Here is a 241,026-nt window from a genome sequence, read left to right as displayed (position 1 = left end):
CTTTACCGTTTACCCTGGAATGTTCTGGAATGCAGCCCATAGAAATTACAAGTGGCTTAGATAAACGCAAGCATTCCACTGTTCTTTGTTTTTATTGAGTGGCCCTTGGTGATAAAGTCTAGATATGGGTCCCATCCCTCACTGTGCCACAGGATGCTAGTTATCGCTAAAGGATCAGATCTAACGAGCTGGCAAAATTTTTGGGGTTACTTGCATTCCTGTGTAAACGGGTAGTGCTCTAGCACAAATGGACTGATTTGTGTGGGTGTGGCCTCGACGGATTTGTACTGGATTGATCCCAACCTGTAGAAGAACAATAAGCAAAGGAAAATGATGAATTTGACTGGGTCCCAGCATAATGTATGACAACCAAGGTTTATTCATGCATGTCACCCATCAACTTGCACGAGTGTAGAGGCGTTTGATGCCAAGATAAAAGAGATTTTGAACGAGATACTTAATTTTAGGCTTGAAGACAAATCTTTGGAGTACAGATAGTACAAAGGCTCAAAACCTGTGAGTTTGAAGCCCAAGTGTCTCTTTCAAAAGACAAGACCACCTCCCAAGTGCTGTGCCCATTTGTCTTAACTATTTGAGGCAGTTCGCGTTTAATCCTTCATCCAGTCCAATATGTGTACTTTTCCCCCATATATTGGAGATTCCAACAGTACCCAGGGGTTCCTGATACAAACAGAGAAAATGTCTAAAATGCAACAAAGAAAACGGTACAACGGACAGCTATGTATTTTTGAAATAGACAAAAAAATTAATTTGAATTCAGGAATAGAGGTTATCCATACCTTTCACATTATGGCATTACCCACATTAGCACTTGGAACTAGAATGCTGGGAAGCTGGTCAGCCAATCAGAAAGTCCCCTTTGCTGGCTGTGGCTGCCAGGTGCCAACATTCACTTTGGTGGGAAATTGGAAGTACTGCAGGAGAATGACCGGCCTCTCGCTGGAATGGAGGGGTGACAATTTTTTTCCCCATCCTCCTATGGCACTGCCTCCGCCACTTTGTATCAAGCTGCCTGTACACAAATGGTCTCTGGACTCCTCCCCTTGCTTTTGGTGAAGACAAGCCCAATCAGCTGTTGAAACGTGTAAACAAACTTTGTCCGATTAGGTTTTCTTTCACCAAAAGTAAGAGACTGAGTCATCTGTTTACTGGCACCTCAATTAGAAGAGGCAGCAGGGAGGTAGGATGGAGCTCAGGCAGCTGGTCATACTCCTGCAGCGCTCCCTACGTTGAGCGCATATGTGGGGTGGGGAGGGGTGCTAATAACCTTACTTCCCTCACTTACACGTAGGGTTGCCACTCAAAGGCAAGGGAAGATTAGGGGACAGAAGTGGGTGCAAGATAGTACCACCCCAAGGGTCCGCAGCACAGAATTGGAGCAGCACTAGTAGAGCAGCAGTGAGTATCACTTGCCCACCTTTACGAACACCTGTCCACAAAACACTCCTGCAGCCCATCCCAGTTATTATTTCAAGGGGCAAGGGTTGTATTACTTCTGTGCTTTGTTTAATTGCCTTAAATATCCTTTAATCACCACAAATCTTTATAACATCCTGCAATCCCTTTATAAAGGCCCACCTCTCAACTTCCTTATTACAGCCGACTAGTGACATCTCTAGTCAACTGTGAACTGCTCAACGTAAATACATTTTTACAGTAGATGTCTGAAATTACAATGCCTGCTGCGAATTACAGCAGCCAACATGAAAGTCTGAGCACAGGGTATAATAACACCAGTTGAAGTAAGGAAAATCAGGAGTTAACTATAACTTTTTCTGGTATATTTCTTGAGAAAGAAAAAGTGATCTGCAGAAAGCAAATATTTAGCGCAACATTTTAATTTTTTCCCCATGATACTTTAGAACAAGGTTGTGTTGCATCTTTAGCTAGATTACATTTTTTTAAACGAAAAATAGTTATAAAAAATTCCATATGCAGACCCCAGTGCTGAAGAGTATTGTTGTTTCTGACCTAACCAATCAAAGTTTTATATTTAAAAAATTTTTTTTAAAAAATTGCTACGTCTAGGATTTTAAAACCTCAGCTTCATTCAAATTATTTCAGGGAGAAAAATGGAAGTACTCCCGAGCCGGGCTTACGTGAAAAAATTTAAATAATGGGGAACCGCGGCCAAGTGCCAATATGCCAAGGGAGCAGTGGATCAAAAAAGTTTGGGAACAACTGATTTCAGGCATCAAGCTTCATTAGATCAGAAACCATATGAATAAACAGGCATGGGTTTGCAGAGCTCAGCATGTGTATGTCAGGACTTTTGAATAATGTGACAATGCAGGGTTGCTGATCAGTCATAGCATGGAATTTCTCTCATGTGAGCTGACTTTACAAAGTCAGAAAGTTGAGAATCAAGAATTCTTGACTGAGAAGACACCACCACCACCGTCATGTATGACAAAATCTGTACAAATTAAAGTTGAGACAACTGAAAAGGTCACGTTGGCTCACATAAATCAGTGACTATAATTACTTCGGACACTAGACACCTTTGACCGTTGCTCAGTTGAGTTAAAAACTGAGACTTCAGCTTGCAAGACGCGTCAATCACACAAGGTTATCTGCATATGCTATTCAATTGTGGCATTAAACATGGGGTTGGCCACAAATTCTTAAGACAAATCATTCAACAAAACAGGTTGATCCAGGTTTGCCTGTCAAGCACGATGAACAGTATGATCATAGCAGACTAGAACCATGGCCAACAAATCACCTGTGCATGCTGGAAAATCTGAGTTTATTATACACCGACTAGTGCATGCCTGTAGTGGGAGGGTAAAATAAACATTTAAATTTTATAAACACGGCAATTTGAAATATTCCAGAAGTATAAATACAAGGTGAATATCTGTTAGCTATTTGATTTGAGTTGCAAAATCGACCTTGCGATGTAACATTTCTTGCTACTTTCTGATGCAATAATTCATATCATGACCAATTTGGAAGAGATTATAGTTGACTAGGCCAATTTCCCAAGGTCACCCTACTCACAGCTAGTTTTTAAAATTACCTATTTAATCTTCAAGACATTATCTCAATTAGTGCTTAGCTTACAGTGTGTATTACAATTTTTTGTAAAACGTTAATTTTCCTAATTTGCCTATATGATTGTTTTTTTTTGTTTTGTTGCAGTGGACCTATTTAGGTTCTTATCATGTAAATTATATTTAAATTTCTCCATTTTTGCACCCTTATTAACTGCTTTACATATTATACATTATAGATAACTTTGCATATCTTCTATTGTCTTTTCAATATTAATTTTGCATCAAATTGCTTTTATGGATATTTTCCTAGTCCAAGGATATTTATAAGTACAGTGTTTGATACACTTCGCTATTCTTACTAATTGTAATGTTATCACGAATTGTAAAAATCCAATATACTCAAAAGGTATGAAGGTTGAATGGAATACCATCATTACCAAAGACAAGAGAATGATCAATTATCACAATGCCTTCTGGAAAGTATTAAGGAATAATTATCAATATCCAGAAGCTTATTTAAAACTAACATGTTTTAAAGCTGAAAAACGTGCAAAAGGTGTGGAATAATTAAGTCTGTGTTCAAACCATTTTCACACATTTCACTGACATGGATGTCTTATTCATTTTACTTGCTTATTTTTTTCTGTAAACTCGTCAATCTTTTCTTCAACAACAGTATCTGTATTAGGTAAATATCTTTAAACTGAAATAAACAAGTCCACATATATCACTCCCATTTTTTTTTTATTATGGTCAAATCTTTTAAACCCACATATAAGGCAGGACACACCACAGTTCGAACCAACAACCCTCCCAATCTCCTTCTCAGAAATGAAAAACTTAAATAAATAAAACACACAAATGCATAAAGTACTTAATATAGTGTTTGTTTTGCAATATATAAATTTCACATGATTTTTAAAAAGGTAAAAATGATTTATAATACACAGAAATAGTAATGTCATCGTGCCCGCATAGAAAACTGACATGCGATCCATGCCTACACAACATTATATAAATATGAAACTAAAATACAAAGAACACTACAAATATTTTTTCTTTTTGTCTTTTAAAAAAAAAACAACAAAAGGTACAAGTAATAAATCCTTATCGCTCTTTCACATCAATGTCACAGTGACAGGAGCTCAGTGGCTAAACTGAAAATGCTCATTCTTGCATCTCATTTTACATGTATAGTAGATCATTCATAGGATAAGTATGTTTTCTTGAGGGTAAATTGGGGATACTAAGCATGAATCATGCCAGTAGTCCTAGGTCAACTGTATCAATATAGTTTCTACAGAAATATAATTTGTTTAAAAAAACAATTTACTTAAGACATCTTTTATTTATTTAGTGGCATTTAAAATCCAGGTTCCTCTAGCACTTAGCAATATTAAGCAGCCTAATCCGGGAATCATTTCACTACTGGGGATATTGTACAAGCACGTTTTTCAATTTATTTCAAGGCAAGAACTACATCTTACACAAATGGTGCAAATTTATTTTGACAGACAAAAGCAAGGCCACCTCTCACATAGTAAAAGGTTTTTTCAATACAGAAAGTGTTTTTGTACAACCAAGTACTGTTAGCAATTTATAACATGCATAACTGGTAGTAAAGCAAATCATTCAATGCTACCACCAGTCTCCTTGCATGCTGCATGTCATGCACAGCTTAAGGTCACACCTGTGGCAAACCTTTTCAGTGGAAATGCAGTAATTCTTATTTATGTACAATGTAAATAATTTTTCTTCATCCCACATATACAATGCTGCACATACTAAAGCCTTAATTTCTTGATTTAAACACAGTACTGAACACAGGTGCATTACAGTACTTTATTCTCCAATTATTTTGCTAAGTATCAAATGAAACAGTCATTTTTCTGGTTAACACTTATGATTAAGTTCTTTTTTATGGTCAGGCAAAAATGTGACATCAACCTTTTCAGTTGGGAACACTGAAAAGAAGGCAAATCTTAAACTCCAATAATAAATTAAACACTAACATGGTAAAGACAAAAGGATACGGTCATTGTCTACTTTATTTGATTTTAATTTTAGGAATAACTTGCCTCTATATTTGTTTATAATTTACTTGATGTCATTTTATGGAGGTCTTGTAGCAGAAACAAAAAAGTGTGCTATGGGCTACACATATTGTTGGAAAATTTTAAATGACACCAAATTGTGTGCTGGAGGGTAGTCTATTTCTTTGACATAGTATATACATTAACAAATCACTAAAACGCATTTGTGTGTGAAAATATTCAAACTACATTTAATTCAAAAATGATATTTACATATGACTGAAAACATACATTGCATGTAACTAAAGTATCAAAACAATTTCTCTGGGCTTGATATTTGAAACAGAATGTCAGATATGTACCTATTTCACTACTGAATCTTAAATGATAAAAACAAATAGTAAGGCAAGCAAGAGATGGGAGCAGTACAATATCTGCATTTTTACACTGGCACCAACAACAAAAATCACAAAACAATGTGCTTCACAATTAAACTGCATTTTTTAGCAGCCATTACTTCAACATTATTTTAAATTATGGCCAAGTCTTTCACAAAGAAAACTCTGAATGTACATACAAGTTTAAACATTTAACTGATACAGCAAAGTAAAGCTATAACTGCACACAGATTTTTGTAGCAATAACAGTGTACTTTTGACTCATGTAATTAAATGACTTATCTAAAATAAAATAAAAATCCTCTGTTTTAGGAACCAGTCAAAACGCCGGACATGTGTTCAGCACTTAAAGCAATGTTATGTTTAGCAGATCCTTAAACCACTTAAATATTTAACAAAAAGTGCAAACCAGAGTGGGACAAAAACAAAGAAAAAAACTTGGGGGCAGAGTATGGAACTTATCAGCTTGCACCACAGGAGTTAGTTACCAAGCAACCGCATGATTCATGTTGACAATATAAAGCTCTCTGCAGTGTCACTTGTAGGTTTTGTCCATTTCACAAGAAAAAAATATTATAGATGCAATGAAACGGGGAATTTTTCTATCTTGCAAAAGCAAATGACATTAATGTTTAACACAACACATTACTTTATTCCATATATGCGTGCTTAAAACATTTTATAGCCAGTAACATTTTTTGTTCAAAATGCATTATTATAATTCCCTCCAGTGACCAGAGTACGCACATTTTTCATAAAGGCATTCACATAACTAAAATAATTAAACCTATAGGGTCAGATACTAGCAACACCTAAAAAAGGAATTGTTTACTATGTAATACTGTGCAAGACTTGCACCCAGGTCTCTCAAGAAAGTGTTTTATACCAGGTAATCAACAGTTTAGAACAATGATTTGCTTGAAAACACTGTCTCAATTGTTAATCACATTTTTCTGTGGTTCAGTTACGTTCTTCTAGATTAACCATTTTATAACCAGCACTTGTGTAAGACGGCTTGCTCTTCACATTACAAAAACAAAGCCCCTAGTTAGACAATTTCATATAAAACTCCATATACCATATTTTAAACACTGTTGACATAGACTGTTTCAAACACATTTACTCCTCTGTCTTGTGTTTATGCAGCTATTGAGTCATCTGTGATAGCCATGTGCTGTGAAAAATTAATGGAACTACCATTATAGGCAATTTTGGACACACAGAAATGTTCTTCATAAAAACACCATCATTATACCCCATTAAATTGCATTTGAAGACCATGGAGTGGGATATAAATAGGCAATGCCAATTGTAGTTCAGAGATCATTCCTATCCCATACCTATTCATTATCTCTTAAAAAGTACTTGTCATGATAGTATTCTAGGTGCATTGCTAGATGCTCGAATATGTATGTATTTATTATTTACCAGATGGAAACACTGTACTTTATTCCAGCACCCAAATCCAGTTTTTATTATAGTTCAATGAATTCAGTTGTTGGTCCACATTTGTTTTCTAAGTCAGAACCGCTAACTTTGGATGTAATCTGAATGAAGTTTATGATTCCTCATAAATGACCATTGGGGTCCTTTTTAGCCTCATTAGCTTGCAATACTTCAGAGAGACTATGACAATTCCCTTTTACAATCTTTCTGCTTTGCAATGCCAATAAGTATGATTTACATTGGTTATCGTGCCCCAAAATATCATGATATACTGTACACTTAGAAATGAAGGCTAACAAAGTATCTTATTTCCACATTAAAATCCTTGGGTCAAAAGACAGAGGTGGCAGCTATACGTGCTTATACACAAGTTAACATGTTTATTCTTCAAGGCAAATGGGCAGGTGTTGGGGTGAACAACCGGTTATAAGGACAATAATATTTCCTTATGCATTACTAATTCAAATACTCAATAGGTTTATTAAAAGGAGTTAATAAAATATTGGTAAAACAGAAAAGAAATTGGGAAGCCTTTTCCTCGTTGTAGTGTTAAATGCATAATTTGTACAAAGTATTCTGAAAGAATTAGGAGGACCTCTACACCAGTTGGCAAATATAAAAAATCAGTATGTATAAAACACCTTTTCTCTTCGTACTTTATTTCAAAACCCAGCACATGGCTATCATTATTTTGCGGTGTTAAAATAACAGCACAATCAAGTGTCCTCAATTAGGTTTCTGAAATGAATAAGACTAAAGTGATGCGAGAAAGAACATGCCAAAGGAACAACTATGTAGCTTGATTCAAAACAGTCTAGTATTCCCTCTTGGAATGCAATAAATATAGATTGTAATATTGGGATAATAAATAGGTTGCACTGTGTTAAAAGATGTGAAATAAAAGGATGTAATTTCTTTTTTTTACATACTTATGAAACTTTCCAAATGTAACTAAACATAGTAAAATACGTATGCTCCAGAAATACACTGATCTCAAAGTAACAAATGTTTGCACTTTTGCAAACCAATGAAATGGCAAAGAACAAGGGAGGAAAAAGCACAAATGTGCTAAAATAATAACATACTCATGCTAAAATAATAGTCTATATCTTGACTCAATACTGATTATTTGCATTTGCAGAGTCTGTTACAGAAAGTAGCATACAAAATCTAGCTATACGGAACACTAGTAAACTTCTCCTCATAGTGCAGATAAAATACCGATTTAGGCACAAAGGAACATGGAATTGCGTACAAAACAAAGCTCATTGCAAGTAGCGCTACTGGTTAGAAACAATCATTTATGATCAATGAAACCACTGCAGCCCACTTAAAACCATAAAAAAGCTTACTTGTCGTGACTAAACGACATTTTTTGCTGCATTCTGCACTGTTGCATAGCACTTAGTGTAGGAAAGCATTATTTCTAACTTATAGTTCAGTAGTTTAAGCGCAGAGGGAAGGATCAACTTAATTAAGATCACAGTGTTTTTTAAAGGAAACTGGTCCTTTGCTTGTCTGCTTAATTCAAAAGCAATAACCAGTAAAAGGCCTACCTCGTAGGGGCGAGCAAGTTATACTTTTATACCTGCAAGACAATTCATAATAATGGCACAGTTCCAACTTAATGCATTAGAAATTGATTTTTAGATGTGGTTTATGTTCCAGGCAATGCTTTTGTAGTGTGAAAGAATATCCTATTTATCCTTGCTTATTATTATTTATGTGGTTATCGGACTGCCATTATAAGTATGCAGTCTATGAATAAATAAAACATACTTGTTTGGAAAAATATAAACATGCAGTTGATTTCAGAAAAAGAACTTGAATCTTGATCAGTAACAAAAGCAGGCTATACATAGTAAACCTCTTTAGGTCGAGCCAGGGCAGTGCATGGGCTGTTCTGCGAGGCATGCTGTATTCAAGTATGGACTTGAAGCCTCGCCCACTCCCCACCCATATTTGTCATTGGCTTGTGTCATTGTCCTGCGTAAATGCTGGCTTCCGATTTGTTAATAGGCTTGTTAGTCCCTCCTTAGTATTTGCTTTGTCTTCATGCGTAACCTCCCATGAGGACTGGCCCTTTTACTTCGGTTGTTACATGGTATGTCTTATTTAGTCTGTAAGCACTATTTTCTTCAATGAGTTTCTCTTACCGCAGGTATGACATGCTTTCCTGCAACATTCAGTGTGCCATGCACGCTTTCAATTTTCCAAGCAGCCTGGGACAATGGAGGCCGCTTCTTTGAAATGCAATAGGTCTCGCATTTACAAGAATTTGAGCTATTGGCATTGTAAATGACAATGCCTTTTATTTAGGAGTTAATTATCAAAACAGATAAACAAAAAGCATTTTCATTTACAATGCCAATAGCTTAAACTCTCACAAACACGAGACCTATTGCATTGCAAATGCTTTTTGGTACTAAGGTATAATTGAACAGGACCACCTCTGGATTAGGATTTGTACCTAATCAGTATTTCAACCATGATAGTGTTTTCATAAATATTCTTAGAAAAGTGACAGGTTGTCAAGTCACAATGAGATTAGCTAATAGAACAAAAATGTTGGGGCAATACTTTTCAGGAGAGTGGAAACAAAGGCAATATAAAGAAAAATAACAGGACATAGGCACACCGTAAAATAAAGTAACAGATCATCACAAAGACAAAGAAGGCTTCTACTTTTCTGACAAATCTATAATATGAATTAGACAAAGAGCAAAGAATGATTCTAATAAATAAAATCATAACAGCCTAGACACTCTTCTTTTCTGCATACATGTAAACAACATCGTTAACATTGAACATTACGCAAAGAAATTGGATAGGTAACCTGCCAAAATAATGTATTTCCAGCACATTATGAACCACAGAAGACAAAGATATTTGACGCCGTCTACCAGCAAACATCTTGCTGCAACTATTCATGGTGAATGTAAATAAATAGGAAAAGCTACTTCAAACATATAAATAGGTTTTAAAAATGGGGCAGTTTAAAATGACCGCCGTACAAACTATGGTTGTCAACTTAAAAGGAACTTTGAGTATTTAAAATAAATGTATATTTGTTGTTCATTAACTCTACAAGTTACATCACAAAAGATTTTGGTATTCGGTATCAAAAAAGTCACCAAACAGGAAACTGGAATTACGAGAGAAGAAAAAAACCCAGAGGCTTTGCAAATGGGTCTGTTTTATCAAAGAGAGCAGCATGAACTCTGCACAGCACTGTATTGTCGACGTCGGCACAAGCATAAAATAAATTACATTTATTTCAGTAGGTCAGAAAGTGAATTTCTGAAAGCTGTGAATGCCCCTGAATGGCGATCTAAAGGAATAGGATCTGCATGTTCCCACTATCAAAATAATCTAGATTAAAATACAATCCAGGTAACCACCTGAATGTCAGCAACGTTAATTTATTTTTTAATTTGTAAGGTGCTACAAATTGCAAATCTAGGAGGGTTTATGATACAGGAATTGAGATGGTTTATTTAAAGTATGCAAAGGACTTTGAAACAAAGATATCATACAGAAGCTTCAATGCAAAATTAAGCTGAACCAAATAAGAGCACAAATGGAAAGGGGCAGTAGTTTATCAGAAGAAGGCAGTCAAGAAGAAAGGTTCTCACATGCTGCTTAGAGAAAAATAAGAATTGTGGTAGAAAAATATATTGAGGTTTTGAGACGTATTGGATGAAACGGGACACAAAGGGTTAAAGAGAGAAACAATTGGTCCATTCATGGAGGAAAACCACAACACAAATATTCTGTGCATTATGTTGACCTTAACAGGAGCACATAGCAAACCAGCAGGGTTTTTGATGTGAGCACAGTTTTCAAAGAGGGACCGTAATAGCAATAAACTAGGGTGACCACCTCCCATCAACTCATTACAGGGTGTTGTAATCCTATTTTGCTTACATTAAATAAATTAGACTAACGCGTAATCATTAATATGTAGGTGAAACGTTGAGAACTTGAGTGTTTATAATGCCTTGCGATGGGGTGTCTCCTTACTATCAAAACACACAAGATTTAATACATTGAGGATCTGTAAAGTAAATAACCATAGTGAAAGAATGTATAACTTGGCAACTCATGAATGACATGTTATAAGAGTTCCATTATCTAAAAGGGAATACAGATAAACAATATGCGCTAAAATTGATCACAAAACGTCAACTTCAAATTGTGAAACCAAATTATCACAATTCTTTGATAGATGGATCCCTGGTGGCCGACAAGTGGAACAGGGTGGAGGCCAAGATCACACTCTCATAGTAGCATGGCAGAACTGCAGACAATCCAAATGTGAAACTGTTTGAAATTGTACATATAACAGGAGGTGCTAAATGGAAAGGATGGAGTTTTAAAAAGACAAGATAGACTTTGAGAAAGCGGCAGCTAACCTCCAGCTTGTACAAGCGTTTTAGGTCTAATTCATAAAGCCAAGTAAAGATACTGCTAGAAAGATATATTGAAAAATGATAAAGAACACTAACATATTAGCAACTACACGGGCAACACCACTTAAAGCATCTACTGAACACAGGTTGCAGAACCCTTCATTAATAGTAAATATGTGTATGATGAATCAATGGAAAGTATGCTATTCATGTAAAATGCAGTAACATTCAAGCTCAGCAATGTAATTAAGCAATAGGCATTTTAAGTGAAAGATTCTTGGACAAGCACAAAAAAAAATTTCCAGAGGCGCTAATATGTAATATTTAGATCTGAAGGATTCCCGAAGTCTGCCCACCTAGATTTGAGACACTTAAAATCATGTGCCTAATCACTCCGGCTCGAATTTAGATCACTCTCTGGTTCTCAGTCACACCTTGCTTAAGTATGCTTCTGTTTAAAAACTGTAGTTTCAAGACGAGTCCTAACAGTTATTAATGTTAAAACTGCTGCTTTCTACATACAATACATTTTATGCTAATCAAAACATTACACAATGGACAAGACCAAAACATTTTACATTTAGTAGGCTAAGCAATTGAGTGTGCTGAAAACGGTTTACAAATGGCAAACATAATTACTTAAGTTCTACTGAAGCAAAAAAAGGTTTCTTAAAGTGACATACTGTAAATAACCCAAACTTATGTTTGCCTGTTGACATAGTCATGCTCAATCAATCTATATTTATTTAACACAGGGGGCATCCCAAAATAGGTAATAGCGACATGGCAATCAAATATACCTCCTTGAAAATAAACACGGCCCACATTAAAACATGCTGTTGGAGAACATGCAGTGGTAAAATAACACTGTGATTTGGTACTACAACCCTAAGGAAACAAAAAGTGTGTTCGTCATAAAGTCACTGTTTCACATGATGAGACTATGCAACAACATTATACCCTGTATCTGCTTACCTAATGATCCTGAAAGAACTTTTGGCATAAACCATACATGCAGATGAGCAGAGATTAATGTGCAACTTATTATCATTGTACAAAGAAAGGGGGGCCTCACGTCCAACTTGAGACTCTGCCTCTTGCAAGTCATGCCAATTGCACACGCAACAGTAGTAATAAACAGCGTATGCTACTAAGGACATCCGTTTGTAGGTTACAAAAAATTATGCAGAAAGTCATCCAAACACAAAAAAGGTAACAAGGTTAAAAACAGCAATTGATTCCATACTGGGATGAGGTGGTCTAAGGGCTTAGCTAGCTTAATGTTCTCAATAAGGAAAACGGATCAATTTATGTACAACAGGCTCTTGGAACGTCGCAATAAACTAAGAAGTGGTTAAGAATATGTGTTTTCTAGTGAAAAATAACATGGCGAGTATTACTTTGAGTCAGATAAAAGGTCAGACAAAGAACCATTCCATTTCAAACTTTGATTTTAAAACATAGGAATCCTTAACTGCACTAAACTGCATCCTCAACCCACGGAGATTGGTTTCTTCACTCGCTCAGAGACCATGCCTACATGACCACCCTGTCAAGAGATGGTAGTCCTTTGACGTCACTTTTCACTCGTGAATTGATGGGGCTTTGGACTAGAGGGACAATCCAAGGTAAATTTTCTGAACCACAACACAATTTCCCAGGAGCCCAGATAACAGTATATCATGGGGTTCAATGGATCAAACATCTATAGTATTTTGGCAGCAAATGTTAGTCAGGTGTTCTTGCAAACATCATGCAGGAAACTTCCAAATTCCAACCAGAAGTTACTAGACTGACAAGTGGGATATAGCTCTTAGATACAAAAGCAGATAATCGAGAATCCTTTACCCAACACATTAGCACAATGTAAAGGCAACAAGATACAGGGGGTGATATTGCCAGTATTAAACCAACCTAGGAAAGGAAAAAATGTCTTTGTGAGCACAACATAATGAAATTATCTTTGACCAATGTGAAGAACACCACATTTCCAAATGAATACTCTACTCTCTGATCATTCTGCGTTTATAACAACTGATCCCACCAATTTATCCCATCCGCAAAAACCAAAGCTGGTCAAAGTTGTTCAACTACTTCTTAATTATCTTGCTAATGTGTTTGAGGAATGGCATGGGTATTCCAAATATATTGTTCTGCAGCACATTTTAGTCTTTAGATAATGGTAAAGGGGAAAAAGAGTTAAAAAAAAATATATATATATATATAAAGTATGTCTGCAAACTATTCACTGCAGTGCATGAGATATATTCCAAAATCTCCTGTGGTTCACATTAAAGAATTAATTCCAATCTAATTGCAAGGTCCCCCTCATGCTAGTTAATATTTAAATCAAGTACCCAAAACAACAAGGACAAAAAGTACGTTGAGTGTCTGTAAAGATCAGACTTTCTGTAATACAATATTATGCAGATTGGACACTACCCTAATGGGTCTTGAATTTAGTCTGGATGTAAACGAGGGTGTGAACATCAAGGCCCATTTAAACTGTGATTTACTTGACAATTTACCAGGAAGCTTTTTCACAGCAGCGCTGCAGATAATTTCCAAACTTCTGATAGACATCCTCGCAGTACACTAAAACAGAGCGTACAATAGGTACAAAGGAAATAAACTGATCTCAACCTCAGTGTTTCCACCTCAAGCAAAATAAAACTGAGTAATGTTTTAGGGGTTTTTAATATATATTAAAAGCCAATCAAATGAAGTGCTCTAAAACAAAATCACCTTTGTCTCTATTGTTTGAAGTCATTTTTCAGCATAAAACACTTTAAAACTACTGTATTATTTTGCTAAGAGGAAACAACTACTATGTGCAATTGCAGTAATAGGTATGGCAATTGTTATAATGAAATTTCAAATTCTATTTAGGCTATGTGATTAATGCGTCAGATTTTACTATAGATTATACTTCTTTATCACTTGTGTATAGGCCTTCTCTATTGTAGCACTATGTTTCAAAATGCTAAGTTCACCATAGTATTTGTAAGACACAAGTGTTTTGCTTTTCTGACCTACCATTCAATTGTCTTCTAGTAACTGCCAATTCACAGTCTTTTCTAGATCTAAGCCATAATCTTTACTGGTGCTAATACATTTTTGGAAGAATATGTATGAAAAACAGTGCAGTAAAAAGGGATAGAGACTGTCACAGTTTCAAACATATGGAAGACTTGGAGGAAACACATTGTGTAACTGATGCATTACTTGCTAAATACTCTTAATTTCCAGATTTTCTAAGGACAGTTATTAGTTAGGAAACTTGATTTGGTTGACAATGTTTGTAATCCAGTAAAGAAAAAGCCAGAGGCAGGGAAGGCTGACACAAATATCAAAACCACATCTTCAAAAATAGGATGCTCAAGCTCACTTTGCAGACTACTGTGCACAGTCATCTTAAAAAGGGTAGCACTATCCCTTGTAAATCACATCATCATGGTTTGCCTAAGCCCTAGCAGATGGAGTTGAATAATTGTGTTTGGAAGCTTGGCAACTATCATAGTTTGCTTACACATGGATTTACTGCAACTCAACTCCAGAGGGCGCCATTGAACTCCAATAACGACAATAGATTCTTTAACTCGGAACATCTAAGTAAACTTTCGGTAATGATTAATTATATACATTAAAAAACGTTTCAGATATAGTCATTAGTTTCAGAGAAGAGCACTTGATGTTAACAGAGTGCTCTGGTATTCAACAAAACTGACATACAAAGTAGTACTTTCATTCTGAATGCATTCTTTTGGCGAGATCACTTGGACACAGGTGTCTTGCTGGACTTCCAAGTAAATTGTAAAAAGCATTCTTGAGGCGTATCATCTTCATAAGGTAAGATCCTTAGATGTCTAATTTGTTTGGAATTCAGTCAACAACAAACCACATCACTTAAACACTGACAGAAAAGAACAACATGGTAGGACTAACACCCAATTAATCTAAAATAAAACACCATAAGTCCCTTTGTTTCTGTATTCCACATTGCTGGCATCTTTTGTACATCAATGGATGCAAACTCTGACAGATTAACAATTTAAATGCAATGTTAACAAGACATACATTTGGCAAAACTTTAAAGATTGAAAAAAACATATTTATACTTTTGAATCCAGACACAATGAAAATGGATCAAACAATTGATGAAAGATAATAGTTTCACACTGACAATTTTGGTTTCCTTCCTTTTAGCTACATATTAAAACACAATTAAAATAGTTATTCAGAGAATGTGGATGAAGGCAAACTAAAATACTGATTACAACACATATTTCCAAGTTTAAGAATCAATCATATATTTGGGATCCAGTGAAGAAATTATAACTTCCATTGCATAGTGTTTTTCATGGTCCATAAGGAGCTAGATCTGCAGCTGAAAGTGCATTTGTTTAAATATAATTAGCACATCTCCATATTGCCAGGGATTTCTAATATCAATTTAACTATATATTTGTACTGTGTATTCTAAGGAAAACCAATGTTGGCCTTTTCAAGAGCTACATTTTATCAGTCAATCTAATTCTGATATGTTCATCCACGCACATGAAGGCAATCAAATTATTTCTTTAGCTTAAGTGGAAATGTTGACATCTCCAAGTTCAGCACATATTAGTTGCAAGAAAGGAGCCACATTATAAGTAGTATTCCGTTTGATTACTCTGACTACTTATATTATGCTACTGCTAGGGGTCTCCTACTGCAATTTAAATGGGTTTGGTAACTTGAACTTGACAATCAATATTCATGGTCAGACTGAGAAAAATGTGTTGTTCTGGTACATCATAAAAAATGATGGGTACAATGCTAACTGCCAAAAGAGAAAATGCAGGTCTTGTATGGTTTGTCCATTTAAACTACTTCTGTGTACTTCAAAATGAAAGATGAGGTGAGATATTTTAGGCCATAAAGAATCTAGGTTACTTTTACATCTTGAATGGCTACAATAACATGAATAAATACTACCAAACTTATTTAGAATCTGAAGGCCCACATCTCCCCAACAACAAATAGTGAAACAAAAAGCAGAGTATGTTACAGCGTGGCTTTATAAGAGCACATGATCAGTAAAAAAATACTTCTTTTTTTCAAGCTGAATGAGAACGTTTTCTGTATCTTTCTTGAAAAGCTTTTGTATAGGTTTCCAGTTATTACATAGGGGAAAAAGATATCAAATAAGAGCATCTCTATTGGTTTCGTGTTGGATACATCACAAATAGTGAAATATTTAAATTAACAAAACTTAAATAAGAGTACATGAGAATATGAGAACTATTTAGAGTCCATCAGAAATGATACAAATGGGCATAAAATTGTCCAAGTTATGCCGGGTCAGGTATGCTCCTAATTAGGTGGCCTCTTCTCTATGATAGATGGCGTACACATTCTTGTTCTTGTCCACAAATGAAATGCAGATGGTTAAATTTCTCAATTTTCCACTGGCTCCTTCATTTTCACCATGTAATAATTTACAGAAGTGTTTCTTTGCTCAGAAATATAAAATTTGCTCTTAGAATATTATTCATTTTGCCTTTGAAAACTAGAGCACCAGAAATCGCACCAAATGCTGCGGTTAATGCATGCCAGATGGTTTTATGAATTTCAAGCACATAATTAGTGGAAACAGCCAACGTAAGACAACAACCTGGAATATCATTCTGAAAACAAATCTGGGTCACCAGCATGTTGAACACAAAGCAAATGCTACATGATAAATTGGCTTTTCAACTAAATTCTTTTTTGCACTTTGATTGAGGGACCTCGGTAACTGTCTGTACCTTCTGAGATGTAGTCCAAAATGTTTGTTGGTACAGTCGACAAATATTCATAGCTTTGTAGCATTTCAACTGTTTACATTCAACTGCCATTGGATGGCCTTTCTCAAGAGAGTTGACAGAACTTCCCGCAGCTTTTAATCATTGCTGTCTTGATAACGCTTAAGTGCCCTGTTGCTGAACAAACTGGTAATTGTAAGTTGGGCTCTGAGGGGCAAGGGAAGTTTGATGATGAACCATTTCTTGTTAAACGGCCATGACACATGAGCTAAAGTATGAAGCAAACGGGGATTTGCAGCGTTGCAAGCTTCGAACAAACAGCTGTTACTCATTGTACTTGACAGAGCGTTTACTTGCAGCAGGTGTCTGGATCTGCCATGACTGACCAACTTGGAGAATCAGTTCAACTGGGCAAAGGTTTGAATTTCATTTGTAGGCTCATGGTGTTACATTTAGAGTCGGTCCATTCGGAAAGTATCTTCTGTAGCAGGGTCTGTCAGGACCATGTCTGGGTCATTAAGCATGTGCAGTCCATCCAAGGTTAAAGGGTCAATTTTAAGTTCATCCAGAGGAAACTGAGAATCCGAATCAAAACTGACGTCGCCAACTCCTGCCAAACTATTTGTCAGTTCCTTTGATAAGCTTGGGGGAGACTCTCCAGTCACTATGTATCACGAAAAAAGAGGAAAATGTAAGAATTTGTTTCATTAAAAGTAAATCCTCAAAGCAAAATCTTCACTTTGCATATTCCATTTATTCTGCCACACATTTATAACACTAAACTATTTAAAAGGACCAGCAATTAAATGCTATGATTTGAAAGCATATACATGATAATGCCACACTCGGAAAAATTATCTTAAAGACCCCTATGGAGTTAGCAGAGTATGTAAACAAGTACTGCATCAGGACTATAAAATATGCAGTTCATTCTCTATAACAGCAGGACACATTCTAGTTGCCAGAGTGATTTGGGGAGGCCAGTGCATAATGAACAAGCCTAACATGGACACACATAGGGTTATAGCTAATTCCATCCAATGGTGGCCTTGGTTTAATGGAAGAATTTTGTAGTTAAAAATGTGTAGTTATTCCTAAAGGTAACCAAAATAAAGACAAACTTTGACGATCTCATGAGACTACAAAGGATTATGAGTGTTCTGGAAGCTTAAGCATGTTTTTAAACCAGCCTGTATCCTAAATGGACAGCTCCACAAGACTGACACACGAGGACAATCAATTGCCCAAATGTAACACATGCACCTTTAATACCTTGCTCTGAATAGAAACCATAAAAAGTTTTCAATCTATGTTAGAAATTGTGTGGTGAATTTGTACACCGCAACATTCCTGTTCAAGTTAATCACTCATGAAAACTGAACAGGTATTTAAACACTTTGTTGTATTACACACCATGTAATGGTGACAGATCTGCTGGCTGTATAGCAAGATGATCATGTTGCAATGCTATTAGGAATAACAACTTATTTGATTGTTCAAACATTGTTCATGGTCACTTTGTATGCATACAAAAAAGTAATGCTCTCAAACTAACGCATGCTGTTTATACACAATCCATGATACCTTATATCAAACATTTATAATATGTTTTAAGAAAAAGATTTCAAAGTTACATTAAAGAAAGAACAAAACCATCATGATTTAGAAGAAAACAACAATAAAATTAAGAGCAAGAGTGAAAGTAGGACATCACAAAAATAGTAGGAAAGAAACTTTACAATCCTAAAATTCCACATATTCTTGATATGAGAATCATAATATAGAATCTATCATAATTACAGATTTCTGTGAAACTAAGTTCAAATTAAATCACAAAAATGTACCAGAATCAGAATCTTAAGTAACTTTGTGTGCAGAAAATTAACATTCATAATACAAAAATATAGCTGATCCAATGTAGTGCAGAAAGCACGATTACAATTTACGACTACTGACACAGTTCGGTCATGCTGAAAAAGTATGTTCTTGATTAATATGGTAACACATATTTTGTTGCCTCTTAAAGACATGGTAGAATACCAGTAGATACCGAGGACTATTGTTGCATAGCACTCACCATATCGCTCCGATATCATTAACAGGGGCGTAGGAAGGTAGGATCCCTTCTAGCATGGTTACCCCCACTTTTTACCTGGTGTCAGTGTGGTTTTTGACTAGTCTGTCTGGGATCCTGCTAATTAGAACCCCAGCCACAGTGTTAACCCTAAATTTGACATGGTAAGTACTTCGGTACCTCCACAATTGGCTACTGGTGTACCCTTGTAAGTCCCTAGTATATGGTACTAAGGTACCCAGGGCATTGATACACCAGGGGTCTTCCATGGGCTGCAGCATGGATTATGCCACCCATGAGAGACCATTCAAACTGTGACTGCAGGCCTGCCATTGCAGCCTGTGTAAGTTGGTGCTAGCACCACTTACGACAGTTTTAAGTTTCCTTATATCGGAGGTCACTACACTTAAAACCTGTAAGTCACCCCCAAGGTTGGCCTTTCAGTCCTGAAGGCAGGGTGCAGGGTTTAAAGTGTGAGGGTGCGCATGCATGAGCAGGACATCCAGGCTTTGTAAGCGAGGTCAGCCATTGTGATACATATAGTGGCCATGCATCATTATGTGATGGCTAACTATATAGTGGCTGTGCGGAACCTAGGCATGTTTGGTATCAAACATGTTGGAATCATACCCCAATATCGTTACCGGTGTTAAAGGTATGATTCGATGCGCTGGGGGGCTCCTCCGGGAAGCCCCCAGTACTCCCGGTAACAGCCTTTAAGGGTCTACTAGCAAGCTAGTGCTGCTGCCACCCACAGACACCATTCTGCCTTCCTGCTACTGAGCTGAGCTCGAGCAGGGGAAGGTAGAACAATAGGCTTCTTTTCACAGGTAGGTGTGACCACCTCCCAGACAAGACTTAGTGTATTGGGGTGGGGGCACTTGCCAGTGCCACTAGACTGCTTTGAAGGGCACGTTTGGTGCCCTCCTTGCATACTTCAGTTAGAACCAGTTCTGGGAGCCCTTGGCTCCCTCTCTGGCGCGAAACTGGATAAAGGACGAGAGTATCCTCCCCTCTGTCCAGCCTCTCCTCTAGGAGGGACCCTAAAGTCGTCCTAACTCCTTTCTTAGGGATAAAAGGGCTTACCTGTGGGTGGGTCCTTAAATTCATTGTGGGACTAGAATAAAGCCTGAAACCACGTCACTCTTTGACGAGCTAGACACTTGGACTTCGCCTGGAACCGAGACTGCATCATGGAAGACTCCTGCTGCTTCTGGCATCGCTGTTCTGCAAGTCTTCTTCGTCATCTGTGACTGTGCTTCATCCAGGATCTCCAAGAGACCTGTGGGCATCAAGAGCACCTGAAGTAATCTCCCTTGGAGTGGAGTCCTTACCTGCATCTGCAGGCACCGCAACAAAGTTGACCGGTCTGCTGCTCCCAACGTCCCACAGACTTTGAAAGGCTCAGCAATGCAGGTTGTGGTTCTTCAACTCCCTCGAGGCCCGACCTGTCCTCTCGGCAATTTTGAGGCCAGTATCCCTCGTTTGAATAGCTGGGACCGAACCCTTGTGCACTGCGTCGGCTTGCCATTGCCAAGGCTTGTTGGCTCTGCACTCCAGAGACCTTTGGGCTACAAGAAGCTCCAGCCTCTAGGAACTCTTTCTGACAAGAACTTCATCCTCACCACAGCCTCTGCAGAGTGTGTCTTTTGCTCGAGGTTCTCTGGTGACTCCTGTGCCTGTGGGTCTTCTCAAGGGTCTTCTTTGACTCCAGTGGGCTCACCTGCTTGCTTGGGCCTGCTGACTTTCCTAAACTTGGTGAGTCCCTTGGACCTTGAGGTCCCAACGTTGCCCATTCATCGTTTTCCACGTCTGTTGCTGCTGCCAAGGTTTGCTGATGCTCCCGCCGGACATCGACCTCCTGGTTCTCGACTTTTGACATTGAGCCAGCTCGTGAATGGCTCTTGGTCTTCCTCAACGTCGCCAGATCCTCACAGCTGCAGCAACAAGGTTACCGTCATCCCTCCTGCATCGGTGGTCATTGCGCATCTGTGCCTCCAGGTCATCTTTGAGTGGCATAGACTCTGTCCCCTCTGCTTGCAGGTTCTTCTCTTCAAGAATTCACTCTTGGATTCCACCGGGCTGTTGCACAGTCTTCGCCAGTGGCATCTTTACTGAAGTCCTTCATTGTGGTCTACAGTGGTTTCTGACGTCACTTCGCACCTATGCACCCGGCTTCCCTGGTGTAGGTATCCTGGTTCCTGGCATATACACGGGTGGGGTGACTCGCCAACATTCTGTCTTCCACGGGGTTTCTTCAGGGTCCACTAGGAACGGTCCTTCTTCTTCAGAACCTCAATCGCGACTTTACAGTTGAATTCTATTGAGTACGCGCCTGTGTTTCCAATCTGCACACAGCCTCGTGGGGCTCATGGGTACTTACTTTGGGTAAATCCTTGTGTCCCCAGCTCTTCTGAGTCTCCTGGTCCAAGTCCCGACTGCAGTTGCAGTTCGCAAACCACTTTCTTAGTATATGGTTTAGTCTCCCACTGGAGACTACTGTGTATTGTGCTTACTTTCCTGTTTGCAATTTAAGTATTGTGTGTATTTGTGTTGATATCTCCGGTTAGGGGACATACCAATGTGTTGTGTAATAAACAGACATTTTTATAACTACACTGTGTGGTTCTTTTTCGTTTAATGTTCACTACATGATTAGATCGGGTAAAACAAGCTGCTTCACACTCCTTCTGGACTAAGCTTGAAGGCTGCTCTCAACAGCACTTAGAGAGCTTTCTATGGTTGTCAAAGACCACTAAAATCACCATAAGGGTTGTCTGGATTAGTGCAAGGTGCTTCACTTAAGTAAGTGTGCTCCATATACTAAGCCAGCCTCCTACAAGGGGAATATTATATTTTGCTGATACATTTTTATAACAATATTTTTCATCAAGAGGTGTGTAAAGCAATTGAGGACCTGGTCGAGTTTCTGGACAGTTTTCATCCACATTTAAGCAAGGAAGTTGTTTTGTTGGGGGTTGGGGATTTTAACATCACCCAATGTCCTTTGGGAGACTATCATTTGTGCACTTCCCCTAGAAGATCGTCCCAATAGGGCACATTTTAAACACTCTGGATGCTGTAAACACACTTGTATTAAAGTAAGATTTAACATTCACAAGTGAGGTTATAACAAACAATTGAGAAACCATCCCAACGTTTACGGGTAGTATCTCTGGGTGTATTATAGACTTTATATCAGTATCTACAGTTGTCTCGCCACTTGTGTTGGATTTTAAAATCATTCCCAGCTGCCTTAGTGATCATAATCTAGGGAGCATTGTCTTAACATTTCAAGACAGGATGAGCACCAGGGAAAATGGCTGTAAACCAGTATTTACAAAGAATAAAGGTTTGAGAATTAAATGGGGTAATATTGAATCTGTGAGGTTTAGCCAAAAACAACTAAAGAAAACATGGAGTCTATTCTGAGTATGAGCATTTATCTGAGTCAATAGTGGAGGGTTCAACTTCTCGCAGGCCAATTCAGGAGACCACCCCCCACCCCAAACTGTTGATTTAATGCTGCCTGTTCCTTGGCCCATAAATGACTAAAGTCTACTCTCAAATCCTCCCCTATGGTGTGGCGGATATTAAAAATGCTAGGCGCAATTATAAGAATATACTGGAAGAAAGGGAAATAAAAAGCAAAGCCTGGGAGAATGTATTACCTGCCGCCACACTAAGGGATAGTACTAAATTCTGGAAGTTAATCAACCACCTGTTCTTCATCGACCATGATACTCTTAAGGTGGAATCACTAATACTGGAAACTGCGTAGGTGACCCACTTTTCCAGAGTACTTCAGGTGTCTGATAGAAATTTGCAAACAAACAAAGTTCCATTCAGCCACGTTTCTTTAGACTCAGGGCCAGTTAACCTTAGCATGCCTATCGAGTTAAATGAGGTGGTCACGGCTATCAACCGGTCCGCACCTGGGAAAGCCCCAGGCCCTGTTGATCTTTTTAAGTTAACTATAGATTTATGGGGCCCAGTGTTAACAAATGTGCTAAAGAGTGCATTGGAGAGAATCATACCAGAGTCTTGGAGATCGGACATCTTGGTTCCTATATTTAAAAAGGGTGATATATTATTGGCAGCATGATATAGACTAATGCCCCTTCCATTTTGCGTTCATGGATATTTTGTATGCTTTTGACTTAGTAAACTGGACAAACCGTGTGCCATAATACAAAAGCTGGTGGTTGAACCAGAACTACTTACTTTATTAAAATGTTCGCACTACGAACGGAAATTTTCAGTACGATATGGTCCACAGAGGGAACTAACATCACAAATTAAGTCCCTAAGAGGAGTTAGACAAAGATTTATATCAGCACCGTTTCTCATCTCGATTTAATTAAATGATATAATTCAATACCTATTACTCTCAGGAAGGGACTTGCCAAAGATGGGAGAGCGATAAGTGCCCATACTTTATATGCAGATGGCGCTGTACTGATCGCCCGCACAGCAAATGGCCTCCAGGGTTTGTTGGAGCATTTTACGGCTTTCATGGAGGGATTGAACTTGAAGGTGAATCAGTCAAAACCCTACACAATGACCTGTGGGCCATTAAGTACTAAGACTAAGCACTTCATAATGGTGGGGGGAACATCTATTAAAAAGTTGAATCATTTCACTTATCTTGGGGTACTTTTTTGTTCCTCCCAACTGTGGAACTCACGTATTTTAATGAAATCACAAAAAAACAGAAAGTAACTTGGAAGCAATTTTCTGCTTTGCACGGATTCTGAAACACACCTTTAGTGTAGATGATAGCATTTTACAAGACAAAGTGCACCTCGGCAGTGGTGTGGGGTTATCAAAAAGCAGAGGCACTCCAATGCATAGAAAATGGTTTTGCACAAAGGCTGCTCACCGTTCTTAAAAATACTGCCAACTTTGTCTGTCATAAGGAGCTGGGCTTACCGTTTAGTGGGGACCAGCAACAAGTAGACCCTCTCCTCCTATGGATATGGCAGAATGAAGAGGCAGGTTTGGTGAGAGAGTGTATATCAGATTGCTTATCATTAGAAAATGCACAATATCAGATTGCTTGTCATTAGAAAATGCACATAGAATACCCTGGCTGACTTATTTAAAATCATACTTTCAAAAACTGGGTTTAAACGAAATGCTCTCTCGCCCACAAAGTGTAGGCACAGACGCCAAGGAGATTGTGAAGCGTCGATTTAAGGAGGCATGCCTGGAAATGAGACTACAGAGTGCACTGAAAATTAAGTCTGTAGAGTTTTATATACAAATATCAACGTCCATATATGTTGAATCACATTTGCTGTGGATAGAGAACCTCACTTAACGTTATTATTTAACATACTTCAGAATGAACCAGATTCCCTTGAAAGTTGCCTTCCCATCTCAATGTGCCTGACACCATACATTAACCCCATGCCGCTGCAGTAATATCAGAAGACAGAGCGCTCATCACTTTACCCAATTCTGTTCTTTATAAAATGGTCTAAGAATCTCTTTCCTGGCTCTGTTACTTCACCTGGCAGGGATTAGGCAACACATAACTGTAATGGAGATTTTACAAAAACGATCTTCGATAGAGATTTGTAATGCAGTTTTACATTTTATTAGAAGTGTGCTACAAATTAGAAAACGCTACTAGCTGGTAACCCTTTAATGCATTGTTTCTATAACAGTAAGCTATAGCTGCATGTTGGTAAAAATGTGTTAATTATGTCAAAAATATCTTATAAAACGATTCCAATGATGTGGTTTATGGTTGAGGCTGAACTAAATTATTATTTTAAACTATTTATGTTTTTTAACACGGCATATGTATTCGTATAAAAACTGTTAGCATTCTTTGTATTTTTTGCTCATGTACGTTTTATATGCTTTTATGGCAAAGCGCTGAATAAAGATGAATTGGCTGACTGAGTAATATATGCAAATATATTAAACTGTGCTATTTTATATTGAACCTAACCCAAATCCTTGGTGGATGACTATATGATTCATCATATTAACAATTATGGTAAATAAGTAAAATAATTAAATATATAGGCATTGAGTGCCTCCTGAAAATTGAAAGCTCAAATCAATATTGCAGAATACAACTTCCAGGAAGCCCTGATAAAAATATTTAGAGTTGAGCATACATACACAATGAGTGCCTCCAAAAATCAATATTCCATAATTTGATGCACCCCTTACCTGTGAGAATAATATTAGGTATGTTTCCATGACTGGAGTAATTAAGCTGGTGAGAGTCATGTAAACTGCCATGACTGCCAGTAAGTCCCATCATGGCTGCTTGGGAATAGTTCAGTGTTGAACATTGACTGTACAGGCTGTTGGAGCTGATGGCATTTTCGATCATATTAAACTGTTCAAGCTGCAGATCAACAGAGAATACATCTGTTAGCAAAGGTCCAAACTACCTGTAAAACCAAAGTTGCGTAACAAAACATTTATGTTTAAGGGCTTCACTTCGGATTTGTGAATTGCCTCTCATACAAAGCGTAATACTTCTTAATGTTTTTTCCCCCAGAAAACACATAATATCGTCAGAGAAAATATTTTGCTTTAAAATAGGATTTCCTCCAGCAACAAAAGCAATCACAGGATGTATATATATATGGTGCCCTCGCCATGATATATATCTCTCCCACTGGCAGTTGGGGGGATAAAATGTAAATAGGATAGAAGAGGTCAGGATAGCGGTATCCTGACCCAATGGGACTGATGGAGGGGTTTTGGATTCACCCGTGTGAATCCAAGGCAGATCCGCGGATCAAAATCGCAATGAAAAAAAACAACCATTCACAGACCCACACACACACACTACCACTTACACACCCACACAACCACTCACAGACCCACACAGGCACTCACACAGCCACTCAGAAACCCACTCACACACCCAGTCACACATGCACTCACACACCCACAGTCACTCTCATACCCACCAAGAGACCCAGAAAACGACTCACATACCCAGTTACACACACTTACAGCCACTCACACACCCACTCAGAGACCCAGAGAACCACTCACACACCTACAGAGGCCCTCTCGCACCCAACACAGCTACTCGAACAGCCACTCTCAGACTGGCACAGCCACTCAGAGACCTACACAGCCATTCACATACGCACTGACACACACACACACACTTACACCCACATAACCACTGACACACCTACTCACACACCCAGGTTACAGGGACGTTGTAGTTAGGAAATAACATCAAAAAGCCGCAGATATTCACTGAAAAAAACAAAGGTTACAGGGTCATTATAGTTCGGTTCAGATGTTACGCAACAAAACCAAAGAAATTCAGCAGTTATAGTTATCTCAAGTAACTATAACTCGTGCCCTCGCCATGCACTGCTAATTACCCCACATATTACATTATGCATGACATCTTCTATGACCTCACTGATAATATCACTGCAACATTTGCAGTGAAATTATTGATAACTATAACTGCTCGATTTCTGTGGTTTTGAGTGTGTAAAATCTGAACCTACCTATAACATCCCTGTAACCTTTGTATTTTTAGTGAACACACACATTTATTTATGAGGAAAATGATATTTAATTCCACATTTCATCCTTGCTTAACATACTAATTATATTGGTCAAATGACGAAAGATGGGAAGAAATTGAACTACCATTTAGCTCCTTAGATCTAAACCATACCAGTTTCCTTGTCTTCTCAACTGGAGAAGTCCAATCAAGTGTCAAATGGATTCACACCATTTACCAAGCCCTCTTCTGCCAAAGCAAACATTGTTAGAGCAACACAACTATCCATTCAAACTTCTCAGGGTTATTTACAGAACCCCAAAGCCTCATAACTGAATGGGTAGGCATAATGTTCAAGGGCAGTTCATAAAATATATGTACATTTTAACCTAAGAGCCCTGCTCCTGCAGAGGCAGTTTCTCACTGTCTGAAAGAGCCAATAGGTGACTTGGGTAAATGTTGTTGCTTCCTACAATGCTGTATTTACTACAACTAACAAAAAAAGGCAATTTGCTTTCAAGTACTTAAAACACTTTTAACGGGATTTTCTACTAATTATATTAATAAAAAGAAATGTGAATAGTAGAGAAACCAAAACCTGCAAAAAGGATGCATTTTCACATCACTCTGCCTCCTAACTGAATTAGCAACTTCTTTGTACTACATTTGAAAAATGTAGGGAGGGCCTGCATGGAAGGAATAAAGTAAATAAGTGATCAAAGTTCCTTTAACACCGGTCTGAATTAACATACACAGTGTTTCACAATCCACTAGATGTAAATCATCACCTACAGAGGACTTCTTTGTTTTTAGAAAATTAGAATTGTAAACTATACCTTACAGGATGCTTTAAAAAAATAAAAATTGGTTTTAAAGTAATTTTAGATGTGGCAAACCAATTTTAGTACAGACAATGCAATGGTAAAATGCCTTTGCAAAAACTATGATTTCAAATGTTGCTACAAAAATGGCAAAAAGCTTGATTCATCACTTTTTTCACCATGGTGAACACTGTGCTAATCCAATGCTTAAAAATACACATTTTGCTAGTAAAAAAACCCTAACTTTTGTGGTGTAGTGAAAGCACTGGATGAGCAGAAGCACTAAAATTGTGCAATAGCAACCACAATAACAACTGTGAACTAATGTTTGCATTATCAAATACTGTTCCACAGACCTAGAGAATACTAAAGGAAGTTTAGTTAAAAACGTTTAAACAGTCATTCCGGATATCTCTGTAGATCTGCTTTCCAATCTCTAAAGTTCTATATCAGTGGCTTTACCATCACACAGATTAACTGGAAGCCATTAGGGCTGACATTAAGCAATACATTGCAGAATGCCACAACATTCTGGTAGATTCTCAATCTTTGAGCATATGGCAGTTTTAAGTAAGCAAAAGAGGGTGCATTTCTACATTGGATAACAGATTAGAGTGCCTAGGTGATAGTGGGTGAGATAGAAGACATACCGAAAAGGAATAGCAATAAGCCTAAGGGAGAGGTTTCAAGGAGTCTTTATTTTTTAATGAACTGTCATTCATCAACACATTTGATACTGGCGGTCAATCCACCAAACGGAATAAAAGGCATACTTGAAATGTGCCCCAAGCGTGGTAACCACAAATTGAGAAAAGTTCAAGCATGAATGGATTGTGAACTTTGATAGATACAATAAAGTGTCATTGGGAATAATGTATTGAAGATGGTCTCCTTAAAAAGAAAAGGAACTTTACCCATGTTTAATCATTGCTACCCGGGAACTCCTAATCCAATAATAAATGATAAAAGCAATATGGTAACTGCCACAATACCAGACAAATAGTCAGCTTGTGTCAAAATTCAATACAGCGCACAATCAATCTTCAAATTTGTTTGTCACCGCTTTAACAGCATTCATTTTACCAAAGCAAAATGTTACCCAAACTTTAAAATACAGTTCACTTAAAGTCTCCCTCAAGGAAGTTCTACTACAAATCTGTGAAACATCGTTTCAACAACAAAGAAGCACGACCTGTAAGAGAATGATCAACAGGATTAAAACATTAAAGACTGCATGGATGACGTTAAGACTGACTGAAATACAGTGAGCTTAAAAGTTTTTTCATTTCAAAAGTACTTCACTATGTGACTCTGAAAATGAAGTTCAGATACAAAAGGTTTCAGGAGTTACAAGCGTAGAAAAAGCTGACAACCGCTGCATCAGTCATGGAATAAATAATAGCATCTTCCCATTTCTAGATATAGCAATGTTCACTGACATATTTCCAGCTTCAGTACCATCACACACCTTGTGATGAATTGTTCTTGTAAAACCATCAGCACATGCCGGTAGAAGAGAAAGGATTTAAACTCTGCTAATTATTTTAAATGTATTTGTATTAGATGAGTAGATGAGTCACGAACTATCAAGTCATTTGAAATTGGCGACAGCTGGGTACCTAAAATGCAGCAATTGCTGCTCCGCAAAGCCATTTTCCAGGCAAAGTAGGAGGGGGATTCATGAATATACCGTTTTCTTTATGTGATTTGATTACAAGGCATGAAGCATATATTTATTATTAAGCACTGTAATATGCCATTCACTGGTACGTGAGAGGAAAAGAGTCCAACCTACTCAGCTTTTCATGCATCACTTCAGTTGTTTCACTTAAAAAACATTAGAATCGCTGGATGCAACTTTCTGAAATACCTGACTGGCGTCTGACCAATTAAGTTGAGAAAACAAAATTCCATTTTAAACTTACTATCATTCGCTTTTCTCTACCTGCTACATGAGGTGTATGCAACTAAAACTTCAATAGTTTCCCTGGGTAATATACATTTTTTTTTTGCATAAAAATGAAAAACAGGACACCCCTCCCCCTGAAAAGTATCTGAAAATGTTCCTAAGGACGTTTCACTACTTTTCACTAAAATAAGCGTGGAAAAGACAATTTCCTAGAAATCCTCTTACAGATACATACAACAGAACTTTGGAAATTTTATACATAACATGAGATTTGTAAAGATTGGTCATAATTTCTAACTGTAGGAAAACCAAGTGATTCCTTCAAATCCCAATTCTGAAACGGAGTGGAGAGTTGAGGGGACAAATGGAACACACCACCCCAAGCAAAAATAATTATATAAAGCAGCTCCAACAGGTCTATGGAAGTACAACATTGTTGGTTAAAATTAGCAGGGTCTCTTTTTGCCACAATACAAATCCAGCTAGCTCGTCAAAACCATGTCTTCTTTCTACGGGCTACGGCACCAATAATTTTCCTTACAAGGCACTCAATTGCCTTAATAATGAAATATCTGCATTGTAATCAGCAAATTGGATAGTGGCAGGGTCCTACTGGTTCTTGACCATGCACATTCCTATGGATCTCTGGTGCAAACTCTACTTCAATAACCACAACGGTCTCCTTGAAAAAAGGAGACTGTCTGTCGGGGCTAGGAATTCCTAAGAAAACCTTATGTGGCCAATGTTGACAGTATTTTACTTCTCAGAAGTCTTACTCCCACTTAACAATTAGACAAATGCAAAATATGACACTTGCAGCTGTTGATTAATGGAGTTCAGCAACCCATTGTTGATCTGAGGACACAGACGCTGTGACAAACCCAGGGATGAAAGAAGGCTGACACTTGTCTGTAGGGGACTCATGACAGAACATGGCAAGCCCGCCTTCATCAGCCAGTTTATGAAGTACTGGAATACATGTGTCAGCGACATGGGAAGATGGGCATCAGCCACTGCCATCACGCCCATAAACACTTAAGGTGAGGCCAGTAACCAGGAAGTGTTCTGAACCGACCACAAACCGAAGGAAGTGCCTGTGGGGCTAGAGGTTGGGCACATTAAAGTATACATTTCTGCAAGTCCAACGGCACCATCCAGAACCATGGATCCAGGGCAAAAAAACCTGCAATGAAGTCATTATCTTCAGCTTGTCATTCTGAAGAAAGGTGTTCAGAAATCGAAGAGTGCTCTGTCTTTGTTAGGCATCAAAGACTATCAGCCTTAATACACTGCCCTCCCCCACCACCATAGACCCTTCCAATGGGCTCTTAGGCCAGCAGAGAGGGAACTTACTGGGCAAGTATGGAGGCATGAACTGCCGCAGCTGCACAAACACTTGTGGGATATGAAGAGGTACTGCTGTAAAAGGGAGGGTGTAACCATGCTGAATAACCTTCAAAACCTACTGAACGGAAATTAATGTATACCAGCCGGTCTTCTAGAAACTAATTCTGACCCCTACTAGCTGTCCATGACCATGAGAGCAGGAATCAAAGCACTGTGGTGAAAGGGTTGTACTGGCTGCTGTACGGGTAGTAATGGCTGTCTCTAGTGACAGACCAGACCCACAAGCGTATCCTAAAATATTTGTTATTGGTGATTTGATAGGTCGGTGATGCCAAACCCAAAAAAACAGCCCTAGATGGCTGTCTTTGAAGCACTTCAATGCAAAGCCCACCTTTTGACCAAAGAGAGTGGAGTGGTCAAACGGTAGATTCATAAGGGATGCTTGCACGTCACTGGAAAGTCCTGTGGTGCTTATCCAGGCATTGAGCCACATCACTACACTGATGCCATGGCTTGACCCATACAGTCAGTGGTGTCAACATCAGCCCCCAAAACATACTAAGCTCTGTCCTGTCTGTCTTGCATTGTCTAGACAAAGGCATTGATGAATTAGTTAAGGGTGGCTGGCATGGTCTTGCTAGCCATATTACACAGGTAATGTGCCACTCAGGGGCCTCCGAGGCAAAATGGCGGTGTACACCTCACACTCAGTCATGTCTTTCGAATGCACCAGAAAGCATTTGCCACATGACTTTCTTGTACTCTAGAAAGCATTGGCGGGCACTGTGTGAATCCTTGCCAGACATCAGTTCCTTGCAGTTGTGGCACGTTTAAAGGCTGTGATCGTTGGGGAAGACATTTTCCCTAGCACACGGTCATAGAAAAAGTTTTGTTGCAGGTAAAACACCAAGTTGAGAGTGGAGCTTCGATTTGCGTCAAAGGGCGCAGAAAGAAAGGACTGATATCTGCGCGCTGGAGGGGAGTCATTATATTGCTCCATGTCATCACTTCTAAAGTGGATGTACAGTAACCATGGAGCGCAATGTTGATGCATAAAGTACTATAAAAGGTCCCGGATCCAGTCTGCCACCAGTGGTGGTATCTTCGGTTTGGATATTGAGATGGTTAGAATCAACAACATGTGCAACAATTTCTTTTTATGGTGCAGTATATAAGACTAATTATTTTCAAGGTAATCTGTTGCTTTTTACCACTGCATGTTTAAAACTAATCTCTGGAGAAAAACCACTTCCAGTGAAAGCACCAGCGTTACACTGTTCTAATTACTGGAATACACTCAACCAAAGAAATAGAGGAAATGTCAAGTTATATTCGACCCACTGAATACAGACACAATAGGATGCTGCCTGCTGAGAGAAGGTCTCTACCATTCTAACAACAAGTTAGAGCAGGGAAGTTTGGAGAGATAACGTGCTGTGCCTAAAACTGGACCACAGACTTCCAGTCAGGCGTGCTAATGGAGAAATGGGCCTTCTTGGAAAGGGTTACTTATACCCAAGACCCAAAATGCCCCGGCAAATTAATAAAAGGAGACTCTGCCATGCGATACAACCTTTTTAACACTTCACCTCTTTTCCTCAAAATGTAGCCTCATGGGTAAAAAGTAAGACAAATCTTCAACTGTAATGTACATTTTTAGGTTTGAAGATGGTACAATATCCAGCAAATGTAACCTATGTTGCTTAGTATGCATCAATTAAGACTAAATGCCAATATAATACAACGCAAAAAGAGCATATGGTAACTTAAATAACTTGGACATAAAATTCCAAACGTTTTAATTTCTCCCAACAGTATGACTATCCCTCAGAAGACAGTGGTAGATGGGCCCTACTTACTGAAATCAAACAGAATCCCCTTTAAACCTGGCAAAGAAATATGACTGTTGTATTGTTTTGTTAGTACAATAAATAGTAACTACAGATAAAATATTTATGATTCGAAATTCCCTCCTTCCATAAAAATATTAAACCATTGAAATAGCTTATAAAACTCAGAGTACCCTCTCCTAGCTTTTTCTCACAGCTCACCCATCCTCTCTTTCTCATGTCATTGCCTTCAATATTCTACATGTTCTTGTATCCAGTTGTCAAAGGTCTTCCTAAATACATCTGTGAACAGGTTTCCTACAGCAGGCAAAACCTTCCAGATATTTCAATCAACTATGGACACCAACAAGCTTAGTTTTATCACAGCTAATCCCATACCAAGTAGCACATTACCCTGAAACAAAAAACAGACTAATCAACTTCCTCAAAAAAGGATGGACATCATCATCCCATTAAGCTACTGAAAGGTATTATGGAGGTAATGACCAAAGATGCCATAAAACATTCGCTCACCTGAATTTACAAAATGAACACCAGTACCACTTCACAAGTCAAATTTATTTTGAAATAAGCTGCTGAAATTATGATTAACTTAACTTAGTTAGCCTTAAAGCTAATGGGCTATTTCTGTGACAAGAATGAAGTGGAATTTATAACCTTTAACAGTATAGGAACCTGTTCGAAAAGGATAGTAATGCCCAAAGGTAACAGTATATTGTGCAACCCTACTATAAAACAGGACGCAGTTAATTTAGTAGAACATTACACAAAAGCAGCCTGCAAAGCAGTAGAGGGTGCCAGGATGGGAACTGTATGATATACAACATATCCCAAAACTGCTAAAGGAACTGAATGTGGAAGCTGTGTTTGCTACATTTCCCCGCCTCAGTCTAATCTGCAAAAGATGTGAACATCCTGCCTACACAGTTATTTTGGACCTCCAACATTTGATTTTCAGTACATATGTTTTGTGGGTGCAACATCGCAGGCAGGTAGATTTGTAAGAGAGAAAGGGGTCATTCATTTTTCCTCTGGAAGACGTAGTTTTCTTGTTAAACACTTGGCCACATTATCTGAATCCCTGGATTATAAAGAGAAATGAGCAAAAAGAGTGACTTAACACGAAAGAAACCACAAACCTGTTCCCCCTTCTATGGTAAACCAGACTACATGCCACATTATAGTTACCACAGAGCCTGTAGGGCTCCATGAAGTCTCCACTACTCACCTGATGGGAGAGAGCATTCGTCTGCCTGGCTGACATCTGCTGATCATAGAAGGAATCCCCAAAAACACTCCCAAGAATCGAAGAATGCTAAAAAAATAGAATAAAATACTTTGCTGAGTTTACGCATGAACAAAGATCTGTTTCAGGATTGAGGGTCTGCTGCTAAGCCAACATTAACCATACAGTAAAAGGGGTGCTCTAATTCGATGAGAAAATGGAAGAAATCCAAAATGGACATATATTTAATATGTAACGATATGTCTAAACTTGGGGAGAATGCAAACACATTGACACTGTTTTTGTGGATTTAATAAGTCGGTAAATAGAGAATAGCCTTCAACAGTGCAGTTTTCTTTAATCTACAGGGAATCAAGTAATTTAGTATTGCAAGTAAAATGTGAGTGTCCTATGCAGGGTGCTTCTGCCAAGGTTATGATTTGCTTGGCTGCCACCTGTCACCTTCTACCTTGGCGTCCCGAATGAGCAACCATCGCAAGCTCAAGATTTAGGTTTGCAACCTCAATGCACTAAAGTTCATTAGCTGCTGCAGTGCATCTTTCAGTGTTAAAGTCAAGAGCATCAGCAGCAAAGCTCACATTGTGCAATCCCCAGAAACATTTTTGTTAAACATATTAGTCTGATTCAATGTAACACTTTGACAACATTTTTAATGAGACAAGGACGTTGGAAATGTTGGACATGAAGAAATCTGTAGTACACTGTGACAGTACAAGTGAAGCACTAACAAGGACATGAAACCAAAGAGATAAACTCAGCCAGCATCGACTGTTGCTCTAATTTAAGGCTGTAATTCTGCTCCATGTCACTTCCTCTGATCCGGCGACAAAAAACGAGGGCGCAACATGGTTAACTCATCTCACATATTTAAGTCACAATAGCAATGAATATTCATCTTGGTTAAATTTTAAGAAGTGCACGTTTCTTTACATTCATTTGATATCACAAAATAACTAATTAATTACTTGGGGGGGCATGGCCTGCACATGGCGGAAATAGATGTATTGTACATGCCTTTCACTCCACTCCGCCATGGGAGTCAGACGTTCTCGATCCTGAGCTGCAGCACGCACATCAGACTAAGGATTATCAAACAGGATGGCTTCTTCACCGTGCCCCCCCCGAAGACCGGGTGAAAGGAGGTGGGATGAGTGAAAAAAGTGGGTTGGGCTGTTGAGAGGAGGGGAGGGTGGAAATGTGCAGTTGAGTTATATATTCTGCAATGAGTTATTCCAAGTGTGGGAGCGGGCATTGTTATAGATGTGCAAGTGACACCAAGAGTCAATGTGGTCATTGGGTGTTCTGTAGTTTACTCGCGTGTCAGGACATCACAGGGGATGCGAGGGTTTACCAGATGTCAGGAGAGCACTGACCCTCTTTTTTTCTTTCCCATCCTCTTCAAGTGTTTTCTCTCTGGGCACAACCTTGACCAAGTTACTTTCATGGTTGCTTTAATATTTATGAATCTATTTCTTCAATTTGCCCACAACTCATTTCAAAGATCACCACTTCTATTTTAAAAATTCTACCCCTGCAAGCAAACTACACCTAATTTCGAAATAGCTCATCTAATCCCTCCAGCCAGCATCTGCACTACTCTCCCAATGAGAACACCAAACTCCCATTAATTTAATCTTCCACAGAGAAACTGTAGTGAATGCATGGAATGGTTTACTTGAGCACACAAGACTAATTCCAGAAACCAACAGTAACAATTTAACACTTTACTAACCATCGTATCTGGAGAAGCATGCAGCCCAGCGTAAAAAACTTAAATGAATCATCAGGGTTAGTAAGTGATATATAAATGCAATTACAACCTCTCTCCATATGGAGCTTTCTTCCCTCTAGGAGCAGACTTCTGACCTAGTAAACATAGGGAATGTAATATGGGAAAAGAGTCGCACCCAAGTTATCGCTCTTTATCTTTCTAGAAAATGCAGATTCCTCCGATGGCTGCCTCTGCTTCAATAAACATAGAAAAAGTGAGCTATAGCCATGCAGCATGTTATTCGAAGGGGAAGATACAGGGTTTTACTGCAGTGATGCCTTTTGGTCTCCATTGTTCTCATCTGAGCAAAGTAAGGGTTGGGTGAGAATGTTTGATGGGAGGGCCTTGGTTAATACGGTATGGCCATGTCTGCATTTGCATTTCACTAATATCTCCCTCTCCTATTACTGATATCTCTCTCTCTTCCATGTATCACCAATTGCAGATCTATTTACCATATCCAAAAAAGAGAATCAGTAAAGGGTTGCACGCATACAATGGCTAAGTACTGCCAAACATAAACGATGATGAGAGCGATCAAAGACATTTCTCAGTTCAAACGTAAGAGAAGAAAGTGAAATACTGACTTAACCACATGGCTAGCATAGAAACCCCATCCCTTAAAACCAAAGGCATCTATGACCCAGTAAGACATTAAAAAATCCAGCTAGACTCTTGGCAAAGGATGAAGGAAGACCTGATAATCCCACAAGAGATGAAGACAGTAGGTAGGAGAGGCAATTCCAATGAGAACTAGCCGAGTAGATGACTTTACATGCTCACTAGCTATCAAAGAAAAAAGGTCTGGTTAAACGGTATTTCAAAAAATCATGATTAATTGCCCTAGCACTAGACAACAACTGCAGAGGGCGATAACTTCCTCTTAGACTACAGAGGACGGAAAAAGATAGGTGCTTTCAAAATATACACACCTGATGCTGACATTGTAGACTTCTGTATAGAAGTAAATAGGGAACCCTCCCACATACCACAAGAGGAGGGAATCACTAAGTGTGGAATTTTATATTTACGTGCAAACAAAACCCTAGACACAGCATCAACATGCAAATTCAGATCGAACAGATTGAGCGCACACAGATAATTGCTCTTTTAGTTTGGAAAAAACGTAACAATACAGAAGAGCATTTCTACATTTTAACAGTAAATCATAAGTGATGGTATTTCAAAAGGAAACTGCTGAGGAATACAATGGTGAATCAACTAATGTATTAAATTATTAATGCCCATTTCCCTGTACATTGTTCCAAAGCAAGATGTTCTGGAAAAAAGGACAACACTTCTGATCGCCTACATCCACTGATCTGCAGTTGGGGAGTTAGAATCCAGCCAACCTCCAACCCTGATACAGGCATACAACTAATTGGGAATTAAAAAAGTTTATTGAATCCCTATGTCAGGTACGGAATAAACAAGCTGATCTAAGGATTAAGACGTGTAAATTCTATACATTTCTGTTAAAATTACCACTAAACTGGATATGATCTCTGTGTTTAATAAATGGTAATGCAGTTTTAATACGCCACTTGAGTTTTAATGCGGTAAATAAAGATGAAGAACGATCCAATAATGAAAAATATTTAGCTTTCAGAGCATTCAATATTTGAGCTACATATTTAACAAGAGTTTTAATGAAGATACAACTCAACATGGTCAAAAGGATTATTTGATGAACTGGCTAATAGAAATGCTCAGCATTCTTTAGTAACTTAAATAATACCTTTGAAGTGCTGGGAAAGAAAGCATCTGCAGGCGATTAAAACGTCTGGAAGACTATAAGGTAATAATGAAGGAAGAGGGCTTCAAATTTAACAAGTTGATTAAAATCCAATAGAAGTCCAGATTGGCCATCAGTCTAGCCGAGAATGAAGGCTTAGGTGCCGATTACGATCCGGTAAAAACCGGGTACGAACCGTCGGTCAGAGAGTTTTCTCCGTCCGACTCGTACCCGGTCGGAAAACTTCACAAACATGGAATTACGATTCGCACGGAAACACCATTTCCGTACGAATCGTAAAAAACACCGGCCGACGAAAATATACGTACGAATGTGATCCGGGAATGCTGCGACGTGACGTCGGGACGCTGTCAGGCAGCGTTTCACGACCCAGGAAGTACGATTCGGACCGACAGCAGTCCGGACGGCGATATTTTCACGGCACCCAAAAAGTGCCGGAAAAGCGAAGTACGGCGCGAAACGACCAGAGTAGGTGGCCCGGTACGCGCCGTACCCCCCCCGCCCCCGTACGTACGCGCCGACCCCCCCCCCCGCCCCCGTAAGTACGCGCCGACCCCCCCAGCCCCCGTACGTTCGAGTCGTACCCCCACCCATGTATGTACGGTGCGTACCCCCGTGTATGTACACCCGTGTACGTGTCATACCCCCACCAGTGTATGTACACCCGTGTACGTGTCGTACCCCCCCGTGTATGTACACCCGTGTACGTGTCGCACCCCCCGTGTATGTACACCCGTACGTACGTGTCGTACCCCCGTGTATGTACACCCGTGTACGTTCGAGTCGTGCCCCCACCCGTGTATGTACACCCGTGTACGTGTCGTACCCCCCGTGTATGTACACCTGTACATACGTGTCGTACCCCCCGTGTATATACACCCGTGTACGTTCGAGTCGTACCCCCACCCGTGTATGTACGGTGCGTACCCCCAGCGCGTAGGGGGTACGACTCGAACGTACACGGGTGTACATACACGGGGGGGTACGACACGTACGTACGGGTGTACATACACGGGGGGTACGACACGTACGTACGGGTGTACATACACGGGTGGGTACGACACGTACGTACGGGTGTACATACACGGGTGGGGGTACGACTCGAACGTACACGGGTGTACATACACGGGGGGTACGACACGTACGTACGGGTGTACATACACGGGGGTACGACACGTACACGGATGTACATACACGGGGGTACGACACGTACGTACGGGTGTACATACACGGGGGGTACGACACGTATGTACGGGTGTACATACACGGGGGGTACAACACGTACACGGATGTACATACACGGGGGGTACAACACGTACACTGGTGTACATACACGGGGGTACGACACGTACACGGGTGTACATACACGGGTGGGGGTACGCACCGTACATACACGGGTGGGGGTACGACTCGAACGTACGGGGGCTGGGGGGGGGTCGGCGCGTACGTACGGGGGCTGGGGGGGGTCGGCGCGTACATACGGGGGCTGGGGGGGGGGGGGGGGGGGTCGGCGCTTATGCGGGCACATGTCTCCATGGTTGCTATGGGACTTCGGTGCGGACGGTGTTTTTTCCATACGGTTGTAACATCGGACACACGGGATGGATCGTAATTCCGCGGTCGGACTTCACTTTTCACATTTGTACGGTAAATCGTCCGAGGACGTGTCGGACACATTTTCCGACCCGAGGACGTGTGGGGAATGATTCCCAATGCGATTTGTATGGACTTTTTCCCATGCGAATCGTACTTGGCAGTTTGTACGGCACTTGTACGATTCGTACGGTAAAAAGACCGGATACGAGTCGTACGGGGAATTTTTTTACCGGATCGTAATCGGCACCTTAATGTATAAGATGGGGGTAAAAGTTCTCCTCTCAGGAAACCCAGATGTGTAATACTGACTGATAGGTTTTCATTTTTCTAAACTGGAAATCTTTGTAACCCGAAAAAAAACTTCTCACTTTCAATAAAATGTTACACTTAAATAATACATAAAAAGCATTTGATTAAATAAGTTCCGTATAGAAAGAGGAGGAAATGGATAAAGTGGAAGGCCATTAAGCATTCTAACTGCAAGAAAGAATTTGGGGACATTTGCAGAAATTCGAGACTACAATATAATAATAAAGAATTTGTTTCAAATTAAAGCACCAAATTTAAACCAAATGTGGACAATACCATTAATAGTGGTAAGTGCATCTGTACCTAACAGAAATAGAATATCATAATTACATGTACAGAATGCATTTTATAATGCAGTACATTTCATTGATTTCTTGCACCTTTGATCAAAGATGCAACACCAAAGGCCACAAATAACTACAGATCTAGGGACTACAAATCAAGGTTTAGTAAAAACAATATTATTTTATTACTAACTGAACCAGGGCATCGAATTACAAAACACTACAAAATAAGAATTGGATAACACAAATTTAGTAATTCTGAATATTTGGGAGCGATGTCTACTGTTGATGTGATTTAGTAGCAAAACAGCCATTGCTAGTGCGTAATTGAAGAGGTATAACACAAACGTGGTCTAAAGAAAATATACTTTATAATGTTAATAAAATAATATTTAGAAAACCATGATCTATTTTATTACCACAGTTGTTACTGAGACTGATGTTTTTAGGGTTCCTGGTTGCACGATTATATCCCATTAAGTAATTGTGGCTCCTACTGTCGGAAAATTAAGAACAAAAACGAATAATAATTGTGGACCAAGGATTATTCATATATGGGAGGCCATAGATTAAAACATTTGAGGATCTGGAGTCCATTCTATGGGACATTTGAGGAATCAAGGACATAGGTGGTAACCAGTATGTGCTTTAGCATCTTTCTGCACAGATGCACAATGAAATAAATAATTTTACAGCTTTATCTTTTCCATTAAGGAATATTGATGATGTACACACTGACTGTATCAAGGCAAGGCAGCTAAAGGTCCAACATCAGGCACTTTTCAATCATCTTCAATATTCACTTCAACGGGATTTAGATGTGGTGTCTAGGGCTCGTGGGTTTATCACTACTTTCTTTAAATTGTGATTAAAAGGGAGAAACCTGTTTTAAGGTTACGAAGAAAAAGAACATGACATACCTGTTGACAAATATAAATAGGCCATTCCCAGGGCATGCACATACAAAAATAAAAAATGTTCAAGTCTTGTTTGAGGGGCAGAAAAGGGGAGGTCAGGGTAGCGACAAAGGACGACCATGCAAAATGCTTGAAACACCCAAAGGCATTAGTCAACATTTTACTTGCTAACTAAAACCAGGAAATCAAAATCAAGCTTGCAACACAAATCAATCTTATTATAAAGCATCATTTACAGAGATAAAATAGGTATGAAGACCCCATAATTCACAGAGGGGAAGATGGAGGGGTTTCACTAACTGGAAATATTTTCAAGGTTGAAGAAAGAAGAGGAAATAAAAACATCGACTAATGTCCGTCTGCTGAGCACATTTACTTATGCAGATTGAACGACTAGTGGAAAATAACGAAAACCAAATATGAAGTATAATGCATGAAATTCTATGCTGTGATGATTTTCAGATTTGCAGTGGCAGATTGCTGCAAATCTCCTGAAAGACAGAAATCTCCATAATTGCAGGTAAAAAGATTGGTGGAATGACATATACAAATGTCCCTGGCAATTCTATTGACAGACATTCCCTTGGAATAGGTGACGCAAGACTTGGATGTGAATCAGTCAATTTCCATGTGCATGTGTTGCGAACAGATCTATTTGTGTATTACCAAAGGTGCGAAAGATTGTGTCTACCGCCCTTTGATTCAGCTCCCAGCACATTACAAAAACCACCCACATCGCTGGGCACCTATTGGACCAGTTTTCAACCAGCAATATCACAGTCAACAAGCCAGCAACTAAGACCGGGACAGACCACGCCCTCATCAGTTTCAGTATACCTATCCTGCACCACCACAGACCTACCACCACCGGCCCTGCCTGCCACAGCTGGAAAAGTATCAAAGAAGAAGAGTGGGCTTCAGGCCTCTCTGGGCATTGGCCTGAGCACACTAGCAACTTACCGAAAGCCATCAACAACCTCAACAGCTGGATCACCACAAGCACTGACACCCTGCCTTCCCTCAAACGCAGCCCAATGGCAAGCACGACCACAGGCCAGCTAATACACAGTGGAACTGGAACTTCATATGTAAATGTGCTTATTTCAAAATCCTCCCACACAGATACAAGGCACTACACAACTTTAAGCCCCACCTACCTGAACACTCACACCCCCTTTCCACCAATCACCCAGAAAACTCCATTCCGCATAACTTGTACTCGCACACATCCCACGTGTACACAAAACCACATTAAGAAGACCGTTCTCTTACATCCCTCCGAAGGTGTGGAAAAGCCACACACTCCACATCAGACCCTCCTCCCCTCATCTCTAATTCCACAAGAAGCTGAAGACCTAGCCTCTCAATTAGCTATCCTACTATAGGTAGGGCCAGGCTCTGGGCACACACATTAGCTCAGTGCCAGGATACCCTTGCGGGGATAGTGTCCCGAATAAATACACAAAGCGTAACATACTTAAGATGGAATTAGCCTGTGTATGGCTGCTGATGTACATATCATTGCTAGAGTGCTTTTATTTCTTTTCATCCTTAGTGTGAGTGGATTAGATGATGCTGTTTGTTTGGAATCCTCGTTCCACTGGTCTGAGACATCAGGGAGCATGGATAAGAACTGGCTGTTCTTCTGCTACAGCAGAAGGGTTTCTAGCAGAAAACATGCCTATGTTTGCTCTTACTCCCGCTGCCACCATACAAGTTTGCATTCCTTTTGATCACTGCGCAGTGTTGAGTTATCTGGGGTAAGAGTCAAGTCCCTTACTGAGGAGGCAGAGTCAAGGTCTTGCCATATATTTAACTCTCCCTGGGCAGCCTCTTTCATGGGTTGATCCTACTGCTCATCCTCCCCATGAAGATCTTCCTGCTCATCCTCCCGCCGTTCTGGAGCTGCTGGCCACTCTCACTCTTTGTGGCTTCCCTCAGCTTCTCTGCTCTCTAAAGCCTTTGTGAGGATCCTAAAGGCCATCCCTGATCAACACAATGTTCCTTTTCCCCAAGTAAAGCAGCCATTTCAGCCTTCAGCTGAAGTTTTTTCTTTTCTCTTGCTTGACATCAACCGGCTTTCTTTTTCAAAGATAAAGACGCATTTTTCAGATATTTTTCCTTCCTGCAAGCTCAACCCAATTTGGGAACCAATTCCGAGGGTTAGGCTTGTCCCCTCTGCTTTCTACTGACTTGGACCCCTCAGGCTGGTATGTTTGGGTGCTCCTCGACTTCTGAGCGCTTCATGTCTTTGTAACCGTTTCAGGGGCTTCAAGTTCAAATGGTTTGGCTCAAACCGACTGAACGCCAGTAGCACAGTGGGTGCATGCTTTTTGACATCAATGTTCTTTCTTTTAATGTCTCTCTTAGGTTTTTTGCTTTAACGTCTGCACTGGTAATAGATAATCACAGCCCTTTTTTTTAACTCCCATTTCAGTGGGGGCTATCACTCCTTCAGCAATCGGTGATTCAGCGCTGTGGACCATGCTTCCAAACCCAATGGCAGCAAAAAGAATCCAAAGATAGGCGACAACACACACTTGGGCATTGTGGGCTTAGGTTGAACGTCATATGGGCCTATCATTTCTGTGACAAAAGCTCCATTTGGTAGATTTTCGCTTTTCTGTAAAAGGGATAGCAGCATTTTACAAGAGACTTGGAACTTATTCAACGACTTCAGCAAAAACAAACTGACTGGTCTAAACATTACAAAAGCAGGACATGGGGTTCACCTAAATTACTTCATCAACGAATGTCGTTAAGCAACGTAGCTGGAAGCGCCTGTTAGGCTTGAATGGCTTCTCATATTTTGAATGCGTTAAGGATTGACCTTGTTGTGGCATACACAACTTTAATCCTTTCAAGTTCAAGCACAATCAGCGCCTGGGTACTCTCTCGAGTAACAAGCAGCGCTCTAAAAACCCACCTTTTATTACATTACTTCTTTATCTCCTTGAGAAAAATAATGAATGAAACCATGAACACAGATAAGAGAGTAAACTTGCTTTATTAAAATCACTTGCATCAAATGACCTAGAAAGCTTGGCAGCTGATTTACCACTGAATTCAATTTCAAAGATTGCAATGCATACAAAATATAGAATAGACAAACCTTAAAGATCAATTAAACAAAACGAAAATAGAAACATGTAGAAAACATTTAGAAATACTCCTCCAAGAGTGTATCACAGAGGAAAAATCTTTCTTGTTCTCATCCCATAGAACCATCTGATGACAGGAAAGAGCTTTATCCAAGCAGCCACCTGCGCGTATCACTATCAAGGCTTGCAGTATTGGCTACAAAACAGTGAAAACAAGTAACCAGGCATCTTTATGCTAGGTGCCGAGAATATGGAATTCCATCAGAATAGAACAAAGCACATTTCCTCCTCCATTTCAGGATCAACTGAAAACCGTACTCTTCAAACACCTTATGTGCAGGTAACAATGAAGCTGACGAGGCATAAAATGATTCTCTGAAGAGGCATAAAGTGTCCTTTTGACTTCCACTCTTGGGTCTCACCCTCTGCCACATTTCCTCGCTCTCTATCATCTATCTATATATCATCATCTAGGCAGATAAATCTCCAAGTAAAGCTCATAAGACTGGAAACTAATCAGCCCAATGGAAAGCAATATACTTGGTTCTGCTAACAACCTAAATACCAAGGAGGGAATTAGAACAAATATCACCATTTGAATCATGCAAGCCTAACAGAGTTCTGAAAATCTCTTGACAAAATAACTTTTTGGACCTGGTTCAATAATTTGTTATACACATTCTCTTGGCATTATTGACATTATTAAATTAATATTATTTAATTGAATCTTATTATTTGATACCCTCAGTCAAAACTCTGACAATTACAGGGATATATAAAGTGAAATAATCGCTGCACCTAAGCGATCACACCTGTTGCAATGTTTTCATCAAAGAAACCAAACAAAAACCAACCTACCTAAAATGCGCAGTAGGGCATTTGGAATCAGTACCCATAAAATAATTGTATTTATTATAGTGCTAACTATCCCTGAAGAGACGTCAAGCATTTTTCAGCGAGTGCATATAAAAGACTACATATAAAGGAATAACAGCAATGGATACCAGTCATGAAGTAAAACCTGCCCCAGGGGAAATTATGGTTGGTAGCAATTCAGAAAAAGGAGTTTTGCCGGAAATTAACCATCGGGAAGCCACTGTTACGGACAAAAATATTAAGGGAATAAAGGAGTGTAAAAAAGAAAACAATATCAAACTTCACCTTGGGAATATTGGAGGCATAGCTCTCTTTGGGATATGTGTTTAGAGATTTGCAGATGGACAGTAAAAACAAGTTTGTTTTTCTTTAAGCATCAGGAATGATAAAGCTGACCTCTGAGTGGATTTAATGTCAAATGTTTAATGATACACTTGTCTACTAAAATAACTTTCTTGCACCCTCATAAGCTTTTACACCAGGGCAATAGTAAAAATGAAGGTGGGATAAAGAAAGGAAGAAGTCTAATCAGAAATAAGGACAATTTGCATCTTCGCTGGCTAGTTATGAATTTCAGAACATAATTATCTGGCCATCTAGGTTCATTTGAGTCACCCAGAGCCTGCTCCAAGGTTTAATGAGGAGAGATTTCAAGACTGGGCAAATGTCAAAACTTCTCTGCAAGTTTGAAATAGAAATGGCTTTCAGCAAATCATTTAATTTTATAAGATAAGCTGTTTCTCTGCTAACTTTTTAAGTAGAATTCAAATATATTATTATGTAGGGATTTACAAAGCTAGGTGTTAGTACATAATCATGTTTCACATCCAGGAAGTCTCTTTATACTTTGAAAATAGGGATGAATGGTGTAGATCTTGCCATAAGGATGAATTAGAAGGTGGTCACAAAAATACATACATCAAGAATATATATATATATATATATATATATATATATATATATATATATAAATAAAATTTTGTATTGAAAATGTGGAGATTGTATCACACTTCTTACAAATGAAAATAAAATCGAAAATGCTTTTTTCGATTTTATTTTCATTTGTAAGAAGTGCGATACAATCTCCAGATTTTCAATACAAAATTTTAAGCATATATATATTCTTGATGTATGTACAGCATCATACGTAAACACCTTTGATTCAGTAGGCTCTCAAATTGCTTGTACTTGATGTAAGCAGCTGAGTTTTATTAGTGAAATTAAAACGCAACATCTTGGCAAAATAAATGCAAATAATAAAAACCAAACGCCACACAAAGTCAGTGGAGGGTGATTTATTTAGCTTGAGATCCTGGAGAAGAAAAATAAATGTTTTATGACTTGGTGAAATAGGAATCCCCAGAAGAAATATCTGTTGAGCAGAGGCAGCATCACCCCTAAAAGACATCACCATGTAGAAAGTGCACCTGTCTCCACATCATCCATTGAATTATGCATATTGGATTGACATGGGAGCAGGTGGGGTTGAGCCCTTCTCCTTTGCATTCCATTATCAACATGATAGCCCGTGGCATGATATCCACGTTTACACAAGGGCTAGGGTCTTGCTTGGCTGTAGGGTATGCAGTCATCTGATGGACAGATGCTCAGTGTTTTCAAAGGCTTCTTTCCCCATCTCAGACATTAGGCAATATAGGAAAAATTATGAATGGAGACTGGGTGGTTTACTGAACGAGGATTTAAAACGCTTTTCATAAACTACACGTGCATTAGCCGCTAATGACTATTATAAAAACTATTACTGATAAGGACTCAAAGAACAGACAGGAAGTATTTGATCTTTTTGAACTAAGATACTATTCGACCTCCTTGTGAACTGTTGTAGACTGATATTTGGTAGAAGAATGCGGACTGTATGGATCTTTGCTGATGAAAGCTTGCAAACTGGGCGATCGTCCATGCAGATCAGATCACTACCAAAAATGGCCGGAATCAATCACTTACAGCTGTATGAAACCACAAACAAGATGAGACGTTTAGTGATTCATGATGCACATACAGATACAGTGGGAAACCATAAGTCGGCAATGGAAAGACTCCGCTACATGAGTGAAAACAAAAGCAAGGCCTGTGGAATCACAGAGACCCTTACTTGAGGGGAGCTGCCAGGAGAGAAGCCTTGATTGGAGACAGGAGAAGTGGGAGACTGGTTGGCTGGGGATCCAGCATTACTGCGGTACTGCTGGAGTGAAGCCTACAGAATAACACAGAATTAAACATGGTGGGATCGCAGGACACCTTACCAACTAAGCACTCAATGGTCTATAGCTCAGTAAAATCTTTCAGAGCCCTAGAATGCCAAAGTAATGCATATGTCAAGCCCAAACATCAGTAAGTTTAAATTCTAGAATGTAATCTAGGAATGAATGGTAGTGCACTGCCACTAAGATTTTAATGAAAATAACTCGGTTTTGAAATTTTAATTCAAGGAGCAAATTATTTTATTGTCTTAGAACACTATGCCTTATAAGCCAAGACAAAACATACTTAAACAAATGTACCTAACTAATGGATTTTTATCATAGTCTGCTTGTATCGTTTCCCAAAGTAATATTGTTCCCCTGATACAAGAAGCTTTCTAAATTGTTATTTTATTTCTTGGTTACTCCATTTATGCAAAGGTTTCAAACAATTTGGAGTAACAGGAGTCAATAAATAAATCAGTATAAATGTGTATTATTCTTTCAAATATTTTCCATGTAAAAGTCTTTGTACGCTGAAAAAAAGTCTTCTAAAAAGCAACAGCCTCACACTTTGGGTTTACAAAGATTAATTCATAGATCCATACTTATATATATTTTTCTTTTATACTATACTGAAAACGGTTGAGTTTGCAACTTACATTACATTGTTTTGGCAATTGCAGAAATATTGCACAACTTGAAAAAACCATGCAATAAATATGCAATCAACCAAATGCCCTCAAACGATTACAAGTTAACCTATGTAGGATGACCAAATTCAGAAAATCACTGGTCGGAAGCAGTAAATGCAAGCAATGCAGCCAAACTTAATCTTGCTGTGATCCTTCTCAAAACATACCATAATGCACTGCGTCTCCAGACACTTCACATTCACTAAGTGTCATGGATTCCCTTCTCCCCAACACTGTGTGCTCACTTAGGCACTTTACAAAAGAAAGTGAACTGTTCCCAATACGAGCAGTCAAATGTATTAATACACATTTTTTATTCTACTGTCAGACTGAACATGTTGCAACAGAGCAGAAAAAGGTAAATCTATCTCCATTTTGTTTGTAAGGCTGGTGAAAGGTTCATAAATTTCAAACAAATTGTAAAGCCAAGAGGTCATCCTCTTGCATGTTTTTTTCTCTCAACAAATCGGAAATATGGTGTTGACAACTAGTTCAAATGCTCGCAGCTTTGATTTTATTTTTTTACTGCTTTAGGCAAAAATGTTAGACCTTTAAAAGACCAACATAACATTTTAGCCACTTTTCGAAAATATCCATTAACCAACATAGGCTATTCTTGCTAAATAACTACTTTAAAATATATGTATATATAAATATACACACACAATAGAGCACCAATTACAAAATCATGAAAATTTAATGCGGATGACACGCTTCTCTCTATTTCCTGTGTACAGATTTTTTTTTTGTATTGTGCGCTAGCTGCTTAACACATACAATACATATTGGTGTGAGATTACTACATTTGACTTAAAAGGAGACAGATTTGTGTCATGTGAAATTAATATTTCTTCGGAGTACAGATTCTCTCACTCACTCTATTGCTTAAGATTAAAAGATTGCTATGACCTTACAGGATAACAGTCTAAAACTAACAATGTTCATATATGTACTAAAAGTGCACTACCAATGTCCATATGCAAAGGCAATACATTTTCCAAAATCCCAGACCTTTATCTTCAAAGGGTTTAACTAGAAAATAACCATGAATGAGAGATCAGTGTATGTTTCAAAGTAAAATGTTTCAATAAATAACTTTCAACGGTTTATGAATATGAATTAAAGAGTTTAAAAAAAATATAATGACAAAAGGTTTATATTCACATACTGATGCCAAAATAACCTACTACGTTTATTTGGTTGTCATAACCCATGTGAGAACAATGAGCTAAAATATCTTTACAAATATATTGTTTTCCTGAAACAACAGAAGTTAAACACAGAAATAAAAATGACCTTCTAGATTTGTAGCTCAATGATTTTGAATTATCTTACGTTACCATACATACTCCCAACTTTAATTTTGATAAAGTAGGAAACGTTATGGAAGTCTTTCACACTGCAGGCTCTAAAAGGTCAGACATCTACAAAACTAATAGTTTAGGAGTTAAGTCTCATACAGGTGACAAGTGGTTAGAGAGAATTAAAGTATGCAAAGTGCGAGATCTGATTATAGGTTTTGAAGGCTCTGGAATGATTAAAAGGTGTCACAAAAAACGACTGCCACAACAACAGAAAAGAAAAGCTTGGGCCTCTGACTCTTAAATTAATTTGTGCTAAAACTGGTGACATTCTTTCTTCATCACTCACTACACTACTGCAACTTAACTTTAGGCTATCTAAAGCCAAATGGATAAAATTAACTGCATGCTAATTGCATGGCAAAATAGTTAATCATCTAAACGGATTTCTGCATTAAAAGTTACAATGTGAACATAAAAATATGTTAGGATTTAAATGCGTCACATTGCCTTCTGCGTTTTTAATGTCAACAGCTTGTATGTAAAAATGAAATAGAATGGCACAATTAATGAAATGAAATTGGTTTTAACATAGCTCAACTACCTGGTCTTCAAAGCCCTTGGAACGGAAGCATTAGGATGGAATGAGAAATAGGATAAGGGGCTTAGTCGAGCTTACTACGACGTACATCAAAGCACTGTCACAAATAAAGTTAAACATAAGAATTCTTCTATAGACAGAGTGAGAGAAGATTAAGTGCAAATTACTTACCCGTAGTACCAATATAGTATGAAGACCACACAATCCATTTTATGACCAGGTGGTGGAATCTATTGCTGCGTGCTGGTGCAACCGAAAAAACCCTAAGAACAAATTCCTTACCTTCTGTTAACACTCTTTCTGGTGGGTGCTCTCATCTACCCATAGATGCCTCAGATTTAGAATATCCCTAGGTGCCAGACTGGATCAGGGGAATTCTTCAGCAATGCTCCTGCACGCGGATACATGATGCTGAGTGTCACTGTAATGAACAATAACACCCAGAAAGGATGGAGGGTAGCAGCATAGAAGTGGAACCCATTAACACTTACATCATATTTTTGTCTTTCACCTTTTGTAACCTCGGATACAGAGCATGGAACAAATTGCTAAAGACCGCGTGCTTGTCTTCTAACTCGGGCCTTTTTATATAGTAAAGAGGTCACTCCATAGATGGGGAGGTGGGACGGGTGTTAGGAAACTTGAGTTGGTTAGAGATTCCAACAGAAAGAGAGATTCCAACAGTAGGTAACTTGTCCTTATGATGGGTAACTAGCAGCAGATCCCTCTGCTTTATAATAGATACTCTTGCCGAACCTCCTGAAGGTGGATTGCATGGGGAGTGGACTCAAACCAGACAGTCTTATAGGACGAAGCAAGAGAAGAGACCTTCTAGCTCGACCAGACTGGCAACTGAAGCATACAAAAAAACTGATAGGTAAGATGCTTGAATTAGTCACAGATAACTTCTCAGGGATAACATTCTCTCAGCCAGACTCTCAATTGCACACGTACCATGCATACGCAAAAGCAGAAAAGGGTGCCTAGCTTTCTTATACATCACTCCTAAAGCATGGAACAACCCCCCTACATTAGACCCTCCTCATCACTTCTTAAATACCTCAAGAAGCTGAAGACTTGGCTCTTGGAGTAAGGCCCCTTGAGGCCAGCACTGCACACCTACTAGGCACCAGGCTACCCTTGCGGGTGATTAAGCACTGTAAAATTCTTCATAGCATCGCAGTCTATCATTATTTTGCATACTATGCCATCTCAGTTTGAATTATGCCATGTGCAAATCAGTCTTGGCCCTGCCCTAATAGGAGCAGTCCAGCCCCTCCACAGACCGAACCACAAGCAAACCAAGACTGGTTTCACCCTGATGGAGGACTTTTCAGTCAGGTTTAGCTTGGTTTGAGTGGCACAGGGACCACAGGACCAACATCTGGGCATGCCTGTCGTATTTATGGCCTCGCAGTGAAGTAAACAAAAACAGTGATGGGTTGGATGCTTGAACTATTCTCGGTCACGGACAATTACTTTGGGCTACATCCCAATCTATTGGCTGTCAACACAGTAGTGCTTTGTGAATGTATGCACCGCCGCACATGTCACAGCCTGGCAGATATCTAGAACCTCCCTCGCCCGTGCCGCTGTAGCAGTTTTGGTCCTGGTGGGGTGAGCCCACAGACCTTCATAAGGCTGCTTCTTGGCCAGTGCAATAAAATAATTTATGCAGAGGACTATTCTATTCTGCACTGCCTTCCCTTTCTTTGCACCAGGGAATCCCATAGAGCTGACCATCCATGCAATGGCCCGTTTGGCAATCAATGTAAAAGCTTAGTGCTCTCTGGGGATCAAGACGATGGAGCTGGTAGTGCGAACGACTGGACAACGTTGAAAAGATTCACAACCTTGGGCAAGAATATTGTAAGAGTTTTTAGCACCAATTTGTCCAGGAAAAAAGGTGGTTTAAGCAGGTTGCATTGAAGCACCTGCAGTTCAATTGCATCACATGCGGACATACCTGCAATGAGGAAGACAGTTTTCTGAGATAAGATCCTTAGACATCAGATGTGCATAGACACGAAGGGCAAGTTAATAAGAAATGTCATGATAAAATTAAGGTCCCATTAAAGCATAACAAATTGTTTTAAAGGAAATGTGAGGCAAACTTTGTGCACACCACATTACAACTGGTGACTTACACAAATACGGCCAAACGAGTCCCCTAAACAGTGCTTCAGAGGAAACTCTAGCAGACAGAATTGCTGGCACTGTGTGTTTGACAGAAGTGAACATATCTAGCCTGGGTGGACTAGATTGTTCAAAGATGCCCTGTCCCACCTTGGGATGAAGACACCACTCTAAGTCAGCTAGGCGATGCCTGCTTAATCATCAGCTCAGGCAACCACAGACCCCATCAAGTGGATCAGTCAGGTCACCTCCAAAGGCATAGTCACTCCTGACAAGATGCAGGAGTCCACTTCACCCTGCTTGCTGCAGTACAACATGGCGGTAGTGGTGTTTGGGCAGACCTGCATCAGCCTCCTTTTAATGAATGCCAGGGAAGCTTTAGGGCAGGCGGATTGCTCACAGCTACAGAAAACGGATGGTGCTGGCTTCACTGCTGGACACCTGGGGTCAATCTTCACTTCTTCCAGATGCTGCCACCCCAAATCTACCTATCCAGCAGTAATGTGCCTGTCACCACTGTGAGCTCCTGGTAGTGGAGTAAGAGTAGCCTGCTGCTGGTCAGGTTGGAGTCTGCCAGTCACCACTGAAGACTTCCTCAACATCTTGATGGAGTTGAAGAGGGATCCTTGATGCTGGGGCCACAGAGTATGAAGCTCTATTGTAGGGGCCACATGTGCCACCTGGCATTCGGGATGAGAAGAGTGCACGAGGCCAAGAGACCAGGAAGCTTCAGAGCTATCTTCACTGAAACCTATGATTGATCCTGAAACCTAAGGGTCCTATTTGAAATGTCCTGTATCCTCAGTGAGAGGAGAAAAGCCTTTGGACACTGCGTCCCAAAATGCCCCAATGAATGTAGGCTCCTGCAAGGGGTTTAGGTGGGGCTTTGGTTCGCTGATTGTAAAACCTAATGATGTCTGGAGTTTGGCCATCATTCGTAGATGGTCTAGGACTGAGGCAAGCTGACCATTACCAGCCACTTGTTGAGGTATGGGAATTCCTACACTCCCGACCTCCAAAGATAGGCAGCGACCACTGATATCACCTTCGTGAACACCCAAGGGAACAAGGTATGGCCAAAGGGGAGCACAGTATATTGAAAGTGTTTCTGGCCCAACTGGTGGATGGAAGCACTGCTGGAGAATTCGGAGGATGGCGTCTAGTGCCTGTGGATATTCTAAAAGGGACAAATCTGAAGTTAAATGAGTCTTATAAATGTAATCATCCTTTGATCGATCACACAAAGGGCACAGCTCCCATTTCATGCTTCTGCACCGGTTACTTAAAAATACTGAAGTTGAAGGGCATTTAACTAGGTAAGAGACTGAGAATTGGTATGCTTAACATTTGAAAGCCACATGTAGATCCCATACTCATTCCCACTATGTCAAAATACACTATAAGGGGAATGGGTAGATACAATCTAGCATGCCACTATAACACTCCATAGGTATTAATACACCAAATTCCTTCCCTAATCTTCCTGGGAGTCAGACTTGGGTTCAATATCAGACAAAGATTGAATAAGTGCTCTTATGCTCCGGGCATGAGGCTGTAACTGCAGCTCAACGCAGACTGACCTTGCACTGAGTGTATCTAACCCAAAAAAAGATAAATGGTACGTTTGGCAAGATGCCTCCAAAATGTACTTAAGAGGTGGAGACTTCTTACATACTGTGTGGCAAGGCCACAACGTTGGTTGTTTTGGAAAGGAGTCACTTAAGCCTGTTAGATGCACTGGGCTGGTCAGTTGAATTCACCCCCTAGGAGGGTGCTGCGTACCATTCTCACATACAGATGCCAACAGAGACACACAAGCTCTCCTTCACATTGGTATCATTGTAGCCAAAAGTGCCATTCCTCCGAGGTGACGTGACATGAACTCCCTGAGCTTTACCGCTAGTTCTAGGGGAGATGAATAGATAATTGTGTCACCATTTAGGTACCAGTATATTGAATCGGTGTATTCGCACAAACACTGCAAGATACTGGATGGTTGGAGGTTATAGGTAGAACTGAAAGTTTAAGTCATAGATTAACCACTGTGCCATTTGAGTGTCCCACCTGAAATTTATTGGTAGTTTTATGGTCACATATATGGCTTTGAATGCACTTAATTATTGCAGACATGTTACACTTCAGACTAAACTTGTGGTTGTTGTGCCTTGTCAGCATCATGTACATTGTTTACTATTATTCTAAACAGCAAGGCACCAACTTCAAATAGGCACTGAGAGAAGATATTGCAAAGATCTGTTGGCACACAGTGAGTATTTTGGTGTGAGATAGCACAGAATAGAGAAACTAGCGATACACTCCAAGGAAAACTGGGTTAGTTTTAGAAACCTACAACTGCTGAAACTGTGCATGTGTACCAGTCACTGACTAAAGATAAGATTCATGGAAAATCTCAAACAACATTTTAGGTTATGCTGCAACCCTAAAGCATGAAGCCTAGAAAACACAAGTAGATATCAGCTGGTTAGCTGATAAACTCAAAAGGTTTTTCGAATATGAAAGGCAGGGGGCAGACGCCACTAGTGTGGTAACAGCCGCGACTAAGTGAAAAACTAAAGTTCAATGGAAGCAACATATGCTTTCACTCGATCTAAGAAGCGCATTTGAGATGTTTCCTACAGTTCTGAATAACTGCAAAATAGCTCTTATTCCATGACAACTTTATTCCACCAATAGTAGCTGTACATCAAAAACATCAACACTTACCCATACATATCTAAACTGCGATTGTTATTTTCAGTAAGCTAGAGAAGTCTCTGTTTGACTAGCTGACGGGAGATGTACAGAGTTACTCCACATGCATAGATTAGGGTATCAAAATAATGGAGAAGCGCAGGCTGAGAGCACTTTTAAATGCCCGTTTTATGAATGGTAATAGAGGGAGTGGTTGGAGGTAATGACTCATTCAGTCAAGGAAGGAAACATCGACTAGGCCATCCAAGATGCATTCAGATGCTCAACAGAACAGGCATATTGGTGGCATAGTCTTCAAAGTCCAATGGTCTAGCGCTCAAAGTCACCTTGAAGATAGAATGTTCAGTTCACCAATTGGAGGAGTATGATGGAGGAGGGAAAAATATAAATACCAATCCTCAAATGGAAGGCAATGGGATCCTCAAAATGGCGTCTCAAGGAAGCTTTTGAAAGAGAAAATGCTATTTAGGAATATTCAAGTAAGCTGCAGTACTTGAACAATAGTTATTTTGGGAATATATCAAGGTACCTACAACTACTTAAAGGGAAAGGAGGGACAAAACTTAATTAAAAGAACATTTGAGGATTTGTATTTTTGTCTAGAACACCTATATCAAACTATGTAAGCATGTAGGCTTACAGCTTTCCTTTTGGTGACACAGCTCAGGGACTGGTAGTCTTAAAAACATATTTTTCATTGCAACCCAACTGGAAGGAAAGCATGTCGCCGAAATGACTGTTCTTCAGCACTCCGTGGGGCATAAATGACAGTTGTTGCCAGTTTGTCTTCCTCAGGCCTGAGGTTATAGCTTGTATCTATGACTAAATATTAGTTAGCTTGGCCAAGAGAGACCCGGTACTTATCACTGTCGACACTGGCCCCAGTCTGTCTCCTAGGAGGCAGAAAGAAAATGTAGTCTTTCCCGGTATAAAAAAACTGGGAAGCATCCAGGCTATGGCTGTGCATGGATACACTTTAGCACAATGACTTACCACACCACAACTGATGCTGCACTGGTGTTGGGGCACTAGAAATTCGTGGCAAATATATTTAGTGCAATACAATGAATTTTACATCCTTAGGTTATGCACAGCCTTCTGATTATCTTCCTGTAAAAGTACCTTTCACGCACACCAGCTACTGTACAATAATGCAAAAGGTGCCAAGGAATTTACATGCACAGCAGACGACTATATGACATTCTTCTTGGGCCTCTTGACAGCCAGTACCATCCCATTGCAACTAAGGTATCTTCCCAGCATGCCAAGACTAAGTACAGAGATAACTGGGGCACTTTATGTGGAGACCTCTCACAACCAATGGTGTAAACTTCTGAGGGAGGAGTTCACAGTTTATAAGCACGCAGAACCAGGACCAGTATAAGTTAACTGTAGCTAGCTTTCTCACACACCTTCTCGGCCCTGAAGCAAAACTACATAGTACTGAACTGCTTATGAGGTCCTTGGGAAAGATAATAGCATATTGAGGAACAAAGCAAACTAAAAAGGTGACAGCAGAGACATGGCAATAATAAACCAAACAAACCAAACAAAATTTAAGTCTCAAGGCCAAAGCTTAACTGGTCCGCTGATACGAAGAAACACATGTGCCATGCAAGGGACCACGAAGGGACTCATTCAGAAATCAAAGTAATCACGGTTGAAGTAAGAGTAGGGAGCTGGTAAAGGATCTGATAAATTGGCTTTAAGGTACCGAATTTTTCAGTGGTTCCATCATCCACAGGGAGCACAGTTAAGATAGGAATCAAGTACCACACCTCAACATTTTACTTTCATAAAAGCCAAGTCAAAGTCACCTTCTGGAAAACACTGAAAGGCCTGAGCTGTAAACAGTGGCTGCTGGGAAAGAAGGCCAAAGCACAGAAACGTCAAACTATGTAATGAGCCTACTCTCATTGTGTGAGGAATGACAGTTATATAAACTTGTAACAAAGAACATGGCAAGCATCATGTGTAGTGACCATCTGGTCACCGCACAACACAAATGCTCCAATAATGTTAAGAAGGTGTTGCAAGCTTCAAAATTTCACTAGAATAGTTTTAGAAGTTTTCACACCAACTTATCACAACACTCCAGAATCCAATGTTGGAGATGTGTCCTCTGGTTGTTCAGATACTTTAGTGTTCATTTAACCGGGGAACGTAGTTTAAGAAAGCTAAAAACACTTTAGTGGAAAGTGGTTCCAGCATATCTTTAAATAACAGATTTTGAAATGCTCTGAAAGCAGTAAATATTGCAAAACCTTTGCATCCTCTGCCAACTACATTTCTGAAAGAAAAATATGTAGAAGAAAATTCAGAAAATCAATGCATTTTTATACCACAGCACAAAAACAGCTTAAAACAGTACGCATTTTACCATGGCTGCAAACACATCTGTGGACTGAGACTGTACCCAACTTTCAGATTTAACAGTCTTTGTCCAAAGGCCATTCAAAGGGAGCGTACAGGGCAACAGTGAGCAGTGGCCATGATTTCTTACATTAGACCCTGGTTTTATCGATACACCATACAGACCGTCTCATTAGAGTGCTGACGGATAAAGAGCAGAATGGAGTTTCTTAAATCAACAGCTTTTATATTAACAACAGTTTAAATCTTCTTCAGTCTTCTTTGAACAGGTGAGAGAACAGAATACTTTTTCGAAAAAGGTACTTACAGGCCAATAAGCATTTTGCTTCATCTGACTGAGTGGACACAACGGCAATCACTCAAAACCAGAAAGGACATGCTCTGAACACTACACTCAATTTGATCAAGCAACATTTTCACATCAAGTATTTGCTCAAGTTTTGTGCAACATTCCTCAAAGTTTGCACACTGAAATCACAACTTGCAGGCTTCAGTAATTCAAAAGGGTAATTCTGTCACTTTTCCGACTGAACTAAATTATTGCACCTTGCACCATGAATACACACCCACTTCAAAATGTAGCATAATATACACTAATAAGTGTTTTAAATACAAAGTCATTGAACAGGTTGCAAAATCCAGTAACTCCCAAAAACTAGCAGCTGTCCCGACTAGTCAGAATAACATCTGGAAACCCAAATAAGGCAGGAAAATTTAATTTTCTACATCTATTTAGGAAACTGGCAAAACTTAAAACTGTGTCTTTCTTCAACAAGTCTTGGTCCAGACTTACCGAGTTCATGTCTATCACCATAGACGGCTGTGACTGACTTCCAGGAGGGGACTGCGGAATTGAGGACGATATTGTGACAGAGAGTGGAGGAAGTTGCGTCCCACGCTGCAAACCAGAATTCTGCATTAATGAGGCATTCTGAGATAGTCCACTTGACGTCTGAGTCGGTGATGTCGTCTGAGTAAAAAAAGTGTATGGAGGAAGCTGTTGCTCCAGTGACAGTGCATCCATAGCCACAGCCTTGGAAGAAAGAAAAAAAAATATCATGACAACATCCGCACAAAGGAAATTAAGGATGTCAATTAATTCAGAGCACAGATTGTCCTGTCTATGCAACCCCAGGCACATCTGCCTAGTTGAGCCTTCTTGGAAAGATGCAGATAGAGAAAGATAGTCCCTAAAGCACAGCAAGTTTGGCTTCTCTGTCTGGGCTTACTCGTCCCACTTAGGGGAGAAGCCTCAGGCAGCAAAAAGTTGCCAGTGGTGCAGCAATGGCTGCACATATCAACTACACTTAGATATTGACTAAATCATACGATACCAGACAATTTTAAGCAAGGCTTAGCTTCACGGCACACAAACATTCTCAGGAACTTCCTACCTGGGTGATTGGTGACAAAGGAGACATCTGCTGAGATTGCGGTCTTCTCGAGTCTGAATTCAGAGACAGTGGACTGACTGACGTTTGCCGGTGCTGTGATGATCCTGTAATTGTGCCTTGTGTCGTCGTCATTCCTACAAGAAAGCGAGGCATAACTAACAATAACGTTGATATTTGAATATAGGATGAAAGACAATCAATAAATAAAAAGGACAGCACAGTTTTCAAAAATGACAACTATATAACCTTGATGATCAGCCGTTCAGATGCTTTACACCAAGTCAGATAGCATGTGATGTTAAAGTCAAAGACCCGGTTGAATTTTTACACTGATTAAATAGCCTGAGAGGTTGTAAAAACATGTAGCACTGAGGGAGGGCTGGTGTAACAGAGACTGAAATACAACTGTTTAAATTACACTTTTGAGCAGTCCCATCCTGTTTGAAGAGTTTCCCCTCTGTATGCACTGGCCAAAGGGAATGGAATAGGACTCAGATACACTGAACCTTTAAGAACTGCTTACCTTTTGGAGCACATCTGGAACTATGCCTGATGTGCCCAGAAGTGAAGTATGTGACAATCACGCGGTAAGTATTATGTGCTATAGAATGGTCTAAAGCTCCAGGCTAGGGTTTGCAGGAAGTGGTTGTACTCTCTTTGGGGAGTTTTATGCAGGTTCGTCGAATGGCACCAAAGTTATTAAAAATACAAAAAATGCCTTTTCATTGGAAAGTCTGACGTAACCATTACTACATTTGCCTAATCATTGACCTTATGTCTGTGTATGTATGTAACAAAAAAACACACACACACACACACACACACACACACACACACACACACACATATATATATATACACACACACACACACACACACGTGTGAACATATGCGGAAGATTATGCATTATGTACATAAATGTATTCTAATTTGCTTTTGCATTTGCTTAGACATGGATTTTTGCCTTAATATTGCCTGAGCTACACAAGTAGTACAGGAATTATTTTTGAAAATAAATGTGTGTTATTAATATTACAACATTAGAAGAATTTACGTCCTATAAGTATTTTGGGTTGTACTTTAATACCAAGTGGAATTGGAATGAACATCTGCAGGATATTAGATCAAGCACCTTATTCCAGGTGGGCTCGCTGCTAAAGTTTAATGAAATGTGTTAGAAATGGAGGTCTCTAGTTGGCAGTGACTTGCATCCTGTAGGGACCCTTATTCTAGTCAGGGTAAGGGAGTTACACACCCAGGATAACCCCTGCTCACCCCCTTGGTAGCTTGGCATGAGCAGTCAGGCTTATCTCAGAGGCTATGCGTAAAGCGTCTGTACATAAACACACAGTAACACAGTAAAAACACTCTAAAAGGACACCACACAAGTTTAGAAAAATAACCAATATTTATCTAAATAAACAAGACCAAAACAAAAATCCAACATACACAAGTAATGATATCACTTTCAAAACGTTCAAAATAGTTCAGTCCATAGGAATCTATGGACGCATCACTTATAACAAAGTACCTGGGATGCGTCAGAATCAAAGACTAAAACGGGCACGGAGGAGGCGAGGTGCAGGAGCAGCATAGCTATGCGTAGGTTCCTTACTCTCAAGGGAGGTGATGGGTTTGGTCTTTACTACAGCGCAGAGGTGGTGATGCATCGGTTCCCTACTGTGAGGGGAGGTGATGCCTCGGTTCCCTACTGTGAGGGGAGGAGATCCCTCGGGCACGGTTCGTTAATGCTGGGCAAACCCACGCTGAGTCTATGCGCTGAAGGTAAAACGTGCGCTGCATTGATTTTCCAGCCGCGAGCAGGTGATGCGTCAATTCTTTTCACCCGCACAGAGCAGGGCCTGCATCTGAGGCTGAGGGGGCGCCACAGCACCGATGACAGTGCTTGGGACTCTGGTTGCTGCAATCTTTCTGCCACACGGTATGCGATGCTTCAATTCTTCAGCCACACCACGGTGATGCATTAGTTTTTCAGCAGCACGGCGGTGCTGCGTCAGGAAAAACAGGCCTTCAAGTTCAATGCAGGAATTTTTTACTGTGCAGCAAAACCACCTCCAAGGGCCCAGAACTGGAATTGGCATCACTTGGCAGGTCAGAACTCCTAGCAGAGGAGCTAAGGGGCTGCAGATGAAGTCTTTGATGGCCCTGAGACTGGAGGCAAGCACATACAAGCTCTTGGAGAACCTTGGCAAGCAAAATACATAAAGCAAAGTGCAGTCCTTTTACTGGCCAGGACCAAAGCAGCAAGCAGTAGTCTAGCACAACACAGCGACAAGCAGAGTGGCAGTTTCCCTTCTACAGCTTCTTCAGCTCTTCTTCTTGGCAGAATCTCCTCTAAGTCCAGAAGTGTTGTAAAAATGTGGGGTCATAGCTCCAGCACTTATACCAGTTTCTGACTCTGAAGAAGGCAAACTTTGAAGGAAAGTCTTTGTAGTGCACATGACCCAGCCTCTCCCTAACCTGGCTCCAGACACACAACATGGGGTGGAGACCGCTTTGTGTGAGGACAGGCACAGCCCTATTCAGGTGTCAGTGACAACTCCTCCCAGCACTCTAGCATCCAGCACCCTAGCGCCGGAAGGAGGTGATGGGCCATCAGGATATGTAGGGCACAACTCAGCTCCCTTTGTGCGACTGTCTACAGTGAATGCACAAACGGCCCAACTGTCACCCACCCTCAGATGTGAATTTCACAGGCAGGCAGAGGCACAGAATGATAAATTAAGACAATACCCACTTTCTAAAAGTGGCATTTTCAGACACGCAATTAAAAAACTAACTTCACTAAAAGATGCATTTTGAAATTCTGAGTCCAAATCTTTAACTCTTACCAATTGGAAATTACACTTGTAAGAGGTTACAAAGTAGCTGCATTGATAACCTATGGGAGAGATAGTCCTTGCAATAGGGAAAACAAAATTAGCCGTATTTCACTATTAGGATATGTAAAACACATTAGTACATGTCCTAACCTTTAAATACATTGCAACCTGCCCATGAGGCTACCTTTGGCCTATCTTAGGTGTGCCTTACATGTAGCAAAAGGGACGGTTTGGGCTGTCAAGTGGGTGCCCTTGCCGGCTTGACATGGGAGTTTAAAACTGCACACACAGACACTGCAATGGCAGGTCAGAGACATGGTTGCAGGGCTACTTGTGTGGGTGGTACAATCCGTGCTGCAAGCCCACTAGTAGCATTTATTTTACAGGCCCTGGGCACACACAGTGCACTTTACTGGGAAATTACCAGTAAATCCAATATGCCAATCATCGAAAACCAATCATTATCACAATTTAGACAAAGAGCATATGCACTTTAGCACAGATCAGCAGTGGTAGAGTGCCCAGAGTCCTAAAGTAAACAAAAACAGGTCAGAAAATATAGGAGGAAGAAGTCAAAGGTTTAGGGATAACCCTTGCAAAAAGGGCCAAGTCCAACACAATGTATGGGTGACAGTCACTCCCACTCTTTACTCCCACAGTCACTCCCACCACTTTCAAAGGTCTTTTTGCACAAAATCCCTTCTCTAGGACTTTACGGGGCTGAAATATTAGGCCAGAAGTATGAGAATTTCCTTTTGCCATTCGCAATAGGCAAATTTTAGCGAGTAGCAAAAGGAAATGTACTAATGTGTCTCAGGGACATTTTGCGATTCCCAATGGGGTCACAAATGACCTGCTTCATCAATGTTCATGAGGCAGGTTGCAATTTGTGACCCATTGGGAATGGGCAATAACCCAGGGATGGTGGCCTGCTGGGGATAGCTGAGCCCCATGTCGGTGTTTGCTTTTTAATTAAAGCAACACTTGTTTTTTTATTTTTTAAATGCACCCCTTTTTTCTAAAAGGAAAACGGGATACATTTTCAAAAATAAAAATGAAATGTATTAAAAAACATTTTCGCTGATAAATCACAAAGGGGAAGGAGTCCCCTGGGGGCCCCTTCCCCTTTGTGACTGGCTTACCACCAATTGAATTTGGAGGTAAATGCGATTATTTTGCGACCGCATTTGCTGTCGAAAACAATCTCACATCCTCCTGCGACTCGATAGTAGGAAAGGACGTCCTTGGCATGCCCCTTCCTAATAGTGACTCGCAAAATAGGTTTGGTACACACTACAACGCCTTCCAGCTGTCGCAAACAGGTTGATTTCATATGTGCAACCGCTATAAACGTTCGTACATCCGGCCCTCAATGTATAAATAAAGGCGATATCTTGGGCCCACTAGAAAATCTGTGCATTGAAGGAGTCTTAAACCTTCCAAAATGATCTATGATACAGAGTATTAGTTGTGAAGTAAAGTTGATCTCTTGGGCATATATGACAAGAATAAAAAAAAAAAAAAAAAAAAATCTTTAGGGAGCCCTGGAAGGATGGCACAGGAATGTTGGATTAAGCTCAATGGAGTGAGCTAAAATGGGCTCAGGCTCTCAGGAGAAATGTCAAAAACTGATATTTTAAACGCTGAGGTTATTGATAGTTGGGCGCACTTCCAACAAAAGAAGTTACGCCGGGAAGCAGTCTGGATTTTGTCCTATCAGAAAGATAAAAAGTACTTATCTCAAAACAAATTACGGTGACTTCATTGGGCAGCTCTGATATGTGCCCAAATCTTTATTAACTGCTGGATCCTTTACTTTGTTTCGAAATTTTTAAAATTAGAATAGGTCTGAAAGGCTCTTCCAAATGTAGTTGGAAAAAGAAATGAAGGAAAAAATGATATTGGCTGTGCACTTTACAAAGAAAATGCACTAGACTGCCCATTTCTTTTAACTAAGCGCAGGAAATTATTAAGAACATTATTGTAAAAATTTGGTGCCTTGTCTTGCTTTCTTGCAATTGATCTTTCAGTGAGTGTTCACTTTTTAAATGTAAATGTGGGTTTTGGGCACTTCTTCCAATCTTTGAGAAAAATGGATTATCATGATTTAATAATTTAAATGGATTTTGTTATGCTCTAATTTGAACTACCGTTTATTTTCCCAAAGAAATTGTGTTTTTAGCATGCTTTCTATGCTCTACAAGAAATATGGACAGTTCTGAAATAAATCCTACAAGAAGGTGTTGATTTGTATCGGCTTTAAAGACCTACGTCCAAATAAACTTTAATTGAAACCATATGTATTGTGTATGTCCGAGTGAAGATGTTGCTTGCGTTTGTGCTAATTTCGTGTCCCAAGTGTTCGCAATACATACATATTCTCACAGGAGTACAATGTTTTAAATGTGTTTTTTGACGTATTTGTATACATGCAAGAAGTTTAATACATTTAATGTTCCATATGCACTCCTAGTGCAACCTGCATTTATGTATGCAAATATTTCATATTTTCTTCTTTTAGCATCAGTCAGAGTGAACTAGATGATAAGCATAAAGTATAGAATAGTATGGGGAGATGTGAGGGGTGGTAGGTAGATCAAGAGCTGACCTGGAAGTGAAATATCAATTTTGAGCAAGTGAGAATAATCTGATATCACTTTAGTATTCCCACAGTGTCCTGTGCTGTATGACTCTCTAAGTGTTTGTGCCGCAACAGTTAAGGTGTGAACTGTCACTTCCTCACGCTGAAATTCTGGAGTTGTTTTCCTGGTTGTATTTAAAAATATTGGCCCATTCTATATTTCACAAAGCCACTAAAAGTTTTTTTTTTAAATAACTTTGGTTAACTTTGGCCAATTTCCATGAAATTTTCCCAAAATAAAGTACATTCACTTTGGGTTATTCATGGCAAGTTGTGTAGATTCATCATTTGAGCATCTAACAAATAGATGTTTGGGGTGGTTAGGGAGTCCCAAGCGTTCCATTTCCCAGCTTAACTCCCACATAATGAATGTTCTCCAATTCAGAAAAAACTAACAGATCTACACAAAACTTGGCATGAAAACTGAACCTTATTCATGGAAGTGCCTTTAGCTGGCGTGGTACCAATCTGGTGTTTTTGAGAAATCAGCATTTAAAAAGTGTTTCGTTGTAGGAATTAAGAGGTTGAATTTTATAGCTATCTGGACTGTTAATTCATATATTCTCCACAGATTCCCAAGTTCAATCAGAAATATAAAGGCACCTCATGGGGCTAGGGGAGCTTCTTCTCCTATTGTCTATTGAGGAGTTGCTAAACCTGCTGCAGATTCGCCAACTGCAGTAATATGATAGACTAGTCCTCACAGAAACCTTTGTTGCCATTGCTGTTACCCAACATGGTGCTCTGAGCATAATGCTAGGCGGTATTAAAAATAAAGTGGGGGAAGGTGAATTTATGCTGTCTGCATTTGGGGATCCTTAAGGGAGCATCTATGGCAGCAAAATAATTATTTCAAAAAATAAAAAAAGATTTTATTGCAAGATTTGTGAATCCTACACTGGATCGGTGAATCCTGGTACCTCCCTGGCCCACAAGATTCACGATGCCAGCATAGGAATTCGGAATCCTGTTTTAAAAAAAAAAAAAGTTATCAGCACATTACCACCCAAGGTAGGATGGGAGTAGAGTCTGACTGCAGTCCAGGCTCTTAGGCCAACCTCTGCCGCACACAACTGAAGGTTGCACGCAGAGATGGTTGTCTGCAGGGCCTGGAACGGGTGAGGCTCTGCAGCCAATCCCCACTTATCATGGGTGAAATTTCCAAACTCAACTTAACGCACGCCCTCATCATGCACTGCTTAGGACTTTACAAATTACATTTTTAATTATACCAGTGATGGCACCTGACATCACTGATGCCGTCATCCTGAAGTACAAATACTCAGCATTTGTCCGGGCATAGTAGGAGTTAGGTACAGGCCCAAGCCCCTGTGCCCCTCTATATGAGGTGAAAAACAAACCCATACTGTGCACAACCCGTTTCACGCCCAGCTATGCAAGTGTATTCTTCATCTGGGGGAAGGAGGAGGTGTTCTGGTCAGAGACATTTCTAAACTATATGCCATAGATTTTACTTTGACTATGATAAATAATTTACTTGTGGCACGTCCAGGGAGAGAAAGATAAGTGACTGAGTTTGCGGACGATATCAGTAAGAATTACTTTAATGCTAAACACAGCCAAAATTAGCCGTAAGGCTGTAGAGTGTCCTGTTCTCAGATTAGAGGTAAATAAGGGAGCTCTATAACAAATCTTCACAGAACACACAGCAGGTTATAGTTTACTACATGGGAAAAGTCAACACTTGCCAGTATTAAATAGATTAAATAAATAAATTCTACAAGGGGAGTTGTTCCGTGAGAAAATAAACTTCAGTACAGGAAGAATATGAACATGAGAAATTAGCCAAGAAGAATTATTATTATTTTTTTTAAAAAAGGAAGTACATCGAAAACGCAGTAGACAAGAGAAATAAAAGAAACAGATGGGAAGACCTGAAATGATCTGATTTTGGGGGGAAAACAACAAATCTAATGATGAGACATCCAGATGTAGCACATGTAATAGTAACGTGATCAACATAATTGTGGGAACTAGCTGGAAAACACTACATTCCGAGACACGTTTCAGGGCAACAATAGCTGTGAAACCTCAGGTGACACACGGAGGAGAGAGTTCACTATGAGACAGCCTGACAAGCGACTTCCTGACAGAAACGAAATATGTATGGTTAGGTGCTGATGCAGGCTTTTTTCATGGTGTAAAATGTAAACTATATTTGTTTTTAAGAAGAAAGTATTGGAGTATCTATCAATAGTAACGAAAAAGGAGACTGAACTAGTCATAACCACAGAAGACTAAACATGCTAAATATATAGCAAATTTCATATGCGTTCAGTAAATGATGCCACAGTTATTAGCAAATATACATTTTCTGACCACCCATTTTAAGTATGCCCACCCCGCAATGATGAATCTGCTACAATATAAAACATAAATCTGCAGAAGACTTGGCATTCTGACCCAAACCTGGATAACCTTTTTTGGGGGAAGTTAATTGTAGATTTGTCAAAAGCTAGCAAAGTTATTAGCAAAAAAAAAAAAAAAAAAAAAAAAATTTGAAACGCGTTGGGTTGGTTTTTTGTTGCCGGTATGTGAAATAAAAACATACGCTTTGCCGCAATCTGAGAGGCAGCACTGTGCATTTATTCAACTGGGATTTGCAACAGAGTTTGTTGGATATTTAGAGGTTCGCTACCTCGCTATCTCCTCCTCATTTCAAGTGGCAGGAGCTTTTGCGAACTTTTGGTTGGAGATTTTGGTTTGGTTGACTCCCTGGTCAAAACTCGAGAGCAGCTGCCCACACAAAGTACTGTTCCAAGTCCCAAAAATACGATTATTAATCAAGTAGCTAAGCTACTGACACACTGTTTCGCTACTATTTTTTAAACATCAACATTCAACAATGGTATTAAATACTATGTACACTCTGTAAAACTGCATATACACTATTGATATGTATGACACAGAGCATAGAAATAAACAATACAAAAAATATATATTACATAGAGAACTCAAAAAATACAATGGGCACAAGTATCTTAATAGGTTAATGATTTCACTCTCCAACAGTTCACACAAACATCACAAACAAATCACAAACCGAAATGACTAAGGAGCTTCACTATATTGATCTTCATGCACAGTCAGCCAAACATACTTCATTTTCTACCACTCTCGCCATCAATCCATTATTTTGGGCAATAGGCTGTATACTACAGTTACGATATCCAAAAAAAGAATTCTCAGGCGCTTACTCCCCAAATCTACCTTCCGGTATATATGTGCTCGAATGCCTCATTTATATGTATTTAACTAGATCTCCAATCTAATCCTAAAGTTTTTTAGCACTCATTTGCATTCATCATTTATTCTCACAATACAATGTTTTCTTGATCAGACATTACGTGCTCATTTAAGACACTGCCATTGGAAGTTGAATTAATTCAATAAAAATATTTAACAAAAAAAGCACATTGATTTGTCTGTATTAAAAAGTATTTGTGATCACCTTGACTGGCAGTGCTGATTCCCATGTGGGTCATGGTCGTCGAAAGATTGCCTGTGCTGCTTGAGCTACTCAGAGACGGGAACGTAGTTTCCTCCGGATCCAATGGGATTGGTAGAGGAGAAGGGAAATGCATGTTTGTCAGGTCAGGCAAGGAGCCACCGGTGTTGTGGGCAGCAGGAACCAAGGAAGAGTTGTTTTCCTGTTCAGATGATGGATAGATGCTTAATTTAAAAGAAGAAAGTGAACTTGTTACTAATTGAATGATCTGAAATAAGGTCTTCATGATTAATGCATCAACAAGAATTTCTTTAATAAGATATGAAAGACTAGCTTATTATCTGAAATAGGTCCGTCATGATTAATGCATCATTAATATTTTCTTTCCTAGGAAACACAGGGCTTATGTCAATGAAAATATGTAATTTGATACGGTTTGATAAAATACTGGAGACAATTTATTTGAATTGATGTAAATAAATGTTCACAGGAAATGAACACCATCTCGGAATGAAGCATCATCAGTGAATGGTGAGTGCCTCACACCAATAAAGCAGCATTGTGTACCGAGTTAGGCATTTTATGAAGCACGGATTGTCTCCCTTAGATCACTGCAGATGCTGGCATTGATGATTTGCAATGATTGTATGAGCGCAGGGATGGGGCAGTTTAGAATCCAGCTGCGTGCAGGTAAGACCCCCAACATTATTATTTAGTTGTGACCTTGGATGTAGAAAGATATAGCAAGTAGGAGCAGCACATTTTTTAGGGATATACCTAAATGCAAGGACTCACTGTACTCAACAGTTTGGGTCACAGTAATTCCAGGGGGTTCCCCTTGTGTTTCGGCTTCTTGAAAGTGAAAAGGCTGAACAGATGTGCTCTAAATGAACACATGATTCTGGAAGGGGCATTGTGCGCTGCCAATTTCTGCAGGTATCCTTGGCGCCATCTCCCTAGTGAGGTTCATTAACAGTAGATGAGATTGTCTTCTTTATTCCTGCATCCACTAAATGCTAGTTTGGTGCGTTTACTGCAGATTACATATAAACCATTGAATAGCGAACCACATTCAGACTGCCTGGCCCTGTAAACCTTGCAGAATGTAAGTGCAACTCTTCAGGAGCCTACTCAACATGTCATTACTATAGTCCAGGAATGCCAACTCCAAGATCTGTATGGATATGGTATTTTTAGTACTCTATAGGGGTGAAAGACCAGTATAAAGTCAATCAGTGATAGATGTGGTAGCTGGCTGTTCGAATGTTTGCTCTATGTTACATTATGCAGATTTGCAAAGCGCACTATCATTCAGGAGGGTATCCTGGCGCTCAGCAAGTGTGAGGCCAGGCACACCTAGGGCCTACTAGGACTACTTGAAAAGCTAGGTCTTCAGCTTGTAGAATTCAAGATGTGAGGGGGAGGCTCTTATGTGTAGCAGCAGGGAATTACATACTTTAGGAGCGATGTAGCATAAGGATTGACCGCTGGGTATGATTTCCGACTATTGAGATATGAGGGACCAGCATTAACTAGTGCCTTGAGTGTGTGGGTGAGGAGTGTGAATTGTCCTCGTTTGTGAACGAGCGTTTGTGAACGAGGAGCCAGTGGAGCTTGGAGCTCCTTCAGGGGTGGTGTGATGAGAGTGCAGTGTAGGACGTCGAGAGTGATTCTAGCTGTTCTGAATGGTCTGCAGCCTCCTGATGAGTTTTTGGTTGATCCCGGCATAGAGAGTGTAATCTTTAATGCACTGTGATGTAGAGTTCTTCAAAGAGTTAGGACAGTACTAGTGGATAAGGGAATACTGTTTCAGATCCTGGATGCACACACAGAAACGGCCAGCTCCTGTGTTTTTACACTTCTTAGTCTGCAGTCTGATGGTGTCCAGGCTGAGGGTGTGCTGACCACTACCAGACATGGTGCGGTTATCTGCCAGATAATAGGGGGATTTGGTTGTGATAGCTTTGTACATGGTGCAGCTGGTTTTGAAAATTGGGCAGTCCAGCAAGGGAAGCCAATGGAGTACCATTGGGGTGATGTGATCATATTTCTTCAGGCCCTGCATGAGAAGCGCTGTGGCATGTAGGATGTCCTTAAAGGGTGCCACTGTGGAGTCTGGGAGGCCATGAAGCACCATCCAGATGTGAGCATATGAGGGCAGACCTTAAGTCACTTTCTGGAAGAAATGGTTTCTCTTTCTTTAGAAGAGGGCGCAGAATCCGGCCGTCTCTATTTTCTTGGCAATGTGTTAATTGAGCCTAAGGTCCAAGGTGAATCCAAGAGGCTTAGCTTTCAGCGAAAGTTAGGGTTCAAAGCTCATATGATAGATCCATGTTTGTACCATTTCTTGTTGCTGTCCTTGGTAAAAAAAAAAAAAAACATGCATTCTGCCTTGGTTCGGTTGAGCTCATAATAGACACAAGACCTCTGGGTCTGGATGATGTGCAAGAAGTATTTGACATCAACCAAGGGTCTTGCCATTTCTACTTGCTGGTCGCCTGGAGCGGTGGTTTTCCAGTGTAAGAAGCGAAGCAGATTAAAACCTCTGATGACTACTGACCAGTGAAATACTTAGGTTAGGCTCACTGGAAGCGGTGCATTGAAAAGCACTGCAGGTTCCTTTCTTTCTACAAAATAGATTCAGGTGTTTCTAGATTTACTAGCCAATTAAATAGCAATGGTTTGTGCTCACCTCCTCCAGAGCCAAGGTCCTATTCATGGCTCCATTGATGCATAGACACCTCTATTTTGACCCAATGAATGTGGTCAGGGGGATAAAAGTGATGATAGTCTTGTTTCTTAGTTTATTTTCCAGCTGGAAGTGGACTTGGGTGTCGTCCACATACATCTGAAAATGGCACTGCTCTAAAACCAGCCAGGACCATTCACAGATGTTAAACAATTCCACGTTTGACAGAGAGAGTTACTTTGAAATTTGGCATTGCTGGAACCTTTGGCAGCAGATATGACTAGATCCTGACCCCATCATGTTGTGATTGTTTTGCGTGTGTTGATAAGAAATTAAATCAGTCCATGGATCAAAAAGCAAGGGAATGAAATTCTTAAACGTGGCTTAAAAGTATAATTTTAGCAATCGGCAAGTTTACTTAAGCAAAACTGGTCCGGCTTATGTTGCTAGCAATATATTAAGTACACTTTATTGAATGTATGAATAACTATCATCTCTGAAAGGCGGCAGGCTGTGGAGCAGAGTCACACATCCGCAATAAGGTCCCATGAACGAGAATAAAAGTCATCCATCTGGGAAAGAGGAGTGTCAGGATGTTAATTCTTTTAAAGCGAACATGACAAATTACATTCTTATGAACTTTGTCAGTGAATTGCAGTATGAGATCACAAACCCAGTGCCTAAGAAATCAGTATTTAATACAACTAAGTGACATGACTTGGGCATATGATTTAGGTTATGTGCTGATCAAATGCAGGAAAATATATATTTTACACACACACACACACCCCTTTTAATTACTATGTCCATAAAGAATACTAATAATATACTTTGTATGCTCGATAATTAGTGAAGTATATGCTACATGCAGTGCTTAATTAGAAAATCAATTAGTGCCAGAGCCCAACATTGTGCTCACAAAATCGTGGCAGGTGCTATGAATATCGGGGGTGCCGAATACCAGTGCGGTATGGTGTTGATTCCACCTTGTATCTCTTTCACCCATCACCAGACACTCCCTGCCCCTTTATCACAGGTTAGTTATCTCCCTGCTTTCTCCCTTTGGCACTGTATTTCGGTCTCTCTCTTCCTTTTTCTTTCCCCATTTTGTTCTTCTCCCTCGCTCTAAATTAAATGTGATGGGGAAAAAATGAAGTGCTGGTCTCCAAAAATGAGAACCAATCGGCCCGACTTGCAACAACAGTCTCAAATTGAGCACTGACTAAATCACACTGTTCTTGAGTTTATCTTATTTGCATCTTATTGGATATAATGAAATATTTCACAGAACACCCATAAATACAAACAATACCTGATTCCAGGGACCTCACATGATTTTGGCCTTGAATTCCCAGTCTACAACACAAGAGAGTAAGGTCGTAAATTACATTTTTTTTTAATCCATCATACATTAACATTAGTGTTTTACATTACAAAATTCAGCCGCAGCGATTTTAACTCTTTAGCAGAGACCATAAACATGCTCAAAATTAAGAATTCTATTTTCTTTCCATAGCGGAGATGAGACATGGGCAACAAGATGAAACACGCATCAAATAATGTTTTTATATCAATATTTAGATTAAGGTTGGTGCTTCACAGAAACAATCTCTTAATTAGCAGTCTTAAAAGTGTGACTAAATCTCTGAAAATGTTAGTTATGGCAACAGTTCGTTAAATACAGTCATTATGGAAACCAATTAATTTGCCTCAGTGTACCGTCATATTCACATCTATCAAGAGTTTTTTAAAATCATTAAAGTGGTTGTTACGTCTCATGACATTCAGATATGAAATCAACTCCCAACTACTTAAAAAACAAGGGGAAAGGCAGCAACAGCTCTAAAATGGGAGAATGATACTACGGAAATATAAAAAAAAGCCTGGAGATCAATATCAAAACTACCATGTCTATGTCTTCATGCCACTAGAATTGCCTTATCTTTAATGCTTTTTTCCTCTACAGGGTTTCCCCTATCAACACTACTTTCAAACAAAAAGGAAACCAGCATTGGCATAGCCAATAGGTCTCGCTTTTGGGACCTTATAAGTATTTAGTTATGCAGCACAATATCCTTGGTGCAACATCAACCGTTGCATCGCGAAACACTTATAAGGTCCCAAAGGCGAGACCTATTGGCTATGCCAATGCTTGTTCTCTCTGTTCTTACGACTGTATACAGTTCTTTGAAGCTGAGTTTAGGACATTAAATCCAAGGTTATAAAAGTGAAGTCAAGCAAATTTCTCATTCAGTGGCTAGTGTGTAAACATCAAGATGTTAGACAGGGTGCAGATGCCAAACTACGCCAGACATCAATAACTGAGGATAAAAAGCACTGCCGAGGAGGCCTTCCTGCTTTCTCACCCCAGTTCTCCCCGTGTCTCAAGGCCCCAGGTTTAAGATGTGATGGCAACAAAAATATCCACAGTGTTAGCTTTAGTAAAGAAAGACTGTGTTGCCACTGCTTATATTTGTAGATCTTAAAATCCCACTGAATCTTGGACTTGGGAGCACTGTAAAGTCTCCAAGTTGGCCTGGATACACAAAACGCGTGCGTAGAACACACATTTTTTACATGGAAGTAATAAACCCTGAAGGGACGTGCACTGCACCACTCAAACAACGCTGAAGAGGCTGGTGACTCCAATCTTCAACTTGGCAAAAAGGTCACTGACATCCTTGTGTATGTATCCTGAGTTACTTCATTGGTCTATTAGGCTGCACTGAAAAGAGCACATTTTTAGTTTACAGAAAACAAATTATAAATTACTTTGACATTATTCACTGAACAAACCTTACCTGAATGGCAGCTACTACTACAAACAAGCATCGCAGCACTGACGCTTTACTTTTAATGTTAAAAGTAAAGCGTGAGTGCCGCGATTATATCAAAAGTAAAGAAATAGATTTTTTTTCTATTTCTTTACTTTTGGTATAATCGCGGCACCCGTACTTTACTTATAACATTAACAGTAAAGCGCGGGTGCCGCGATTATACCTAAAGTAAAGAAAACACACCATTTTTAGGTGAGTTTTCAAAGTGCTGCTGAAGGCTTGCGGTTCGCACGTGCACGCTCGCGTGAACGCAAGCTTGTCGCCAGCCAGAAGCACTTTGAAAACTCACCTACTAAAGTCTCTCCGAGCAGCGCATGCGCGCTGACTCAGCAAGACCTAAAAAGGGCCACAAACATTACTAAATTTATCTCGATTTCATTCCATCCATTTATTCTATTATTGTTGAAAGGTTGTCAATGAATAGAAAACTTCACAAAATATGGTAGCTTAGGACAAAAGATGACAAACATAATGGAGGTTTTTTTGGTTCTGGGATAGTCCTTTCACTATTTCGGTTTGCAGGGACATCAGACTACGAATAGTTGGTCCGTCATCTAATGTTGTGTACTTAACAATGATTCAATATGGCGCCTGTGCAGGATGCCACATTTATACGGTACTACGAGGCGAACTGTCTCAGTTCGAATATTATCGGTAAGGATAAGGGATTGAATTTGCTGCTGGAATTACTTTGAGGAACCTTGTTTAGGTTACTATATATTAACTGGAATGCTTGTGTGGGGGGCGTGGCCAAGCCGGCTACTATGGCGGTCGCAGTCTGCTAGGGCTCTCCAGTCGGGCCGGCCAAATGACCGACTCCAGGCGTTGCTCCCACTAGAAAATGCAACCCTGGGTGTCGGAACGGCTCTGGCGTCTGCTGCCCTGAGGAGGCACGACGCAGAGAAGGAGAAGTGCACCGAGACCCAGCGACACAAGATGGCGGCGAGCGGTCCCGGAGCTTCGGGACGGTGACCCTGGGGGAGGACTGTATCGGAGCAGGCGCGTTTCCCTGGGGGTCCCCGTCGGGGTGATCCCGGTGAGGTGCCTGCGGCAAATCGAGGACTCGATCACCCCCCTACCAGCAGCGGTGCGAGAAGGCAGGGCGGCCATGACTCCAGCGGCGCGCGCTCTACGCGTTGGCCGGCCCCGCAGGTGAGCGGACGCGCCGGTGCAGACTAGAGCCGCTACATCCCCCTGGGGGCAACGATACCTACGGTGGGAGCGGAGCAGCGGGGGAAGCCCTGGCATATATCAACGCTGGGCCGGGACGCCTGACCTCAAAATGGCGCCCGGCGAGACATCGCTGTAGAGGAGCCTGAGACCAGCACCAGTGGGACGCCCTGCCTCACAGGGAAGCACACAAATGGATGGCACTCGGAGTGCGAAGTGTACACCGAACCCGTGACTGCCAGCAGCGAGGGGAGAAGCGCGTGGGGACAGAGCCTGTCATTTGCTCTGACTACTGACCCCCGAGATTGACGGCCGGTGGCTCCTTGGTGGCGAAGGCAGGATAGCGGAGTGTCTCCTAGACCTATAGCAGCACTCGGAGGCTACGGCCAAAGACGCGGATCGTTGGTGCGGGGTCGCTCCTGGGGAAGCCCCCCTGCCTCCCCGGGGAGAGAGGAAGCCCGCGTCTTCAGCTGACGGACGCGGCGCACGGAGGCGCTCCGGCCGCGACGATGGGGAAGCCCAGGGGGACACAACAGACGACGGTCCCCGAGACGGCCCCGGAGAGGATGCCCAGAGCCCGGACCTGGGTGGGCGCAGTGGAGACGCAGCCTGACTCCTCGGTCTCCGTCAAGCTCGACCAGGTCTTGGCTGCCATTGAGCATTCCAGAGTCGCAATGGAGGAGCGACTCGGAACGCTGGCGACGGACGTCAGCCTTATCCGTGATGACCATCGGAAACTGGTGGATAGAGTGAAGGACGGGGAGAAGAAAATGGAGGACGTACAGCCAACGCTCGACAAACACCAGCAAACTCTCCAGGAGGTGCTGCATCGCCTCACCATTATGGAGGAACGGGCGGACGATTTAGAAGGGCGCTCCCGGCGCTGCAACATTCGCGTAATAGGGCTGCCCGAAGGAATCGAAGGCACGAACCCCCTGCAATATCTGGAGACATGGGTGAAGTCCTTCACTCCGGAAAAGGATCGCTCCGCATTCTTCTCTGTGGAAAGAGCCCACAGGGTCCCGGCTCGCAGACCGCCTCCAGGGGCGCCCCCATGGCCGCTGATAGCAAAGTTCCTCCACTTCCGGGATAGAGATGCGATACTACGCGTGGCGCGTGTGGCGGGCACCCTGCGGGTCGACAACCAACGAATAATGGTGTTCCCGGACTATGCTAGAGCAGTTCAACAACAAAGGGCCTCCTTTCTGAATGTAAAACGCAGGCTGCGTGAGAACAATATTCAATACTCTTTGCTTTTCCCAGCTCGCCTCAGGGTGGTCCACGCCGATTCTACTGTGTTTTTCGCTAACGCCGAGGAAGCCCAAGATTGGGCGGACCTGCATTGCACACGACAGTCTAGAGCGGAGATCGCAAGAGACCCATACCCTAAACCTTCACGATCCGGAAGGCGATCACAACGGCGCCCACGGGGTGGAATGAGTGGCAGAGATCGCGCACACACGCAGGACTCTCCTGACCTAGAGCAAATTGTGAAGGAACGAAGAGAGGCTCTACAAGCGGTGATCGACTTACAGGCATCCCCCCTGCCGGACGACATCGACCGGCCACCGCATATCTTTACGTCAGAGGGGGAGAATGACAGTGACGACACACTATCGGGGGAGAACTCCGTGACGCCCCCCATGGTCACTCCGCAGACAGCGGACCTCATTCTAGATGAACAATCCGACTTCCGAGCGAAATGAGAGGGGACTGCAGACACTAACATCGAGCTAAGTACACTTCCTTTCCCACAGGCCGAACTTTGACCCCAGTTTCGTTACTTGCTATAACAGGAGCAACGTCCATTTCCCCTGATCACGGCCCGATTTGCAGCCAGCCCGGCACGCATGCTCCGCCGCCCCCTTCTTATATTGTTGTACCTCCCTTAATTGGGTAAACCAGTTTGGACGCATCGTTCCTGACGATGGGCCCTAGGCATTGGGAATGTTCCCCGACCCTGTTTGTTCAGTTACATGTCCCAGTTCAACACTTTCCCACCCCTCACATGGAAGGATACGGACCCCGACATTCCCCGCTTATGCTTACACGGCGTCGGAGGACACAGACACCCGCAACCAGCTGGGGCGACCGCGCTTTGTGCACTGCAATGGGCATAACTCCCGCGCATGGCGTACAGACGTGGAAACACGACACCTCATACGACACACACTGATGTTACCATCCTTACCCTGAATGTTAGGGGGCTTCATACTCCACGCAAAAGGTATACGGTGTACTCCTATGCAAAACGGCACAGCGCCCCGATAGTCTTTCTACAAGAGACGCATCTCATTGCAAAAGAGGTGGGGAAACTGCAGTCGAAATGGAGGGGGCTCATCTGCGCCACAACATACTCTGCGTTTGCGCGGGGGGCGTTGATCTGGGTGCGACCGGGAACCCCCTTCCAGGAGTGTCGGAGGGTGGTCGACAAAGAAGGTAGATATGCGCTGCTGGAGGGGCTGTTGGACGGACAGGTAGTGCTTCTCGGCAGTATTTACGCCCCCAATGTGGACCAAGACAAGTTTTGGGACCATCTCACGGGGGTTCTTGCCCCATTCGCTTCCGTACCGTGGGTTCTGGGAGGAGACTATAATTGCACGCTTGACTGGAACCTTGACCGCTCCCACCCGCCCCCACTGCACTCCCCGGCATATAAGCAAACTGACCGATTCCGGGCTTGGATCGTCCACTGGGCACTCACCGATGCTTGGCGACTGCGCCACCCTCTGGTGCGATTGTATTCCTTCCACTCCATCCCCCACAATCTACGCGTCCGTCTTGACCGCTTCTTATGCTCGGCGACTATCTTGCCCACGATTACCCACACGGATTACTTGGGCAGGATCATATCCGACCACGATGCCCACATTCTCCAGTTACACTGGCGACCCCCACACCCGCCGGTCCCCACGTGGCGCTTACCACGGGACTGTCTGTCGGACCAGGTCTTCCGACACGATCAGGAGAATAGCATCCAAGACTATTTCGCACGCAACTCGGGTACGGCATCCTCCAAGTTAGTGGAATGGGATGCATTTAAGGTGGTGGCCCGGGGTGAGTGCTTGAAGCAAATAACGGGAGTTAAGCGCGTACTAGAACAGGCCCTAACCGTTGCGGAGCGCCGTCTGGCGACCCTCACGAAACAGGATGCCACATCCGCAGAGGAGGTGCGAAGTGTCACCGAGGCAAAAACTGCCTACCAAACTGCCTCCACGGACTTACGGAAGTACAACTTCCGATCTTACGCTACACGGATGCATAGGGAGAGGGATAAGACGGGCACTCTATTGGCGTGGTTAGCCAGGCAGGACACGGATGTCAAGCCCATCACTGAGATACTGGACCCTGGAGGGTTGGTCATACGTTCTCAGGCGGGGATTCTGGGCGCCTTCCGCGATTACTATGCGGAAACCTACAGTGACCCAACTTCTACCCCGCAACCTGTAGTGGATCGATTCCTCGATCCCCTACCCCTTCCAACGATCACGAGGACAGAGAGGGAGGCTCTGGACACGGTGATAGCCTCGGCGGATGTGACACGGGCCCTGCGTGCCCTAGCCCGAAATAAGGCTCCGGGATTAGATGGGTTCCCCCTAGAATATTACACGACATTCTCCGTTCACCTGGTCCCTCGATTAGTGGAGGTGTTTGCGGCAGCGCTGAAGAAGGGAGAGCTGCCGAGATCCATGCGAGAATCCGTAATTATGACGTTCCTGAAACCACACAGGGACCCACAACAAATGGCCTCCTATCGTCCCATATCGCTGTTGTCCGCCGATTGCAAACTCCTCGGGAAGACCCTTGCGGATAGATACGTACAAATCATACGCTCCCTGATCCACCCGGATCAATGAGGTTTTATACCAGGCAGATGCACCTCACAGAACATACGTCGGGTTTTCCACATCCAGGATCAAGTACAGGGGATATACCCTCGAGCGGCCTGTCTCATCCTAGACCTTGAAAAGGCCTTTGACTCCCTCACATGGCGGTTCTTGTTTTCGGTGCTGCAGCGAGCAGGCATTGGGCCCACCCTCCTGGCTTATACTCGCCTACTGTACATCGGGCTGACCTCGCGGGTGCGCCTGGGCCGGTACATCTCGACGGAGTTTGCGTTCAGAGGGGCACGCGACAGGGCTGCCCATTATCCCCTCTGCTTTTTGCTCTGGCGGTGGAGCCTCTCGCCATCCGACTCCGACGGGAGGGGGAGAGCTGGGGTATCCCGATAGCGGGCACAGTGCATAGTGTATCTTTGTACGCTGATGACCTGCTGATCTATGTACGAGACATTACAGACGATCTGACCCCCCTCTGGGAAACCTTGACGGAATTTGCCGCGGCCTCGGGGCTACGGGTGAACTGGGATAAATCCACGATATATCCGCTGCATCCGGACCTACCCCCACAGGAAGTTCGCCTTGGGGCTCAGCAGGTGCCTTGGAGCGCGGAGACCCCCCGATATCTCGGAATCCGTCTTTACCATTCCTCCACAGATATGTTCGAGGGCAACCACGGTAGGGCGTTGGCGAGTCTTAGGGCCTCGGTCGGATTTTGGAAGAGCCTCCCACTGGCGCCTATTGGGAGAGTGGCATTGGCCAAGATGATCATGGTTCCAAGACTGCTGTATTTCTATACCAATCTGCCAGTAATCCCGCCCAAGGCCTTCTTCCGGGACCTCGACTCCCTCCTCAGTGCGCTCATTTGGGGGTCTGCCAGGCACAGAATAGCCCTGACAAAACTGCAGCTGCCCACTACACAGGGTGGCTTGGGAGCCCCCTCATTTGAAGCCTACTTCCTGGCAGCACAGCTGCAATGGCTGTCCCATTGGACGGCAGACAGGTACACGGTGGAAACTTGTACTGCTGCAGGACGGATATCGATTCCGGAGATCCGTCGCCTGCTCCTCCCTGGCACTCAGCCAAAACGCACATACACTCTACAGGTGTCAGTGGCACGTAAGTGCATGCTACGGATACACCGCATGTCCCCGGGGACCCCGTTGTATTCCCCCCTACTCACCCTGGTGGGGTGGCCCAAACAGGAACGCTACTACACAAATAATGCGCTCCGCATGTGGACGTCGTGCGGCTTAACGGAGGTGGAGTCCTTTTTCGAGGATGGGCGACTAAGACCATTCCATAGCCTGATGGAGGAGTACGATCTCCCCCCGGGACAATTTCTGCTGCACCGCCAACTCCTAGATAGCTACCGACCATATCAAGACCTAAGTAAAGGGGAACCACGCACGCACCCCGTTATCCACACGATCCTACACATGGGAGCTGGGCGCCATCTCACTACATGGCTTTATAAGGCCATACGGGAACTGGTTAGCAAGCCACTAGATTCCCTGCGAGCCACCTGGGAGGCTGAAATTGGGCGGGCACTCCATGACGGGGAATGGGGGAAAGCTCTGAAATACCCTAAGAAGGTCTCTAGGAACGCACACTTTAAAAACATTCAATATCACATCCTACACAGGGCCTATCTAACCCCCGCACGCCTCCAGCGATTCTATCCTGACACTCAGTTCCTGTGCCCCAGATGTCAAGCGCGGAATGCAGACTTCCGACACATGTTCTGGAGCTGCCCCATCATAAAAAATTTCTGGCACCACATTCACACTGCTCTGGGTACTCTCACGGGGCTAACTTGTATGAACACTTGGGAAGCTAGCGCCATAGGCATCTTTCGCACAGGTAAACAGTACAGGGTGCAGACTCGTTTCCTCTCCCTAGCGGTACTCTTAGCTAAGCGCAGCATCGCTATGCATTGGCGTTCTCCCACTGGTCCACCGTTGGCGGCGTGGGTGGGAGCTACCCACAAGTGGGCGGCGGCTGAGGAGGAGACATTACGGGAGGAGGAGGTAAAGGGGACCCGCAAGCACCCTATATCGATGGAATGGGCCATGCTATTGTATCAGTTTCGACAGCTTTCCCCGGGCGCTGACCCGAGTGGCAGCCCCCCTACGTCGTCAGCCCCACGCACACAGTCACAGGCCCTACCCAACTGATCTCTCGGAACCCCACCCACACAAGCTCATCGCAAGCCCTGGCGCCTGGAATGCGGTCGCAGCCCTCGGCCGCACCCACTAGGATAAGCACACACGAGTCGCAGAGGTGTCCTGCCCAAACAACGCTGTATACCATCGCTAATGTAACTGGATATATTCTTCCACACCCCTTCCTTAGTTTATGCCCGTGTTCCGCCCCAGTTTCTATGCCATATCTGGAACCCGGACAACAGGATATAAACATCATGCTCTCTCTATACCCTGTTTATGCTCCTTGTTTATGTACAAGCGATATACACAGCCATTCTGTCCCACTACTGGATGTATACTCTGCTATGTCTATCTGAGGGTTGAGTATGATGGTCAATGTCTGAAATATGTAAATGGCAATAAAAATAAGTTAAAAAAAAAAAAACTGGAATGCTTGTGTTTCGTTGTAGACCTGATGTGACGTGCACACCACAGACATTTAAACACAAGGAGCAAGTGACATACTTGTTTTAGGCGAGTGTCCCAGATGGTACTTGTATACTACGTAGATATTGTGTTCGATAGAGCACATATATTATTTGAGGAATGGTGGTTTGGGTGTGAATATATTTAGTTATTTTCATAGGACTGAATATCATTCCAATGAAACATGGGTTATGAGTGTGGATTTTGAATGGTATTGATCAGGATTTGAGCCACCTGGATACTTTAAAGGTGAGTAGTATTTTCACAGCTACAATGTATAATAAACGTGGTCGAGCATGCCCACGGGCTCTCTAGGTTTCTTACACTTCATTTTGGGGTGTCCTCTTATTTTGGATGCACATAAGAGCACCTGTTTGTTGTGACACTTTTGGAGTTTCTTCTGTTTCTCTTACTCGATTACTGAACAAACGGAAACACTTTTGTAGTAACGTTTGCAAGTAATAATTGCAAATGCATCCCTGTGGATGGTCCTTTGGCTTGGATGTACCGGTGACTGTTTTTTGATGATGGCTACGTTTTCATGACATTGGGTGGCTTATTATGATGGTAACTTTGGTACATGTTATATGTTTCTTTTAGGTCTGATGAAGTTGTATGAAGACAAAACACATGTTGGCTAAAGTGAAGGTGTAATAAAGAAGCAACTGAATATCAAACGTCATAGAAGTCTTGCATATTGGACTACTGAAGATTTGGAGTATTCTAGCAACGATTATATCAATGAATAGAACTTGACTGTGAACACCTATTTTAGTCATGCATACTGTGCTTTCTAAGGTAAGTATTTTTTTTATAAAGCTCTTTAGTGAAAGTTTTTCATACACTGAAAAAGGTGGTGGAGAGGACACATACCAAGCAACCATGCGTATGGCTACATGCATTTATCGACCATTATACATAGCAAACAGGGCTAACAAGGTGTGTGTCAAGTCAAACCCAGATGAATAATGCACGGCATACTGAGTTACATGCCATGTGCCATATGCTAGAACATAGTACACAGAAAAAAGTTCAAGCATGGTGAGGGCAGTCGCGTAGTCCTACTCAGGTAGGTGATTTTTGAGATAAGTCCAACCATCCAGAAAGACTATTAGGGGCACAGGGACTTGACAGGTCCTCTGGCTTCACAAGGCACCAAAGGTTTTGAGGTATGATTGTCAACTTCCAGATATAGTCACTGCTCAGTTTCAATCAAATTATTTTGGGAAAATGTGCCTTATCAAAAAACACTTTCTGGGTTTTAGGTGAATGAACTGGTCCTGGCAGCTTTAAAAGTTCCAGGCTTGATGAACAGAACGTACTCTACTTTAACCCCACCCCTCATATTGCTATGTTCTTAGGCGCGCAATGGTTCAGAATGCTGCAGTTCCCTTGGCCTGTAGGTGAGGGTGGATTGGTGCAGGATTAAGTTAACTGACCTTCCGTCAGGGAGGTACAGATTTAGGTTGAAGGTGGGTCGTATGGCTTGGAGGTGCTTTCATACATTTACACCAGTAACAGAAACGACTCAAATATGTTCCATTTAATAATCAGCGTTCACCGCAACAAAATCTTCTGTGTCCCTTAGGCCCTCTGTTATCTAGGGACTCTACAATTCATCTATGCCTTACAGTGAAGTATTTTTTGTAAGCATCTGACTGCTGTTCCTTACTCCGGATGACTTTTGCTATGTAAGGGTTCGCTTATTCCATTAAAAGGTCCAATTACTTGTTGATTAACAGGGCCATAAGAGTATTTTATGTTAAAAGTATTTTATAAGTTTCATGAATCAATCAATAAGTTAAAATAGGTAAACCATTGTAGACCCATCTCGCGAGGAAACCTCAAGCATGGTTTCAATATCTTAAAATAATGGTTGAGCAGATATCTGCTTCAACCAGAAAACCAGAAAGCGCTACTTCTATTATGAATGAAGTTAGCAAGTGGCTGAAATCGGCTAACCCACCACCCTGTTCTGTATGCTGCAGTGGGCGGATAAAAACTGTAAATGACAAAAACAGACAAAAGCATAAAGAGAGCGGACTAAAAGTCTCTTTAAGTACATTAGATTTATAATTTTAGTAAAATCAAAAGGTCTTGGCTACATCACTAAAAACAGAAAAGCAAACGACACACTACAACATTTTATCATTCTTTGTCACGACTGATAAAAAGGTACTGAGCAGGAGATCTAAAGTATACAAATGGACTTGTCAACATGACATAACATTGTTGTCAAGATGCTGAAACATTGTGCCTCTAACCACGGAATCCTTTATTAAAGCTAAAACAGGTTTCCATGTCATTCTATAAGTCATGATTATTGGACAATCATCAAGAACTGCTGAAACAAACAAAAGAGACATAAGTATGGAGCACCCACAGGAGAATATGTTTTACTATTGGAAATAAGATTTAGTTTCTCTACCAAGGGAAATCCATGGTGGTAATGTTTGCTGTGTGTCGGAAGCTGGCTCTGTATATGGTATTACCACTAGGTGGTTGTACTGTGCACAGAGTCCAGGCGTTCCCCAAAAGTGTACAAGGTTTAATGTAAAAACCAAAGTGCTCTATTAGTGGTAGTGTGAGCGAGCAGCCTCAGGCTTAACACAGGAGTGTAAGACATTTATTGCACAACCGTTATCTATAATGGACACAAAAATCAAAAAGGGGATCCAGACCAATTTTAGAAAACAATACTTTGTTTTTACTCTATTTTAAGACCAAGATCTTCGCAATAAAGTAAGTACATTTTTAAATCAAAATACTTTTCACTTTGTAAAATCGACACTTAAAAACTTTTCAGCACAGTTCAATGTTATCCTAAGGGAAAACAATATCGCTGTTAAACAAGAAAGTAATGCACTACAATTTTAGTCTTAGGAACTAAAGGTCAGCAAGGGTCAAGGGTCAGGCGAGTACCAAAACTACACTACCAGCGGTACAGGGGTGGCCAGGTGCAGAGTTCAAAACCGGAGTTTGGCCCAATGCTTTTCAATGGAGACTGGGGTGCCTAGAGCCACACTGCTTGCAGGTAAGTAGATTGGCTGCAGGGCCAAGCTTTGGGGGGTTAGGACCAGCACAGGGGGGCTACAAAGCAGCAGCAAACTTACACCACCAGCGGCACGCGCGGCCACGTGCAAGGTACAAAATCGGCGTCGGGCGACAAATGCTTTTCTATGGCGATTCTTCTTTTGGCAAATGGGCTGCAAGTGTTGCACTGGAGGTCGAAGGAGGAAGATTAATGACAGCCAAGTTAAGGGGAGATGTAGGGGGTCGTGGGGGCACCATTTGGTTCACTCACCAAGGCCCTGGGCTTCAGGTGCAGGGATACATTTGGACATCAGAGTCTTCTTACCGGTGCCGGTCAGGTGGAGCCTCTGGATTCGCACTGCAGGCGCTGCCGTGGAGATCAGGAGAGGTCAGCCAACGCTGGACACAAGGTCAGGATCGCTAGGGAGACTTCACTGCAAAGGTGAGCGACTCAGACTCGGCCCATGGGCCTCGGGTGCAGAGTGGGCAGGGATCACATTTCCAGCTGGAAACGGAACCCTTGTAGTCAGTTTCTTCCAGACAGGTCCGCTGTCCACAGGAAATTGGAGTCTTTTTCAAAGGCAGCAGCCCTCTCAGGGTTTTCAGAGGTCACTGGCTGCAAGACGAGTAGCAGGTTTGCAAAAGATGTAGAAAGGCTGGTAGGGCTGGGGCCAAGGCAGTCGTCGTCTTTAGTCTTCTCGGCAGGATCGTCTTCTTGCTTCTTTGGTCATCGCAGATCTAGTTTCTAGGTCTGGGGTAGCCACCTGAATACTAAATTTAGGAAAAGTTGTAAGTAGTAGGTAGGACCAATGGACACCTTACTTAGGGTAACTACACTCTCTATGATGCCACTCTCCTGTGGGAAGGGACATAGACCTAGCCCTGATTGGCGAGGTCTCCCAATCTTCAAGATGGCGAGGACTGAAAGATGTGCTTCACCTTGCCTCCCCCACCTTAGTGGTGGAGTTGGCAGAGGTGATCATACCTCCTATTCTTCTGAGTTTTCCCCACTGGTTGTCCCGAAAGTGGGGTTGTAAACCAGGGGCTGCCATATGCTACTAGCAGCAGAGACTGGAAGTTGCATTACAAAGGCGGCCGGCCTTTGAAGCTTCGCTCTTCGAGCGCTGGCCCATCCTGGGGGAGGTGGTGTGATACCTCTGCCCAGGGTGTGCATTGTTTCTGGTCCCAGAAAGCAGGTGCTCTATGGGACCAGAAACATGTCTGGTGGTGGCTGGCTGCCTACAGCCGGTCAGAAACCCCACCAGGATTGGTAGGTTTTCAAGGGGCACCTCTGAGATGCCCTCTGGGTACAAGGTACAATAAATCCCACACTAGCATCAGTGTGGATTAATTGAAAGGAGTAGTTTGGTACCAAACACTCCTGTGTTCAGTGAAGCCATCATGGTCCTGTGGAACTCGAGTTTTTGAGTTTCCAGCCCATGTACTCTCTTTGGCTTCTCTGGGACTTACAATTTTGAGGAATGGGCTCCACTATTGAAGGGGTATATCTGCTCCTGCAGATATGCCCTCACCTGTGAAATAGAACACCCTGCCTTTGAACCGTGAGGCATGCTAGAGGGGTGACATGCCTATGCCTTCAGGTAGTGCTGGCTGGCATGGCACCCAGGCGGGGAGCCATATTTACTTAGTAGTTTTCTCCCTCACTGGGGCATGCAAGCTGCAAGGTCAGTGGCATGGTCCCAGTGAGGCTACCAGGCCTTAGGCACCCAGGGTACCACTTACTAGGGACTTACAGGGGGCAGCTTTACCAATTGAGGATTTATTTTCAGGGCAGAAGCACTGGCACAGGGGACCTGGTTTGCACTTCAGTTGAAACCACATCAAAACAAGGCAAAAAGTGGGGCCTAATGATGAAAAAAGAGGTACTTTCTCACACTGTGGAAGAAACTGTCACTAAGATTTGCATTATGTGACAGTACCACATGGTTACATGTTCTGCATATGAAGCAGGCACACACTCATAAATGTACAGACAAATGCACTTCTTATTAAGACGGGTACAACATAGAAGCTAGGGAAAAAATACCTTTTTAGAGTCCCATCCTTGTTTATTCATATTTTTGTCTGCTTCAGATGAGGTCTCATCCATTCCTGGCAGCGACAGTAACAAAACTAAAAAAACAATCAAGATTCACATACATTATTTTTGAAACATTGATTGAATTACATTAGAAAATGTTTGCAAATCTCCTCATAAAATGCAATGCACTACTACTTGTGCATATCACAAATTAACTAAGCATACTGGTGAGTTTTATCACATTAAGGACTATGCATATCCCAGCCAACCTTCCATTTCAAATGTGTGAAATAGTAGAGCATTCAAAATGAAGTTGTTAATCAAGAAAATAAATAAAATAGCAAAGGAGAAAGGTGGCCTAGCAAATATGATGCTGATCTTAAAAAAAAGGCCACCCGAGAGTTTTAACCGCAGCTTTGGGGAAAAAACAATGCCGATTCTGAGCAAATTACTTTATCTCTAGGATTAAAACTGGGAATATGTGTAACACAAAAGGGCTAATTGTAAAGAATTTGTACTAATACCTCCACAATAAGATGTTCTCAATTCACTCACTCTTCATCAAATCCTGGTATACACGCCCGGTAAAGCTAGCACAGGCCACTACACACTACGTTTTTATGTACAGCACACCATGGCTCAGATTACGGACACAAATCTAAAAGAATGTTAATCTCGAACAACGTTAACAACCTTTCTAAAACTCGTTTGTCTTGTCAGGTTCCTTATATGTCTCTGCATAGCCTGCAGTAAAAACAACCCTCAAGGTATGGACTTACAGTCCGTTTTACCATTTTTCTTGAAATCATGTGCCAGTTGATAGTGTATGCACTTTCTTTGCTTTTTACTAGGCCTTGTTTGTTAAACCGGAAGTAATCCAATGCCACGGCCCACTGACTATACTTGGAGGACACACAGATAATGGTAGGAGGTTGGGTTTTTACTCTAGATCTGGCTTTTCTGCCTCCACAGAAGCTAGTACTGCAGGACAGATCGCAGTGTGGAGAGAGAGAACGCAGGGACACTTCCACCATCCCGCCAGGTTTGAAACTGTATTGATCAACAAAAGCATCCAAATTTGTGCTGCTCCCAATGCAAATTTTGAATGAATGCCTTCAGTATTCGGGAACCTGATCCACTGTGAAAACATGACCACAAGGCCGCTTACAGGAGGTACAATGCGGCTGACATACAAGCTCCTTCCACTAAAGCAGAAGTAGCTGCCTACCTTGTGATCAGATGGACGCAGGCCAAAACCTAAGAATACTTTGAATACGTTCCTTTCAATCAATTGTGGAAAAAATACGACACACAAAAAAACACAGAAGGAAAAACCAACACTGAAACAGACTCCCTTCCTCCTGATTCAGGTAAGGAGGCCTAGGATGTTATTTGGACTGTCTGAAGTCAGATCAGTGCCAGGAAGTCTTGCGCGCACAAGCATCAATCAACATGTCTTGGTCAATCAACCGCCTTCATTTCCTCTACCCTCTTCATTCTACTGGTCTAATAATATTGACATCATCTGTATGCTCAAAATACCAACCATATCTCCCTTACGCTCAAGTAAAAAGAAAGGACCGCAAGGTCTTAAGGAAATAAATCAAATTAATTTCCTTCTTCAATAGCCTTCTTCCTCAACTTGTCTTTCACCGAAGAGGATTACCCTAAATGGCATGGCTGGAAAGTCAGCAGGTGCAGAAGGTTTTTGTTAATTTCCTCAAAAATTTAAATCTTGCATACGGTCCTTGCCTTGCGGCAAAAAAGGTTATCTCCTGCATACTTGACTGATCAAAAGAAAGAAATTGTTCCTCATTTACAATCGTATCCGGCATATGGAAAATTATTTTTGTGAGGTTATGATAACTGAAGTGGACACCAAATCTTATTTGAATATAGGGTCCTTGAACCCACAATTAAAGCCAATCTGTTCACTTTATTCCACAGAAAATGGGCTTAGAACCCAACAGTAGCACAACATCAAATTAAATAATTCACTGATTAATTACACAAAATGGAATGAAACCTTTCAGCAAGAACTTCAAAAATAGAAATTGCAGCAACCGTCTTCGCATACTTCAATGATTATACGCGCTTTCTGGTGTATAGGTGTACCTCGTTTCTGCTGCATGTCTTGTGAGCCTCCAGAAAAAGCTTCCTGTTGAGCAGGAGTCATCGTACTTTGATGCAAGGCAGAATCGGAGTTCGTTCTGATGGAAAAACAAACATCTTCCTTATAGATTTCCAAACCAACACCACAAATTCAGCAATGACAAGATACCAATATGCTCAGAGGCAGCGAAAACCACAAAAGTCAAATGCAATTAGACAGCAAGAATGTTAAGTCTTCTTACAAGGGACTGAAATATTAGTCAAATAAAATAATTATTTAAATTATTGAAGATATACAAAAAAATTCTCCCCAGCACCTCCTTTAACATGGAGTTAAGAAGGGTACAATTCATTACTAAACCATTCGATGTTCTTAAGTGTGCTCAAGGTAATCATTTCAAATAATTTATTCTTTGTGAGAAAAAAAAAAAAAAGAACTAGGCAAAATGCCCTGCTTCAGAGATTTGTAGTTGAATAGCAACTCGCCGAAAGAGCTGTATAAAAAAGTAAAAGAACTCTACAAACCAGCAAGTAAGTCTCAATCCCTGCCCCCTCAGACGAATGCTGTGAGATGATTAGCAAATTCTTCTCTGACAAAATCAGTGAGATATATTCCTCATTCAGTATTCAACCCCCTCCTGATACAACCGAGTGGGAACACTTTGATCTGCACCCTGATGCCCTAGCTCGACTGGGAAGTTTCTCCCCTTTCACAGACGAACAGGTTCCTAAGGCAATGGGGGAAGTTAAATCTGGGTCCACACTTGACCCTTGTCTGCACTTTATTTTCTCTCGGTTAATACCGCACTATGCCCATACATAACCCAACTATTCAATCAATCCTTGGACACTGCAGTTTTCCCAGAAATTTGGAAGAAGGCTATTGTGACCCCTCTGCTGAAAAAGGCAGGCTCGGACGTTCGCAATCCAGCGAATTATCGTCCAATCTCCCAGCTTCCTTATCTATTCAAAGTTATGGAGAAATTGGTTAATAACAACCATCAAACTATCTTGAACCAAATGAATTGCTAGACCCTTTTAAAATCGGCTTCAGAGCCACCAATAGTACGGAGGCCGCTCTCCTGGCTGTCCTTGACAACATAAGATCTTTACTTGATCAGGGGAAAGCTGTAGCATTGATCTTATTGGACTGGTCGGCAGCGTTCGACACGGTCTGTCGTGGACTGCTGCTGAAAACCCTACACGAAAAAGGTATACATGCTAAAGCCCTTTAGTGGTTCAGCTACTTTTTGAGCAACAGAACGCAAACTGCACAAATGGGCGCTTTTTCTTCAAACTCCAAATATTTCAGCTATGGTGTCCCGCAGGGAGCCTTTCTGAGCCCCACACTCTTTAACGTCAATGTATCATCTCTGGCGAAATTCAGTGAGAAATGGGGATTCAGTTTTTCCTCCTATGCGGATGATACACCATTGATGATAGCTCTTGAAGAAAGGCATGAGGACACCAGGATCAAGTTGAACAACTGCCTATAAGAGATGGTGATCTGGATGCCGGAGCACTGCCTGAAACTGAATGCGGAGAAATCAGAGATCTGCTCTTTGGAGGAGACCACTCAATTTGGGATGCATCTTGGTGGCCCCAATCATTGGGAGCCGCCCTAGCACCCATGCAAGTTGCAAACAACGTGGGTATCCTTATTGATAACACATTGACAATGCAGGACCATGTTCGGGCTCTGAAAGCAAGAAGCTTCGCCACCCTGAAGCTTATAAAAATGCTTTTTCTGTGGATTCCTTTGGAATGTAGAAGAACAGTCAAACAAGCCCTACTCGTTAGCAAGCTGGATTACGGGAATGCGTTGTTCGTGGGCATGGCTGACTATCTCTTCGCACGCCTTCAGGTGAAACAGAACGCAGCCGCCAAGCTGGTGTGCAATAAAAATAGATATAGTTCCGTGTCAGAATGCATAAGACAGCTCCATTGTCTGCCCGTAAGTCAAAGAGCCAGATTGAAGCTTCTGAGCCATGCACATAAGGCAGTACACCAATGCAGTCCCAGATTTCTCCGGAACAAAGTCCAATTCTATGCCCCTACAAGGTGTCTCAGGTCACGCTATCAGGTATAAGCCAAGACAAAGAATATCAAGAAAGCAAGGGCAGGAGGCCGCACCTTTTCTCATCTGGCCGCAACTCAATGGAATGAGCTACCGCTAGATCTACGTCTCACTGATGACTACCTGGCATTTAGAAAGAAGCTGAAACTGCATTTGTTCCCCAAGACCTAAGTGCTGGATATAGGGGCAGCAGGCATCACTCCACATCACCCCCTACCACTGGATCTCGCTTCTACAGCGCCGTGATATCCTTCTGGATGACTGTTGTGCTCTACAAATACATAAATTAATAAATAATGCATGAGATATTACCCCAAGGACAATAATAAGAGTTTCCTAAAATGTGCCCTCCCCCATACTTTGTCAAGTTAGTGGTGACTACGAGCTCTGGATGGGGCAGGTGGAAGGGTTATTCCATCAAGCGACTAGAACCATATGGCAACCATTCCAAGTACGGAAAAAAGGACGGATGGACAGGGATGACTGTCTCTAGGTCCCACAAGCAGAAACCACAAAAGTCCACTCAGTGGAATTGTAAGGAATTTAAGTGGAGTTTGGTTTGATATACAACGCACAAAGCAGGATGCCTGTTATTTCTCTAAGGTATTGAACCAATCTTGTTGTCACAATATGTTTGGACACAAAGTAAGCCACAGCCTTGGAAAAACTGTTCACTCTATCAAACAGAAAATGCTCTAGCCAGATTCGAGTCCAGAATCACCACTATCGACTGAATCTTCTTTGATAGAACAAGGCGGGTTTGGTGCAAAAGAAAAATCACTGAATCCCGAAACCTGAATAGGGCCCGGGTGCTGAGGCTAAATTGGACTCTGCATCAACTTTAGGCACTGCTCTTACGAGTCAACCACAAAGGTACAGATGGCAATGTTATCTGCGGTCGCAGAACGGCAGCTATTAGAACAGTTTCAGGGTTGGTGAAAGCTCAAGTGGTGGAATGGACATCGGAGCGCAGTGTCTTGTACAGGTAGTACTGGCCTGTCGTAGTAAAACAGAGAACGTACATATGTCCTCCCAGATGGGTACACAGACATAGAAATCTTGAAGGTGCATGGAGTTCAGCTAGACATTGTTCCAGACTGCTACCAGAATCTGCATGAACATCTGCATCCTACACTTCAGGATCAGTTGGCCATATGTACTATAACGTTTTCTGACAGACATAGAATTGGTTAAACACTTTGATATTTTTGGCCCTGTGACTTTTAAAATGATGTCTTTCAAACCTTTAACTATGCAGATGTCTTATTTGGGGCATTGAAGGATTGGACTTCTTAAATGTACTGATATTCTAAGCCATTATCACACACTTTTTGTGCCATCTTGGGCACTATTCTACTGAAAAACATTTATGCTGTATAAGGATGTCCAGGGTCTGGACGGGAGCACTTCCTTACCCAATTGATTCCTCCAGCTGAGAGGTTGCCAGGCCTGAAGCCCTTCCTGCTACTATAGCAAAGAAAGCCCATGCTCTGGAGGTTACTAACAGCCTGGTTCCCTGATAATATTTGCCAGGTCTCAGACCATGTCTCAGATCGTGCTCCAGCGGGGTCTAATCTGTGGCTCATCTATTGGATACCTCATTTTTGTCTCGAGTGGTTCCAGAAAGTAGAGAGCAGGCAGTTAAGCTGTTTCTTTAGAAACCGATTTCTGAGGCACACCTAGACTACCAGCCATACCAAACATCGGCAGATATTATCTAGTGTGCTAGTTCCCCTATTACTTTGAACGCACAGATTTTCTGGGCACCTTGCAGCCAGGCTTTCACCCTAAGATTGGGACAGAGATCACTTTGGAGCCTGCACTGATTCGCCATTCTTCTAGATCTACCGACATCATTGCAAGCCAATGTTTGGCAATCTTAAGCCTTTGCATGTTTGCCATGTCCCAGTCTTTCCTTTTGGAGCAAAGGCAGATTCAGATTGTGTTGCTCTCACCATTTCCTTTCGAGCAAACCTCTTGTGGGATTACATAGGGCTCTTATTATCCCATTTTATTTAATGTCTATATGCAGCATTCCTCCCCATCCCCCTTCCCCTACAGGTGCACATCTCTGTACGCTTCATCACGGGCATGAATATGGAATGCAAGATGGCTTTCCTGGGTCATATTAATAGGAAGGATCTAAAATAACCAAAAAACGATCTTAGAGATATATATGGACGCAAGTTTTTCATTTGCAGTGTAAAAAGAGTATAAAAATAACTTATATTAATAATGTAGAAGCCCACTATATCGAAAAGGTAAAATACAACTCATAAGGTAAGAAGGGACATAATTAAAGAAATCACCCTCACATAGGATTTCTAGTTTGTATTCCTCCTGCGATGAACAAATGCCTCAAAACTCAGCTTGAGTGTGTATTAACGTTCACCACACATGGGTGCATGCTAACTCGTCCCCAAACATAAGCTGCAGAAGATGTTTATATCTGGCCGTGCTTGCATATGGAGCGAAGTAGCGCAATGCAGAATGTCCCCAATGTTGGCAGTCTTGATGTTAACCATCCGCTGAATGTCAAGCAATAGCTTAATGCAGTTCAGCATGTCAGCAATCTTTGACATTGAAGGCGAGGTGCATATTCTCTACCATTTATGGTGGCCTAAAAGGGTGACCCATCTTGTAAGATAGGGGTCCTGGAATAGGTGGACAAGGCTACAGATGGTGGATTCACTTACATTTATTTTAATAGGGAGAAGGAAGGCAAAAACTCCATGGCGCTCAAATGGGTGAATTTGGTTGCAGGCCATATTGCGGTCACAGTAAACATGCATCTTAAAAAGAAGGGGGAAAAAAGACTGACAGACAAACAAATCAGGCACTCCAAGAGAAACTAGAAGTCCAGCCAGAAAGAAAATGATTTCATCACAACTCTTTTTACTATCATAGAAAGCAAGAAAATGAGCAAAACATTGAAATAACTTCTGGCGAACAAAAGAAAGCCCCATACAAAATCTCTAAGAAGGAAAATGAAAAAAAGAGTAGGAGAGCCATGTTTAGACATTCTCCAGGACGAACTACAAAAAAGTATTGAAATCTCCTCACTTGGACTTCATATTGTAAGTTTTAAAATAAAAATTGTTACAAGTCCGTCTTGACAGTAATGGAAGAAAATAAAACCAACAAATGTGCATCTGAGAGGTCCCCAAGCTGGAGAAGCAAGATGCAAGACCATTGCTATTTTGATGGGTAAAGGGAGGACTGGATTCTGTGGCTTTAGGAAATGGATTTATGGAAATTAGAAACTGAAAACCTGGTGACTCCTTGGAGCAGGGAATACACTTATGAAAAGGACCCACATATGCAAGGGAAGAGATGGGTCAGGTACTAGACTTCAGTCTACAAACCAGATTTCAAAGCAACACTTTAATGTTTTCCAAATGTGGGTTAAGGGTCATTAAAAGAGTCTTACGCCCACAACGAACAAAAGTGATAAAAGCTTATATTGTTTGATAACTTTAGTGAGCCAAGATATACGTTCATTCAGTGGAAAGAAGCATAATCCCCACTTCAGAAGGAGATGAGCTATTATGGGGAGTACTTTATATTAGAAAAAGGTCATTGGCAATGAATGAGATGGAAATACAAAAGTGCTGGTGCTCACGAAAGAGTCCGTGTTTGCTACTGAGAAGTGCTGATACCTTCCCGTTAAAAGTACAGGACGGATGCTCAGAAGTGCAGGCAGTCTCCCTTTCAAATTAAAAAAACAAATCCCTGGAAATCAGACGCAAATAAGGACTGCTAGATTGCTTATTTAACTTGGAAATCCATCTAGCTCAGCTTGCCAGCAAATGTGCACCAAGAATCTGGAACTTATTTACTTCCAAAGTACCGCCAGCTCTTCTCCTGCCTTATGCTCCAAAAAGAGCTCACATCTCTGCTGCTCAAGATGCACGGCCGCAGTCCAACATGTACATCCCCACCAAGGAGAACTGGAACTCTGGGATAATGATACTTTAGCTAAACCCCAAATGTAAACGCTTACTGAATCACATTTTTACACTACTTTTCTACATCATCTTACCAGACTCCTGTGAGTCTCCCATATGTAATCTTATACCCAATTAAATGCCATTGTTATTTGTGCTAGTATCTCATTTGCACTGCTCCAGTGCCTGTGCATAATAATCAAACTGCAACAATTATGTATTATTAATTGTGTATTCACCTTTATAAAACAGGAGTTACTGATGATTGATTATGCATTTATGAAGCAAACCATTTGGTGTAATTTGAATGGTCAGTTGTCATTTACTCGCTGCACTTTGTTTTAACTGTTAATCGTTACTAATATTTAAACAATGTTGCTCATAAATTTATCATTGTGGCTCCACTTCCATTTGCATGTGTTCATTTTGTATTTTCTTAAGGATATTCAAGTTTTGCTTTTTTTTTAATTCACTTCTTATGGATACCATCAGCATTTTAATTGTGCTGTTTGATTCATTCTTGTAAGGAAAAGAAACAAAAATTGAAATGAATGAAACCCAACAATTCGACAAAAATCTGTCTTTGCGCAGGATTGTTCACTTCGATTGACTGCGCACGCAGCCCTGACATGAGAAGTACTCAGCACTTTCGGCCAAGCACAGTTGGATGTCATCCTCTATGTGCTTTTGCTTCACAATGCTGCACACTCAGAAGGAGAAAGCAACAGAAGCCGAAGGAAGAGTGATGGAGTTAGGCACTTGTCTCAGAAGGAGCCAGTCCCCATGCCACAGTCGTCCAAAAAAATGATCCCAGAAGGACACGAGAACTGGCAGGCACATAGCTTATGAACAATACACTCACACAGGTAAGCACAGACTGAGTCCCCCCCCCAGACCCCTAAACTCCTACCAAGCAGGGCAGTCACTAACAATCTGGACGCTGGCTGGCACTCAAGGCCATGGAGCAGGCAAGAAGGGTGATTCCAAGTATCTGTTTGATGCATAACATTCAGTTTGTAGCGACTGCCTGAAAGCTGCTTTTATTTACTGTAACACACTTGGGAGGGTCTTGGATGCTCGGAAGCAACCACAAAGTGGCATTTTTATATCCTAAAAGAAGAAATGAATGTACACAAAGCTTGCTTTTTTCTTCAGGATATACAGAAATGTAAGAAACAATGAGTTCGAGCTACTGATAGAGCATTTCCTCTTGTTAAGAGAAAACATTCCTGTGGTACTGTGCAATGGTCAGATGTTCTGAGCTTCATCATGGCGGTCCTCTTCTCCTGACCCTCTGTAAATAAAAAGGCCACAAAGATCGGGCCAGAGGTTCCTCACGATACCACCCTCTTCCCGAACAGCGTTTCGTGAACATTTCTAATTAAACAGTATGGGGAGCAGAGGTACTTTAGGGGCTCAAACAATGACTGTACTTCGGACATCTTCAAGCAAGGGGCGAGGATGTAGCCTAAGGGCTAGGGCGGTCGATCTCTAATCTGGGGAACCGGATTAGAGTCTCGGCAATTACGCTCAACATCCTGTGATTCCGGGCAAATCACCTAATCTCCCCGTCCCCAACATAAAAAAAATGAATGTGCCCATCTGTAACGCAGCTGGTGCTCATGTAAAGCGCTCTGATACCGTCGGGCCAAGTTCGCCCTATATAAAACTACAAGAAAAATAAAAAGCATACCATGGCTAAAGGAAGCCAGCCCATTAGACAGTTTGCGGTACAAATATGAAAATAATCACTCCTTTCAGTTGCTTATTCCTTAAACCCACATATTTCCTATGAGGCACGATGCCATTAATTGGATGATACAAAAAATATGCCAAAGTGAAACACTAAGGAGACTCAGAGTCACAGCAGCAATCATGCCATATGTATTCCTGGCACTGGGCCAATGGAGCCCACATTTAATAACCACTGACCAGGAATCCGGGCTAAAATGGAAATGTGCCGAGGCAAAAGTAGCTTGTTGTGAATGTACAGAGTTAAGAGCAAACAGAAGAAAAAAGGAAATAATTGGGTATTATGCTACCGCTAAAGTAGCGTCATGTGGGAACCTTATGTTGCAGGACACAAATCCGAAGTTTGCGGCTGCCAGCATCGATCAAGCAACTCTGTTGTGTAGCCCCAAGTCCAAAGCGCAGGTGACTAAAAGGTAGTTGTCAAGAGCGGGGCTTGCAGTAAGCATGTGGCTTTCCTCATATTTCTCTGCCCTACAAATGAAGGGAACCATCACATATCACAGGAGGACAAGTATTCATTTCCCCCGAAGGAGAGAGTTTGCATGCATCAAAAAAATGGAGGACCATTTATGAAGCACTGTAAAGATAGTCCAACTAAAAGAAATAGCTGTTAAAGAGGTCTCGCTGTTGAAAGTATCCCACTGCACACAGCGTACAGAGGGAAGCAACAAATGCGTATGTTTTTTCAACTGTCTTACAGCTGCTTTACGATGCGCCTAAATTGTTCTCAGACAAGTTGATGCCGACCATACATCTATTTCAAAATAGCTTTTACCGAAATCATCTGGAATATATGTGCCAGCATTATAATATACCAAAAATAAAGTGTCGGTGTTACTTGTATGTCAAGTGGAGAATTGTAAAAACAAAACCACCAGCTGCTTCATTGCCACCCAGTAGCAAGCTCCCTGGTCACTTGTAAGTCTGCTTTGCTGTCTTCATACATGGGTTTTGGGCTTTTTACTTCTGGCTCACAATTAAGGCATTAAAAACAGCAATTGTGTGAAGGGGGTAGGCTCGGATTCCCTTCCTGGGCTACATGCAAGATCATGGCCCACAGTCTGGAAAGGCATGATACAAAAAATATGGCTGGGCTGCCACAATGGGGCTATCAAGACAGCCTAAGAGGCTTTGACTTGTTGAGGATGCCCTGCAAAAACTCTAGAGAACCGTCATGAAATATTACAATGTTTCCCTACAGAGTCATGCACCACAGTGTTTCTTGATGAGTAATTGAGAACTTGGAATGGAGTTGACCAGAAAAGATGGGGGGTGGGGGGGAAGGGAGGGAATAAAATAATTCAAGAGCATGGCTTTACCAGAGGAACAATCATACAACTTCACTGATGTTTTTCAGCCCTCTGGACCACCAAGTGTTGATGCCAAGTAGATGGTCTTCATAGGTCACCAGCCTCCTCTTGAGCAGTGAAGGCGGTATGGTCTGCTTGTTGGCACTGTTACTTATGAAGGTAAAGCCACGAGGAGGATATTCTATCTAGCGATAGAGGACTTGTTGGCTGGTCACACCCACCACTCCCCAAGCCTTCTCTCCCTTGACCAGCCACCTCTTGGAGGCTCAGGAGGGGAGGCTGGATAAATCTTGTGAGTGCTGGTATTAATTTCCTTCTAGCGTCTACACTGAATATGTAAAGATTCACATACAAATCCACTTACTAGTCAAGGCAGTACATCCACCTCAATGTGGGTATTATCTGTCAAACTAAAGCTGTGAGGCGGGCTGTTTACTTTATGCCTACCTAGGATTACAGGACTCTTCCCTTGAAAGTTTCCACATTACAACTATCCCATCACTTTTTTGTATACTTTACTCTAATGCTCTAAGTGGGATGCCTATGCCCAGAATTGGGTCCCGTGCACACTGAGCCACTGGAACGAAGCTACACATGATGAGCCCCCCAAAAAAGGTAAAATCGGTCTTAGGTTGCATGTGTTCCGCCAGTTTTGGCTGGACTGTTCATACTGGTGAGAAGTCAAGACTGATTTGCATGTGGCTCAGTCCAAACTGACATTACATGGTTTGCAAAATAACAATGGACTGGGATATGGCCCAGAGTAACTACCAATGGTTGGGAGTAATTAAAGTTTTACATCCATCACTTTTCCGCATACTTCATACTTCCTTAAGTAGGACGGGTAGTATGACCAAACGTGGGTCCCGTGTACACTTTGTCACTGGAACCAAGCTGTACCTGGCTGTCGAGTCCAAACTACGGCACAGCCAGGCCTGGGTTGCTTGTGTTCCAGTTCAGGGAGGACCTGGCCTGGCAGTTCTCACTGGACTGCTCCTCTTGGAGCAGGGCCAAGACTGATTTGCATATGGCTGAGTTCAAACTGAAGTGGCATGGGTGTGCAGAATAGCAACAGACTGGGATGAGGCCAAGAGCCATTGCCAGTAGCTGAGATTAATTCATGCATTTCATCCAACACTTTTTCGGATACTCAGAGGAGTAGCTATTTTGGGGAAGTGCTATTCTGGAGTCGCTTTTTCCAATCAGCGTTATTTCAGTAGCTATTTTGTGATTAGCTGGTTTGACTGTGAGCTTGTTTTCAGAGGGCAGTGCATAATTTAAGGCTGTGAGGGTGGGCAAAACAAAGTAAAGTCTCTAGATCAAGCGGAGGTGCCAACCATTAAAGAAACATAAGTGACTCATCAAGTGCTAAGGCCAAGAGTATTTTAAAATAGGTCAAAGGGGGTGTAATTCACTTCTTGGCCATAGCAGACCGAAGCTCTGCAAGGCTTTTGATAAACCAGTCAACTGCAAAATGACAACACGCTGGAAATTAAAGTCTGGGCACCTACAAACTGCACATCAACATTTAGGTGTACTGCACACATCCCCATGAATGAAACTAAAATATTAAATAGTCAGAGTGCAAGAGTTGCTTATGTTAATAAGTTTGTAAAATCATCCTGATCAGATGTAAAATATAGAGCGCTCAACATCGATGTCGGTAACCAGGAAGATTCCATCAAGATGATCTCTAAAGGCAGGCTTAGTTGGGTAAACTACACAAAAAGAACATAAGAAAGGACAATACTACTGCGAAAGAACCACCTGACAAGTGTTTGCCAATAAATAGCGCTCTAAAGAAAGCACAAACTCACAACAAGCAAAACTCATTTCACAACTGGTTATGAAAATGTTATGCATAAAGGTATCTCAAATTCACATAAAAAGAAAAAAATAAGCTACCTGTACTCACCTTCTCCAGCTGGTATCCGGCGGAGGAGACAGGTAAACAGTACCATAGGGGCAGCTATCGACGTGATATGTTGATTTAAGGAAAATGACTGAAGCCTGGAAGATCCTGACGCTCAAACTGACGCAAATTATTTTTACCAATGAACTAATTTTGAAGGACATCAAATGTATCTTTAAAAAGAACATCCTACATCATATTGCTTCTCATAATCATGATTAACAGTTAATTAATTATTTGGGCCATGCATACATTTCTAAATTACAAAATGGTCAGACATTCGCATCAAGGGACATTGTGTAGGGACAGACCAGGACTCCGATTGCTACTCTTATGTAGCCTCTCGAAAACCCTATGGATTGCTTTCACCTCCAGTTATCCCACCAATCATCACCTCCAGTTATTCACCAATCTAAATAGTTAATTTAAAAAGTTGTCGCCCTTCAACTTTTGCTAGTTTTAGTAGGTGGTGCTTTGTTTCTCAAATAAATCCCAGTTCCCCAACATGCTGCAGCATCACATTTTCATTACAGGTTGTTTAAAAATCAAGAGCATTCATTTCCACTTTCTTTCTTCTATGCAACTAGTCTCTGCTGACTGGAGTCCCATTCTCATATGCTCTCACAAAATGGGACACAATGTTGTATTGAGCGGCACTCTGACATCTGCGGGCGAAGTGGGAACAACACTTCTTCAATATCAGGAAAAAGAAGCATATGCAAAACCAAATCTAGTAACTTCTTTAGAGGACAGGAACAAAGAGAATAGATGTACCTTATGCCACAGGCCAATAAATATGGAAAAATTACAACAATGCTCCCCATAATGCCAAGAGTTATCAGTATGATGGCGGCAATGAGCAGAAATATCAAAGACAGATCTAAGGAAAGTAAGAAGTATAATTTGAAGAAAGGCTTTTTATGCTGTATGAAAAATATAATAACGAGTGCCTCAGTTGCAACTGAGGCAATCAAAAATAGCCTTCACAGAAACAAAATATGGGAACACAAGACTGCACAATAGATTCTTGGAAACCTATACATAAATGTAAATTTACAAGTGTAAATTTACTCATAAGCAAATCTACTCCTGCACCTAGGTGCAAATCTATACTTTTAAGCTATTCACCATTCCAGAGTGCAAATTTAGTCCCAAGTGTACAGTAACATGTCTCCACCCCTCCCCCCTGATCTGGGGTGAAGACTTCTAAGACTGAATTTACAACTGCAAACTTTTCACAAATATGTGGAGCTTTCTGCCATCGTGGCAGAGATGTTCCCATACAAACGTATAGGGGAAAGAATTGAAGTTTAACATTCTTATTAAAATTATACAAACATATTTTAAATTAGAATATTTTGCACCATAAAAACCTTTGTGTGTCAAGGTCTGTGCTTTTATGCAATATGTGGAATACAGGAGACAAAAATAAACACCTTTAAAGTATGCTCATTAGTCATACCCTGGCAAAAACATACCTGGTGCTGTACTCTCAAAGATAAGCTGGGAGAGGTGGGAAGCAACACAGAGAGCAGGGGGTGGGAACTTGAGGGGCGGGGTTATCAGGAGAGAATGATCAAGAAATCATATGTACTCTCATGGAATAATGAATGAAAAGTTAAAAAGCAGTTCCCTGAATGAGAGTAGTGGAAGTATACAAGTCATCCGATCAAAAGGATGGCAAAGAAGCTATATTTCAGGGCAGGAACAAACACAGGAAGAGCAGGAAAAGTCACAAAACAAATAAGAGTGACGCTAAAGCCAACCATTGAGAAGCAATGGGGCTCGCACAAAGCTTGCTGGGAGTTTTGGTATGCTCCACAAGAGGTCGATCAACAGACTGCTAGAAGCGGTCTATAGAGAAGTTAAACAGACCTAAAAACACAACAACACTAGGAATTTGAAGTCCATTTCTACAATTAATCCTAAACTTAATATCTCTGGGTTTCATGCCTATCAGGTTAACTACAGGATTATGGATTTCAAACAGTGGAACCGCACCTCTTTCTCAAGAAAAATAAGTAGCCATGTGAACTCGACCTCATCCCACATGCACAGAGCAATAAATCGTTGACAATTAAATGACCTCCACACCAGAAAGTCCAATAAAGACTGTAACAAAGCATGAACTCTCGCTTCTTAGCTTCCCAAAGATGTTCTGGCCAAAAATGAATTTTGGGATCGGAAAAAATTGTCTGACAAGAATGAAACAAATACATACAAGTTAGTTTTAAATTATCAGTTGATTAAAAAAACAAATGTAAAAAAAATCAAAATCACATTATTTCTAAAGCAAATTAAAAACAAGTGGTTAAAAAGCAATTGTCAGGAGCATATAGCATTAAAAGGACAGGAGGTGCTTAGCTGGCATAACCTTTTCAGAACATTTTCTATAAATAGAATATTTTCTGAGTATACTAACTCAATTCTCAAAAGGGAGGTTGGCAAACAACTTCATGTACGTTGACTTTACAGTAGTCTACTTTAGTAACTTGAGTAAACATTGCAACAGCATTTAATAAATGCACCAAATAAGCAGAGCAAGTAGTCCTCAATAAAACTGTCAGGAGTGAGATCAGGAATAGGACAGGATTCGCAAGTCGGATATTACACGGGCGCTTTAACAAAGGCAATGTTTTTAGGCATGAATATACCAGAATCTGAACTAAGCTCTTACTTATAGGCATAGTTAGCCTAGCTAAAATAGTTTACACTTTTGTGATCCCTCTCCTGCCCAGACACGAATCATGTAATACAAGTGTCTCAGAACTGAAACTGTAAAGAAAAGAAATAAACATGATGCTGAAGTACTATTACCAGTCAAAGAGCCATGGAAGGGCCATTCTTTGCTCATAGTGTTCTAATGCAAAGGTTCTTAACCTCTTTGACTTCTGGGGACTCCCACTTAATTACTACAAGAAACCGCGGACCCCCACTGAATAATTATTGGAATTTGGGGACACCCCCCCCCCCACTGAGTCCTTACTGGAAGCCAGGGCCCACGCCCCAAGCATTGTCTATGAGTTGAACCGCAAACAATACACAAATAAATACAGAAAAAAAGCACTCAAATACCGAAATGATCACATTTTATTTAATTTGCAAACCCATAAATAAAAAAGTAATAATAATTTCTATAGAAATTCAATTGATGTCACTCAGTGTCCATTTTGTTTGAGGCACCTGCACTGCTCCCACAAATTGATCTGAGGATACAAGTTTAATTTTTAGCCTCCAAATATCAAATTCCTATACATTTACAGTACGTTTTAAGCTTTTCAATTGTACATTTAGCTTCAATATCTTTAAAAACTTTATTGATCTGTTTATATCAATTAATTTTCTAAGTATTCGTGGATCCCATGAGGAGGCTGTGCGGACCCCCAAAGGCCCCCCAGAACACAAGTTGGGAACCACTGTTCTAATAGAATACTAATAATTTTACCTGCAAAGAACAGAAAAACACATTTGCTTGCCTTTAATTATTAATCTGAAAGAAAACATATATATCAGCTGGAGCTGGGCACATAAAAATGAAGAAGGTGGTCACGTTTAAAATGAGGACCAAAGCTTCAAGCAAACAAGCATTGCCAAAGCCAACAGCTCTGGGTTTACTGTGCTAAAGCATGCAGTGCTGGCACATTAGAGTAAAGTACACAAGACTGAGCGGGCAGAAGGATACACTTAAAAATAAACAGCCAACAGCATTATGGAAGAGAGAAATACTCCATAGGGCTGAGCCAGTACAGGATTGACAGGCTCAAGCCAAAGGCTAAAAAAGGCAAATTCAAAGACCAAAATGTATTTTGTTAGCAAAACAAATGGAAGACAGCTGCACTGTCAACAAACTACATACCTAAAAAGAGCAGTTTTTTTAATACTGTCAGCTGCTATAAAAAGTTTAGAGCTGGTGCACCTGTGTGATAGAAAATAATTAACATTTTTCAGATGTAGCACAGCATCCCATTCTAATATAATCTATTCACACAGGACCAATTATATATCTGAAGTTAGTCTTATGTAAATGGTAATTTGTAAGATTTTCATAATAGCACTCCTTTACAAAAACGAAAAAAGGATATCTGTCGTCCATGCTTATCCACTGACAGTGGGCGTCTGTGGGGTGAGCCAAGGCGGTTTCGATCTCGATACACTCGGTCCACCAGTCCATGATGCCGGGTAGTTCGACTCGTATCCAGTCCGGATGATTGGAAAGGAGTCTAGAGCAGACAAAACATATAAGCAGGACTAAACATATCTCAGCATATGTCAAACCATACAGAAATGCCAACATAACTGACCATCACAGCCATAGTAGCTGTATTTATGGCCAATGGAACATACTTGATGGGGCGGTATTGAGTAAATATGCATACAAGAAATCGCAACTAGTCAACTAATACAATTTTGCCTGTGTCTTAAGACTGTGTGTAACTAAGTAAAGGACAATCAATGGCTAGACCAGTTAATAGTCAGAGCAGGAGCATAACAGTGAGTGGATTCAGAATAAATTGGAAAAACAAACAAGGGTAAATTACTTATGAACCAGAATCAGAATCAGAATATGCTTTATTCGATTTCAGGCAAATAAAATCACAAAAGCAGACATAAACAGATAAACATTTAAGCATACAAAGATTCCATATATTCTATAAGTTCATCCATGTAAAAGAAGAAGAGAAGTGGTCGTAATGTAAGTTATATAGTACAGACAAAACACTCCCTCACATTTTTAATTAATTTCAGCTTCCTAAGGAGGTTGAGCGTTGACACTTTTCCTCACTCTGAGTATGCTTTTTAAAAAACGAACCACAACCCCAATACAGCAATCACTCTCTAAAAGTTGCAGATACAAAAAAGCTGGTCGGCATTGCCTCCATCCCCCCCAACCTTAAAAGAGGCAAAATCCACCTTGATCTCTCACTTCTGTAAAATTTACAGAAAAGAACCGCAGGTATTGTCGATTGTGGTGACAAATCACCGCAAGGACAACAACATAAATCTCTGGACCAATTATTAATTTCTGGATAACTAATTAGTCGGTGGAAAATCCCAAATCTAAAACGAGTTAAAACATATCCACTTAAACTACATAAAAGGTATGGTTGTATATCATATGTTGTTAAAATCAATTGATGCTGTACTACTGTTGGTTTATTTATTTCCAAAGCAAATCTAACTGACTCCAGGTGGCTCATACATATTGTTTTAAACTCCTTCCTAGAGATGGAGTTCATTGTATTGAACGATTTTAGCATAGGCATCTAGGAAACAATGAATATTTTAATGATTAAAACGTGTTTGAAGTTGAATCAAGTTTCTAAAGCACTTTAAAGGAAACCTGGTGGACTGTATAATTCACTTCAGAACAATGGTGGAATACATTTAAACATTAGAAAACACCAAAGCAGAACTACAGCTTAAATTGTTGAAGGTTTGCTATTTCAACAAAAGTTTAAAAAGGAGAAGTTTGCATAAGCTTGGCCAAAACCTGAACCATGAGCATAGTTCTTTATTACCTTTCTTACCCATAAATTGCTCAATAGGCTTAAAATTACTAATTATCCCCAAAAATAAATACCCCTTAAAGCACTCCTGACCGATACTGGCAGTGCTGCTGTTTTTCACCTGCTACTTACTGTCAGCTGACCATCTGCGTAACAAAACATCAGAATGCTGATAGCCGGTGAAAAACAACACAGGCAGTATCAGGCAAGGGTGCTGCGGGAGCCATTTGGAGGTTCATTTAGCAGCCAGAAAGGACGTTGTTAGAAATGGGGGTCTCTAGTTGGCAGAGGGAGGTACCTTTGTTCAAATAGGGACCCTCGCTTCTAGCCAGGGTAAGGGGATACACACTTTAGATAACCTCCGCTCACCCCCTGGGTAGCTTGGGACGAGCAGATAGACTTATCCCAAAGGCAATGTGCAAAGTATTTGTACTCTACACACACAGCAATACAGTGATAACACCACGAATGGACACCACACCCGTTTAGAAAAATAAAGTGTCTTTATCTAAACTCAACAAGACCAAAACGACAAACATCCAACATACAAATATTAAGAATATGAATTTAAAAGGGGTTCAAACAACTTGGTACACAGAAAATTATGGATGTGTGATTTCTCTCAAAGTACCTGTAGTTGCGACACAATTCACAAGGCCAAACAGCCGCAGGGATGAGAAGCGTTGAGAACACAAAGAGATGCATCAGTTCCTAAGACCATGGGGAGGCGATGCAACAGTTCTGCTGCACGCAGAAGTGATGCGTCGTGGTGCGCTAGATGGCACACGACCAAGATGGCCGCACGCCTGTGAGGCTCTGGCAGTTTGGCAGCAACATCCGTCAGAAAATCCTTGTCCTACCGCATGAATCCTGCCTGGACTATCTGCCGAAGGCTCCTTGACATCTCCTGCAACACAGAGATGATTTTTGTGGCTCTGCGACCCAGGTGAGCGGCTCCAGATCGACCTCTGTACATAGAGGGGTGGGCACGGCGACGCTCCTAGAGGCCTGCAGGGCTCCCGCTGCTATGCGAGCCTTGGGGATTCCACGTGGCAGCGGGCCTCTCCTGTGGCGGCGGTCTGCTGGCTTCTCCCGCCCGCCGGTGCTCTGCCTGCCGGCACACCCTACTGCAGTTGCCTGGCACGGACTGCGGCGGAGGGACGCATCGGAGGCTCCTGGGGCATACAGTGAAGTGCTTGCTGCCCGGTGCTAGGCTAATCGCTCTGAGCGAGCGCCGCTACCCTCTCCTGGCCTAGATTTCCCGCCGGTCACGCTCCAGCGATACTCAGGAGCCCCAATCACGCTCCGGCCTCCACAATCCTCAAGCTTCTGAGGGCCTCCCATCGCCATGACCCCCGATGACTACTATATAACTGGGCACTGCAGACGCCATTCTTTGCTGAGGTTGGCGTTGGGCCTCCCGTGACTTCTGCCGTATACCCACACCACAGCTGAAGGGCCGCCATTGTTGAGCCCGCCTGCACTAAACTCTCGAAGCGCACCTCAGCTGTGTATTGAACTACTCATCGTTTTTATATTGCTGCTTTGTGACGACCTCTGCCCGTGTTCGCTGCATTCACCTGCCTACCACCTCCCCTCTGAGTGCAGCTAGAGTGCGACCTTGGAGACCTTATCCCCGGCGATCTGGACAGTAGCACTTGCTCCTACTCTGTGCCCCCACTTGTCGTGTTAACCTAGTGCCGCGAGTACGCATTGCACGAATTGAGGGACATCAGCTCCGCTTGGGTGTGACTTACTTGCCCGCATGGAGTTTTTCGCAGCCTGATTCTACAAGCATAGCGCCGCCGGTGTAGAGCGCTCTCTCTTTCCTGCTGCCCGGTAGTTGGGATCCACCAGTGTTACTTACCTGACAAACAGCTGCGGTGTTCCCATAGTTGCTCACTGCTGCACTTCGAGGGACCTCCTGCCCTGAACCTCCATTACCCGCCACTCCCCCAGTGGAACTACGGTGTTTCTTCTTTGGCCATATTGGAGGTTGCTGCCGTGGACCGCCCGACTCATTTCTCGCTTTGACTTTGCTCCTACTGTGCTGTCTGCATTGCATCCGGAGATTCGAACCCACATACCGATCCTTCCGGTGGCTCCCTGGGCGCGCCACCCACCGTTCAGCTCCCCTACACACTCGCTAGATTGCACTTGTTGGCTAACAATGGGGAAGCCAGAGGGCCGCCAATCCAATCCGGTTTTTGACTCCAAAAAGGTAGCTACACGGTCAAATCTGGATGATAATAGCCAACAAGGCCATGAACAATCGCAGGAGCCACCACCGGCCCCGGAGGATGAGGTAAAAACACTGCTATTAGCAATGCAACATAGCCTCACTGATCTCTCTGGCAAGATGCATACCATGAATAGCCACCTTGACTTACTCCTGCAGAATGTGAACAAGCATGATGAGCAACTTAAAGAGGCAGAGCGGCGTATTTCCGATACTGAATATGCAACCTCTCAGATGCAGCTCCAAATGACACAAATGGATAAGATCCTGAAAGTTATCGCGGCCAAAAATGAGGACCTCGAGGCTCGTAGCAGCAGCAATAATATCTGTGTGGTGGGGATACTTGAAAGCACGAACACGAACCGTATGGAAGACTTCATCTAGCGCCTTTTGTCAGACACCTTCGGCGCGGAATCCTTCTCATCGCAGCTTATTGCGGAGCGTGCATATCACTCCTTGGGTCCCCGGTCCCCTCTAGGCAGCCCTCCACGTCCCATTGTGGCCAGACTCCTTAATTACAGAGACCGCGACACCACACTGAAAAAAGCTTGAGAGCAAAAATTCGCTGCACTTCGAAGGAAATGAGTTCACCATATACCCAGACTTCACTGTTGCAGTTCAGGAGGCACGCCGTAAATTCCTGCAAGTTAATCAAAGTTTGCGCAAAGCCCAAATTGATTATGCCCTTATGTACCCGGCACGCTTGCGGGTTACCCGTCAAGGTAAAACCATCATCTGCACCAATCCGCAACAAGTTGAGGACTTTAAGGACACTCAAGCGCAGATCACCATGTCGAGATTCCAATGACCACGATTCCAGATCACCATCCCCTCCAGGGAGCTGATTCGAGAGTTAGACATCCATGCATTGAGATTTGACACTGGCTCCAATTTCCTTCCCTTTCGGACACTTTGTTCTGCATATTCTCAGATGTTCCACTCTCTTTCTGTTCTCGCTGGCTGGATCAACACATGTTGCCTGATATTTTTCACAGTCCTATGAGTAGTTATTGACAGATGACTGTATCCTGTGAGCTACAGGCATCCCTGCCTTTCTAGTAGGTCTTTTGCTTCTTCCTGGTAGGTTTATTCTGGACTATGCCAAGCACCCTCACTCTATCGTTCTCCCCTCCTCATATAACTGGGTAACTGCTGGGCAGTTTTGGTTGGGAGACGGGAGGGTTTCGTGGCCCACAGGCGCCCCCTAGATGGGAGATCCCCCACATTTCGTACTTTCTTGTTGGACTCTCTTTGGGCCTGTAAAGTCAAGATACATTTGGGGTAGGGGTGGGCATTCATGTACCAGTACGATTGGGGTGCTGTTGTGGGTGGGGGTGGCTTTGTCACTGGGGTTTCACTACAAGGTCAGCACGATTGGGGTGTTGCCGCGGGGGGGGGGGGGGTTGTTTGGGATTGTTACATTTTTTTTGTTTACATTTCTTTTATTGATTTTACATAGGGAAAAAATGAACGAGCCAGTGTGCTCAACAATCATCGGGTTGCAACCCGGCATATCGCGGTCACGTGTCGGGCATAAACGAAGAAAAGAAAGGGAAACAAATACCCGCCCCCCACCCCCTCTCCTCCTCCTCGAAAGAAAACCACCCCAATAAAGTAGAGAAAAGCACTTCATTCCAAAGGTCAACCTCCCAGAGCAGGCCAAGTGACAGATGTAGTGGGGGCTAGCAATGAGGAAGGATCCGCTAGTCGCAGGAGTCTAAGATATTTGGGACAGGTGAGCTCCGTAAATTCGGATGTCAATAGTGCGAGGAATGGTGCCCACAAATCGTGAAAGGAAGCCCCAGGATTGGTCAAGGAAAGAGAGATCTTCTCCATCCCTAAGATGGACCATAGTTTGTGAAGCCAGCCTAGGCGTGTAGGGACTGTCTTGGTACCTCAGTGCGTCAAAACATTTTGGACTGCCGTGCCCAAGGCCAGTGCATAGGAGGATGTACACCGGAAATCTAGGAATCTGGGTATCAAAGTGAGAGTCAACCTCGTCCAGGATTTGTTGCCAATATGTACCCAGGGTGGGGCAGTCCCATAGTAGGTGGCTAAGGGTGCCCGGCGACTGCAGGCTCGCCAGCACAGTGGGCTACGTGAAGGGTTACCCCTGTGAAGCCTCACTGGGGTTAAATACCAATAGGTGGCCAACTTAGTGGCCGTTTCAATAGATGCTACATTGCGTGCTTTACGTCGGGCCCGGTAATAAATATCCTTCCATTCCTTCGATGTGAGTTCCCTGCCCAACTACCCCTCCCAACGCAGATGGCCAAGGGACTTCCCAGTAACCGGGGTGCTTCGAGTGAACGTATACAAATCTGATGTCAGTCATGTGTTGTTGTGTTGTGTCAGTAACCATCTCTCAAACGGCGTGAGCAACCTCTCCGCACCCTCCCTCACCTCTCTGTGCAGTACCCAATGCCTGATCTGTAGGTATCAGTAACGCTCCGTTTCGGGAAGTCCATGATCAGTACGGAACTCCGCGAAACGGCGCGGCCCCGAAAGGTCAAAGAGATGTCCTATTGAGCGGCACGCTTCAGTCGTCCAATGATGAAATTCCCCGAAGTCTAGGCTGGTAGAGAAGTCTGGGTTCAGTACAATGGGTGTGATAGGAGATGGGAACATCGTGAGCCCCCTGGTAGTGGCAGTCTTATCCCAAGCTAGCAGTATGGGTCGAGTTACTTCCGAGAGGTACAGGTTGCGAGGGTGTCCCGTGCGTGAGAGTTAGGGGACTCCCCACAAGGGATGTGCAGTGAGGAACCTGTCCATAAACAACCTCTCAGATTCAGGGCGCGACCACTCCACTAGCGCTCTCATCTGAGCCGCCTGCCAGTACGGCAAGAGGTCGGAAACACCGAGTCCCCCATCTACTGGATCTCTATATGCAAAGTCGCGATGCAGCCGAGCCCTCTGGTCTTGCCAGATAAAGCACTCTATATCCCTCTGTAGAGCCCGTATGACCCCCAGACGGTGGCATCAGTAGGACGGTGTGGAATAGATGAAGAATCTGGGGCAACGGCACAATCTTCACCGCTGCAATCCGGCCCAGCCATGAGAGGGAATGGGGCCTCCACTTTCGGAGGGAATCCCAAACCTGTTTCAAAAGTGCCGTGCAGTTCGACTGCCTGGTAGCAGGGATAGTTGGGCCACCTGGAGGCCTAGGTAGGTAAGAGTCGTGGACCCACTGAATCTGAAAGGTGCGCTGTAGGAGATCTAGTGTTTCGGGCTCTAATGATAAATTAAGAGCTTGTGATTTATGCACGTTGATCTGGAAGCCCAAGGCAAGCGCAAACCGGGCCAGTTCGTCTAAAAATGCCGGCAGAGATTCCCGAGGGTGTTCCAACGTCGCCACCACGTCATCGGCGTACAAGTAAAGCTTTTGCTCCGAACCTCGCAAGCACGCTCCTTTAATGCCAGAGGCTCCATATGAAGAGCGAAAAGGAGTGGCGACAGCGGGCACCCCTGTCTGGTCCCCCTACAAATAGAGAAGGCTGCCGACGCCATACCATTCACTTGCACCGTAGCCGGAGGGTTCTGGGAGGCTGAAATGGACCAGCGTCGCTCGGAGGTACGGCCTGTGGACCCGATCAAACGCCTTTTCGGCGTCAACCCTGAGAATCATGCGCTCCGCCGGGAAGCGCTCCGATCGGTCCACCAAGTGGAAAAGTTGTTTGGTATGGTCGGAGCACTGACACCCGGGAACAAAGCCTGATTGGTCCGGGTCTGTCAAACCAGGGAGATGGCGAGAGAGTCTAGCGGTCAGGATTCCAGTGAAAATCTTTAGGTCCACATTAAGAAGAGATATGGGACGGTAGGAACCGCAGAGGCGCTTATCTTTACCCAGCTTAGGGATTACCGTTATTAAGGCCTCTAACATAGAAAGAGGGAATGAAGAGGATGGTGACGACTCGATCGAATCAAAAACGCGCACTAAAAGCGAAACCAGCATCCCACAAAACTTTTTATAAAAACCGGAAGTGAACCCGTCGGGGCCAGGCGATTTGTTAAGTTTCAGGTGGGAAATCGCCGAAATGACATCCTCCAACCGAATGTGGGCCTCTAGGTGAGCTGCCTGAGTCGGAAGCAACTTGGCTGTAGCTACATCGCGGAGGTAAGGGGCCGGGTCAGTCTCAGGCAGGACTTGGGCCGCGTAATAATGTTTCATAGACGTGCATAAAGGCTTCCACAATCTCCGTGTCTTCTCCACACTCCCCCCCACCCCCTCACCCCCCGGGGGGTCTCGTACCTCAGCGGCTCTGTGGGCCTGTCTTTGCGCTCGGAGGCGGTTTGCAAGAAGGCGCCCGCATCTATCTCCCTCCACATAACAGGCATGCTTGAGGAGAAGAGCTGCGTATTCAGGCCGATCGACATCCAACCCCGCTAGCTGCGCGTGGGCCGCCTTTATGAGCTTCCAAACTCTGGGTGCTCTGGTCCTCTGGTGGATGTGCTCCAGCTCGGTGACCTCGCTCATCAGGCGGTCCCGTTTATCCCATCTATCCCTGTTGTCGGCCGACGCTATGCCTATGAAATCTCCACGGACCACCGCCTTCATTGCCTCCCACAGGGTCGTCATGGAGATGTTAGGTGTGTCATTTGTAGCCAAATAGTCGATTATGCTCTTCTGAATCTGTTGCACTTCTGAGGGTCTTTGGAGCATGGTCTCACGGAGACGCCAGAAGTGATGAGTGGTGCGCAGCGGAGGCAGGGTCAGACAGGGAGTAGGGAAGAATCTCTACCTCACGTACCTGTTGCGTCAGGGGGTTGGAAGTAAAGATATAGTCAATTCTGGTGTATGTTTTGTGGGGATGTGAGTAAAATTTGTATGCCCTGGAGTTGGGATGTCGAAGCCTCCATATGTCCGTAAGTCCGGCCTCCGCCAGGAAACACTTCCCCGTGTTGGAAAGGGTCCCTGATTGACCCCATCTTTGCCCAGATCGGTCCATGTCTCCATCTAACACCATGTTAAAGTCCACCACCCCCCCTCCCCGCGCAAGCAATATTGTTTTGTCCGGTAGGCCTGTAAGCTCCTGAATTACAGTTTTAATAAAGCCCTCTTGCCCACTATTGGGAACATATACCGAGGCTATCGAGAATGTGTGCGTGTCTAAGGTGAAGGTGTACGCTAAGAGCCTACCTTTAATTTCAGCCTGTTTACTGCCAATGTGTCTGGAAAACCTAGAAGATACCAAGATAGCAACTCCAGCGGTTTTGGAAGTGGCGGAGGAAAACATCTTGTGGGGAAATGCCCTGGACCTCAACCGGTAAAAATCAGTAGAAAGCAAATGTGTCTCCTGAAGTAGGCAAATGTGTGCGTCCGATCGTTCAAGGTAGAGCAGGAGGGCTCGCCATTTTGTGGGGTTATGCAGCCCTTTCACATTCAGGGACACAATGTGAACCTCAGAAGACATAAGATTAGGGTCTCAGGTGCGCTATAACTAACATCTCTGGTCCCATTAAGGTAGGGAGCATGATGAAATAGTAAATAAACTCTTAGTAGAATTCGGAGGAGGAGGAGAAAACCCAAAGACCCCAAGCAAAAAACATAAGAGGAAAAAAGCATTTAAATGTGTAGTCCACAAATGTCCCAGGCATTCTGCCCGTGGTGAGGCGTGGGATGGATAGCAGGAACTCCCGCCACCCCCTCATGCCCCGGACCCGGCCTATGACAGCCGGCATAACCCCTTAGGAAAGCAAGAATTGGCACCTCCAAGGACGTAAATCATTCTGCGATGTTGGAGTCGTCCGACAAGGACTGAAGGACTGCAGAGCGTTCTTTGGCGATGACATCTGGATCTGGGCGAGAGCCCAGCGGCGAGGCTCCAACTCGGTGCCATCGGTTGTTGTCAGCTAGATGACCGGAGGTGGTAGGTTTCTCTGGCCTGGCATGATCCACCTCCGGAAGCCGAAGAAAATAGGTCGCCTCGCCCATAGAGCGTATCTGGCGGAGTCTGTCTTCCCATTTAAAGAGAAGACAAAATGGGTGCCCCCAGGAGTAAGAGACATCTTTGGAGAGGAGAAATGCCGTGACGGAACAGAAGTCACGTCGCTTCTGTAGTGTGGAAGCTGGCAAGTCCTGGAAGGGAAGAGGCCAGCAAGAGCGGAATTCAATGGGATGGTTGGCCCGTGACACATGGAGAATGCGTTCTTTGGAGCTTGAAATCGTGGACACACGTCAGGATATCTGGCGTGGGAGCCGTTGGTGATCCAAGTCCCACTCGGTGCATCCGGTCGAGTCGAATCTTCTGGTCTAGGGTACCTCCCAGAATATTACGGAACAAGTCCATAACAAAGGCCTCAATGTCCTGATCTTCCGCCCCCTGAGGTACTGCCCGAATCCTTATGTTATTGCGGCAGGAACGATTCTCTAGATCCTCTGCATGTGATTGAAGATCTAGGTGCTGGTCTCGTAGTTGAAGGACCTCTTGTTGGAGCTGGGATACCTCTTCATCTCTGGCAGCTGTCTCCAGGTCGTCCACTCGCTCCCCCACGGAGTCTATATACTTGTGCATCTCTCGGGTTTCAGCTGTGAGGTCTTTCTTCATCGTCTGGAACTGCGAGGTCTGCAGTGGCCGCAGTGCTGTGGGGAGGAGGCTCTCTATCTAACGCGCCGCCGTCTCTCCTGAGTGCTCTTTTACCGCACAGTAGCCGCAGGGTTCCCCCGGTCCACTCCCTCTGGGACTATGTGCTGCAGTGAGACCGTCTTCCGTCGCCTTCTGTGACCAACCAGGCCCCGCTCGCTCCGGGCCAAGTTCATCACCTATCACAGAGGTCTCGGTACCAGCTCCAGATATCACTAATTACGGCCGCTCAGGACCCCGCGATCTCCCAGCGGTGATGTCTGGGCTTGAGGGGGGGGCGCCGCAGGCAGCCGCACTGATCATTGGGGCACTCGCAATGGGGCTCACCTCCAGTCCGTGCAGATCGGGGCACAGCGAGTCAGGCCGCCGCCATTTGCCGCTCAGCCGGGCTCGATCGGAAGAGCCGTGCAGCCTCCCACAGATGTGAGTGCTGCTCTTCACCCCTCGCCGTCTTTGGGCCCAATCTCCGCTGTATTCCTCGACTCCGGCGCTCGCAGCATCCCGCCAGGCAGGCAGCAGCCGCGATCGCCGCAACATGGTCAGGCTCCGAGGTCTGCTGTGCCGGGGCTCCGCCGTGCCCAAAACAGGTCAGAAGTGCCGGGGCGAACTCTAGACCCCAGGGGGGTCCAAAATTAGAACCATGGTCACTTGGGGCAAAGCTATGCAGGCCGGACCCGGATTGCAGGACGGAGCGGCGAGTAGACACGTCCTACTCAGCTGCCATCTTGGCCACGCCCCCTTGTTGCATCATTTTATTGAATATTTGTCACATCAGCAGATAGACATGCCAACTCAAACTATACGACCTACAAAACTACCAGACATTGAGACATCACTCCTGCAGCACCTTGTACTTTGTAATGCTTCTACAGTCTGATCAGTTGAGATTAAAATTTCTTACATGGAACGTCAGGGGCCTTGGCAACCCACGTAAACGTAGACATACTTGCATACCTTGATAGGCATCCTATACAGGTTGTAATGCGTCAAGAAACACACACTAACCCTCGTCGCTCTCAGCGCTATGGATGCAAGTGGGCTTCTGATCGAGCGTTTTCCTCCTACTCCACATATTCGTAGGGCACATTGATTTTAATTAAGAAAAACACACCCTTCATTTCGGTGGTGCTTACAGCGATCCCTCGGGGAGAAGCTGCATGCTCTGGGGCACACTGGGTACACAGGCCGTAACGCTGGTCTGCTGCTATGGACCGAATACAGACGATCCAGATTTTTTCACTTCCCTCTGGGGACGCATTCTCAAGGTGGGGTCCACTCACGTATTGTGAGGGGGTGATTTCAACACTACTTTATGTCCTTCAGCTGATAGGTCCAATCCCCTTCCACATCACTACACGAAAACCCACACACGCTATCCTGGCTGCTTCTCGTTCACGGTCTCATTGATGCCGGCGTCATGTTCAACTGCTTGGGAGGGAAGGCACCTATTACACTACGGCACACGCGTCATGGTCGCGCCTTGACTATTGGGTATGCACCCGAAGGGTTGGCCCCTGGATCCTCTCAGCTGAACATATGGCTAGGACCTTTTCCGACCATGCACCGGTCTATACAACGGTTGCCCCCCCAATCTACTTGCGACCCCACGTTGCTGGAGGTGGTGCCTGAGGCACTGCTAGATGCTGCTTTTCAGGCAGAGCTTGGAGAGGAGATTTCATATTTTTTTTAATCGCAACAGAGGCTCGGTTACAGAGGCGTAGCTAGAGCTTGTGGCGCCCGGGGCTATCCCTCAGATTGCTGCCCCTGGGGAGGGTGGTTGATGGGGAAAAAGGACGGCGAGCACTTGAAAGAGGTCCGAGAGACACGAAGTATCGTCGCTAATACTTACCTCGATCATGCAAGTTACATGCACATACATGACACGGTCCAAGGCTACACAGTTGAATACACCGGTGACCGGCAGTGACTGGCAGTACAAAAGAGAACACACAGACTGCATGATCTATCTGGGGACTCTTAAAAACCGCATGTGACATCCATCAGAGAGCTGCTTGAATAATTACCTGGTAATCCCCTCAGCACAATGCAAACATGCACATACATGACACTGTTCAGGGATCCATCATCTACAGCTGTCATTAAATGACCATTCATCATGGTCCCCCACATTAAAGCAGTGCACGTTGTGATCTGCATGGTACATGTTCTTTGCAGCAGGCACATTAACCCTCTGTGCTACCTTTCCAGGAGCCAACCCTTCCACTAGACAAAACTCGGATCTCTCTCTAGGAAGAACATTAATCACTGAAGTTATCATGACATTTTTATTGTTTCTGAAAATTGCTGGAGGCCAGGAAGGAGGCAGCAAGTTTTTTTAAAACCATAATATACTTGCAAACACTACGCACCCACCCGAAATAGGTACCCAGTGCGGTCACACCGTTCTTATCGCCCTAACCTGCTCAAGGTTCATGTGACCTCAGTGACAGAGTCACAGCGACTGGATCACTGTTGCTCTAGGGTGTGCGGCTTCGTAGGCCTACCCGCAAGACTGGAGATTAACTTCAGTATGGATTGTGGTGGACAGGCCTTCAAGGTTAATCCACAATTGACACCACTAGGATACACCTGCTTGTGCTAAGACATCAAGCCTTCTAAGGTCTAGTGGGGCCTTCTAGGGTCTAGCATGGGAATGTGCTCCCTCAGTAGAGTGGTCTGGTCGACTGGTCATGAAGGCTGAACCCGGTTTGCCAGTTCCAAATTCGACAGCTCTGGCCATAGTGCCACATCCTCTCCCCACTGAACACCATACTGCCCCACTTAGAGAAACTCGCACTGCCTTCAGCTATAACCTAATTGTGCCCGCTATAAACACTTGGATGTGGCTCAATTCAAATTATACACTTGATAAGAGTAATATGCTGCCTAAAAAAAAAAAAGTAAAAGCAACCACTCATAGGGAATGCAAGAATAAGTAAAGCATGTGAAATGTAAGCAGTAACATGGTTACCTGAACGATCTCTCACTCACTATTCAGAAATCAGCGAATGGTTTTACCTGAAAAGTTGAGGACATGACTAGAGGGCCCTGAAGGGAACCGTTTCAATGTCCATTGCTTATATCCTTACAAAACGTAAGCAGTATGGTTTAAAAAGACCACATCCATAAACACAGAGCCATGGTACACATTTTGTTTTCCAATCCACCCATCAACCAGGTATTGCAGTACTTTCAGGAATGGTACACTTTCCCACCTGGGGACAACAATGCTGTTCAAAGAAAGACGAGAAAACAAAAGTAGCGCTTCACTGGCAAACTCTGTAAAGTGATGCTGATGTATCTGGATGTAAATAAAATCAATCTGGCCACTTTGCAACCACTCTGTCTTGCTTTATTTAGTTATGTATTTATTTTTCATATTTAAAACCTTCTATTTCTCTCCATCCCGCTGCACTTTGGAATAGAAAAATGTCAGAAAAAGGGCATTTCTCGTAAGAGTGTTTTTCTCTTTTGGATCCATTTCAAAGGGAAGCAACTAAATGAAAGAAGGAAAGAGAGGTTGTGAACCGTTTCTTCAAGTCACATTTTCAGTAAGTGAGGAGCAAGACAGAAAGAGAGGGAATAATAGGAAGAGAGGGGGGTACAGCTGCCAGCACAAAAAAGAAGAGGACATTGCCAGAGTCCGATTCGTTCTCTGCCCGTCCATGAACGTCCACGAAAGCAAGCCGAGCCTTATCTGAATGCCTTTGTCCGCCCCCAAAATAGTGCCTCCTGGGGCGGACCGCCCCCACCGCCCCCCCCCAGCTACACCACTGCTCGGTTACATATGTAGGCACGGTCTAGGAGTCATTCAAAGTTACGATGCGTGGCACCTGCATGTCAAAAAGTTTGAGTCCTTCGAGATATCCGTCGTAACTTGCGACGTCTGGAGGGGGAGTTGAAACAACTCAAAAATGGTCGTTGGAACGAGACATCGGGAGCTCAACGAGCGTTACTTCGGGAAAAGCTCAATGACTACACAACTACGGCCGATCGTGAAGCCAAATTCCGGGGCAAATACTTCATAGCTTGGCGGTATGGGGATGGGTCAAGACCCGGTAGGGCTCTGGCGACTGAAATTCGACTTCCCCGTTTCTCTAATTACGTAATAGAAGTTGTGGATGGAGCTGGGGTGCGCCACAGGGACTCTCTCTCGAGATCCTGTGCACGTTGACCGAGTTTTATGCTGATCTCTACAGTTCTCGTAGGACTACTCCTCCAGACCTTTCTCATTATCTTGAAGATATTGCTCTGGGCTGGCTGGGAGATAACCAACGGGAGTTCCTAGTAGCCCCATTCGAGGACGATGAACTCCGTGAAACTATTATGAAAATAAAGTTGGGGAAAGCTCCAGGGTCAGACGGGTTACCCGTCGATTTTTACAAAACATACGTTGACCAATTACTCCCTGTGTTAAAAGTGGTCTATCTCGAAGCCCAGGAGACTCAAATTCTCCCAGAGACAATGAGGGAGGCACTCATCACCTCGCTCCTGAAGCCCGGCAAATCGTTGCGACTCCTACCACCCCCTTTCCCTTATCAATACCGACGCAAAAATACTTGCTAAACTGTTGGCTAACCGCCTCAGTCTCCTGATGGAAAAATTGGTTTTGCCTGACAAGGTCGGATTCATACCTGGGAGGGCGAAGTCTCAATCTCCGGATGCTTTTTTCCATCCAAAATGTTGATCCACAATTACCCGTTGTCGCGGTTTTCCTAGATGCCACGAAGGCATTTGATTTGGTTAAGTGGGATTATCTCTTTACTATTCTTCAGTGCATGGGAATGCCCACTGGGTTCTTAGCGTATATTCGCCTCCTCTAGACCTCCCCGAAGGCGAAAGTTCTGATTAATGGGCATATCTCCCCCTCTTTGTCTCTTTCCCGCAGCACCCGGCAAGGATGCCCGTTATCCCCCCCTCCTATTTGCCCTTGCTATAGAACCCTTAGCTGCCAAGATCCGTCAACGCCATCACGAAAAAGGTCTTCGATGCTTCCTTCGCCCGATTCTCATATCTTTATATGCAGACGATGTCACCTTGTATGTAAAAGACCCCCAGCAGGACCTTAACCCACTCCTGCGAGAATTCGTCAAGTTTGGTGGGATTTCCGGTATCCACATAAACTGGACCAAATCTCAGATTTTTCCACTAACTTCCTCAGTGACACCGTTTGATACGGATTACCCCATAGAATGGTGCTCTACTGAAGTCAAATATCTGGGTGTGCATGTTACTGCAGACCACGAGGAACTGATGAGGCTCAACTACGGGCGAACGCTTGACCAAGTAATGGGCTGTATAATTAGGTGGAACGCACTTCCCCTCAATATGGCGGGCCGTATCTCCCTTATTAAAATGGTAATCCTTCCGAAATTCCTATACCGGTTTTTAAATATCCCATATGACCCAGGCCGACACTTTTTCTCCTTACTCCGGACAAAACTGCTCTAACTGGTATGGGGTGGCAAACCACCACGTATTCAATGGGACACGCTCGCAAGACCGTACTCCCAAGGTGGCTTTGATGTCCCCAATTTCGAATTATATTATTTGTGTGTCTAGGCACATTATACCCAATACTGGTTCCGCCCTCCCAAATACACGCCCCATGTTGCAACTGAACATTGGCTGGCAGATTCAATCCCGCTGGACGGGGTCCTTCTAGCAACACTAGCACCCCGGGCCACTCACCCGTCTCCTGTTAACTACACAATTAAGGCATGGACTCGCATTGCGAACCGTCTACACACTCCCATGCTATACTCCCCGTTGCTTCAACTCATTTACCATCCGAAACTGTCCCTACTGCAAGAAGGCGTTTTTTAAAGAGTTAAACTTCAGCGTCATATACAATGCTGGGGCGACTACTACTTGAATGGCACATTTCGCACACTCCAACAACTATGTTTCGGCTCACCCCCCTCTGTCATGGAGACCTTTCTTTATGTTCGATTGCGCCAAGGGATTAAAGACCGCACTCCGACATTCCCTCAAGAACCCCCAACAGTCCGCCACCGCCTCACACCTAGTTTCTACTCTCTATCATAACCTCTACACTGACACTGAATATCCCCCATGTGCAGCTCGGGATAAATGGTAGGCAGAACTCGGGCTGGAACTCACAGATCGACAGTGGGTGTTCTGCTGTAAGCAGACGGAACTGGCTTCTTCTAGCAGTCGGTTGCGCCTCATACATTATAAATTTCTGCACCGCACCTACTACACCACAGTTAAACTACACAAATTTGGGCTGCGGGACACAAATAGGTGTGACAGGTGCCGGGCAGAAGGGGCCGATTTCCTACATTTGGCCCCGGAATGTTCCTTGGTCAATACCTACTGGCAGCAGGTGTTTGCAGCACTTGGTCTGATGATTTACACAACAATGCCGCTGTCCCCTCTCTTGGCATTACTTGGGTATAACGAACAAATGCCAGTGGCATATCGTAAATTTTTCTCCTTTAGCCTATTGCTGGCCCGACGGAGGGTAGCCTGCAGGTGGGGTCGTGGACGGGCACCCAAATTCAAGGAATGGATTGAGGACTTGATACTTTGGCAAGAGCAAACAAATACATATACTGAACTCCTCCTGACCTCTTCAAGTCCCCGAGCTATCTGGGGACCGCTCCAATCATATCTCCTTGAACACCCGGCGGATAATGGACGTGAAATATGATCCCTCACTTTATCTCTGGAGCGTTGTGACTTGCCTAATGCCTTTTGACATGGCTACATATCTGCGGCGTTTGTTCCCTGCCGATCTCTCATGTTTATTTCCACTCAATTACCCAAGCCTTTCCTTTCTTAGGCATGACGTGTTGTATATCGCTGCTGTGTACCAATGTTTGTTGCTGCAATTATTGTGTTAATATGATACTGGAATGCTCAATCACAATTGAAATACTAAGGTTGTTCTGCAGGTAAATGTATTTGAACTGTCGTTATCAAGCGGATTGTATCCTATGTCTGCTGTAATCCACTATGTGCAAAACAAAGCCAATAAATAAATAAATAAAATAAGAAGTGATGTGTCGTGCCCGGTCTGTAGGTGGAATTGATGCGTTGACTACAAGACGATTGCGGTCCGCAGGTGATGTGTAGGGAAAACTTGACGCACAGATACGGTATATTCCACGCATCACACCTGTGCGGCAAGTTACCCCGACGCATCACCTGCGGACCGGAACTGTCACGAAGAATCGACGCATCACTCTCCATACAGACCAGATTCTATGCAAACCTTTCTCTGCATACAACGGGACTGTCGCATCGCCTCCCCTAGGTCTCAGGAGTTGACGCAGGTCTTGGTTTCCGAATCTGTGGCTGTTTGGCCTTGTGAATTTTTACACAACTACAGGTACTTTGTGTAAAAGTCACGCATCCATAGTTTTTTATGGTACAAGTTCTTGAAACCTTTTTGAAAGTCATATTTTTACCTGTGTAATGTTGATTTGTCGTTTTGGTCTTGTTGAGTTTAGATAAAGATATTTTATTTTTCTATACTGATGTGGTGTAATTTTGTGGTGTTTTCTCTGGGCTACTGTGTGTGTTGGTACAAATACTTTACACATTGCCTTTGGGATAAGCTTGTCTGCTCATGCCAAGCTACAGAGGAGGTGAGCAGGGGTTATCTAAAGTGTGTATCCCACTTACCCTGACTAGAAGCAAGGGCCCCTATTTGGACAAAGGTAGCTACCTCTGCCAACTACAGACCCCCATTTCTAACAGACGTGATGGGACATCACAAAGACTTACTTCTCACCTTTTGTCTATACTCTTCTGGAGCCCTTTTGAGGATGCTCAGCTGACAGTTTAACTGAAGGGAGGATGTCACTGGAGAAACCGGATTAAAAATCTGTCGCTGGAATGCTGCACAATGCAATCAGAGTGTGAAATTATGGAGCATGTCGAAGTGGCTTTGGAATCCACTCAATTCTCCAGTGCATTGCTGTACACGTAGGAAGCAAACTCAGATCACTTGGGAGTCGCGATCGTGGGAAAGCAAGCCTTACTTTGTGAGAAGGATTTCTGGTCATTAATGCACACAGAGAAAATAGTAGAGTGACACACTAGTCAGAATCAGTGTGTGGATACTAAGAGAGCACATACGAACAGAAAACTTGTGTACTGAGTGCTATGCAGCTGAAATAACATTGCTACAGCCAGTGACAGATACGGATACACAGCTTACTTGTACTAGTGAGCAGGCTTTAGGAACTTCAGAGATTAAAGCAGTGGCCAGGTGCAACTTTTCCCTCTTTACTGATATAAAGTTAACTTAAAATGTTTGAAGACTCTGATGAGAGAGTAAGCAGGAGGGCAGAACAGTGACGGAAGCAATACTGGTGTTTGGGGGTGTGGAGGGTGGGGGTTAAGGAACAAGAGACCACCACAAGGGGCAGGAGAAATTGCATGGCTGAGAAGAGTACCTTTCAATTTATTTTGCAGAAAAACACAAGAGACCACGATTAAGCGCCGTTCATTACATATGATAATTAACCAGAAAAGTTACCATGCATGGGCATAAGGCGGGAGTTTGGGGTTTACAAAGCATTCCTTAGGTTATGCTTGCCGGCCTGCAAGAGCAGAGTGAGGCAGAGTCAAAGGCAACGCATCTGCTGCGGAGACGGGTGCGAGTCAAAGATGAGTGTGAATGCAAGTCTTCAATTGTTGCAGTCTGTTCAAGTAACAATGCCTGAGGAGCAATGTAGTTATAATTATGTATGTCTGAACATTACTGAGGGCACCGAAGTGGGCCTCTGAGCCATTTTGCACATTCTTGGAACCTGACCCTTGGTAACTGCGTTCAGGTTTACTTTAGGCGATGCATCTCCTGAGGAGCCAGGACATGCTGGCATCCACAGCATGTCCCAGATAACATTTGAAATTCTAAGACTCGTCACTGGTTTCTATCTTACATTTACTTACTTTGGTTCCAAGTAGTTGACCAGTAACATGTTTGTTTGTCCAAATGTAAAAAGTAGCAAGGATTGCTTTTGTTCCAACTTCAGATTTGTGGAGTTAGCCACTGAAAAAATTGCCAGGTAGAGAAACTCAGCGAATGACGGAGGGTGAAACACTGCAGTCTGTACAGTGTCCAATGCTATGAAAAACAGAGAAGACACAGAGGACATGCAGAAAGAAATAAGACTATGAATTGAAGGACAACAAAGATAAGCTCATGCCTGCTCAAGTAGATGTTTCTGAAGACTGGAGGGCTTGACACGTTCTCTGTGTGGGTCTGCAGAAAGAAGATTCTTCGGGTCTCCTTTAGAGATTATGAAGTCAAAGGTCAGCACCTCTAAAATTGTAGGTTCTAAATTACCATCTTTATCTCAAATAGAGATATTGTCAGGATAGAAAGAGAATGCTTGACTGGTAAGGCATTAAGGTGAAGAGATGCCGGCTACTGCACCATAGCTCATAATTAGAGGGATTAAAAAACAAACTACATTGAGGAACGTTTATTAATGAAGCAAATGTCATGTCAGGTTAATTGAGACTCACCTTTTGTTACGGGAGAAATATACCCACTAGAAAACAACTGATGGGGAGCTAGATACAGCCCACATTATGTGACCGTGCATGGAAAGGTGGCAGCAGAAAGCAAAATCAACAGGCTAAAGGGTCTAACAGAAATGAAGCTTAAAAAGAAAGCTTAGCATCGAAGCCAGACAACGGAGCACATCAACCAACGGTATGCAGTCAGCATGATGAAATCCAGGTTGACGCTATTTTACTATCGACCAATTGTGGCACAAAATGATCCAAGCTAATATAAGGACCACACTAGGATGCATGCATTTGTGTAAGAAAACTCAAAGAAGGTAAATATAGATGTATTAATAAAGAGGCCATGATCATAATGCTTAGGATCTCCTCCCCCCCCCCCTCCAGCTCTTGATTCAATATGGAAGAGTCCATGGGACTGTCATTGCCACTGCTAAAGAAAGCATTCACATCAGCGGGTGCGCCAAATTATCGCCAGGATGGACTTTTCCCCCTCAAACTGCCAATATATGCAATGACACACACACACACGTTCTCTCATTTACAAGATGGGACCACACTGCTATGCAAACAAGGGAACATACTTAACACTGAGGGGTGCAAATCATAGCGCAATTCAAGTACAACGAGGCAAGCAAGTGTTTAGATCCCTTTCTGTAATAAGAAAGGGAACTGGAAGTGCTAACCGTAGGAGCAAATGCTCACTGCGTTCGTAAAAACACTTCAATACTACGCACTTACATCGTCAAATCTCTACCTTTCAACACTGGTAATTCCAAACTGTATTGAAATTTTGGAAGCACATAAAATATCTGCCACACACTCTAGCACCAAGAACAACAAGATAAACAGAATTTGTTCTTAGCATTATAATAAGAGCTAAAGAGAAGCAAAATGTATAAAATATATTTTATTATTGCTGCTCTTCTTCTTTATTAGAAAACATAACGATTTGAACAGAATAAAGGAGAGAAATCAACATAATATTAGTCAAAGATCTGCATTGCCTCCAGAGGGCTAACATCTAGAAGATGCAACGTGCAGCATTTCGCAAGTACACCAGCCACATTTTCCACACACTTGGATGCACCTGCTTAGCACATTGAATCAAAGATGGTTCTTTCTTATTTTCACTGACAACTCAGCCCAAGGCACTGCTTGTTATCTTGAAGAAGGAAAGTGCTCTAGCAACAGTGACTCGTGTAAGAGCTACTTGCCTTACATGATTTGTCAACAAGCCCTCTGGCACTGCATATTACACTCTGGAACAAGCAATCTTGATTTTTAAATAAATATAACCATGATATTATACTAGGTGTCAAACAAGTTCACGTCACAAAGACGCTTTGGGACTCTAAAAGATTATTCTCACTGCAATCTACAATTTATGAAAGAAGCGTCGTAGCCTCTGCGGTGATTAAGTGCTGGCTCTTACGGTCGTGACTTCAAAGAGATAGGTCTGGTGGAACACAGAGCAACATTTTTCGAGGTATTCAACCAGTCGCCGTGGAGTGACCGGGCTACCAACTCTTTCAGGAAATGCATGAAGAGGAATGTATTTATTTACTGGTCATCACAGCAGAACATCACCTCTGCAGTCCTTCCGGCAAGAAATCTTATCACTAGTTTGTATTAAATTCACATTCGCCGACCATCTATAAACAACGCATCGGTGAACTCACAACAGACCATAAACAAGATTGTAGATTTCTTCCAGAGACATGGCCATCTTCCGTTGGGGGTATGGTTTACCAATACCACCCATTAGCTCCCAAACCTCCTCTCACATTGGTTATGGAGGCTGGAGAGACTGATAAAAAGGGAGGTGGAGAAGCCGACATCCGTTTGTGAAAGCCCAACACTTTTTTCTTCTAGCTCCTTTGCTTTCTGGCACTACTGCAGGGATTCATTTAGTGTCTTCCTATACTGGCACTGCATCAAAATTATATTCTTTAATTGACCCTATGGCATGATGCATGGCGTCTGGGCACATTACTCAATTAAATGGTAGGCGGCGTACTTTGGACTTGCTTGTAGCATTTAACTGGCACTTCAAATATGCAAATGGTGAGCTAAATATACTCTTCTCAGAATCTCAAGACCACAAACCGTGGCTTGAAAAGCATTTAATTTAAGAGTCAGAACACTGATCCCCTGTATGCAAAATAAATATATAAATATTAATCACATTACAAAAGCCCATTTCCTATTAACTGCCCCATCGTTTGGAAGGCCGCCCTGATCATAACAATTCTTTATTTACATTTTACTCCATACTGTTAAGGAGACTGCAGAGCCTCTCCAACAGATGGAAACCTGCATTGTGTAATAGATTAAGCATTGGAGTGACTCTATATTCCCAGAGGTCTATGAGCCAAGCATTCAGAGCACCCTTAAAAGATTATTCCCCCATCACATCAAGTATAGCCTAGACTAGGCTCTGAAGGTACGCCCATAGTGTCTGCCCCGTCACAGGCCTCACAACAGTGAGTTAAAATGCTTGGAAAAAGTGGACACTGACCAAGCTGTTGCAGAATCACTTACACTCCTATGGTATCATGGACCCTAATCAGCAGGATGCTTTCAACACAGTCTCTTGACGTAGACAACAAGCCTTGATGGGTTTGGCGATGTTCTCATTAAGGGAGCCTAGAGTCCCCTCTTGAACATTTTAGACCTTTCCAGCACTGTTGATATGGATGACGACTCGCCATCCCAAAGTGGCTTTAACAGGGTGGGTGTCTCACTTCCAGAGCATTATAAGAGACCTAGGGATGGAAGCAAGAGTGTTGCACAGGCAAGGGAGAAAGAGGTCTGCACAGGCATGGGAGCAAGAGAGAGGTGAGGCGCAAAAGAGGCAAGGGAGCAAGAGGGCGGCACAGGCAAGGGAGCAAGAGGGCGGCACAGGCAAAGGGAGCAAGAGGGTGGCACAGGCAAAGGGAGCAAGAGGGCGGCACAGGCAAAGGGAGCAAGAGGGCGGCACAGGCAAAGGGAGCAAGAGGGCAGCACAGGCAAAGGGAGCAAGAGGGCAGCACAGGCAAAGGGAGCAAGAGGGCGGCACAGGCAAAGGGAGCAAGAGGGCGGCACAGGCAAAGGGAGCAAGAGGGCGGCACAGGCAAAGGGTGCAAGAGGGCAGCAAAGGGAGCAAGAGAGAGGCAAGGGAGTAAGAGGGCGGCACAGGCAAGGGAGCAAGAGGGCGGCACAGGCAAGGGAGCTGACAGGCAAGAGTGATGAAATTGGTGCACACAAACTACAGGGGGGCAAACCACTAGTCCTAGCAGTAGCTCAGGCAGGATGGTGTAAATAGTGCAGAGTGGCAGGGTAGCAAACTAGGCAGAGGAAAGAAGGTGAGAAGCTAACAACTGTGATTGTAGGGATGGACGACTGGCAGTGGGAGGAGGTGAAAGAAGAATCAATGCCAGGGAAGGAGCAATTAAAGCCAAGGGCAGAGAACTGTCATGGTAGCGGGGATTGAAAAAGCAACTAAACGGGAGCACGCCATACAGTAAATGAGAGTAGTCGAGGGAAGGGAAAGGCCAAGAACAGAAGAAAGAACTCTGGGGAGATCGGGTGGGGAGAGTGGAGAAATAATTGCAAGAAAGGGTGGGGATGACTTAGGAAAATCCCAAAGCATGACAGGGGGCAAAACAGTTGTTAAAGTTGTTGGAGGGGGCAGGAATTTAAGCGGGGGATTACAGGGATGCAATGCAAAGCAAGGAGTCTAAGCAAGGTGTGAGGTCACGAGTGAACAGTCCAAGAAAGGTGAGAGGGTGTGTGGGTGTGAGTAGTCCTAGCAGAGTGAGGGAGCACCAGTGAGCAAGCTGCAAGAGGTGAACACGGGATCAGTCAAGCAGAGGCAGAGCCAGAGGGCGCACCCAACAATGCCACAGAGTGGCAGTAGCCTAAGCAGGATTGGGGTCAAGAAACAGTAGTAACCAAAGCAGACTGACAAGAAGTCGGCATCATTTCTTCCTATGATAATAACTACTGATAAAGTTAGAGGCCACTCCCTGCCTTCCTTAACCAACAGCAATTTACAGAATGTGAACATCTTCCACACTATTACTACTCTACCGACTAATTCCTGGCCAACCACAGCCAGTTGGGACATCAGCAACAATCTAAACATAGGCTTGCAGCTATGCCAGAACATAAGGGCAAGAACAGAAAGATCTGGGTGGAGAGACCTGTAAAATATCACTTCCTGCATGATATCCAAAACAGAAGAGAACAGGATGTCCCTGCAAGTAGTAAAGCACTTTTTAGGTGCTTCACGGGCCACTAATAAAGAGATGAAAAGGGAAAACATTTGTTCGACGCCTGAAAATACCAACGTTTGGTAATGAGCCACACGGTGAACGAGGTTAAGATTAAGAATAATGAACGATGAAACCCCATTTTGAATAGAGCCTAAAAAGGAGACGTTGCTGTCTGTCCCCATGTGATTGCGTTTTAATAGCCTGTTGTAGTGGCAAGCACTACATTTATTTTTTGCAGGTTGTTTTTCTTACTGGAGCGATTTGTAAATAGCTGCAAGTTAAATCTTTTGTTCACAGTTGACTAATTATAGCTTTAAATATGTTTTTTTTATTTCAAAATACTTTATTGATTTTCACAAGGTATACAGAAAGCATACATCAGAGCAAATATGTTTTTAGGCTGTAATGAACTGTTCTTGTCCTTTGCTATTGAATAGCTATGCTAAAAAGGTTGAATGTTTTAAAAAAACAAGATACAAGACGTGTTCACCTTAGTTTTACATGTAATGTTTAAACCAAACTATTGTAGTAATTTCGTGCAACACAGTAAAAGAAAAATGTATGGTCCAATGAAATGTGACAATTTAATGGACTTCAGGGCGGGGGGCACTCAAATAAAAGAAACTCCATATTTTCACCAGATTTATTGTTCTAGAAAGAAAATAAATGTAAATTCGTATTCCACTGCGTCCTATCTAATACTCGCACCGTATTTTCATATCCAACAATTTAGAATTATGCGACAATAAATAATTCAATGAATTCGAATAGAAAGGATTGTCCTCCACCACAAAACAGGCTTGCACTAGGAAGGCATCACCTCGCCTATTCCTCATTTGTGGCACTGCCCTCACCCCACACATGAAATGACTTCCCAGGATCCTTTTGCTATTTTAATGGACTTACCAAAACGAAGAAAAAAAAACTATAAAGTTTTCGGCAAGTATGTAGTCGATTGCTGATGCTCTTTGCCACATTATCACTAATTCAACATTGTTCAGTGCACAAGTTTGTGTGTGTGTGTACACACACACACATACATATATACATACACATGTATATATATATTATACACACAGAAATCAGGTTATTAATGCGTCATGTTATATCCTAAAGGTGATAGATACAACATTGAAGTGTTTGGAAATGGATACTTTTTCACGGTGATTGGAAGCCCTCAAGGAAATGCTGTATAAGATCATGGCCATCGTCATCTTCACTGAAATTGTAATCTGACGCGCAAGTAACAGTGAAGCAGACGTACCTGGAAAGGCAGGTCAATAGTGCTGTTTCCGATCTGATTGACGTTTGGCAGAGAACCTCCATAGTACTGCCCACGGTTCGGTCCCAACTGCAAATACTGCGTCTTCTGCAATTGTAACTACAACAAAAGGAGGAAAAAGAATTAACATCACAAACTATAGAGTTCCACGCTCACTCAAAAAACGTATAGAAAAAGAAGAAACCTTCATCAGCAATTAGTTGAACATTTGTGCTGCTAGTATTGTTTTTTAACTAGGTGGGCTGTAAATATTTTAGAGGTAAATCAGTAGGGGTAAATTATATATAAATTCAAAACATAAAATGCATGGTTTGTTATTCAGCTCCCTGCGCATGGCCAAAGCTACTTTTCTCTCTTTTATACAAGCCCTCTTCGACCACTGTTGGCCCCACTCTTCTTTGCACAATTTCATTAGCGTAGTATACAAAAAGTTTAAAATGTTTCAGAATAGTACAATATACTTATCTTTCCTTTTTTCTGCAGTGCCCTTTACTATATCCCTTTTCGATTTATTTCATCAGATGAAATGGTTCACTTTCTACAGAGCTAATGAATGAATTAATAATCGAAAAACGTACTTATTCCGTTTTAGTATTTGTGACTTCAGCTGGTTATATACACACACACATATATATATATCTATCAGCATTCACTCCGTCAGCACTTCTGAATTCCTCAAAACAACGGCGCACGGACCACAAAGTAGTGCAGCAAGGTAATTCTTTATTGCCCAAAGACCTCTACAGCCATGACGCCTTTCAGCCTGTCAAGGGCCTTGATAATTAACTAACTAACTAACACACTAACTAACACACTAACTAACACTAACACACACACACACACACACACACACACACACACACACACACACACACAATATATATACACACACACACATATGTGAACACATCTATAAATACAAGCACACTCTCTGATGTTTAGGTGTACAATCAGTGGCCCCCAGTCTATAGATGTACCAGATGGAGTGTATACATTCGCTCTCATACTTACGATACAGACTTGCCTTTTTTTTTTTTTAAATGTTAAGTTGCTTTTCTAAAGCAAATCCACCAGTTGCTTTCTTTGCTCACATGCAAAGATTAATTTAAAAAATGAATCGCCAGTTAGTAAATTACATTACCATTCTAAGTGCTAAGCGAACTTACTCTATCTTGTAAGGAAGGTATTTATTTGAATTTATAACATGAAGTTATTACGAATAGTGCAACATGTATTTTCGGAAGAGGCGTGAGATGTATTGAAACCATTGCTTAGACTGTGAAATGTTGTCATCTACTGAAGAGATTTCACGTCTTTGTCAGGTCTCATAAGCCTTCACAGAATCACAAGATTGCTTTCCATTCATCAGGCTCTGCCCCAAGGCTAAGAAAATACATCTATAGACACCCGCGGTCCTCATGCCAAAACATAAATCAGGGAAGCAATGACTCACTTACTGTACAACCAAGGAAAGCTGAACGTCAAGCCGCGACATCAACTTAACACAGCCCTCCACATGAATTGTGCAATGAATTAGCGATCTTTAGAAAAGACGGAGAAAAGTATATACACAAGAGGTTTTCTCAGTAGGCTAATTGAGTCTGTTGTATTCAGAGCATAGAAGCATACCGTGATCATGGAATAAACGTCTGGTAGACTTAAAGCTCATATCCAACAAAACATAAATAGATAAAACCTGGTTTTAAACATCTTGGACTCCAGCTTTTCACGAAACGACAGCCCTCTTCCCCACCCCTTCCCCAGAGTGCCCCGACTACAAGACACTGGTTTTCTTTCACCTGCTCCTCGAGATCCAGCTTGTTATTCACTTGTTCTGAGAACACCAACATCTTTTCAGAATTTCCTAACGGAATAAACGCCTTATTCTTAACTCCCATTTAAAACCCAAATGCCAACATCTAATTTCCCCATACCATTATATGATCAAGCACATTCTGAATCAAACTACACTCAAGCCTCCTCTTTGGGCAAACAAAAAAAAACACGGCAAATTCATGGAAATATCTGGAAGTCATCCATTTCAACGGATCTCCTGGAACACCCACAAAGATAAATGAGGTCACACACCCAACTAAGGCCCGGGACCCAATACTTAAAATTTGCAAAAACTCAGACCCTCACCACTCTGAAAGGTCTCCTGTTTAGGGGGGGGGGGGAGGGGCTATGTTCTGCTGAAATAGATAACCTACACAGACATAATAAGAGTCAATCCAACACCAAGTCACCCGTGGAATGTCAGACTCTAAACTTGGGTGACAATGAAGGGGAATGGTGCCTTATACAAATGATCTACGTATATAAGTAATAATAGTTCACTCTTTCCACAATTCACTATTACAACATACTGCATCTTCTGTAGTCTAGGCTATACAAGTATTCTCACATCCACTGCAATGCCTAATGGTTACACACTCCGGGAGCGGGCTTCTCCTCTTCTATCGGTATCTTCTCCCATCACTCCTCCGGTAACATCCAATTCTCCCCATTAGCCAGCAGTTCACCATTCTTACTTTACTACCCACTATCCAGAAACGTGAAAATCAGACCGGTCATAGTTTAATTTAATAGTACCAAAAATTACCTAGTCAAGATCTATAAAGGGGTGAAAATGTATTGACTAGTCATACTCAGGAAGATTATTTATATTCATCTGTGTAATGTTGTAGTTAGGATAATGATGAACTAGTGTTTCACACAATTAAGGTAGGAGAAGGAATAGTGATTCGAAGTTGGTAGCTTTGGTAATGACAAGACCACAAACAATGTTCAACGATCACTGGTTAGAAACAGGCAAAGCTTTTTTTAATGACCAAAACACTAGACATGTATGGTTTGAAGTCAAGTGGATTTATCGCAATGCAACTGGTCTCTAAAAAAGCAATTCCAATTTTACACCTAAAATAACCCACTTGACTTCTCCATCGATTTGTTTTAGTGCAACATACACTTTAGACATGATTATATTTCAGAAGAGGGTGACTCCAAAGAAAGGAATGTTAGCATCACAGAGCACCATATCTAGAGGGGTTAAGTTATCAAGAAATGATATGCCTCTCTTCATCTCCTACTTATCAAAGATTTTCAATCAACACCTTTGCACAGGAAACATTATGATAAAAGCATCCTGCAGGTCCTTATGACACCACCAAGAGTATTCTGACAATTGCTGGAACTGTGTTCAACAAGAAAACCAATGAGGTATTCATACTGGTGTCTCAACAAAATCACCCAATTCTACACAGCGTTATGCTTTCTGATGTAAAGCTACGAGGTTGAATGGGTTCTCCCGCCAAGCCGTTGCTCCCCTCATTACAAAATGTGCTCTTTGTTTTAGCCCACTGAACTATTTCTTTTTCTCTCGTGAAGAAAACCAAAACATAGTCCAGTAGTTCAAGCTATGTAGGGCAACTGGAGCAATAATCATACATTAATTATTCTAATCATTATTTACTGTCCAGGTCATTTAAATTTCAAGGCTGTGTGCAGTTTTTCAAGAAGTTCCAGAATAAACAAGCATTGGCAAATCCAGTAAGCCACGTCTCGGGGACCTAGTGGGTCTAATGCATTTTGGTGATGCTGTACAGCAACGGAGGGGAAAGCAAATGGCTTAGTGGTCATGCCATTCCACTGGCACATGCATTCAAGCTGACATATGTGAAAGCATGCATCAACAAATGCATGCAGGAGTGGAATGATGTGGGGACGATTTTCTTTAGTTTTGTAGTTATCCAGCCAAACGGGTTGAATTTTGAATGAAAAAAACTGAATGGAAAGTTAAAAATAAAGTCGACCGACTGATGGTGGGAGAGAGCAACACTGGGAGAAGAATACAATGGAGTGAGGAACGCAGAGTATGGGGAGGGTGTGGGAGGAGAAGCAAAAAAGAGCAAGCAGCACACTAGCTTGATAGCAACACAGGGAGCGGGCAGGAGAAGAAAATGAGACAGAACAAGATGGAGTACGGTGGCGTGGGGAGATGTACATGAGAGAAACATGGAGCTGGGAGTTGGGCATGGGGGAAGCACAAAACGGAGAACAGGACAGAGCTGGACAACACATGCACTCTGATGGAGTGCTCAACGAAAAAGAAAAGAATATTTCACTAAAAGGGAATAGTGGGAGGACACTAGTCAGGCAATTCAAAAGGATAGTAGAGATGCTGTGCTCCAGGGGAGGGACCAACACAACACAGAAAAGGAAAGTCATAAAAAAGCAAGCAAATAACAGTGACAATAAAGTCATCGGATAGTAAGCAATGGGCCTCTGGGTAAAGTTATAGGCGAGATCTAAAAACCCTATGTTTACATAAGCATACTGCATTGGCATAGGCATATTTCACAAGCATATTCCATATGCCCTGTAATGGTCAAAACGTAAAAACATGACCAAATAAGCAGACTGAGTAAAGTACCTCCTTCAACCTTTTCAAAAGGGAAAAAGAGAATTGCAAATCAAACTAGGGAGCAAGCCTCAATCCTACAAAGAAAATGTATATACTGGCAATGTAAACTCGCTAACCAGCGCCAAAAGGTTGGTCAGCTGGGGAAGAAGAATCAAGAGCTTAAAGCATTTCCTCTTTCTAGGCTCGGCGAGTGGTCCGGAACGCTGGGTTGCATCCTCGTGTACGCAGAAGTAATATTTGGGTACTCTGTATCCCAAACTGCGCTTTCTGGCACCAGCACACATTTCTGAAGATATTTGATATTTTTCTCAGTCCTCCTCTTAAGATTGTCAAGTGAAGAATATAATCCTAAAGTGAGCACAGGTACCAAGGTTGATGTTTTACATTTTCAGAACCCTACTTCCACTCCTGCATTGGTTGCAGTTGTGAGCTATGGCCAAGTGTCTTGATTTGGGGAGGGCGGTGGTGGGGGGGGGGGGGGGGGGGGGGGGGGGCTGGAGGAATGGTCATGTTGTCAACACATACATACCAAAGAAAGCAGGGTCCACTTAATGGTATGCTTCTAAAGGCCCTATTAATGCTTGCTGTTGGCTTTACGTTTTAGCCACCATGCTGTGGTAGAAAATTAAAAATAAATGGAGCGTTAATGTTCTGCACTGGTTTATACAATGTGACAGAGAAGATAATTGTTAAAGCTGTAACAGAAAGTGAGAACATAGGTTCTGGAGTCCACTGACGACAACAAAAGAAATGAAGACAAAAAGGCTGAAAACTATTTAATCTGTTAAGTGACGCAGCCAACAAATTGACAATATAGGCTAAAAGTGTAACACCCAGCAGCATGACCAGCCACATAACTTAGGGGTGCTAATGGTAAAGATTATTCCGCTACCAAGGACAAAGGGGCAGCTATAAACAACTTCAGCCATGTTTAAAAGGGTGTGTTCTAAAGGAGACACACCCAACCAAGTGGTCTCAGAAAATAGAAAAAGAGTGCAGTGATGTCAAAACCTGTAGAAACCCAATAGGCGAGTAAGCAGCCCTCTTTGTTCAAACAAAGAGAAAGACAGTTTGTTTTCAGGACTTCAGAGCTCTAAGTAGTACTGCTTGAATTACACGCCCTGCTGCTACTTGCAGAAAGTTAGGATAGTTTGTTTAGAAGTTACAATGGGAGCTGAAAAATGCAGAACAATTGTTTAAAAGGATCGTCTATAAATATTCAGTAGGTACACACTTTCAACAGTGGTCTAAAATAAAATTTTGAAAGTACTTCGAATTGAACAGAGACATAAGAAGATACATGCTGGACTAACCTCTGACCAACGTAAAGAATATCGAGAATCGTGTGACAATGCGACATCCCACAGTAAATGAATAGGAACATTTCTAAACTCACTGGAATGCAGATTACTGGATGCCCATATTCTATGTACCTTTTTCCTGCTGGCTAAAGGGTTATTTTCAAAGACTGGATAGATCTTTTTTTGCTAAGAAAATCGAAGCCTTTAAGAAGGAATTCTTAACAGAATTATTCATGAACAGTTTAATCAATCAATCAATAATACTTTATTCGATTTATGCACAGTAAATCATAAAAGTACATAAAAACGTAGAATTCATCAATATAAAACAAACATAAAATATTAGCACACATCACTTCACAGAATGAAAAACCCCAGCTAAAAAACGTGATTAATAAAAACAATCTTTAAAACTAGATACAAAAATTGCAATTATAACAGTGCTGGCTGAACTTGTGTAAAATCCTTATTTGAGAAAAGGGCATAAATATACTTATGTCGTAGGGTTGCATTTTTGGGGCAAATAAAAACTACATGAAAGGTTGAAGAGTTCTGCACACTGGTCAGTGACGTCTTTTATTCAGACGGACAGCATTCAACGCCATATAGAGAAATGAAGCCGCATCATGTAAAGAAATGAAGCAAAGGCATAGATGTCCTGAACCCAGTGATGGGACGAAATCCTCAAAGATAGGATTGAATGAAAGTAAATACGCACAATTGAGCAACTAAGATGGCGAATGCTACTGAAGAACGAAGGGGGCCACAGAGCTGTGTATTGGTTGGTGGTGGGAGTATCTTATGGGTGCCTGCTTAATAGATGCGACTGCATCTGGGGGTTGATGGTGGTAATGGGTCTTTTGCGCAGCGTGATCAAGCTGATGCGAAGTGTTGTGAAGTATGCCGTCATACTACGCGATGCTGCTAATGAGTGAGGTCATTGGAAGTGGCGGCATGCATTACTGTCACTTGCAATGTGGAAATGGTCTTCTGTTGGTTCACCAAACACACTCCTAAACAAAGTACACTAAAGGGAATCATTAAATTGCCTTAACCTACAATCATTATTTTTGGCTAGTACATTAGAAGTGCATTTCAAGCATATTTAGATCACATTAAAAGTACACTCAGAAAGTATATAGCCGATATTGTGCAGTAAGTAGGTTCATCTAGATTGAATACATCATTCAATTATTAAGATTAAAATTTGATGCAAAAAAAAAAACAAAAAACTATACAAATCTTTCCACTTTTTGTTTTCTATTTAGACCAAGGTAACTAATTCAGTAGTTTTAAGCTGCAGTCGGTCGCAGATTTAAAACCAAATATAAAATCATAAGACCAGTGGTCTGTATCATTGTTTCCTTCACTACCTCCCTTGTCTTGTGGTAAGCTAAAAACCAGGAAGATAGCCAGAATAAAAGGAAATGCAATCAAAGGAAAATTGCTGCAGGCGAAGCGTGTGCGCTACTTATTTACTTAAGAGTTTTCTACAGTGCAACTGAAGCCCGTATGGCAGGAAAGTGTTCGCAAAAAAGGGAGAGAACAAATCAAAAAGAAGCTCATCAAAAACAGAGAAACTGCATATCACTGCCAACACTACCAGATAATGGCTTCTTTAGATGACCAAATGCGAAGAGCAGACACAGTGAGTTTCTTACATATGGGGTTAGAAGGTTATATGGTTAGAAGGCCTTGGCCTTATAAGAATATAGAAGGTGAAGGGTGATTACACTTGCAAGCCCCAGATGGAGCATGCTGATATGGCCCCTTGTAAATACTCACCGGGAGAAGTCAGTTCAGCAGATATACCCATCATCAGGTATGACCCACACTTTGATGACTCGGAGCTCTACCTCGTTGGATCCAATGCTGATCCACTAATGCTCCTCTCCCGTAACTGTTGCTCCTAATCCACATCAGAAGATGCAGATGCAAATGTTAATGACCATGCTGGCTTGACTCCGTGAGTGGGGGCCTCAGGAGCTCCTTTCTCCACCTGATGTTTCAAGTTGGGGTATGATGGGATCTGGTCCGGTGGTGCCACAACACCCAAGTCTCGCTTTATTGCTGAATGCTATGATTTCAGTGAGTGCAGATCTTCCCATTCGTGAGCCCAGGTCCCAAGAACAGTGGATGCTGATGACTGGATGGCTTTGTTATCTAGATCAGTTGTCTGCTATTGATTTGATGGCTTTCCTTGCTAGTCTTGCTTTTGTAAGACCAAATGCTCATGAGCGGGACTCTGTTCTTGTTAGATGGGTTGTACTCTTCCACTGTGTATTATATATTCAGCGCCTCATTGGAGTGCACGTTTCCTTGCTCTCCGCCACCACTTATTCCTCTGCCATGTTGTAAAGTCCCACCACCCGCTTTTTTCTCCACCCCCACTACACTTTCTCCACCCCCACTACACTTTCTCCACTGCCTTCAAACTTGAGCAGAAGTATGATTTACCCAGAGGTCCACCTCTCATCCAGCAGCAATTCTCCTGAAAGACGACTCTCAGGATACACCTCAAGAAAGGCCCAAAACCCTCAAAATGCTCATCACTCCCAGCCCTTCTTGAACAATTTACTCAGACTACCTGTACAAAATTGCAGCTTCCTATCTTTTAGCCCTTCTTCTGCTAAACTCCTCCCTACTACATTGTCAGGCTGATGTCCCATCTCTCAACCAACTCACTTCTCACCTTAGCATAATCTCATTCCAGCATTTACAGGTGTTTCAGTTTTGGCTGGTACTGCAACATTTTCCGCAACTACAGTGAAAGATAAATAAAGAGGAGCCCTAATACATTCAACTCCCAATCTATAAATAAGCCAACGCAGCAAAAAAAGCTTGCCTAGAATAAATAACGCTGAGAAAAAAAAGAGTACCAGCATTAACCCTATTGCGGCTGTCACTCTTACACAAGTTCCAGAACTGCCATGCTTGTAGGTGTTAAAATTAGACTGTAGAAGATTTAACAACATATTGTTTGATTAATAACTCCATATAAACCCCTATCGAGAGAGGTTGTCACTGGCTTTGGCTAACTCCCAACAACTAATCTGTGTTTTTTTTAAATAAAGAGTGCCTCTTGTCAGAAAATGTAACTAATTCAAGTAAATAATACAATTTCTGCTTAAAACTGAACCTCTTCACCCCCCCAAAAAAGATCCCACATAATGGCCATACTCACACTCTGCTCCTTTGAACTGTGTTTTTGGGTGATATCAAACCAACAATATGTGTAAAATGAACAAAAGTAAACCTTTAATATGCTTTGAAAAACCGTTGTTCCGACTAGCACAGGAACTAAGAAAAACTATGAAATATATATGGCAGTGCCTAACATCACAGCCACTCCTGAAGGGTCAGCTGATTTTACAAGTGAGAGCATAAGATGCCCTTAAACAATAGTCACTGTTATCAATAATGCTAACCAGTGTTCTCTTTGGGAGCATCAGTGAGCACCACCAACTAAACGCGGATTAAGGAAGATGATCTGTGAACAGATAGTGTTATCCAACAAGGTGGTCCCAGTCGGAAAGGTGCAACAAGATGAGGCAAAGTAATATGAACCACAAAATACATAAAAGCTGATCGTTACTACACATCAAAAGGAAAGCTGAAAGAATCCACTCTGGTCCTCACAAGGTTGCAGAAGTTGTAGTTGTACGACCATAAAGCTGCCCTGCATAAGGGAAAAGGAATGTCTGTATACAGAGCAGGCTTGAAACTCTGTCGACATCTCAGCCGTCCCTATACTTCCCACGGGAAGGATGTGAAGTATGGAAGGAGTTCATACAACATAGAAATGGACAGTGGGCTATACAGCACTATCGCAGCACCAATTTAGAAAATTTTGACCAATAAATTCACAAAAGTCATATAAACAAAATCAATGTGTGCAGGTTACGAAAACACCCCCTGTCCGAGGGTGCTACCTTTAAACAGGAACAACAAAACAAGCAATGATTCAGAACTGCACCACCTTTCTTGGTATGTATGTACAAAATCTAAAGTGTCCATGAAATCCTGATCAAACCAATTTGGCACGAGAGAAGTCAATTGTCCCAATAGTTGGTTAATAATTTCTTTATTTTTAATCGAGAGCCATCAGCCAACGACTTCTTCAGGGCAGTTATAATTTTCTTGTAATGCAAGTGGCCGCAAAAATGACCATCCAATAACAAATAACCACGAACTTTCTTTGAATGAGACTTCTAATCAAATTTAAGGTCTTTAGACTCATCCATAGACAAGAGTTAGAGACTGGACATCTGTGGGTGCCTGAAGCTCGAAGAGAGAGTGGCTTGCATCCTCCAGGTGGGATGGTTCACCACCCTAAACTTAGCCAGAAAGACAGCACAGAGGTTTATCACATGCAGAGAGCCTTCACGTGCAAGGACATACACGTGTGGTGTGTTTCGATGGCCGTCAAAGCTCAAGTCTCAAACAGGAACTCTTCAGAATTCGATATATTTATGTAATGTGGTTTTCCTAAAGTTAGAGGTCTAAGGGGCCAGAATGTGCCACCACAAGCAGAACAAGGAAATTCAGAGGTTGTGGCTCAACTCACAGATCACTGTGGCATGCATATATTCTGATATCAGCAACACCAAGCAGAGAGTCAGTGGTACACAAACAAAAACTTGCAGGACAAGAATTACTGACTGCTATGAAGGTCTGTGAGCTCCAGCGTCTGAAATCTATTCATCAGTACGAAGGTTCAAGAGGCTAGAGATGTTTGAGCTCACAGAGTTAACTGTCTGCTTGTCTGTACGTGGTCATGTGGTACAGCTCCACATTACACGTTGGCAACACTGGTCCAAAAAACAAATAAAACAGAAGGACAACTAGCAAAGTGTTGAACAAGGGGGTGATAAAACACTTGGTGATATGACAGTGGTCGGAGAAACAAATAGTGGATACATTTGAAGATTGACAACATAGGTTTATCGGAAGACTGGAAAAAAGGTGAGTTATCGAACAAATAGTGGGAGGGCTTCAGAAGTATACGCAGGCAACATTCACAAACTGGGATATATGAGTCGATTAAAACATGACATTTCTTCAAAGGCGTTACCTTTCCGCAAGACAAACAAGAAACAGATCTGTAGCTCCAACTGGAAACACTTTCAGCTATCCTATAGGTCCTATAGGGCTGAAGTTCTGATTAAGATCCACAAAGGCTATGGAGATAAAACACAGCAATATCTGTAGAAAGACCCCTGCAGGGATCTCACTTTTCTGTTCAGAGCACGGATGGAGCTCCACAAAACAAAGAAATTAATGTCATGAATATGGCGTGGTGAGCAAAAAAACGATGGATTTAGGCCCAGATCTCTGTAATGGGGTGAATGTATGACATTGTTCTGCATTTTATCCATCAATAGTTCTTTTTGCATTTGTCACCCCGAGTGGGACAGGTATGCTCAGACGCGAGTCTCATGATCTCCTTGCCACTGTTATCAAGCTATCCTGGCTGAAGAGGGGTGAAACCCTGAAACCGGTCCTAGGATGCTTGTTTCCAGTCCAGGGAGGACCTGGTCTGGCAGTTCGGGCTGGACTGTTCCCATAGGGCACAGGGTCAAGAGTGATTTGCATATGGCTGGGTCCAAACTGGAATGGCATGGTGAGCAAAAAAACTATGGATTTAGGCCCAGATCTCTGTACTGGGGTGAATGTATGACACTGTTCTGCATTTTGTCCATCAATAGTTCTTTTTGCATATATAAAAGTGAAGCATTACTTCACTTGCCTGGATAAACTTGCGGGAACGGTATCACCCTCCCACCTTTACCCTTATACACTAATCTGTGGCATCAACAATTTGACTAAGATTGTCAGAGATATTTTACAATTTTAGATGTTGTGCTCTTTACATAATGGGAAGGAGAGCTGAGAAATTAAGTAATATTTGGAAATGACAGCACAAATATATAGAAATACTTGTAAATTCAAAGATGCTGGTCCTTAAATTCAAATTTGAAATCATTCCCAAGACTACAGACAACTTCCGTGTATTGTAGGACAGCAATGATATGCCTACTGTGAAAAGTGGCTTTTTGGCAGCAAACTGTACATTGAAAAGGGGACGCGATTGGAAATAAACACACGATGGGGCTCAACGTTTGAATAATCATCTATATAAAATATCGATTTGAGATCCAGGAACAAATAATCAAGGTTTGCCATCATTTAGATGGTAGGATGCACCGTTTTAAGACAGCTAGGGCACGCCCAGGGAAATAAAGCAGAAATTAAGATATTTTTTCACTGTCTGTAGGAACAGAGAAAGCAAGGAAAGAAAGAGTCCTTCTGCGTCTCCCATGTTAGATGCTAAACAAAGATGAAGGCAGCAGCAAGAGTCAACGTGCCGAAGCAAAGAGCAGCGGGAGAGAGAACTAAAACAGTGATTTTGGTGAGAAATGTGCCCTCAGATGGGGAAGGCAGCCTCTGGAACCTCAGAGAGAAGTTACCAAAAATCTTATGTCAACAGAGGTGTACTCCAGTGAGCACTCTAGCACAACTTTCAAGAGAGCTATATGAAACAAGGGTTCAAGGATGGGGTGAAGTATGGCGGGTGGTCTTCACAATGAGGACAGACTACACACAATAAATACGGGCAAACAAAGCACACTGAATAAATAGAACAAATGCTTAAAATAAATGTGAAATAAATGCACCAACAATTATCAGTCCAATAGAACACGTGCAAGCTTAAACAAGCATTGAAAATGCAATAGGTCTTGCCCTCGTTTAAGTTAAAGCAATTCTGTTTATAATTAGGTTGCTTTTTAGCTTTGCTTTTTAAACTTTCATGTACATAACATGCATATGTATGTATATGTATGCATGCATTTAGATTTGTATTTATATAGATATGCAGATGTATATATATGTTAATATATGTATGTATATATATACAGAAACATATATATAAATGCATATGCATTTATATACATATATATGTGCATATGTGTGCGCGTAGAGAGGTAGGGAGAGGTAGAGAGTTAGAGGTATAGTGGTAGAGGTAGAGAGCAGTAGAGAGTGAGCAGTAGAGAGTGAGCAGTAGAGAGTGAGCAGTAGAGAGTAGTAGAGTGAGTAGAGTAGAGTAGTAGAGAGTAGTAGAGACTAGTGGAGTGAGTAGTAGAGAGTGAGTAGTAGAGAGTAGTAGGGAGGGAGTAGAGAGTAGTAGAGTGAGCAGTAGAGTAGTAGAGAGTGAGTAGACAGTAGAGAGTAGTAGAGTGAGTAGTAGAGTGAGTAGTAGAGATTAGAGAGTAGTAGAGTGAGTAGAGAGTAGAGAGTAGTAGAGAGTGAGTAGTAGAGAGTGAGTAGTAGAGAGTGAGTAGTAGAGAGTGAGTAGTAGAGAGTGAGTAGTAGAGAGTGAGTAGTAGAGAGTAGAGTAGTAGAGATAGTAGAGAGTAGTAGAGAGTGAATAGTAGAGAGTGAGTAGTAGAGAGTAGTAGAGAGTGAGGAGTAGAGATTAGAGAGTAGTAGAGAGTGAGTAGAGAGTAGTAGTGAGTGAGTAGTCGAGAGTGAATAGTAGAGAGTGAGTAGTAGAGAGTGAACAGTAGAGTAGAGAGTAAGTAGTAGAGAGCAGAGATTAGAGAGTAGTAGAGAGTGGTAGAGAGTGAGTAGTAGAGAGTGAGTAGTATGCCAATGCAAAGTTACACGGCGCGCGTTTCAACAAATTAAATACAAAATCATCAGACTACGACAAGCTCCGTACAGGAAACAGCATTCCCATTGCTATAATACCAAAATGCGGCAAGCTGCGAACTTGCAAACTCTTTAAACCCCGGCAAGCTTAAGCATGGACAGTGACTTTGAAGCCAATACCTTTGAATTAGAATCAAAATCTAGTAACCAACCACACCAGCCACTGGATGCCTTCAAACGACCTGCCTCTTAGCTGTTCGCATTTGCTTCTCTATACAAGTAGATCTTCGCATGAGTGTGAATGAAGATTAAAAAACTGAACTGTCAAACAGCAATAACAACATGTGGTGAACACAATTTACGATGATATTTAAGAATGCCATCTGGTTGCTAGGAGCAACTGCAGAGGCTGTACCAGAAGTATAAAGATACTGTAATATGGATACGTAAAACAGCCATTGACATTTTGTTATTGAAAGGGAAATAGATCGAGCCGAGGATGCGCACGAGCAGTAGGGTCACAAAATACTAACATGTAAATCGTGCTTACAGAGTAATTGAAGGAGGCCGTGTCCCTTCGCAAATGAAAACGAACAAATCCCGGTGGGCGGGGCCAAAAGGGGACAGGGTGGCAACCTTCAGTGTAATGATTGCCTCCGGTGCAATCATTACACTGTGTTTTGCATCAGCCATGACGCAAAACAACGCGCACCAATGAAAATTCGAGGAGGAGCCGCGAGACGACTTCTGGAATCGTATCGATTCCAAGAAGCCTCTTAAGACAAGAGCAGCGCATGCACTGCTTACGTCACGAGACCTAAAAAGCATTGGAGGACAGTACATTTAATTACTATGCCTCAGATCTAGACACACAACTCTTCCACAATCCACCCTGACGTGCAGTTTTCAAGCTAAGTTATGACCAAAGCAAGGTACAGCCATGAGGTACCACCAGAAGGAACCCTAAGGTACTGTCTCCCAGCTTTAAAGAAGCTGGATCCATCAAGCTTTCCTTCGCGGCAAAGCATCAGCACATGTGATGCAAGGTGATGCTCTTACAAACCTTCAGTCCTTAATCCCTGAAATAAATGCTAAACTAGGTTATCCAACTGCAGATAGAAAAATGTGCACACCTAAATCAAAACAACACATTTCCTACAGCGAAAGGTGCAATTTACAAGTAGAAACAGCTATAGATGCTGGAATGTAGGATAGAATTGTACATATTGGGTCAAATCTTTTTTACACTTGATCCTCTAGCTTCAACGAGTGGCTTTACTAGGTTTTAACACATGCTATGGAGAATCAAGTTATGAAATCGGATGTCAACCTGTCGCTCAAATAAGAGCACCTACTGAATTTCTTTTCTGTATTTAGGGAATAACTTGCCACACAAACAATGCAGAGCTGGTGCAGTTGTCCATCCCCGAACTTTGCAGATTCAATTTGCTTTGGTTAACACCGGGTTAAGTAGAAACCTAAACTTGGTCAAAAGTCAAGAATCAGAAGACAAACCCTCATCAGATGCATACGATATATCAACTTCACCCACCATTAAAAGAGAAAATTCTAACACCTGGTGCACATAACCAAAACCATGTTATCAAATCAGACATACTTCTAGAGATATTAAGAAGTTCCCTCAGGCAGATCCAAAGCTCACAGAGTAGGCACATAGGAGCCATCAGCTACAAGGACAAAGTAACTATGGATTTTTAATCAATCTCAAACACAGTGGTAATCTCCAAGCGCATTAATCATTTAATCCACACAATGTTCTTCCTGCACTTCACGAGACTGACACAAAGATCGACAGAGACGTCCAAGAGTTCCAATGCTCCTACATTCCCTATGCATTGACTAAGGGTATCACTTATGGTCAGTGCATGTTGAGTTACATACAAGAACTGCATCCTTGAAAAAAAAAGACAGAACATACCAAAGGTTTGTAGGTAACGAATGCAGAATTGGCAAGTGATGAAATTACCAACAGACTTTTTTGTTCGTTTCGAATAGTTTATTATCAAAGAGGATTCTGATTGCGGCTACCTATGGTTTACCTTTTCTAAACTGTTAATCAACCTAGGCCAGTCTTTTACACATTTCGCCTCAAATAGGGAACTGAAAGACCTGTAACTAACATTAGTGCAGTAGATACAGTGACACTCGGGGTCCAGCGGTGTGAGGCACACAGTAAACCACATGTATAGCTGTTTTCTATTACCAACCAGGGGTGCAAGGCGAGCTATTTTCCTTTCTCGCATTAGGGTCCACGGCATTTGAGCTACGCCACTACCCCTTTACATAATGCCGGCTGGAGCGGAGATTTGTGTGGCAGTTTAAAAAGCATGCTCTATGTGAAGATCATCCCCACCCTCCTATCAGAGGCTTATTCAAATGAGCAAAAATTAAGGCCACGCATGCTGCAGTTTCATCCAGGAAAAAGACTGGAGTGGCAAAGGTCTCTTTCATCCCAACAAGACAGAGGAAGGGCGTGGGTGCTAGCAATTGACCAGGACACAACAAGCACTGCCAAAGTCAACAGATCTGGTTTAATGCACTAACGCATAAACCGTCAGCCACTTAGAGGAAGAACACACCAAGAAGCCAGTAGGAGTGGACAGACAGGGCTTTAGTTATAATGTAGTAATGAAGTGTCATGCAAGGACTTGAGTGAAACGGAAGGATACACTCAAACAACCATTAGGTGAGAGATGAATACTCCACTGGACTGAGCCAAGATATGGGTGATAAGGTCATATGCCAATGGCTAAAAGAGTGTGGTCGAAGATAAATAATGGCTGAAAGGGGCAGGTCCAAAGCCAACTATTTTGCTAGCAAACATCTGTAAAAAGGCTGCACTGTCAAAACCTAGAACTTAGTCTCATTTTATGACCTTATCCTGGATGATCAGGCTATGCCCAGAAATGAGTTCCTTGCTTGCAGCACCACAGGATCCAAGTTACACTACACTGACGAGGATAGAGGGACAAAAACAGTGTGGGGTTACTTGCGATCCCTTCTGGAGGGGCCTCGCATGGCAGTCGGAATGGTCTGTTCCAGTGAAGAGCAGGGTCAGTACTGATTTGCATAAGACGGGCCTCTGACTTGAGTGGCACAGAGGATGAAAAACGATGGGATGGAATGCTATCTACAGAGACTGACAAGCGAGCATTCCTCCCATCAGCTTTTGTGTGCTTACCCTGGTTGTAACATCCTGTGAGGGCTTGCAGTTAGCTACTACTATCTCGCTTAAGGATGCATTGAAAGCGACCACAAACATACCATCCGTTTTAGGTCCCGCCTAGGCAGCGCTTGCGCAGTCTCTTCGTGACATGCTGTATTCAGGTAGGGACTTTAAGCTCCGCCCATCTTTTCTATGACTCCGGTAACTGCCCTTTGTAAATGGTGCCTTTTAATTCGTTAACAGGCTTTGTAGTTCCTCTTTAGTACCTTTTTTTCCTCTTGTTGTAATCTACCATGAAGACTCCCCCTGTTACGTGTTGTTACTCGGTATGTTATATTTACAGTCAGTGAGCACTATTTTTTTTTTTTTAAGGACTTTCTCTTACCTGCTGTTGCAGGCAGGACAGGCTCTCCTGCAACTGCTTGTTTTGCAGTTGTAGTGCCAACCCGACCCGAAGGTACTTGAGTGCTTTAAGTGAGCACCGGTTCCAACGTAGCAGCTTGCCACAATAACATTTTCCAGCAAGGAGATCGGACGGCATTAGGTTTGCTCCTCGGCTCACTTGCTAAAAACCATGACTTCTACAAACGGCTCTTACCCTCTCTTTCCTTGATTTGTTCCTATGTCAAATGGATCCAAGAAGAAAAACGCTTTGGCTGCAAATGTCATCTTCTGACATTTTTCTATTCCAAAGTGCAGCCTCTGAACTGAGACAAAAAAAGCTTAAAAATACGAAAAGTGGCCATTTTGTTTTTACTCACAAGCAAACACATTTTTAGCGCCACTAAACAGAGTTTGCCAGTGAATCGCTACTTTTGTTTTATCACCTTTCTTTAAACAGAGTTCACTTCTCCCGCTCTGCCACTGCCCCCTCTTGTATTCCCTCTTTGTCTCGGTCTCTCTCGCTCCTCCTCACTTGCTGAAACCATTACTTCAACCAACAGCTCCTCCCCCCTTTCCTCTCCTTGATTTGTTCCTCTGTGAAATGGATCCAAAAAAACACTGTGCCTCGCCTGTTGCTCCATATGTCGGCAGAGGCATTTGAAGATGCCATAAGGGAGGGACAAAAGGGAGCTTTCAGCACTCTCATACAGGTATTTATTTACATATCCAGTAGCCGGTTAGGCAGCCTCATACGCAGGACCAGTTCTAGGATTTTTGGGGGACTGGGCAGAAGGGGAATGTGCAAGGTTCCTCTAATTTGCATAGACTTGACCGATTTAGGGCTGTCTGCATCTCAATAGAAGCCCTCTGCTCCTGAAGTTGCTGCCCCTCCATCTCAGCCACCTACAAGCACCTCTTAACAGCTCATAAAGGGCTGAGGGTGTGAGTTTGGCTTATCTCCAGAGACAGTTAAGACTGCCAGGGAGCTAAACAGCCGGGGAATAGTCCTCCGCTGTGCCTCTGCGTGGGTGTGGGGAGGAGGCCTAATTTCAGGACAAAAATGAGGAATGTGCCTTCTTGCAACTGGGACTGCCCCCCACTCCCGGGTTCGCCTCGCTAAACCATAGCAGTGAGGTCAGTGGAGGGGGGGCCCCAAGGCGGCGCACTTGCAAGGTGCCACCTTTCATGCCGTGACCTGACTGCGTCGCATTGGTGCGAGGTCCCAAGTTGGAGGGCTGACTGCGGGACCCTGGGCAGCAGCCCACACTGCCCATGCCCAGCTCTGGCCCTGCTCACACATGAATCTTTCGTAAGTCACAATTATTGTGAACGTAGTCTGTGCAACATGAAGAACTTTGGGGAATAAACAGGCAGTGGACGTCGTAAATGCATATTTGTTCACACCACGCTGTGGAAGTGCACAACACTGCTTCAGTGAGTACATAGGCCTAGAAGGCGACAGGGTCCCTGGTTTGACACCACTCGGATGACTGCTATTTCCCGTTTATTCCATTACGTGGTGTTGGACAGGCCACACAGAGGGCTTGCTCCCTCCCCGCACGACAGGGCCCAAGCTCCGGCCCACCAGGCATACCCCACGAAAAGCACCTGTACCCCGTCTCCCGACGGATCTTCTGCCCTCGGACCTCTACTCATCACGGGGGCCAGCCCCACCGGCTCCCCCGGCCGGGTCAAGCCGCCATCTTGGGCCCTGCACCACGAGGCCGCGTGGCCTCACCCCGACCCTAACCCCGGGCCTGGCCGGCCCCGACATCCCGGCACCACCATCCACCCAGGAGGTGAGCGGACCACTTGGCAGGTCAATGGGAGAACGAAGTGTCAAGGGCTCTCCCCCGCCAGGTGCCGATCGCCTCCAGCTCCCCCAGGCACTGGCTCCACCCCCTGCTGGGTGTCTGGACACCTTCATCCCGGACCCTCCGACCTCCAAGTGCGGGGGTCCGGACATCAAAGGGCACCAGCCCTATAACTGGGGCAGCTCCGGAGCAGGAAGTAGTTGTATCCTGGAGTCGAGAGACACCGAGAGAACTCAGCCTTGACGGACTACTGGCGCTGCCGTAGCCGCTCTTGTGAACCATCGTCCTGCCTGCTGGCGCTGCCGCGGCCTTCTGCAACCTCCATCCTCGTCGGGACCTGCTGGCGCTGCCGCGGCCCGTTGTAACGACCATCCTCGTCGGGACCTGCTGGCGCTGCCGCGGCCCGTTGTAGCGACCATCCTCGTCGGGACCTGCTGGCGCTGCCGCGGCCCGTACATCGACCATCTTTCCGGGACCTGCTGGCGCTGCCGCGGACCGTGTACCGACCATCTCAACCGGGACCTGCTGGCGCTGCCGCGGCCCGTACCACCTAAACCACCAAGCTCGAGGATTGTGAGCTAGTCATCATCTCACCCGAACTACCTGACTGGTAGACAGACTGTCCCGCTACCCCTTACCCTGCTTTGAGAGACTTGAATCGAGGGGACCCCTGAGTCCAGACCTCCTTGTACCATTCAACCGTACCTTAAGAAGTGCTTATAAAGAACACTGAACCTTATCCGTGTGTGGTATCTGTCTGTGGGGGGGGAAGTTACTTATCTGTACGATCGTTGGAGACGGCTCTCCCCGGAGACCTCTCCTCCTGTCCCCGGCCGACCCTCCCGGTCCGTCTACCCTTTCTAACATTGGTGGCCAGCGGCGCGATCCGAATCAACGCGTAATCGTACAGAGAGTAGCTCACCCCACGACAAAAACACGATGTCAGCCAAAGATAGCAGCTCCACCGAGAATTTCCAAATGGATAAATTAGAAGAATACAACCACCGCGAACTGAGACAATTCTGCATAGAACTTGGCATTGCTACCACCGGCCCGAGTACCAAGGATGATCTAAAGCACGCCCTAGAGTCGTGGACAGAAACTGGGGTCGCCGGACCCTCCGACCAAAGCAGCATCACACCAGAGGGGAACGCCACGGCTCCCGAGGAGCGGGGAACGGGCCTCTTGCAGGAGGAGATCCGAGAAAGAGAAAGAACCCGATTGCACGAGTTGGAAATGGCACGACTCAAGATGGATGGGGAACTCAAGTTAGCTGAACAGAAACTCAACCTCGAGCATATGCGGCTCCGAGATGAACGAGAAGAGAAGCAGAGACAGAGAGAGCTGGAGGAGAAAAAAATAACGCTCGAGCACGAGCGCCAACTAGCGGAGATAGAACTTCGGAAACAAAATAAAGAACTGGGGGTGCCTGAGCGACCACATACCCCGGGGCCAATCGAGAAAAAAGTCCACATCCCCAAGGATGTTGTCCGCGAGTATGTCCGAGAAGACGACATACAACAGTGGTTTAAAGCCTACGAGATCGCCATGACCTCCCACCGGATCGACCGGAGTGATTGGGGAGCCGGACTTTGGGGGAGGTTTATCAACGAGGGTCGCGATGCCCTACTGCAGCTCCCAGATCACCAAATGTCGTCCTACGACCACATGAAGGCTGCCCTCCTCACCCGCTACGGCCTCACACCCGAGATGTACCGCCAGAGGTTCAGAGATTGCACCCGGATCCCAGGTACAACTTGGGTAGAATACGTGAACTATTTCAGCCGTGCCTTCGAGGGTTGGATAAGGGGGAGCCATGTCACCACTTACGAACAACTCTTTAACCTTATGGTATGGGAGCACCTGTCGAACAACTGTTTCGTCGAGCTCAGGCAGCACCTCCTCGACAGTAAGCTGACTGACCCCCGGCAGCTCGCCGCCGAAGCGGACCGATGGGAAAGCACCCGAGTGGGCCGGAGGGGGCCACACGAACAGAACAGAAGCAACCCAGGCCAGCACCGTCCTCGGGGAGGAGGAGGGGGCCAGGGGCGAGGAAGAGACGCCTTGCCAACAACACCCGTGGCCAGCACCCCGCCTCCGGCCGGCCGGGGCAACCCCCCGTGGCGTCCTGGGGCCCGAGCCAACGTCACGTGCCACCGATGCCAGCGAGTCGGCCACTACGCCAATGACCCGAGCTGCCCGCAGAACCAAGCACCCAAGCCCCGCCAGGTAGCTGCCGCCGCCCTGGGGGAGGAGCGATCGTCGGAGGAACCAGAAGAGTATGAGCCGGCCCAGCAAGAGTGGGAGCCGGCCGCCATGGTCCTGGCGTGCTTAGGGGGAAGAGACATGGTCCCGCGGGCCCCCCTACCCGCTAACACCAGGAAATACGGTCAGTGGGTGACCATTAATGGACAGCGAGCCGAGGCCTTGCGTGACACAGGCGCCAGTGTGACGGCCGTCCGCTGTCACCTGGTGAAGCCCGAGCAGATACTGCCGAACATTCTCTGCCCCGTCCGCTCGGCAGACAACTCGGAGAGTATGTGTCAAATGGCCTGCGTCCCATTCGAATGGGGAGGGGTCTCCGGCCTGTTGAAGGTGACGGTCCGGGACGATGCCCCCGTGGACTGCCTCCTGGGGAATGACCTCGAGAGTTCCCCGTGGGCCACCGTTGAGAGAAGAGAGCACCTGGGGATGCTGGGCCTCCCGGACTGGGCCTGCATAACCACCCGGTCCATGGCCGCCCGTGCCGTCCCTCGATCAGAAGAACCGGAATGGCCGGCACCTCCGCCCCCGGTCGCCCCAGTAGAAGACAACGACAAGGCCAGCCCCCCAGACCCGACGACCGAAGGGGACGCGCAACCCCAGGACCTTCCTGACCTGGCTCAGTGGCGTCAAGAAGGGGGGCCCACCCAAGAACAGTTCCGCCAGGAACAAAAGACCTGTCCCTCCCTCGAGGGACTCCGCCAACAAGCCAGCGCCCAGAATGCAGGGGACGCCACCGGAACTCACTGGGTCTACTGGGATAACGACCTGCTATACAGCGAGCAAAGAATCGCCGAGCTGGGGGCCGGTCGAGTACTGGTGGTACCTCTCCGCTTCAGAGACTTTCTGCTCAACCTGGCACACGATGTCCCCCTGGCTGGACACCTGGGCCAGGACAAAACGTACAGCCGCCTAGTAACCCACTTTTTCTGGCCGAAAATGAGGAACGACGTCCTGAACCACTGCCGATCTTGCCCCACATGCCAAGCCAGCGGGAAGAGTGGTCGGAAGCTGAAAGCCCCTCTGCAACCCTTCCCTGTGGTCACCACCCCGTTCGAGAGGGTGGGGATAGACATTGTGGGGCCTCTGGACCCCCGCACGGCACAAGGACACAGGTTCATCTTAGTACTGGGGGACCATGCCACCCGCTACCCCGAGGCGGTGCCCCTACGGACCGTGACAGCTCCGGTGGTTGGCCGGGCCCTAATGGGGATCTTCTCCCGGGTAGGCTTCCCCCGAGAAATCGTCAGCGACCGAGGCACGAACTTTATATCCAAATACATGAAGTCCCTCTGGCAACAATGCGGGGTCACCTACAGATTCACGACCCCCTATCACCCCCAAGGGAACGGACTAGTGGAGCGTTTTAACCGCACTCTCAAGGGGATGATTGGGGGATTGGAAGAGCCCCTCCGTCGCCAGTGGGATGTACTACTCCCGTGCCTCCTCTTCGCTTACCGAGAAGTTCCCCAGAAGTCCCTCGGTTTTAGCCCTTTCGAACTCCTGTACGGGCACCCTGTGCGAGGGCCCCTCAGCCTAGTAAAGGAAGGTTGGGAGATGGCCCCCCTAAAGACCCCTCCAGACGTCTTCAAATACATCCTGGCCCTACGCAATCAGACCCGGCGCTTCAGACAGATGGCCAAGGCGAACCTCGAGGCCAGCCAGGAGGACATGAAGAGGTGGTATGATCACCATGCCTCCTCTGTTGAGTTCGAGCCCGGACAACAAGTATGGGTGATGTCCCCCACCGAACCATGTGCCTTGCAAGATAAGTGGACGGGGCCCTTCAAAGTGGTCGAGCGCAAAAGCCCCGTCACTTACCTCATCGACATGGGGACCTCCCGGAACCCCCTTCGGGTCCTCCACACCAACCGACTCAAACCACACTTTGTGCGCTCAGAACTTAGCCTCCTGATGGCTACGGACAGTGGTGCAGAAGAAGACTCCGAACCCCTCCCGGATCTCCTGAAGACTCAGGAGAATGACGGCTCCGTGGACGGGGTCCGGCTCTCTGACGCCCTCACTTCGGAGCAACGCCAGGACTGCCGGAACCTCCTGCTGCAGTTCGCTGCCCTGTTCTCCCTCACCCCCGGGGTCACCCCTTGGTGTTTGCACGACGTAGACACCGGGGACAGTCCCCCTGTCCGACACCGGGCCTACCGCGTACCAGATCGGGTACGGGCCTGCATACAGGAGGAAGTGGCCAAGATGCTCACGATCGGGGTCATCGAGCCCTCGGACAGTCCCTGGGCCAGTCCGGTTGTATTGGTTCCCAAAGCCGCTGCCCCCGGCACCGCACCCGAACTGAGATTCTGCGTCGACTACCGGGGCTTGAACGCTGTCACCCGGACCGACGCTCATCCTATCCCCCGAGCAGACGAGCTGATCGACCGGCTGGGGGCCGCCCGCTACCTTAGTATCTTCGACCTAACAGCGGGCTACTGGCAGATCGGCCTCACACCCAGGGCTCAGGAACGGTCAGCCTTCTCTACCCCCGATGGCCACTATCAATTCAAGGTCATGCCCTTTGGCATGAAGAATGCCCCCGCCACGTTTCAACGCCTTGTGAACCAGGCCTTGGCGGGGCTCGAAGAGTTCAGCGCTGCCTACCTGGACGATATCGCTGTATACAGCCGCCACTGGTCCGACCACCTCCGTCACCTCCAAGAGGTCCTACAAGCCCTCCAGCGGGCCGGCCTCACCATTAAGGCCGGCAAGTGCCAAATTGGCCAAGGGTCTGTGACCTACCTTGGGCACCAAGTGGGAAGCGGGCTGGTGGCCCCGCTACAACTTAAGATTGCTGCCATCCAGTCCTGGCAGCTCCCCGTCACCCAGACCGAGGTCCGAGCCTTCTTGGGGCTCACCGGCTACTACCGGCGGTTCGTGAAGGACTACGGAAGCATCGTGGGGCCCCTCACGGGTCTCACGTCCAAGAACCAACCGAAGCGGATTAACTGGACTCCTGATTGTCAAGCGGCCTTCGAGAAGCTGAAGGCCGCCCTGTGCACCGCCCCTGTGCTCCAGGCCCCCGATTACAGTCGGGAATTTGTGGTGCAGACCGACGCCTCCGACCACGGCATCGGAGCCGTCCTTTCTCAGTTAAACCCCGAAGGTCATGACCAGCCGGTGGCCTTCATCAGTCGACGTCTCCTGGCCCGAGAACAGCGTTGGAGCACCATCGAGAGGGAGGCATTCGCAGTAGTGTGGGCCCTCAAAAAGCTCCGACCCTATCTCTTCGGTACCCACTTCCGGGTACAAACCGACCATCGCCCCCTGCAGTGGCTGATGCAGATGCGGGGGGAGAACCCAAAACTCTTGCGCTGGTCCATTTCCCTGCAGGGAATGGACTTCACCGTGGAGCACCGACCAGGCCAAGACCACGCCAACGCGGATGGCCTGTCCCGCTTTTTCCGCCTCGACGAAGAGAGTCCCCAAGGAGATGGGTGACTCTCCCCGCCTTCAGCTGGGGGGGGACGCATGTTGGACAGGCCACACAGAGGGCTTGCTCCCTCCCCGCACGACAGGGCCCAAGCTCCGGCCCACCAGGCATACCCCACGAAAAGCACCTGTACCCCGTCTCCCGACGGATCTTCTGCCCTCGGACCTCTACTCATCACGGGGGCCAGCCCCACCGGCTCCCCCGGCCGGGTCAAGCCGCCATCTTGGGCCCTGCACCACGAGGCCGCGTGGCCTCACCCCGACCCTAACCCCGGGCCTGGCCGGCCCCGACATCCCGGCACCACCATCCACCCAGGAGGTGAGCGGACCACTTGGCAGGTCAATGGGAGAACGAAGTGTCAAGGGCTCTCCCCCGCCAGGTGCCGATCGCCTCCAGCTCCCCCAGGCACTGGCTCCACCCCCTGCTGGGTGTCTGGACACCTTCATCCCGGACCCTCCGACCTCCAAGTGCGGGGGTCCGGACATCAAAGGGCACCAGCCCTATAACTGGGGCAGCTCCGGAGCAGGAAGTAGTTGTATCCTGGAGTCGAGAGACACCGAGAGAACTCAGCCTTGACGGACTACTGGCGCTGCCGTAGCCGCTCTTGTGAACCATCGTCCTGCCTGCTGGCGCTGCCGCGGCCTTCTGCAACCTCCATCCTCGTCGGGACCTGCTGGCGCTGCCGCGGCCCGTTGTAACGACCATCCTCGTCGGGACCTGCTGGCGCTGCCGCGGCCCGTTGTAACGACCATCCTCGTCGGGACCTGCTGGCGCTGCCGCGGCCCGTTGTAGCGACCATCCTCGTCGGGACCTGCTGGCGCTGCCGCGGCCCGTACATCGACCATCTTTCCGGGACCTGCTGGCGCTGCCGCGGACCGTGTACCGACCATCTCAACCGGGACCTGCTGGCGCTGCCGCGGCCCGTACCACCTAAACCACCAAGCTCGAGGATTGTGAGCTAGTCATCATCTCACCCGAACTACCTGACTGGTAGACAGACTGTCCCGCTACCCCTTACCCTGCTTTGAGAGACTTGAATCGAGGGGACCCCTGAGTCCAGACCTCCTTGTACCATTCAACCGTACCTTAAGAAGTGCTTATAAAGAACACTGAACCTTATCCGTGTGTGGTATCTGTCTGTGGGGGGGGGAAGTTACTTATCTGTACGATCGTTGGAGACGGCTCTCCCCGGAGACCTCTCCTCCTGTCCCCGGCCGACCCTCCCGGTCCGTCTACCCTTTCTAACACGTGGCATCCATTTGCCCCCGCAAACAGACGTCAACTGCTCAGGGGATGCGGGGGCTGATATCTGGCAGCCCCAAGTTTTTAAAAGGGTGGTAGCGTAAAACCAGGGTCCAGCCAGTATAACAAAATGTGTACACATGCTCCAAATAACCAATATCATTGGACCACATTTATTTTCACCAACATTGCGTAAACCTACTCAGTTTAGGTACAGTCGGCCACGAAACGCAGGGTACAATAGATATCTTTGAATGTTGCATTTAATATACTGAATTGAGGATGCAACAAAGGTACTGCTATAAGCAAACATTTTGATATTTGAGGAGGTTTGCTTATATTGCCTTGTCTATGTGAGCACAGTGGAGAATATTGGCGTGCCTATATATAAATCCTACGCTCTGGAAAGCACAGTGAATATTTTAAATGTGTCCATTGCAAAAGCACTGCTGTTAACCTAAAGTGCATTGGTGACATTTTGTGTGCTAGGCTTTCTGTTCTTTATGGGAGTAACCAAAAGATTTATCAACTGTTTTCCTTATTTTACTTTATAAAATGGGTACTGTGACTCTGTTTAGGGATGTGGTCTTTTTAAACCATACTGCCTACGTTATTTACGGATATAAGCAAAGAATATTGAAACCGGCCCCTTCCAGGCCTGTAGTCATATTCTTAGCTTTTGAGGCAAAGACACTCCAAGATTACTCAAGAAGTTAAAAGCATTAAGGTAACCATGTTGTTCCTACTTACATTTCAAGTGTTTTTTTTAATCTTCCATTCCCTAGGAGTGATTGCCATTTCCAGGATGTTGTTACTTTTTTTTTTTAATCACTCGTCTCCCCTCCCTCATAACCTACTTCCCATTTTGTGGTTCTCCAGCGCCACAAGCATATATGAATGGCAACAACGCTATGCAAATATCACTCCACTGCGTACAAAAAAACGAAAGTAAAAAACATTGTCATTTTTAACACCAAGAGCTCTAGCGTTCACAATTGCGAGACCTATTGCACTGCAAATGCTTGTTTCTGAATGTAAACACAACATATTTGTTTTCTGTTTAGTCTAAAAAATATATGCTTGGCAAGGAGGACCATTCTTATAAAATATACTTTTTTAATTGCACATACAAATCTGAGACTAAGCTTATTTTTATATTCTAGAAAAAAAGGGCTGGCATTGGTCATGGGTCCTTAACCAGTAAGTAGACTTTAAGCTCTCATGGATGACAACATAGCAAGAAAACCTGGTTAGATTTTTGTTTGGAACAGAGCAAAGCTCAACGACTCATGACAGCTTGTCTTATTCATGCCAAACAAAAGCAGTGATGCCTTTTTATCACAGAGCTGCTTAATCAAATAATGCGCCCATCTGTATGATCAATTTGCAGCTCATATTTTAGCTGCTAAAGACAGGCAGTTGACCGTGGTGATGTGAAAGAGTAGTGACTATGAAAAAGTGACAAGCAACTTCTCCAGTGATGTGTTCAATCGCAGAATATTAAGTGATACGTCTACAGAAAAAGGCTTTTATTAACAACATTTACAACTTTGTTTGCCTAGAATCCTAGCAGCTAAAAGTGAGAACATTTGAAGGCGTTTGAGAATCGTATGAGCGAGAGTCTTAACACATAGTCCATTCACAAGAACAGTGCCATACCTGGTTATCTTGCTGAATTTAAATTTGCCTTTCCTAGAACTGACGGGCTAAAAATAAAACACTGGTAACTTTCCAAGGAAACAGGAAATCCCTTCCAACAACTATCCCAACATGGCTCCTGCCAGACCGCATTCTACAGGCCTGGGATTCGAAATGCTGAGGTTTCCGCACTAGAGCTTCCAGGGAGAGTATCACTTATTTGGTTTATTTGCTGTTTTGTGGAGTCATCTGCCTCGAAATAAGCATCACAGTGCATCATGAGAACAGGATTATCCAGGCCCTAGTGAATATGTAGAAATGATGATCTAATGATTTTTCAACTGTATGGTGAAACGACATAAAACCCAGCTGTGCCAATCTCTCACTTTGAACACAGTCAATTTTAGCAAAGTCACTCATGTTATCAAATGTGGCAACACTTAAATAAAAAGAAAAGCAAACTAGGATACTAAGTTTTTAGAAGAGAAAAATAAACATTCTACGTGCTCGGTTTCTATAAGAGGACGGAGATTCTTAACTTTTTGACTTCTGTGGACCCGCACTGAATCATTACTGGAATCCAGGGCCCAGTGAGTCATTATTGGAAGCTAGGGACCACCCCTCAAGAAATTACTACGACTTGAACCTCAAAACAGTACAAAAAATACAGCAAGAGGAACAGCTCTACTAAATCCACGAATGGCAAAATATTTTATTTAATTCACAACTAAGTATTGTAAAATATGAACTTTAATTTTAACGAGAAGTTCGAAGCTTTTCTAAATTCGTGTTTTAATTTTAAAAGATAAAGTGATATGCTAGACTTAAAATATCACCGTCTGTTTTGCTCTTAACGCATGCTCTCTTCTCGTTGGTACTTGAGCGGATGTCACCCATCGTCCGTGCTGTATTCTGTTGGCGGTGCTTGCACTACGCCCACGAATCTAGCACAGTATACCAACTCAATTGTTAGTCTCTAATTTCAAATCCCTTCACATTTACATAAAGTCTTGAATTTGACATTAATATTTATATATACACATTTTATTAATATGATAATATTGAATTTGCTACACGGTTACAGACCCCCTGAATAGGCGATGCAGACCTTCAGTAGCCCATGGACCACAGGTTGAGAACCACTGTCCTAAGATTAAGCCCATTTGGCTCCACTGCCTCATCAACACCTTCAGCTTGTTCCTTCGCATCTGGCCACTCATTCCCAACTTTGTGATGAATGAACAAACATATTGGCTCACAATTAAGATTGATCCTAACCACATCACCATCCACTACCCGCTTGTGTCAAATGTACACAATACATCTGTAGTAAACATATAGCTGGAAACAAATTCATGCTCCAAACCCCTGCACTTTTTCATATTAGTTAAAAAAAAATTTTTTTTTTACAGACATCAAGTTGCTGATGACGATGAAAACACAAAAAATAAAAAGAACGCAGTTGAAAACGAGCAATGCAACTCAAGCAAAACTGGCAAACAGAAAACCATGCACTTAGATAATTAAAACAAGTATCTGTACTTCGAAAATTGCATCTCTAGGACAGAATGTTATTTAACACGGATGCTCCTAGCAAACTGAGTGCTACTAAAATGTGCTTCTAGGACAGTCTGTGGTTCTTTTAACACTGCTTTACTAACACGGTTGGACACTACATCACCTCCTATAGGTTGTGGGACGTTACTTCTCCGAAGATAAGTAAAATAAATAATAGAATGGTAAGGTTAATTTACCTAAAAAGGCGAAGAATAACAAATCAAATAGCCACTGCCACCCCCAGCCGAGGTAAAGTGTGGGAGTAACGCACACAATTTTCTGTAGCGTGATTACGCGACAGAGTAATATTACATGGAATTACGAAAGGAGCGTAACCCAGCATTTAGCGTTATTTTCTGTGCCCTTGCATCCAAAATGGACCAGAGGATGCATTTTGCGTTGAGAAAATAACACTACATGCAACTGAAAAGGAACAGCAGTAGCCGTCAGCAGACACTCACACTGACTTAGTTAGCTGTTCCTGTAGTACGAGTAATTTGGCACAAAAATCCTAAGCGAGCAGGGATAAGTGCATCATTTTCAATAATTTTACATCAAAAGAGCAATGCAAGATTACCGAAATTACTCCCGTTGCTTACTAATTACAATTTCGCCTAGGCCCAGTAAAGTCACACGTTGTAGTGGCAGAGAGGTAACATCCACCGATGTAGTTACACTCAATATCGTGACATACAGCCTTTACTTAAATTTCCAACTTGAATGTACACAAAATTGCTGTATTACAAATTAATTAGCGGATATAAGACATTTTGCCTATTTCTGCTACAAATTAACCCTTTTCGCAATTCTGAAAGATGCACCAGAGTTAGGATAAGGTGTGTGACATCTCGTCATGATAGTTTACTGTACATTAGTAACCGGTTCGATGTCCAGGCGTTTTACTAGAGAGACGTCTACATTTACTATAGAGGTAACCATAGAACACACACAGGTCAAACCAGATAATACAACCCTCACTCTCTTAAACTTTCCTGCACCATTTCATGCGCAAGAACAGCAACAGTTTGGGGCACCACTCAAGACCCCGTGTGCGACACCCCATCTCTTTCCACAGAGGCCACTATATAATTTCACACACTATGAATTGGGTAGTCTCTGCTTTAAACGCCTACAGTAAAAGCCATGATATCTCTTACATCTCTTCCCTACATGCTAAAACACAGCTACAAGTTTATCAAAACGCATGTGTAGCGCCTCTATGAAAAGGACAGTCACATCTTCATAAAACTGACAATTTAGAGGTCAAGAAAATAATTTCTCTTCTTAACAAATATTTTTTTTAGAGGGCTTAATGGCAGCGCACATGCGCTGCTTGCTCTGCGAGGCATGCTGTAGTAGGGTATGCTCTGGAAGCCTCGTCCACTCTCCGCCCATATTGGTCATGGGCTTTGTGTCATTGTCCTTCTTAAATGCTGGCTTCTGATTGGAAAATAGGCTTTTAAGTCCCTCCTTGGTACCGCCTTGTCTCCATTTGTTACCGCTCATAAGGACTGGACCTTTTACTGGTCATGCTACACGGTCTGCTTTATCATGGCTAACAGCACTATTTAGTTTTTTTGTTTTTTTATGTGCAGCACGGTCCGTTTTCACTATAGCGGCCACTCCTGTTTATTTAATTAATTTGCAGCGCGGACGGCTTTCACTTTTGCGGGCGCACTGGTTTATTTAATTAATTTGCAGCGCGGTCCGCCCACTTTAGCGGCTGCGCTTGGTTATTTAATTAATTTGCGGTTTTCTTCTGCGTGAGGGGCATAGGCGGGGCTAGAGCCAGGCACGTCACGCATCAGGCTTGGTTCTGTTGTGGTCAGTGCTTTAAATGGAAAAAAATAAGTGCAGCTACTCACTAAAATAGAGGTGTGGCAAGAGGGCGGGGCTAGGGGGCGGGTCTAAGGGCAAGATATGATCATGCTTTAATGACTTCTGTACCATTTGCAGCACATACCAAAGCACACAAATGCGTTCATGTCACTAAAACAGATTAACTCATTACAACCTCCTCGGAAGCAGTGCTGCATTTGCCCTGCACTGGAGGGAAAACCTAATCTGCGCCTGCCTTGCTGATCATGGTACCGGTACTCTCTCTGGCTACAGAGAAGTGCCGGTACTGACGGCAAAAAGAAAAAAAATCGAAGGTGCCGGTACTCAGTACCGGTGAGTACCGGCCCATTTAAAGCACTGGTTGTGGTGAAAGGCAGGCACTTTTACCTAAACGTTTCTGTATTTGGGTTCTCCCCTTACCTTCATTAAGTGTGCTATCAAACAAAACAAACATTTTCAATGCAATAGGTCTCACATTTACACGAGTCTGAGCTATTGACATTGCGAACGGCAATGGCTTTTTTTTTTCGTTTTTGAAATATAAATAAAAGGCATTGTCAATTACAATGCCAATAGCTTAAACTCACGTAAATGAGAGACCAAACGTCAGCGTTCAATTACTGACAACGGAGTAAAACTGGAATTGTTTTGATTTGGTAGTGATAATGAATGAAAAAATATACTTGGAGTCGAATATTGATTGTAAGGATATTCAATTACAATTAAATCTAAAAATGAGATTTTAGATATTTAGGGAATAGAGTGGATTTAAAATAAAGAAAAAGTAAACAAAAAAGACCTTTGCTAAGTCCTCATTCCGAACTACTGGTTATTCTCAAAACGGGCAGAACAACTTAGTCACCAGATGCAGAATCATTCCAGCTGTTTTCGTGGACACATTCACCAGGTCTAACCTGTCAAAAAATGTCCCTAGAAAAAGGACCAGATTTGGGGATTACAATTCTAAATCGTTGCGGTAAGGCCATTTTCAAGGGAATCCCACATTCCATGGGAGAAATCTACGGCTAGTGTGCTCCTTTTTTAACAAATTGAGAGTCCTCGTGCAAACAGGTACCAAGGAAGGAGAGAAATCCAACCCCACACAGACCTGTCCCTGCAAAGAAAGACTTCCACAAAATCTGGTCAATTAGTACTGAATTATCATGGAGCAGAGAATTACTGATGGTAATGAATTATAGGCAGCATTGCCAGACTTAGTCATACTTGGAGCCTACCGACAGAAAACAAACCCGCCGACTAAGTGATCACATGAATCCAAAGCGCTTTACAAGCCAGTGCACTTTTACATACATTTAAAAAAAAAAAGAAAACTACACATTTGAGATTTAAAGGAGTGAAAAGCATGAAGGAGAAACAATGGAGTTTTCATTTGCAAAACTGTATTCAGAGATGTAGGAAATGGAACATCTGTCGGCTTCCACAATGAAATCCGGAGCTTAAAAAAGCAAGAGATTGCGTGTGTGGGAGGGGAGGGGATTGAACAGAGAATTAATAAATGTGGTGTAAATAAAACTACAATGACTGCAAAGAACCATCATGCTAATGTGAATAAAATCAGAATCTCACGTGATAAAGGGAAAAAAAGTTTAAGTGAATGCAGATCATGGACTAAAAGCACAGTTGAATTTATATAATAATAGGCTTGAAGTGAAAAATTGGTGCAGTACATTTAAATTCTGGTTTTAATATAACAACGTTTTTGAAAGTGATGTAGTTGCAGTAAGACAAGGAGGTAATATCCAATACTTGTTTTTGCCACAACTTACTTGTGTGCCATTTTGCTATTGAAGGGTCACTAAAGGCACTTACCAAAGGTGTAGCAATTTTTAAGCTGATAGACACGTCGATTATTTCACATGTTAATACTAACAATCATTAGTGGATCGGAAGCCAAATTTCATGACACTGAAATTGCCAAAGTTACCCCCATGGTCTGACAACATGTTCACCTGCATGTGGTGATGCAGACCTGCATGCAGTCCCCAGTCTGGACAATTCAGTCCTTCTATAGTGTCTTCAACCATGCCCTGGAGCAGATAATAATGGACATCAATTCATCCATTATCATCCCCTTGAACACCATGTTAGCCTCCTACCACTCAAAGAACATTGGCATGACCGTTCATCTCTCTCCATCACTTAGGGCTAGGACCATGATCACTACCAGCTGAGAAAACAAATTACAGTACCAGACAGTCTCTGCTCTGTCTCCTACCTTCTGCTAACCTTCATCCCAGTGGATCAAGTGTTTGAAGGTACAACTTGTGATAACTTCAAACAAGCATTTACAATGCAATGGTCTCGGCATTGGTAAAGTTAGAGCTATTGGCATTGCTCATAGCATTATTAATTTTTATTTTTTACACATTTAAAGAAACGGTATTGTTATTTACAATGTCAATAGCTTAATTACTCTCAAATACATAGTTGATTCAGCAGACTGAAGTGGATGACCCTCCAATGCCCACCTTCTGCAAAACAGAACCAAAGAAGAAAGCAGGTAAAAGACAACACGGGCAGACGCAAAATTCACTTCCACAATACTGCTAGCTACACACCGCCACAGGTTTACGCACTGAGGGCAGGAGTGATGGAATCCATGGAAAATCTCCAATGTAGAAGTCTGATGAAGCAATGGATGAGGGCGCACGACTTACTCCTCACTGGTTCTCTGATTTACTCTTTACATTCACCTACTGAAATCAGACAGGGAGGTTTGTTGCGCCGTTCGTTACAAGGAAGGCACATTTTAAATCCAGGGACGTTAAGCACCAATTGCTTGGGTCTTTTCGCTTCCATTGTACACTTTCGATTAATGCTTCACTTCTACAGCGCAACAGCGACATTATTCGCAAAGTGCGCGATCAAACAGTGCTGCAGATTTCCTCCGCTAGCATATTGTTCTACATGTGCATTTTTGAGCAGGGAGTTTCAGGATATCATAAAACAAACAACGGGATAAATTCTGCAACTTATTCAAGGAAATGTTTGTTTTAGCTCACGTTTAATTAACTTTTCTGGGAAAAGGCTCTTGCTTTCTGGTTGACAATTTTTTTTTATGTACAGTAAACGTACAACCTGAGCTATACAAAGCAAATGTGCATAAGAATTCAATGAACAATATTACAAACTGTTAACCTCTTCTGAGAATCACAGGGAAGGAGAAAAACTTGCGGATTGATAAGATGGGCCCAGTTCAAGACGATTTCACCCTTTGCATTACTTCTTGTACAAGGAAGTTCAAGGGTTGGTACCAAATATGTCAACATGAGCTAACGTGACTGCCCACGCCCATCTCCTTCAATCATCCAATCAGATTTACACAGAGTCTTACTGTCTCTGGTCTCAGCGCTGAGAGGGCTGCTGGACATACTGGCATTGACTGCACCCTGCACTGCTGAGACCGGAAGCATTTATGGTAAAGGCCTGGCCCTCCACCACTGTGAAAAAGCCGGGACATTCTGTCTTTCGCTCTGCTGCTGTCGGTTTGAGGCTGCACTTTAGCGGTCTCTTTCCCTGCCCTGTCAGTTTTGCGGAGGGTGCGGCACATAGGGAGGGGTCGTTTTTGCTGGAGATCAGCACATGTCTTTTCTCTGTGACTGTTCAAAGGAACGATCAGATGAACAGTACTGCGTGCAGAGTGGGCAATCCAAGTACATAAACACAGCAAATGGTAAAAGAGTGGGTGGGGGCATACACCACAAGTGCGGTATGGCATACCGAAGCAGGGCTACTGCGGAAGGGAAATCAAGTTCGTATATATATGTCACTCCCTGCACTATCAGCTGACTAACAACAGCAGAGTGGATGTTTCGGAGGATTCGGGGAGCCGCTGGTGTCCTTGGTTTGGGCACAGTCTTCATGCCCTGGCCTCTCGCCCTTCTGAGGCCAGTTGTATCAGTGGCAGTTCATTGTCAGCCGCGGTGCCTGCGGGCGCTTGGGGTGGGCACAATCGGGTGGTGGGGGGGTGCCTTTGGGGTGTTAAGGGTGGGCGCTTGTTTATGCCAGTCAGGTATGCACGAGTGCTGGGAGATGCCAGAGCGGCAATTTGGGGTGCCATTCAGAGAGGATAGATGTGGTTGCTGGGCTCTGCCCACTAGCATGTGGCCATCTGTGAGGAATTGGAGGTGCTGCGGAGGGTTCAATCAGTGAGGTCAGCGGGTGGGGTGTAGAGCAGAGCGTCACTTTCTAAAGTGGGAGAGCATGAAACGTTGCGGAAGGAGCTCGGACAAGTGGGTCAGGAGAGTAAGGGCACCCCTATGCCCGGGCCCCAGAGGGCCCCAATGCTTTGGAAACGTATGCACAGCAGACCAGCGGTGTGACCTTGTGCCGCGGACGGCTCTCACAGGAACGTGGGTGGGGTCCAGGTACAGTTGGGCAATAAGTGTAATGGATGGCTCAGAGTGCCTTCGCTTGCACAGGACAATAGGGGGCAGGTTTGACGCTCTTGAGGTGTTTATTCTGGGTCTGGCACAATGGTGGTTTGAGCAAGTTAGTGACATGCCGGGCTCCAGGGGCGGATGAGGTGACAGGAGGTCCAAGTGGGGAAGAGCGCGTTCTTTCATTAGTAGCTAAGGAGATGTGTGTCGGTTTATGTGTTGGTCACAAAAAATGGTGTTAAAGATACACAGAGTTTAGGGCCCTATACAATAGCGGTGGCCAGTGGAGGAGTAGAAGCCACACGAGTAGGACAGCACACGGGGGATGGGGAGCGCTGGGAGGATCAGGAGTCATGATAGAGGATACTGATTAGGGTTTCGACGGAGGCAAAAGCGCGCCAGGGGGAGCAGTAATTTAGGCAGCTAAGGAAGAGGTAGCGAGGGGTCTGGTTACAGGGTTAATGGGGTTTGGGAGGGGGCAAGGCCGTCCAAATGAAGGTATTTCGTTTTGGGAGTGTGCAGTTCATCATTGGACAGTCGGGTGCTTTCAACAGAGGTGTTTAGCCCCCGCCCGGGTGAAAGATTGCTGGAGTAACGGGGATTTGGTGGTACATTGCATTGTAAATGCTTGTTTTAGGAGGGGGGGGGAGCTGCTACGGGGGAAGTTAGACCCGATCGGGGGAATATAATGCGGTCTGCATTGCAGAGGTGCGGATCGGATCGCTATTGTGAAAACCGCCCGTGCAAGACGAGGCAGGGGCTCGAAATGAGGGCGCTACGAGACACCTAGAGCTCTCATTCATACTCAAGGCAACAGGCCCAGTCCACTGTATACTGGCTCCCAGTCCCTGTGCAGGAATATAAATCTATGCGGACAGCAATGCTCCTCGGATGCTCACCTCGTTGTTGAATACTTTCACGGCCTCCATGTTGCTCTTTGAGTTGGTGCCGCTGCGAAATTAGAGCGGGGATAGGGGTGTATGTCACTGTTGAGGCTCCACTCCGCCCCAGCCTTTGCAGTTGCTCGAGTGACGCGCCCTAGCCCTGCCCCGCCTCCTTCTCCTCCGTGATCCCGGCATGGGCCTCCCGGTTTGATCGAAGAGTGCGGGCCCAGCAGACCTTGGGATCTGTTCTACGCCGAGTGCTGGACAGTGAGGCGCGCGCACACCAGCAGCAAATGCAGCAGCAACGACGACAACAGGCAAAATGGCGGCAGTGCAGCAGCGCCCCCTAGCCGACGGGTGGCCGAGCACAGCAAGCTGCAACCAGACACTCATGGACATAGAAAGAAGACTGTACTCCCGTTGAAACAGAAAAAAGCCAACACGTTGTAAGCAGCCGGAGTTCCTACTTCAATTGAGGGTGTTGTTATAACAGTGTTGCGGAAGGCCAGGAAGTAACCCCGTTCTGTGTTTTAACATGTAAAAAGCAACCAGTAACTATCGTTTACGCAGCTGGCCTGAGAAAACGGGCTGTAGTGGGGGAGAGGGGCTCCTACAAATCAAAACGGGATGGGGGCCGCCTGCAAATTAAACACAAAAAGAAAAAAAAGTATCCTTACGGGGAAAAGTTGACAGGAAATAAAATATTTAAAGGGCAGGAGCCGAGAGCAGGGGGAGAGGACAAGCACACCACCGCCTTTCTCCGAGGCAGAGCAAAAATGCCTCGGAGAAACGCATCGTCGTTTTCGGATTCGGGGGCGTGTTTTGCTGTTGTCTCCTCCCTGAGACTTCTCGCAAAAAACACGCCCCCCGATCCGAAAAGGACGGGGCATAATCGGAGTGACTGGACCTCTTCTCCAGTGGCTGGCCAGCATTTAAGAGGCCAGCCAATGGAGAACAGGAGAGAAGAGGGGCGGGTGCAAGCCCCTCTTCTCAAAGTCATTGAATCTCGCGAGCGAGACTGCGCAAGCGCAGCCTTCGCTAGCCGAGACCTAAAAATGGTTCCAAAGTGTTCCATCAGAATCAGGAAAACTTGGATCACAGAATGCAGCATAAGCCAATAGTGTTGCCATCCATCTGGTCAAAGAATCTCGCTATAACTTTTGCAACTCCTCTTCACTCTGAAACCCACCACTGTTGGACCATCCCAACGCACTCCTGGTTTCCCTCCTTTTTATGCCTCCGCTACAAGATTAGCCGTCTGTTGTTTGAGGCCTATAGTGTATAATACTAAGGGTGGGCTTGGAATCAGTCCATTGCTCATGACTGCTTGGCTTTCTTACCAATCTCATTTGCTTGTCTCTTATTATCCTACTCAACCCAAGCTGCTCACAATAGCACAAGAACAGGTATATTTTTGCCACTGTCTGGGGAAAAAAGCAGCCTTTTTTAAGATGATTAAAATGGTTGCTATAGGTCTGCTCCCCAGGTTACTACAGAGCAACAGATGGCATTTAACCAAATCCCGTGGAAAGTAAATTATACTTTGGCAAGCATTTTCTTTTAAATTCTGACATTTCCGTATTTACGGCCTTAGACGGCTTTTCATTTAGGTATCTGCAACTAGTGCTAGATCACTTGCAAAAGGGTTTTAAAATCCTGTTTTGTTCCCTGCATGAGAAGTACCTACCAAGTAGGATTGGAAATATTGAATAAAATGCTCCTTTTAAAGACACTTTAAGAAACGTGGTTGCTTTTCTTCCAGTATTTGTAATTGTTTTTTTAACAATGCCTTACAAGCAAACATAGGCAGAGCCAGAGGCTTGGCACTGCCATTATTGGCAAAACCCTCTCTCCTAGCACCCAAATTCTTGTAAATCATCTATCATCTGACGGTGCACTCATCTCTTCCACATCTTTTAATTATCGCGGAGGAAGCACTGCCTCATTATGGAGGAACGGAGGGACAGGTATACCAACAGACAGACAAGTGCACAAATTCCCTGTATTCCTTTATGAGGGCACCGCTACGCCTTGTCCTGGTGTGTCCCTCACTCCTGTTCTAATCCCCCTCCTTCTAAGGTCATGCACCCAGTCTATTAAACCACATTCTGGAAATAAATACAGTATTTGTTTGAACCATTCATAGACTCCAAACTAATCTCCCCCCCCCCAAAAAAAACTAAACAAAATGCCACCTACACCCCTCCCACATATCCCTTAAGCTTATTTGGATTCAATAGTTTTTAGGCACCTGCTACAGACAGATGTAGGCAGACATATTATTTCCAATATCAAACTCTCACTTAGAGTGGGCTATGGGTCAGCCCCTTGTCATACTTGGATGGCCCTGTTGTCCATCTCCATTTCGCTGCTACCGCTTCAAACGCTTTTCTCTGTATTCTTGTGTTTTTCATTGCCCATGGGCACTGCACTTCGGTCTCAGGATGGGCACGTTTTATCCCCACACTGCATACCTGGAGCCCTTTTATATATTGTATTCAGCATTACATAAAAAATCCATGACTTTCATTGCTCTCCCTGCCTTCTTCTCTGCCCTTCACCACTTCTTTTATTTGCACAAATCCCCAATTCTCCCCATTTTGCTTGCCCTGTTAATATATATATATATATTTTTATTGTATTTATTCTTTGCCTTTATTTTACGGATTTAAGGGCATTTCTTTTTCACTTTTCTATGTTGTAATTTTTGTTCCAACATGGTCAAATACCATGTTAAAAATGATATGCACATGCCATAACGCATGTACATCCGCACGTCACAACACCCTCATCCCAGAGCATGCGTCAGGACTGCCGGCCATGCATGCATATTAGATTGGTAAAACGCGCCTGTAAAGAAAATAGGTTGATTGCTATTAAGTTGTTTTACAGGTAACCAAAAGCGGATAACCTTCTACCAACCAACCAGACACCCACTCCCTCTTCCTCGCAGACACCCCCCGGATCCACTGAAGCAACTGCTGAGGACACTTCTTACACCTGGTGACCAAAGCTTGGAACGACCTTCATCTGCACCTTAGGACCGACCCATCGCTCCAGCAATTCAGGAAAGCACTCAAGGCCTGCCTGTTCGAACGACAGATCACCATGATACAGGCGGCAACTCCAGAGCCTTGAGACCCCCATGGGTGATATGCCGTGCATTACAAATCCTTGATCGAATGATTAACATACAGGAATCAACAATGAACAAGATAATTGCAAAACTGTTATCATCATAGTTAATACAATAAGCAGGCTTAATAACAAGAGGAAACAAAGCAATTTGTGGCGTGCTGGTGCTTTCACACTGTAGGACTGCCATCAGAGCAACATTTATTTAAAAAACAAGACTCCTACAAAAAAAAAAAACACAGCGCAAATATGCCAGTGATTTCCAGATACCATAAATGAGTAAAAAAGCAGATCTGATTCCAGTAACTGAAAAGGGTGTTTAAGAATCGTATAAAGCAGATTGGGAAGGAAAGCTCTGAAATTTAAGAGAAGCAGACATTACATGGAGTGACTGGGAACCTCTGAGAAGTAATACCATCTCCTAAAAGCAGAGAAGGGACATACCCAAGACTCAATGACTTTAATATGTGTTGGGAGGATAAAACTAGTATCAGCAGTAGCCTATAGACTAAGCGAGGTAGAATCTTTTTGCAAAGAATTTTGAAACTGCATAATGTTAATGCCCAGGAAAACCAATTACACAAATTAGCAATTTTAGGCCTGATTCAGGTCGTGGGTATAGACTCTGGAGTCATAAAAATGCTACCTGAATGTGCATAAATTGTGCATTTCTGTGCTTACTCCTAGCATGAAAATGCTTCTTAATATTCAATAACAGGATCAATGACTGCGACAGTAATTGATTAACATACACCTTGTATTCACGACCACCAGGTTTGGAGCCATGTACCGAAGAGCAGAAGCTAAACACCCTCCAGGTTACATCTCCCCCTTCAGCACGCACGCCATGGCACTTAACCTCCACTGCACTCAATCACTAAAGGACAGAAGCAAATATTGCCAAAACATAAATCCACTCCAGCATCAGTGACTGATTTGCTCTTATGATTTGCACCTGCTTCCCGTTGACAAATTAATCCCCACAGAAGCCTCTGCTTCCATAACCCGCTGAGACTAATAATACCGCGGTCTGGCGTGCGCCAACCGCATATAGATCGCCTACTGCTTTATGGTAATTCTCCAGATTAATGCCATTTATCAATGCAACCTTTATTCATACAAATTCTAAAATGATACTTTAGGAAAGCCGAAACGTGTTTACGATGGGCATTTACTAAAAGCAACTTTTTTCCCCAAAGAGGCAACTACTATCCAGATTACCCAACTTTGAAGGAAGATTAGGGCTATTCACTCCTTTTCCATTAGCCCTTTGAATAGTGATTCTCAGTTTTACATTTCATGCAAGGGATGGAATAAACATAACCTAACAATCCACGTTGTCCGCAATTTGGGCCAAATTCCATTGCATTTTCTTATTATTAAGTTTTCTGCCTGATAGTCAATTACTTCAAAATTCGAGTGTTCTGTCAGACAAACAAAATAACAGCCGCGGACTGTGCAGATTAGGGCGGTGGGACCAGGTTAGGAGTGGATTCGACCGACGACCACGGGGGGAAATTAAATAATGAATTTTCCCTTGTCGTCGTCTGTGGAAATCACCCACCCCCATCCAGCCCCACAGCTCTTAACTACATGGGCCTGAGCAGCAGAATAATAGACCAGCCCACCATTTCTAAAAACATGCTGTACTTGCACTCAAAGTAGAGTTATTGCCATCAATCTCCATTCCTTACTAAAATCTAGAATATTACTTTGGTTAATTCACACATTTCACAGGAATGTTAAAAAACTCTTTGTACATGTGCATTAGGACAGTTTGGATATAGCGGAGGGCATTCTGAATACGGCAAGAAACACCGAAAGGGTAGCCAGGAGGATTTAATCAAGAAATGTATGAGAAAGGTTCTCTGACCTCCATTCGTTTGTAACTGAAGACCTCTGAAGAATCAATAACCATCCAATTTAGTAGCAGTTTGTTGAATCATTGAAAAAGTACTACTGAATATATAGCGGTCCATTTCTGCACCTGTGCAACACCAATGCAAAAGGATACTGTGTTTGTGCTGCTTGGTGCTTCACTGGGGCCTTCCAAGGATTACAGACTCACTCTGCTCACAGGTACTGAGACACAGTCATGCACTTGGGTTTCACTGTATTTCCAACACGACAAATGGAGTTTCCTACAGTGGGAACTGTTTGAACTCAAAGGCGGAGTATTTAATTTGCCACACCTTTTTACTAAACAAATGTGCACACAAGGCCAGCAATTTGCAATTGGTTTTCTATTACACAAAAGCCATTCGAAGACGGAACCTAACATGCCTGCTTGTGTCGTGACATGGGGCAGCCACTTGGATTGTGACGTGTGTGTATCATTTTTAATCTACTTTTTTCCCATGATGGGCAACAAAGTTAGAACGGTGAACTAAAATATTAAAGAAAGTGAAAAACAAGTGTCCACAAAGCAGTAAAAAGAAAGGGAGCAGTCGGGGTGGCACTTAGCAGCTTCCGGGACCTCAAAATGTAAATAAATAAATAAATAAATAAATAATGAACACAAGGAGTGAGACTGCAGCGACAGCGGGTTGTTGAAGGCAAGGGAAAAAGATGGGGAAGAGCAAAAAAAAAAAAAAATAAAAATCACTTGAAATCCCATGGAGTGTTAAATAAAATTTTAAAAAAATATATAAAAAGAGTTCCTTAAAGTAGGCAAGGTTCCCGAGTATCAGAAAATTAGTCATCGATTTGAAACAAAATGGTGGCCAAATGAAAAGACACAATTTCAGAGTTTTGGTGTAAACTGAGGTCACACGATCTTTTCTTCATACGAGAATTCCTTGGTAGGGTCTGCAGCAGTTTGTGTTATTTTGTGCTCAGCTCTAGACGAGAGCTCAGTGCTCAAGACTCAAGCATCTTTAATCCATTCAAACCTTTTCATGGAACCATTATCCAGTTTCTTTGTCTCAATCAGTTCACTAACACTGGTGATCTTTATTCTGGCATGTAATAAAAAAGGAGAACTATTTAAAAATTGACTATGCATCTAGAGTTTGATAGCGCATGAAAGTGGTACTGCTTTTCCAGAATAATACTTTTAAAATTTAGTTCATAGGTAGCACTGTATTCCCCTTCCATTTCAGATCCTGCTAAAACATGCCTTTGCCCTTTTAATGCATCCAAAAGTAGTATAAATAAATGGTTTTACAAGAAACCTAATACTACTAGTCTGTTTACCGTCCAGGGAGGACCTGGCTTGGCAGTTCGGGTCAAGACTGATTTGCACATGGCTGGGTCTAAACTGGAATGGCATGGCGTGCAACAAAACAATGGATTTAACCCAGATCTGTGACTGGGGGTGAATGTTTGATTGGTTCAGTATTCCATCCATCATCTGTTCTTTTTGCTTTTGTTGCCTTAGTTGGGAAGGGTATGCCCAGAAGTGGGTCCCGTGCTAACCATGCCACCAGATTCAAGCTAGCCTGGTTGATGAGGGGTGATACCTGGATACCGGTCCCAGGATGCTTTGTTCTGGTCCAGGGAGGACCTGGCCTGGCAGTTCAGGCTGGACTGTTCCCATGAGTCACAGAGTCAAGACTGATTTGCCTATGGCTGGGTCCAAACTGGGGTGGCGTAGTGAGCAAAAGAATGATGGATGTAACCCAGATCTCTTGACTGGGGGTGAATGTTTGATTCATTCAGCATCCAGTTAATTTGTTGCAGCAGCACTTTTCGCCTTACGTGGGATGGGTATGCCCAGACATGGGTCCCTTGCTCGCTGTGCCACTGAATTCAAACTAGCCTGGCTGATGACGGGTGTTACTCTGAAACCGGTCCCAGAATGGTTGTTTCCGGTCCGGGGAAGACCTGGTTTGGCACTTCGTGCTGGCCTCTTCCCATGAGAAGCAGGGTCAAGACTGATTTGCATATGGCAACGTCCACACTGGAGTGGCGTGGTGTGTAAAAAAAACAATGGATTAATCCCAGATCTTTATGACTAATGGTGAATGTTTGCATTCATTTGTTCGTATTGCTTTGGCAGCCTCCCGATTGCCACCATTCATTTACTTGGTTGCTAGACCATATGCTTATAAATGTTAACCTGGTTTTGACAAATACTAATTAAACACAATTTCTAATAACCAAAACATCCGGATTTTGGGCATATCACTTAATCTCCCCATGCCTAACAAAAATGAATGTGTCCTTCTGTAACAAAACTGGTGCTATGTAAAGCGCTCTGATACCCAATTCAGGTCAAGTTTGCGCTATATAAAACTCCGTAAAATAAAAAAAAATAAAACCCCACCATGCACAAGTATTTCAGTTCCTGAGAAAGAGCTGTCAACCACAAATGTTAGCAGTAATTAAAGTCAAATTTAACAGGGACCTGAAAGTCCATGGGATATATTGATAAAGCAACAGATGGGCATATCTGGGCAACAGTAAGAGATGAGTATACTGGGATACAAATCCTGATGGGACTACGTAGAAACATCAATCAGCGACATAAACCTGTGAGCTGTTGGAGCAGGACATTCTCCGGCATAATATTCCCAAGTTAAGTGTTCTGCGAAGAACATGTCCATATTTCCCTGAACCTATACCATATTATCCCTCAGGAATGAAGCATTTGGCTCTTGCAACATTAAACATTCACTGCAAGTCAATCGAAGTGGTCATCACCATTAAAGGACGGCGGTAAGTTCATGTTAAAGTAAATATACCCTAATGATCCGGTTTAACATTCGCATGGTTCGCACTCACATTGTGCAGTTACCCCCCCATGCAATTGTGTGGCTGCAGTTGAATTTGCTCATCATTCCAATATTTTTATTTACATATCCGTCAAGTATCTAAGTATTTAAGTATTTGCTCAGTCAGTACTGGAAGTCCTGAAACACGTGTTTTTTAGTTTTTCTTCATTATAAAGAGATGAGCATTCCTTGTTTTCGGGGAGCACTTTGGTTCTGCTTTTATAATATACAGTAAACTGAACCGGTCTCAGTGCTTTGAGGGAGGTCTTTTGCAACATGTCAGCTCAAACCACATCTGTGAAATGATTAGCTTTTAATGTTAGCCCTGGGGCTACACACCTTCTCACAAGCTCGGCATCACTTTTTTCGCTTGTATGCAGCTCTATACACCGTCCACTGCAAACAGACTTGGACAAAGTGTGCAGGCGTGCGAACCTTACAATGTCTATCAAGATAGCCACGGTTATCTTCTTATATACTCTGTATAACAGAAAAGTAGGTGTGCTTGTGAGAGGAAATTACCTGCGATAACACAACACAGAACTTGCCATAGTTTCCAGAGTCAATGTTTTAGTGCAAGACACCTCCCTCACAGTGTCTTGGCTCACAAGAAACCCTGTCTTATTAAACACATAAAAGCCCTGATGCACTAACACTCCCACTCAGACAATTACATTCAGAGCACGTCTGATCTCCTGGGTTTCTACATGGTCACATATGTTTCTGTAAAACACTCAAACTTGTGTATCATCCTTCCCACCCTTCGCCAACACATTCACACGCATCAGATCTGTTGTGTAGCCTATTTAAAAGGGGACAGTGTCCCACTTCTGGAAGGAAGATGTAATAGTTGGAAGCACTAATTGAGGGACAATAAACCAGACAGGAAGACCTCAGTACGAAATGCTTCCTACTTCTCGTTGGACTCTTTCTCCATAATCCGTGTTCACTACAAAGAACCTGCTCCAGGGCAGCACGAATCAATGCCGACTAATGATTTCCCTACTCCTGCCTCCTCACTCGAGAAAACTCCTATGTGCCCGGTGGATAGCATCCTTTACTACTTCAGCCTGCTCCCTTTCAATTGCACGTGTCTGCGTTACCAGCAAGGATCTTTCCTCTCTTCCCAACAGGAGCACTCAAGCGGTTTTCCACACTCTCTGCTGAGCAGCCAGCAAGGCCTGTAAAATCTCTGTTTGCTGTGCACACTCCTCTCACTCACTGCTGTACCACACTGTCACCCTCTCCCACTCAACCATTCTGTCCAGTTCTCTATGCGCCTTCAAGCAGGAAAGTCTACAGATTCCTTCCATTCCTCGTCACACAGCATCACTGGAGACTGTGCATCCTAGTCACTGTGCTCAGCTACAGGCGCTCGCTCTGCTCCTCTTCCTCGACCAAACCAGCCTCAACACATACCGCTTCCTTGCAACAGCAACAACTCAGCAGCTCCCGCCCAGACTACCAATGGCTGAAGTGCTGAGCTCTACTTTCACCAATCCCAGATAACTTCACATTTTCACTCTCATTTTTTAATCCAATTAAACATTTAACAGGAATCCACTGTACTCCACCACGTTGCCTCATCAGCTCCACCGGTCCTCCATCGCTTATCATTACTCCCGTTAATCCCCCAATTAACTGCCTCGTCTTGGTTTTCTTTTTATCCCAACCATCTCAGTTGTGCTCAACTCACATACCTCCCATACCACTCTTTATCCTTCAGTATAACCACTTTAGAGTGGGCATTACCTCCTCTTACACTCATGTCTCACTACCACTCCCCCACCAATAGCACCACACACCTGGCTGCACCCTCTTCTAGTAACTGAGAAAAATCGTGTTGCTCTTTTCCAGCCCCTCAAAGAAGGTATATTTAATTTCCCATCACTGCTGCCTTACATACAATTGCAATATATTAAAAGATTTAAATATTTAGAGTGCAATGTTAGTCAAGAAACACCACATTGGTTCAGAGATCCGAGCAAGAGATAAACAGGAAGGAGGTGCAAGGAGATAGGGGTTGGCATGTGCCACCGATCATGTGCGAGAAGGTGGAGTTTTTATTTTACTTTTGAACATCAGAAGGCAAGAGTTAGTACTAAGGTGGTAAGTGAATCTGTCCTGCATAATTTGAAGATCATGTTCCCTTAATCTTGAAGGGAGCTTGAGGGACTGATGTTGTGGTGGAACATATAGAGGGCTCCGTCAATCTACTGGGGTTATGTAGAACTTTTTGGCAGAGGGACAGGTGTCAAGTTTCTGGGGTAATGACATTAGCTGGGAAAGGGTCCAAGGAGCACAGGAGACAGTAGACTAGTTCAGTTTCAAAGGAGGATTGTGCTATGAAGGAGAGAGCCAAACAATGGCTGACGGGTGCGAGACAGAATTTGTTTGGAGAAGAGGCATGAAGGTAGAAAAGATATGCATCATGAGAACATGAATTCAAGAATAATAAGAAAAAAGAGACATTAAATTACCAAGGGTCTATCCTAGAGGGGAAAAAGAAGAGGTTTCCAAAGTGAGTAAGGCTGCATTCTACCAGACCGGGGGGCGGGGTTGTTGGCGCAATAAGAACATTCTGCAGGATTAACACGAAATATCAAAAAAGGAATCTGACAAGACAGGGCTGCAATGTTTTAATAGATGTCTAGAAGGAGGAAGTCACAAGCAAGGTGGGGGCCGTCATGTCAAACACCAACGCACTTAACAGATCTGGGCTAAACATCGAGTGCTATGACTAGTCTCAACGAACCATAATCAAGTTGAAAAAATACAGTGTTATTTGTGATTGTAAGACCCAGTGTCTCAAGTGCAACCCTTCTGGCTCCTTAACACTCACCATCCAAAAGCCTTCAAAATGGGAAGATTTTTATCTCTTTGACCAGTTCCCAAGTAACACGTTTTTAGTTTAAAAGTATTATTTTACGACTGCAAACCTAAAATGTACAACACCCCCCTTTAACAAATGTTTGTTGCCATACCTTTGCCGCTCACTAGTTTAGCATCTTCGGTCTCACTTGGTAGCAAGTGCATTGCCCCCTCCCTCGAGCCTGGTTTTCCATCCACAGTCTTCTACTACGCTACACCTGCTAACCTCAATTTGCACTCCATTAGTCTCTAGTTTATTTCGGACTGTCCCACCTATAGTCCTGCCTATGCTTTTTCCTGTCACTTAAGGAGAATGGCCCAATAAGTTTGAATTGCCCCTGCTTACAGTCTGAGAGCGAATGAGCACTAGACGATGTGAGGAGGTGGGTTGTTGGAGAGGAACGTTGAAAACCACTTGGGCTGCAAAGGTAACAACTCAGTCGATCAGAGATGGTGGTAAACTTTAGGGAGACCAAGCAGCAGGTCGGCCGGCAGTTAGTGAGAAAATGGTCTTTAATTTTGCTCTCTACATTCCAGGTAAAAGTCACTCAAGAATAACATGTAAAATCGATCATTTTATCATGCATGTTAACTTGAAACCAATATCAGTAACATTTCTGACAAACTTGCCATTCCTTTGCAGATGTCCTTATTTCCTTGGCAAGCAAAAATAGTTTATATTCAGTCAATATGTTGCTACTAGCCTTCTAGCCAGGAAAAATACTGAAACATCATTGTCGACCCAAGAAACCTGTGTTAAAAAAATTACTATTTAAACTAGAGGGACATGAAATCTGTATGCTGCTAAAACCAGCAGAGACAAAGGTGCACAAATGCATCAGCAAAGGCTAACAGCCATCATCTGTTACCAAGTCAGAGCCACAAGGCACAACAAACTTTGATTATGTGGCAATCTGTCACCTTCCAGGCAAAGCACTAGACATCTGCTGTCTAATGTCCTCCATTAAAAGATAATTCTTCTGCCTTCTGATCCTTCAGTCCACCTGTCTCCATCTAACTTCTGGCTTTTGTCTCCTAACATCAAATGTTACTTGTCAGCCCTCAGCCAAACCTGTTGTTTTATGATTTGTGTAACTAAATTAGAGCGGTAAGAGTTGTTAAAATATAAAATAGGCAGTTTGAATCTAAGTGAGAGGTGATTCTGTGCCCCTAAATGCAGAAGACACAGAAAATCGGCTTTGCAAGAAAAAGGCCCTTGTTTAATGGATCTGCAAACTGTAATAAATAAGATGCAAGAAATCTAACTAAAGTTGGAAGACAACATTTTCATTAAATAGAGACGCAGTGGTTAGAGGTACATGAATTACTAAATTGTGTATAGCACTTTGCCCACAGGTTTGAATTAAATCGCACTAAAAACAAATGTCGCTATACGTCATGACTGCAGACTAATGACCGACCAACCCCTGAGGTGAGTAAATAGCTACCTAACACTATTATTAAATTTCTTACCTGATTAGTTGTAGCGGACTGGTCTAGCCAGTAAGTAAACAGATTATTTTTTTCAGTATTACTTCCTTAAATTAAATTGTTTTTTTTAAAATTTCTAATTTGAGGTTAAATAAGTTTTTAAATCATAGTCTAAACAAAGACGTGACTACAAACGCCAAAATATGAAATTCTCTAAAAAAATATTACCTGCTACCAGCTTTAGTTGCAGAATGTTGTGCTTAAAAATCACTTTTTTACCATGTGTAAATTAATCCTGCTTCTGTACTTCTGATGCTATAATCTACGGCATTCATAGCAAGAAGAAGGATAAAGAGACTGGTAAAGGTCGAAGGAAGCGAGCATGGTTAATAAAAAAAAAAAAATTAAAAAAGGAAAATAATGGTATTAGAGGGTTTAAAAAACTCACTTTTGGTAATGACCACGCTTTCCACTATTTTATTAGAAATCTTAAATCAGGTCAGGACGAGATCCAATATGGCCTCTGTATGTGGATGGCAACAAAGACAGCACTGTTTGGGACTCAAGGCAAAGCTGCCCAGAGCAATATCAAATTATAAATTGAATGTAGCCGTGCCAAGCAGGTGTGCTGCAGCTCAGTTGCCACTTGTACAAGCATCTACTATACTGATGGATTTCAGAGGAACAGAACAGCGTCCCTCATGGGTACATCTCTCAGTGTGACTATAATAGCAATGGGCTTTCGGCTTTCCAACAGTCCCCGCTTTCTTCAGGCATTCCTAACACATCAGACCAAAAGTGCAATTACATGTCTTCAGGAGGGCGTGGGCCTCTCTGTGAAAGACTACATATGACTATGTTATAAGCTCCTTGTACTTTTGGCAGAGGGTAAAAAAATATAGTGACGATTGCATTAGAGGGCAGCTAGAGAAGTACGACCGAGGTCCCACTTTCTGCCTAAACCAAGGAAAAATGGTGAACTTAGGAATGCATCTCAACAAAAGTGGCTGCAGATAAATGCAGGAGCATGTTGCTGAGATGGTGCACAGGCCCCTTAAATCCCCACAACACAGAATCTGTCTGAAGCATGATGTATTGGAATCCTGCTTCAAAGACCCAGGCGCGGCTGAAGAAGAGAGTGTGTCAACCTCACTCAGAGACCCGACACCAGATAAAACTCAACCAGTACCCACTTGGAACAAAATATGCAAAAGGTGGTAGTCACGCTCTTCTATGCAAAGACTCAAAACCCAAATATAATTTGGAAAACAAGCTCTTGAGGCCTGGTAGCAGTACTCAAACGTGCCCTTCCTGCGGTGTACTGACTGTACTTCCTATTGCTTTATCTCTGCACCAGAACATTAGGTTAGCTCCTCCAGGAGTCTTTGTCATAGTATTCACCCAATAACAGGACATTCAAAGAGGGAAAAGAACTCAGGACTATACACGGCTACTCCTTCCGCTGTAACTGTACAGTGTCTGTGACTTTACTGCTCAAAACCTCTAACTATTGGTTTGATCAATGCTCCAGTGTTAGGTCTGGCCACAGCGTCATGCTTTCCAAAACTATTGATATAAGAAATACATACATAAAAGGGACTTTAGGCCATACCTTTTCATCCACACAACTGTCATTCACGTTCTTCTTCTGCCCACAACAACTTGGGGCAATGAGTCAGCCCACGTTACCAATTGACACTTTTGCACTGTAAGTGACGGCATTTTGCCTGTTCACACGTGGACAATCACCTACAAATGATATTTCAATGCAAGAGCTGGTGGACAACACTTTATCAATGCTTTTTTTCCATTTAATTCTTTACCCATTACCAAATATGAACTAATGAGGATGAACTACAACTCTAGTTTCTCCAGCCACAGAGGAGGGCATTTTGGGGCTATGCGGACTTCCTTTCCCATGTTCCTTTCAATACAAACAGTGAGCATGAAAGCAATCGTTTACATCTCCTCCTTTGCATGTAATGTGCAACTTATTGCGCAAAAGGAAACAAATGCAACCAGACACTAATAAAAGAGGGAATGGAATCCTGTGATATGATGAGCTGAATGTAACCTCCGGCTCTTTAAATATTAGAGCTGGGGGGCAGTCATTTCAGCTTGAAAGAAAAGAAAATCTAAGGGCTTCATTTCATATTTCAGAGTAATATTTGCAGACAGTCTAGGTTTGGAGAACTACGACACCAGGTACACTTGGAAGGATGCTAAACTTCTAGACATATATCAGTGAAATTGGTCGCTTCATGTCTCAACCCCATGGGCCTATGAAAGGCTACCAAGTCAAGTCAAGGAAAGCTTTATTCGGCTGCTATTTAAAAACTGTTATAAAAGCACAAAATACAATATACAAAATTATATTTCATGTTATTTACAGCACAATAGAGAATACAATTAATTTACAGATAAAAACATAGTGCATATATTACTATTCCTATAACATTATTTTCCTTATATGAATTGCTGCTTTTAAAAACTGAGCTAGCCTCCATGCTATATGCTCGTTCTCTAATAGTTGGAGTAAGAGCATGGCTTGACGGCACTGCCCAAGCCCTAAAAAGTTTTTAAATGGAACAATCCAAACTTTCCTTGGCTCTAAATAAAATTTGCAAAACAGGACTGGGTGCATGGTAGACTGGTCGGAAACGTTATCACAGGGACACAGTGTTAGGGTGCGAGACCTGTCATTCAGTTTCGGGAATGACAACAGTCTGTGAATGTTACCCAGTCTGAGCCTAGTTAAAAGGAATCTATCAAAAGTTCCTGGTACAAATGATAGATAAGGCTCCATCCCCAGGGTGGTGTGTATCAGCTGGTGGCGCCTCACTGTGATTTTTGCGGAAATTTCCCCAACCATTCTATTTGCTTCCAAAAACTGGAGGCCCTCTTTCTTTAAGGCCTTACTAGCGATCCGCATCATTGATGTTGGATTTAAAAAATATTCTGGGTGACCCAGGTCATTCTTAAAATCATGTACGAATGTAATCCAAAGGAGTGCTAAGGCCCCGTCTAATCTCAAGGTATCTTTCAGAATCTCCCTGTTTAGCCTGGTCTGGTCCTTGCACCAGACTCTGTGCCACAGAAGTAGGAGCTCATGTTTTGCAAGATCTGCAATGTGATGGAGAGCTAACTCCTCGTGGCAAATAAATGTGGAAGTGCTGGGAGGTACAGAGAGAATGTACCTTATAAACGCATTTTCAACTGTTTGTAGCGGGTTCGTATCTACAAAACCCCACGCCCCAGCCACGTACATTGCCATGGTGACACATTTTGCTTTGCATATTTGTAACAGTTCGGGGGGGGGGGGGGTCCTACTTAGTTTATTAGCAAAAGTTACTAGTGCCGCAGTAGATCTAGTGAATGCCATTTTTTTTAGCAGATATAGTAGCAGCCCAGGAGTCAAGCTGATTAAAAAGTACGCCTAGGTAGGAGACATTTTTTATAGATAATAACTTCTTCCCGTCTATAAACATTTCTCGGGTCTTCTGCATCCCTTGCTTACAACTCATAACATACGTCTTGGTTATGTTAGTTTTGAGACCGAGGTCCCTCATGAATACGCTAAAACTTCCCAGGGCGCTCTGAAGGCCATTTTGGGTGCGGACCATCAGAACGGCATCATCTGCATAGAGAAGTGCGGGAATAGGGCGGCCGCCTGCTTGAAGATAGGCTACCAATGTCAAGTCTACATGAACCTGGTGTAGAAGGGCATTCTAACTATTCCCAGGTGCACCTGGAGGAGGACATCCACTACCACGTGCGCCCATTACATGTGAATAGGGACTCGCGTCCAATGCAAGCTACTTGCGTGTCGTTGCCCACCTTTGCCCCCTTTTAATCATGACTATGCATAGTAATGCTGCGTTGTACCTGGTGTTAGGCCAGCACATCATGCTTTTACACTGATGAGCTGCAGCGCTTCTTGAAGCAGATCCAAGGTACAATAATAAATAAAATGATAAGAGTTAATCAGGAGGAGACATCTAGGACAAAGTCTATAAACGTTAACAGTAATGGAAGCCGCTGGCTCCACAGTATGCCTATGAATGGATGCCCTTAACCGAGAGCTCACCGGTGGATTCCAAAACTTTTGTTAATGATTAATACATTTATCCGGGAATTCCAATGAAACAGAACAGGAGTAAACCAAAATACTCCTCCTTATTCTCTCGAAAGCAAAGCAATCAAACACCCTGTTTGCTAACTAGGAGAAACAAACACTGGACAAGCCAACAGTTCGGGCGTTTGCATAGAGAAAATATTCTGTCAATCTTCATTCCACCCGACAACTGGCAGAACAAGGCCTGAGGTTGCGCAAGCTTCTTTCATTAGCAGCACAGATTGAGCAGTAGTGCATGCTTCATATATACACACACATGTGCACAACCAGCTGTGGCAAGTGCCTTTTGGTTCACTACTCACATCCATGGAAATGGTACTGCATGGGAAAGCAGTGGTGCCAGGTTCACTCCCAAGATCTAGATACAGCAGCAGTTCAATCTCCCCATTCACACACTTACTCAGCAGAAGAAGCATCGCTGGCCCACACCACAGAGGGAAACAGCGTATACAACGCTGTCACATGCATCCAATACAACGCAGTTGTAACAACGACCCTGTTGTTTCTACACGATCCATTACATCGCAAGTCGTATCAACGGAATGTGTTGGATTTTAAATCCAACACCTTCCCTGCTGTTGCGCAAACTGGAGTAGTCCAGGGCACCCCCTACAGCAAGTCGTTATAACAACTTGCGATGTAATGGATCGCGTAGAAGCAAAGTGGTCGTTGAAACAACCGCGTTGTAATGAAATGTGTAGTGAAAGCATTCGTTGTAAAGGGTCATATTCCACCACAGATGTTAGAGGTCAAACAGCAATGCATGCTACCTCACTAAGAAAAGAGTAAAGATGTCATCAGCACCAGTGACCACTTTCGTCACCCACACGGCACGGACCATGACAGAAAGATTTCGACAATCACACAAAGCAGATATAGTATACAGTAGTTTAAGCTTCCCCTCACACAGACGAAGACCAGAAGAATGGCTCATATACTCAAGAGCAAAAGAGGAAGACCGAGGACAACACACCTTGCTGTATGATCTAGACCTCTGTCTGCAAGGATGGTGGCAGAGGTACCGAGATTGGCTGAAGCAGATGAACAGAACTTATTTCTCTCTTAAGTTAGAAGTCCTAAACTGTAACAAGACAAGCTGTAATGTCAATTGAGACTGGCACCGGATCAATGCAGGGGCAAACCTCGTTCATGGGATACTCTTTCAAGATGGCTGCCCAACCTGCTGCCTTTGATTAAGGGTTGCGCACAGCTGCCAGCTCATGGCCATCATATCCTGGTGGCACTAGGTGAAGATCCACTCACCCCTGAAGGAAGAAATAACAAAGTACACATCTCTCAACAGAGAAGAGCAGAGGAAGTCATTTCCCTGGTCATCATTTTCCTTTTCATCATTTTCCTTGCACCCCTCCTGTATCCAGGATTAACACTTAACACTAGTCCACAACTCGAGAATTTGAAGGTCAAGTTCATACCAGGAAAAGAAAAAAAAAAAAAAAAAGAAAAAAAGAAAAAAAAAAAAATAACACAAAATCCATATGTGCGTACCTTTGATGATCCCCACAGTTAAGGAATGCTGCATGTGGTGTAGTATCAGTATGCCCTGGCATAGTGCACTGTGTATGAAGCACTTTAATCAGAGCCTACCTTTTACATATGGTCGATATGACATGTTCTCACTTCTGGGCCATGACATGGTTGCTGTTAAACCAAAGCATTACTCCCCCGCATTTCAACATGAGAAAACAAACGAAAACGTTTTAACCAGCAATGGCAAAGCCAACAGATCGCGCACTTGCAAACCTATTCACCAATGATGCTCTGTTTCGGCAAGAAAATGCCTGTTGATGCTAACCAAATCTGGCAAACAAATGCTATGGTGCAGGATGACCCAGCCAGGTCTGGCGGCTCAGTGGACTAATGCGTCCACTGTAGGAGTCTGTGTTCGACCTCATGGTCACACGTTCAAATCCCTGTGGATCCACTCAGAAATGTATCCTTCGGAGGTCGATAAAATGAGAACCATTGAGTTGGGCAACAATAAACATCAGTTATTCAGCGCCAAGACACTCTTCTGGGTGAATGTGCGCTTTACAAATACATGTTATATGTATGCATGGGGCCCAAAGCTCTGCAGCCGGTGTGTCACCACAAAGGCTCATATTCTTAATCACTGCAATTTGGCAGGCGCTCACTTGCATTATATTGAAGAGGGGAAAAAAATTACAGAAACAGAAAGTGAATCGAAGTACATTTTTGAACTAAGGAGTGGCCCGACAGCAAACAGTAGCTGCCCTGCCCTCCTAAAAGATTTTTTATTTTTTTTAATAGGAGGCGTGTAGTGGTGGGTGAGTGGCTGAACAGTTGGAGAAGTGAGCAGAGGCAGAACCTAGGCGGCACGGAGGAAACCAAGGATCTTGGTGAAAAAACCGAGGGGGATGGGAGGACAACAAAGAGCACATGGGGGCATGGGATAGAGTGGGTGTGGGAAAAGCAAAAGAGAGACTTGAGGAGAGCAACAGTGACAAAGAGCACATAGGTGGAGAACAATTTCAGGGCTGACGCAATACATGAGGGAGAGAGCAAGAAAATCACGCATGTGCACTAGGCATTGAATGAAAAAGGAAAACTTAGATCCCTGAATGTAAGCAGCGGAAGGATCAACATCGTTCGAACAATAGAATGGTAAAGAAGATATGGTTCAGGGAGGAACAAACATAAGAGGAAGGAAGGCCATTAAATAAGAAACAATCAAACAAAACTGACAAAAAGTCAATCGTGAGCGGTGGGCTAGCCCATTGCCGACTGGAAGCTTTGGTATTGTGCACAACAGGTGTTTTCAAACTAACAAATTTGCTCTTTAGCACTTACACTACCTACTTACAGATAAATGAACAGTTTACAACCAGCCTGCACAGAGCCAACGTAGTTTTCCCTAGCTTTACGTAAACACACCACCACACAGCCTTCTACAGGCCATCAAAACCAACCCCACCAAATTCTGAAAATAAAATCCCTGTGGGTCAATAAACTGCAACACATCAGCACACCCTTCCAATCCCTATCCCCAATTCAACCAAAACAACTCCTTATGTTCCTTCGACTTCCCCGTTCTGCTAACAACTCTAAAAAACCACACAAACAAACCAATTTTGCTCACATACGCGCAAAACTTGTAAAACCATTTTATCCTTCTCTCATTCTTTGCACTGTCAATGGTTGCTAAATCACAAAACACTCAGCACTAACATCACCACACGCCAATGCTTAATCATTTAGAACTTACAGACGAGACAAAGTGCATCGCAACATCAACGTTCCCAAAGTCAGCCACTTTGGTTTTTGCACAGTGAAAAGGTTTGCTCATCACTCAGTAAGGCACAGTACAATCACCCTCTCGCCAGCCTGCGTGTAGGATTCCACTACACACAAAACAGAGGAAGGACTGCAGCAGTGGAAGCTTTACACAATGAAATACTAAAGAGAACAACTGCTGCAGCTTGTGCTGCACGAAATGAGGCTTCTATTTCCAAGATGGCGGAAGCATCAACCTGCTCAGGGGGCTACTGGGCAAGGACGGCACAGGAACCTTTTGAAAGGTGTGACTCAGGCCTAAATGGCTCAGTGAGTTCACTTCTGCAGGGATCTGCAGGTCATGAGTTCAAATACTGGCAAGCCCGACTTCACCTTCCCTTGATCAAAGGTCAGTAACAATACCGGTTATTTATAACAGTTAGAGGCAACACACATGAATTTTTAAGCACTACATACATCTTCTTATAAAACGGCCCACTTTCATCACCTAGGACGTGTGAGGGCAGTGAGGATGTAAAGGAGATAGACCAGTGCGATACCGGCAAAAAGAACTATTGATGGACAGAATGCAGAACAATGTCATACATTCACCCCAGTACAGAGATCTGGGACTAAATCCATAGTTTTTTTGCTCACCATGTGTCGCCTGGTCGAGGGACCTGAGGAGACCCACGTACAGGACACAACTGACGGGACTTTTACACCTCCCCTGCAGGGCACTGACGGCCCCTTTAACGTGGACTGGATCGCTGAGGATGGAGGTGCGGCTCGGATGACGACATCGGGAGAGGACCAATCAGACGGTCGCGAGTTCCGTAAAGCGGAAGCTTGGAGACCTGACGGGGCGAAAGCCAGAGGAGGAGATATCGGAGACGTGGAGGAGAGCGAGGCGAGGAGGGAGACCGAGGAGAAGAGAGGAGAACGAGGTTCGAAGGAGCAGAGAGGAGCGGGGAGAGACGGTGAGCCAGGAGGCCAACGGAACCACTTCTCGCCCCGCCACACCCCAGGAGGAGTGTGGCTGGGAAAGGTACGGGGTCGTATCCTGGGCTTCTTAAATCACCGGGAGGGCGCTAGGGGAGGGAGTTCGCTGTCGGGAGGGCACCCGGGATGAGGACGTTGTCTTGTGATTCGAGAATCCCTCACTCACTTACACCCTTATTCTCAAACACGAGTGTTCTTTTGGTGCTGGAACCCCGGTGACCCCTCACACCCCTTTCCCCCTCAACTTTCGGTCGTGGAGGGTCGTATAGTAATCCCTACTTCTTTCCTTCCTTTCGGACCCCATCGGAGGCATCCCCCTACCCAGGAACGTGCCGAGGAGAAGGAGGACCACGAGGAACCCGACCTATCCTGGAGTACAACAAGCCGGCAGACCATCTTTATCTCCATAAAGAACGAGATCTCTCTTGTAGTACACTGGAATAAAGCCTCAATCCTGTACTTCAGTCTAGTGGCGTTATTGGTCTAAGCAGGGGAAGACAGCGCATAGGCGACACCATGCCATTCCAGTTTGGACTCAGCCATATGCAAATCAGTCTTGACCCTGTGCCCATGGGAACAGTCCATCCCGAACTGCCAGGCCAGGTCCTTCCTGGACTGGAAACAAGCATCCTAGGACCGGTTTCGGGGTTTCACCCCTCTTCAGCCAGGATAGCTTGATTCCAGTGGCATGGAGAGCATGGATACTGGCAGCAGAAGTATCAATTGGTGGCAGAAATAAGACACGGAAGTGGCATGAAAGTTTCTGGTGCAGGAAAGAGAGAGAAAGCCTGCTAAGCGAGACAAATAATGGAAAGAGAACAGGTTTCTCAGGATAGGTAGGGGGTGGACAGGAAAGTGTGGTTGGGGACCCATGTGAACTGTGGTGGCCAAAGACTTGAAAAGGGTTTCATAGTGTCTTCTCCAATGTCCCACATGGAAGAAAGTTGGGAGCAAAGGGTACATGGGGGTGACAGCACTGATTGGAGGAGAAGGTATGCCTTGGTTGGCATCTTATTTATAATACCTTTAAGATATGCGTATGTCCAGGATCATTAGTCAAAGCCAGCATAATCCTGTGTTCATATGTAGCAGCTTAGCTACAAAAGGCTAGCTCCACTCACACACAGTTTCCGTGCTTGGAAGCAAATGAAGTCTTGTGAAGTGTATTTTTAAAAAATGATTTGATGGACGCTGCATACTCATGAGGGACTACATCCGGTGAGCAAATATGCTTTTTAAAAACTTCTTTCTAAAGACATGTCACCAAATCTGGGATATACATGTAGGCAACTGGATTGAGACATGTACTGAAATGGCGACCAAAGTGGCTACATATTGGTATCTCACACCTCCCCAGTTGCATAAAGGAAACTCAACTCAGAGGACGGAGCGCTGGCGTGAATGTGGCTCGCTGGACGCACACTCACCTGTTGTGGGACTGTTCTAAACTCACCTCCTATTGGACACAGGTACTCGACGACATTAACACTCACTTCAACACACAACTATCCGGCTTCCCCGTTTAGATTATCCTGGGACTGACTAACGCCCTCATCTTCCCACTCTCACAGAGGCAGGCAGATTGGCCTCGCACTGGGCGGCGCTTTGCAAACCAGATTGTCGCAGTGGGGCACGGGGCATATTCCTACCTATCAGGGATGGCTACATCGAATGTGGTGTGTTCTTGGCATGGAGCACATATCTGTCTTCTTGTTGAATCAATGGTCTTTCTTCCCAGACCGCTGGCGTCCATTCCTTTCGCTTCGGACTTCTGTTAACTCACTTGCCTCAATTATCTCCGCCTCCTATGCCTCATGCCAATGCACACATGACCTATGAAAACAGATGCTCACTTGATTTCCAGGTTTGGTCCCCGGGTCCCCCTGTGTGAGTGGAGGGGATTGGTTGACATTTATGAAGAATGCCAAAGCTATTGGGCCACTGATTGACTTGTATTTGTAAAATTAAATAAAGAGATTTAAACCATAAATACTGCTACCTATTCTGTGCCGTAACAAAGTAAATGAATGCACAATAAAAAATATATATATATTGTAATCAGAGTTTCACAGAGATCACTGTTAGAGGTTTACACTGGCCAAGTACACTCCTGTATGTCGTGAAGCTATTGATTAGGAGTAACCTTAACAGAGCACTTTTTCTACAGGATAATGCAGTCCTAAAGGGGTTGATACTGGACATCAGCTACCACACCTGGAAAATACAACTCACGCCTGTAGGCCTCTGGCGTCTTCCTCCAGGGGCATTACAGACACAAATACCCTGACTGACTTTATATAGTGCAAACTAAAGACTGTCAGACTCCATCTACCATGACTGAGTGTATTCAGCTTCTAACTGCTGGTCACTCGCCTCCTCTTGGGGACAATGCAGACCCCTAGCATCACTGCTTCTATTCAATACATACCGTAAACGACTCCTCTCTCGCTCATGAGTAGGGTTATAGACACACTGATAAACGGACCGCGTCAGGCAGTTAACAATAAATGAATGTAAAAAGCATGCACTCTCCTCCAATGATCTTCCTCCTAATATATGGATAACTGCAGCGACCTAAGACGAGATTGAAGGGCCACTCTGGTCACTCATGCAACATGAAAATAAGACGCACAGATGCTTCATTTTAGGGCCAACACTCTTACAACCAAGCACTTCCCTATTGTGCAGCATACTACAGTCCGCTAATACACTCATTTATGTTAAACAGGCATGAAGCACTATATAAATGTGATAATACATTAGAACTATCAATTGCAAGCACTAGCAGATTACAGAAGAACAGACCTTTAATGCTCGCACGAGTATAACAGAGTACCGATTAAACATCTTAAACCCAAGTATGTTTCACAATATGTGATATATCGGATACACATTGCCTCTCTTTATACACCTGGCCGGCCAGCCGGCCGACCGGCCGACAGTTCTACAAAAGCCATATGGTGCTTGTCTTGCAATACTTTGTAAAAAGAATACAGAAAGTTATAAAATAATAACAAAGTTTGTTCCATCATGTTAAGAATACGAAAATCAAAGTCCCAAACAATTTAAAACCAAGAAGGAGAAATCCATCCAACAAAATAGCTAGAAATCTGGATATATAGATTTAGTAAAAGTGTGTCAATTGTGTGAACAGTGTCAGGTTTTTTCGTTAGACTAATTAATTTTATATAATAAAAAAAAGTAAGGCATGTAGGAGTCATCTGGCAACACTAGAGTGATACGTAGAAAGCGTTAATCTGGTCTTAAATCCAGTAAAACTATCCCACGCCGGACGACACAGGGACACCAGCTAACATGACTGCTGGTTAAAACCAAAGAGGATAAATATTTAAACCATAATCCTAGACAAACAGACAATCAAACGACACACAGCAGGGATCCCAATGGGAACATCATAGATGGGAGATGAGTTTAAAAAAAACAAAATTTAAAAAAAAAAAAAAAAAAAAAAAAAAAAATCAATACAGCCCTGATCTATAGCCCTTACATGCTTCCATCATCCGATGACATATAGACGTTCAACTTAATATGCTGTGCTGACAAGTCATCGATAACACACTGCAAGCAGCGAGCATGCTCTATACCATTCCGTCTCATTTTGGTACATGTATGGATTTAAAAAATGTACGTGCTAAAGTTCCTTCGTATTCCAGGACGGTCTGCACAAATATACATTTGCAATATTATGAAAAGCCAGATATAGTAAAATTCCACTGGACGTCAAAGTTGCTTAAAATATTCATTTGTTAAGTTCATCCTAGCTTGTGTTTGAACAGAGCTGCCTAAAAGAGAGACCTCCATCAATACTTAAACTGTTGTGCTTGTAAGGAGTACAATTGTGCTTGGTTGTGATACTTGTATTTAACAATCAAGCGGAATACGTTTTCCCAACATCTTTGTGCATAACACTAACTCTAGTATGTGTAAATTGCAATTACTTTCAACATGACATCAAAATATGGCTCAGGAGGCGGCAGGTATGTAATTAGGGTAAATTATTTTAAGATGCATTTGTTTATGGCTAACAAACTGACGGGTTCCACATTTTTGCACCGGTTAGAATGCACTAGACATTAAACCCATGCACAGAAACCCTGTGCAAACAATAAGAAAAGATAGCAATAAAAGATTCAGAAGTCACAAAGCAAACCTGACTCTAGGCACAGACAGATACAAGCTCAAGACATTTCTGGGTCTAGGTGAAATTGTTAATATGCTGGTTAAATTAACAAAATTCCCAAATTTTGTGTTACAAGAAATTTGTGTAATTTTTCAGTTTTTCACATTACATAATTTCACATAACTTTATCATCCAAGATCATACCTGGCATAAAAAGCATCACAAGAGATACAGCAGGAGACTGGTTTGCACAGAAAATGTTTTGGAGGGAGAGAATTTCTGCCTGAATCATTCTCCTTCCTGCTTGTATCACGCAAGACTTTTTTTTTCATTCAAGCAGCATGCTTGGATAAAAACCAGAGATGAGCCACCAGCAACAGACAACAGTATACCAAAAAAGAAAAATTCTGAAATTTTTCATGTAATTTCATGAAAAGTTTTGAGGACATTTTTATTTTTTTAGATTTTGCCCATCCCTCACAACTACCAGCTGCTAAGAGTAATTCAAGAATTGACATTCAGCAGTTTTGTGCTGATGAAGTAAGTCACTTTAAACAGAGTGGATACTCCCTGCCATGGGTCGAAACTTCGACTGCATCTAGACCTGCACTTCACTGACAAAGATCAACAAGGCCGAAACATGTTTGGGGTTAAGCTATATTCCCAGTCAGAAGAGACATAACTAAACAGTTTGGACTTGACTGTTATTTTTTAGGCAGGGCTAGAGCCGGTTTGGATATGGATATCCCTTGTGGTAAAATGACTGACTACTAGAGTATACCGAGCTATAACTAGATTAGGATTCAAGATTTTCATTCATCAAATGTGTGCCATCAAATCACTAATATAGACTTACAGCAACACCACCCAACTGAAGAAAAAAAATGAGACTTTAACCTACACCAGTGTCAACCAGCAAGACCAAAATTAACATATGTACAAACCATCGAAGGTATACACCAGGCTCTGGAGCTTCAAACCATAGAACAACCTTCTACCTTTTCTAAACATTACTCCAGTTTATGCCAGCTGGGACACTAGCAAAAAATAAAGAAGTACCTTGTTCTATGTATCACTTGACAACCCACCCCCAATAGTGCCTGTAGATCCCTTAACCCGCACGACAACTTTTAAGCCAACCTAACAAGAAACAAGCGTGAGGACCCAATCTTTTTGTACATCTTTTTGTCAATGCTGCCTTATTTGCTGCAGCCATATAAATCGGCTGTATGACGGAAGAACCCAGGGGAATACTTTGCATGCCTTTACAAAGCATTTTTACCCCGCATTCGTTTTAGAACAGATATGCTTTTACAGCAGACACCATTACCACGCATTGTTATACATATAAAAACAATGTATGCGAGGGGAGACCCCCCACGCCCCCCAACATACCATAAATTTGTGGTAAAGCCGTGAGTTATAAAGGCATATATATATGGTAAAAAATGCAAGGTAAAGGCACATGATGGTAAAAACCTCATTATAAAGGCTGTTTGCCATATAAATCATCTTAACTTTCCATGACCATCTTAACCTCTCCTTTGATGGTCTTGTCCCTTTGCAGTTCATCCAAACTCACTCCTTCTTCAATTCTGCTGCACCAATATCATCCCAAGCTTAGTTGCAGCACAGACACTTTTCTCCTTGGAAGACAGAATGTAAGTGTGCAACGTGGAATTTTAAGCTCGTATTTCAAGGTCTTGCATGGCAGCACAGCATCCTGCAATACCTTTTGCTTCCAATTCTTTGAAACATACATAGCAAGGGCTTTGGTTCTGCCCAGAGGAATATCTCTCACATCATGGTATTGGCTGTTGTATTACTCCTTCGCTTTTGGAGAGCTTGGATTGGAATACACAGGAGGCAGTTTTCATCTCAGTCGTACAGCGAATCATCACACATTAAATTATTTATCTCATGGGTGCTTTGTGTACAGAGATCAATCATGTTATCCACTGGAGCAGGATTTAAAATATATACCTATATATATATATATATACACATATATATATATATATATATATATATACACACACACAAACATATTTTTTTTATTAGTTTGCAATCAAAATGGAAACTCATTATTATCTTTGTCAAAGCCTTTTCATTTTATTCCATACACCAATTAAGTTGGAACAATGCACTTTACAATACGTTAACTCACATTAAAACTGAACAATGCAGCTCCGCTTCTCTGAAATGAACGTTTAGTCCTATGAAACTCACAAGTCTAGATTTTAAAAAACAAGCAAGAAAACATGTTCAGCCAGTGGTATATCTAGAGACAGCCAAGCTGACTGGGTAATATGAAAACATATATTTCCTGTTTCTTAAAGAAAAGAGTTGATGCATACTGACCAATGAACCCATTTTCCACAATTTCATTAAACAAGGCCATTTAAAATGTATTGGGCAGGTACAAAGAATGTGGAGCGAACTGATAGCCCAAACAAAATGGACAAGCGGGTGTTCATTTCTGCTGCGCTATGCAACTAAAAATAGCCTTAAATTACATATGTAATGAGATGTAGGGTACCGCACGATGGTATATGGTTCAGTGCAATGAATGGCACATCTGGTCAGTCCTTTGATGAAAAGGTCATTTATGACACAGGAACATAATGAAATAACGTTCTTTCATATCTTGTTAACTACTACATGACACCAAAGAGAATTGGTGTGCTCTGTATTCACCAGATAGGACTGTGTGATTATACACAGCACTGAGGGCCATCTTGGACAGTAGGACGCAAATGTAAAACCTCGGGTTCCAGGCCCCAGCCCTAAAACACCAATAAAACATTTTTTTACTAATACTGGTGCTGAAGCATATCAATGGCCGTTTGCCAGTAGGTATAGTTAGGACCATGTTTCCATAGGAAAAGCGCTTTTTTTACTTGCCTATATCTTTGGCACCATTTAACAAATCTACCCCCGGGCCTGAGGACCACCACCTCCCCGGGGCCTGGATAATAATACTGGGAGGAAGGAGGCAAGCCTCCCCCTTCCCCCAGGTCATATATGGCTCCGGGGTCCTCCACCTCCCGGGGACAGGCCCATGTTCAGAGAAGGAGTGGGGGCCACGCGGCCCCATTCCTGGAGCCATACGTGGCCCTGGGCACCACCGCCCCCCCAGGGCTGGATCCTACTATGTCCCGCCAAGTCAGAGCAAACACGAACTCCGCTCTCAGCAAGCAACAGCTGTAAGTGGGAGCAGAGTTTTCGTCTGTTTCCCTACCCGCTGTCAAGGGCACCCACCCTTTGTTGGCCATGGTCCGTGAGCCCCCCCCCCCCCCCCAACTGAATACGTCCTAGGAAGGGTGCCGCGTGCCCTTCTTCCACATAAATATAGTGCCGGTGGTGGGGCCCATGGGGACACGTGCCCCCTCCCCAAACAAGTGAACCAAGCCCCAGGTGATGGGGTCCCCAGGGCCAAACTCGGCCCAGGAAAGGTAGGGTCACCGGCCCTCACTCCCCTAAAACAAAATGCACTGGAGGATCGGGCCCCCTGGGGTCCTCGGGGACAGGCTTTGTGGCCAAGCCTGGTTGAGGGTGGTGTGAGGTTGGCTGCTTTTGGGGGGGGGGGGGGGGGGGGTGCCTTGTTACCAACGCACCACTGTGCACAGCGCACAGCGAGAGGCCGTGCACAGGGTAGGTTTACCTGCATGCGGGAGATTGGCCGCAAGGCCTGGTCGAATGCCAGGCCCTGTGGCCAACCCCTGCAATGCATGACCAAACACCCTGCAGAGCAAGGGGTTGGCTGTATGCGTGGCGTTGGCTGCGGCCAACCGTGCGGCATGCACAGCCAGAGGCTATGCGTGGCGGGAGGGTTGATTAACATATGGTAATTAAATAATAAACCCTAGAAATTCACTGAAAAAAAATAAGTTTAAAGTAACGTTAGTTATGTGAAATATTTCAGTTTCTAACTCTAAAAACCACTGAAATTTACCAGTTATACGTAAAGTGATCTCAAGGAACTATATCTCCTGCCCTAAGGTAACTATAATTCACGCCCTCGCCATGCACTGCTAATTACCCTTTCAGGAAAAAAAAAATATATATGTATGTATGTTCTGGTACGTGGTCTGGCTTGATAGCAGAACTGTCATCAGAGAATTATGCGAAATTACCAGGTGAGGGACTACCTACCCACATTTTGGGAGCCAGGAGTACAATTTATCATTTGCCAGAAGTTGTGTGCTTCCATAAATATAGTATTTGCCCTCTACTGCAACTATGATCATTTGTATATTTATTTATTTAGCTGCCGGAGCTTACATTTTAGGAGCACACATGACATTGTATTGATATTAAAAGTGTCTTAGATAACTACATAATTCATGTTTTTTTCTGGCAGTAGCACAGATGAGAGCAGAGCAGTCATCAGCCTACAAGATTAATTTTTAGGTCTGGATTGACCGTGCAAATGTCACCTGACCTTTTAGCTAACACCTCTGTTATTGTACAGTTCTTTCCTTCAAAGCAAATAAATATTAATTCCCATGCTTGCAATTACCATCTAACAATCATTTGAAGCCAGACCTATTGGCATGGACAATACTTGTTAATTTTTTAGGGAAACCACCATCATGGATATGCTTGCTTGGCTACTAGTTACAATTCTAGCATCACATAAATATTAGCTCCCAGGAAGCCTTAATGCAGATATGTAGGGGCGAGGGCCACTGAACATTTTTGGGCTATTCACATCTCACCCAAAATGTCTCAAACAAGTAAACTACAACCAACAGCCATTCAACAGAGCACTCAGAAGGGCACTGAGGACTGGAAATTGATGCAAATCGAAGTGCTTTATCACCTCCTCAAGATTATGAAGCACATTATCAATGCACAAATGGAGTAGCCATCGCTGTTGCTGAAATCCAAGATGGTTGCCTATTGTATAACAGTCAGTAAAAAACTAGCGAACTCGACTTGCCTACAGGTGAGCAGTGGAAAGCATCAAGGAACAGGAGAAAAAGTATGCATCAAAAATATTTCACTTTTCTTGCAGCAATAGCCTTGGGAGGCCTTTAGAGTCCCTTAACTACCTATGTACTGTAATTTCATTGTAGTTGCATTAATATAGCACTTACTACCCTGACGAAGCATCAAAGCACTTTTTCGGCGAGTAGCACCCTTTTTCTGAACCCATAAAGGAATGGTGGTGAATTAGTATAGTGAAAATATGGAAGTAATTTGAGTGGTGGACATGTTAGTCTGTTATTTGGATTGAAAATGATGTTAAGAGATAGAAGGAAAGGATTTAGACATTTGTTTTTGGGGGTGGGGGGGGGGTCGAGCTCACAGCAGTAGGAGGAGGCTTGGAATGAGTGAAAGGGAGGTGGAGGGGGATGAGTAAAAGGGAGGTGGAGAGGGAAGAGTCAGAGGGAGGGGTTAGAAAGCCTTGTTTTTGGGGATCAGAATAGTAAAAAGAGGTATGAGGATGCAAGGAGGGGTGGAGTGGGGAAGAGTCTCTAAAGGGTTATTTTTGGGATCATAGTAGTGGTATGGGGTTTGGGATGAATAAGAGAGTGGAGGTAATGGATATATTGACAGAGGTATAGGGTGAGAAATAAGGTAGTGCACTGGAAAGAGTAGTAGAAAGAAGTTTGAGATGAGTCAGAGAGTTGAGCTAGAGGATATACTGAGAGCAGTATAGGGTCAAAAATAGGGTAGTGCATTGGATATGCCAAATTAGAAGAAAAGTAATAAATATATAGATCCAAAAGTAATAAAGATATAAACCCATAACTACATGGAAAATATATAGATGCATAAAGGAAGGTAGTATATGTAGATAAAGGATGCATTGAATAAGCTCAGGCTTTCAAGTGTTGCTGTACTTTAAATTAGTTCTATTTATGTATTTATATTTTTTTGGTAGATCAATAGTGAAGCAATTGGGGGCGTGGCCTGGCGCTGCGAAGATGGCGACCTGAAGAGAGAGTTCCGCCTGGGCCGAGTCCTAAAACCCTTAAAACCCTCTATAAATCCTGCAGGAGTGACCCCGAAACAACCGCAGCGTTGGCGGAACGACGCCGGACTTGATTGTCGCAAATATCCGGTCAGAAAAAGGACATCTTGGGACCGTTCCTCAGCACGGAGGCGGTATCGCAATCGCTACGAAAGGCCCGCGCGAGGATCGGACCGGCGCTGCCTTCTCGCTTCTCTGCTCCCTGCCTCCCTCTGCAGCCCACCATCGTCTGCACCGGGGTCCGTCGGGTAGGGGAGCTCACTATCTCAGAGTTCCCAGAGGGCGCTCTGCACACCGCGGAATTCTGGACGGGGGGGGGGGGGATAGCGGCTCGCGCCTTGCACCGTACGCTACGCTGCCCAGCTGTAACCGGTGAGCAGGACTGGGGTAGCAGACTTCCACTCAGTCTCCATTCCCCCGCCCCGCCGTCAAACAAACATCGACTCTCCAGAGCCGGGCAGCACTCAAACGAAGCGCCTATACAGACGCGCACAGGAATTGCGGTGGTTGGGGGCAAGAGGCCCAGATCTCCCCTGTGAGCGGGGGGAGTCAGCCCTTGAAGTGTGTACCGGATGCGAGTGAGATCCACCTTGGGACGTGCATGCACCGCCCGCATCGGAGGCAGAACAGATCCACAGGACACACTGAGTTGCTGTGCCCACGTGGGAGGCAGGTATCGGACAGAGCGGGAGAGGGACCCGACACGTGGTTGGCAAGCGGCGGTGACAGCCGCCATCCGGAAAAATAACAGTGGTGCCTCCAGGGAGTGCCCCCTCCCCCACCACACATAAGCACTTGTCGTTCCCACTGTGGACAGTGGCTAAAGGGTGCCACATCTGATACGATCAGCAATTGAACACCCAGCCTGGACAGATTGAAATATTGGCAGAGAAGACACCACCACACTGTGGAAACTGCGTTGGGGTGTTCGAGAGCTGCAGACCTATGCCTCTGGTGAGTGGGCTGGACGCGTGCGCCCCTATAATGATGCCCAGGGGTGGCACAGCGGTGCAAACTAACTCGACAAATATGCGGTTCCGAAGCAAGCTCCCCCAGATGAAGACTGGAGACAACGAGCCATCCCTCACATCAATAATGGCGGCCATCCAGGTGCTGGGAGCCACGCTTGAAACTAAAAACCGACACGGTATCCATCGAAATGAACTTGTTAAGGGCAGACATGAATAAAACTCAAGGTGAATGAAACTTGGATTGTAGCTTTGTGAAAGGGTTAGTGCTGATGCTTTGTCTAAGTAAGAGTCCAACGTGTCCTTTGTCCGTGTAATGATTTGCCAGTTTGTCTGTGAACTCTTGACTAATGTAATGAGCTGCTTCTAGGCAATTTGGTTTACGAAAGGTATTGAAAATTTTACAGAATTCTTTATTTGCACATTCAGCATTTTGAATTCTCTCTGAATAATATTTTTTCTTCGCTTTTTTGATAGCTGACTTGTATAATCTGTTAATTTTCTGTAGGCGAAGTTTGTCTTGGTTGGTGTTTGTTTTGAGGCAGGCATGTTGCAAATTTCTAATTTGTTGTTTTCTCTCTTTTATCTCTGTATTTCTCCAAGCTGCTTGTTTTCTTTTGTTCTGTTGTGTGGTATTTAGTGGTATCAGGATATCAAAAGCTTCCTGTGGCCACTCATATGGTTTTTGAACAGAATGTATTGTTTCTAGATCTTTACTGGATGCTAGTTGTGTCTCCAAGTGTTCACAATTGAGTTTGTTCCACGGCTGATAGGTGGATGCACGTAAAGTGATTGTAGGTGCGTCGCTTAGTGTTGTTTTATGTTAGAAGGCAAGCAAATGTGGTCTGACCCTGTGACTGGAGTCATTGTTTGAATGGTAACTAGTTCTGTATTAGAAAAAATGACATCTAGGATGTGTCCATCTATGTGTGTGGGTTTGTGGACAATCTGATTCAGGTTAAGTGCTTCTAGGCCAGTGATGATTGTTTTTGGATGGGTCATATTGGGTTTGTCAAACCAAATGTTGAGGTCACCCAGAACGCATAGGTTGGATTGCAGTGTTATCAGGTTTGAAACTGTGTCCAGAAGTGCGTCTGTAAATGTTGCCTTGCTAGGTAGAGGTCTGTAAAGGAGCAGGGAGTTACAAGAGGACAACGGTGTAGGATTGTATCTGGTGGAAAAGGGCCTCTTAATTTTTTTATGGCGACTTCCTCAACTTTAGTGATATGTAATGTTTGCCTGAACACAACAGCTAGGCTATCTCATTTTTTGCCTATACTATTTGGGGTGATTGTTTGATAGCCTAAAGGAACGGCTTCATGCAGGACTGGAGCCATATCATCTCCCAGCCATGATTCAGTTATGAATAGCATGTCTGGTTTTGCCTCAGTGAGTAGGTCGTGGATGTGATGTTTGTTCTTAGAGAGCGATTGAGCATTTATTAGTAGACAGTTTATAGCAAGTTTTTTGGAGATAGTGTGACTTTGTTTTGTGGAGTGAGCAGTATTTTGTGGGCTTGAAGCTGGTGGGTCCTCAGTGTTGGTATTAGGTATATGCGGATAGCAATCGTGTAGCTTTCCTGTATCGTGTTCTCCATCCAGCAGGCGAAGAATGCATTTTGATGGGTTTGCGTGCGTAGGTGGTGCAGACAGTGTTTGAGAGTGAGTTAGTGTGCTGTGTTGTTTTTGTAGTGCAACCTTGTTATGCAGTACACATGGAGAAGCGAAGTTGTGAGGTGTGGCGTGTTGCTTATTTTGTTTGTGTCTGTTTAAGGTGGAAGGTGTATGAGTTAGGGGTGGCGGTGCAGCATGTGGGTCATGTAGTAAGGTTCTAAATTGTCCAATGGATGAGAGGCGGTTAAAAGAGAGTTGCAGTGATGCTGTATATGTGTTGGGTGTGGTGGAAGAGAGAAAGCTTGGTATTGGAGTTTGTTCGTTTGTGTAATTTGAAAGGTGGGTGTATGTTTGTAGTTTGTGATGGTAAGTATTAAGAGGTGTTGCTCTTGAGATATACTGTTGTGCTAGTGTGTGTGATATGTTTAATTTTTGAGGAATAGTGAAATGAGATGCTGATGTATTTGTTTTATGAGAAGAATTTGTTAGTATATATTGTTTGTGAGGGAACGGTATAAGGTAAAGGGGGTGGTGATGTGTTTGTGAGTAGAGTGTATGTTGTGTGTAAGAGGGGACGAAGTAGAGTTGAGAGTGCTGGTCTTAGACTTGTCTGCTGCAAAAGGTAATATGTATGGTGCAGTGGAGTGAAAATGTTCAAATAATCAGACAAGCTAAAGGCATTCAAGTATTCACCGCATGGGTTAAGGACTGCCTTATCACACCTTTTTACAACACTGAATAGTTACCTAGTAGGCAATCAAATGTGTAGCTCTACACCGACTCTGCATACTAAGGGATATGTCTTGTACAATTAACTAGGAGTCTAAACGTTGACCATCTCCCTTTGAACAAGCCCACCCGCCATTAAAAAAATCTTATATCTCCTAAAAACACATTTCGGACATGTCACTCGTTAAAGCAGAAAACGGAAACTACAGAGTTTACGTGTTCACAATGGATGCAGCCTTTGTGTGTCTAACTACAAATATTATTGAAAAATCTCACCTTCACATGGACTTGTTCTACTACTATTATAAATATGCAAAAAGGATAATTTAAATAACTAGAAAATTTAATCAAATAGTCATCATTGTTTGAACATAACGTAGGGGTAAAATCTGCAACAAACCCTGTTGAAGGGGCTAAGGGAATTATGAGGCTAAGCGGGTGAAGTTCTGTGGCAGGGTTGCTACATGATGCTCAAGGAAATGCCAATTTTGCAGCACATTATGAGATGAAAATTGTGCAACTAATTCTGAGGCATTGTGTATCTATTTTGACATTTCAACGCACGCTGCTAAAAACATTAAAAAAAATAAAGACCAGGCTCTTTAGAAAACGCATTTTAAAGAAAGATGCCTACGCACATTCAGCATATCTTGATTTTGAGGTGCGTGAAAGCTGAGGAAGGCGACTGTATATTGTCACTGTCTATTCTACCTCCAGAACGAAAACGTTTTTATGTAAAGACATACCATGCATTGACTAGAAAATCCATGGATAAGCTTTTTGTAAAAGGTGTGTTTCCTTTATTATGCACACCCACGTATATTCTAAATCTTGTGCTCAGTTTTGGGCCGATTCAGTGTTCACACTAGGGGGCAGCTGAAAGCACCTCTTTCCATCACAAAGCAGCCCTGCAGTACAGTCTTGGAATGTACATTAGATATTTATTAAGCGTCTCCCGAGTTGGCACTTTAACGTTTCAAACATCAGCCCATCAACTGGGGATATTAACACGATCTGAGTAAAACCCTTTTCCATAGGGGCCAGCAATGCACTGCTTTCACTGCGCAGTGGTTTTAGTGATTTCAATCCTGCAGCTTAAGAAAACATTTGTTAAAATCCGGGCTTTATGCAGCAGATGGATTAAATGACAACTGAGGCACAAATATAGTTACACAGCGACTAGAGCGCAGGCTCAATCGCACAATCCCGGCGGCCATGGCTGTGAACCATCTAGTCTAGAGAAGTGACTCTTCTAAGGGCCTGTTTTTTAACCACACCGAAGAATCCACATACAGTGCTGCTGGTTAGCAATTTATCAATCAATAGTAAAACCTAAGCCAAAGGGGCCAAATCCGATCACAGATCATTTCACAGCTCAAAGCATGATAAAATAAACACTGCCAGCTCCTCTACAGAATGACACGTAGAACATCTCTTTAGCTCCTTGTCGTTGACAATCACAGTGCTGATCCTGATATATAAAACCGCACCACTCCATTTCACATTGAACGGATCATTGGTGGAAATCTCCCTCAGCACTTCTGGTTGCCATGGGAGTCCAAACATGCATCGCACCGAGTCTACAACTGAAGGAATGCCTTAAGGGGGATCTCGCCCATCGCTACGCGAAGCCTCTCAAGATGTGGCTTTTAAGAATACAACAATAGTACCTACATTTGCTCTCAATTTGTTCTGTCAGAATCCTTACATTTAGCTATATGGTCTAAGAGAACAGAGGGGCATATGAAAGGAGAAAGAACAAGCATTTGCAATGCAATAGGTCTCACATAGTACAAGTTTGAGCTATTAGCGTTGCTGATAATAATGCAACGCCAATAACTGAAACATTTAGTAATGCGAGACCTATTGCATTGCAAATGCTTGTCTTTGTTGCAACATGGTGCAGGTGAGCAACACTGAGGGGCGGTTTGTGAGGGAAGAAACTGGATAGGGGTAAGAAACATGTTGGTCTGCGGGAAGCAACTTGGCAGGGGTGGAGGAGCTGGTGCGAAGAAACATCGGGTATGGGGAGGAGAAGCAACGGTCAAGAAAAGAGGATGCAAGGTGGGGGAAGCAACATGGAGGGTGGGAATGCAGGGGAGAAGCAACTGGTGAGAGAGGAATGTAGTGTGCCCAGCGGAGAAGCACACAGACAACAAAGCTATGGGAGTATACAGGGCGGGGAGGTGAAGCATTGGGTGAGAGAGGAAGGTACAGGGGAGTAGAAGCACAGGTAAGAGAAATGTGCACGGGTAAGGGGAAGCAACACAGAGAGCGGTGGTAGGGAGGGAAGCACTGGGTGCAAGAGCAATGTAGAGTGGCATGGGGAGAACATCTGGGGCGAGCAAGCAACAGGGTTTATTTAGGGGTGGCATAGAGGAGGATATTGGTGGAAGGAAGCAACAAGGAGGGCAAGGGTAGGGAGAAGAAACAGGTGAGTGCAATTTAGGGAAGGAGAAGTGCACGAGGGAGAGAAATGGAAAACACATGCACTCTCATGGAATGCTTACACACAAAGAAAAAAGTAGTTCCCTGAAAGAGAGAATGAGAACCAGGCATTCAAACACAATGCTCAATGTAAAAAATAAACAAAAGATTAACTTAAAAGTTATCAAATAAAAGCAGGAAAATAAGTGCATCCGTAAAACCAACCAATGGTAAGCAATAGATGGCTCCAAGCCGGTGTATGTTCTTGGTAACCACACAATACGTCTCACAACAGACATGCTCTGTGTATTAAGCTCGACCTGAAAAATGACATTTGATATGAATTAGAGCGGCCTGGTGCAATGTAAGTAAAGTTAATAGTTTTAGGCCAATCAGAGTCGTTCGGTCTATTCCTGTTGAATTGACCTGTTTTAGCTGAATACCCCAATAAGAACAGACCAGCCCAGGCTGCCAACCAGGTTCTCTTTGGACTCAAAAGCAAGCAACTCAAGACCTGTTCCGGTTGAGGAAGGACGTACCCTGGCAATTTGGGCTGCAATAATCCCATTAGAGTAGGGTCAACACTGATTTCCATATGGTTGGGTCTAAACTAAGGTTCCTAGGTGCACAAAATAACAATAGACTGGGACGACGCCTGAGTAATTAGCAATGACTGAGATTAGTTAAAGCATTCAACCCATCACTTTATTGTATACTGTAGAACGAATATGTCCAGCATTAGATGAATCAAGTACAATATCGGAAGGAAATTAAAGTATTGTCCTTTAAAATCACAGCCAGGTAGCTCAGCTAATTGCCAACCTAGCTCCCAGAGAGCTACAGAGTCATCTACTAGAGACCCATAATAAGATACTACATGTATTTGTTGATGGCCCATTTTGGAAGCACTATTAGTAACCAACTCTGGGTGCCCATTCAACAAATTCCCTCAAAACTGTCAATTTGGTGTCTTTTAATTAATAAAAATGGTCGCCCTACGTATGGCAGCAGACAATGATGAAAAGTTGTAACAACAAGCTTCGTTTCTGCGACCTAAATGGGTTTCTCGGAGAAGTGCCAATGGAGAATTGAGATTTTTTTTTAGCCATTCAAAAATTGCTGTGCGCTTCCGCCTATTATTTAGGGATCTGACTGAACAAGAGAAATCACATACAATAAAAAACAGGGAGATTCTGCTTAACCCCCCACTTTACTCCTCTGTTTTACCTCGCTTACAGCCCATACTTGTGCCCAGACGACCAATCCTACTAGTGCCCAAACCTCCCTTACTACAAAAAAGAGATAAAATAAAAGTACAACCCTTTAGTGCCCGGGTGTGCGACCATTCTTTCCCGCAATAATTCTCCACCGGATATTCCCTGGTTTTTTGTCTTACTCTTAGAGCTTCATTTAGATCTATGCTTTCTGCTGTGTCACTGTTACTCTGTCTTTTTCTTTCCCCTTTTTGTGTTTTCTCTCTCCCTCCCTGGATCAAAGCAACCTGTTCAGGTGAAAATAAGTGCCGGTCCCCAAAAACAAGTACTAGGGGGCCTCCACCAACATCCACCAGCTCAAATTAAGCACTGGTTAATGATTAGTTTTTAATTCTAGACACATGATGTTAGAGGGTGGCTGGCTGGCAGGAGCCACATGAAAGCTCGACTCGCTTTGGGCTCACTGGTCCAAGAATACTCCGAGCTGAGCCAGTGCCAGCTGTGTGACTTCATCCATTCCTAAATGCTGTGCATCTGTGTAAGGGAATGTGGTTTGCTGACCCCTGGGACATGCGAATGTGGGACCAAAATACTCGGGCCAGTAACAAGTGGGAGCGGAAAACTATGGTCTCACATTTCTATCCTTAGTATTGCGTATTTTAAATGCAATGGATAGACTAAAAGTCCCAGAATGCAAAGAAACCCACAACTGGGTAAACCACTTACATCTGACACGAGACAGCCTGATGTCTCTCTCGCCTGCAGGGGCATCCACCTTCGTTAACTCTTAGCTGATTGGCTCGCAGCTGAAGGAACTTGAGGTTGGACTGGCCAAGGTCCCAGAATGCACCGTTCGTCCCACAGACTCCTCAAATCACATCCCTGGCTGCCAAGGCGATAAAGGGGGTGCCGGCCTTGAGCGCTACTTGTTAGCCGGCCATACAAAGAGGTAGGGGTCGACGGACATCCACAGTGCACTTTTCTATTTTTTGGACGTCTGCCCGCTCAAAGGCACCTGCTAGATATGAGCAGCCATTTGGCTCCCACTCTTGGGGTGGTGAATCGTGCTGAAAGTGTCGGTTAGTTGTCTTAAATTTATTTTCAGCAGTAGTGAGATGTAATTTGGAACAAGCTGGCTCCGTGGAGCCGACAGGGGGGGGGGGGGGGGAAACTGAAAGCGCGCGATGCCAGCCTCCGGGGACAGGAGATGTGCATGCGTACGGAGTGCACATCTCATGTCCGCGCGTGCCATCTCCTGTCTCCCTTCGGCACAGAAAGCGGCAACAATAGAGTCTCGACAAGCGAAGCAGCTGCGCTGCGTTCGGTAGGCGAGACCTAAAAACAGGGTATCTTCCCCTGTGTTAACATGGGTGAGAGGGGGAGGTACAAGAGGCGGAGCAAGGTCAAGGGAAGAGTTTTGATGGTGTGCTTAAGTGTGAAAGAGAAAGTAACAATGAGTGAGACACAGTGGCATAGGGGCGATGTGGGAGCCAGGAGGAAATATCAAATACTCACAAACAATTCACTTATTCTCTCTGCTCTAACCTTGAAAGGCAGCTTCTTAGTAAACATTCTGCAATCAGAGCCTTTCAACACAAAAACATCCAGTCAATTTGATCTTGAAATATGCCCATGACAAAGTAGTGGTTCCTTAATATAACTACACTACATGTGGTGGCCCACTGGGTTTCCAGAAAACACAACAACCTTTAAAGTATGTACATACACACAGAGGAAACTCCCTCTCTCTAAAACACACCATAACCTGAGTCACACGCTATTACCAGTTTAGCCATTCGGTCCCAAGCATCAACTATCCACGTTTGAGCTTTCAAATGGGTGTGTGCATGGATCCCTTTTGGTCCTCAGGCAAAATGGACAAGACAAAGTGCCCCAAGTATAGTTACTCAGTAGGCAGCAGACTCGATAGCAGTGATTGTGCCTTTTAATGTATGAATATTTCCCCAGGAACATTGTCGCATTCCCTTGCCTTTTCACCCAAAACTTAATCCTGTGCCAACTTTCAAACATATCAGCGACAAGGTTCTCTAAAGACCAATTTTTCATTTGCTTTAAAATGATTCACCAGATGCCAATGCAAAGGCAGATGGAACACTTAAACAAAGGTAAGCAAAAGGCACGGAGTGCCTCAGTGAAATAGCTTTGGGACAAGCAGAGCAACCACGTTGCCATTGTTCGATAAGTCAAGATGATTTTTATTAGGTATAAAAAAAAAAAAACATAAAAGAACACACAATATAAAACATCATTACAGTATCTGATCCTATTAAAATAACATATCCATCTAGTATATTAATTATAAAAGAGACCATCTTCAATAAGTAAAATATGAAATGCATACCTCAATGAAGATAAAACATTCAAATAGGTTTAAAATTCCTTAGCCCCAACAAAAAAAGTCAAGTTACAAAAGTGTGTTGTGTGCATAAGTAGCTAAAACTATGGACAGGGCACTTATCTTCATTCCAGACTCCGCCAAGCCATCTCATCTTTTTAAATACGGTTGCAGAAAGGCCTTATACATATATTAACATTTTGCATAAAATTGCAAAAAATCACCAGGCCTTATCACGACAAAATACTATTTCCCCACTAGGTTCCTCCTTCTCATAGCTAAATAGATTTTTTTAATCGGACAAATATATTCACTTTGCAAAATCTGTAAGTAAAGCAGGGCAGGTCTACACCTCCTGATATTTAGACTTTAACAGTGAGATAAAAAAAAAAATCAAAAAAAAAAATCAAATAACTTACAGAAAAAGAAAAAGTACAGCATGGTCACAGAGGCACAGTTCAAGGGCAGAGTTGGAAAAAGCATTGCTGGGGTATGAAACCAAAAGGTGGGATATGTGGAGGCTAAACCTCACCAGATAAAATCTTTGGGACTGTTGGAGTGGAAACTAAAAGATAGCACTCCAGTGAGTACGTGGTTACTAATGGTAGTTAACTGGCAACCCTCTTGTTTCCCATCACCAGACCTTCTCCTGCCTTTTACATAGGGCTAAATAATCCTGTTTTAACTGATGTTTGGAGACAGTAGAGATATTCCGCGGCTCGCCAAAACATTCCATTCTCCCTAGCATGGCTATGTATCTCAGCCATGTGATACTACGATCATAATCAAAAGATAGATGGTCATTCGTTATTTCTTGATTAAGTAAACTTTCTTGTTTGGTCCAAATTGAGTGCCAGAGCATAAGCGAGGCCAGTTTATACGATCTTCTTGTGTACAAAGACCTAGCTCCATGTGGCAGAGAAATATGGGGAGGCTATTGGGGATAGACAGGCGCCTTCTCAGAAACATTTTTTAATCTGTAATTTTGAAATGTCACAATATCCCAGGACCCCAAGTGTCACAGTAGAGAGGTAACGTACTTCATAAATATTGATCATCGCATCCATAGGTTTGGAATCCAATTTCCCAGCAAAACTAAAAGGGACCTCGATGGTTTGATCAAACCGAAACCTTTATTAGATGTGACCATGTGCCTTTGCGATCAAATGGAATGCCTAGATAGGTGAATGTCGGGACATCCATACGTTTTTCACCATTAATGTAATGTGGTCTCAGGCTGGAATGTGTATTACCTACTACCATCACGTGTGTTTTAGCAGAATTCTCCTTAGGCCCACTTTATCCATAAATAGTGCAAATTCCCCATTTGCCCCATATCTTACGCAAATAGTCACATCTTCATGCAACTGGGGCAGAAAATGAACCATTGCCCCATCCACACCCTTTTCTAACATTTTCTGCCATAATTTCCCTCTATTCACTCAGTCGAAGGTTGAGGGGAGGTACATAAAGGCTAGCTGGAGACCGCCCTTCTTTGCCACAGTATCTTTACAGATTACATGATGTCCGATATTCAAAGACGCTTTTGAGATTTATATACAAATAACAGAGATATGCAGCAGCATATTCTCAGAATCAGATCTTTGAACTGTTGTACCTAAAAGCCACTAAAAACATTCACATCAGTTTTTCACATAGCTCCACTTTGGAAAAACGTTAGTACGATTAGCTGATGATAGGTCTCTTGACCGAGCAGCAGGAATTATTTTAACATTATTTCACAGTTTTTGAAAGCATCATCTTTTGTAATCCTGGGATGAGGGCATCTGAGTCCATAGAACTATAAAGAATTGTATAGTTGTCAAATTGATGATATGAGAGTGAACTAGGATTCAGAGTCACGATTAAATGATTGTTCGATGGTGGTAACTTGGATCGTGATGATGGGTGGAAACAAACAACTAATGTCCAATCCAAGCATGAAGGAAGATGTTGGGTTGTCTTGTCTGGCAAATCTCATCCAGCTGGTCCACCCCAAAAAGAGATGAGGAGGTGGGCGGATGTGGGGACAGATATGAGTCAGTCAACACCATGCCATTTTGACTGAATGCTTTCCTGAAAAGTATGCCCTTAATACTGCCTGACCCTCAAAATTATATTCCACTAAGATTTTGAACACAAACACTGGTCAGCGTTCTTATTTGTGTGTTTGGGAATCAAAGAGATAAGAAACGGGTAAAATGCTTGATACAACCGAAAAAGATTACCGTTTTAGAAATCCAATCTCTGTTTCTCATATTCAAAAAATATATAATAAAAAAGGAAAAAGAAAAAGAAACCAAGATCAAGAGCGTGCTTTTAAAAAAAAAAAAAATCCCCCCGACTTTCTTCCTTTGGCACTGCTTTCATCTTTCTCTTCATCCTTCTCTCCCCTGCTTTTGTGTTTCTCTCTCTGCTGCTCAAGATCAAAGTCTGTGAGGGGAAAAATAAGAGCTGGTCCCTAGAAATCAGTACTGGTTGGCTCCACTTAATCAAATTAAGCAGTTTGAGATAACAGTGAAAAGTCCCAACATGTTTATTGCTCATGCTGATAGCAAAAAAAAAACAACAACAAAAAAAAATCAGGACTGGTTGAAAGTCTTCCTCATTACTGACATAACTCCCTGAAGCAGCACGGTGCTTTACAAAGAAAACAAAACAGAGTAGGAGGAGCCTCTCAGATACGAGGCAGAAAGAACAGAAGAGATTGAGGGGTCACCATGACACTAGACAGGATACAACCGGTAGGGAGGGAGGTACATGCAACGAGGTTAGTTCCAGTAGGATCGGGTACATGATGTTTACACTACTCACATTTACAATGAATGTCAAAAGGAAAATAGCATGACATGCCCAGAACCACACAATTGGTAAGTCACGTGTCAAAGGTGGTAGTGGAACACAGGCCACAAATCAGTCACAAGTCCACATTACACCCGGAAAAACACCATTTACAATGGCAAATATCACAGAATGTCAATATTAGTGGATGCGCTCTGTGAACAAGTGATATTTTGCATTTTTTCAAGTAGGGGAGCAAAGAAAAACGTATCAGATTTAGAAAAGAGAAGTTGCTTGCTTACTCCCCCAATGTGCACGCATTTCAAATATTCAGTGACCTGCACATGAAGCATGGTTTGTGTTCTTTCAAACACCTGATCTATAGAAAACATACTGCCCCAAAGAGAAAACCGGTGTACAAATATGTACGAACAGCTTTGTAACGTGTGATTTAGCATAGTAAACGTAAGCTGCCAAAAGTAAGACATACAGGTAGAGTTGCAAGTCTTTTTCTTACAGGCCAACTATGCTAGGGAGACGGAGCCACAATCTGAAAAACAATTTTAGTCAACAAGATCGCCTAGAGGACCACCCAATGGAGAAAACAGCGCTACATCAAACATGAATAAAGTGACACAAAATAATCGAATCATAGCAAAATAGACTACATATCATGTCGAGTTTTTGAAAACATGAGCCACACGCAAATAAGAAAAAAAGATGCGCCCTTTATTCTAGTTAAAAAAATACATTTATTTACACAGCAGAGGACGATTTTTAAAGAACGGAAGAAATCATACAGGTATAAAGAATTGTTCAATAAATTAGCCATAGATGCACTTTGTTACAACACAGTTTAATATGCCAGACCAATTCCCTTTGCTTAAGGGTATATGTAGTACGTTTTTTTGCTTGATGATGCAATAATTTTTCGAAGGGACCTGTCATCCGTCGATAGAAAAAATACTCAGACGTGTAACTGTACCGTGTGTGTCCTTTCTAACAAGACCTACACGTCACACGGGATGCTCGGATTTTTTGTGGGGTTGTTTAAAAAAATAAATCGGAACTTAATTCTTTCCAAGTTCAATTTTTCCCAGAATAACTCCCATGGTATTTTGGGACACGTCACTGGGGTTACGCTACAAAAACTTCTAAGCACTAAGCAGGAGTAGAAATCGTGTGTAAAGTCACCCCTCCTGCTCTGGGCCACATCACTCACGCGTGTTCTACTACGGCTGCAGCAGGGGCTGGCTGATTCATGTGTTATTGTTTACATTGAACTGCCAATGCTCGAGACCCGCGTTGTGCCTGCCAAGCACCGCGCTCTCCCCTTCCAGAGGCGCTTTTGGACACTGGGGGCACTTCCGGGCGAGCACTGGCACTTCTGAGCACCTGCTTCCAACACCCCATTCATACCAGTCGGGCGCAATATTTCAAATACAGCTGTCAAAATTAAACAAGCAGTATCAAAGAAAAATTGTGGACAGGAGGAAGGCGGTCAGGCAAGCTAAACCTCTTTGGGCTGCAGAGTCGACAGTTTCCCTCAACTGAATAGAGCTTTGCATTCATTTTAACGAGGATCAATAAATATTTCCAAGAAAGAAACCACAATTTTCCGGAGAAACTACAAAAATGTAACCCTAAACTCGATTCCGGGAAGAAAAAACACACACACACTAGTTTTTTTGCCTCGGGCTGGCTACGTTCATATGCCCTTTATTTAATACATAGCTTTTTGCTGTGTTTGCTTTCAATAATTTGGAGGTTTTTTTCTTTAGTAAATGGGAGTCCACACATATTAACATGTTAGGGATCATAAAATCACACTATAATTTACTCATTTACTATTTTGTTTGAAGGCAATGTCTGTTGAAAGTCCTGCCTCCCCTACACAAGTGGCTGAGTGCAGGGGCATCATCGTGGAGGGCTGAAGCAATCATACTGGAGGCATAAGAACCAGTGTCAAAATATTTACTGCGTCCACGAGGGAGTGACAGCCGTCACAACAGAGCCTCGGGGTGCAGCCACATTTAGAGAATCTAGCAAAAGCCCTCACTTATTTGCAGATGAAATATTCAAATGTTCGAGAGGTGGCAAAAAAATTGTTTCCATCCAAATTTAGAAAATCTTGTCTTCCAACAGTCCTGGTCCTGAATGCAGGCAGGTCCCTGAATTTAGTTTTGTTTCCAGTGGGATGTGGAGTTAAATAGTGCTGATTTTTAAGGGACTCTATTCATTTATCCCCAGTCTAGGCTGGAACTATACATCAGTGGTCTGGAGGTCTCAGCTCCTGCCCTGGGTGCATCTTTTGGGTACCTAAACCCTGGACAGCGCCTGTCATGATTCTGAATATTTTGGCACACCATGTCCATTATTAATGGTCCACTGGGTGGCTATGGGCCATAGCAGGCTGCACCCTTACCTGGGAGGCCTACCCCCGACGTAGCAGCACAGCCTCGGGGTGCTATTGCTGCCCCGGCTCAGTGGGCAGGGGACCAGGAGCTGCCAGCTGCAGCATCCCCTTCTCCCAGCTGGACCCCCCGCCCTCCCTGGAGCCCCGCCCCCTGTGCGACAGGCCTTACCCGCGCTGCACGGGTGATGCTCAGGTCCTTCATCACCTCCTCGAAGGCCGCCGTCTCCTCCGCCTGCTTCTGGTTGTGCAGCGCGATCTTCTCGCTGAATTTCCGAGGGTTGTTTGAAGTCGCCATCTTTCTCCGCTTCTCCTCCTCCTCCTCCTCCGGCGCCGCCTCCCTCCGGCGCGGTGACGTCAGCACGTCAATGGACGGCGTGCTGCGAGCCGCGGAGTAGAAGGGAGAGGGCCGTTTCACTACTCTGCCGCTAGGGGGCGGCGGAACGGGTACATGGCAAGTACATTCATCTCAATAATGACATAAACTTCATACAAACAGATTTATTTCGCCCCCTTTCTTTCTTTTTACCATTTGTTACACTGTTTTATTCCTTGGTTGATTCCTGTTAGTTTTCATACGTTTATTGATAGCTTATGAAGTGCCAACATTAACATTCACTTTTTTTTATATAATATAATACATTATTTTGTATCTCTATATAAATTGTTATATATTATAGTAGCTAACGTTTTTTAATATATTATAATAATTATATTTAATATGTGTATTAATTATATAGACCACTGTTCCATATTACCTTATATAAATTGTAAAAACCTCATTATAAATATTTAGGGGTCGATTCCGATCCTGGATTTTTTTTTCCCGTACGACTCGTATCCGTATTTTTTTACGTACGAATCGTACAAGTCCCGTACAAACGGCGAAGTACGATTCGTACATGAAAAATACATACGAATCGCCCCGGGAAAAGTCTACGAGACGTCCCCGGACAGTTTTACATACAAATCGTAAAACTGAGTTCCGAACGCGCAAGTACGATCCTACCGCCCGTCCGAAAACACAAGCGCATGGAAAAGGCTCCGTACGGAGCGAACTTTGTACGAGCCCTACCCCGAGTACACTTATGCCCGGGGTACGAGTCGTATGACCCCCACCAGCCTCTCACCCCTCCCGCGTACGTCCGCACTTTACCCCCCACCCCCCCGTATGTACGGACCGTACCATCCCCCCTGTATGTACGGACCGTACCCCCCACCCCCCATATGTACGGACCGTACCACAGGCGTACCCCAATCCTCGCGTATGTACGGTCCGTACATACGTGAGGATTGGGGTATGTCTGGGGTACGGTGCGGACATACGCGGGTGTGGGGTACACCTAGGGTACGGTGCGGATATACGGGGGGTGGGGGGGTACGGTCCGTACATACGGGGGGCGGGGGTACGGTCCATACATATGCAATGTTGGGGTACGCACCGTACATGATGACACGTACGATGTGGGTGATGGCGTGTACGTCGCGTAGCGGGCCCCCTTTTCCTCGTGCATCGCAGCGTACTTAGCTTTTCCGGCACTTTTTGGCTCCCGTAAAAATATAGCCGTGCGGAGTGCTGTAGGTACGAATCGTACTTGCTGGTCCGTAAAACGCTGCCTGACTCCGTGCGGATGTCACGTACGCGCTGTCCAGGATCGGAATTGTATGCATTTTTTAGCTGTACGGTGTTTTTTTACGATTCGTACGGAAATGGTATTTCTGTACGAATCGTACTTGCTGGTTTGTACGGTGGAATTCCCGGGTACGAGTCGTACGGAGAAAACGCTCCGTACGACCATTTGTACCCGGGTTTTACAGGATCGGAATCGGCACCTTAGTATGTGATTTGTAACTTCTGTAAGAACTTATAAACAAAATACTGCTCCAATGGCGATAACACAATAAATTATGCCTTAGAAACAATACAGAAATACTTTTATAAATTCCAACTCGTTTTGTTTATATCTGTATATCAATTTTATTTACCACAGTTTGGTATTATCCTACTTTACATACAAGTTAACAAGATTATTATAAATATTTAGTATGTTTTCGTAACTTTTCTCCTATGTAACAAAATATTAACTATATGGTGCCAATATAGCAAAAACATAATGTGAACACCTAAAAAAATAAAGTAAAGATTATACTTATTCCGAATAATAAAATGCTAAAATGTAAAGTAAAATCACTCAAAAAGCCTAAACAATTACAAACTATTCAACCATTACAATTTCAGACTACTACTGGGATTAAATCAGTCTGTGCAATAAAGTCAGTTCAGCAATAGTCAACAGTTAAAATATCAAAATGAATTCGCTTAAATCACTCTCATAGATACGTATCATTCAAATTAAAGCAATCACATTTTCAATGTGCAAGCAGCTTACAAATATCCTGTAAGAAATATCAGCAGTTTAAAACAAAAAAACCTATTAAAATGTGATTATGTACACCAATTTAAAATGACCACCTAAACTGGAAAATATGGGTTTAAAATATTATCAAAAATAAAACAAATAAACACATTAAAACAGAATAAAAACAATAACATGTTTAAATTAAGCTATATGATTTCCAAATACAAATCGCAATGCGCCCACTTAAAATAACCCGCACTTTAATGCCACATTTTATTAAGCCACTACAAATGGAAATTTACCTAGATTAATTATGCATATTGTGAAACTCAAAAAGCAGGTTTTATTTTGCCTTCTCATATTGGTGCACCAAAATATCAACAATGTATGAGCAGAAGATATATTAGAATAACTATAATCATAAATTAAAAGTGCTAGATAATGGCTTTCTAACCATCTAACTGGTCTACAATATTCTGGAATCTAGTCTATGTATGGTCGTTTTAAGAAAATACACTTGTTGTAACCCATCAAACAGTACCAATTGCATTAATCAACAGGGCAGTAATACCTTAGCGGTATTTTAAAAAAAGGCAGCAATATCTTTAAAGAGGCCTACTGCTTCAGAGGTATATAGTGGGGGAAACCGGATGTACAATTACAAATGAGCTTCAGTCACAGTGTACAATTCTATTCCAATATAAAGGAAAGCTAATATAATAAATCAAGCTGTTAAACACGCAGCGTGTTCCAAAATACTTATAAAATGCAGAGACGTTTTAAGGCATGGGCAAAGTGGGCTCTGGCCCAGGGCCCCAGCATTTCAGGGGGCCCCTGATGGAGCCAGATCTGTTCTGCAGAGAGTTTTGCCCTGATGTCCTTTAATAGTTCTTAAACTACCCCCTCCCCCCAGCGCCTTGAGACCCTACGGGTATGTAGTGCGCTCTATAAATGTCTTTGATTGATTGATTGATTGATTGAAATAGATTGTTTTAGATATTGTTTGCCTTTAATTTATTTTTTCTTTGGGTGATGTACCAGAGTTTATTACTGACAATATACAGAGAAAGTATGTTTGGGTTTTATGCAACATAAATAAAAAGGTTTCTTTTAGATCAAAACAGGATCTCAGATATGAGAGATGGGAGGGTGTCACAGAGATTATTTGCAGTATTAATAGTGAGCTGCTGCTGTGTTAAAAATATAGAAAAAACACATCACTATCCCTGAATATTAGATGTCAACACATTTAGAATTTGGACGCGGGTGCCTGTGCACGGTCAGTGACCTGTCCAAAGAGGGCGTGAATGAGCAGGTATTGGGGTATAAATTCAAAGCTGTTCAGAACAGGGGGCCCCAAAATACACTTGGCCCAGGGCCCCCAAAATTCTTAAGATGTCTCTGATAAAATGTACAGTCCAAATAGAACCCTTAAATTGACACTTTTTCTGGAATATTCAAACTGAAATCACAAATCATCACACTGCTTTCTTAGGTGTGTATAGCTCCCCTGAATCACATTTTGGCTTAGATATACAATGTAGTTGTTACGCTGTCTGAAGCAGAGCACGCGGCTGTTCAGTAATTTGTGAATAAGGGTATTATGAGCTGCTTGGTGCTTCTAAAGTGGTCATGGTTTTGGGTGGACTTATGCTTTTTTTCACTGCCGTTTTGGTAATGGGAACAACAGCCTGCAATATATTGTTGATGGTTGCATTGGAATGTCACCTATTTTAATTGTAAGCTAATTTCTGAAGTGATGGATAAAAACAGGATATTTGATTAAAACTGTGTTCAACGTTTGTTCCCCAAGCTCACGTGTGCACTACGGTTTAGTGAAGGCACGAAGCCAGTGCCTTCATACCTACATGTTTCACTTACCTTTGGTCATCAACCCCCACTTTAAAAGCTGCAGCGGGGGGGGTGGTTCTTGATGCCTCTTCTGTCTGCAACTCGGCAGGCAAAGGCCCATAATTTACGTGAAAGGGTGGGTGGGTGAAGTTAGTGAGAGGATGGATGGATGAATAGATAGATTTGGAATAATGAATGGGTGGATGGATAGATGCGTGAATGAATTTGTGAAAGGATGGATGCAAGGATGGATGACTGGAAGGGAGGAAGGATGGATGAGTGAAAGGATGAATATATGGATGGATGAGTGAAAGGGTGGATGGGTATTAAGAGGGAGGAATGATGGATGGGTAGATTGATGAGTGAGTAAAAGCATTGATGATGAAAGGTAAATCGATGGATGGAATGAAAGGCTGGGTGGATGGACAGGTTGAAAGAGTGGGCGGATGGATGGATGAGTGAGTGAAAGGATAAATGTAAGAATGGACTAGTGAATGAATGGGTGGATGAGTGAAAGGGAGAGTAGATGCATGCCTGGATGAAAGGGTGGATGGATCGATGAGTGAAAGGGTGGATGGATGACTGAACTGGTTAAAGGATGGGCGGATGAGTGGATAGGTGGATGGGTGGGTGGGTGAGCAAAAGAATGGATGGATAGATGCTTGGATGTATGAAAGGATGGATGTAAGGATGGATGAGTGAAAAGGAGGAAGAATGGATGGATCGATGAGTAAAGGGTGGATGGATGCAGGATGAGAGAAAAGATGGATGAATGGACAAGTGAAAGGGTGGATGGATGGGTAGATGCATGTGTGAATTAAATGGTGGATGGATGAATGAGTGAATGGGTGGATGAGTAAAAGTGATGAAGGATAGATGCACAAAAGGGTTGATGAATGGAGGATAAGAGAAAGGATGGATGGATGACTGAGTGAAAGGATGGAGGGTTGATTGAAAGGGTAAATGCATGGATCGATGAGTGGATGGATAGATGGATGAAAGGCTGAATGAATGGTCGGAGTGAAGGGGTGGATGGATGGACAGAGTTAAAGGATGTATGAGTGGATGGGTGGGTGAGTGAAAGGATGTTTGTAAGGATGGGTGACTGAGAGGGTAAATGGAAGGACAGATGAGTTAACGAGTGAATGGATGGATGAGTGAGTAAAAGGATGGATGAGTGAAGAGGTAAATGGATGGATGGGTCTAAGGGTGGATGGATGAGTTAAAGGATGGATGATTGAGTAAAAGAATGGATGGATGAGTGAAAGGGTGGATGGGTTGGAGAAAAGATGAAAGATTGAAAGGAAGGATAGATGAATAGATGTTAAAGGGGGTGGATAAGTGACAGGATGGATGAAAAGTAAAAGGATGGATGGATATGTTTGATGGATAGGTTTGAAGATGGATGGATGAATGTCAATGTCAATGTCAATTTCAATGTCAAAGATTTTTGTATAGCGCACAAATCACCAAAGGTCGCAAGGCGCTAATAGGTCTGGATATGGATGAGCAGAAGGATGGACGGAATGGTGACAGACTGCATGTTGGATCAAAGACTGAATAGATGACAGAATGTACAGGTGAAATGGTGGATATCAGGTGGCTATCACTTGAAGGATGAAAGGATGAATGGATAGATATTTGGATGAAACAGACAAGCAACCTCTTCTAGGTAGGTGGCACAATGACGTGCTTTGGTTACTAGGGCCATGAGAGCTTTGTTTCAAGAGAGGGTATTTTAATTTTCTGGCTACTCCCTTGGTGGAGACCTAAATGTTTGATAAAGCGAAAATCTACGACAAGCCATTGGCGTCCCGGGAAGGTCTTTGGAGTTATATTATCTGTGGAATACACTATGGAACTTGGATGCATGCTCTGTGCAGTAACATAGGATTGGAGTAGCATGCTCGGTTGTGTGAGGGTGCCTCGCCTCAGGGATAGATGGAAGGTGAGAAGTTAATTGATGAGTGTGAAATATGCTGTTCTTGGTCCTATGGAAAATATGGAACCCAGAATTGTATATGTGTGGTTATGCTGGAGTTTTTGCATAGCGACATTCCAAAGGTTGGCACCAAATAGGTACTGAGGTGATACACCATCAGCATTTGACTGATTTCAAACCAGCTCTGTTCGTCTCGACTGATAACCTCCATTTAGATTAGAAGAGATATCTGTTACGAATTTGTCATACCACTTCTGGGGGGCACTGTACAAGGACAAACTGCAACCTTGAAATCGCCTCTAAAACGTATCCAAAGTCCTTGTATGACTTCTGCCTGCTTCTCATTTCAGTCTTTGGACTCATTGGAAAAATCTCTCTTTGGTTCCATGGACTACTGATCCTAGAATGCACGGCCCAGTATCCATAGAGACCCGGCATCCACAGGGTAGTATTTTCAATGGGAGTAGCCCTGTTGTTTCTCAGCAAAGGATTCTTTCTTCCAGGACTTGTGAGAGGCAGGATATTGCACACACCTGTGACTAGTCTTGTGCAGCCGAGTCATGTGACTCCATCTTGGGCTTGCTGCTACCTGGAACTGCTTATAAGCTGCATTTGCCATTGTCCGAAGATCCTTGTTCATGCATTGAATTTAGAACCTTGGTGTACCCGATCTCTTGTTGCCTGTTTTCCTGACCAATTTCTGCTTTCCTTCGGCTGGAGCCTTTCTCCTGTTCCAGTGCAGCTTGCTGCAGACTTATCCGAGCTCTGTACTGGTTTTATTTCAGTCATGCATCTGCCTTTTTTGCTGCAGTCATGTGCAGCCCCATGGCTGATGTCTTTCTAATTTGTTCCTAGTTTGTTCCCTCTGTTTCTGCTGTCACTTCTCTTGCTTATTTCTTTTGTCTCTTTCATAGCTTGTTTACTTGCTGCCCAGCCTCCTAGTTTCTATTCCTTGTTTACGTTGCCTTTCTCTGTGGTTCTATTTGCATTCTTGCAGGCTCGAGTTTCTTTGAATCTCTTTCTGTTACTTATTTGTCACAGTTCCTTGAATGCCGTGCTCTTGAATATTTGCTACAGTTCTTTGAATGCCGTGCTTTTGAATATGTCCTACAGTTCCTTGAATGCTGTGCTCTTGAAAATTTGCTACAGCTCCTTGAATGCCATGCTCTTGAGTATTTGCTACAGTTCTTTGAATGCCGTGCTTTTGAATATGTCCTACAGTTCCTTGAATGCTGTGCTCTTGAAAATTTGCTACAGCTCCTTGAATGCCATGCTCTTGAGTATTTGCTACAGTTCTTTGAATGCCGTGCTTTTGAATATGTCCTACAGTTCCTTGAATGCTGTGCTCTTGAATATTTGCCACAGTTCCTTGAATGCCGTGCTCTAGAATATTTGCTACAGTTCCTCGAATGCCGTGCTCTTGAATATTTGCTACTGTTCCTCGAATGCCGTACTCTTGAATATTTGCTACATTTCCTTGAATGCCGTGCTCTTGAATATCTGCTACAGTTCCTCGAATGCCGTGCTCTTGAAGATGTGCTACAGTTCCTTGAATGCTGTGCTCTTGAATATTTGCTACAGTTCTTTTAATGCCATGCTCTTGAATATTTGCTACAGTTCCTCGAATGCCGTGCTCTTGAATATTTGCTACAGTTACTTGAATGTTGTGCTCTTGAATATTAGCTACAATTACTAATATCCTTGTGGATTCACTCATAGAATATTGATGACAAAAACATCGATGTTAAAAATATTGAAAAATGATAGAATACAAAAATATCGACTCCAATACCTACACAGGTAAGTACAAAAATATAAAATCAAAAATATCGATTTAAAAAATATATATGTAAAAAATAGTTATTTGAAGTTATATATCTATAAAATAATATATTAAATATTAATAATAATTTTAACAAAATACATTTAGAGGTCGATTCCGTTCCTGGATTTTTTTTCCCGTACGACTCGTATCTGTATTTTTTTACGTACGAATCGTACAAGTCCCGTACAAACGGCGAAGTACGATTCGTATGTGAAAAATACATACGAATTGCCTCGGGGAAAGTCTACGAGACGTCCCCGGACAGTTTTACATACAAATCGTAAAACAGAAGTCCGAGAGCGCAAGTACGATCCGTACCGCCCGTCCGAAAACACAAGCGCATGGAAAAGGCTCCGTACGGAGCGAACTTTGTATGAGCCCTACCCCGAGTACACTTGTGCCCGGGGTACGAGTCGTACGGCCCCCCCAGCCTCCCACCCCTCCCGCGTATGTACGGACCATACCCCCCACCCCCCGTATGTACGGACCGTACCCCCCACCCCCCGTATGTACGGACCATACCCCAGGCGTACCCCCACCCGCATATGTACGGACCGTACCCCAGGCGTACCCCAATCCTCGCGTATGTACGGACCGTACATATGCAAGGATTGGGGTACGTCTGGGGTACGGTGCGGACATACGCGGGTGGGGGGTACGCCTGGGGTACGGTGCGGACATACGCGGGTGGGGGGTACGGGCCGTACATACGGGGAGTGGGGGGTACGGTCCGTACATGTGCAATGTTGGGGTACGCACCGTACATGATGACACGTACGATGTGGGTGATGGCGTGTACGTCGCATCACAGGCCCCCTTTTCCTCATGCATCGCAGCGTACTTAGCTTTTCCGGCACTTTTTGGCTCCCGTAAAAATATAGCCGTGCGGAGTGCTGTAGGTACGAATCGTACTTGCTGGTCCGTAAAACGCTGCCTGACTCCGTGCGGACGTCGCGTACGCGCTGTCCAGGATCGGAATTGTATGTATTTTTTAGCCGTACGGTGTGTTTTACGATTCGTACGGAAATGGTATTTCTGTACGAATCGTACTTGCTAGTTTGTACGGTGGAATTCCCGGGTACGAGTCATACGGAGAAAACGCTCCGTACGACCATTTGTACCCGGGTTTTACAGGATCGGAATCGGCACCTTAATGTAACATACATTTTTACAAAACATTACAAATAAACTTAATAAAAAAAATAAACACAGAAACATAATAATTTATATATATATATTTACTTTAAAATAATTAATAAACTATTATCTTTAATTTATTTTAAAACTTTAAAATTATATAAAAATAAAATATATATATAAAATTTATAAAAAATCTATAATAAATTAAAACATTAAACTATAAAAAAATATTTAAACTTAAATTGCCCAATACAACCAGTGCAACAGTAGGAAAAGTGATGGATAGCAAAATAATTAAATTTACTATTCCAACTCCAGCGAGTGCAACAGTAGGGAAAGTTTTAAATAGCGGAGGGGTAAAAATTACTATTCCCACTCCAGTGAGAGAAACAGTAGGGGATGTGTTGGATAGCTGAGGGGAAAAATTACTATTACCACTCCAGTGAGTGCAACAGTAGGGAAAGTGCAGGATCGCGGAGAGATAAAAATTACTATTCCAACTCCAGTGAGTGCAACAGTAGGGAAAGTGTTGGATAGCGGAGGTGTAAAAATTACGATTCCCACTCCAGTAAGAGCAACAGTAGGGAAAGTGTTGGATAGCAGAGGGGTAAAAATTACTAGTTCCAATCCACTGAGTGCAATAGTAGGATAAGTGTAGAATAGAGGAGAGGTAAAAATTACTATTCCCACTCCAGTGAGTGCAACAGTAGGGAACGTGCTGGATAGTAAAGGGGTAAACATTACTATTCCAGCTCCAGTGAGTGTAACAGTAGGGAAAGTGTTGGATAGCGGAGGCGTAAAATGTACTATTCCCACTCCAGTGAGAGCAACAGAAGGGAAAGTGCTGGATAGTGGTGGGGTAAAAATTACAATTCCCACTCCAGTAAATGCAACAGTAGGGAAAGTGTTGGATACCAGAGAAGAAAAATACTATTCACACTCCAACATTTAAAAATAAAATATATATTGAAAAAAAAATTATTCCCACTCCAGTGAGTGCAACAGTAGGGAAAGTGCTGGATAGCAAAGGGGTAAACATTAGTATTCCCACTCCAAAGAGTGCAATAGTAGGGAAAATGTTGGATAGCGGAGGAGTAAAAATTAGTATTCCCACTCCACTGAATGCAACAGTAGGAAAAGTGTTGGATAGTGGAGGGGTAAATAAATGTATTCCCACTCCAATGAGTGCAACAGTAGGGAAAGTGTTGGATAGCAGAGGGGTAAAAATTACTATTCCAACTCCAGAGAGTGCAACAGTAGGGAAAGTGCAGGATAGTGGAGAGATAAATATTACTATTCCCACTCCGGTGAGTGCAACAGTAGGGAAAGTGATGGATAGCGGAGAGGTAAAAATTACTATTCCAACTCCAGTGAGTGCAACAGTAGGGAAAGTGCAAGATAGCAGAGAGATAAAAATTACTATTCCCATTCCCGTAAATGCAACAGTAGGGAAAGTGTTGGATATCGGAGGAAAAAAAATACTATTCACACTCAGACACTTACAAAATATATATGTATATTGAAAAAAATGAAAAACATTAATAAACAATATTTAAAAATATATACATATTAAACATATAAAAAGAACACATATTATAATATTAATTACATATAACTAAGACCAACAAATGTTATATAAAATAAAATAATACATTTAGAATAAAATAATTCTTTTCAACAAGAACATATTTACAAACAAAAAATTCATTAAATCATAAATGTATTTAATTTATTTCCTACCCTATAACACCGCACCAATAAAAAAACACTTCAACATTTTTAACTAAATGTATTTACATAATTAATAATCAATTACATTTTTTAATAAAAAAACGAACATCAATTGACTACACACCCATTAACACTATAATGTCCACAACTCACACCTAAATTAAACTATAAAATAATATAACTCAATTAAAGCTTATTTTAAAATTTAAAATTATTACTATTAACATCTAATAATTAAAATTCATTTAATACTCACCCTTTACCCTTTTATAAGTAAAAACACACCAAAAAATAAACAATTACCCAACATAAATATCAAATAATTAACATTAATTAACAACTATATATATTAAGTAATCAAACACAAATTACTTCCCACCCTTTACTCCTAAAACTCCACAACACACACCTAAAATTCATTACACAACTACAATAATTAATTACCAATTAATTCATTAAAATTAATCAACAACCAAATATTAATTCGATAAAAAAAATTACTTCCCATTCGTTCCACCCTTTACACCTATAAAAACAACAAGAGACACCTAAAATTAATTACACCATTACCAACATTAATTACAAATTAATCAATTAAATTTAATTAACAAATAATTAATAGATCCTCTTGCGCCGTTTAGAAGAAACAGGGGTAGTCGTCAAGGCACTGGAATGGTTCCGGTCCTTTTTGTCCGACAGATCGTTTCAGGTCTCTGCCCCTCCCTTCCTCTCTTACATCCATTGCATCAAGCAGGGGGTCCCCCAGGGCTCGGTGTTAAGCCCGGTTCTATTTAATCTCTATGTCCAACCCTTGGCAGAAGTTGCGCGAGACCATGGTTTGACCATGGACTCCTATGCTGATGACACCCAGATGGTGGTAGCCCTCTCTGATGATCACTCTCGGGATGCTATTCAGTTCAGGAATGGTCTGGAGGCAGTTGCATGCTGGATGACCACGAACTGTCTCCAGTTTAACGCAAATAAATCTGAGGTGTTGCTGGTGGGGAAGGACAAGGGGCTTTGGAGTACGCAGTGGTGGCCAACATCCCTGGGCTGTGCTCCAACCCCTAAGTTGGTGGTGAAGAATCTAGGTATCTGGCTTGACTCCACTCTGGGATTTCAAGATCATACTAAAAAGATCGCTGGCACCTGCTTTGGACTCCTATGGGGGTCTGAGTCCTATATTAGGGTTTTTTGATCCAGCCACACGTCAGCTGATAGTCCAGGCGACTATCTTTTCGAGATTTGACTATGCCAACTCCTTACTGTTAGGTGCCAATAAGGCGGAAGTGAACCGCCTTCAACGAGTTCAGAATGCAGCCGCCCGAGTTCTGCTTAGACTCCCCAGAACATGTTCCGCGTCGGGTGCTCTACGCCGCCTTCATTGGCTACCCATCTCCAAGAGGATCGAATTTAAGACATTGTGTTTAGCCTTTAAAATTTTAAAACTCTCCACCCCTGAGATTCTATCTAATATGCTGGTTCCCTATGTCCCCACCCGCCAGCTACGCACTGCAGAGCAAATCCTGGCCACTGTTCCCCGAGTGAAATGCAGCAGGGCAGGGGGCAGGTCTTTCCGATATCTGTCCGCTAAGTTGTAGCATTCCCTCCTTGTGAAGATTCGTCGTTTAGACTGCCTGTCATCCTTCCGTAAGCCCATCAAAACCCACCTATTTCCCACAGTCTAGCCCGGCTCTCTCATGACACTGCTTTCAGCGCCGGGACGCCCCTTCGCTGGGGCAGCTGTGAGCTTTACAAGAGGTTATAACATAACATAACATAACATAACATAACATAACATAACATAATAATTCATAACATAAAAATAAATTACTTCCCACCATTTACACCTATAAACACCACAACACACACCTAAAATTAATTACAAAATTACGAAAATCAATAACCGATTAATAAATTAAAATCAATTAACAACCAATTAAATTACTTCCCACCCTATCCCCCTATAAACCCACAACCCGCTACAGAACTAAAAGCGCAAAATTCAAATGAAAAAAACATAACTACTACAAAGTTAACACATATATTAAAAAAAAACTATTCTTATACAAAAAAACATACATTACCTATATATAAAATATATACTAAAATACATAACAATAATAAAAAATGATATTTTTAACAACTATATCCTTGCAAACGATATTAAACACTTCAATGTTTTTAAAATCGATATTACTTACCTTTAGTCGATATATATATATATTTTTTTAAAACCCTTTTTATTAACAACGCTCAAGAGAAAATACAGCACAAAACATTTCCATTAGTACATCGTGGCGTGACCACAGAAGATCAATAACAATGCGTTCATGAGGGAATAAAGAAAGAAATTAATATTTTACACATCTTGAATATTTTCTACAGTTCCTTGTATGCCGCGCTCTTGAATATTTTCTACAGTTCCTTGAATGCTGTGCTCTTGAATATGTGCTACAGTTCCTTGAGTGATGGGCTATTGAATATTTGCTACAGCTCCTTGAGTGATGGGCTATTGAATATTTGCTACAGCTCCTTGAGTGCTGTGCTCTTGAATATTTTCTACAGTTCCTTGAATGCTGTGCTCTTGAAGATGTGCTACAGTTCCTTGAGTGATGGGCTATTGAATATTTGCTACAGTTCCTTGAGTGATGGGCTATTGAATATTTGCTACAGCTCCTTGAGTGCTGTGCTCTTGAATATTTTCTACAGTTCCTTGAATGCTGTGCTCTTGAAGATGTGCTACAGTTCCTTGAGTGATGGGCTATTGAATATTTGCTACAGTTCCTTGAGTGATGGGCTATTGAATATTTGCTACAGCTCCTTGAGTGCTGTGCTCTTGAATATTTGCTACGGTTCCTTGAATGTCGTGCTCTTGAATATTTTCTACAGTTCCTTGAATGCTGTGCTCTTGAAGATGTGCTACAGTTCCTTGAGTGATGGGCTATTGAATATTTGCTACAGTTCCTTGAGTGATGGGCTATTGAATATTTGCTACAGCTCCTTGAGTGCTGTGCTCTTGAATATTTGCTACGGTTCCTTGAATGTCGTGCTCTTGAATATTTGCTACAGTTCATTGTATGCTGTGCTGTTCAATATTTTCTGCAGTTACCTGAATGCCGTGCTCTTGATTATTTGCTACAGTTCCTTGAATGCCGTGCTCTTTAATATTTGCTACAGTTCCTAGAATGCCGTGCTCTTAAGTATTTGCCATAGTTCCTTGAATGCCGCGCTCTTAAATATTTTCTAGTTCCTTGTATGCCGTGCTCTTGAATATTTTCTACAGGTCATTGTATGCTGTGCTCTTTAATATTTTCTACAGTTCCTTGAATGCTGTGCTCTTGAATATTTGCAACAGTTCCTTGAATGCTGTGCTCTTGAATATTTGCCACAGTTCTTTGAAGGCCATGCTCTTGAATATTTGCCACAGTTCCTTGAATGCTGTGCTCTTGAATATTTGCCACAGTTCTTTGAAGGCCATGCTCTTGAATATTTGCTACAGTTCCTTGAATGCCGTGCTCTTGAATATGTGCTACAGTTCCTTGAGTGCTGGGCACTTGAGTATTTGCTGCAGTTCCTTGAGTGCTGTGCTCTTGAATATTTGCTACGGTTCCTTGAATGCCGTGCTCTTGAATATTTGCTACGGTTCCTTGAGTGCTGTGCTCTTGAATATTTGCTACATTTCCTTGAATGCCGTGCTCTTGAATATTTGCTACAGTTCCTTGAATGCCGTGCTCTTGAATATTTGCTACGGTTCCTTGAGTGCTGTGCTCTTGAATATTTGCTACATTTCCTTGAATGCCGTGCTCTTGAATATTTGCTACAGTTCCTTGAATGCCGTGCTCTTGAATATGTGCTACAGTTCCTTGATTGATGGGCTCTTGAATATTTGCTACATTTCCTTGAATGCCGTGCTCTTGAATATTTGCTACAGTTCCTTGAATGCCGTGCTCTTGAATATGTGCTACAGTTCCTTGATTGATGGGCTATTGAATATTTGCTACGGTTCCTTGAATGCCGTGCTCTTGAATATTTGCTACAGTTCCTTGAATGCTGTGCTCTTGAATATGTGCTACAGTTCCTTGATTGATGGGCTATTGAATATTTGCTACAGTTACTTGAATGCCTTGCTCTTGAGTATTTGCTACAGTTTCTAATATCCTTTTTGCATGTCATACCCTGTTTGTTCTCCAATATTTCCTTGAATGCTGTGCTCTTGAATATTTGCTACATTTCCTTTCCACTGCTTTATACCCCTATTATAAAGCACTTTGACGTTCTTCAGGTAAGTAAAATGTAATATAAACACAGCATTGCTACTGGCAATAAAGGTACTTCTCTGACATACAAATTCTTAAGGATTTGTGATGTGTTCACAACACAAATTCACAAAACTATTATTAAGTCCAATACTTTGAGACTTCTATGTATTTATGTGGCCTTTTGTGTTTTAACCTCTCACAAAAGCAGAGCATCTACAGTTCTTTTGAGGTATCGCAATTTCCATACATTTATTTTTACTTCAAAATAATCTTGATACTCTTTCTGACTTGCAAGGTCTCCCGCTCGTTCAGTGCTAACACAGCATGTTTTGGTTTGCATTTAATTTTCTCTGTGATATTTTTATAGAGTTAAAGCTAAATGGTGTATTGATTGGACACATTTGTTTTAATGTACGCTGGCTAAGCGCATTTTACTGAAATTAAAATACTAGGGAGTTATTACAAATCGTGCTGGAAATTGAATTTCCATTGATCACAACTTTATTCTCCACCTTTGCTTGATTTGTGAATGTAGTTGATGTTTTATTTAGTTATCGGCATGCCTTGTAGTTGCAGTTCCTGCTTATTCTGTTTCAGATGAGGCTGCCCCCAAAGAGTTGGATATCTCGAGGTATGGGCATTATTCATTGGAAAATGAGCCTCCTGTATTCTTACATGGAAACCCATCCTCAAAGACAGAAACAAGGGTAGCACACACAAGAAACACACTGAGAGTTATAGTGAAACCAAGCAACTCACTCTCAACTTTAGAGACTGAAGAAAAGATGTGAAATGAATAATAGTCACTTTGCTATCAAGTTGGATCCAATAGTCCAACCCACTTCCTTGGTTTAGGGTCAGTGTTCCTCCTTGCCGGGGGCCTGCCATCCCTTGAGCAAGTAAGGAACTGAGTGCGAAGGGGTAAACGGTGTGATGCCCACGGTGGACCAACATGTCACCTGCTTGCCTGGTGGAGCCCGAACGCACAAACACTCATGCAGGATACAAGCGATAGCTCATCACATGTAATATAAGCCCCTTAGTTAGAAAAGGGAGTGGTATTGTCCTTGAAAGGCACTTAGAGGTCCCCCCTCACAAATGTGCTCCCGGAAGCCTGAGGTTGAAGTTCCAAGGGGTTAGCAGACGTGAGAGGGGCTCTGTCCCTCCCCCCTGTAGCTGTGGGATAGTCAGTGGAGGTAAAGTGTTTGGTATGAGTGCATTTCTTTTACCCATGGAAGGCTGCCTGGGCTGTTTGTTAAGAAGAAATAACACTGATAACTATTGGTGGTGACTCAATTTGTTAACAATTATTGCTTTATTTTATGTTCCCTATAGAGCTGCTACAATTGGGACTACATAATGTCTTTTTTGTATCTCTATAGGATTTTAACTGTTGGGACTGTACTATATTTTTCCTGAAGAAGGTGCTGGCTGTGAATCTTGGCCCACCGAAACGCGTCGATGCTTTTATAAAGGAAACCACTCAAAATCCAGTAACACTGATCTGTGTGACATATTTTTTAAAAGGACACTGATTCTGGTCACAATTTATGTAATTTTTTGATTTGGTGTTTTCCTTATGTGAACAGGATTATAAGTAAAATATGTTCCTTTCATGCTGCTCCCAATTTTAATGTTGTGTTTTTCATCTATGTATAGGTCGTGTTTTTAATTTTGAGTACATCACTTGTTTTTTAACATTCATATATTGATACAAAGAATGTGTTTCTTTGTTGCACCAATAACTTTATTGATTGTGTACATTGCTTTTATCATATCCAATAAATTTGTCTGACTTATTTCTTCTTATTGATTTTTTATGCTGTTGCTGTCCATTCTCATCCCCTTGGTATGAAAGAAGTATAGGTTTGAATGGTGTGTTGACAAGGAGATTCTTTCTTGACTGAGGTCTCTGTTGGTGCCCCTCTCCTTTGCCATTGGGGTCCCTCTCTCGTTTTTTGAAATGCCTGGGCTGTTCTCCCATGGCCAGCTAGACCTTGCCCCGCACAATCACCCACTTTGTTGAAACACAAGGTGCATGTTGGAACAATTAACTCATACATCTGCTAGGAGTAAACTCCCTTCGGTGCCAGTGCACTTTTGCCAGCCTCTTGTAAAGCCTTATAGCACTTTAAAGTGTACTACAAAGACTGATGCGGGGCATCATACCAGAATATCTTAATTAGAATATCAATAAATATTGTCACCTAAAACATATCACACATACCACTCCATTGGAATTCATAAAAGACAAGCCACACCCAATTGGATGATATTTTTCCTAAACAATATTTAGGACATGACATTTATGTCAGTCTATTTTTCTATAGATGGCATTCTGGCATACATCCCTAATACAAATGAATGTATATAGGGCATTTAGGTGTTTTTTATTAACTGCTTCTAAGATATTCTTGGATTCTTTGTTTATAGGTGCTGGCTCGTGAGCTTAAGCTACAATGCAGCACTAGTGTGCTCTGGGAAATGTAGATTGTCTTTTCCATCCCTTCCTGGGAGTTGTGGAAAAAAACCAAAAGAAGGGTGGAGGTTTGTGTTTTTGAAAGCCGAGCCTCATGCTGATTGGACAGTTCTGTGCAAGGTGGACCAGCGGTGGTCTGGATGGCAACTAGGAGTGAGGAGAAGGCCTCTATGACGAGGGGCAACTTCAGGTCTTTTAAGTTGGTCAGGTTTGGTGGGTTCTGCAGTTCTGGGTGTTGCGCACCCCGAACCAACTCTTTCAGCAGTCGTGAGCTTCTGTATTGAATATTATTTGTATGATCAAATTTGCTCCGCCTAATCTCAAATTTCAATTTGGAATTCATGTGGTGTTTGTATCTGTAAGAAGTTAAGGTTCAACTCCATTGCACATTTTGAGGACTGAACACAATCAGTTGAACTTTACTTGTGGTACTGGTAACCGGTGAAGCTCTTTAAGTATAGGAGGACATGCGACAAAATGTTTCCCTTTTTCCCCTGTAGGGAACCTTTTGTGCTGTATTGAAATTTCCCAATGTCTCCTAGATCAAGGTTCCTGAAATATTTCATTAATGTTACCCCACAATCAAACCTGACCATGATGTACCCCAATAATTTTCAACACTAATAAACATGTTATGACTAAAAGTGGAAGTGCCATCACATGCCCTTAGGCCACCTGATGACATCAGAGGAAGTGACATTATATGACCTTTGAACATTGTAAAATCATAAGTGTAAAATCAATAACTTCTAAGCACTTCAGAAGCATATGAATGGATGCAAGTGTGTCCAATAATGTATGAATTTCAGAACCTTACATAAGATTGGAATCCTAGTAAATACCCCCAAGTCACCCTGAAGCCTAGGATCTTAAACTTATATTAGCAACACAAGCACTTGGATTCAGGCCCCGGGGAAACAGGGGAGAAGGGAATGGGTTTCCACCACTAGGAGAAAGAATTTCTGATCCACATGTAGGCAATAAAGCAGCAAAGGTCAAGTTGAAGGGCAGCGATGTGCGAACTAGAACCAAGAGCTAGATGGCCCATCAATCAATCAATCAGACATTTGTAGAGTGCACTACTCACTCGCGAGGGTCTCGAGGCGCTAAGGGGGGGTGAGGGAGGGGAGCTGCTACTGCTCGAACAGCCAGGTCTTGAGAAGTCTCCTGAAGGTCAGCAGGTCCTGAGTCTGGCGCAGGTGGATTGGGAGGGTGTTCCATATTTTGGCGGTGAGGTGGGAGAAGGATCTGCCGCCAGTGGTCGTTCGGTGGATGCATGGAACGATGGCGAGGGCGAGATCAGCAGAGCGAAGCTGGCGGTTTGGGGTGTAGAAAGACAGTCATTTGTTGAGGTATGCTGGTCTGGCATCGTGGAGTGCTTTGTGAGCGTGGGTGAGGAGCTTGAAGGTGATCCTCTTGTTGACAGGGAGCCAGTGCAGGTCCCTCAGGTGGGCAGTGATGTGGCTGTGATGGGGATGTCGAGGATGAGGTGTGCGGGGGCGTTCTGTATGTGTTGAAGTCTTTTCTGGAGTTTGGCCGTGATTCCCGCATAGAGGGCGTTGACGTAGTCCAGCCTGCTGGTGACGAGGGCTTGGGTGACCGTCCTTCTGGTTCCAGTGGGGATCCATCTATAAATTTTGAGAAGCATGCGGAGGGTGTTGAAGCAGGAGGAGGAGACACCAACATGTACCGTATGCAGCTCTGCCTATTGCGGACTGGAAGAGGAACCCATTCACCATCTAGGGAGGTATGGCTCTTGTTACTCACACAATGAAGTCCCCACCATATTGGAGTTGTTAAGGGCCCAACACTTCTATACATGGTTCATCCATCTCTCTGGTGGCCATAGATGCCATGTTACCTTCCTGATCAGTGATGTGTCGCTGATTCTTCCGAGCCCCCACAGGCCCATGGAGTCCGAAGCATAGCCTATAAGGCTTGTTCTTGGGTGAGTCCGGACAGGTAATCAGTATTTTTATTAATATACTATCTTATTACTACTATACTACACTTATAAAGCACATTGTACCCCAAAGAGCGTCTCTTGTTGCTAATGGGAGCACATGGTTTTCATTTAATATTAGTTTTCATTCTTAAAGGGGCATCCATCACTTTCTGATGCCTACTGAACACTGATCCCAGCCTCATTGAACACATCGCCACTAAAACCACGACAGTCTGGCACCAGCTCGCTCTGTTTCATAAAGTGAAACCATTCCTCCTAGAAAGCGACTTCAGAACTGCTGTTCAAACCCTTGTACACTTGCATCCGGATAGTGACAATGCCCTGCTCCACGGTCTCCTAGATTTCATATTGGCAGCAATAAGGGCATCCTACATACCGCAGCATGCCTCGATATTATTCTGAAGAAAATACGACCACATTACCCGACCATGATGGAGCTCTACTGGTCCTGTCTGTGCTCCTTTCAGGACCTGCAGGACACTTATGACCTGGGAGCTGGTCTTTTTCTGGCCTATAATGCATTCATTCTGGCAGTCAGGGACACCTGGGCAGTAGGGCAAGATGAACCAGGGCTTTAGGTGGGCCGGGTCTCACCGAGTCTGAGCACCGGCAGTTTTTTAAGGGGGCCTCGAAACGGGTCTCTATGGGGCTCTGTTTTGTGCCCTGGCACAGGCGGTCCGTTTTTTCCTGGACTGCAGTGACAGCGGCACATCATGTGCGTGTGCTCACACTGCTCACTTCTCACTAGTGACGTCATGCCAGGTGAGCTTGTAGTAGGGGACGGGGAATCCTCTAAAGAGAGTCATTTTCTCTCTGGATTTTCCTTCTCTTTTTGAAACTCGGGAGCAGCAACATTGCCGTGGTGTCACCAGGGCTTTAAGTAGAAGCTTTTTCAATATTATTTACAAGCCATAGTTGCTGCTTATTTATCTTATGCAACTAACAACCATTGACTAAGCCAAGAGTCCTGACTTGTAGGTATGATGTTACTTGTTGTATTATGTAGCCGGAGGCAATGACAGAAACGGCAAAATACAAGTCGGGCGGCACACTATGCTAAGCGCAGATTTTTTGCTTACGTGTTTTTAAGTCACACCCCTAATTACATTGGCTACGCCTCTTTGAGAGACCCCCAAGTTTTTTAATCTAACTTAAAGCCCTGAGATGAACCACAGCTTCATCGTGGGTTACAGTGCTTTCTCACATATGGGTTAGGCAGACGGGCGTTCACGATGCTCTACAGAGCGCTGCAAACTGCCGAGGTGAACCATACATTGCGTGGTAAGCTGCGGTGGGAGGAGTTTCTGGGGGCAGCACTGACGGTTAAACAGTGGGGGATGGCGTTGGAACAGGTGAAACGTGTCTTTTGAAATGCCTGCCTGAGGTTTACGCGGTTTAATTACATGCATCAAACTTCTCTTACACCGCACCGGCTGCACAGGATGTTTCCGGATGTGGCCTTAGTGTGCCCGCGCTGCGGCCACCCAGATGCCACCTTCTTACATATGGTGTGAGATTGTCCGCCATTGGCGTGAGTGTGGGTGCAGGTGATGGAGCACATCTCTGCAATGGTGGATGTGCACCTGTGCCCTGATCCTCTACTGTGCCTACTGGGGGTTGCCAAATGGACAAAACACTCCAAACATTACATGAAATTGGTCGGCCTCGCCACAGCTTTATTTAAGCGCTTAGTTGCAATGTCTTGCAAGGCAGCGCAGCCCCCCCCCCCACCCCCCACTGTTGCTGGTTGGCTCGGCGTGAACTCTACAAAATTTGGTGTGGCATACGAAAAGGGGTTTCTTCCATGTAGAAATAAAAATAGGATACAAAGTATATTTTCTCTTGCATTGTTGATTTTCTTTTTTTTTTAAACATATTTTATTAAGTTTTTATTGTACCACTTGGGCAAAAGCCTGACATAATCCAATTGGATATAAAATATTGGTAAGTTACCAGACATGGGAATTTCAATGGGTACAGTTCGTATATATAACAAAGATTAAACAAAAACTGAAAACTTTACGCAGACTTTCCCACCCCACTCGCATCGGCAAGTATATTTCGAGACACTGGAATACCTAAAGAGATAAAACAGTACATTATGGCCCACAACCATCTCATGGAGCTGTTGCATTGTTGATTTTCTCATGTGAAAATATAAGTGTGTATATTTGTGCATGAGAAAATGGAATTCACATAAGGTTTCCCAGACACTGAGCGGTTCTCCAATAATGGGCCTTGGGGACCTCCTGGAACACACAAAGCGATTAGGTTCAATTTAAATCTTGATATTACAGAGGAAGTAAAGCTAATTGTTGTCAGCAATGTTTTCGAAATGGTAATAAGGTGCAGGATAATTAGATGTGCCTCCTGGAAAAATAGGATTACAAAAATCTGAATATGGTAATTGCCAAAATTAATCATTGGTCTGAATAAGATGCAGGCGGAGTAAATGAAGCGTGCAGAATCTTGCAATGTTTAACGCAATCAAGTCTAAAGTGTTCAATATCGTTGGATGCAATGTATTATAGAGACGAATAACATTTGGTGGAATGGAATGCTTCAAAGAAGGAATCCAAGGGGTGAAAAATGGGGATCGGCTTAATTTTAATTCTGCCTGCATAATCAGGCAACTTTGAAGTATTCCTTAGTGTGCAAATTATGAAATTCCCCGTATTCGCACAAGGCTGTGTTGCCGAACTTCGCTCATCCCTGCGGGTGGATGCCCCACCCAACATGGATGGAAAATCTGGCTGCAGGGATTTGCAGTTTACTGCTGTCATCTGAATGGCAGCATGGAATCAATGTATGGAGCTTGGCCCAATCACCTCGCTTTTATACTGGAAGTTCTGCCCTGGGACCCCCAGCAGTGGGGGAAGAGGCAGACGCATGCTCACCATAAAAAAAGGTAAGTGTCTTGTGATCTTGGCTCTGCATTGCACCAGTAAAATTCTCTTTGCAGTGCCAGTCACCTTTCTTCCAGCTTTTTGTTTTCTTGTTAAACAAAAAAAAAGTAGACAAATTCCAGAAAAATGTTATATTGAGAGCTGTCAGGCTTCATGACTTTGCATGGTTCATGTTAAAGCAATGATTGACGTTTTACTATGGATCAATCTATTGCAACCGAAGAGACTCACCCGAAGTGGGAGGGGTTTGCCAGAATATTGGTCTAGAGGTCTAGATCATGCTGGGCCCACAGTCTATACAAGGGGAGAGCAACTGGAGCTCTTTGCCCAGCCCCCGTGCATTTCCAGGCCCCGCTCTCCTATTACAAAATGATTTTAATAATGTTCTTTATTGCAGCTAATGCAACAAAACCATTAGTTGGAACCAAATACCATATATTACTTTCCTTAGATTAAACGCCTTCCTAATTACGAGTTGTGCAGAGGAACCCCCAAACGTATGGACCCCTGGTCCACCGTAGCTTCAAGAACACTTTGCTGTTCCTGGGGGTTGACGCTGTGCCTCCCAGATGAAGCCAACAGGTCAAAACGCACTGTTGCAAGTCCAAGACTGAGATGCACATGGTTGGTCTCCATCCGCAAAGACATCCTAAAATAATGTAAGGGCATCTTCCCCAGAGGAAATCCCTGTAGTTAAAACCTTTAATTGTATTTGCATTAATCCATGTTTTGATGTCTACCTGATTAGCTCTTTGATTGAGAATGATGTGCCAAACTGTTGGCACCGTGCTTGTGCATAAAGGTTCAAACTGCACCGCCCTGAAGAAGCCCAACACGGCCGAAACAGGTCGTGGGTTGCTTGTTTTCTATTCCAGAGCAGATGTATCTTTGCAGTTCAGCCTGGACAATGCCGTTTGGGGAGGGTTTGCATAGGTTTAGCCCATGTTTGTAATGAAGCACATAGACTAAAAAGATAATGATAAGGATGCTACCAGGAGTAATTACCAGCAGTTAAGACTGATGCAAAACGTTTCATCAAGACGTATTACACCATCTCTACATTTCTGCATGTACCTGATCTTACCTGAGGAGATCTGTAATGATTACAGATGTTCTTCATAGTCATCCTTGTGATTTTATCAGTATTATGTTGATATTATTTGTCGCTAAACATTTTTTCTTTTTTAACTCTCTAGGCTTTAAATGTAAAACGACGCCTCTGCTTTAATAAATAATGATTTTTTTGCTTTTATTAACATTCTTTTTAATGATTAGTTTTTAATATAGCACTTCATTCCAGTGTGTTCCATCTGTGAGTACTTTAAATAACAAGCTCTACTACAGCCCAATGTTGTGATAATCTGTATAGCGACCTCAGAAAGATCAACTGCTTATTTGGCCCTGCTGGCTTCCAACCATTTGCCAACAAGTCCCCGTTTGGAGGGAGTCTCGGGCAGTGCTTAATTTGTAAATAAATAAGTGCCAGGCCCTTGACAGGATGCCACCGCAGCTTTCACCACCCATTGACTCTGTCAGCACTTCCAGTGACTGAACCAGCACACCTACTAACCATCTCACTCCCACAAGTTTGACTGTTCAGAGTATTCCAGCCCCCCAAAGTTATAAGAATGGCTCTGAGCAGGTATTAGTCATGTTTAAGGTATATTGAATTGACAAACAACTGTTGTGCTTGTCTCTAACTTAAATAAACAGCGCCACCATGTGGCAGACCATCCTAAGTGCCGGAAACCACTGGGTCAAATTAAACACTGGGCTGGGGGCAGCTGAATTACAGATGGCGGGAATGGGAAGGATTTAGGGAAATCTGGGTGTGTAGAAGAGTTGAGAGGAAGGAAGGGGCACAAAGAAAAACATGAAGATGAGGTCCATGGGGGGAGGTGGCTGATGGGAAGGAATACAAGCAAATATGTGGAGATCAGGAGGGTGTATCTGGAAAGATGAGGTAAAGGGAAAGAAGAGGGTGGGATGAGGGTGAATGAAGAAAGGCAGGTAGTGGCATAGCCATAGTGCCAAGGGCCCTAATGTAAACAGAGGCCACTACCTCCTAGATGAGTACAAAAAGGAGGCCATAGTTGGGAGGTATATGGGCCACCTTTCAACCGCCCCCCCCCCCTTCGTTCACACTTCCTGTTGTCACTTCTCTGTACAGTGGTTGAGTTTGGCTGCTCACAGGCAGAATTGCATTAAAAATCAGACCAATTAAATTAAAATGTTAAAAGAACCGTGAAACACATTTCCAACAAGAGTAGAGAAATCGATTATATACAATTATTTAACGATATTAAAACGGCTGGGTATTGGTGAAGATGAAAAACATTTCAGCTGACACTGAGCTGTGTCCTGTTAGATCAAGGAGTCTCAGTTGGCGATGTGTTGGAGAGAGGTGTGTGTGGGTTAAAGAGTGAAGGAGAGAAGTTGTGTAAACAGGGTATGTTGAAGTTAACTAATGAACATCTGGTTGATTTAAGTCAAGATGGTATAATAGAAGCAAAGAGTGCAAGTTAATCAAACATAGCACTGAGCTCATCAAAGAGGTGGCCAGTCGCACCAAAGGTGTGATTGCTGGTCATTATGTTTGCTTTGAATGGGTTGGTGACCAATATGCAGTGATTATCATAGGAGTGTGGTTGGGGTAGGAGTAGTTGTGTGTGAATTGTTGAAGGGAGGCCCACTTCCTCTCCTTGACAATGGTTATGGAGTGAAGGTGAGAAGGTCAGCAGTTTGGAGAGCTGCAGCTGTAGCTAATCCCTTGGAGTCAACCCACCTTTCAGTGAGAGAAGGTTGTGAAGTCTTACAGAGGTTTGTGCAAGTCAAAGTGTTGAGTTAAGAAATGAGTTTTGTTGTAATTTGAGGAAGCACAGGCAGAGTGAAACAGAAAGGGCAGTTGAGGTTATGTGTGACAGCTCAGTGGTTTGTTTTATTTTGAGCCTCTGTGGGTAGATATGGTCTTTTTTGTTTGCTTTAAGGCTACTTTGCTACGTATAGACAAAGGGTGTGTAATATGGAAATTGATGATGTGTGAGATGTAGTTGTGTGCTTGGCCATAGAGGCCTGGGAATTGGTTGAGTGCAAGGCACAGCAGAAGGTGGGACATGATTATGGGAAGTAACATGGTGGTAAACGTGGAGGTGAAACACAGTTAAGGCAGCGGTAAAAGATAACCACATAATGTAGCTGTGGTTTAGTCATGCAGTCCTTGCAAAGGATAAACCAGGATTCATTTGAAGGAATTGTCTTCAGGCCCAAGCATGAAGCAGATAGGAATGCAGGCGCGCCTGATTTAGATCATGGCAGACAGGTTACTCCTTCACCACGGTGACGGATATCCCGTCCGCCGAAATCTAAATGCCATAGTATGTAATGGGATTTATATTTCGTAGGACAGGATGTATGTCACCGTTGTGTCAGAATAACCCGTCCGCCAAGATCTAAATTAGGGTCATGGTCTTAATCTTAAGTAGAGACCAATACACAAAAAAGCCTCCTGTGAGTAGGCACAACTACTGGCTGTAGCACTCAATTATAGTATTGTGGAACAGGTATTTTTGTGGGTTGTCAAGGGTGAGGTGGTGTTGCTTGCTTAGGAATTACAGTCATTGGTGGAAGAGCCTAATTCTTTACCTCCTGAATCTGAAGCTTATTCCTTTGTGCCACCTGCTGGACTTCAGATTGGGCAGAGTGTCCTGCCCAGGGAACGTGCGTGGCCCGAAAGGGCCCAAACAGGTGGCAGCTTTACTCATCCAGTCCTTCGCTGCAGGAACCCCAGGAGAGGGTAGGTAGGGCAGGCTTAGTTTATAAGGAACTGATAGGATAACAGGACAGTCTACCACACATGGCATGAAATGCAGTGATACAGCACTCTGAACATACACCGAACAAGCCAAAATATGCTGCAAACTCATAATTAAAGCACCCAGCTGCACTTGCTCTCACCACCTAACTGCATGGATGCAAACCAACCAAGAAAATCCGTGCAAGATGTTCAGGGCTGGCCTCACCCATCAAACTCACACAACATCCATTCTGACACAACCACCCAGCAGAGCAACAGTCTAACATGCCACTGCCCACAGATCCCCACAGCCTGCATCAGACTCTGGTCTGAAATGGAAAACTCAGAAACACACTGGAAAAGTCACCCCTGGCCTTTCATAAAGCGCTGTGATGCCATTCTGCGTACGCAAACGCCAAGTGATATGAACAACAACAACCAGCTCGAGCGACAAAGAGAAGAGGGGAGAGGGCCATCTCAGAAACCCTGGTACCACATATGCTCTTTGCGTAACTTTGCATTTTTGGGGTGTGTTTTCTTGCTTATCCACATAAGACAGAGAAGATTCAAGCAGAGGGAGATGCAATGCAGCAGCTCATCTCCTTTGCACATATTTTCAAAGCTAATTCTCTTAACAATGTCCCTTGTGAGCGACCCTTTCTACAAACACTTGTTTGTTACAGCATCACCATAAAAAGCCTGCTCTGGAGGCTGGAATGAATTGAGTGCCATGTATCAGTTTCAGAGGAGTGCCCTCAGCATGACTTATTTATGAAGCAGCATCAAGGAAAGCAGAACTGGTGTTATTATTTCAGCAAGAGAAAACATGGCTTTATTCATGTATCTCCAAGTAAAGGCCTGCAGGTAAAGCACACAAGAACCAGCCAAGGTGGGGGAGGGGCCACCTCATGGGAAATGGAGCATGGGCTGTGACTGAACATGATTTAAAAATGGCTACATTAGGCATGCTGTTATACTGGTATCTGTGTCTAGTTGGGCTTGCTCCGTGAATCACTGCAGTTGGGCATGCTGTTATACGGGTATATGTGTCTAGCTGGGCTTGCTCCGTGAATCACTGCAGTTGGGCATGCTGTTATACGGGTATCTGTGTCTAGCTGGGCTTCCTCCGTGAATTACTGCAGTTGGGCATGCTGTTATATGGGTATGTGGGTCTAGCTGGGCTTGCTCCGTGAATCACTGCAGTTGGGCATGCTGTTATACTGGTATCTGTGTCTAGCTGGGCTTGCTCCGTGAATCCCTGCAGTTGGGCATGCTGTTATATGGGTATCTGGGTCTAGCTGGGCTTGCTCCGTGAATCACTGCAGTTGGGCATGCTGTTATACGGGTATCTGTGTCTAGCTGGACTTCCTCCATGAATCACTGCAGTTGGGCATGCTGTTATACTGGTATCTGTGTCTAATTGGACTTCCTCCATGAATCACTGCAGTTGGGCATGCTGTTATATGGATATATGTGTCTAGCTGGGCTTGCTCCGTGAATCACTGCAGTTGGGCATGCTGTTATATGGGTATCTGTGTCTAGTTGGACTTCCTCCATGAATCACTGCAGTTGGGCATGCTGTTATATGGGTATCTGTGTCTAGCTGGACTTCCTCCGTGAATCACTGCAGTTGGGCATGCTGTTATATGGGTATCTGTGTCTAGCTGGGCTTGCCCTGTGAATCACTGCAGTTGGGCATGCTGTTATATGGGTATCTGTGTCTAGCTGGACTTCCTCCATGAATCACTGCAGTTGGGCATGCTGTTATATGGGTATCTGTGTCTAGCTGGGCTTGCTCTGTGAATCACTGCAGTTGGGCATGCTGTTATACGGGTATCTGTGTCTAGCTGGACTTCCTCCATGAATCACTGCAGTTGGGCATGCTGTTATACGGGTATATGTGTCTAGCTGGACTTCCTCCATGAATCACTGCAGTTGGGCATGCTGTTATACTGGTATCTGTGTCTAGCTGGGCTTGCTCCGTGAATCACTGCAGTTGGGCATGCTGTTATACGGGTATCTGTGTCTAGCTGGACTTCCTCCATGAATCACTGCAGTTGGGCATGCTGTTATATGGGTATGTGCGTCTAGCTGGGCTTGTTCTGTGAATCACTGCAGTTGGGCATGCTGTTATACGGGTATCTGTGTCTTCCTGGACTTCCTCCATGAATCACTGCAGTTGGGCATGCTGTTATATGGGTATCTGTGTCTAGCTGGGCTTGTTCTGTGAATCACTGCAGTTGGGCATGCTGTTATATGGGTATCTGTGTCTGGCTGGACTTCCTCCATGAATCACTGCAGTTGGGCATGCTGTTATATGGGTATCTGTGTCTAGCTGGGCTTGCTCTGTGAATCACTGCAGTTGGGCATTCTGTTATACGGGTATCTGTGTCTAGCTGGACTTCCTCCATGAATCACTGCAGTTGGGCACGCTGTTATACGGGTATATGTGTCTAGCTGGACTTCCTCCATGAATCACTGCAGTTGGGCATGCTGTTATACTGGTATCTGTGTCTAGCTGGGCTTGCTCTGTGAATCACTGCAGTTGGGCATGCTGTTATACGGGTATGTGGGTCTAGCTGGACTTCCTCCGTGAATCACTGCAGTTGGGCATGCTGTTATACGGGTATCTGTGTCTAGCTGGACTTCCTCCATGAATCACTGCAGTTGGGCATGCTGTTATATGGGTATGTGGGTCTAGCTGGGCTTGCTCCGTGAATCACTGCAGTTGGGCATGCTGTTATACGGGTATCTGTGTCTAGCTGGGCTTGCTCCGTGAATCACTGCAGTTTGGCATGCTGTTATACTGGTATCTGTGTCTAGCTGGGCTTGCTCCGTGAATCCCTGCAGTTGGGCATGCTGTTATATGGGTATCTGGGTCTAGCTGGGCTTCCTCCGTGAATCACTGCAGTTGGACATGCTGTTATATGGGTATCTGTGTCTAGCTGGGCTTGCTCCGTGAATCACTGCAGTTGGGCATACTGTTATACGGGTATCTGTGTCTAGCTGGACTTCCTCCATGAATCACTGCAGTTGGGCATGCTGTTATACTGGTATCTGTGTCTAGTTGGACTTCCTCCATGAATCACTGCAGTTGGGCATGCTGTTATATGGAGATATGTGTCTAGCTGGGCTTGCTCCGTGAATCACTGCAGTTGGGCATGCTGTTATATGGGTATCTGTGTCTAGGACTTCCTCCATGAATCACTGCAGTTGGGCATGCTGTTATATGGGTATCTGTGTCTAGCTGGACTTCCTCCGTGAATCACTGCAGTTGGGCATGCTGTTATATGGGTATCTGTGTCTATCTGGGCTTGCTCTATGAATCACTGCAGTTGGGCATGCTGTTATACCGGTATCTGTGTCTACCTGGACTTCCTCCATGAATCACTGCAGTTGGACATGCTGTTATATGGGTATCTGTGTCTAGCTGGACTTCCTCCATGAATCACTGCAGTTGGGCATGCTGTTATATGGGTATCTGTGTCTAGCTGGGCTTGCTCTGTGAATCACTGCAGTTGGGCATGCTGTTATACGGGTATCTGTGTCTAGCTGGACTTCCTCCATGAATCACTGCAGTTGGGCATGCTGTTATACGGGTATATGTGTCTAGCTGGACTTCCTCCATGAATCACTGCAGTTGGGCATGCTGTTATACTGGTATCTGTGTCTAGCTGGGCTTGCTCCGTGAATCACTGCAGTTGGGCATGCTGTTATACGGGTATGTGGGTCTAGCTGGACTTCCCCCGTGAATCACTGCAGTTGGGCATGCTGTTATACGGGTATCTGTGTCTAGCTGGACTTCCTCCATGAATCACTGCAGTTGGGCATGCTGTTATATGGGTATGTGGGTCTAGCTGGGCTTGCTCCGTGAATCACTGCAGTTGGGCATGCTGTTATACTGGTATCTGTGTCTAGCTGGGCTTGCTCCGTGAATCCCTGCAGTTGGGCATTCGGTTATATGGGTATCTGGGTCTAGCTGGGCTTCCTCCGTGAATCACTGCAGTTGGGCATGCTGTTATACGGGTATATGTGTCTAGCTGGGCTTGCTCCGTGAATCACTGCAGTTGGGCATGCTGTTATACGGGTATCTGGGTCTAGCTGGGCTTGCTCCGTGAATCATTGCAGTTGGGCATGCTGTTATATGGGTATCTGTGTCTAGCTGGACTTCCTCCATGAATCACTGCAGTTGGGTTTTTCTCCTTACGTTAACATTGAAAAAAGCCTGAAAATTGCCGTGTGTCCACTTTTTAAAGTATTAAGTATTTTTCCTGGAAAACATACTCACCTTTATGCGAACATCTTGGTCTTAAAATAATTCTTGAGCACAGCTTTTTTTATTTTTAACCCCTTGTGTGCCCATGACGAGCTGGACTTGTCATGGGCCGCGGTTGCGCTGTGCCCATGACGAGTCCAGCTCGTCATGAACCCCGCCCGCTAATGCAACGCCCGGCACAGGGCGGGGAAAGGGCGTGGCACACAAGGGGTTAATTGGTGTGGATCTCCTTTTTCAGTCGTTTTTCATTTATTGGTCAAAGTGTGCATAACAAATGTCTGTTAGGCCTAAAGCTGCTCGACCACACTACCACGAATAGAGCACTTGGGTTTACATTGAGTCCTGTACACTTCTGGGGAAATCTCTGGACTCTGTGCACGCTAGGACCACTTAGTGGAGTACCATATACAGATCCAGCTTCCTACATTCCCGTTAAATTTTCTTTACATTTGGGAAGGTATGTCCCGCCTCAGCTCCCAAAGAAATGTTAAGGGGTGGGCGGTGATCTGATGAGGGAGACCAAACTTGTCTCATTCACTTCAGAAAAGCTTCTAAACGCCAAAATAATTTGGACTGGTAGGTAAAAAAAATTTATTTGGAAAGAGAAAACCCGAGCACAATTGCAATGTATGAATTATTAAATAAATGATCCTGAAAATCAAAGGTAACGATAAATCGACTTTTTTGTTCAGATTTCTTACACACTATGCCCATAGCCGAAGTCCCTTACACATTTTACCTCACTGTCTTACAAAGTCGTTTGAATTGCATACCCAACACTGTACCTACTTTTGTTATTTTTCTTTCTAAAATACCATAAGCTCCCCCTCCCCTTCAGAGCCTGGCCTCGCCCTGCTTCCAATTTCAGCCTCATTTCAAATTTTAGGCGACCGTGCAATGAACTACACAGCAAATATGTGCACTTCCAGAACGTTTTTTTTGGTAATGTGGGAACTGTGAATATATATATTTATTTTTATTACTTTTGTGGGGAAATGTGTCATTATGGCGAGAGGGTGGGGCTCAGCCTGAAAAGGGTCAATCAAGCCTAACTTGTTAATGGAAGTCTGGGCCTAAATGAGGATGATATGACGGTTCTGGCCACAAGGTGGCGCCCTCTCCTTTGACAAAACGTGCACATAAGCTCATAGTTCAAACATCTTTGACACTGGCACGTTCAGAGCTGCGCCCTCGTCCTGGCTGTGTCCTTCTAGAACCCGTGACACCACAGGCACTAGTCTCTGCAGACAGAGTCCATGGCTGGCCCCCTGTGTGGTACCACTCCCCTCCTCACACATACACACACATCACCAGGGGTCAAACACACTCAGGCGCGTGCACGCTGGAGCCCTTTAACCATCGTCTGAACTGAGAGCCAACCTTGTGTTGTTTCGTTTGCTGTGGTTCTTTGTTACATTATTTTCCTTATCACAAAAATGAGCCAACCACGCGATACCTCCATTCAGGTGGGAACCTGCAGTACTCAATGACGTCGACTCATCAAAAGGGCGCCTTATGACATCACGCGTTGACGCCTTGTCGCACGCTTGGCCTGTTAATTACTTCCTATTTGCTGCCCAGCCGGGTGGAGCCTGCCTCTGCCCTCATGTACTAGGAGATCTGGGGTAGCCATGGTTACCAGGTGATACCCAGGTGACGTCCCAGGCAGGACCGTTTCTCCTTTCCATAGTGATAGTCTGTGTTCAATTTGTAAACTATGTCGATAAACAAATGGGTGCGGGGGCCCGAAG

General features: G+C 43.3%; 1 protein-coding gene across 6 annotated transcripts; it reads right to left on the bottom strand.

Annotated features, from left to right (window-relative positions):
* Window positions 1–15,285: 15,285 nt before the first annotated feature.
* Window positions 15,286–209,105, bottom strand: CRTC1 (CREB regulated transcription coactivator 1). 6 transcript variants are annotated; one of them, XM_085638792.1, is made up of 15 exons: window positions 208,917–209,076; window positions 127,538–127,654; window positions 102,260–102,397; window positions 98,181–98,242; window positions 87,183–87,277; window positions 85,074–85,159; window positions 70,827–70,870; window positions 66,829–67,049; window positions 57,873–58,006; window positions 57,268–57,511; window positions 46,939–46,943; window positions 46,573–46,674; window positions 33,832–33,918; window positions 25,359–25,539; window positions 16,352–17,759 (listed from the first exon to the last, which is right to left on the bottom strand). In XM_085638792.1, the coding sequence occupies exons 1-15, from the start codon at window positions 209,040–209,042 to the stop codon at window positions 17,548–17,550; spliced, it is 1,854 nt and encodes a 617-aa protein (XP_085494918.1). In that variant the 5' UTR covers window positions 209,043–209,076; the 3' UTR covers window positions 16,352–17,547. The 6 variants fall into 6 exon arrangements, with proteins under 6 accessions (XP_085494914.1, XP_085494913.1, XP_085494915.1 ...); XM_085638790.1 differs by lacking the exons at window positions 46,573–46,674; window positions 46,939–46,943 and adding an exon at window positions 24,102–24,139 and having other exon boundaries at window positions 17,628–17,759; window positions 57,272–57,511; window positions 57,873–58,027; XM_085638788.1 differs by lacking the exons at window positions 46,573–46,674; window positions 46,939–46,943 and having other exon boundaries at window positions 15,286–17,759; window positions 57,272–57,511; window positions 208,917–209,105.
* Between the last annotated feature and the right edge of the window lie 31,921 nt (window positions 209,106–241,026).

The sequence above is a fragment of the Triturus cristatus genome, chromosome 12 (genome assembly GCF_964204655.1).
Source record: "Triturus cristatus chromosome 12, aTriCri1.1, whole genome shotgun sequence".
In the NCBI taxonomy this organism is placed as follows: Eukaryota; Metazoa; Chordata; class Amphibia; order Caudata; family Salamandridae; genus Triturus; species Triturus cristatus.
The sequence above is the reverse complement of the archived record's forward strand: the minus strand, read 5'-3'. Positions and strand labels throughout refer to the sequence as shown.

Coding starts and splice junctions, on each gene's coding strand:
- CRTC1 (XM_085638792.1), bottom strand. CDS start 209,042: ATGGCGACTTCAAACAACCCTCGGAAATTCAGCGAGAAGATCGCGCTG. Junction 98,243..102,259: donor TGGATAAGCATGGACGACAG/ATATCCTTTTTT, acceptor TCAACATATCAC/GTCGATAGCTGCCCCTATGG. Junction 25,540..33,831: donor CGAATGCTCTCTCCCATCAG/GTGAGTAGTGGA, acceptor GTTGATCTGCAG/CTTGAACAGTTTAATATGAT.